The sequence below is a fragment of the Cyrtonyx montezumae genome, unplaced genomic scaffold, assembly GCF_038088225.1.
Source record: "Cyrtonyx montezumae isolate F1298 unplaced genomic scaffold, pur_monq_1.0 scaffold_7, whole genome shotgun sequence".
Taxonomy (NCBI): Eukaryota; Metazoa; Chordata; class Aves; order Galliformes; family Odontophoridae; genus Cyrtonyx; species Cyrtonyx montezumae.
Genome location: NW_027072078.1, coordinates 26,381,454 through 26,605,118, shown reverse-complemented (window position 1 = coordinate 26,605,118; position 223,665 = coordinate 26,381,454). Strand labels below are relative to the sequence as shown.

The window sequence follows — 223,665 nt, the reverse complement described above, 5'->3', positions numbered from 1 at the left end:
CCTCTGGCAAAGACAACAGAGGCTGAACGCAGTTTTATCCACCCCATCTGAAAATAGATTGCTATTGAGCAGCAGATGAGAAGTTGCTTCAGCACCAAATTACTAGAGTGCTCTCCCAGAGGCTTTATTCCTTCGCAAGTCTCTACTTGCAATCTCAAAAATACATATAAACTCTTTTGTCTTTCTTGCAATGTTACAGTGACGGAGAAGGAGAATGTAGCTGCAAATTTTTACTGCGAAGTTCCTGCTGGGAGGCAATATGAAATCAACTTCCCTTTCTTTTAGTCCTTTCCCAGCAGCACCAGCACCTGGAAGGCAGCAGCTCAGGTGGGGGCACCCAGACACACACAGTGCAGGAGGCTCCCACATCTCTACATTTCCTGGTGGTTTTTTTGGTGAGTAACTTGTGAGTTAATTGCCCCTTTATCCTTTCTCCAAAATATTTCTTTACAGGAAGGAATGAGATAACTTTCATTTTCTATTAATTTTAATTACACAGGATGAAGTTCCTTGGCTGATTTGTTTTAACATGCTCTTCACTCTTCATTTTGGATAGAACTCTACTTCTCATTTTAACATCTGCTGAAAGCAACACAAAAATCCTCACCAATTTCAGTGAGCTAAGGATTAGATCACTGTGCTCTGCAGCCTTTAAGGATCTGAAATTGTGACAGTATTTTAATATACAGATATTTTCTTTCTTTTGTGCAAGAAAGCACACATCAGGCACTTTGGCAAGTGTGTTCCAATCGTCTTATTCACGCCACGCTCTGCTGCTCAAGGAAGCATATGGCTCATTGTGTTTGAAGTCCCATAAATCTGCATTAGTTTAAAATATATGAATGTGAATCATTAGCCTAAGACTTCTGAACTAGTAAAAGAGCACACAAGTTAAATACCCCTTCTAAGCTTCTCTGAATGCAAATATGAAACAACAGAGCTGCATATTTAAAGTACACCACTGACCATTCTCTAAGCAACTCTTTTCAGGGATAAAGACTTCTTTTGAAGTTTAATTTTATTTATTTAACAAACCATCCCAGGCAAACAGCTTGTGAAGATCAGATCCACAGAATAACAGCATCATCACTTGAATCTAATTAAAGCCATTTGTCAGAAACGTATTTTAAAATTCAATGAGACCTGTATAGCCAGCCTAGAGTTCAAGTTATAATTATCCTGCCCTGGGGATAATTAGAATCAGGGGATTAATGAACACAGACAATTACATTTTCCTCCCCCTCCACATGGGTTTTTTATTTCAGGGGAAGAAGGAATTACGTCACTGAGGAAGAAGGTAAAAAGTAAAATAAAAAGAAGAGTTGTGTGTTTCAGACCACACTGAAGTGAAAAGCATCCACAGACAATAAATTGGTCTTTTTGTGTATTAAATACTTGGCAACATCTGGAAATATTTCAAAAGCCGTTACTTCTAAACTATCAGAGAGATTTAGGACTCAGGTGTGCTTGTTTTCTTTAGCAAGGATTATTGTGTTAAATTAGCCATGAAATTTTAGATGTTTAACCACCAACTGAATTAACAACAGCCGTTTAGTTCAAGTAAAAGGAAAACATTAAAATACAAGGAGGAAAAAAAATCCTTCTCATGCATCTTCTTTTCAATTTCAGTTATCCTTATTTAAATGAAGGGGGAAAAATGGAAGAGAGATGTAATGAAGTGGCTTTCCATTACATTAATGCTCCCTGTGCTCAGACCTTTAGGAAAACCTTGCAGCTGTTCCAGCCCTTGCTCTGTATTTAGTCATAGGAAATAGAGCAGCTAGAGAAAAGCAAGCTCTTCCTAAATCGTCTCTCTCACTGTATTTTACCAACTCACTGGACCCTTCACCAATAGCATACTAAAGGTGGACTAGCAACAGGCCATAACATCAAAGATAATGAGAAGAAACGAACAGAATAAAAGGCAAAGATCCTACAATTTGACTCACACTGCTACCACAATAACTAACAAAAACACACACCACCTCCATACACCACACAAGTCCTGTATAGACTAGGAGTATCTTTTACTAGTTCAGCAGGTGTAATTGGGGAACAAAACAAAAAACAGTCATGGTTTCAAGCTTATAAACCCTCATACCTTCAGGCCCTTGCAAGACTCTCCCCTAAAAAGTATAGGCTCCCCAAAATACACCTGTTTTCACAGTGATGTTACCTGACACAAAAAAAATTCCATGCCTTTTGCTATACTATTTGCTTTGCTTACACCCAAGCAGAGATCATCACAGCTACAACCTTGCTACTGCTATGGCAAGACTGAATTATGCATTTGCTGTTTGCTTAGCAGCAGGTTGGTAGGCACTGGCAGGTTTTCATCACTCAGAAATAGTTCTCAAATAGTCTTTTGATATTTCCAGATACAAAGAAAGAAGGAGAGAAACCTCTATATCAGGCATATGTCTAGAGCTTAGGACTCTGATTTAATCATCACAGGCACTATCATAATTAACAGGTACTACGCTTTATAAAGCCTTCAGACCCCTATTCCTCACCTGATCTAAAGCATGCCTTCTTACTAGCTTTTCATAGACTCTTGGTACAGCTAAGGCTAAGTGATCTGGTCAATACAGAATTTCTCATTGGCACCAGCAACTCAGTTCTCTCTAGAGATACTCCTTTACAGGCTTGATAAGGATCGAGCCCACGTTACACAGTGTGGTTATGCAGATTCCTCATAGTATGTTATCTTTCCCCCACTTTATAAATGACACTTACATGATATGGGCAGAGACATTTTGTCTCTACAACAAAGGTATCTTGGCAACCACATTTTGCCAAGCAGAAAAGGTTAAAAAAAAAAAAGGCTGACTGCAGCTAGCTAACTACCCAAAACAGCACCACAATTTATTTTTTATTCTACCAATGGTAGTTTCCTTCCAATTTTCACTGCCAAGGTATTTCATCCCATGGTCATTATGCTGTTATTTGTATGGAGAAGGTTGCTTACAGAAGTCAAAGACACAGCTCCTATAGCCAGTACCAGCAGATGATGTGAGGAACACATCCTGGGTATGAGATAAAGCTTTAAAGAGGCACTGATTTTATTTCATCTTGTTCAGATAAAGGTAGGAGACACTTTCTGGACTGAAAGGATTGAGTTACCAATACTAGAGCTGGTAATGATTTTGACTACAATTCTCTTCAAGGTCATGAAAAGCTATGGTTTTACTTTCAACTAGAAAGTTCGCAGTCATGTCACATTTCTTATTGCTTATCTAAGAGAAGCTCCAGAGACTCACTCTTCATTGTATTAAAATTACATTATAAGAATGAAGTCACTTTAATTTGATCATTTACAATGCCACTTACTGAAATGAGCCCTGTGGTTAATTTGGGAAATATGCATTTTAACCCCCATCTTCTAGGAACGGACAAGAATTCACTATTTGTGTAAGGAAGATTACAACAAACCCAGAGTTTTCTTCCATCCTTGTCCACCTTGAGGTGTGGGGGACAAAGTGGCAAGGCCAGACTCTTTTCAGCAGTGTGTGGAGACAGGACAAGGGGGAACAGACAAACTGCAGCACAGGAGATTCTGCATGAATGTGCACAAGAACTTCTTTACGGTGAGGGTGACGGAGCACTGGCTCAGCTGCACAGGGGGGTTGTGGAATTTCATGCTCTGGAGATACTCAAGACCCACCTGGACACCTACCTGTGTGACCTGGTGTAGGGAACCTGCTTTGGCAGTGGGGTTAGACTCAATCCCTTGAGGCCCCTTCCAACCCCTATGATTCTAAAGTAACTTCTACCACCCCCCTCCTGAAATCTCCCAGGGAAACCCTCACTAACACTCTCCAGCTACTGCTCCTGGGCAGAAGGCAGCCAGGAGCCCTGGCTCTGTTGTGCTTGGCCTCAGCTGGCATCTGCCCATCTCTACCTTTTACAAGAACTTCCTACAGCATGCAGTAATCCACCATAACATGTGACATGCTTCCACGTACTTTTTTCCTAATGTGGTTTAACCCATTTCAAAGGCCTTGTGCATTCATGCATCTATATAGTACACCCCTACATTTGAGTCAAACTTATACTAAGTGGAGCTGAGCACAAAAAAGGACCAAAATGAGAAAATTGACATGCTCTTCACAAGGTAAGGGTGGCTTCTCCTTTCTGGTAATGAATATTCATTATTATTTTTTTCCTGATTATTCTTTGAGATATTGGATAACCTGTAGTGTTTTCAAAGTGTGCGATATTGCTTTCTTTGCCTCCCTTTGTGCTGCATGCGCACACACAAGTCTTCTACAAAGTACTCTGCTGCTCACCAGTTTAATCTCTGGTGGGATATATTACCTCCTGCACATGGAAGTCCTCCCACTTTACTACCCGTACATATTATTAGAATGGCATGAGGATTTAATAGGAAATAAGTCTTACTGCTTTTACATCTCCCTTGCAGGATGCATGATTCTCCACCAATGTTCTCTACCTTAATCAGTTTTCCTTTAGGTATCTCTGGGTTTCCCCTGAAGCATATACTGCTGACGTTCATTGCAGAGGGCTATGTTCAAAACTGAGTCATACCCTTAGAAGAAAATGGAAATGCTGAGGGATTGACTTAGAAAATTTAACACTGACTTTTTTTTCATTCTAACTCTAAGGCCTTTCTGCAGATCATGTGCCAGACAGCTTATTCCATCCAATTTTTAATATCTGGGGACCGAGGGCAATTTCAGCAACTCTCCACTAATACATCATCTTTTACCTATTTCCCCTGTTAGTAGACAAAACACTGGGTGGGAGGAAGAGGGGTTAACTGGAGGTCTGCTGCCATTCACATTAATGGCACTAAAACTGCAATTATTAATGCTGTTGTTCAGCCCATTGAAAGCATACTGGGTCTCAACAGTAATTTTGATTTAGTGAACAGAGATTACTTAAATATATATATACACACAGTTTCTCTCTTAGTACCCTCTCTTTCCTGTAGAGAAACCACTGTGTCTATGCATAATATTTCTGGATTTCTTTCCTTACTTTCATCATAGAAATTAGATGGAGAAGAAGTGCAGTTTGTTCTGTCACATTCTTGACTTGGACATAATCTAGAACAGGTAATAAAAGCCTTTACATTTGTCGAGACAAAACAGGGAAAAGAAATCACAGAGGACTGTTACACAGCAAAGAATGCAGAAATGCCTGCAGAAGTTATTGCTAAAGTAGGGAAAAAAGTAAGAAAACTTATGTGGAAAGTGACTTAGCTTATCACATTCAGCATGTATGTCCAAGAAAGTTAGACTCCACTGTAGGATGCCATGCAAAGAGCCCAAATCCCTTCACTAACTACAGAGTAAGACTGCAACAAAAACTGACACAGAAAAACTAGTCAAAAAAATCAAAAAAGTCACCAATTCTCCCAACTCCTGTCTGATGACCTCAAGATTATGAGCTGGCCTCTGCTACCAAGCTGAAGTCCTTAAAAAGCAGGACCACTTTTTACCAAGAGTTGCTCATGTATTTCTTGATTTGTGACTTCATAATTGAAAAGAAATGTGCCTTGGTGCTGCATTTTAAACAAAGAGAAAGTCCAGCAGAACAGTAGTTAAAGAATGTCAAACCAAACAGCTGTGCTAACTGCTTAACCAGCTTTCTGAAGAGTTTGTTGAACACAGTATTGAAAGAAAGCTTATTCTCTTTGCACCACTGTGAAAGGATTTCCAGAGCCTCTCACAGAACAGCTGAAGCCAAAGCTATTATTGTTTTTATGCTTTCACTATCACCACCTTGATAAAAATGACAGCATGATCCCCCATTTAGCAGCCACTTCTTTGCTCTTCTCGTTTCCTCTACAAGTCCTGTTCTATCATTTGTCATTTTTTGATTTAGTTCCTTTTAGTTTTTAGCTGTGCACCTTAAAAACTCCTCCATTCTAGTATTCCACCCAGATGCTGAAAATTATATTTTTTCTTCAAGTACTTGGCTTCCTACTCTTTGATACCTTTTTTGCCTTCCTAGTAAGCTATCTGACCCTCTCATACTCTTCCACCTTCTTTTCCCTCATTCACCTCCTCTTCTTCTTTCTCTACTGCTTTCATCTTCATCTCTGTGTTCAGGGTTTCCAGTTTTTCCTCTTCTCTTCAGCTTAAAATGTTTTTTTTTTTCCCCTAGAGTGGGTATTATCAGACAAGTCAAACTTCTTTAATTTTACTTTCTGATTTACGTGTGGATTCTATTTAAATTGGGCTTTTCACTTCACAGTACACTGACACAGCATTATCAGAGCTCGAGTTACATGGTAAAGGATTGAAGGAATTAAAAGAAATTATAAGCCAAAGCAAAATCTTTAGGTATTTTGCAGTGTTATTAGGTAAAAGCATGCGAAGATTTAGATATAGATGCAGATAGACCTTTGTTACACAGCTTACGCATGGTTGAGATGTGTTCAGCTCACAAGTCTAGTGGTGCAGGCTGCCCAAACTGCTTGGTCCAATCCCACAGAGGAGCCAAAGTGTAGAAGAATTTACCTTGCCCACATTCATCTCCAAATTTGAGTTGGGGAGAAAAAAAAGTAACAAAACTTTTCCTACAGCAAACTAGATTCTCAAAGCTTGTCACCAGTATATTGAGGGGGACACAAAAGACTTATAGAACTATTGTGTTGTGCTTAAAGATTCCCCCCCAGCTATTAAGTTCCAGATTTCAGTTAAAACACAAGAAATCATGATTAGAACAGGCAAACTGTCTTCACCAAAGCCACAGCAAGCAGAGAAAAAAAATGTCTAAGGACTTCAGCAAAGAAAACACAGTTGTGTTCCCATCTTCCCTGCATCAATCCTACCCCTGTTTAACGTCTTCTAGCCCTCTGGAATTGCATGAAGACAGCTGCCTGTGTGAGACCACTGGTATCAAGATGCTCACTGCAGCAAGGCAGCACACAAACCCTGTCACATATCCTTTCTTAGGGCACTGATTGCACCCCTGGACACCACAAAGCTAAGACATACACAAGAACTATTTTTTTGTATCCATTAAGCAACAAGCCCCTACAAGGTAACTGCAGCAGCACCTCTTAAATACTGAAAAGCCTTGAAAAGTTACCTGCAAAAATCCCATTGCTGGGCTGTCACAGCACAGCCTCAGTTAGTTTGCATGCTCCACATTCCCCATTGTCTGAGCTCCACCTTCACACACTTTCTGGTTCACACTTGACAACCAAAGTCAAGACACTGGACTCAGAAAGATGAAGTGCTCAACATCTAAAGCAGTCTATTTTTTTCATAGAATAGAAGTTGTGCCGGCTATTAAATTACTAATCATGAGTCTGATGGCAGCAAAACTCAGAGTCAACAGCAGCTTGGATGTATACCATGATCACCCTTGAAATACACGACTGAATTGTACCGTACCAAAGTAGTTCTTCACGTTTGCACTTAACCCAAAGAAATCATGGGAGAAACCCTGTAAGGGAGAGCACAGATGGATGTTTGAGTTCTGCTCATAATGCTGAGGCCTGCCCTGTTGTGCTCACTGAGCTTCTGACACCAGAGGACCAACAGCCCCCTGGCACTACTGTAATGCTGTCAGTAAGCAGCTTCTTAATGGGAACTGTGGCAGGAGGAAGACAGCTGGGGGCAAACAGAATAAATGCATGCAGGCTGACACCACATGGGCACACAGCTGATTTTGAAGACATTTTCACAAGCTCAGCATACAGCCATACTCCAACCAGTCACATAAGTGGGTGTGGAGGCTCCACAGCACTCAGTTTGGACACCTGCAGCTCTCAGATAGCCAAGTAGTCTGACAAGAGATTACAGTCAAGATTTTAAAGTCTAAGTCTCTGTGGACTTTTTGAAGGGTGTGTTATACAATCCACACATTGCAGCTCAGTGGACTCGATACAGAGTACCTTTTACAACAAAATGTTCCAGTAGGTTGAATTGCTCTTTACTGTGCCCAGGAACAACTGAGCAAGTAAAAGGAAAATGAGGGGACACAGTCTCTTCTTTAACACAGAGAGATGCAGACAGAAGAGTAAGAGCTCCTCAAAGGGCAGGAGATAGAAGAAATTGAGAGGCAGCAAGCAGCTATGGGTACAAGGAGGGTGAACAAAACAGGCACAAAGATGCAGAACATCATTTTATCCACAGCTCATCCACTAAATCTGTCCTTCGGCTCCTGATGACCTTCCTAATTCCCTCCCTTGCTTGCCACATTCAGAAAGGAGACATTTTTGCACACCAGCATGGTACAGGCATTGTTGTGCCTTCACCTTGCTGTTGCTTTGCACTCCTCATGGTGCCAAGGTGACACAAAAAACTGCATTTGATGATACATCAGACAACTAGGAAATAAAACATTTGAGGCAAAAAGGAGAAAACTTTGCAAATTTTTCTGCACTTGCACTGTCAGAATAGATAGAAAAAAAAATAAAAATAAAGATCAAGCAGTGAATTTACACTAAATAATTGATGTAGACCTCCCAGGCTAGTTGAAAGATATATCCTTGAGATGAAGTTAGTAATGTCTGAGTGTTAAATGTATTCAGCATTCAAATCCCTCCACCTACATAGGTGTCTCACCCTGCTAAGGTCTGAGAGCAGATACAATTGCAAAAACATACACAAGGATACTGTTTCTCTTAGTTATGGCTACAAATAGGGAAATAATAAACATTCAGCTCCTCCCCTCTCTACTTAAGAGAGATGGCAGTCTGAAAACAGCAAGCTCCTCTTCACAGGAATTTTCAAATTACATCTCTTGCAAATTATTCACCTTTCCTTGACCACAAGACAGAACGCAAAACCAGCATGTCTCTACTGCCCAGGAAGTTTGTTTAATTTCATTTCTGTCAAACATCTCCAGTGCTCTGTGAAGGAGCGATCAACTCACTTTTACCAGCACAGGGATTAAAGATGGATGAACAACAAGGAGCAGAGTGGAGGAGTAAAGAACACTAAACAGAGCCTTCCTAACACCAGCAACAAGCTTGCACACCCACAGCAATTTGCTGCCTGCTTACATCCATTAGCAGTGACTACCATGCAACAGCACACTTCCTAAGAGACAGTTCCATTGCACACCTTGTTACTCTCACTGCTGTTAAGCTTCTGTTCATATTTGTTCAATAACATTACTGTCCATGTTAAAATCAAGATTTCATGTTTCTATATAGGTCAATTTAACTCATTCTCATTAAATAAGGTTTACAAACTATTTTACATAGTAAACTGTAAGAATAAAAGAGAAAGATAAATAAAAAAACATGAATTACTTGAACAACCCCCAGTAAAATCTTCTCACTGAATATTCTTGAGGAGTATGTGCCTCTGTTTGCACTGCCTCAGTATAATTTATTCTCCATAACCAGCTGAGCTTTGTTTTTCCTCGTAGTAATCCACAGAAAATAAACAAAATTACTGTGCCCATATTCAATTGCACCTGTATCATCTCAGCATTGAAATAAACGCTATAAAACTCCCACAATAGCTTGTTCAGTACTTACAGATTGCTGTTTTTTTTTCTTTCACACTGGTATAATGCTGTATCACGAAGCTCCTTAAATGGAAAACAGAATGAAAAATTATGTTTTGGCCATTATATTCTGCCTTATTACAACACACTTTAAATTTAAAGGCTATCTGCCTGTTAAAATCAACTTAGACAATAGTAAGATGAAAAATAATGATGTGTGTCTAGATACAGATTAGTTTGTACTTGCAGACATGGTGAACATTTTCAGATGACCCTCAAAGGGTTTCTGAGAATCCTAAAGGAATATGTGGAAGCCCAGCAATAGCTGGGCATTTCCCAGGTGTCATATGGAGCCTACAATGAAGATAAATGCAGTCTTCTTGTTCTAATTGATACCAAGGTCCTACGTCATCACCAATCTGAGAACAAAGTTTCCCTGCATCTCGTGCCCATAATATACATATATACCCCTCCTTTCCAATACAGAACTCCAAGGAAACTGTGACAGGAACAACTTTGCAGAACCTCACTCATTTGTTCCTCCCCCAGGTTTTCCTCCAAGGCAGCACAACCCAGCCTTTAGTAATTAAGATGCCCATTCCCTTCCCATCACGTTCAAATACAAAAGCCTACTCTGACATTAATAGAAAAGGGAAAGTAATATTATTAGTGCTAACTGGTTAGGAACAAACCTCTTTGGGATATGTTAAGCCCCATCACAACTTGAATTAGTTAGATGAACGCTTATCTGAGTATGAGAACTCAGCAAAGATCCCCCACAAGCCTGCAACCAACTCAGCACAGACTTCAGCTAGCTAAGCTCACGTAAAGTGATAGAAAGCAGAGCAGCAAGGTGCCAAGCTGCAGCAAGCTAAGACTTGCTTAAATACAACAGCCATAAGCACAGAAATAAAAGAAAGAAACTACTTACCTTCAGAAGGCCTCAGGCGCACAGGGATCTCCAGCAAGATCCCCTTGCCTCCATTGCCAACCATTAAATGAGGCCTGAGAAAGGGTGGATCCTGGCTCCACCCCTTCTGGTCACTTAGGTAGATTGCATACAGCTGAGCTCCCCCAGATTGGCCCTGCCTTCTCACCAGGTGCTCAATCACTGCTTCAAGCTGTGACTTAGCATTTCCACTACAGTTCAAATAATCAGGATGGTTTGGTGAATGGCAATTAAGCAACATTTTGTAGCATCTGACATCCCTGAAGATAAAGAATTTTTTGTATATTTACACTGTTCAACTTCTATAAGCAGCAGACTATCTGCCCTGCTTTTTTTGGCCTTCAAAGATACACCAAAATGAGATTTCAAATGAAAAAAGAAGGGAGAAAAAAAATTGTATTCAGAAATAAAATAATCATTCCTACTTCATTTGTACACTAAAACTATATAAGGAAGCATTGCCAGCTTCTGCTGGAAGTTATTTAGGATACACCCTGGATAGACTTCGCTGTACCCCTACACAAAGCACAGCTCCTGTCTCTTAAAACTAAGGCATCAGTCTCCCTTAAACCTGAAAGAAGGCTACAGGATCAATAATATTCTAATACAAAAGCTTTTGAGCTTTTCCCTTTATCATATTAGAGATTATTACACATTATTATTGCTTACATCACTCCTTTGTCAGATCTCTAGTTTAGTTTCTATCTGTCATGTTAAAGAATCATAGTATCCTAGAACTGTTTGAGTAGGAAGAGACCCCTTGAAGGTCATCTTCACTGCTCTGAGAACAATGGTGGAAATAAAGCTGTGGTAAATATAAGTTCTAGAACCTAGAAGAAGGGAGAAAATAAAGCATCATGACATATTCTGAAGCCAATCCACTGCAGCAACAAGTCTAAACTGGAATAACCAAGCAGCATATCACATGCAGTATAATTCATGTTTCTTACAAAGTCTTCTTATACAACTTAGCTGACTCAAAATGAAAACTGAAATGTCTGTGCTAATGATTATTTTGCTGACGCAAAGAAGAAAGGGAAAGCACTTCACATGAGAAGCAGGTAGAATCAACTAGGAGATGAAACCTAGATAATTTTATCTTAACACATGTATGGGAACTGCCGAATCACAGCCTGAACCACTGATTGGTCACCTGAGGTGAGCACCGAGTCAGCCATGGGCGCACAGGTGGAGGTGATATACCTGTGTGATTGGAAGAGGTGGAGCCTGACTCCACCTCTCCCAAACCCCATTTAAGGGCTGACCACCACGAGGGAAGGATCTCTTCTTGGTGGTCCCTCCTATGTGGAGTCTACTGTGAGCCTTTGTCATCTTTAAGGTGAGCCATCTTCCTTTTTGTATTATTTGTGTACCATCTATATATAGGCCTATTTAAATATACCATCATTTATACTTTTTTTTTTTTAGTATTATCTTTGAGAGTACTCATGTTATAACACATTTAAATGTATTTGGTTAATCTTTTGGAGAAATGACTGCCATGCAGACAGGGACTGTTCAAGGTTTTAAGGTCAGTCAAGGAGCAACAGCCATTTATTTAACTCAAGCAGTAAATGAGTATTTCATTGTGTTGCTGGAAAAGTTTTGAGGACTACTGTGAAACAAAAGTTCAATATCAATTAAAAAAATAGGCTGTTGCAAAAGAGAAAAACATTGTACAGGGGAGTATATACAAGGATTTCATTTATGCCAACTGATATAAGCATTCTGCTATTTTTAGGATTGGAAAGGTTTCTGCTGCTGTATTTTGTCCAGTTTTAGGCATAATATTTCAAGAAAGAAGAACTGAAGACTCCAAGTAAGAATTACTGAAACTTTATGAAACACAGCACACAAGGCAGGTGCAAGGCCAAGCCAAGAAGTCAGTCAGCAGAATGGGGTCTAGAGAGAGCATGGCCAAACAGGGCAAGGTCTGGGTGGAGCTGGAGAACAACATGCTATGACATTGCTAGACTCCAGGCTAAGCTGAGAGGGGTCTTCTTGGCCTCTGGGAAGACCAGGGTGGTTCAGGCCCCCAGACTGTGGCAGGTGGAAATGATGGAGTTCTTCAAAAGAAGGTTATTCTAACTTTCAATCAGGAAGGGCAAAGGCACCACAGACCCAGCCTCAGAGAGGAAGGAGAAACCTCAGCTTGCCTTCTTTATTTTGATTTCTTAAGGTCAATGCCATAGGTCTTCATTATTCTACATCTCCTGTGGCCTATTACTTCAGTAAACCAGACACCAAGAAGAGAGGCCTTGGGCAGAGTGGAAAACATCACACCAGAGATCTTAAAGGTCCTGCATCAAAGAGCTGGAAGTATCTAGGTCTTGTTTATGGGAGAATATCAATTTACATCCATTGGCTTTCCTTTGTATTTATTATTCCATCATTATTGTTTCAGTGACTACTTTTTCAGTTTAGATAATCTTTTTTCACCTCTATGTCTACGCTCTATGCAGTTAATATAAATATAGTGGGTATGATGAATACTATTGAATTTCCTGTTACTATATAGTTGAAAATAGATTATTTCTTCAGCTGTGCTCCCTTTGGCCCTAAAGAATGATAGTTTTCACACTCTGATCTCTTGCTCACCAAAGTCATACCACTGCAGCCGAAGAAATACTGTGCATGACTAAATGTCTACTAGCAGGTTAAAAATTATACTTAGGCCACACATTTATGAAAATATCATCCTTCCAGATGTTATAGAAGGCATCTTATCCTGTACTTATGCTATTAATTTTACCTATTTTTTCTAACTTTCATAGCCACTATCACTACATGCTTCTGTTTTCCCCCATTTTTATCATGGAACTCTTTCATGATCTTTCTCAACTGTTCTCACCCATGTGCCTCAGGTATTCAGTTAATATCTGATATCACCAATGCCTCCTACGTATCCAGCTCCTTATCAGCAGAGCACATTCGAAAACAAGACTCCAAGGTCAAGTCTAGTTCAAGTATTTGGGCTTAATTTAGGATTGCATAAAATATTTAGTTCCCAGAAGGCTTATTTGCAAGTAGTATAAAGAAGTCCAACACTGGTTAAGAAATTAATTGGCTGAAGTTTTTAGCCCTAGCGTGCAATCAAATCAGAGTGGTAAATCTGTTCATACTTTTACAGTAACTTTGGATAAAGACGCTGCATTGTGATTGTTGAGCTAATGTTAGTGCTGAAATAGTAACTCAGTAACCAGGAGTTTTGATGGTATCACTGACTAACCCAGGCATCTTGTCAGAAGGAAATATTTCTTTAATGTTAAGGAAATGAACCGTACTCTTTCAGGGAATGGTATATGTGTAATAGACTGCTTATAATCTTTCTTCTCTCCAGCTAATTCACAACAGATTAAACACTGGGGAAGGCAGGTGGAGAATCTCTGGCAGAAGGAGCAGCTTTGGCTAACGACTCCCTAAAGAAGCTTCCGTGGTGCTCTGCTTTACCAAGGGGAGGAACATGGAAAAGCTCCTTCAGCTTGCTATAATAGCCTGGCTATTCCTTATTCACGCTTATTTTATGCGGTTATTTAAAGGACTGGAGCAAGCTTCTCGCGCCACAGGTTAGCGAAGACAACCAGGCGTATGAGGGCGCATTCCCCGCTCGCGTGGCGCCCTCTAGCGGCCGGCACGAGCCACGCACGCGAGCTCGTACCCGGGGCTGCAGCAACGCTTTTACCGTGATCGAGTCGCCTCTTACAACGCTTCGAGCAACGAAATGCTCTTTCTCAACAGAGCACTCACCGCCATTCTTGCACTTGACCACCGTCAAGCGGCGCGAGCTCAGGCGCGAGCGCACAGAGCCCCGAGAGGAAGGAAGGATGGCGCGCCTTTACCCCCACCCCTCCTCTGATTGGCTGCTAGGCCGCCCTTCTCCACCAATCCCCTCCTTCCCGCGGCGAGGACCCGCCAGGTTAGCCACGCCCTCTTCCAACGGCCATGGCTATGGGCAGGGCGGGCGCGGCGCGGCCTCGCAAGGTGCGTGCGTGGTGGTGGTCCGCCGGGGCGTCCGTCTGTGCCTCCGGGCTCGGCCTGGGAGCCGCGGTCCTGCCGCTTTCGCCCGCTGTGCGCGGTGGATGCGGACGCGGCTCTCTGTCGTTAACAGGCGCTGTGTGCTGGAGGAGCAGCCGGGCCGACCGACGGGAGGAAACAGTAAGGATCCGATCGCGGCCGCTGCCTGAGATCGGGTGCCTGGGAGTGTGAGCTGTTAGCGCGCTGACTGCTTCGATGGCGGCGTCAGGACTTGCAGAAAGAGGGTATCTGTTGAAACTTTGCTTGCTATGGAAGTAGTGTGAATAGTGGATTTGTTTTTTTTTTTCAGGCGTGGCTTGAGAAAAGGGTGTCATCGTGAGGTGGAGGGTGGATACTGTCTCTATTCCACTGATTCTGATGATCAGGTACTTTTCTTGGCTTCTTAATGCAGTCACATCTGGTATCTGGAGAGAATGGGAACTGGAATAGAGGCATTCCTTAGAGTTGGAAGGGACTTGTGAGGGCCATCTACCCCAGCTGCCCTGCAGTGAGCAGGAACAGCACAGCTACATCAGGTTGTCCAGGACCTGATCCAGCTTTACCTTGAGGGTATCCAGAGATGGGTATCAACCACAACACCAATTAAGCAACACCAATTAAGCTTTTCCAGAGCCTCACTGCGCTGTGAAAGACTTTTTCCTTACACCGCTACTGGATCTGGAGTGGAAATAACTCCTACAAAGCCTTGACTTGGTGTGCAGTAAATTTGACTCTGAGCTTCTTAAGGCAGTGAATACATTGTCTAAACTCACCTATGCTGTTTGTACTGCCAGAAGTGTAACCACATTAGTTAGACCTTGTGACATTATGAGCAAGTTGTACGAAAACAATGCTACAGTAACATTTTATGTATAGTGCTAAACCAATTATTTCCAAACTTAAAACATGCTGTAGATAGTAGTTTAACTGCGAGTGGAAATAATGAAAACAAACAAACATGTAATTACAAAAAAATAGAATCTAACACATGTGCAGCAATGCAATTTCATTTTTTTTGCAAAAATTGTTTGCGAATTTTCATGTGATTGCAAACTGGGAGCTAGACATTTTTACCTATGATCAATTCTTATCGTTGTTTGTAAGGTAACAGAGTGGGGAGCAGCTCCCTCTAAAAGGGCTCTGTTTCACTGAAAGGAAGTAGTGATGTTCATTTTCTGACTGAGGTGTTCTGTGTGCAGGTTAATGCTCTTCATAATGGACTTGACCGTTGTGCAGCTTTATTGAAGAATATCCTAGAAAAGGAAGCTACAGGTTGTACCTGTTGAGAATTTAAGTTATGTTTTCAGTTTTTTTGGGTGATTGTCTTGTTGACCAGCTTTTGTTTTGAATAACAATAGGAAAGGAGACTATCCATAAACAACCTGGGAAAACAAAGTCTGTTAAAAATCCTTCCAAGCCTTTGCCAACCAAAGCAAATACTTTGAGGAAGAAAGGCCTGAAAAAATACATTACTACTTCCCATGTCCGAAAAGAAATTGGTAAGCAGGTTTCCTTGGGCTTGCTTTTTTTCCTCAAACAGCATTTTGAGAGTCCATGCTTTTTTTGTTGTGTAGATCCATGAGACAACAGAACGCTCAGCTGAAGTTGTCTGTTGTTTTCTTTAGTGCCAATAGCAGCTAAGAAACTTGCTTCGTCTACCACACCATCTACTGTGAAAGAGCTTCCCAGTGCAGTGCAGCATCAGCTGGTTGGACCAGTTCATGTGCCTTGCAGTCAGCAGTCTGTGATACGTGAAAAACTGTGTGAGCATGTGCAAACCCAGATGTCTCTGACTAATGGCCAGCCATCACAGATTAATAATGGAATTCCTACTGTGACTTCATTTTCTACCTCAGATCATGGTCAGTGGGACTATCAACATAGGGCTTGCTGTTGTGCTCTCAGTTTTGCCCTAGGTTGCCCTGATCTATGACAGCAATGTTTTCTTTTAGGAAAAACTTTTAATTACCAGTCATCTGTCTCCACAGCAGACCTGGCCCTGCAGAATGCAGCTCATCCCTTATCTACTCAGGCTGTAAGTAAATGCTTGCTTTAGACTGTTGAAAAGCGGTTTAAAGTAGCAGTGTGTATGTATTTATGTACTGATTTGTGGGGATTTTATTGAGTTTATGTAATTCTTTTGTTATGAAAAAATTCAGCATATTTCAATCTATACTGATGAACGGTGATGGAAAATACTGCAGTACAAAGTGTTGTATACATAGACACCAAAAATGAACAAAAAACAGCCACTGAGGTTTCTTTCTTACACATCAGCTTAGATCAGACTGCTTTAATGTTACCAGTGGATCAAATATAAATCATGATAATTTTTTTTAATATCGTTCTTCTTTATGCAGGATGCTTCCATTGGCAGTGGCAATGAATGTGTGCCACAGATGGGAGAAACTGCTCCTACTCCTGCACAAATACAGTCTGCCAATCCTCTTCGTGCTGTGATGTCTTATGTAGCATCAGGTGCATCAAGTAACTCTGCAGTGCCTACATTCACCCCGTTATCTTCTGGCAGAGAGATGACCCCAAGCCACGAGCAACAGAGTAAAGCAGACCTGATAAGGTGCATAAAAGCTCACCTCACCCTATTACAAACGTGTGAAGTGGCAAATGGCAGGACAGAACAGAAGCAGTGTCACTGTCTGGCAGCACATAATGTCTCAAGTAATGACAACAATGCTGAAGAACACAGTGAGGACATGGTCAGCGAAGGTGATCTGAATGTGCTTGATGTGTCAGGAAGAGATGCAAGCAGCCAGCAAAGCTGTGTAAAGAAAGACCTAAAACCTCAACGAGAAAGTGCAGATAAAACAGCCCATAAAGTTAAGACTGTAAAATATCTTATGGGAGAGCTCCGAGCACTGATAACAGACCAAGGTAAGACATTTTCGTTGTGCACTGGAGTGCTTATATCAAATAATGAAGTTGTGCTAACCGAGCATACACTTCACTTTCTGGAATGTATGTGTCATCTTGGAGTGGTCTTCCACAATTTCAGTGACTTTGTCACTGTGGCAAAGTATGAGGTTACATTTTGGGTTATTGTAATGTTATAGCAGCAGAGAGAAACGTTTCTCACTTTGTATACAATGTTTTCCCCTGAGAAAGGGAGCAGTGTGACAGATCATACAGCAGCAATCCTACCAGGGTTGGTCGGAGAAATGATGGGCAGTGAGCTATCAAGATCCTGAAGCGTAACTTTCACAGTCAATCTTTAAAGTTTTAAATAAATAAAGATAGATGGCCAGCTTTAAAACTTTTTTCAAGTTTGATTTAGAAGAAAATGAGATATTGTGACATCACTTGGAGTGTTCTTTTACAGGTTTCTTTTTCTCCACCTCTTGCAGATGATTCAGAAATGTTACGGTTGATGAATGAAATTGAAGACTGCATATCATTGCTCCCAGCTGTAGTGGGAAGCACAAATATTCAGACTGAAATAGCTCTTGCTTTACAGCCTCTCAGAAGTGAAAACACCCAGCTGCGTAGGTTAGTAACTAGAAGGTCTTTGGTCTCTTCTAAACTGCATATTGTAGCATTGTTGTGGTGTAAGTGTTGTGGCCCTTTCCTTTTTTGTCTGTGCAGTATTAATATATTGCCACATGTGCTGATAAGGCTATCTATGTTAATAGATGCTGAAGGAAAATATCAATTCACAGTGATATTTTAGTGGCATCAGTTACATCATGACTGGGTGGGATTGGAGTATCATTCTGTCTGAAAACTACAGTATTCACATAGTTTGCTTATATTCTTTTTGTAGTATATTCTCAAATGTAGAAATGGAGCTCATCTCATAGATAACGCTTTACTTGAGAGCATTGGGCTGGAACTCTTAAAAGGTCTTTTGTGTTGAAGAAAGATGGAAATGCAAGAAAAATATTAATAAAGTTTCTTCATACTTGTAAAATATTGTGATGTTATATTCTTACTGATTTAAAATGTATTGTTTTTGAATTTATTCTGAACTTTCTGTTCTTTTTCACATTCACATCTAGGAAACTAAGAATATTAAACCAGCAACTCAGGGAGCAAGAGAGAAATGAGAACGCATCTGGACAGAGCTGCAGCTATGAATGTAAAGTACCAGTGAAGAATGATGGTTGTTGGGGTATTTTTGTTAAGACTCTGTTTAAATTAATACAGATGTATACAGATATAATTAATAATGTTATATATTTTGGCCTTCAGTGTTGACTAAGCAAAGTGCTGAGGATCTAATCTGTGTTTGAATGGTTTGTGTTATTTACTTATGCTCCATGGATGCTGAAAGTTGGGGGTTCAGCTCCAGCGCAGATTTTTTTTTTGTGACCATCTTACAGTGAGGATAACAGATAACTAAGAAGGAAGCAAACTGATTTATTTATCCCTCAAAAGACTCCCTACTTTTACCTGTGAGCCAAAGTCATGTTGTCAAGATTCCTTAAAAAACTTAAATGGGTGTAGAAGTCCAAACTGTTGCACGCAACACACTTAACATTATATGTTTACTTCTGGCAGTGGCTTCTTTGCAGTCCTTGAATGTGATGCTCCAGACTCAGCTGAAAGAATCGTTGAAAGGCCTTGAGTCCCTGCAGGCTAAAAATGAGGAGCTACTTAAAGTAATAAGAAGTCAGAAGGAAGAAAATAAATGTCTTGCAAAAGACATTCAAGATAAGGAAAATGAATTGCTTGAAAACAAGCAGCAATTTGATATTCATTCCACCAAGCTCAAGATCAGTACGTGTTTAAAACTTGTTTATTTTTAGCATTTTTTTTTAAGCTTCAGTAGTTAATTCAATTTTTCTCCACATTTTAGAAGTGGAGGAGGCATTAGCAAATGTGAAGAGCCTTCAATTTAAGCTGGAAGCTTCTGAGAAGGAAAATAAGATTTTGGGCATAACGTTACGTCACCGTGATGCAGAAGTCAACCGACTGCGTGACTTAACCAGGTACTGCTGGTGAAGTGGTATTTTTGCTTGTTGGCATTCCTTTTATATTTTCCATACTTCAAATTATTATCTTTATGCTACACCAGTATCTTCATGGTAGGACATCATGTAGAATGAAGCCTCTTTGTATGTACTCCTGCTGATATGGTGCCACAGTTTTATTGGGACAGATCTGCCATGCTCCATGACATGAGTTTATTTCAAATAAAATGCTACCCGAAGCAACTCGTGAAGTTTTTATACCTGTAGCAAACTACCTGTGAGGAGCTGTGTGGGAATGCGTGGATCTGGATGCCTACTGATATTTCCCAAGCAGCTTTAGAATTAGAAAATGAACTTTTGACATGAATAAAGGAGAAATTGTTCTTTTCCCTTTTGCTGGTTCAGAAATTGGTTTCTCATAAGAAGAACTTGCAGAAAGATGTTCCCTCAAAATCCACAGCAAACTTTCTGCAGGGAAGAGCAGTCACTTATTTTAGTTGTGCATGCCCTTGGATTAGATTATGCCCAGATTTTAGCTAAGAGTGAGGGTGGGAGAATTTCTATCACTGAAGGAAGGTTGTTGTTACTCACAAACTTTCTTTAGAGCTATTGCTGTGATCTTTGTTTCATCATGCTGTTCCATAAACATGGTGACAAGCATAGAGGTTCACTGAGCTTTCTGCACACAAAGTAGTGTGTACATAAAATTGTCTTCACATAATGTGCAGAGGAGGTTGAACTGTCTTCTGTCTCGACAAGAGTTGATGCTGATTGCAATGAAATATTTTTATTCATCGTTTCAGATTCTCAAGTTCAGATTTGTTGCACTGTTCTGTGGCTATTAAATACTGACCACTAGGTGGTAGTATAATGACATCTTATGTGTTTATGTATATGCTATATAGTGTATATATACATATATATATATAACCATTTTCTCATTTTCTGTGTAAAAACAATTTATTTTTTATTATATTTTTTCTTAAGAAAAGGTTGTTAAAGCAATAGTTGATCTGATGAATTTTCTCTTAACAGAACCTTGCAGGGCAGTGTGGCCAAGCTTATGTCAGACCTCACAGCAGACAGCATTAGACCCACATCTGAAAAAGGTCTTTCAAAGTCTCTTTTGGATGACCATGAGATGCAGATGCAGCCTGATCCGTGTCCTGGAAACACTTCAATAATGACTTATCTTAAAAAATTGGAAATGGATCATATTTTGACAGATGCAGAGCTTCAATTTACAAATAAAGATGGAGAGTTACAAATGCTAAATCAAGCCTATGAAAAGTTTGCTGGTGAGGGGACTAAAATAAGCCATATTTTCTCAGAAAGAGCATCAGCATCTAGAGTATTGCCAACCTTACTGAAACAAGATGCAGAAATGGGTAGTAATTCTGGGACTCTAATAGATGAACGAAGCAAGTTGGATGAGACTGTTTATATTCCATTGACTAGCAGTGTGTCTAAAAAGCAGCTAGTCTCTGAGAGAACTAATGTACTACCCCATGTGAGAGGGGCTTGTAAGATGCTAGACTACAACTGTGAGCTCTCAAACTCCATGCAGCAGAATAGGAGTGAAGTGTCCAAGGATCCAGCCACTGTGGATACATTAAATGCTGGGTACAGCATGAAAGTGGCTGTGGAAAACTCACTTGAAATTACAGGGGATAAAGGGAAGCCAGGAGACCAAGTCCAAGCGAGGCCAAAAGGCCCTTTAAGGGGAGCAGCAAAAGACTTCTCAGACAAACCAGGCCAACTTCAGCTGCATGTTCCAACGCTATTTCAGAAAGAGGTCTTTCAGAAAGAGATCTCTCAGAAAAAAGGTGGTGAAGTGGGTGACACTAGTTCTATTTCATTTGATGATGTATCAGGGAAGTCTGAATGGAGTTCATCTTTTTCAACCTTTACTTCTCAAGATGAAGAGGACTTTAAGAATGGATTAGCAGTGTTGGATGCCAATATAGCTAGGTTACAAAGAACTCTGCAAAATAGCATTATGAAATAGCAAGTGTGAGGAAACAAATTAGGATGTGCTTGTTCAGATAATTTGTTTTTCTGAGGTATACTACTATGGTACTGATAATATTTGTACTTTTTGTGTAAATTGAGTTCCTGTGCTTAAATTATGAATGGGATTTGTTCCCCCAACTCATGATGCTGCTTCCCTTGCTGCGTACAACTTAAAATAGTTATGAATTCCTTTTTAAAAACGGGTGAATTAACTTTATACTCTTTAACAGCAAAATTAATTCCTAGCACAGCATTTGATAACTCTTTATAAAACTGTTGTGCTTTTGGCAATGTTTTTTTTCTATTAAATGATCAACCAGACTTGATGGGTTTTTTTGTTTTTTTGAAAGTAGTAAGAATGGCAGTGAGAGATGCACTTGAAATCAATTTCAGATGTTGTAAATCTAAGGTAACTTCAATTTAATTAGAATTTGTCTTGTATAAAACTAATTTTGTAGGTCTTTTGCCTTGATTTTGACCTTGTATTTTCAGAAGCTCCTTTTTCTAGTTTACTATGAAGGTGTGCAAATAGTAGTGTCAGCATCAAAGAAGTGGATGGGCAAGACTTCTTTTTTAGCTGCATTGCTTCTTGAGCCAAGCTGGGTTTGTATAAAGTGTAATCCAATAATTAAGAAGTGGGAATTCAAGCTGCCTTTAACATAGGACGTCTTCTAGGTAGGCTCTTAGGGGGTTGTTGGTTGGTTGGTCTGCTCTTTTGTGTTTTTAAACAGTAACTTAAGGGCAGAAGGCTGATTAATGAACTTTCTTCCCTGAAGGGATGGTAACATAGATGGGAAAGAGGCTCTGCAGGTAAATGCTGGGGAAGAGCAAGCTGCAGAGCAGCTCTACAAGAACATGGGGAGTTGAAAATTATATGTCAGGATCATGCTGTTCAAAGTATAAATAAATGCAGCCACCACACGGGATTTGGTTGATCTTGTGAAGTACATGTAGTAGTCCTTTTCCACTTGTCACTGGAAGACTCAATTTTCAGTTTTGAGAGCTGTACTCAAAAGAAAAATAAATGGAGAGTCTATATGAGGGCAAGAAAAGAACTATCAGAGTTCTGTTCTGCTCTACTGTTCTGTTTGATGTTAGATTTTCCTTTTTACCTTAAGGAGAATGTAGTACTGGAATATAAACACAAAGCATCCTGATGCTGAGAAACAGAAGAGTTAACAGGTTTCAGTTAACACAAAAGATACAAATGGGATGTTATTTGAACCTGGCAAACTTGTATGGTTAGCAAAGTGCTGGAATAGACAGTGTGAGGCACTCCTGGAAACTCCATAGTGGTTGAGGTGCTGAACTTCTGTCAGGCATGAATACAGAGTCTGGACCAGGTTGTGCAGTTCAGCTCCTGCAGGAATGAGATTCCAATCTGTTCTCCTTAGTGCGACTTTGCAGATCTCATTGTCAAGAATATGGATCAGGGAAGGTTTCAAGTTATGTTGAGGTCATGTCATTATACTGTTCTGCTCCTCTTGCACACTTAGCAGTGCTCAAGTGCTGCATTTTGTGACTGGTGGTTTTTCAAGGTAGGCACCTTTAGAAATGCAACAGCAGCAAAAGTACCTGAATTTAAGACTGTTTTCTGCAGCATTGGGTTGTTTATTTTTTCCTAGAAAACATTACTGTGCTTTGTGGTGCTGGCAGTTTCCCTGTGGAATGAATACAGGTGTCAAGTTCCAGCACTTCTATGTTTTTATCCATAGTTGAATGAACAGACTTTAAAGTGAATACTCTGTCCATAAGTTGTGCTGTGTTGCAGTCCTGAGATGATTTTAGTTACTGTTAAGTGAGCAATAAAAAGGTATGAAGACAACACATACTAGGGAAAGTGCCAACTGGCACTCTGGCTTTGAAAAGGAAAAGTTAGACTAAATAGTGACTTCAGTGATTTAGAATGCTTTTAAGGCTTGGCCTCAACTTCTTGGTACTCTCCCCACCTCTTGAGCTCAGATTCAAAACGGTGTGGAAGTGAACGCATTGCAATTAAATATTTACAGGCAGCTTCACAGGAGAAGCAAAGCAAGATTTAAACAGTGACTATAGATGTGCTAAAAAGAAGCTACAGTAAATTCTTGGCTTTAAAAAGACAAAGGCTGTCAGAAGAAAGGTGATAAAAGATGCAAACTATTCATTGCTACACAGACAAAATCTATTTTCTTCTAGGAGTTAGGACTGTTACTCGAGGATAGTTACAGTCTGTGAAAAGTAACTGGTGTCAAGATGACTGAGCATGTTGCTCTTACTTTGAGAAATAAGTAACCAAAAGTGCTCTCAAGGGGGAAGACGTAATACCATCTTATGTGTCCCTCACATCCTTACAAAGCGCATTCTGTCAAAGCAAAGTGTAAGTCCTGCAAAATGGATTTTGAAATAACAAGATGTGAGCAGATCTGTAGTGTACCGAAGGAAGAGAAGCTAAGAAGAAATAGAAGGGAGAGTAATCTTTTAATACAGTTCTTTGATTTGTATTCAGATGTGTCAATCAGAGCTATAAGAACTTTAAATGAATAAGGTTTCCCATGTGTGGACATTTATTAGTTGGCAGCCCTGTGGAAGTAAGTAAACAACGTTGAATAAGCAAGTCCTTAAGAGGTGAGAAAATTCAAGAGAAAACAGGAAGAACATCTACAAATTCTTTCTTTTAATGGTTTGTATATAATAATACCTACTCAAATTAAATAAATCCTAAATTTTACACATTACAGAAGCATTTTGCCCACTTAAGTTTGCATAGTCTGAGAAGTACAATTTAGATCCCACATAATCAAGTAGAGGGATTTGTCTTTGCTGGTGAAAACAGCTTAAGTTATTTCTTCTCATTCCCTTAACAACAAAGTGGAAATCTCTGTGGATTAAAGGCACCACCTTTGTTAGCACTGATTCTTGGAACATGGAAGCAGTTCATGCTGTAGTATGTGTTGCTGCTCTTCAACAGTTGAGTGCTTGTCATGATGTGAATTGGGATTTATTAGGATTCAGCTGTGTTGTAAGGAAGGAAAGTTCAGGTCTGCATCTGTCAAGCCTAGATACATTTCTCTGCACACTGCTTTAAAGAACTTCTGAGTCTGATGCAGCTCTGGTTGTATTGCCTGGCTGGATTCCAGCGCCAAACACTGTTTTCCCAACACCATCAGTTACTCTTGCTTCTATTTGAAAGCAAGACTGAATTTTTACCTCTGCAAATCCACTATTCCAGCCAACAGTTCCAAGAAGAGCAATGCAATCTTTTGCCAACTTCAGTTTTTGAACACAACCTGTCACAGAGAGACGCTCCTCACAGAGGATTCCAAGTCTGTTTGTGACACACTTCCAGCTTCAGTTTGGTTCTAGGCTTTGTTAAGAATAATTATGAATAGTTTGAAGAAGATGAAGAATAAAGTAACTATTCGGACTGCTCTGTCAGCTATGCAAGTCATCTTGCTGTTGCACATGAATTTTTGCTTCAAGATTTATTGTCTAACTAGAAAAGCACAGACCTCCCACAGAGCTGAAGCATCAGACAAAGCACAACAAGCTGTGATGCTTCAGGTTTTGTAGCCTTGTGACAATGGCTGAGTGAGCCAGGCTGGTGGTACCCCAGATAGCAGGGGTAGTTCATACAGAGCCAGCACCTCCCTGTGTGAGGGTCTACCCTTTCACAGCTGCTGTTCTGCAGGGATGTTAAATGGTAAATCCTCATTCTGATTTGCAGGCAGGAGTTGCTTTAACGTTCACTGTGGTTTTGCTGTCGATCTTTTCATCTGTTACTGCAGCATAGGTGAGGGAAGGTGCCTTGCTCTGTGAGGAGCTCACACCTTCAGCTGTTGGCAGCCCTCAGAAGGCTGCCTAGTTGATGATGGCACAGCTGCAAGGAGAGCAGTATTCATCAAATTGCCATTGTGCAGATGCGAGCTAGTCAATCCATGTTGCCACGTATTGCTTTTTCTTCCAAAATTTAGCTGAAATGCCACACATTCATGCGTTCTTTCTCAGTAATAAAGACATATGTAAATGAGATGGTGTCAGCTATGAATTTTAAATCTACACAGATGCTGCATTCATACTTAAATGCATCTTCAGGGAATGCTTCCATGTGCTGTTTGAAGAACACACTGCAGCTGAACTGAAAACCAAATATTCTGCTTATCAGGACAAAATGAGAGTATAATCCCATAGGTTCTCCAGCCATACATTCAGAAATTGGTTCTGGCCACGTGCAAGGCTCCAGTCTTCATTCCTGGCCATGAAATGCACCAATAACACAAGTTCACCAACGCTTAGATATGTTGAGAATCTCATTTCTGCTCCTTTGAGAACATCTGTTACTGATGCTTTCTACGCTATGCCCAAAGACAGTGTAAAAATTGGCCTAGAAAAAAACTGGCCTAGAAAAAGAACAGTTTAAGCTACAGCCTGAGAGCAGCGGCCGTCTGTGCTGAAGCTAACATTATGTGGTTTATATGCCCTTAAAGCGTCTGAATGTCGAAAGACTACTAAGAAGTAGTATTTCTTTTAAGACTCCTGGTTTTATTCAAGCCCATGATGAATTCTGGCTACTTCCCTGCTGCAATGATATAGCCAAAACATATATTTTCTTACTGCCTCCTCCCAGATTCTAGTCTGTATTTAGAAGCTAGCAGTGATGGTTTTGGACTTGCAGTTATGATATTAAACTAAGTGTAAAATATTTTTCTTGGCATGAGGTTGAATATAAATAGCTTTAATATCAGTTTCAGGTTCTCTTTATTCCTTAGGGAGTATCAGTTCTCTCTCACACTGAATCTCTGAATGAAGGTCATCCCAGCATCACCCTTGGCCTAGCACACTCTGCCCAAGAAACACAAGCAGAGCAGGGCCAGGACCTCTGCTCTGCCCCCAGGACTTCAGGATTCTTGCTCCGTGCAGATGTTCCCAAATGTTACCATGTCCCCATTCCCTCCCATCCTGCAGAGGTGCAGCAGCAGTTCACCACAATATCACCATGATATCAGGCTCTCTTCAGTGCTGGTGTTGTCTCAGCCTAAGTTTGTGTTTTTGTGCAAAGAATTTGTCACTGTGGCACTTTAACATCTTCCTATAGCCCCCACACCAGGGCTTGAGATTTAAGGGCTACAGATTTCCACTGTCCCTCTATAGCACCAAACACGTGGGAATGTTGCCTTCAATTCCAGCTTCTAAACCTCTTTGCAAGAGAGCAGTAGAGCTTCCTATGGGCCATGAGTTTGGAATTAGGTGATCATTGTTACAGCAGCCATCAATTAAGGAATGATAACCTCACATATGATTTTGACGTGAGCTCTTTCAAGAGTACTTGCTTTTTTTATTTTAAAAGGCCTTCCATTGTCACTCATTGCAATTTGCTTGATGTGTCATATCCCAAGCAAACATAGGTGTTCACCTGTTTGACTTTCTGAGTTGATTTCTTCCCAGGAACACTCCTGAAGAAGGCCACTTTTTTAGCCCAGATCCAATCATAGTAGCATAAAATGACAGAATCATAGAATATCCCATATGGAAAGCACCCATAAAGATTACTGAGTCCCACTTCTGTCTCCACACAGGATCACCCAAAATTGAATGACTATGTCTGAGAGAATTGTCCAAACTCAGGGCCATGGATGAAGCCATGAAGAGCCTCAGCTGCTCCTCATATGTTTTCCCATTTAGATCCTTTGTGGCCCTCCTTAGGGCACTCTAATAGTCCTATGTCCTTCTTGTACTGTGGCACCCAAACGAGCATCCAGAGCTTGAGGTGAGGCCACAGAGTGCAGTGCAGAGCAGAGCAGAGCGGACAACTCCTCCCCTCACCCAGTGGTATTGCTGGACCTGGTGCCCCCAGAGCAACATTCCTTGAGAAAGCACTCTCACGTTTCACCCTCAGGTCCTCTCCTAGCAACTCATGTGGCAATAAGAGGAGAGAACCACATGAGCCTGCAGAGACCTTCAGACAGCTCAGTGCAGGCTGTCTGGGCCTTGTACGGAAGAGCTGCTATTCTTGGTGCTACTCAGGAAATATTCTAGGGAGTGTGTAATTGTTTACGCTTAGATTCTTTTATCAACACTTAATTAATTGCAGTCACAACACATGTTCACCATGAATATTTTAGATTACTGAGATGTCTTTAAAATCTACCCTGTCAGTCTTTTCAGAAACCTCCATGACAGGTTCCAGAAGTAGTAGGAAGTATTCCTATGCTTGCATTACCAGACCCTTCTAGCACAGGTCCTCAACTGTGATATTGCATGGCTTCTGTATTTCATGCATGTGAGAGAACAAAGGGGCTATTTCTGAAATGTATCTGATACCTATTTAATTTTTTCCTTTCGTAAACAGCTCTGGGCACTTCTAAAAAAAATAAAAAATAAATCATCATCATTTTACTCAGCTACAACAAAAGCTGTCATCCACCCAGCTGCAGAAAGTGGTTACTTCGGACTTGGCCACATCTTCCAAACACGCTGTTTCATCAGTCATTTGATCCAGCAGAAGAAGCCACAATGAGAAACATTTTGCATCTACAATCCAGAGACTGAAAGCCAAGGAGTCTTCCCCCAACAGCTTCTTCACCTGGATCTCCTTTGCTGAAGTAACGGAGCAGCAGATTCTTCACCTTTTAAACAAAAGTACACTCAGTTCAATTCAATTGTACCAATATCCCTAGTACAGAGACCTGGGAGGAATGCAAATGGAAGTTATTTTACTCTGCCTGGATTTTGTTGAAAAACCACTCAGTACTTCAAAAACTAGCAAAAAAAATGCCAATCCTTTTGAAGATTACATTACAGGCTTGCAAGAAGATTCATTACTTAGGTCACAAGGCTTGATCATTCTCAGCTTATGCCCTAGACAGTCTGGCTGTGCAGCACGCCTAGTCATTAAAGTTTTCATGTCTGTGGTTTTACAGAATCTTAGTTTCTAAAGGAGTTATTCTGACATTTTAAGGGGACATTGACTAGTCTGGTTGTTCCCATCCAATTCTTGCAAATATTGGCAATCAAATCGATATCATAATTCATGCATTCCTTCTGTGCACTGTTGTACTTATGGTTGACCAAGTCTGGCAACATCATTCCATTAACATTGAGAAGATTGTTGTAGGTTTCTTCATCTAATCTGTGTGGTTTATACTCATATATTAAAGCCCTTCCCTTTCCTTCCTGTCATAATTCTCTCCTTTTAAATATCATATCGAGCATGGTTCTGCTCTCATATCCCTTCCAATGCAGCCCTTATTGGAATGAGATGCTTCCTCGGTTACCCACTGCAGGAAACAAATTCTTACCATAATGGCATCTGAACATTTGTGGGCAGCTTATTATAAATCACAGCTCTGACTTCCAGGGACACTGCATTCCCAAGCCAAGTTCCCCAAAGAATGCTCATAAAAGTTAGTGTGCTTGAAATTAGTTGAAGTGTCTGGGCTTCAAGCCTGCGAAGGCACTCCGCATCTCGATTTTAGAGTCTGGACCTGTATTTCTCAGATTATTCAGAGCTTACATTTTTTAATAGAGAAGCTAGTAGCTGAAGGAGTGCTCTACCTAAGCTTTCAATTATTCTTGTTCTTCCTACTGCATCCACAATCAATAATAAATCACAACATACTTGTGCTTCAGTCCTCAGGTATTTACCTAAGGCTACGATTGATTCAGGGAATATTAGGGCTACTGCTAGAGGGATAGTCTGAGTAGGATATCCCATAAAAGATCAGAGGAAAAAATTAACTCTTCAGTCTGTTTTGGAGGGCAGTAAATACTTTACCTACAGACTAGTGATAATCACCACACTGAAAGCTGTGCAACCCTTGTATGCGTGTTCTGCTGGTTAATACACTGTGTTGTTCATCCATTGCCAGATCTCCTAAGCTGTTCCTTATATAAGAAAACTTCCCCATATACTGAAAAGTTTAATGCAAATGTATGGAACTGTTGAATCATGGCCTGAACCACTGATTGATCACCTGAGGTGAGCACTGAGTCAGACACAGGAGAACAGGTGAAGGAAATGTACCTGTGTGACTGGAAGGGGTGGAGTCTGGCTCCACTTCTCTCAGACCCCATTTAGGGGCTGACCACCACTGGGATCAGGCCTTTTGTTAGAGATTCATCCTGTGTGGAGTTCCAGATGATCCTTGACCTTCAGTGGTAGGTGAGCCCTTCCTAATTTATTGGGTGTCTTTATACTATCTGGGTAATCCATCCAAAAATGTACTGTATATCTTTGTTATATTGTGTGAGTACTATTCATTCAGGGTATTCACCTTACATGCAACTAAATAAAAATTCCACTTTTCCACATTCATCACCTGAACACATTCTGGTTTGATTGAGAAATGCTAATGTAGCTATGTGTTCCATCAGTTAGCCTGCAGGAACAGCTCCTGACAATTTTTTATTACTTGCCCTGAGGCGTTACTTCAATATTCACACTATTTATAACTAGTCTGAACAAGGGATTATTGTTAAACCCCTTGCTAAACTCAATGTATCTGCAAAATTGGTCATAAGAATTGTTTCTTTAAAGCATGGTTTGCTTGATAGTGGGATTCTGATCTCTATTTTTGATCTACGGTGTTTGGCAAGCTTGTAGGAAATCATGCTTTGCTAGTTCAATTACTAGCTGAGATGTTTGAGTCTTGTTCATTGATTTTTTTCTTTTACATGGTTATATGTTTTTTGAGAATGATAAGCTTCTTAAAATATACCCCAGACAACTGGGGATGAGGTCAGTTCATGGTAACTCAAGAGACATTTCCTTGTAGAGCTCAAGCTGCCCTGGAAAGGTCTTTCTCTTGTACTGCTGAGCTCTGATGCTGGTCCTGCTGTCCTTACCATTACATTTTGCATGAAATCTTCCTGATTCTCTCAAAGTATTGAATTGGAGAATCACTAAGGTGGTTCATCTGAAAGGTCATTTGAGCATGAATGTGTGCTGCAAAGATTGTAAGATCAGATAATAATGCCTATCTTATTAGATATACCTATCTAGGAATACCATTTCTTTCTGCATTGCACAAGGGCACAGGCCAATCTTGCTACAGATATAAGGAATGATTGAAAAACTCAGGCTGGCACTGAAAATGAGTGAATAGAAAGAGGGAAAAACTCAAGTGAGAAAGGGAAACAACATCTCTTTTAGCTTCTGCATAATCACCAGTAGTGAGCACCTGGCTGGATAGATAATCTGTTCAGTTCCAGTGTTGCTGAGTCCTTCAAACACCAAAGGGAGGACTTTGCAGCTAGGTGTCATCAGGATTTATGGTCTACTGCTTTTAGGCTTCTCCACTGAAAATTTATTTTCAAACAGTCACTGCTAGAATGCACTTGTTTTCTGTTCAAGCGTGTCTAGTCCTACAAAGGATTCCAGTTAGCTCCAGTAGGCATGAGGTATGCTGTTTCTGTGGAAACATCAAATCTAATTAAAACAGTAGTGCAGGCACAGTGCCCTTGGGAGCCTGCAGCATCTGGGATGCTGCAAGATGGGGTAATTTCCCCTCAATCTGTGAAGGTCATTTTGGAGACTGGTGGCATTGTCCTCCAAGACACAGAGAAACAGGATGTTAATAATGCCTGCTAGCAAGGCCAGAAAGTGGAGAGAGAGCCAGTGACACCAGGAAGCACTCTGTGATAATCACCTAACACTATTTAAGTAGCCATGGTTAATGGCTGTCCTATTAGGCAGAGTTCATTCAAATTGCTGAGCAACTGAATCCCCTTCCTCATGGGTCAGGTTCCAGCCCCAACCCAATTTCCTCTGCTTTGCTTTGAGTGTCAGCTTCAGAGGGGTAAATGGAATAATTTTGCTCCTTCCAAATATATACATTTTTAATGTAGACTTTGGCTTCTACATCACAGCTGCTGTATTTACTTTCTTTAAGAAAACTGTCAGTACACAACTTGTGGTGTATTCTGAACCACAAGTTTTTATTCTGTATGTACTCACTGTATAACTAACCTAGAGAAGCTCTTAACCTACCTCTTAGGTAGCTAGCAGGGTTTAGAATGCTAAGATGTTTCATTCAGATTTATTGAAGCCAAACGGGTTCTGGACAAAGCTGATGCCTCACGTAGAGATTATGTGTAAAGTGGAAACGGTTTTTTTCATAGCAGCTACAGAGCATAAAGCCTCAGGTAAAGGCATGTTAACAGCAGTCCATCAGTTACCAATTTTCATTACAGAATAAAAGCAGCTGAGGGGGGGAGGGTTGTGTCTCTTCAGCATGTTTATTTTATTTCTCCAATTGTTATTTTCAGCCTACCATCAAATTTGCCTTAATGAGATTAGCTAATTACAATCCATAGCTCCATGAATAAACTAATTTGCATACTCAGTTCTCTGGGCATTCAGCTAATTATTTTGAAATCTTAAAAGATGAATGAAAGAAAGGAGAAAAGAAGCATTACACTGGAAAAACTGTTGAAGCTTTTACTGCAAGATTTGTTGCAAATCTTTTAGCACTTGAATGCCTCTCCTGATGAATAGGAGTCTGATCTGAGCTGAAGTCTCCAGCTTACTGTTAAATAATTAAGGTCATTTTTCAGTGAAGTCATCGTGATTAATCATATTGGTATGAGGCTTAAAGATTACAAACAAGACTCTGCTCTGGAAGATGAGGAACTCATAGAGAAAAATACTGTCAATCTTGTAGTCCTACAAATAGACAGAGATACGTGCAAGCAATTATTGTTACAATGTCCTTTTAAAGCAGGGAAACTGATGCACAGATCCCCCACATCAAATAATACTTACATGTAAACCCACACTAAAGAACTGAAAATATTGCTTGAGCAACATGGATGTGGTGAAAACATTTAACTTTGATGTGACTCAGTTACAGCAATTTCCAATTTTCAGCTCACCTGATGGACACACATTATCAAAGAACTCATGCTCCAGGATAAAAGCAAGACATACAGTGCATCAAATAGCTCCAGTTCAGTATAGAACTCCAGCAACAGAATATATAGGCGGAGGGTTTGTTTCTGTAATGTATTTTGGAGGGTGATTTTTTTTGTGGTCTTTTTTGGTTGTTTTGAAGCAACAGGTAGGAAGCCTCTTTTTTTTCCATGAAAAAGTAAAAATAGAACTGCATTTTTAATGCCTACAGAAGCTATGGGAATTGACCAGTTTGGAGGCTTTGTATTCACCTACAAGAATGTGCATTCCTCTTCTGTGTTTCACACCCCTAGTTAGAGCTTGCAGACTGCCAGTAAGGCTGCTCTTTCAGTATGAGGAAGGGGACCATGAGGGTGCTAAATGAGTGCTACCAGTGAGTTAAATTCTCTGAGCAATAATTTGATGGAGGAATAATTAAGACATAAAATGAATGCTTCTAAATTTAAAAACAAACAACAACAATGTCACTGTGGAAAAAGTATCAAGTTGGAATGTATCTTAAAGGTCATTGAGCTCCAACCCTCTGCCCTGGGCTCATTGCCCCTCACCAGCTCGGGCTGCCCAGGGCCAATCCAACCTGGCTTTGAGCACCTCCAGTGATGGGGCACCCACAGCTTCTTTGGGCAACCTGTGTTGACTGAGAATACTTATAAACAGCCAAATATTACCATAATTCAACTGATTTCACACTTTTAACATTTCTTCATTGGGGCCTTTTTTTTCTTCATCTACATGGTAGACATTGTGCAATGCTCCAGCAGAAATGTCCATCCTGATGGGGTGACTTCAGAGGGCAGGAGTGTAAGCAAGCTGGGGCTAGGACATCTTAAATTTTGGGAAAAGCTTGAAAATAGTGGGCAGATTTATTCAGCGAATGCTATGGTATTTCTCTTCTGATCCTTTACTTCTGCAGTTCACCAAAACCATGTCAGCCTTTCAGCTGTCACAACCATCCATCTTCAAATACCTCAAGCTCATTCAAAGCAATTGTTTTTGAAAATAATCAGAGTTGACATCCACCTGCACTGTGATAGCATCTTGGCCTGTGTTGAAGGTCAGCAAGGCAAACCAGCAGCCTGCCTTCCTCCAGCTTTCTACTGAAAGACCAAATATTTCCTTAGTGCTAAAGACAGCCACGCTTACTAACTCAGACACACATATGCATATTTTCATATTCATGCATGTAGGCAAAAAAAAATACACAGTCAAAATATTACTTTGGAAAGATTTGAATATTTTGTTAATTCCTTATGGTGGAATAACAGCATCAGTCAATTTTCTGTAGCAGAAGCACTTTCACCAGAAAAGAAATCCACAGAGCACTTTCACCAGAGCTGAATTCCAGCTCCTCCAGCACTGGCTGTCTTAATGGATGCCAGGTACAAAATACCTACCCACAGCTGCCTTCCTTCCCTGCTAACAGCTTGTGTTGGAGCAGCATCAAAGCTGGCTGTGAGCACAGTGAATGTATGCACCTGCATAGGGTAATTACCAGAGCTCGTGCCAGGGTGTATTAGCTTCAGTGCTCTTGTGAAAAAAAGTATAGATTAACTCACAGCATTGAGCTTGTTATGGCTTTCTTGCTGCATATCCAGCTTTATGAGCTCTAATAAAGCAATATTCATCTTTGTTCCCTTTTTATTTCTGGTGATTGAGTCCTTCAGCCGTGAAATCAGAGTGTGCTTCTAATTGTCTGATTTTAATCCTGGTTTAGTGGGCAGATTTCTCAGTCCCAAAAAGTGATTTAGGGATCTCTTCTAAAAAATCAAAATGAATTTGAAAATCAGTGCTATGTGAACTGGATTTCAGACTTACGGAAATTAAATGTAGACACTCATGATTTGGGTCAGTATTGTCCTATGTTGGGATAAATCTGGAAACATAGAAATGGAAAAGCTGCTCCTTCTGTAATAGTTCTCTTGAACTGTCCTCCAAACCACTTAAAATTCTTTTTATTGTGGAGCTACAATTTCTTTTCTGTGAAAATGCAGTAAAGATAAAAATAAATTTGAGCTCTTGCATGCTGCCTGCTCTGTATGTGCCTGCTTTGTCTAGACTGTGATGAGAATGAGAACCAGACACCATCTGAAATGTTAATTTAGTTTATTAAGGAAATGAGGCTTCTATGATCCTGATATCTGCCCGTGTCCCCTTAATGACTTTTGGGCTTACTGTCTGATTCAAGCTAATGTGAAAAGTAGGGGGAAAATGTGTTAATTAAGCTGCTATGAGGTGTATGAAAGGTAGAAGTTGGATAGAAGAGAGCGATGTTTGGTACTCCAGAGATCTGTTGCAAGAATGCACGTATGCTCCAAGATCAAAGCACCCATATGGGCAAGATCTTCCACACCCCAAAAAGAAAGAGTCTGAAGTTGCAATTGATCAAGAGAGATAGATAAGCAGCAATCCACACTCTGTTCATCTGGTGCCTGAGGAATCAGTCTGCTCTTCTGCTAAACAACAGCAGTGCATCCCACGATGCTGTAGTGAAACAGTGATCACATTGTCCTGATGTTGGCTCGGACACAGTGGCTGAGACTGGCAGTGCTGGCACAGCTCTGTGCAGATGCCAAGCTGCATGAATGCTGTCTGTAAACAGTGCTTGCTATGTGTGTACTCACTTGTATTTGGCTGCCTCAAACATAGTAACTACAAGAGCATAAAGAAGCGCTGAAAGGAATGGGACTTCAGATCAGAGGTGAACACAATTCCCAGTTTTTTACTACACGGTGCGGAGAAGAGATGCCAACTTTGACTGCAGGTTTTCTGCTGCAAAAAAAGACAAACGATTTGTCAGCAGCCCCTTTTCCTCACATGGGTGAAAGGAAAGAGCAGAAGAGGTACTGAGGCTGTAACTCCTGTTACGAGTGGTGTCCCCCAAGGGTCAGTTTTGGGGCCCATCTTGTTTAATATCTTTATTGATGACCTAGACGAGGGAATTTAGTGTACCCTCAGTAAGTTTGCAGATGACACAAAGCTGGGAGGATGTGTCAAACTGCCTGAGGGTAGGGAGGCCCTACAGAGGGATCTGGATAGGCTGAACAGCTGGGCTGAGCTCAATGGGATGAGGTTCAATAAGACCAAGTGCCGGGTCCTGCACTTTGGCCACAATAACCCCATGCAATGCTATAGGCTTGGGGCAGAATGGCTTGAAGAATGTAGAGAGGAAAAGGACCTGGGGGTGTTGGTTGATGCTCGGCTCAACATGAGCCGGCAGTGTGCCCAGGTGGCCAAGAAGGCCAACAGCATCCTGGCCTGTATTAGAAATAGTGTAGCCAGCAGGAGCAGGGAGGTGATCATCCCCCTGTACTCAGCTCTGGTACGGCCGCACCTCGAGTACTGTGTTCAGTTTTGGGCCCCTCACTACAAGAAGGACATTGAGGCCCTGGAGCGTGTTCAGAGAAGGGCAACAAAACTGGTGAGGGGTCTGGAGCACAAGTCTTATGAGGAGCGGCTGAGGGAGCTGGGGTTGTTTAGCCTGGAGAAGAGGAGGCTCAGAGGAGACCTTATTGCACTCTACCACTTCCTGAAGGGGGGTTGTGGTGAGGAGGGGGTGGGCCTCTTCTCCCTGATAAATAACGACAGGACGAGAGGGAATGGCCACAAGTTACGCCGGGGAAGATTTAGATTAGACCTGAGGAAGCATTTCTTTTCTGAAAGAGTGGTCAGGCACTGGAATGGCCTGCCTAGGGAGGTGGTTGAGGCACCATCCCTAGCGCTGTTCAAGAAGCGTTTAGATGAGGTGCTAAAGGATTTAATTTAGTAGTTGGGTAGAGATAGTGATAGGAGGATGGTTGGACTAGATGATCTTATAGGTCCTTTCCAACCTTATGAACTTATGAACTTATGAACTCCTGGTGACACTGGGTTAGAAGAGCAGTGGTGTGACAGTGCAAACAGATATGGTGTATGTCCTCTGCAGAACATGTGGGGTGAGAACAGGAAGACCAACAGAGAAGAAAACAGTTATTTTTTTTCTTGATACTCTGAGGTGTCACTCTCTTTCTTGCTTTCTTGCTGAGTTTCATCTTATTTTCAGGACAAAAATTCAGGATTACTGAAGGCATACCGTGCTCAGCCCAAGGGTGAACATGTGGAGAGAAGTCAGCAGCTTCCCACTTGCTCAGGGGAGATTTAGACTGGATAAAATGGAAAGGTCTTTTACAGCAAGGGTAATGAAGCACTGACACAGCTTGCCCAGATGGATGTTGGATGCCCCATCCCTGGAGACACCCAAGGTCAGGCTGCACAGGGCTCTGAGCACCTGAATGAGCTGCAGGTGTCCCTGCTCACTGCAGAGTTATTGGACCAGATGGCACTTATGGGTTCCTTCCAACTGAAATGATTCTATGACTCTACTTCCCAGAGCCCCTCTCCTGCTCTAGCAGAGAAGGGAGCCTTTCCTCTCATCTCTGAGTGCCAGAAGCACACACTGAGCTGAGCCTTTGCCTCCATCTCAGGCTGGCAGGCACGCCCAGCTCCTTATTAACCCAAAGAGAGACGTTTTCCAGGTGCTACATTTAAAACGTGACAATTAAAACTGCAACTGCTCACAGTATGATAATAACCATCGCACGGCGAGCTCTGATCCCTGTTACTTTCCCACTAGCTGGTGCTCGCTGGCTCTTTGTCAGTCAGCCGCTGTTTGGGAAGCTGTCTAGACGATGAATTATTTTATTTTGGGTTGAGCTAATTCATGTTCTATCCCTAATGAAACCGAAACTCACCTGCGTGATGCCGACCTAACCCCCTCCAAAACGCACCTGGGAGGCAGCGCAGAGCAGTGGTCGGTAGAGGGCGGCGTGGGAACGGTGCGGCCATGAGCGGGGGCTGCTGGGGGCTGCGATCTGAAAGGAGTGCCCGCTGTATCGATCTTGCTGTTATAGATCTACCTTCTCAGGTAGCTTCATAGTGCTGACAGAGGAATGATGCTTTGATTAATCGTGTGTGTAGTGAGGACGGCTGCGGCTGTTGTAATTTACTTGCTGTACTGCAGTGTCAGTGTAGGAATGGGAATTGTCAGGTGCAGTGTTCAGTGTTGCACCGACCCTAAGGGTTTCTTAGCCCTCCCTGGGGAAAGAAAGGAAGGAGGGATGGATGTTGTAAGGAGCAAACCTTAAGTAAGCACAAATTACTCTTCAGTTTCCGTTTTTTTTTAAGTTGTAGCAGACAGATGGTATCCCAAATCTATTTAAAGTAATAAAAACAAATCTCAGCACAAGTCTGGATTATAGAGGTCCCCACTGTGGGATGCAATGAGAACAGAAAACTGGTATGCTTTGAAATAGTTGAGTATGGCCACGCACACCAACAACACAGAGTCTTCAAAATCAGCACAATGAAGACTGAAAGGTATCAACGATTCCATCTTACAGCTGCAATCATCTGCTTAGAGAAGCCAGGCAGGGGCTTGCTGTTAAGCAGCTGCATTGCTCTGGGAGCAGCAGGCAGTGCCGATATCCTCAGCTCTGAGTGGAGCTGACTGCCTTTCTCTTTGCGCTGCCATATAGGGACACTCCACGTACTATGGCATCCCTGCACAAAGAGTCATATCTGGAGCATCACCCTAGAGGCGGTGAGGGAAGCAAATCATAATGCAGCACCCTCAGGTTTCAAAGGAAACACAGATCTATTTCCCAATTGGCAACATTCCCCCTGTGCTGACTGAACTTCTTGTCCTGCCTAGTAAATTGAAGAAAGTTCTAGATTCAAGTGAAGAGACACAGGGACCAAACTACTCTCTATTTCTTTGCTTTTTATTATTACTATTCCTCATTTCAAGTAACCAAAAAAATGGCTTGCGTCCCCACCCACGTGCCAAAGGTTTTAAAAGGCTTCTTGTTTCCCTGTGATCAAATAGAGGCACTCACACTTGGTTCTCCCTCAGCCCCACGTGGTTAAAATGTGTATGAATAAAATATGTGGATGGGTAACATATGAATGCTTCTGAGAAGGTTGTGTTTAGAAAAGCAAGTCAGAGAGGTCTTCCAACCTGCTCTCTGGGTTTGCGATCTCGTGCTTATGTGCTCACTGGCCACATGCTTTTAAATGCTGTGGTGGGAAGAGAAGTGGATTTGAAGCAAATCTGAAGTGCTCATGGTCTCGTGTAATTCTTGGTATGTTGACAGAGCGGTAATGAAAGGCTGCTTCAGCTGACCAGTTGAAATATAGATGCAGGATATGCATGTGGTAAGGAGATCTGCATTCAATTACTGTCTCACCACAGACTGCTGCAGACAAGACAATTCTTCTGTGCCTCAGTTCCTTAATTCTGAAACAATGATGCTCCTTTGTCTGCCTTGTCTACTTAGCTGAGATGTTTCTTAAGGCAGTGATGGTCTCTTAGAATGTTTTATGTTTTATCAGTAAACAGAAAGCAGCTCCGATTATCTAAGTGCTACTGGAATTCTATTGCTCCTAATCAGAAGTGGTTAATTAGTCATTTGTTATCTCTAGGTTTCATTTTTGTGTTCTTTATCTAATCTTGGCAAAAATGCTTTATTCTGGATAGTAGCATTGTATGGTATTTTTGGAAAACTATGCTACGTGCTGTCTTCTATTTCTCTTTAAATGCATTGCATTGAAATCCAAGAGTGTCAGCAATGGCAATCCAAATTCCCATACTTGGCCATGCAGGCAGTATTTTTTTTCTCAAATCAGGAGGTTCTGCTATAAGAAAACACTTATGATTACCTCTGTGGTACTGTTTCACTGCCAGTTAGCCCCTGGTGCATAAAGATGGGCTGATGTTTTCAGATTTCACTTGAGAAGCCATAATGTCACTCACCTAGGTGAATTTTAGTGCAATCCTTTAGCATGTGTGTTATTCACATTAAAACTATCACTTTGGCACAGAAGCCACTTGACCTGACTTAAAACTATTTGACCAGATAACAAGGAGATGTAACAGTCACTGGAAGCACTTCCAACTTGGGACATTCAATCAGACCTTATGACTGAAAATTTTTATGAGCATCAGAAGATCAACATTCCAACATATTCCTGCTTGTGTTTGTTAAATATTCCCTTTTTTGGTCCTAGATGTGAACATTTGGAAAAATGCTAAGCTAATACAACCCACTTGACTTCTCTGGCACATGTTACAAAAGGAGGGAGAAAAAAATGTAGAAGCCACTGAAAACTAAATGGTTCTCGCCTTGGAGAAAAACAAAGTTCAAGCCAATGCAACAGACAGGCTGGAACCCTTCCACAGCTTTAAAAGGAAAAGACTCTACTGAAGACCCTTTTATTCAAAGGAAGCAAAGGAGTTTTGTGAAAAGAGGAACCAAATACACTTAACACTGTGTAAAACATACTTCTGTCAGAGAAGCCAGCTTTATCTTAAAGTCCTAGCTGGTTAATCTCTTCAAATTCATTTTTAGCTTAAAGTCTCAGAAATCTGACACACCGCAGGGACTTAAGGTTTTCAGTCTAGATGGAATTTGCTGACAACACTTTCAACTGATATAACAGGATTGGTTTCTCTTGTTATGTTTAGTAAGAATAAATCTTTTCTCTCTCAGGGAAAAAGAGGGGAAGGGGAACAAGTAAAGAAAGCATTTGTTCTCTCCCCCTAGATCTCTGTATGGTATCTTGAGGCACATGTGCCATGTAAGAATGATGTGCAGACGGTCATTGTAAGTGTCTGGGAAATCCTGGGTGAAGGGTTCTCCTGCACAAGCTGCAGGTTTTCTGCAGCAGAGCTTCAGCTAGAGTGGAATCGGGGCTGGTTTCCAAAATGCGGTGGTGAGCTGTTTGCATGGAACTGCTGTGGGTGGTTGGCAATCCCAATTCTGCCCTGAAGCATGGTCAGGCATGTGTAGCATTTCCAGACAATACCAATGTCCTCTTGCATTTCTTCTGTTTGGGTATCGGATTATAATTGCAATAGGATTTTCTGGTAAAAACTTTAAATCTGCAAATATTGTATTTCTCTTCTGTAACCACTGAAGTTACCCACTCTGAGCTTTGTCAGATAGCAACCTCACTGCCACAAATTAGGCAATCTGCAAAAAAGGCAAAGATATTGTACTTCTCTGTAATCATGCTATAGCCATGTAGCCATTACCATTGCCACATTCTTCAGGATAGAAATTGAGATTAGAGACTGAGGGCTGTAATAACAGTAAATTATACTCTTCAGCTAGCTTGGCCATACTCTGTATTGAATGGGCAGTAACTCAGCTGTGTAATGGACGCTCTCTGGTTCTGGACCATTACTTGTGCAGAGCATAAGTCAGCCCTGGTAGAAATCACTCCTAAGCATTCTTGCTGACTTTTCTCCAGCCTCCAATTCATCTCAGAAACTCCCCATCAATTTGGACTCACTTTGGCTGCAGTAAGAGCTTCAGGAAAAAGAAGCTGTAGTCTTCCACATATGGCCAGTCACTGTCTGCAAAGAAAAGGGCTAAGTTAATCATATGAGTGGCAGTGCTGTCTCGTTATTGACTGCCTTTATATCAATCCATGCATTTATAGCATCAGTTTAACCTCAGACAATGCCCATTCCTGAATTCATTTTTGCACAGCACACAGCAACCACAGTATGCATTGATTTGCATGAATAGCATTATTCCTGTGTTAATGGCTTTAATTCAGCAATGGTCAGAAGTAGTTAATGTTTTTCATGGTTCTGGTGCAGGAAAGTGGAATTTATCTGCCACCACCAGTGGCTTTAGAAAAACGATGGCGCAGAATTTTTGCAGATGTTTGGCCTGCTCGTTTGAACAGAACTATCAGTTTGGAACATAAGTTCTACATTTCAGCTTCTACTGACATCAGTGAAATTGCCAGCTCTTAGGGGTTTTTTATGCCCTTGTTTATACATTATTCTGACCTCTAAATACAAGGCAGTAAAGCTTCTTCTGAGTTTCCAGATCTGTAATATTCCCCAACGGCCAAATGCTTACAGCCCTGTTGACTTCTTCCAGCAAACTGAAAAGAGTAGGGTCAAGTACCCGTCTATTTTACCAGATAGGCATAAACTGCCTTTGTGGTGTTTCGCTGACAGATCAAATTCATTTTTCCTGCTTCTGAGCTGAGCAAACCAGCACTGGTCTAAATGTCATATGTCAGTGTTAGTGCCTCATTGTGCTTGACCTGGTGGGCCTGACCTCTCAGCTTTCTCCCTCCTAGCTGCTCAGTCTCTGTATTTGCAGCATGGAGCTCAAAGGTTCTCAGTGCTTTCTATGTATGCAGTCAGCAAAGACACAAGCAGGATACGATCACTGAATCATCTGAGTTGGAAGGGACCTCTAAAGTCACCTACCCTGCAATGAACAGGGACGTGTACAGCTAGAGGATGGGGGTTGATAATTGACTCTGCCTGCAGTTTTGGGAAGATGTTGGGGTGACTCGCTTCTAGAGGATAGTCTTCTAATCTCAAGCAGCTAAAAGCTGTGTTGCTCTCTAAAATGATGCTCTCACCCTGCAAAAATAGAGAGTATTGGATCTGGGAAGATTGGATCTGTATATGTTCCTTCCCAACTAAGTTACTTTGCTAGCGTCTTCAGTCCTTCCAGTTCATTTGCTCAGTAAGAGATCATATCAAGAAAAGCTATTATATATATAATAAAAATGATTCTGAAGAAGAAATCTGATTGAGAAAGAAGCATGAATAAAGCTAGAACTGCACTTAGGCCCCTTCTGAAGTTGCTGGAAGAAGCCTAAAAGAATTTACAGAGTGATTCAACGAGAATCAGGAAGAAAGCAAAGGCAAAGGGAGGGAGAGGTTATCTCTCCTCCCTACTCACCTGATAATCATCTAAGCCTATAGCTCAGCTTCAGTAACTCGCTTTTCCAAATGTTTCAGCTGGGTAACTTCATCTTGCATTTACTTCCTGTGCCTTGCCCTCCAGAAGCTCTATTAGCTCTCTGAGGGTTTTGCTGGTTACAGCCCTGGCTTGTGAGCTGAAGAAATCTATATGTAGGTCAAGATGAGTTGAAATCTTTTAAATGCAGCCAGACGCTGCTTCCTAAACATGTCTCTGGAGCAGCTGCATGAAGAATGTTTACAATTAAAAAACAAAACAAGGCAAAACCTCAGGCAGCTGAGAATGCACAGGATTATTCTAGCCAGCAGCATTCACTAAATGTCATATCTGAACATTCATTATTACAGGCTCGATCTGATTTAGGATTAGAACCTATAGAGGGGGCTCTGCTGAGTTCCCACTCTGCAGCTCCTGGAAGGCACAGCATGAAGCTGAGGGCTGCGACAAGAATGCTGGAGAGTTTCTGTGTCTGGACATCAAGTGTTACCCCATACTAGTTTACAGTAGGATGAGATGCTGCTCATTTTTTTTTCCCTACTTGATCAAACTTGTGCTAAGAAAATAACAGAAAGGAAGGAAAAAAAATACACACAGAAATATGTGAGCTCTGCTGAGAATGAGTCAGTCCCTGAAACCCAGCAGGGGCACCGGCTGCTCTCCTTATGGAGCTCAGTGGCTTTCATCCCAATTCAAGAGTCTCCTACTCCTCCCTCCCAGCTGAAGGCAGATGTGGGTTCACTGGCAACACTGGGCCTTGTTCTCTGTGAGTGTTTAAACCCTGAGCAATCATTTTAAATTGAAAGCAGAGGTGGTGATGCTGTTACAAGATTGTCCAGAGCAGCTATTCCCAACTGGCAAGAAATGAGCACATTTATAGAAAAGAGTTTTCATGAAGCCCAGACTAGAAATCTGCAGGAGTATGGTGCAGAGCAGCATCTTCTCAGAGCATACACATAATGCTGCAAAGGAAACTTTCTCAGTAGATGTTGCCAGTACAGACTTTGGTCAGCTGTGACATGGAAAAGGTCAAAGCAATCTCATGTGAGTCTCAGCAAGGGTATATTGGAGGTTCATGCTCTTTATGTCTTTTAGTATTAATTTGTTATCTGCAGAAAGAAAATTATTTTGTAATGTATGCATCTTTCTTTTATCAGCTCATGTGACCACAGCTGCGTGGCCATTGGAGTTTGTGCATTTCCAATTGCCACAGAGGAGAAGAAATGAGTACAGACAGTTGTATACTTCAGCAGGAATCAGGGAAGTTCATGCATTTGGGATGTGCGTGCATTTGCAATGAAGGGAAACATCTGTACAGTGTGAGATATGCCACCACCATGCATCAAGGAGGAAAAAAAGCCTTGGACTAGCAGCCTGGCTGCGTGTAATTAGCACACTGGGTAATTAGAACCTTTGGAAATAAAGTCATTTTTATTTAAGTCTCCTTTCAGTGACCTGGTTTTGAAAAATGTTTTTTATAGAGTCCTAGAGCCTTTATAATGATGAACATATCTTATATTCTCAACAGATGATCAAGTCAAGGGCATTAGGAGTAAGAAAATCACCATGCCAGCAGACAGTTTCCTCATGATGAGGCAGCAGCAATTCTTCCTTATTCATTCAGCTTCTACTCTACCTGGAAGAGGAAGAGTTAAAAGGGACAGCTGTGACTTTTTTGTGGATTCATACTAGCAGAGGCTCTCACCTTAGCAGAGGTTGTGCTCAACGAGCAAGTGATGCACCAGGAGAAAGCAGCATTGCGCTCTGCCTGTTGCTCATGTTGCAGGGCACATACATCCTCAATCACTGGCTGAAAATTTCACCTCAGGATTGCAAGGAAAAACACTGAGGTCTCTGAATACAAAACTCCTGTCATTACAGCTTTGGACTTTTTGTATGTCCATTTTGTGTGTTTGTATTGCATGGCTGTAAGACCATTTTAGATAAATAGTCTTAACCATGTACACAAGAACATTAAAAATACTACAGTAAAAAGGCAAAAGTTTGACATGTTCCTGGATTTCAAGTCTCACCTCTTCAAAGTCTCTTGTTACAAACCAGCAGTTCTAAGGTCTTGGAATGGAAGAGGTTTCAGTTTGCCCCCCACCTCTCATTTGTTCTTTTTCCTAGACTACTTTAGCACTTAACACAATTAACAGTAACAGGTTTATCAAACTAAATCCCCTGCCCCAGGTCTTGACATCCCAGGGCAGTGCATCAGCTTGAGCCAGGCCCGGGGATGAAGTGGGGGAGGCAGAGTCCCCCCCATTGCAGGGGTGGGACAGTGAGTCGCGGGCCGCATGGACCCCTCCGCATTCCATCCAAACCCATAGGCTCGCACCTGCGAACACGCCTCTTAGATCCCATCCAGCCCTTCATACCCATCAAAGCAGACCCCCTGCGCCTGCTATAAGCTCGTGTATCTACAGCTCCACTTCGGCGCTCCGGCGGGGCAGGGAAGCAGTTAAAGGGAACGGCGGAACCGCAGCCGGTATCTCTGCCGGGCACCGCTTCCCCCACCCCACCCCGCGAGCTCGGGGTTTCCCCCGACGGCGGCAGCAGGTGGGCTGCGGGGCAGCCGGGGGAAGCCCGGGGGCGGGGGGTGCCGGTCGTCCCGGTGCGAAGAAAGCCGCCCGGGGGTGGAGGAGGCGGGGAAGGAGGAGGAGAACCTGCCGCTCCGGAGGGACGGGGCTGCAGGCAGCCAGCCCAGCGGCGGGGCTGCGGCCACATGCCGGGCTTGGAGCGTCGGAGGCGGGAGTTTCCCTCAGCTCTCGGTCCCGCTGCCGAATCGTCCCCTGCGGGAGCGTCCGCGGGGCTGCGGCGGGGAGAGGCGGTCACCTCCGGCTCCGCTCCAGGAGCGCGCTGACCCGAGAGCGAGCGCACCGCGGGGTGAGTGCTTGGGAGTTCTTGTCATCTCTTACGCGCGACTTGTTGCGGTTTTATCGTTGCTCCGTGGGCAGGTAGGAAAGGACTGCTAAGGGCAGGCGTTTCTAGGCGAGGCTGTGACGGTCGGCTTTTGGGTTTGAATTTAGAGCTTTTCAAAAGCGGAGCCCCGCGCAGCGATTCCTCGGCCGAGCATCCAGGTCTCGCGGCTCAGACCAAACGTGTTGTTGTTGTTTTAAACTTCTGCTGTTCTCAGAGCAGCTCTTGCCGTGTCACGCGACTCGGCAAAGGATAAAGGCTGATGGCGCCGCTGAAATGTAACGTGTAAGGATGAGAGAAGGAGATGAATGCTTAAAATCATTAACTTGGGAGAGGGAGGTAAAACCACTTCTCTGCTCGCTGCCTTCACGTGTTGGAGCAATGTGCTTTTGTGGATTGCTTTGCCTTTAAAATAAAGTAAATGCTTTGCCATATAATCTTCTTTCCTGTCTGTGCACATCTGGACGCTGGCCTGGCACCGCTCCCTGGCACCCTGGGAGGGAGTGACACGGCAGGGGCTGGGAGTCAGGGACAGACACACAGAATTCTTCCCTTCCCTTGCAGTATAAGGACACTTTTGAGCCCTAGCCCAGCATTCTGCAGAGCAAGTCCGTGAGGATACTTCTCCAGAGCTGGGAAGCAGAATTCAAAGTGTTCTGAATCCTCAATTATCGTCTCTACAAAGGGAATGGCTGAAAGGATAAATGCAAGTAGCTGAACCACACATCCTACTTGTGAGTGTTTCCAAGTGCTGAGCCCTGAGGATAAGCAAGGAGCTACATGACAGAGAGAAGGTGTATTCCCTATTAGGACTCTCCAGAATGATGCCCTCACTCACAAGAGTGCTGGAAATACCATTTCTATCAGTGATATCAGTCATTTCTATCAGTCATTTCTACTAGGGAACAAGTCACTCCTCTCACATTTTAAATCCCGAGTGGAGGGACTATCTCCCTCCCCCTACTTCCTTCACACGTCTTTATTTTTTCCTAATGACTTGCACTATTATTTGCCAAATACGGCATGTGTCTTCCTGTGCAGCTTCACTTTGTTGAGCTGTTCCTTTATCTGGGCTCTGAGAGTGCAGTTTAGGAGCCTTCTGTTAGTAAACCAGAGTTGTTTACTAATAACTGTCAAGTAGTGTGAATAGTTTATTTTTGCCTGGCATATATTCATAGCATTATCTGGCTCTTCACGATGTGATTCTTTGTAGTTTTGTTGTGTAGTGCTCACTGTAACACGTTTCAATATCTAGGTTGCACTCATCCTTAGTGCTTTGCACTGCAGCCCTACAGGACAAGTGCTTAAACTTCAGTGGTGATTAGGGTGACTTGGTTAGTTTTAGGAGGAGCGGCAGGATCAGCAGCATATATCATGCATGTGTGTGATATGGTAACAGTATTTAACCTCAGAGAGACACAAACAGAAAGAAGACGCCTGCTTTAACATCCATCTCAGCTAGGACTTTGTATAAATGTGGGAGGCTCACACTAGTTAATATCACTGACCCAATTTTATTGGTCTTGTAGGAAAATCTTAAAAGGTCTGCTGCAAAGGAAGTTAGAAACCCGATACTCTGCTGTTGCAAGCATCTCTCCGTAACTTCAGTTGCCTTGCTATGTGGTGCAAAGGAGGATGAAGGAAATAAATCAGTGAAGTTCTTTTGGTTTGCTTTTGTAATGCTGAAAGTGAGTTTACTAAGTCTGAAATAAGCAATGATTACATATTGTCTTTGGCTTAAGTTAAATTTTAGAAACGTGATATTTTTCACTGTTTTTTTGTCTGTTATTCTGTTCTGCCTACCTCCTCCTTTCAGATCCTTAGGTCTTTCTCTGGGCAATGGTCCTATTTTTACAGTCAATCAAAATTGATACCAATATCCTTATGCAGGCCAAACACACTGTATTAAACTACAAACCAACAGTTACAAATTACTTTCAGAGCCCTCTTAAAACAAAATGCAGTTATAGATAGAGCTTAGAGCAGCTCCAAATGCTGTGCCTTAAAGTTATGAATGTCTAAAGCTGGAAAGTGTGCTCAGAAGATCTCTTTGGGACAGCCGTGGAGGGAGGTGGATGAAGTTTCTGGTTAGACCCCGGGGAGCTGGTAGCCACAGTCTGTGGTTGTTGGACTCCCCTATTGAGGCTGGGTTCAGACCTGAACAGAGGCTGGAAGGGATCTTGGACCATTTTGTTGTGATGTTGCAAAAAAACTCATCTCCATCATAAAAACATGCCAAATTCATACAAAAACATGCTAGAGTCATTTGCTTTTGCCCTGCTTAGATCTTTACTCAGTAGTTTTCCCTAACTCCTTCTCTGATTGTTCCAGAAAGGTTCTGCTACACCTGCTATGACAGACATTGTTTCTTATTTTTTATTTATTGCAATCCATTTCTGAGCCTGAATCGCCACAGTGGCATCCAGTGTCCTAGATGAGATTTTAGCAAGCGTTACACAGCTGCCTTAATCCCCCTCCCTGGTGGAAACATGGCTGTGTTGTACATTAGGATTACATGTGCTTTTCAGGCTTTAGCACTGCATGATGGGGAAGAGATATGATTATAGAGCTTTATAGTACTGAAGAGGATTCATTAGTGAAACCGGAGAGATCCAGGTAGGACACACTGCAGACTTTTTTCTTTTTTAAAGCCATCCCTCTGATAAATATCTATACTGTCTGTGATGACAGTATAGATTTTGTTAAAGGAAGGTCTTTCCTCTAATAATATCTACGTTAAGCTTCTCTTCAAACAGAAGAGTACGTTAATTGCCAAGCTAATATGTCATTTGGCTCTGTGAACAAGCTACTGAACACTGACTTATGAATGGAAACTTGAAAGGATCACTCGCAACCCATTACATGAAAGAAATACCAAAATGAGATGAAAATGCCCTTGAATCCCTGTGGTTGCTGTTGCTGCTGTTAAAAGACTGGGAACAGAAAGTTGCTTAGTATGCCACTTGAATTTTCCTGAGAGTCAACTTATTTCATATATATATTTTTTTCCTCCTGAGTTTCAGCAGCTGCTCTCTATATAAAAGTTAGAAATAGTTCTCCTTTAGTAGGAATGAAAGGAGAATCGAGCTCTATACAAATGAGGAGATTAGAGCTCCATGAGGCATATACCCCTTTAGTGCTGCTGGAAACTAAAGACACTAGAATAATCTTAACTCTTGCTTGTGCTGAGCAGAAATTCTAAGAAAAAAAAATTTCCTTTAGTGACTTATTAACAAAAGCTTTTCAGGTTTTCTGGGATTTATCATGTGAGCCTAATCTACCTTTTGTTCATCCAGTTGGCAGGCTTTAAAATTTAAAAGGGTCTGCAGAAACTCCTCCCCCAAACTCCGTATTTAATTAAAGAGGTTCTGTGCGTTATTTACCTTCAAGTCTTCTATTTATGTGGGAACAATGAGTCGAGGTTAACATATTGTAAAATACTTGTGAATGCTGCATTATAAGCAGAGACTGGAAAATGAAAGAGAAACTTTGGCTCTCTTTGCAAGTGTGTTTTGACATACAGGGACTCATTTGGAATGTCTGAAAACAAGACCACTCCTACATAAACACTAAATATAAATACAGGTGTCTAACTCCACAACAAATTTCTCCTCTTCTGTAGGTGATTAATGAGCCTGGATGCAAGTAGTTCTTTATTTGCTGCCAAGGGAATTCTCCAGAGTCACAGATGTGCAGATTAGGCCTTGAGAATACTAGTATTTTATGTATATTTGCTTCGGTCGTTCAGCAAGGACTGGTAGCTGTAGCTCTCCCACTATTTCCTCAGCTCCTCCTCCTCCTCCCCCACTCCATTCATTGCTGTAGCTGTGAGCATCGAGTTGCAGATAAAACTACTTCTGAGAGAGCAACGGGATGCGGCTCTTGCCAAAGGCAATTAAGTGCTTAGGATTACAGTGTGCTTTACAAAGTGTGTTCTTGCTGAATCCCTTTCCTCTTCTGCTTGCTGGCACAAAGCATTTTCTTGGCACTTGTCTTTGTTATAATGACTTGAGCGTTGCTGAATTTCACTACAGTGTGTCAGCTCTCTCAACCAGTCCAGCGAGCTGCAGTAACATGTTCTGAGGACTGTCATGTTGGCGATTCTTTGCTGAGAGTCAGCTTGACCTCATCACCTCTGCTGTAATTGGATTAAATTTACTCACTTGCCAAAAACACGTCCAGCTTATGGCATATTTATTCTTTAGCCTGAAGTACTGTTTGTATGCACAACATTTCTCATGCTAAAGGCATTTCTAGGGCCAGTGTGATGCCGCTGATGCGCCACAGGATTCAGAATCCTCACTGAGGGACATTCTCAGTTATTTGCTTCATCTAGAAAGGACTTAAACAGTAGAAGATACAGCCCACGGGAGTCAGAAGAGAAGCTGAAATGCTGAGATACCACAGGTGGCCTCAAGTCACAGCCTCCTGGTTGAGGGAAGCATATAATGCTACATGCTTTTTTCTGTGTGTCCCCTATTTATTTATAATTGTAGCACAATAGATCAAGATTGTCACTCTGAATTGTCCTTCTACTGCTCTCTCCAGTGTTTTAAGCTCTTGTAAGTTGCGGAGAAACAGCATGACATCTGATATTTGAAGAGAACGGTGTGACCAGAATTACACCAAGACTTTGGAGTGGTGCTCAGCCTGATCACGAGGTCTGTAGTTTCATCCCAAGGCTCTTCATGTACTGTCTTTGGTGTAGCCCAGCTTCCAGTGAGAAAGACAGCCAAGTAACAGAAATTACTATCCTCATCATTAACCTCCCTAAAATATAAAGGGATGAACCCACAGTGTGGGGACCAAGGACTGGGCAAGTTGCAAGTACTCTCACAAATAGGACTGGTATTTGTGTGTCTGGGAAGAGGCACACTGTCAGTGATTGATCTGGCCTAGGCCCTTTCTTAAATATCCCTAACAGTGAAAGGATCCCAATTTTGTGTTTGCTGTTGTTATCTGCCCAAAAGTACTGCGAGTTTTCTGCTTATTTCTAAGGCTTAGAAAAGTTGGGTTTCAATAGCAGCTTAGGGCCAAGGATCTGCAGCTACCAGCTCTCATGCTTGCTCTCTTATGTGACACTGCTCTCTTATGTGCTATGAACTGATGAGTATTCAAAATGCAAAACATTAACTGATAAATAGCATGGGACAAGGATTTGAGGTTTTCCATTTCTACTAAGTGACAGTCACATTTTCATTAACTGCATTACTTCATAAATGTGCAGTGCAAAGCATAACAGGATGCCTAACTTTAATAACACTTTATAAAAGGAATGTAGTTGTGTAATCATGTTTTCTGCACTGCTTACTCTTATGAAGTTGGTCTTCTCATAATTCAAGTATGTAATTCCGTGAATTCCTTGTAATGATGTAAGTGGTTTGTTAAATACTGAAGTGAAGGTGTTTTTTTTTTTTGTTTTGTTTTGGCATTTTTTTGGAATTAGTGTAATATATAATAATAATAAAAAAATAACTGACCACCTCTCTTGAACATGAATTAACTGTGTGGAGAACAAAAGAGAAGGCACGTTCTGGAAGTTATCACTAAGTCCAGGTCAGGGATGCACTGTCTGTATGGTCTTGGACTACTGATTGTGTCAAAAAGACGGAACAGAAGCGACTGGCAGACTATGTTTAAAATATACCATGTTTAAAAGATAAAGAGAAATTTAAAGGTGGGAATTAAAAAGTGAAGAGTTTGCTTTACTTGTGTTATTTCCTCTAATTTCTTTTTAAGGCCGTAAGCTTCCCCTTCCTCTCACAGAAGGCAAGGAATATATTATGTAAATAATTCCATAATTCTCATCTGAAAATGTTGCTAGGTCTCCACATCACTAATTCAAGTTCATCCCAACTCCGGGGATGAGAAACCCTTTCTTTCTGTTTTGTGCAGCCTGAGCTTGATCATTGTGGATTGTATCACTGGGATCTGCTTGTGTGTATGCTGCATTCCCTGGAGCGCTGCTGTTCTGGCTGTGATGGCACAAGGGGTGCATCTCCTGCAGGACCTGTGAGGGTACAGCCGAGGGAGGCCTGGCTTTGAAACGTAGCAGCTGGTGTAGGGGTGTCTCATCCCCAGCCTCAGCACAGTGCAATCCTTCTGACCTCACCAGAGCTGCAGCATTCACAGTTTTCAGTAAGGTGGGGGTGAGACTGAGCCCATTTTCTTTTAACTGGTCTATTTAGCGTCTCTTATCCATATGCAGTCTCCATGCCAGTGACAGGAGCTTCCTGGAACTGACAGGAAACACAAAAGGCTCTCTTCTCTAAATCACTGGACCTTAAGGACATTGAAAGGATGTTACAACAAGCTTCATAATACGCCATTGTCAGGCTCTCTCTGAAGATGCCTGCGGTGATATCTACCTCTGAGCCTTCCAGAGGGGGTGTGATGACCCCACATGGCAGAAAATAGAAAAGTAATGGTTTGGGTGGCTGTGAGGAATGTTATGGCATTACTTGAAGCCAGCTGGAGGCAGTTGCTGCTGACTGAACTCATATCATTAAGAGGCAAGCAAACAGCCGAGCATGCATCAGGCAGCTTTTTAGGATGAGATCCTGGCTTGTGTGTCTGTGCATGCCCGGATGCATCTTTTTCACAGGCAGGAGTGGTGGAAGATGCTTTGTTTTGTCTTCATTTCTCTTCTTCCTCCTCATTTGCCTCTTCCTTCTCAGTATAGAAATTTTCACGTTGCTGTGAAAATATCTGTGCTCATGAGCAAATCAAACACATTTGAATGGAAAAGGGCTGCTGATTTTTGAAGTCTGAGAACTGTTATTCCCAGGGAGACACAGGGTTTGTGTTCTGCCGTTCTCTCAGCTCTGGTCAGGAATGTGCATGAACGGTGAGTTGCTTTCCTAATGGAGAATTCATTGCATGCACCCTCTGGATTGCTGGCAAAATAGGGGAATAAATAAAAAGCTCAAAGCAGGAAAATATACATTTTATTTATTATTTGTCAATCAGTACAGTGTAAAGCACTGCAAAGGGCTGGAGGCCCCGTGCCCTGTCTGGGTGACCGCTGCCTGAACACCCTTGCACTGGTGGCCATTTTGGCACCACAGCTGGGCTCTAGTGCAGGTTTTCCACAATTGGGCCGCTGGCGCTAGAGCCATCCAGAAACAGCTCGGAGCAGTTACAGCCTCCACACTGCCACACACCTGGTTATGGGCTGTGTGTGAGAGAGGCGAATAAAAATGACTGTGAGTGTCTGGAGATGGGATCCCCACACGCTGAGGGGCAGGTGAGGCCGCAGGATCTGGCCTGGCTCTGCTGACGTGGCTGCACTGAGCTAGGCACAGACACAGGCGCCATTTTACCTCAGCTTCGACCTGTTGGACTTTTGTAGCAACTGATGGGAGCTTTGCTCCTGTCATGAGCTGAAGTCAATCTAGGCTACTCACTGATAAATTAATACTTCAACGGACTAAGTTAGGAGCATATGAAGTGTTACTCCTTCATTTTACCCCAGCTTGTGCCAGTATCTAGTTCATCCCGGTTGATGATAAGCCATGCAGTCCTCTCAGGCTGTTTAGCTCTTACCTGCTGTGCAACTCAGGAGTTGTATTCCTTCTCCAAGGCATTTCTAATGGATAGCTGGGGACTTTGAAGTATGGAGAACAAACTGTCAGTCCTGCTTATCCTGAGCAGAAATGGGAGCTCATTTCCTCACCGAAGAACTCTGACTTCCAGAAAATGAGGCTGTACCTGTTGACAACTCATGCTGCGTCCCCACAGCAAAGACAGAAAGCCAGGGATGTTCAAGCCATTATCCAGGTAAAGTGGACTTTTCACCTTTCTCTGTGTGAGGAATCTTGACCTTAGAATTAATGTAGTATCATCTAACTTCAGTCTCTTCACGTTTTCCTTTTTGCTTTGTCTCAAGTGACAAAACTAAATATAAATGTGTAAATAAGTTTTAGTACTCAAGATGACATTGTACTCTCTAGGAACATTGTTCTGCTCTTTCTCAAGGTAGCATTCCTTGGATATTTTTTATTTTTATTTTTGTTTTTATATTTTTTTATCTGATTAACTCTGTCTAACTATTTGCTTGAAAACTCAGGTAATTTGCTTTGAAGTTGGTGCAATTGTTCATTAGTGTGTGGGCTCTCTGCAGGATCCTGTATGCGTGGGAGGTACCATAGAGATTATTGGTGTAGAGAAGTGTAGTAACGTAGCCTTCTTCTTGCCAAATTATAGTGGAGAAAAATGTTGATGGTGGTTCATGTCCCTTCATGCCCGTTATCTGTTCTGTGGTGAATGGAATTCTCTTATGTAGCTTTCCAGTGTTTGTTCCTTTCTAGCTGGTTTTATTACAAGCATAAGGTTTTGAGACAGAATGTGTCAAGACCAGGCGCAAGAGATATCTTTGTTAAACCTTCCTAATATTTGACCTATGTAGCACACAGAGATTTTTTTTCCCCAAGGATCAAACAAAAACATTTTCTTTTAAAACTGTAGGAGTTAAAGATAATGGGGAAATGCACTGAACCTAAAAACAAAAGCTTTATTGTCTTGAAGACAAACTCACTGTAATTGCACTTCTTGTGTGGGATTTCATCCCTCTGTCCTTATGTTTCACTTACAAGACAGGAAATACTGCTTTACTGATTAGATTTTTTTACAAGGTATAAATAACTTACTGCCTTCAAAGATGGTATTCATTTCAGGATGAATCTAAAAAGAAAGTGTTTGTGACAAATTAAAATTTAAATTAAAATGTTGTTTTACCTGGGTAAGTACACCTTCTTGTGAATGTCTGTACTATGTGTACAGACATAAAAGGTGCTTTTATGAGAAAGAGCATTGAAATAAATGCTCCAGCACTTCAATCAAATCTGAATTGTATTATTTCCTATTCTTTGTTGCTCTTGTATGTCTCTGCCCTACTCTTTGCCATGAGAGTTAATGTATATGCATGTTTTCTCTCTACTTGCTGCTTTGCTAGGAATGTAATACAGATAAAATAAAATAAAATAGAGTGAATTCAGAAGCTGCACAGACTGGCTTACACCAGTCATGCATAGGCACATATACACGCACACATATGTATATATAGCATTGTTTTTGCTGATATTGTCTAGATGAGTTATCAGAAACTTATCTATGCTAAGTCCTACCTGCAGACTTTTTGCTCATTTAGTTAGTTTCAACATTGATAAAGATGCTGAATGACACCAGCTCCTGCACTGATCTAAGATTACACTGCTGACTCCTCTGTCAAGTTTTTTCAGAATGTGTATGACAGTTGCACTCTCGGTGACCTATTAGTATCTAAGTTCCTTGCTGGTTGTAGCATTTCCTGAATTTACTTCAGATTGACATATCTCCTTGGCCTGACTTGAACACAGTAGCTGTGGAAATTAGTAAAGATTTCAGTAGTGAAAACTGAAGTGAACAATTCATCATGCTTCTCCACTACAGCTTTATCATCCTCATCTGCCCTTTTACACATTTATTACACAGCAGTTCCATCAGCTTCCTAGCCACTTTCCCGGTGCTGACATATTTAAAAATCTGTGATCTTCCTTTGCAGACATTTTTAAATTTTTTTTCTTAGACTACTTAATTTCCTGCTTACACTGGACTTGTTTTATGGTCTTTCCTGTTTTTACATAAGTGATTCATTTCCCAAGAGATGACCCCTGCCCTTCAGTACTATCCTAACTCTCCATGAAGCTTTTCACTTTTTAGACTGCACGTTTTTAGTCATATTTTTCTTGCTTGCTACATTATTGTTTAGTTCAGTTTCTTGAAGTAGACTTTCTGCCTGCTGGTTTGGTGACTCTTAGTATCAGCAACATTCTTCGTACTCCCTAGTAGGTGATTGTTATAACTTTCTGTGCTTCGCATTGTTTCAGATACTCAGAAGTGTCTTTTACACTGGAGGACTGTCTATGCATCTAAAACATTGACTGATACTATATTGTCAGTCAAATAAGCAAAGAATGGGTATTTCTCTAAGTTCTCTTGTTGGCGATAGGTGACAGCTATTAGTGTTGTAATTCTGTGCAAGCAATCTATTTAACTTGAGAGGCACAGAGCAGTTTTGGGGACTAATGAAACTACATATGTTCCCTCTTGCAAATACACAGTGACATTTAAATCTTCATATTTATAGATTTTAGCCCAGGTTTTCATAGAATTCAGAACTCCTGCTCTTAAAACTCCCGCTCTTACTTTGTTCTGTAAATTTTTCAGGCAGAGAAAAAAAAGTGGAGGATACTCTGAATTTATATGAGAGGTCTCTATTGACATGCTTACAAGAGCTGAAGTGTGTTTATATTAATTTCTGTGCAGTTAGTTGGATGATTGTCCTTCTTCCATAAAGCATGTGTGTGTATTTGAAGGAGCCACACAGAAAAAGTTTATTTTCTACAGATGTACTTTGAAGAGATGCTCTCCCTGGTGCATTCCAGCATTGCAAGATGTTCAAACAGATTATTGTTGATTAATACTGCTTAGCTAGTTACAGCTAATATTAACCCATAACACCTAGGCAGATGAATAGTCTAGTACTGCATTCCCTTTGCACGAGATGCATTTTTTCTGGACCATGTCCAGTCCCCTGCTATTTCAGTCACTTTGCATTCTATAAACAGTCTCACCTAAATCTGCAGAGCTTTTCTGTTTGAGCCTTTACTTAACCTGTGTGTGCTGAGCCAATCTTCCTTCAAGTCTAGCTGTGTGTCTGTGCTGAAAGCCTTGGATTGAAGCCTATCCCATCTCTACCTGCACCAGAATGTTGCTGGAAATGTGCATGATGTCTCCCTGTGAGCCTGGGGCAGTGATGTGTAGAGATGACTGCTGATGAGTTGCAGGAGTTTGTCACCACATGAGCAACTAAATAATGAAGAAGTGTTGTGCACTTCAGAAGTTGCTGCAAGAAAAAAATAAAAAAGTGAAACCATCTTGAGCAATTTCTTCATCAGTGCTGACTGGAATCACATCTGTGGTGAAAACCTGCATCACTTCAATGTAGTGTACGTGCAAGGGAAATGATGTTAAGTGAAACAGTTGCCTGTCATAATGAGGAACTGGATTTCATGACATAGAAGACTTCTTCCAGTTCTGTATCTCACAAATCCATCCTCATGAATGATTTCTCATCAAATGAAGTTTCAGTGGTTGCCAGGTTCTTTTGTGATCATTGGCTTTTGTGTAGCCCTTTGTCTATGCATTTCTTCTTAGTGCTAGGCTTCAAGATTTTGCTTTTTTTTTTTTTTTTTTTTTTTTGATTGCACTATTTATTTTATAATCAGACTGGTGTGTTTATGTGGCTAACTCGGCCAGACTTCATGAGTCTGATATTTAGGTACTGATAATTTCTAGCATGTTAATTACTGATAATTAACAGCATGTTAATTTACCTTTTTTTTTTTATCTGTAAGTTACCTTCCTTTTAGTGGATTATTTGCAGGATTTCTAGAATATTTTGCCAATGCTATGGTCAAATACATAGTTCTTATTACTTTCATCACTAGATTTCAAAACACTTTACAGAGAATATCAGAGGAAAAGAGCTCAAAAGGACATCTCTAAGTCCTGAAATGAAGGTAAGCAAGGAGAATCTTTTGAGTCTCTGACTGAAGGGAAGACCCTTCTGCTCTAGTTAAAATTGATTGAGGAGTTCATTGTATAAATGCACCTCTGTGAGAAGTACACCTGCATTGTGTTTAATAAGCTTAGTCTAAATGTACCTTAATGTATGGAGGGAGTGGGACAAGCAGACACATCAGTTTTAAATGCTATCTTATACACATGGATGTTCAAATTTTAACAAAATCTGAGGTTCTTGCCTTTAAAATGTATGCTTCATACACAGAAATTCTGCAACTATTATAGTTGTAGTGTGGAACATACTTTGTGGTCATTTTTTGAGCCTAGTTCTCTGTGAGTCTCTGGGCTTGTAATAATATTAATGCTGTCATTTGAGCTGGATTAATCAGCTTAAAAATGTAATTAATAATTAAAAAGAAATATTCCACAGAAGACGATTCAATGTAAAAATGATTTTCAAAGGTAAACTCTGATTCCCTATTATCTATAGCTCTTCCACCTCATTTGCAGTGCAGGAAGAATTCAGATGCTTATACACTGAGCATGAAGCTATCACTAGCTACCAATTGAAGTTTGTACCCTGAAAATTAAATAAGATTTTTAAATAACTCCTTAAACCTTTCACATGGGCTCCCTGTTTCTTGCCCCTTCCATATAACAGAGTTATTCCCTCTTCTTCATCCTCAATTGTGAGAACATAAACGTGCTTTATAGAAAAACTGTTCTGCAAAGTTTCCAGGCTCATAGGAGACAGGAAGACCTCTGGAAACTAAAAAATGAGCTTGCTAGAAAAACACAAAGCTTTAGTGAACTGTTTGACAAACATTGTATCTCAAGTTCAGAAAACAAAACCAGACTTTAGGTTCAGTGTCAGGACGTGATGCAGTTATTTGAACACTTCTGGTTAACTTCATTTCACAACAAGGACTGACTGTTCTCTTTTGCATTCTGCAGTTACGTAGCGCAGAGATTAACTCTGAGTTGTGTTACACCAGCTGCTATGCAAACACTGAGGAAGACTTTGTCACTACTCCCAAAGAGCTTTGTCCAAGATAATGAACAGCTTCCTACCAGCGTGGTGATATTTTTTCTTTTAAAATTTTGTTGTGAACTATAGTGAGCTGATAAAAATTGCATCTTTGTTATTTCTTTGCTTCATTAATCGAGGGGCATTTGCTGCTCTGCTCTCACTCCTTGCATTTTGAGAGACAGTCTTATTTATTGGTCTTGTCTTGTTTAACATGCTAACTTCTGTTGTTAAAATGTATCTTTCACAAAACACCTGTTATTTATTTGAGAGAGAGAGAGAGAGAAAGGACCAAAATCATATGCAATCACATGCAACACTTTTTTATTCTCCTCTGATTTGTTACCTTCAGTAGAAAAGAACACTTGAAGTTCAATTTCTGCACCTTGTTTCCAGACCCTGAATCTTGGCAAGCCTTTCCCTCAAGATAACTTCAAATCCTGGAATTAATAGTCTCTCCCTCTGCCTTGTGCGATAAGAAACCTTGTGACCATCGTAAAATGAATTTTGTTGTTGTTATCATAAATACATATGTAATTATATATATTTTTAAATGTATTATTTCCAATCTCCAGATTACTTTCACAGCGCACTTAATTATCTTCAAACTATTTCAGTGCACTTCTAAGGGATTATCTGGATAATTCCAGTCTCAAGGCAGAAGCCTTCACCATTTTTCTGGTTCGTGTGTGAGAGGACTTTTTTGCTTCAGTGAGACAGTAACGTTTTCCATTACGTGTGTGTGCATCAAATTAACTGGAAGGCTTTGCCTGCACTTCAAATTTCTCTAAATTGCTAAATTTTGACCCAGACACTGGAAGAAAATTTCTAATCTTGGATGTTTTCTTAAGGAAAAATAGGAAGAAAACAAAGGAGAGGAGGAACTAACTAGGCCCTGGGGATTGATCTTGACTGTGCCTTCTTACCACAGCTTTATCCTTTCCAGGTCTCAGCAATGCTGGCAGTTATTGAACTGTGATTGGTTTAGTGCATTGGAGGGATGCCTATAGATTGTGGTAGTGATATCATTTCCAGCTGGTTTCCTGGCAGGCAGATTGGCAACAAGTTGTCATCTCTGTGGTCGTGAGGGGGAATAGTATGGATTTTTCTCTATTTTTATGGAGCTTGTCTCAGCAAATAAATACCAGTCAGTGGGTCAGTCTCTCTGAAAAACGGTAGCCTTGTGGTAAGCTGAATTCTGTAGATTTATTGGAGTCTATAGAGTAATACAGTAAAAGAATATGATATTTATATTACTACCAGAGTCTTAAAAGCTCCATAATACCTGCTTCTCCTTCAGTCAGCAGGGAGCTGTCTTTTGAAGCTACACGTATCCAGTGCATGTGGAATCTATAGGATAATCCCAGACATGTTTCTTGGGGCAAATACTGGATTTCACAGGACTTAATTCAGAGATTTGAGTCAGTCAATGCACAGCCGTTAGAAATCGTTCAGGCATAACTGTTTAGGAACTGTCTTTCTGTATTTTGTGCTTCACTCAGGTAGCAATCATCAGTTCCAATAGAGGTGTGAGAGAGCTGAATTTTATTGCTTACAGTATGCAGTGGGTCACAATGAATGACAGAACTTCTGACCTTTATTCCTAAAATTTCTGACACCAGTGTAGTGTCCTATCCACTTCTTTGTCTTGCTAAGAAATTACTTTTTTTAGTGACAACACTGTTTTGTTTGTATGATGGCTGCATGTACAGCTGGTTCCACTTAAGTCATGAGGCTGAAGTGGTTTGTGAAGCAGTTTCATATTTTTATTGTTAAAGCAAAGATTAACCTCTAATTTCCTTTTCTTAAAAATGGAGATTTCTTTAATATACCAATATAGAAAGTGAAGACTTGTTGGTCAGAAGAACCAGATGGAAGACTGGGAATGTCACAACTTGCTTCCTCCTATGGATCTGAGTTCTTTCACTCCTAGAAAATTGCTGCCCTTCTGTGAAGGGAGGGGAACAGGATTCACTGGGAAGTCCTATCCTAGTACACTGAAAATTTGCTTACTTTTTTTTTTGTGAGATTTGAAGGCTCTGCTATTTCACCATCACTAACTCATTTCAAAATTAGTTCAAGTAGACCTAGATGAGTTGTATTCTGTGCAAACAGTAGTGTCCCTATGTTTGATGTATTATGTATGGAGTAAGATGGAAAATTCACTTTCAATGCATTATTATTTCACACCCTGTACACATAAATGTTTGATCCTACCTATGAACATATTAGCTTTCCTCCTTTCTTATCTGTTGATCTCTTTTGATGAGAGGTGAAGGTGGAATTAAATGATACATTTTTTCTGACCAAGTGTGCCCCTTATGGTTTGTACAGAAAGTGTTTCTTTGAAAGATGAATTCTGCAGCTCTGAAATGTTAGTGCATGCATTTTAACTTATAAGCAAGGGAGACCATTACACTGTCGGACTTTTAGCACTAGAAGAGTGGGAGATGATAAACTGCTACAGGACGAAAAGCCTTGTCTAGTGTTTCAAACTTTAATAACAGTTCTTCTTGTAAGGAAGCTCTGAAATTGCAGTGGTTCAGAGCCAGACTGTGCTATAAATCCATGATGTTAGAGAGAACTTGCTCGTAATGTTCTCTGAGGCTGAGATTTCTAAGAGAAAATGTGGTTCTTATTGCAATGTGCCTCCTCATTCCAAGACAACTGGCAACTGGTTCTTCTACCTGCTTGTGCCAATGAGGCTTTAACTCTGTTTTTTTCTTAATCACCAAATTAATTTTCTTCTAGCCCATGAAACTGAGACTTCCATTTAGGCACAGATTTAATGATGGGTTTAAATTTGATGCGGCCTTTAGGTAGTGTGCACTGTAGCACTAAGAGGCCAATGTCTGGAAATGCTCCACATAACTATTTCACTTAATTTCAGTTTGTGCCTTGTCCTTCATCAGCTTCACTACCGAGTCCTACCTGCTTCCATCTACAGGCAGCCTAGTAAAAATGCTGTAGGAGTTTGAAATGACGCCTACAAGATACAACAGGAGAAAGCCAACTCATTGTGCCATGGTTCTAAAACAACTAAATCTCTAATGAGTGATTTGTGTCTGGGGTGCATCTGGTCAAATATTCCCATGCAGTAATTAATGACAACTGTCTGGTGAGCAGTCTCTAGTGGAAGGATCACTAAAGCTTTCTGTGAGAAAACTCCCAAGGAAAACAGTGTTCCAAGTTCATTTCACCACTTCAGTTGTCTTCTGAGGACCAACTGCAGCATGAGGAGTACAGAAGCAACAAAGATTTTCTCTACTTTGTAATCCAAACTAGAGAAAATACATATCAGTGTCATGGGCTAGTGTCTTCCAGAGGAGGAGAAATGACTCCAAAATAGATTAATTGCTATAGATGTTTGGATAGGGAAGGGGAGCATCTTGGCTTACTTTGCCTAAACCAAGGAAATCTGAAATAGATATTTATGTTCCTGGCTTAATTCTTTAAGCTGTGGGCAGAGAGGGAGGAAGAGAAGTTTATTCAGTGGAATGAGTGGAGGCAGATTGCCCAGATCTACCCTCAGAAATGTAAGCACAACTTCCAGTAATTTCAGAGGAAAACATACAAAATAATGAAATGATAACATGATGCACAGAAATGTCCAGTTTTGAACCTATCCTTGTAGGGAATGAGACCCAGTGGTCCAGAAGCCTCTTCATGCTTCAGTCTTTAAGTGGAATTAAGCTTTTTTCTTTAGTTGGAAGTTGCTTTTTTGCCAATCACATGAAAATTCTTTTGATTTCTAACCTAAATATGTTCACTTTTTATTTTGTACCTGTGATTTTTGTGTCTTGTTATCTCAGCCTCTTGCTACTCAGAATTGTTTTACTTATTTTTCTGTTTGAATTTTTTTTTGTCTGCTGTGTATTAAAGTACATGGGACTAAAATGAAGCTAAAATCCAGCTGTGAATAGTAGGAAACAAATGAGTAAGAAATGTAATGAGGCAGTAGTATACTTACATGGGAAAGTTAACCCAGGGGCAAGAAATTAAGTTGGCATACTAGGTTTTGATTTTATATCTCAACTGGCAAGAAATAATAATACAAAGTAGTGTAGTGGAAGTGCAAGTCACAGCTTGAAGCAGTGACTGAGCACCTGGTGGGAAGGCAGGGCCAACCCATGGGAGCTCAGGTGTACACAGTGCACCCGAGTGACTGGAAGGGATGGAGCCAGGGTCCACCCCTTTGCAGACCTCATTTAAGGGTTGGCAGTGGAGGCAAGGGGATCTTGTTGGGGATCCCTGGGTACCTTTGGCCTTCAGAAGGTAAGCAGCTTCTTTCCTTTATTTCTGTGCTCATAGATGTTGCATTTGAGCAAATCTTAACTTGCTGTAGCCTAGGGCCTTGCTGCTCTGCTGTGCTTTCCATTGCGTTACAAGTAGTAGCTGCTAGCGATGATTTATGAGGAATAATTAACATGACAGTGTAAGGAGCTGGAAGAAAAGCAAAGCACTTCATTTTATGCTGAATCTGGTAGGTCCTAAATATAAAAATCACATTGGTGTACTAGAAATGAAATGCCAAACAAATCAATTTTTCTGTCTCTACGTTTCCTGCTTTCCGTAGGCAGCATTTGTTGGAAATACGTACTTTCTCCTGAATGTCATTACAGTTTAGTGTGTAAGAATCTGAGGAGCTCTTTGAAAAATGTGTTTTCTCTGAACTATGTTGCTTTTGTTATGACTCTTCAGGGGGGCCGTCTGTATTTAGGATCAGAGAGCTTACCTCTGAGAGCTCTGCCATGTTTCTCCTTGTGTTGGGCTGAAATATAAATTGTAAGTTCCTGATCTGTGTGAAAACGGAAAGAAGGCTACTATCTTGTGGTCAGATATATGGAAAAATATGTTTTACCTTTTTGGATTGAAGGGTTTGAAGCGCATCTAAGGTTTGTTTAGGCATGTTGACCTTTCCTTGGCTATATCTCAAGCAAGTTTCTCAGCAAGCTAAAATAAGTTATGAAAGGATCACATCTCACAGAAATTACTATGTGCTGTATTATTATAAGAATACAGAAACTGAATTTTGCTGTAGTGGCAGTCTGAAAGAAACAAAGTGGCTTGCTGTGACTTGCTGAGATTCTCAAGAACTTTTCTTCTATTTCTGTACGTAGTAGTAACTGAAACCTGGTGAGAATTGTTTGTGAGTTGTGCTGCTCCATCAGCTTGTTTAATGAAAGTCCAGAAATAATACAGTTAAAAGAAACAGAAAGGGAATGTTTGATTTGTGCTTTCTTCCTGGCTTACTTTTTTTGAAGCATCAATATACATCCCATTGGTTTGTACCAGTGGAAGTCAAGTAGAGGTTTTGATTATTTCTTCATTGTGACACTTGTTTGGATAGTTGATCGTGATTATCTTGGTATTTATATCAACTCTCCTTGGAATCTCTGATGTCCACAGCATGGCTTGGGATGCATGTCACCCTATATTCTGCTTTCTCAGCCAACCCAGAAGATCAAAGGTAGCGAGCTAATAAAATGAAATTCTTTTATAACTCCTATGCATGCTGATAAGCCTCTTCCTCCTCCACGTGCTGGAAAGTACCAGAAACATCATTTAAGTAGGATGCCTCTAGTAGCCTTGCTTTAAAATACACTATTACCAAAACTCTAAGGCTAAATAATGTTTGGCTTGTATGTACTTAAGTGGAACACTGTAGCACATGCTATGGTTACTACTGTGGAGCCTATAGCCATTTTTTAGTTTGCAGAAGTACTGCTATGCATCCTGTCTTTACTACAGAGCTGAGTGTGGCAAGGGCAAACCCAGATTTGTCTTCCTTCATTTAAATAACGTTACCCTGAAGCTTCACAACTCCCCTTGTTGTACTCTGTTCCCCAAAAGTATTCTAATATTTGGAATTTGTAAACACAGGATTTGGGATTCTGTGTGCATCTGGGAAAGATAATCTGTTGGTACTACAGAGATGTAACCCTTTATACTTCTAACCTAAGAATTCTGCAGAGACAACTTACAGGAACATCTGATATAGATGCAGGCAGATTCCTAGCAGCTAAAAGAAAAATGAAAATGAACGTTGCTGTTGAATGAGTGGAATTTTCATTGAAAACTATGTCCTGAACAGGGGCAAGGGGCAAAAATACATTATAGAGTCCTGCAATAAATCTAGCCATAATACTTTTGAGCTAGGTGCTGATGAGACAAATAAAACTTGTCAGTTGACATTAGTAGGGGAGAGAACTTTTTGCAGGAGATGGGGCAATGCCAAGAAAAAAAAAAAAGCAAACCCAAACACACCCCTAACAGAACCTCAGATTAGTTGAGGCTCACTGAATGGCTTTGTTGAAAACTCAAGAAGAGAATCAAAATAGAAAAGTCCTGATAAGTTGCAGGGCATCTCAGACCTGTTTCCATAGTGACATTGTTCAAACAGAGGCTTAAAGGAACATGAATACCATTGCAGCTAAACTCTATAGAAGATACCAGTCTTCCAGCAGGGGTGCTGGCTATTGTTTGTTTAGAGTTTTTCCCCGGTAGATAGATTTGGAAAAAAGTGGTGGGGAAAACAAGAGCTTAGACAAATAACTGGCTTGGCAGACTACTGCTTCCTTCTAGCTCCTGCTTTCTGCTTTTTTCATACCCTTTCCACTCATTAAAATTTAACTGGTGAAGGTGTTAACAACTGCATTCAACTGTTTTTGGAGAAAAAATAAATAAAAAGAACATCTTCCCATGTGTATGCTTGCCTATATTGAAGCAAATACAACTTTATACCTTCCTTCATGTACATATTTACTCTTTTTTGATAAGTAGATGTAACTGAACCATTTATTTGCAAGTGGACTTAGTGTTAGAGAAGATACATTTACTTACTTGTCTTGCCTGCTGTTCTGATCATTCTACATCCATTGAGAAATTCACTAAGCGTTGCCTTTTACATTACTGATGCTTTTTGTCTTTGAGAAGCAAGGTCATGCTCTTGGTAGAAAAAACATGTTTCATGTTACAAATATTCTGGTGCTGGAGTTCTTCCTTCCCTTTTTCTTCTCAATCTGTTGTTCTGAAGATTTTTCTCAGCTAACTCTACTCTGAAAGTAAGTACAAAGCCTTAAGTTATAGCTGTGTTGTACATATTTCAAAATTAAAAGCATACCAGTCATGTTTGCCTAAATTATGATACATATTCTTAAAAGAAATCTTTATTTAAATAGAACTGTCACAGTTCTTGGATTTGCTTAAGCTTTTTGTTTTGTTTTGTGTTTTTTTTTTTTTAACTTGCTGAGTAACAGCCTATTAAGAAGATAATATGATGTATAAGGCTTGGTTTAAAAAAAAAAAACAAAAACAACAACTATCTGCTACTTTAGAAGTTTAAGTGCAAAGGATGACTGGGGCAGTATGGAAATGCTGGTTTTTACCAGAATTGCCAGGTTTAACTAATTCTTCTTTAGCTTTGAGCGGTTTCTTTTTTGAACAGATAGCTGTTGCTTATCACTACTGTGATTAGTCTTACTAAAGTATTTGAAACCATATGAAGTTGTTGGAGTTGCACCCAATCTGGATTTGATCACTAACCCGTTTTCATCTAAGAACACGAGTAGTTTGAAGTGTAAATTTTTTGCTCATTGAATCCATTGACCTTTAGAACTGGAGAGTTACCTAGGGAGGGATTTTGGCTACAGTGAGATGAATGGATTATGTATTTCTTCCAGAAATTAATTAGTTGGTTCAAAGCTTCTTTAAACTGACTTGAATGCACATTGTGTGATATTAATTTCCTGTCTGATGATTCAACATCTATTTCTTAAAAGTTGTATCCCAGTGGTGCTCAAATGCAGAGAGAAGAAAAATAATCTTGAAAGTGGCAGGGTCTTGATGTGAATAAACTAACTTCACTAACTTTGTTTGCTGTGGTTAATGGAACAGGCTAGTGTAATTGTCTTGTAAATGTATAAATTTGAGTATCTAACAATGTGATGATGAACTTGGGAGATAATACACTTCAATACTGGTGTTTTTGCAGAATGTTCTGGTTGTGTTTTGTAATGAGAACTGTTTTTACATATTCTGTGCTTTTCCTTTCTCTCAATTATAGCTTTCCTGGACAGCAAAAAAGATAATACTCACTGAATTCTTCCCCTTTTTCACTTTCCTCCTTAGGAGGAAAAAGAAATGCTTACCCTGACATTTCTGATTTCAGTAGAGGTCTGCAACTCACAGGCACCAAGGAAAAGTTGCTTGTCTTCAAAGAGTGTAGAAGCAAAATATTTCCAATTAAATTCTATTCGTAATGAAAAATGTTGATTTATAAAATATTAATGGAAATTTTAATATAAAAGGAATAGGAAACTGAATGTTTACTCCTCAATTTCACTCTTATTTCTAAAGAGATTTCACTGTGCACAGGCTCCTACAGAGGAGATGTTCAAAGATTTAACATACTTTTTTTTCTTCTGAGTTGTCTTACCTCTGTACAGCAGGAAATTGCAGTAGATGGAGAAATATTATCAAATGTACTCTATCTATTTTCAGTACGAAGGGTGGTTAGAGTATCAGAAATGGAAGCTGTAGGAAATACTGCTTCCAATGTCATTCAATGTTATTATCTGCAGAGCAGATGCTATGACAAAATAAGCCTCTGAACTGAGAGACTGTGTGTTCTATGATAGTTTCTATCTACATGGACCTTGAGAAATCCGATGGCTGAGACAAAGGAATTCATGTTATGTTTGAAAGAAGTGCAAAATTCCTGAACAGATTTGAGGGCAGTTATTATTTCACTCAGCTTGGCATTGGGAGGAGTGCACTGGAATGCTGCATCCAGATTTTGGGCCTCATCTTGGCAAGATGTCAAGAAAGTGGAGATGGGTCAGTGGAAGGGTGCATCAAGTCACAGAATGATTTGGACTGGAAGAGACCTTAGAGGCCATCTGATTCTAGCCCTGCTCTAGATCACGCTGCCCAACGCTTCATGCAGCTTGGCAATGAACACTTCCAGGGACTTTCATGCCTGCATGCTTACAAAGAGAAGCTGCACTTTAATCTGATACAGGAGAGGCTCAGTGGCAATCCAGTAGAAACCTGCAACTACTTGAAGGGGAGTTACAAGGATGAAACAATGAAGTTACCCAGAAATCCTGTGGCATCTGGTGTTGAACCTGCAAGTATATGAAGCATCTGGTTGTTTTGCTTCAAGTAGGATATGGAATTAGAGTGTATAGAGATCCCCTCTATCTAGTATTTCCAGGACTATGCCCTTATATTATCAGTTTATTGGTTTTGCTTCTTTCATTAGCACACACAGAATCCATGGGTGAGATTAAGTCCTTGTATAGGATCTCCCATAACTGATGAACTCTGCATCTGCCTAGGGTCCTCGCTCATAACTTACAAATTTGGGCAGCTCTTTCTCCTTAAATTTTAAGAAGCTGTCTCTATCAGCCTGGTTCTGAACTTTGCTAAATCTCAGTAACACTGGTACTTTTTGCCTGAGTGTTTTCTGTTTTGTTAGGGCTTTTGTTGTTTGTTTGCTTGCTGTGATCTAATAAGCAATTTCCATTTATTGAGCTTCCACAGAAATCATGTTATCCTACATCTCTTAATCTACTGTTACATCCTGTGGGACTAAAGATGCATGTTCTCAAAATTCCCCATGGTAGTTGTAAAATATCTGCCCAGAATGTAACTGTCCAGTGTTCTTTACTGTAAAGATCATGGAAGGACAAATATTTTTAAGAGTAGTAAACTTACTCAGAGTGGTCTTCCTGACAGCAGCACGTTTTCTTCTTGTAGCACTTTTTTAGAAGGAACGTGGTTGCATCTGAAATTTGTCTGCCTTGTAGAGCTTTTGCAATAATTTGTGTCTTTAATAACTGGCTAATTTCTCTTTGAGCATGAAAGTAGTGTTGTATTTCTGACAGGAATAAAAAATGGTAGAACTTAGGTTTCTCTCTTTGGTACTTGTACCACTGCTTGCTTAATGTTAGCTAGGCTCTCTGTAAGTAAATTCTAGTATGTGAAGAAAATACACGTTGAATCACAGAATCACACCTGCAGTCTACTGTGAAATCTGATGAGCAAAGTCAAAATTAACCTGTATGATGCTTAAGGTTAGCATTTACAGAGTTTGTCTTAACAAGTATTGTCACAGTCTCCACAGTTGGGCTTTGACTATGTCATGCTCCAAGTCAGAAGACTCTCTGTCACAGTTCTTATTTTGATAGACTACTTATACATAAACAGATGTCTCAATTGTTGGTGTAATTTATTGAAGGTATCTCGTGTTCCTTTTGGATTTTGAAGGGATGGACTGGAAAGCTGAGTGTGATAAGCACGCTGCATGTTGTATGTGTGTATCCAGGTGAAAATGGAATGATTTTTAGTTTGGAGTAATCCTTAATACATTGAGTCAACTTGCATTGAATGCAAATATTTCTTTTTAATCCAAAATAGACTTCTTTATAAAGAAATTCAAGTGAATCTCTCATAGAGTGACAATGTGGAGAAAGTCTGCAAATAAAATAAAATCTGCCAAATCAAATAAAAATTGCTTCCTTAGCTATCAAGAAATAAATGTTACACTGTGACTTTGCAAATCAGTTATCAGTGTAGGAAAAACTTGGTTTGAAGCAGCTTGTGAGTTTTATCTGTCTTGTCTGGGGTTTGCTTGAGTTTTGCAGCTCATCTGATAGTTCAGTAGGGGGAATTTTTCCCTCTCCACATTTGTACCTGGATGATTTCTGCCTCTGATGACAGAACATTGTCACTATAGTAGGCCAGGTATGGTCCTCTGTTTTACTGTGAGGGGAAAAACAGCAAATCTTTCCAAGTAGCTTTAGAAGTATATTCTAAATGATTTTTTTTTTTTTTGGAGTGATTTGATATTGGTATATCTTTGTCAGAGTGAACACTGAAGAACTGCTAAATTATGAGCTTTCTTATGCATCCAAAAGAACCTGCATTGGTTTTGTTTTCTCTGATTGCTTAAAAATTAGAAAGTGACTTAGTCATGCTGTGAGGAAGAACTATTAAATACAATGAATAATCTTGCAAAGGAAGTGTCCCACTGTGAAATCTGACACTAGTGTTTTCTTTTGTGTGGGAAGTATATTTATGTTCTCCCCTCCCACCCTAAGTTTCCCTTCTACTTCCAAGTGATATGAAAAATGTTGGTGCCAAAAAATAGCTAGATGAAATATTGATAAATGTGGGAATCACTTACTTAGAACAGGGGCAAATTAGAAGGCAGCTGGTTTCTATCTCTTCTGTTAACTTCAGAGATTGAAGCATCAAGACTACTGATTTATGTTCCATCATGCTCTTGAAGAAGGGAAAGATTAAGAGTGCTGGAAGTGAAAATAAGCACAGTGTTTCTTCAGACTTCTTATTATGGATCAACTTTTAACAAACGGAGGGGATGGTTTTTGCAGCTCTCTGTTCCTGCTCTATGTCAGATATAATGAGTGCTAGGGATGATATGAGACTAATTTGTGGTATGCTTTATTCCTAAAACAACTTTCTACTCAAAACCCTTTTTTTAAAGAAGAATCAATGTTCTCCTGTATTCACACTATGGGGAGAACCTGTGATGCAAAGCATGAGGTAGTGTGTTAATTCTAGATTGACTGTTATAGGGATGGTTTAGCAGTAATTACAGCTGAGGATTCAGTGATCCACATACAATACGTTAATAGAGAACGTAATTTAAATTCTTATCTATCTTAATCTTGGCATTAATGTGGATGGTTCTTTCAAATGTCTGCTCAGGGCCAAAAGATGCACCTAAGAACTACAGGAAGGAATAAAACAGGGATACTCTTTCTGACAGTATCAGAATTTATATCTGTGGCTCCGACCATAATTAAAAAGAGCATAATAGAGCATCTGATTTTTCTGCCCATCTCTGAATCCTTTGAAGTATGGAATGACATCCATAGGATCGGACTAGAACTCTTTACCCTGAGAGGATCTTGGTCAGAGGCTGAGGATGTCATAAACACAGAAATCTGTATGGAGAAGGTAAACTAGGAGCAATAACTCATAGCTTCACTTGAATAAATAAGAAGTCAGGAAAACTCAGGCAATAAGCTTAAAATGAAAGTCTTGCTTTGTATTAAAATAATTAAATAAAACATATGCAATTGATTGTGTAACTCACCACAATAAAATGTCATGAAGACTGAGATGGGTTCAGGAAAAGGTTAAATTCATGGAGGTTAAATTCTGGGACTATGTAACATGATGGTCTGGTTTCTGAAGTCCATAAACTGCTGATTGCCAGAAGGATGTATTTAGGAAAGAATTGATGTAAGATTACTCTGGCTTTACGTGTTGTTTCCCAAAGCATGTGCTACTGATGGTCACTGGAGATAGCATATGTATGAGAATGAGGTATTGGGGCATTTTTATGGTTTTCTTTCAATATTTCTAGCTGTCATACTCAATTTGCAGACAAGATACTTTACTAACATTTCACCTAATAATCAAATGTCATCTTTATTCTATTTATTTTTGTTTGTATATCAAGGTATAGCCCTGTCTGTTATAGCATCATCCAGCAACTTGTCTGAGTTACCTGTTCAGCACAACTCCAAGGACTTCATCAGAGAAACTGCTTACGAAGTGCTGATCCATGTTCAGTTTTGTCTTTTTTTGCAGGCTATGTATGCTCTTTTCTTTACTCACTCTCACTTAGTCTCGGAAGGCTTTGCTTTATATCAACTTCTGTTTATTGAAGTTATTCAAAGTGGTTATCTAGATAACTTAGCTGTTTTTTTCTCTATTTGAGACAAACTTCTTTCCAGCTCCTAGCCTTCCACTGTTTGTTCATTCTTTGTTATAATTATTACTCCCTTGATATAATGGGTGAGGGATGTTTCCTACTTCTGCCAAAGAAAGGATGGAAGTGTGGCACTCTGCTTCGTGCTTGTTGTGAGTTGCTAAGGGAAGTGATACTGTAAGCTGTTTGTCCCGTTAATCTCCTTTGAGAAGTGACAGACAATTGTATTTCACGTGGGTAAAACGTACGTGGGATTTTGTTGTTCAGGATTCTGCTTGTTTAATCCTGTAACTGCTATAAGAGAAGCTGAAGTCAGTGCCAGTGTCACAGTGGTGTGTGAGCTAGGGCAGCAAAGCTCACATTGGTTCCTTAACCTCTGCAGTGGTGTGTTCAGAAAGTGTGTATATTTTTGCTGCTGTCCCAGAGACTGGGAATGGGAACTTGGAATTTTCCCACTGCAATCAGTAGGAAACCAGCAAGTACTAAGGAATGAGAACTGCTTTCTTTTCTGGTACCTGGCCCACTGCCTATTTCTGTGATTTATGCAGTATCCCAGCTTTAACCCCCCTCCAGGGGTGTGGAGGTGACTACTCTCTTCTCCAGCAAAGCATATTAAAATATAGTTTGCATATAGTGTGAGCATATGTAACCCTAGGCATGCCATCCATCTTCAGGCTGCTGTGGAGGATTTGATGCCTTTCTGAGAAAGATGTCTGGTTGAAAGGTGTCTAGAGGGAAAACGAACTGTGGCTTAAACACAGGACTTTTAAACAAACAAAGCAAGCTTCTTTAAAAAGAACTAGCTAAAGGTTGGGGTTTAGATAAATACAACAGTCTGCTCTGTTTTTCTGAGACCAGAAGATTTCAAACGAAGTCCCAAGCTGTTGTAGTTGCAAAGGGAACTATTGAAGTGTGACTGCATCATAGCTGCGCAGCCATGGCCACCTGAGCTGGCAGGCAGCCTGAAGCAACAAGCCTTGAGGTGTGAATTCCTCTCATTCATTCAATGGATTGTTAATTCAAATGGCATTGATACAACTTGAAAGGTGAAACTTAACTGTTTCACTGTGCATCAGAGCAGCTAAAAAAAACACATGGGTGTGTAATGAAGGTGAGGTGTACTGTGTTATGCAGTCCTCTGACAGCACAGGGAGAGCTGAAGAAGCATTTGGTTTCCGAGGATCTGTGCAGCACAAGTCAGCTCAATTAAAGAGAACGTTACTTATAGCAGAGAAGTGGTAAACAATGGAAAGTATGAAGTGAATAGAGAGAAAGGGAAAAATAGACTTTTGTCATAACATTTCAACTGGAGTTAGTCATGCACTTACATACTAGAGGTCTCATGCTCACTGAATTTTTCTATGTCCTTAGTATGTGTAAATGTTTGTGTGCTTCCTGCAATTGGAGCTGGTGCCTATCTAGGCTGAAAAGGATGAGATTGATATGTGTCCTACCCGATAGGTAGATTTTTGAGATGAGGGAAGTGCATGCTGTATTTTATTGCTGATAAAAGTATATATTTTTCATTTAGTACAAAAAGATTACCCTCAGAGAGAGGAGTCCTGTAGCTATATAGTCCAGCTCTGGAGAACTGACATGCTCATCTTTCAGAAATGATTTTGTGTTCATTTGAGTTTGGGAATATGCAAGAAATATACTGTATGAGCTTTTATTTTAAGGAAGTTCCAGCTGATTTAAATAGCCTTCCTGAGAGGCTGAGATGCAGCTGAATATCTCCTTTTTCTTTGTCTATATCAAAAAGACTTAATTGCTCTGATCAGATTAATATTTTCAAATTGCTCCTGAAGTTAAATGACTTCAGAGTCATAATTTAGGGAGAAGACTTCTATCCTCAAAGCACTGCAGTCTGGAGTTAAGTCAAGTGCTATGAAAGTAGAAAAATGTAAAGTGTTCCAAGACATCTGTTGTGGCTAGGTTATCCAGGAAGATCTCTTGGATTAGCATGGAAGTCTGGTCTGTAGAAGCCAGGAGATGATAGATCTTGGAAACTGTTTTTAATAAGGGAATACTAATTTTAATGTTTATAGTTATAGCTAAGCCCTCTCAGGCTGTGTCCTCTCCTTACAGAAGCTTCTTGAAAACAGATTCTCTAGGTCTATTTGGACATCGATACAGTATATTTTTGCCAAGAAGTACTGAAGTTCAAATAGCAGAGCTAATCTAGAACACCTCTGCTGAACAGCCCTTTCTTAATTCACTCCACTGGCCTCAAACAGGCCTGTGGTTACCCCAGGAGGCTTGAATCATTTCAGGGTATAAATTGTTCTGGGTGCCCATTGCTCTAAACACTGACCTTTAAAAATTATGCTGCAGGCTTTTCCATCCTGACTCAATGGGTTTGTTTGTTAACACATGCCCTGTCTCTTGCTTAGAAACCCCAAAATGGTGAGGAAGGTACCAGAGTTTTCACCTTCTGAACGGCTGCGTTAGAGCCACCTTAAATCTCCCTAGTTTCATTCTCTTCCTTCAGCCTTAACTTTCCCTGGTGTATCATGTGTACTTTCCAAAGTATAGGGCCAAACGCTGTGAAACTTATTGGAAAGGTTTAAAATCTTTGACCTGTTCTATGTTCCACATGTTCCTGCCTTTCTTAGGCTTTACAATTGGTAATTTTGTTCAGCCTTTCCCTTCCAATCGAATCCCTCCTAGATCTTTTTCCATTATGCTGTTCTTGAAGACTTCTGGTCCTGTTGCCACCGACTCCTAATGTGGTTTGTTTTCATGACTTGTGACTGTTATAAAATTTTTTAAAGGTGTGTATTATATGCCAAAGTCTCCATTCATTTTCCAGTGTTTCCACCTAGTATCTGATTGGGCAGTGTTTATCACTGCCTTAATTGATCCTACTGACCTACTAGTAAAGCTGTGAATCCCTCTTCAATCAGGGCTGTGCTTCAATGCTGAATGTAACAATTCATGTATAAAACTATGATACGTGGAAAGCAGCTTAGGACAGAGAGGACACAAGAGTGTGCCGGATAGTAGCGCCTGTGTTCCTGGAGACCTTACTGTCTCCCCAGTAAAACGAGGCCAGAGATTGGCTTTGTTTCCTTGGGGTTGAATTCAGCCAAGATCATTCCTATCCAACCTCTTAAGAGACTTAAAAACACTGAGTTGAGTTGCTTTAAATCCTAATATGTAATTTCTATTACTGAGTAGGATGTATTCACTGCCAGCGTGGTACTGGTGCTGAAAGTGGATTACATTAGCCTTTTGTTTGAAATCAATTGAGTTTACAACTCCACTTCAAAGTCTTTCGAGCTTTAAAATAGAGTCAGAAGTAACTGTTTAACAAGTCAATGCTGCCCTGGGATCTGCATTGTTCTATCTTCAGTTGTGAGAAGGAAAGACTTCATTTTCCCGTACTTTCACTTCAACCGCAGGGAGTGTAGCAGAACAAAAGCATCCTATTCCTATTTTGTCTTACCACTGGTTTGCTAGGATTTACCTATGTACAGATGTCTCTTTATGTAGTGAATTAATTCATTCAGTGCTTCAGAGTGCTCTCACTTGAAAGACTGATTTAATGTTAAATCACACTGTCTTTTGTTGTTTCTTTTTTCAAATCTTTAGTTATGATGAAGAAATCCTTAAAATGTGTTATGGAGGAGTGGAGCCTTTTAGAATCTCATGCAGTAACTTCTTTTTCATTCTTTCTGTGGCTAAGGGACAGCAAAAGCAGTAGTTTAAAGTGTGGATGCTATCTTACTGTTCAAAATTAATAAATTTCTCAATTATGGTGTATGTTCCGGTGAAAACAATGAACCAGGAAGTCTTAGCTTAAACACAAATAGCTTCTTCTGAGGTAGGGGGCCGTTTTCCATGAAGTAAGGGCATCTCTTTTAGCCCTTGCACAATGAAAAGGCATTTGTCAATGTAAGCAGGCAGAAGGGGAAGCAGAGGATGAGTGGGCGCGTACTATTGCTTCACTAAACGTCTTTGTTCTCCAGCTTGTGGCTCAAGCAGTGAGGAAGCTAAAGCAAGCAACAAGGTGCCTCTTACCTTAATACATCATTCCTGGTCTGCTTCTCATCCCTTCCTTGGCCTGCATTGCTCCAACTCTGGAGTAAAACATTCTTTTTTCAGGGGTTGCTGACCCAAGAACAAGCAGAAGGGAAGTGTCAGCTGTGAAAATGGAAAACACAGCTGACAGATTTTTATGACTGAGGAATTCTAGTTTGAGAAGGAAGTGTGGGCACTGAGATAGTTATAGGCCTGTCAGAAATGTGATAGATGACAAAAAGCAATGAATACTCAAATCAAGCTTGGTGTGTTGAGCATGTAGGGTAGTTTTCCTCCTCCCCTCCCCCCACCAATAGGGAACCCAGAAAGTCCTGGGCTTCCTCTGCCTCTTTCAAGGGCAGAGGAAACACAGGTGCATGTAGTTGTGCTACACAAAGACCTTTTAAGCATGCACTTCCTTATGTGTGGAGCACTGAGGATCATATCTGGTGCATGCATCATGCAGAACCTGAAGTGTGTCATCCCCCAGTCTCTGAATGTCTGTGGGTTCTGACTCGAGGCTTATATTGCACCTTTTACCTTTAATTGGAACAAACTCCTTCAGACTGACCTGTATCTTCCCATGAAATGCTCCAACTATGCCAAAGTTAGTGTTTTCTTGCATTGTTTCACCAGATAAGTCCTCATTGACCCTCACCCATTCCATTAGTGTCTTCCCTCTTCAAGGAAATGCAAAGGAATTTCAGTTCTTACAGGTGGTGTCTTTGGCAAGGCTCTCCTTTGTTGTGCACATTGAAAAAGAGTTACAGTTGCCTGCTAGCATGAAACACTAAAACTTTGGACTGCCTGTGGCCATTGCTGCTGGGAGCTTCCTTTTTCATACAGCAAACACACAAAGTGTGAGTGGCGGAACAGAGTAGCTCTTGGGGTGTTTGTGTGTGGAAGAAGTGGGTAACGAATAAGGTTCTGAGCTTCCCTCTTCAACTGATGCATCCATAGGAATTGTCATCAGTTGTTTTGCAGTACTGCCCAAAGACAAAGAAGTTTAACAAGCGAGGAAAGCTTGAATTGGCTTTTGCACTCTGAATCTTTATCTTAACACCTCTGAATTTTAGGGTGCCATAGGATTGATGGTAAGACTCGAGTTTGTGAGCAAGCAATTTTTTTCATTTGCTTTTCCTAGAGATTTGTGCAAGGGAAAGAGGAGGAAAGGAGAAAACTTTAATAAATCCAGGCCTTGTGCTTAGAAAAACATGCTAATATCACAAAATGGCTTTGAATGAATAAAAGCGATATTTACAAACAGTTTCTTTTGTTGAAGTGTGGTTTGCATCCTTACACAATCTCCTCATTATAAACACTGATTTCTCTGTGCTGGGTACAGAAGATGCACCAGTGCTCATGCTGCCAAGCACTGTGGTTTTTCAGAAGGAAGAAAAAGGCTTAATGCTATTTGTTTAACTCAGCCAGAGATCTACTGTTTATAATCTAAAATATCATAAAATGTGTTTTCAATTACCTTGTGCATATTTTTAAAGAATTAAATTTCCATCAAAGGATTTTGTGAGCTGTTTGATCTTGCTGTGTCTAAAGAGCCCAATCTGACTGGAGATAATTCTGTCTGAACTTATACGGCACAACTGTAACAAATGTTTGAGTTTATGTGACCTTAAGAGAAATCAGTTGTCTTGTTAGTGAGAAATGAGGATAGTGGGGGAGGGGGGGCTAATTCCCAGCATTAGCTGCGAAATGAGTAGCTGAGGGCTGGGCATGCAAAGGGACTATGGTTCTTTGTGGTGCATCGCTGATTTAAACTTTTGTCTTCCCACTGTGTTAATCTGGGTATAGTATTCTGTTTTCCAGACCTCTTGAAGTGTGAGGCAGGGCCCTACCCTACTGTGAGAATCTGGGAACAAAAGTACTAATTCTTTGGTCTGTGAACTGAAATTCATAGTAAAATAAAAGAAAGGAAAATGAAATGTTATATCCAGAAGTATCATCAGATGTTTCAGTGCCTGTTCTGCCTGCTAGATCACGTTGTCGTTCCAGTATCAGGTTCAAAACAACATAATGATGGTAATCAGCTTTCTGTGGCACCTATATAGAAACTGCATTGCTCAAGTTATTAAATGAAGGAAAAATGTTGAAAGTGTATAGTTTATCTTGCTGTATGTGCACCTCTTACACAAAGGCACACCTGAAAAAATTAGCTTAGGTCTCAAGAGTGATAATTGGTCCAGTGGATTAACATGCTATTTTAGCTTTGAACTGGCCTGGATACGTCTGTAGGATATTGTACTGCCCTGGTTAGGCTTAGTGTAATGTAAGAGCACCTTTCTCATTCTATTAAGGGTGCTGCTATGCCTCCTTAATCAAGACAGGTACTTAGAAATCCACTACAGTCAAGCATGCACTGTGGCTTTTGACCTCTTTTCCTGTCGTGATTTACTCCTTAGGACTCCTGACATGACAGTTGCATTTTTCTTGCACATTTTGCCTCTTTCCAGCATTTATTGCCCACCTGAAAACTGGATTTATTTGGGTTCAAATTAAGATTGGATATCTGTTACTATTTCTATCTATCAATTTGAAATCCTCTTTCAGAATGCTAAATTTATCTGTTTTTATCTAATTAATGAAAATTAATACTACACAGAAGTGATTAAATTGGGAACACTTAATTGTTTGTGTCATGGATTTGATCAGTTTTTTGCTAACAGCATAATTTTTAATTAGGAAATGCCTGTGATAACACAAGTAGATGTCAGGTGGGAAAAAAGCAGGGGGTGAAGCCTTATAAAGAGCCTTTTTATGTAGGTGTCACCCATTCTAAGGAGAAGGGAAGAGAAAGTCAGACACTGCAGCAGCAGTATGATCTAAGTAGAAAGGGGCCTATTTTTCCAAAGTTCCTAGCTAATGATAGTACAGGCAGTAATAGGATACAGAATTGCTTTCCATCTTACTCTGCCAATTTAGCTCCAATGAAGGTGCCAAAGAAGTTCCCATTTATGAGCTTTTCAGAAGAAAACAGTTCTAGCAAAGTCTCCGCTCTTTTTTTTTTCTATTGCAATTTTCTGATTTATTATGTTTGCTACCTGTCTGACTGTCATTAGGATGAAGCAGTGGAAGATTTGGATAAATATCGTATATGGAAAATCCTTAAATCATTCACTGTCTTAGTATTTCTAGATGAGAAAGCAGCAACATCTCTAGGGATGTTTTTTCTATCAGTTGGACTAATGTGATTAACAGACTAAATGCTCCAAGTAAATCCATTGCTGTCATCAGTTGCATTAGAGATGAATTTTCTTCACTTATGAATACCCCCAGTAAAAACCCAGTGTTTGTTTCTGAGAGCCGGTAGATCAAATTGGGGATAAAAATCAGTATTCAGTGAGTTTCGTATTAGTGCTGCCATACAACACATATGGGTGGGAGTGTTACTTTCTTGTGAGCTTTGCTTCAGCCAAAGTCTTACGGGGAAACTCCCTCGTATTAGAAGCACCTTGACTGCAGTATGCAGTGTTCTGTCTCTAGGTGAGTGGTTAATTGTAGAGATTTGTTGCCACCACATAAGACTCAGTAGGGCAGAGTTACTTTTTTGTTATCCTTGTTTCTATAGTTTCGTGTGGACATTTGTTTGTTTTTAATCAATAATGTAAAGAGAGCAGGTTTATAATATGTGCTTATCTGGATCCAATCGCCAAGCAGACTTATGCTAATGCAGTCACTTGTTAGACCACAGGTATGGGAGAGGAGTGTGGGTCACAGAAGATAGGAAAAAGCACAAAGCATGACAAGAATAGCTTTGGAAAGGTTTGGGGCTTGTACTGGAGAAACAAAGAAAAAAGAGCGCTCATTGTGACACTGTATACAAGAAGTTTGGTTACTAAGATGTAACCAAAACTGGTTAGTCAGTAACCAAAACTTCTTGTCAGTTACTGGATGAGAAAAACATTAAGGAGAAGCATTAAGAGGTGAGGCATTACTTTTCAGGGGGTATTATACATTTGCTATATCCAATATTAGCAGGCACAGTTTATGAAAGAGTCTGAAACTGGAAAGGATTCAGGAAAGAGATAAAAGAGTGAGTCATTTTCTGGAAAAATGCCTTGGAACCAGAGACGAAAGAAGCTCAGTCTATGTAGCTTTTCAAAAGGTTAAAATTTTACTTTAATTGGTTATAGCTGTACCTATCTGCATAGGGGGTGACTCATGGTACCATGAGAGGTTTGAAGCTAAAGAGCTTAATTGCTATTAGAACACAGATGCTAAAATATTGAACCACCACTAAAATAATAATCTGCCTTTAGAGCCATCTTATGATGACTGAAAATCTTCTCTAAGAGACCTTAAATAAGTGGAGAAATTCTTCTATGATTTCTTTGGGCAGCATCCCACAAATCTCATACAAAATTGATTGGAATAATCTTTTTCGACTTTGAACTCCGTAGAATTTCTCAGTTGCCAGTTTGACTTCAATTCAGACTTCCAACTTGTGGTCCTCTTTATAGTCTATATTAAGACCTATTAGGAAGATAATTAATGTTGTCTTGTTTTTGGAGGAACAGATATCTGTCAAAAAGCCACCTTGTAACTGATGCCAATGGAAAGACTTCTAGAGCCTGCTTGACTGTATTGTTATAGCTCTGTGCTGTTGCCATGTTGCTTTAACTTCTGAGTTACAGTTGGCTGTCTTCCCATAAGTTGCGTTGAGGACTCATAGGCCAAACAAAGGCTTAAATCTGTTTGTATAGTAAAGCTAGCACAGATAAATTAGGGTAAAGCTTGAATGTGCAGCAAATGAACAGGGAATGCTTTTGTGCTCTTATCCTGGTTCTGTGGTTTTTTTTTTTTGAGAACTCACTTTGGTCAGAAATGTTGTGAGTGAGTGAGCACAAGTGTGTCTGTCCAGAGCACACTTAAGGGTGAGATTTATGGCAGTAGAAGCAAGCAAAGCTTCTGTGTCTGTGTATGGAATAGAGTGACTTAATGAAAACTCAAGCTTTAATGAAGGTGATTTGGGTTATTTTGGCCACTGTGTTAGGTGTATCAGCCACAGGCAGGCCTGCTGTCTCCTTCTGTGAGGGCTACGGAAAAACTGGCAGCCTTTGAGAATGCCTCAATTCTCAGCTCATACACAAAGTGAAACAAAAGAGAACTAAACTCATTTTATCCTCAGTCTGTCTGAGGAGTCAGCTACTGATAGTGAAAACACACATGGTATTGCACAAATACGGTGACCTCTTTTAAGAGTCATTTGAAATTTCTTACAGAGAGTTGCTACTGTGCCAGTTAAAGATAAGCCTATCTAGTATCGCATTAGAATGTATCGATCTGAGTTCCAGAGAAAAAGCTGAAAAGCAATCAGATTTTATTAAGCAAAATTTTCAAGAGAACTGGTGCAGTATTTCGCTACTGAGGAAAAATTGGTCTGTGCCGGTGCTTTTCATGTTTACACATTCTAAGTAACCTTATTTTATGAGACTGTGTTTATTCCAAAATATGTAAAACATCCAAGGTGAAAGCTGTAAATATTATATTATTTGTGGCTGAAAATGGTACTGGTCTCTTTCAGACCCATGGAAATTGAATAATTCTTATGACTCATGCAGTGGAGAGGGATTTAGGCTTAAGTTATAGATTGCAGTCCCCAGTATATATGAGGAGAATATTTTCCTGGGTGTTTTAGGCAACAAATCACATTCACAGAGGTGACAAATGCTTTTCAGTATATTCAGTCAGTTTCCACACCTCCCTCTTGCAGATTTTATGGGCATCTCTTGGAAATACCAAGAAGGGGTCATGGAATATGTCTAATGGCACAGCAGTGGGCAGGTTGATTTGGAGAAGTTATCGTCTGCGAATGACTGCTCGAAAAAAATGAAACCAAGAGTTGCTTTTTTTTTTTTTTTTGATGTCTTTGTCTATATAATTTATGACTCTTTGTAAAAATTTAAATGTTTAGGTTCTCAGCTACAAACAGGGCATTGCAGAAGTTATACTTAATAGAGATGCCAGTATCCCTTTTAAAAGGAGTTGTCAAAGATTAGTCATTAACTGGACAGTCGTTAATCACCCAGAATGATTATTGGGATGATTATCAAGATCCTATGTGAGTACTCTGACAAACAAGTGTGTGCAGTCTTGCAAACTTTAGACATGCTATCTATACAGATGAACTCTATTTCAGAGCCATTTTTGCCTTCTCCAATAAATGTTAAAATGTTAAATGATAAAAAATGTTTCTTTTGGTATACTGGACCAGCAGATATATCTGCAGGCACTTTATAAATATGAATTTAGAATGAATAGATTTCATACTGGGATTTAATTGTAGTAGTTAAACAATTCCTACAAATAAGTGAGTGGAAACTTCTCTTGCCTGAGCCAGCATGCAAGACTGGAGAACTCCAACACATTTCCTATCTGGGAAAGGTGAGATAAATGTTGCTGTGTACAATATGTTCTCAAGACAATTTTACTAAAGAGTCTGAAGATCAATCAGCAAAGATTAGGCTGATTGTTGCAACTTTCTTTAGGCGGTCTTTTATTTGTAATGAATGGCAACACCTCCTGTGCATGTCAGTAATGTCAGTAACATGTCTTTTGCTGCCTGTTTAAACAATTGTTGTTTCAGTCATACCCATAACATCATCCCCATTAAGACAGATCAATTAATATTTTTCTAACTTTTCATATCATGTTCCATTGCTTGACAAGTTATGTAGCCTTATCAGTTCTCAAACTACTGGAAGGCTTGAAGTTCTTCTTATTCCTCTTCCAACTAAAAGTTATAGCCTGCTTTTAGTTAAAGGAATATCAGTGATTGCATTTTTAATGACTGTATTTTTCAGTGTTCATGTGTATCTGGATCTCTAAAGAGCATCTGTACAAAACTCCTGAAGGCAAGTAGCCCTGTTCCCATAAATTCATTTATTCAGTACAGGGTGGATCTTCAGCCCTTTAAAGGGCAGTGAATTAATCTTGCAAGGAATTTCCATTTTCCCCATCATTGGGTGATGTCATTGCAGGCATAAAGAAAGAGAATGAATATATCTGGAGCAGCCAAAATTCACAGGAGCAGAAGATGTTAATTTTTTTGTTTGGATTAGAAGTTCATTCCAGAGTAGTATATTTTTCCAGCTTTTAAAGCCATTGGATTTTTATGTAGCATGTTTTTACCAAATTTTGGTAGTAGTGAGAAATGAAGAGCTGGCAAGAACTGCTCATGATCAGGTAGGTATTCCTTAATCTGTTTTCATGGCTTGTTGATACTGCAGTACTTCCACTACAGAGCCAACCTATTGAGAATCCCTATGGGAAGAAATGCAGAGATTTTGAACCTTCCAGAGCTGGAAATCCTGATTTCTTTGTGATTTCATAAATCAAATCTGCATTGCAGTGTCCAAACTGTTTTTTCAGCACGAATCAAAGTATCATTTATACTGAGTGCAGGTAAGTCAAAGTGGCTCCATTGGTGTTTTGAGGAAACTTTATAGTTCAGTGTTCCTTATCTCCTTTTCTGTCTCTACTTAGTAGAAATATATAATGCACTAAGAATGGTTCTTTAGCTCAGTCAGTGGCTCCTCATGATTTTAAGATTAGATTTGCATTGGTATAGAATTGTCAACAGCGATGATTTTTTTCCACTTATGATGTTTGGATATACCCAAGAGAAACTCTGCATTAAAAAGATGACAAAGTAATGGGATCAGCTCCTACATACAGGATAATTATGGGGCCAGACTGAAGTCAACAAATTCTGCTACCATCTAAAATGGTTTTGATCACTTTCATACCAGGAGCTGACTAAGGCCTTAAGGAGTTATCTCCGTTTAGGAACTGTTTTCTTGTTAGTTTATTTTACACACTAGCAGTCTTCATCTTGTTGGAGTGCTAAGGGCTTCTGACAGTTATTTTACTGATGTGCAAGTTTTTGCCTCTTGACAACTTGAACAATAACAAAAAGACACGGGTGCCACATCCCTTGAAGTGCTCAGAGTCAGGTTGGATGGAGTCCTGGGCAGCTTGATCTGGTGAGTGGCAATCCTGCTTGTGGCAGAGGGTGGAGCTGGGTGATCCTCAGGGCCTCTTCCAACCCACGATATTCCGTGATTCTCTGGCAAGTGCTCTTGGCAAATGAGCACCTGCCTGCTTGACAGATTTTTCTCCTGGCCTCTTCAAAACCTTACCTGCTCAGTTTCACTTGCTGTAAATGCGCTTTGGTGCTCTTATCTCATCCCTTCAAAATCATGCTAAGAGGAACTCTGTCAGCCATCATTAGTGGCGCTTTGTATAAAACGTTTCTAAGTTTCTAAGGGAGATGAGTAGGAGAAGTAAAATTAGACCTTTTCATAACAGCCTCTTCAAGATTTGAGGTTGGTGTGTGGGAAAACCAGTGTGCCTGTAGTTCCTGTCCTCCGTTCAATGTGAGAAGAGACAGCCCTGCTGCTCCGTGGCATCTGTTACTGTCCCGTGCTGTCCTGAGGCAATGGAGTGTTGCTGAGTGTTGATATTTCCATTATTCCCTCCTCACTTCCAAATCCCTTTGATCATTGGATCCACATGGTAGAAAGCAAGTGGAATTAATATCGCTTGGAGCCTCCAGGCTCGTTCAATTTAGCATGTCTCTTCCTTCATATGTATTCAATATAAGAGCCTCCTGTTGAACTGAAAACAAATACACTGCATTTGTCTGCTTAATTCGTTTTACAAGCTTTGAAGATTCAGTGCTGCTGTTCCCTAGCTAACTTGTATTTAAAAAAAAAATAAAAATAAAGTCCTAGCAGAAGGGTAGATTCATTTTTCTGGGCTTTGTGTGGCACAGGAGTGAAGCAGTTATTGGCTGAATCAGACCAGTAGAACTTCAGCTGAAAAACAATTGTGTCTGGAGCAGCGAGAATCTCTGCAGCTTCATGCGTACAAGCTCAGCATAGATCTGTTTTATTCTGTTTCTGCTTGATGTGGCTTTGCATTAAGCTTGGATTTCAGATGCAGACAAGGGCCAATACAGGAAGGAAAAGCTTGCTGCAATTAGGGACGGGTTGGGTTAAGTTTTAGACTTACAAGAAACACTTTCAAATGGAGCTATTTTCTTCATATTTCAAGTTTGTTCTAAGATTTTCTAATTGTGATAACAAAAACCTGTGGAAATTGTTCAACCACAAGTGTTTTGCCAGATCTGTTTTCATGCATAGCACTAATAAATCCAGGACAGAGTCTGTTTTTTCAGGCAGAGGAGTGGTTACCTCTTTGTAGTAAACAGTTAATAATTGTTTCAGATCTCTCATGGACTGAGATAACAGTCCTGGGAAAAGCTGCTCTGGTCTATCATGCTAACAAATCAATTCTTGTTTGGAATTCTGCTGCGTTCTGTCATTTGTACTTGCTGTTACTCCCTATCAGAAACTTTAAAATAGAAAATTGAGCAGTAGTGAATTTTCTAAATACCTGTTGATTTTTTTTTCCTCCATTCCTTGAGAAACAAAGCTGCAATGTGCACCTTATGATGACCTGTGTAATATCATAAGTTCATAAGTTCATAAGGTTGGAAAGGACCTATAAGATCATCTAGTCCAACCATCCTCCTATCACTATCTCTACCCAACTACTAAATTAAGTCCTTTAGCACCTCATCTAAACGCTTCTTGAACAGCGCTAGGGATGGTGCCTCAACCACCTCCCTAGGCAGGCCATTCCAGTGCCTGACCACTCTTTCAGAAAAGAAATGCTTCCTGAGGTCTAATCTAAATCTTCCCTGGCGCAACTTGTGGCCATTCCCTCTCGTCCTGTCATTACTTATCAGGGAGAAGAGGCCTACCCCCTCCTCACCACAACCCCCCTTCAATCAAAACAATCAAAAACAATCTGTAATCTTTTATATACATTCTTATACAGTCTTTTATAGCCATCTTCTATTTCTGAATGCCTACATATAAATTGTTTGGTTGTTATTCCCAGTCATATAAAGTTGGCATGCATAGCACTTATGGTGCAAATAATAAAGATGATTAGGAACCGAAGGCCCAGGCCCTACTGTTTTGCAGCAGGGCTTTGATCCAGAGTTTTTAAATGGTTTTTTCTTTTAAAGTACAACTTGTAGTCATCTCAAATGCGAGTTGCATTTTTGTACTAATCAGGAGATGTATTAAGAGAATGATGCCAGAAGATCACAAACTGAGAGGGAATCAGGGTCAGGAACAGAATCTGTGAGCTTGGACTCCCTGTCCTCTATTCAAATTACTCCACCTTCTGTGGAATTCGCTGGATTAGCCTGTTAAGGATTATCTATTAAAACAATGAAAAAGATGCTTTGAAATGTCTCTATTACTTGAAAACAGGACCGTGTCATTTAATCTAAAGAAAACTCTTGCTAGCAGCTCAGTCTGCAGTTTCAGATAACTTAGTTGCTCTAAATATGAGGCTGTTGCTTCAGAGGCAGAAATCATCCTTTGTCTTGTGCCTCACAAAGGCAGATTCTGGGAAGTTGCTTTTTTCTTCCAGATAAGAAATAGAATAAATAATGCTAGGTCATTGTGATTGCAGGTCTCACAGAACAGTAGTACATGGTTTATGATTAATGGGTTTACATGAGCTGCCAAAACTTTTACAGAAGATTGTGCTACCAGATCCCCAGCCAGGGTATGCTGGTTCACTTCTGTAACACTATGAAAATTAATCAGCTGCAAAGTTAGTTTCTTACCTTAAGAGATTCCCCTATCTTATGAAAACATGAGAGTAATAATTAAAAAAGAAAAAAACAACAAGAGACCATAATATTTACCTGTCCCCCATGCTTTTCCTTGTATTTTTAAATAGACTGTTACACTGCAAGCTCTGCATTTACTATTCTGGTCATGAGTAGTAGTGTAGAATATATCGCTGTCCTGCCAAAATGAACCCTCCTAAAACAAACAAGCAAACAAAAATCCACCTCACCACACCCCAAGAAAAAGAACTCCAATGACATGAGAAAAAACACCAAAGCCAAACAAAAATGAATCCTTCAGAAAGCAGGAGATGAATTTTTCCACACAGTCTGATGGACTCAGTTCTGTCATGAGGCGCTGTTATGCAAAAGGATTTTTGGCTGCCATCTTAGCTTCCTGTGCTCCAGACTCTGGAGGCAATAACCAAGACTGGGTTATGCTGAGACTTGTGAAAGTATTGTTCTAGTTATTTGGAGGTCAGCAATACATGTATCTAGTGTCATAGTCGTTTGGTATTATTCTTCTCAATTATCTTTATCTCTCCTTAACAGTTTCCTCAGAAACTATTCTTAATGTTAAAAGCAAATAAATTCCTCATTTTGATTCTTTAATTCACTTCTTTTCTAGAAATAATTGCATGCTTAGTTGTTTGATTTCTGCATTTGTGCTCCGAGAATTGTTTCAGCCATCAATTATTTTCCATGTGATTTTGGAGATACCTTTTACAACTCAAGCCTAAGCATTCCAGGATCAGCAGACATGGATGTGTATCACATGAGGTGCAAATATTCCAGGAATTTCCTCGGCAGAACCAATGAACTTTGTGTACCTTTACAGTTTTCAGTGCTGTGATTTATACTCCCTGTTTACTGGTCCTGGATATGAATTATCCTTGTAACTGCCTTTTATTAGAAATGATTGCCTGCCTTTTAAAAAGTTCCAAAGAAAATGAAATAATCTCACACAACTGATAAAACTGTTATTTCCTAGAATTGTGCCTATGCTTCATCTTCCCTGTAGGTCCCTTGGGATAGGTAATTTTCTGTTCTTTACTCAGTGCTGATTTCTATACTGGGGGGGGGGAGGGTTGTCTGAAAGAGGATTTCTGTGTGCTTTGCGAGAACTCTGATTCCAATGTGATGTGTGTGACAGTTTCTTAGAGTAAATTTCTCATTGTTCCCGATACAGGAAAACAGACATGTTTATATGGAAAAACAGTGCGGGTTTTGTTGGTTTCTCAGTCATCCTTTCCAAGCTTTACAAAATTCTTTGAACTTTTCTAAACCCATTAGTACCAATCAAAGTTCATGTTTCTTCCTTACTTTTGACTCATTATTTCCACGTTAAGAACTTTTTGTTCACAGACACCTAAAGCTGAGGCATACAGTTATTTTCAAGGTGTCCTTATTTTGCATGCTTAGTCACTTTTTAATGGATAAATAATCCTCCAAGCCACATCTGGTTTAGAGCTTCTCTGCGAAGTTTAAAAGCATGTCCAGTTCTAAAATGCTCTTTGGAGACTGCAGTGCCCATAAGGGAAGAGCTTGCCTTGAACCTGGTTCCCCCTTCAGATGCCATAAGGACTTGTGTGAAACTGAAGTGAGACAGTATTATTTTGCCTTTTACTCACCTCAAATAAACTATTTCTGGAATGACACGTGTAACCAGGAACAAAACATAAACTGGCTGGGTTTTGCCTTCTGGTCTCCATTGTTGATATTGCCAGAAACAACCTGATGGAGAGACATGAAGATTTCATCTTGGTTAGGGCTTCAATATGCTAGTTTATTAAGTGTATCTCAATCTGGTGGCGAGGAAGCTATTTTTAAGGGAGAGAAAGGGACACTTCTTTTCACCTATTTTTAAAGATGAAATCTCTTCAAGAAAAGGGAATTGAAGGCAGTAGAAAAATCTTTAATATCCTTGTATATACAGGAGATATTCCAAAAGGCCAATGTGTGATGTCAGTGGCTTTTGAAAACTTTGCATTTTTTGTCATCTTCAAAAAATCTCCTCAAGTGCTGTATCTTTAAAAAGTGAGAATGCATTTCTCTGTTACTAATATCAATATTTCACATTTTTATTCATATCTGTGCAAACACTCGAATAACTGGCATCTTTCAGTATTGGCAGTTGTTGGAATATTGCATAAAGGAACATTGCCCTAGACTGGCAACTAGGTGCATTACATGAGTAACTCCTGTGGGTGGGAGGAGCATGGAATATATCAGTTTGCAACAACATAGCTTAAAAAGAATCAGGAAGGATGACTCTTCTACAATCTGACTTTGTGCATGAAAGTTTGTCAAAACAAGTTGGTATGAACCTCAATCATTCTTGGATGATTTGTCTGCTCTTATGAGGGGAAAGAGAATCAAAGAAAGTGCCATTAAATTCATTCCGTTGTTGAATTTCACATCTTAAATGGAATGTTATAAATCTCAGCTATATTGCCTGTTCAGCTGAAAATTAGTTGGTCTTTATCGGTCTTCATCATATATTTTTTTTTCTTCCTCTCTGACTGAACTCTTCTACTGACCCAGTGCAACCTTAGACTTGTCTCCTGTGACTTTTTTTTTCATTTTATTCCCGTATTTGTTTTATGTGCTTTCTTAATATTGCATTATTCTTCCTTTTCTTTGTGGTTTTTTCCTTACCAGGTGTCATTTATTTGCTTGGCAGTGACACAGAATAGTATTTACCTCCCATCTTCACTGCCAGTGAGGAGAGCTTGGGTCAGTTATTCCCAGTATGATAGACCAGCTGAAAGACAGAAAGTCAGAACATTATTGGGATCTGGGGCTGAATCCAGCCCCTCTTTTGTTCATAGCAGCCCCACAGAATTGTGAGGGGACTCTGAACCATTGTTTTACATATCAGTCTTTTTCTATGAACACTTCTAAGATGATAATTTCAGGAGTGTGCACTGTGAGCATTTGTGGAATCAAAGCTGAATAAATCTGCAGTCTTCCTTTCCATCCTTTCTTCGTAAACTTTTTCCCTAATTTCTGAATTAAATCTTTCTCAGTGCAGTTAACAGCTTATGACTTCTCATTGTATTTTCCATTTTCCACTGGGAACTAATTTTTCTTCATTTTCTTTGCTGCAAGCTGTTAAGTGTTTTGATACAGTTACCACTTTAACTTTTCCACTTAGTACAGATCATTTGAGGGATTTCTCCATGTAAGAATTTATAAAAATTCTACTGTTTTCATTTGCTTGTTTTATAACTCCTTATCTGTCTCAAGCTTTGAGCTCAGTATACGGTGTTGGATGTGGAACCTCATTAGCTCTTAGAAGAGTGGATCAGTGGCTTCAGTGTTGTGAGGTGGTCTTGTTTGGTTATATTATTGCTGAAACATACTTGACAGAAGTAAATTAGAAAAGAAAGGATGTGTTTAGGTGTTCATATTTCATCACTGAAAGACTGCTTTCAGTTTTTCGTAATCTCTGCTACAGCTTTCTTTGGGGAGGCACTCTTGAAGTTTCCACTTCTGTTCTTATGTATAGAGATAGGGAAAAGATCACCAGAATCTGTCCTGTGTGTCTGATAAGTAACATGCAGATGAAGATGTTGTGGACCTAGCAGAAGTTTGTTCTCTCTAGTACACGTTACTTTATCCTTGAGTGAGCAGTCATCCCTGTAGAAATATTTCTCCTGCAGTCTGAGGTATACTTGTCAGTCCTGTAACTGGCATCTTGCAGCAGTAAGTTGTGTGAAATTTGTTATTTTATGAAATAAAACTGGCTATCTATTTGTTAATTAAAAAAAAAACACCAATATATAGCCCACCTTGTGTCTTGGTTATAACTTCTTCAGCTAGGTTGTTTTCATCTGCTTTACAGTGCCAAATATATAGTCAAGGACTGATGTGTTAGATGACTGTTGGAGAATTCTGGCTTGAATATATGAAGAAAACTGCAGTTTCCAGAAAAAAAAATAAACTTGTGGGAGATCTTGCAGCCCAGGTTTTATGCTGACAATTAATGGGGACTTCATAGAAGGCAGAACAGAATCTGGCTTTGTGCAGAGTATCTCAGCATGAAGAACCAGTGGCTCTTTCAAACAAAGAGCCTAATTCCTTCAGTATTATGTATTTGCAGCATAATTTGAAATTTAGTGATGCTTATTCACTCTGTTTGGCTGAAATCAACAGGTTTCTTTCCAATGCTACCCTGGGATTCACACACCTCAGCCAGTAGAATGTGTGTTCATTTTCCCAAATGGCAGACATGGATCTCTTTTCATTTTTTTAGTTCTGACTAAATTTGACACTAAATCACAAAGCAAAATGTAGAGGCTAAATATTCCGTGTTCTGTGATCTTCCATGACTCACCTTTCATGCAAATTTATGGCCCTACTGGCTTGGAAATGGGCAACAGCAATTGGCCACCTGTAGCAACACCATCGAGGAAAGTTTGTGTTACAGTTACTCTTTAAAATGTGGAATCTTAAAGACATTAGTTAAAAATAAACCAATAAAAAAGCAACTTTACTGTAAACTGCTGATTTAGCATGATGTTCTACCATTGTTAAGACACTGCAAAAGTATGACTTGCTATAAATCTTCTTTTCACTCCAAAATCAGGAGAAAGGCAACCTAAAAGAAGCTAAGATTCCTATCTTGAAATGTTGCTGAAAGTACCCCAAACAAAATGTTTGCTTCCTGAATTCTGTCTCCCACTGCTGAATGATACTAGGCAAATCAATAACCTCTTGACTTTTTCCTTTTTTTCCTCTAGCTAACTTGCTGTTCAGATCCTAAAAAACTTACTGCATGCTAACTTTATCTGAAATTGAAATTGTTAGCTTTCCTGGAAACCTCACTGAACTATGCACTCAAATAAATAGGAATTGCCTTGCAAAATAAATAGGAAATATTTGTCATTCTTAGAAGAATGTTTTGTGTGTTCAGTCCTTCAGGACTAGATGTCTTTTTTTTTTTTTTAACTTTTTTTTTTTTTTAGTTCTTTGTAGGTACCTTTGTAATTGTGTTAAGTCGTGCTTTTAACTTGAGAAGTGGTTGGTTTTAGGCAAGCAGTGGGGAGAGTTTTTGCTCTTTTTTGGGGTGTAGTAGATTATTTGAAACATAATGCTGGTTCTCAGCTGTATCTATAAATGTCTCTGTAGAGCTCCAGTATCTGCTGTGGCTCCCCTTACATACCAGGACCGTTAGTGCCAGCACTTGTCCTGGTGTTTTTCTCTATTGGTTTGGACCCCTTGCCTGTTCCACTTTCAAGTGAGATTGTGATGGCAAATGAAAAACACCCCATTAAGTTTGTCTTTGTGAGTAGATGGGCATGAAGGAGTTACCTCTCCACAAGGGAAGCTGGCTATAGTCCCAGCTCTAGAATGGCTACAGTTGTTATGAATTTTTAGAAAGTGATGACATTTTGCAGGTGTATATCAGGAACTTGAGAGTGAATTGACTTTCTTCACTGAAAGGCCTGCAATTGTGGAGTTGGGGTTAAATATTTGAAGAACAGTGTGAAGACTGAAGACAAAATGTTCCTAAAAAGAACCTCAATGGAATCACAGGCTCTGTACTGCTTGAATAGAAACATCTCTTTTCATTTAAATGCTAGGTAGAGTGCCATGTTTCCCAGTGAGAATGATCTCAGTTTTGCCCTTACCACTGCCCTGAAGTTGTGGTCAGGAGGTGCACTGCGAATTAGAATAGAGTGCCAATCTGACCAGTGGTCTCTTTTGCCACAAGTGGAAGAAAAACTGTCTGCTCTTTTGTGATACCAGCTGTCAGTGATGAAATGTGAATTAGCTGTTTAACTCCAAACCTTCCCAAGACTAAGATGTTCAGGTTCTAGTAAATACTGAGTATTAAAAATGATTCTTTAAAGGAAAACCAGTAGAACTTTATTGATTTTTGACCTGCTGCTTAGTACACTGAAAACCTTTCTTTAGGTCTTGCCTTTATTTATTTTTTTTATTTTAAAGTTGTTCATAAACTACAACTGTAGTATGTTTTGAAGTCAGATTGAATTACCCTCTCCAATGTGTTTCTATAAAAAGCCATTATGGAATCAGCAAAAACAAGCCCAGTTGCATCCCGTTTGCCATCTGGTTCCCCCTCTGGCTTCAATTTTCTACTATAAAATAATTCTTAGGTATGGATGCTGTACTGAACCTGCCTGATGCATGTCATATTTAGTTACTCATATTTCTTCTAAGATAACAGCTGCAAAAAAAAATTGTTTCTTGATTTACTGCTTTTTAATCTGATGTTTCAAATTAAACATGCAAGGTTTTTGAGTCATAAAATGCATTGCATTTTTCTAAATTGCATGACCAACTGCTTTGTAATGGACATCCTTTTTTTTCCCCTTAAATTTTAATGCTTGGTGGTTATGGAATAATTGCATAATGTAGCGTGTCTGTTTATAATCATGATAAATAGATGTTATTAAAGGAATTTGTGTTTCCCTCTTCACATGGTTTTCTGTATTGATCTTTGTACCTGAAATACTCTCTGTGGCTCCTTTAGTATATCAATAAACCGTTAAAGTGTGATTGTGCAAAAGCAGATATCATGGCACTTGTTAGATGTGGTCTGTTGCAGCAACGTGATTACTGACAGCAGGTGAGATTGGGTTATCTGTATCTCAATTGACCTGGGGTGTTTCAGTACCCTAAACAGCACTGTAAAATTTAAGAAAATTAGGGAATGGTTACAACTGTCACTATCAGCAAGAAATGCACATCCCTGCTAGCAATTTCTCTTCTAAGCAGCACAAGCTGAAGGTTACAGAGGGTATGATTTTCTTATTTGCTGATTAAAAAAGTTTTCTTTTTACTTATGGCATATATAAATAAACGTGAATGACAACCATGCTTCTTCTGCTCCAATAAAGCTTTATATAAAATAAATATGAATTAATATCATATTGAGTTGTTCTCTCATACAGAGAAATTAAATTCTTCACCTATGGTAATCATACCATGGAAAACATTTCAGCATACAGGCCACACCACAGCAGGCATGGAAATAAAAAAGAAGCACATAATTGATTGATCAGACCTAATTTTAACTCTGGTCTTGTAGAAGTAGTTCAGTGCTGTGTGTCACACAAACCATTACTGTTTCTGAAATGCCATGTAGAGATTGCAACAGTATTTTATTAAAATGAGCATCTTTAATAATTTGAATGTGCTCTGTCCTTTTTCCCATGTGAAAGAGATTTTTTTGCTGATGCGGAACCTTGTGGTGGTTGTTGTGCTGAGTGTGAAACTCAAGATACTGCGATGATAATACAATCTGAAGAACTTGCTCGCTTTTGGAAATGTCTTTGGTGTAATGGTCCCAAATAGAATTGTTATTTAGCACAGATTTTTTTTGCTGTCACTTCAGAGAGTCTAAGGTTTTGCACAAATCACAAGGCGGCCTGTAATTCCCAGGAACTGTGTGGGACAGTTATGTAAATGCTCTTTGTGGGAACATACCCTGGGATTTTACTCGCATGATGCTGCCTAAAGTTAAGCTTGCAAAATTTTTGGCTCACAAAGTAGCATGTGAAGATTTGGCATATCATCTCATTCCTACTGATGTGCCTGATAGCTCCCATTAAATTTTACTAGAAAAATGCTGATTGGACATTTAGGGGCCTGGGTTGGAAACACCTTGATTATTATTTTTTTCATTATGAAAAGGCTTTTCTGTAGACTAGCTAGATAGAGAATCAGTGAGAACGAGGTGGTCATTGATGGAGGAAGGAAGTCCAGCTGAGTCAGAGCAGATATAAGGACAGACTGCGTAGCTACAATTAAAATTTCCTTGCTTCCTGTTTCCACTTCAACCTCTTCTTTTCTGCTAAATCCACAAATGACTTTTTCACTTGAGTTGCTGATTCCCTGTGCTTTATCATTCTTTCTGCTTGCTGTTAAGAGGCAGGATACTTTCTTGTGTGGTCTGGTAAGGAAAGAGTGAAAAAATAGTCACAAATTATATGGCTGCAAGAAAATATTTCTGTAGTTCTGTGAAGAGTGTGTTCAGATTAGTGTAAATGTATGGTATCCACATGTTAGTCCTTGTGGTAAAGAAAGATGATGTAGGAGAGGAAATGAGGTGTGTGAAAAGAGGAAGCTGTCAAATTGATTCTGAAATACTGAACATTTTGAAGCGTAATGGGTGGCATTTAGCTCCTAGCAAAGCTGTTGACTTCAGTGATCTATGTATGGGCATCAAATTTACCTACTGTTTTAAGATGCATGGTTTTTTTTGGAAATGCCACTTAAATTGAGAGGGGGAAAAAAAGCACACTATCCACATTCCTGGAATATTATATTTTTTTCTGCTTTTTTTTTTTTTTTTGCTGTACTGTTTATGTGATCCTGTGATTGTAGCCCAACTCCCATGCTCTATTATAGTTATCCTACAGCATTTCTCTGTGGTTAGGAGGTACAGTTATCTCCACTTCACTGATAGGGAACTGGGGAGAAAGAGGAGCTTAGTGACTTGCCTGACGTCATGCAGGCAGCCCCATTAGAGAGTAGGGAATTCAGCCAGGATCCCAAATAGCAGACAAATGCTCCAGCCCCTGGGTTGGCCATTTGCTCCTATATTTAAAGAGCTCAAAAGATTCTGTACAGATTTTGAAGATGCTTCAGGGATTATTGAGGGCAGACTGGCTTAAAAAATAGTATAGCTGGACCAAGTTAAAATGAGCTGCTTAGGTGGAAAGCTGCAATATCAGGAAGTCAAATAAAGGCTTTTCAGGTGGCAGCTCTGCTTTCCTCTCTTGTGCACACTCACTCTCTCACACTCGCACACATGCCCCCTCTGCAGCTCGTTTTCTTTCATCCTCAGAGGAAGGACATGTTAAAAGGAAATTATTCTAATTATATGGCTACATAGAACGCTGATAGTAAGTGATTACTTATATAAAAGAAGTGTATGAGAAAAAGGATGAGGTGGAATTCACAGTTTGTTTTGGGGGTGTTTGTTTACGTGAGCAAAGTACTGAGTGACAGATTTTTTCCCAGTAAAAAAATGCTTGAAATACATTAGTCTGCTTTGGTATTATGAAGATTAGAGGGCACACTGTGAGAGTTTGTGTGGATTTATGTGCTTTTTAGAAAGGATTAAGAATTAAAAAATCCAGATTACAAATGCTGTCTAACCACATCACTACCCATCCAGCCAACGTTTGCATGAAAGTTTTCTTTCATTTTTAATACCACAATGTTTTTATTGCAGCTTTGGTTACACTTGGTTTTGTTTTAAGACTGCAGTCTAGGTGTGCACAGCATGTGAAATAAAATGTTATGAGTTCACGCAACATCTTTGAAATCTTATTCAGCAGCAAACTGAGCTTTATGGATAGGATCATTCTAGAAAATTCCTTACATTAAACAAAAATAAGTCAGATGTGTTCCATAGCTTTTAAGTGTCTGCATTTTTTCTGTCTATTGATTTTAAGCTGGAATAAGATTTGTTCTTCAGAATGCTGTTTTCTTAAAGTATTTGGACATGCTAGTTCCATATTAACACCAGACTGCACATGGATTTGTTTGGGAAAATAATTGTTAAGCATCCTCTAAACTGGAGGAAAAAAAAAAGAGACTTCCTAATGATCTACCAGAAACATCTTCAGCATACAAAGCTAATTAGGGTCAGACTGCTAAATGTGGATGATTAGAGGCTTATGTTGCTAGAAAACTGCTTGTGCTCATTTGAGCTAATATTCATTGGTAAATTAAATCTTTCTTAGACGCTTTATTTAGAAAAACATAAATCAATTCAAGATGCCCTTAAGGAGAAGACTAGCTGTTACTTTATATGTTACAGTGCCATTATAACGTTAGGCCTCAAGTTGTTGACAGCTTTTGTCACGTTGGTTACCAATATGCAATAGAAGTGTAACTGGACCAGTACCAATGACTACATTAGTTGTTTAGGATCGTATTCCCTTCCTTCTTCTTCCACCATAACCCACCTTACTTCTTTCAATCTGTTTGTCTGGCTGTCCTCTGGAGATCTGCAGTTCCCCCACCTAAGAACAAAGAACTATCTGCTGCTTTGATAAGGCATTTCTTGAGGTTGGCATACTCTATGTTTAGTGAACACATCAGGTGTGCTGTATGGAATCACTGTGTTCACAGGCTGGATTTTCAGAAACACATATGGTAATGTGTCCTGTCAGAAATTAATGAAGCTTACATTCCTGAATTGTGTAGTCAATACTTAAAAATGCTTTTCTTGCTTGCTTTACTCAGAGAAAAGTTGGAGCTCCTGAGAAAGACTTTCAAGAGATACCTCATGGAATTGGCACTGTTGTTAGCCACAACAGTTGCAAACGCAGAGATCTAAGAGGCTGCTTTGCAAGGCCATATGATTTGGTTTTTTGTGGCACAGCACAGGACTTGGAGTAGCTACTACTTTTTTTTTCTGGATAACATAAGTTTTTACATTTTGAATTATATTAGGATTTTGGTGGTTAGTTTTTGTTTTATTTATTTATTTATTTATTCCTACTGGGAAGTATAAATAAGGTATATAAATATAAGCAGAACAGTCATATCTGAAGCAGGTATCTGTAATGAGGTTTCTTAAATGGCGTTTATGTAACATAAAATATGGTGTTGTTTTACTAGCGCATGTGCTGTAGGAGTGTTTGCACTAAAGCAGGGACTTTGAGTTTCAGCAAAAATATCTATTATGTATTAGCACTTCTTTGGAGGGAGATACCAGATATTTCTTAAGATCTTGAAAGCATAATATGAAAAATCAGATTTTCCACATTCCCACTCATAACTTAACTCCAGTGCAAACAGAGGTCTATTTCATAAGACTTACTTAACACTGGCTCTTCTTTTGAGACTTACTGATATTGGTGTACTGCAGGCCAGGAAAATCAAAGTCACATTGCAAAAATATCCTCCTCAAATAAGTTATTACAATTTAATGCAGTTGTAAAGGATGACTTCTTGGTTAAGGAGCTGGCCTGGGACTTCAGAGTTCAAACTGAGTTCAGTTCAAGTCTGTGATCCTGTAACAACTGTAATGCATGCAATCTTCCTGGGTCCTAGTTCTCCACCCAGAAAATAGCACTTGTTACTTTAGGCTGAGACTCTTAACAGTGTATATGTATGTAACATGTATATAGAACATTTTTCTGTTCAGATTCTTAGCTGCAACTGTAAATAATTCATGGTCATAAGTTCTTTGTGTTTCTCTTTTGCAGCCCACATCATGGGGGATGTGAAACTGGTGACATCTACTCGAGTATCCAAAACCTCCCTGACACTCAGCCCCTCGGTTCCTGCTGAAGCACCAGCATTTACTCTTCCTCCTCGAAATATCAGAGTGCAACTAGGAGCCACAGCAAGATTTGAGGGGAAGGTAAGAAACAGAGATGATGAAATACTCGTCCATTTTATTTTGTGCTGACAGTGCTTAGTACTCTGCACAGCTAGTGAAATTGTTTCTCCAATATGGGATCTTTGTTTGAGAAGACTATACCAGTGCTTCCATTCCTGAGGAGGTAGGAGTATTATATGTCTGTTTCTGAGTAGAGTGTTGCAAAACTTGATTATGTGCTGACTGTAACCTAGATAAGCCAAGGACCAAACTAAGTATCAGTGGAAAACTGCCTCAAGAGCTGTCTCTAACCAGAGAGCACAAATTCTCCTATTGTGTATTGATCTCCGTGCTTCCCAAAGCTGCTGTGTGCAAAGCTTCATGTGTTAACAAAAACATGTTTTACAATGTGTGCTTCCTGCTAACCGCACTAGGAATTGATGTAGAGAGTTGTGATGTTTTTGTATCTGCGTCTCCTGCCATATGTGTAGCTAACCTGAAAGTAAAAAGCATTCTCAGAGGATAGGCAGGCTTGTTCAAGGAAGCTTGCTAACTATAAAAAGGATTGAAGGAGTTGGAGTTCATGGGTCCCAGGTTCTCTCCTTCCCTTTGCAACAACAGCATTAAATTGCCATTATTGGCACCCGTGTTTCTTTCACACTTCAACCCTGCTATGAGCTCTTACTTCTTTTTATCTTATTTCCTTCTCACTTAACCCAAATTTTTTCTCCTGGAGCCACTAGTTTTCCCTCCCAGCCTGCTCAGCTTCCTCTTGTCCCTGCTCTGATTGCATGCTGACAGCTATATCATCAAACCAAATGCGTTTCCATTCTTTGAAGTGGTGGGATTCTTCTGACAGAGGCAGGAAACTGCAACTTCACTATAACAAAAGCAAGGACTAGAAGGAATTTGGGAAATTTATAACTTCTGAAACTAACTTAAACAGAGGGCCAATAGAGGGCATCTGATATTTATCTAATTTACTTAACACAAAAGCAGGCTAGGAACTGGGATTTTTCAACAAGGACTGCAGTAATTTAGATTTTAAGCACAGAACCTTAGTTATCATTTTGAGATGAGACTCAGAAAGCCAATCGGCGTGTTTGATATTTTTCAGGCCAATAAGCATTCCCTTTCTTACTGTTTTTGTTGTTGTTCATTATTTCACCTTGCTTAGTTGCAGACAGCAGAGAAATGACATTGTGCTGCTACTTTATTTATGTGATACTGATGCACAATACTATGCTGTAACTGGTTCTTCCAGACAACACTGTGAGTGGCAATACCAGTGCACTGAATGAAAGTTAAAAATGAAAGCTGTCAAAGTTGAAGTATGTGATGTTGTTACATTTTACTTTTTACATTTGTTTCCTATTTAAAAGATCAAGTAAAATCTTTCCAATTTTGGTGCTATCTGCATATATATTATCAGTTAAATTAAAGCAACTCCAAAATCTAATTACCCACAAGTTAACATGCCATCACTGCTTTGAATTTTTTTTTCCCAGGATAAATTGTAGCTTTTTGTTATTATTATTACTCAGTAGCTTAGACAAAATGCACAGATTCAATACTAACCAAACATAAAGATTCAAGTTTCTTGAAGAAATGAAGCTTTTATTGGGGTTCTGGATTGAATCTCCTCAATGAAATCTAAATTACATTTCTGTCATTTTGGTATACAAGTATGGCTGAATCCTTTAATCTTCTGTCCTCAGAATGCAGATTGTAATATACTGGCTGCATGCATGTTGTACAGTAGAAGCAAACCATTGTAGCTCAGAATGCTTAGTTAAGTGGTAGATGTGAAGATCACAGTTTCATTAAAATACATGTGGGATCTTCAATTACTTTGTGGTAAATAGACTGCCTCCACAGATTGGCAAACCAAGATGTGTAATTACAGCCACTGTCTTTGGCACTTCAGCTTCTTGCCTTGTGGAGTGTTGTCTGGTATTTGCTTCATTTGAGCTAATGCATCTGAAAGGCAACAGCATGTGACCCTATATGCTGTAGACATAGAACAGCCAATCTCTATCATTGTGCATCAATTCCAAATTCCCTGGAATCAAGTCATGTTGGAGGCTGAGATACAAACTCACAATGTGGGGGGAGGGAGAACAGTCTGTGCTATAATATTTGGAAATAGAGTGCAATGGAGCACTGCATGTTTTCCTTACTAACATGTGCTAGAAAAATGAGATTTCTAATGGACAAACTGCCTATTGAAATTCAGTTTATGTGCTCTGTTGTTTATAATGTAATATGCTTGGAGGGCTTGTGTTTGGCTCTGTTGCAAACTCTGGATTCAAATGATTATCTTTGTTGTGCTCCTAGTCTAGTAATATGGGTTGGGTTGGGTGGAGATGTGACACTGTAGTTTGGGAGGACATCATCACTTACTAGTTGCAGTTGCACTAAATAACAGTCTCAGTGCTCATATCATTTGGGACTACATTTAGCTGTTGTGTACAATGTAGCTTCTTCTATCATAGCAATATTCCAAAGGTTCAGAAGGACAGAACTTATTACCATTTAGTAATAGAGAGAGCTACTGAACATACTTGAATTTTTTTATCCTGGAAAATAGGCTACAGATGTTATGGTGGATTGTTGCTGATACTCTGCTTCATCACGTAGTATAAATATTGAACTAAGGCTAAAGAAAAGTAAGAAGTTTTAAATATGACTAGACAGGAGATTTTCTTCAAAGAGGTCCTCTGTAGTGGAATCTATCTTATCAGAAAAAACATTGTGAGAATCCAAGACAGGATATAAATCTGATATTGTGATGATCCTGTGCTCTCATTAAGTGGACAAGGAAAGAGGTCCTTAAAGTGAAGTTTCTTGCTTTTCTTTCTTACCGTACATGAGACAAATGGTGTGAAATGGCAGTTGAAGACCAAGGGGAGAGCAGAAATTGAGAAATAGCCCACAGCTGTAGGAAATTGGAGATAGACAGGATCTGCATTAATCTTCTTTTGGTTTGTTTCTCCCATTATCACTCAATTTTTCTTGCTAAATTCTCAGCAAGTTTAACTATATTCAACTGCAGATTTTGATTTCCCAATGTGACCTCAGGGCTGAAAGTCAGCTCATCATCTTTCAAGTGTGCATGAGCATTATTTTAGCCTGGAAATGAGGTGTGGAACCATTTATGCTAAGACTTCTCCAGACATTCTTCTACATGTACATCTAAGTTGCTTGTCAATCACTGAAAAGCCTGGTAGGGAAATTTTCCCAGATTATTCTGGAATTATGTTATGGTTCCCAATTAGTTAGGAATGGATTGATGAACTGAGCTTCATTGCATATAATGTATGAGGTGAGCAGGTCAATGTAATAACTCCTGTCCTGTGCTTAGACAGTCCAGCTTGTCCATAAGTGTCTTTTAAGATATTTTTGGAAAAGGAGAACGTGCTGTAATATTGGAAACTGGAATATTTATTAGTACTCTGCAATAATGAATTGTGGTTCTGTATCTTTCTAATTCAGATGTACAACACTGGATTTTGTAATCCTCACTGGCATGCTGACAAAGGAGATTCTTTTATTTGTAGCAAACACTATGAGGGTTTCAAGTGTACCACAGGATGAAAGGGAAATCCTTTTCATATGAAGCACTTAAGAGTCTGTAAATTATCAAGCAAGATGGTATTTTGATGTACATTACTATGCTGATCCAGAAGTATAAGACCTTTAGCTATGTATCTACTTTAAAAATGATTTTATTTTATGATTTCTTGATAATCCTTAGATGTGCTGTTCTATAGCAAAAACCATATGGATGCAAACTGATTGAACAGCTGAGAACCAAAACTAAGAATCTTTGCTGTTCTCTAATGACCAAACCACATCCTTTTGATCATTCCCTGCCTATTTTAAGCTCTGGGTTCTAAGATCAGTAAGGTTGTTCCATAAAATTAATAAATAAAGGAGGTTGTTGGTAACTGTGATTAGCTACCCACATGTAATTTTGCTGATATGAAATAGCAACAGAACAACTGTATCAAAATATAACGAGCATTTTTTGTTCTGTGTTGTAATGTCACTGTCAGGCAGTAAAGAAAATAGCAAGTAAACATTACTTTTCAAAAAACTTGTCCCTGCCTACGGTGATGTTAACGTCTGTATTTGATTGCTGCTAGCAGTTAACTAAACCTGCTTTGTCTGTATGTGAGTATGACTTCTGAGGGTAATACTGATGACCATTAGTTTTATAAGCCTAAAGAATTCTTGTGCTACAGCTCTGCATGAGAGGAACAGCCAGATGTGCTACAGATCACGAACCAGCTGCCTAGGGGTCAGGAAAGAATTTTTCTCCTTGGATAAAATATTGCACGGTTGGAAACAGTGCAGTACGTGTTGTTTTTCTGCTTCATGTGAACCATCATATATGGTCCACTGCCAGAACCAAGATATCAGGCTACTAAATCTAGTCTGGTACTCTAATCTGAAGGAGTTGCATTTCATGTAAACCATTTACTGACAGATGTAGTTCAGGATTTATGTTGGGGCATTTAGATGAGAGTTTGATACCCATTGAGTAGTTATCATCCTGCTCTTCCTGTTCTTTCCACCCTCAAATAAGGGAGCTGGATGGTAAATTTTAAGGCAAGCCAGGTTCACGTCAAATCCTTCCCTTAAGTAATGTGCTTTCTGATTTTCCTTCTGCCATCCTGCTGTTGCAACACTGCATCTGTGTCTGTTTGTACAGATCTCAGTTAAGACCAATGTTATGTGTGTGATTTTCCAACTTCTGAGCAGATTTTGCTGCTGCTTACACAGGTACCCTGTGAAAAATTGTGCCTGAGCAAATTTGCTGAAATCAGGTAGAGAGAAGCAAGAAACAACGGAGTGACTGGCAATGGTTCTGCTACCTGTGCTGGGATCAATCACACTTTATATACATTTTATATAAAATTCTGCTTTTGCTGTGTAGGAAAATAAAATAGTCATTAATAAGCAGCAAGTGCAATGTATTCCAAACCTTTGCATAAGGCCACATGTGGAGCAGGTTTATAATCAAAGCATGTCATTACTCATTGCTGCTTTTTGGGTCCGTTCTCATTGTAGCTCTACACTCCAAAGTTAAAACATTCTGCTTTTGACATGTTATTTGGCTCTGTTTGCTCATGGATGCAGTATGAAGTTTGGAAACCTACAGGGCAAAACCAGACAGTATACATTTTTACATGTAGCATCTGGATTTCCTAGCATCTAAGTGCATGCCGAACCAAATTAGGTATTCTGTGAATTCTGTTCAACTCATGAACAGATGACCAGTCCAGTATAAGAGCTTTGAATTGACTGCCCACATAGATTGAATTTATTTTAAGAAACCTGATAGGCAAGTTGTTGGTTGCCAGTAACTGCTAAATTGTTTATGTTGGATGGAAGGTTCTCTAATTCTATATGATAAGAGGCAGATGTATGTCCAGCTATCTCAATGGCCAATTTTCCAAGGTCTGTTTCTGCATTTATGTACTGAATGTGATATTGGAGATAGTCGTGGAATCCAGGCCTCTGATTTGCAGTGAATCTCTATCTCACAGGTGATGTGCTAAAGGCATGCTAAAAGTCAAGCAGAGCAGGGAGTCAGTCAATAAGGATGACCATCTCTGATAAATGAGTAATCTGACAACTAGGCTAGCATTCCCACATTGAGGATATGTTGTGGTGAGATTTTAGATGTGATCTAAGTCTTATACCTTTCTTCTTCAAAAACCACAAGTATTAAAAACTTCTCTTGCTGGGCTTTCTGATGATAATAGCCTTAGTTTCTGTAAGTCATCACGTTGCTGTAAACTTGAGGCCAGACAGAACAAGTAATCCTTGTCTTCTGAAAATACTTTGCTTAAAGCTGCTACGAATTCCATGTCAGCTCTGCGTGTCTTTGTTGCCTTATAGAGATCTTTATAATTCATTCATAGAACAAGGTTTCCTCAAAACCTGAGGAAGCATTTCTTTTCTGAAAGAGTGGTCAGGCACTGGAATGGCCTGCCTAGGGAGGTGGTTGAGGCACCATCCCTAGCGCTGTTCAAGAAGCGTTTAGATGAGGTGCTAAAGGACTTAATTTAGTAGTTGGGTAGAGATAGTGATAGGAGGATGGTTGGACTAGATGATCTTATAGGTCCTTTCCAACCTTATGAACTTATGAACTTATGAACTTATAAGGTGAAATGGAAAAATACATTTTTATCAGTATTTCTGAGTTTTCCTTGCCTTTCTGCATCATTCCACAATACTTTAGTAAATATTACTCTATGGATTATATTATTCACTATGCATAGAATTAAGCTTACTGAACTACTAATTAGATGCCATGTTGTATGCAAATGTGCAACATACAAGGTACCTTTTATTCTAAAGATGAACACAATTTGCACATATGGCCCAAAGAAAACAGGACATAATAAATGACAAATTGATTCTGCTTGTAGTCACTTGACTGTTGGTGACAAGATTCATCCAGCTTTGTTCTTTCTTGATTCATGGTTAACAGTTTACCATTGGTAATTTGCCTCTAGCTGTGCAGTAGAATCTCAAATTGTAGCTATGTGATTTAAGAGGCTGCCTTTCTTTCAATGTGCCTCATAATACACAAGTAACACTACAGCTATGTTGAGTGTATTATTTGCTTTGTTTTTCCAAGGCTTTGGAGTATTAGTGTGATACATTCTATTTTGCAAAAGAAATAATTACAAAAGCCTTCTAGCTTATCTGGCTTCTCATATCTGAAATCTAACACATTTACATCACATTCTCATACTCATTAGACAAACAATAAATTAAGAATTTCCATTTCTGGGAACACTCTGGAACAAGTTTAATATACTTTAGCTTGATTCTTCAGCTTATACAAGTTTAGCGCTCTTTCATGGGAGAAAAATTGAGCAGTTTGTCTCTGCAGGAAGAGAAATTCAGTATTTTATAACAAAATGATGTTAAAAGCCAGTGCTCTGGAAGAAGAAGTATGATAAAATCTTGGAAATACAAATTAAAGGACTATGTTAAATGATAATTACATTTTCTTATTTCATGGTACTGTTTAAGCAGTCTAATTCAACTGTAAACTTACTGCGTTTGCTGACAGCAGCAGATATATAGGCCGGTGTAGAGCTGGACCCTTCTCTGATGGCATTCCTAGCTAAAACAACAGAAAGTAATTGCTGTTCTCTGTGACGTGTGTGGAGTACTGAGGCACAGTGAGATTTACTTGTTTATGTATTACACATAAGTACATGCCTGGATTCAAAATTGAACCGTGTGTTTCAGAGTTTCAGAGCCCATCCAGTCCCTCACATGTGGTCCTATCCTTCTTGGAGATAAATAGCTTCTGTTTTTGGAGAAGAAAATGAAGATTTCCAATTAAGTGCAAATATCACCAATACATAGATGATTGTTGTTGGATTAAGAGTATCACTTAATTAAAACAGAGTAGCAGAATTAGGTCCTCATCGCCCTGATGCAAAAACTAAGTTGTTTTCATGTTATAGTATTCTAGCAGACAGAACTGTAGATGAAGATTTGTCAGCTCAGGAGACTGCTACATGCAGGTTTAGTGGAAAGCATTATGATGGATTTGTTCAAATCTCAGCAGGAATGCCAGCAACTGCAGTTAAGTGGGGCTCTATTGAAAGCATATGCAGAGTAAGCACTTCTTTCACAACTTAAACAAATAAAGCTATTTTTTGAGTGCACGTGTATGTGTCTCTTACCAAGATCACAGGAATTTTAGTTTTGAGAGAAAGCATTAAAAAGGAGAGGCAAGCCCACAATATTTCTCTTGAACTCAGCAGGTCTATAATTATTTATTCTGAACTGTTGAGCTAGAAATTCACAGCCACATCAGTTTAGGTATTTCTTTTAGAGCTTTGAAGTCTTTCTCTCTTATGGAGTTGCTCCTCAACCCTTTATTTCATTACATTGATTACATTAGTTTGTATATTTTACTGTATGAGTTATCTCTGCTAAACTGTGGTTAAGATGTATATATGCTACATTTGGACAGGTTAGATTTTGTAGGTGTTTATAGGATGATCATTGCTAATTACTAAGAATTGCTTTGTTGTGGCCATCTGTATGGATGTCTTAATTATTTAATTCATAACAGTAAGTTGCACGTAACAGAATAAACAGCATGAAGATAAATGCTAGATGTTTAGGTTGCTTAAACTATTCAGATCTTAACAATCCAACACTGTATTTTATATCAATTTGTCATCATGTCAGTTCTAGTTTTTAATGAAATGCAAAACAAATGACATTACATGCTCAATATGGTTGTCAGCTCTGCAAAGCACTATTAACAATGAAACCATATATATATATATATATATATATATATATATATATATATATATATATATATATATATATATATATATATATATAAATGAGGAGAATATTTATAGCCTCTCCAAACGATGCCTTTACCAGCAGCATTTGTCACTATCAGCAAACAGACTTTAAATGAACATGCAACTGTGCAGTCAACTCAGCAACAGAGCCCAGTTTTATAATTTCCTGTGGCCACTGACGTGCTGCTAAATGGCAAGCAATAAATCTTGCATGGCTGGAAATCGATAGAGTAGGGACATGTTTATTCAGAGGCAAAACTTTTTGCCAGCACATCAAACTACAGATGTGGATTACTGTCCCTGTGAACTTCAGAGCTCCAAGCATGTTTGCAGTAGCTGTGTGTTTTTGAGTACAGTGAGCGCTTATTTCCTTTTTGTTTATTATTAATTTTCCACAGTAGGTCACACATGCTGTGTGTGTTCATGTAAATTTATATGGATTCAACATCTGCGGATTGCATCATGTATTGATATTGCTCACTGTAGAAGACCATCTCCAAGCTAGGAAACCACAGAGATACAGTGGCTGTCTTGATGAGTGGTGCATTATCACATGCACAGATCAGCTATTTCTTTGCATTTGGGGCATTTTAAGCTATTCAGCACCTCTTATGATTTTAAACATTTTTAAAGGCCCTGGCACCAGTTCATCTGTGGGAAGAAAGCTTCCTCTTTGCATTTACTTTTTCCTTTAAGGAGAGACACAGAAACAGAGCTTTAATTAAAACTGGTAAGGCTTTGACCCAAAGAAGGATTTAAAGTTTATCTTCCCCATTTTGTGTTTTGAACTGTCTTTTGACCCATTGTGCAGCCTACTCTGTTCTGCAGAGCTGCATAGCAGTATTGAAGTTTCTGAGAGCTAACCAAATCATGTCTTACTATGCTGTTCACGTTCTCCTGTGGTAATAAGTTAATTTTCTCTTATTTTTCACTCTTTTGCATGTTTCTCATTTTGCTTCAAAAACATTTTCTGCAAAGACCTGTCTGTACGCACTTATCTCAATACTGTGCACTTGCATATCTCTACGCCAGCATGTCAGTGCTAAGTTGATGTTCTTCTCTCATCAGAAGAAGAGCAGTTACCCTCCTGCAACTTCAGTCCAGTTTTTCTATTAATTGCTGCAACAGCCATTTTGTTGGGAAGGAGAAAATAAGGTTAGATGATTTAATCTAATATTACTAAATAGAGAAAGCTAATGCTCTTTTACTGTGAGTTTTTTTCTTAAGGGGAAAAGTCAGTCAGTCTAAAGGCGGATCTTAAAAGGGACATATATTCATTCTGCTTATAATCCCCTGTTAAGTTCAGAAATGTGCGTGTTGTACGCATAAAATTCTCTTCATGCTTTTGATAGTTATAGGTCATGGCTGGCTAGTTACAATTTGGGGAAGTAGAAAGGTAGATGTTGCTTATGGTAGAATGACTTATTAAAGCTTCATCAAAATAGTGCTGTCACTTTGGAATCACAAAACCTGAGTAAAAATGCCCCCTACTCGTGTAGCAAAGGTTTACAGTCTCAGTCCACTAGATCAATGTTACAGATATGTGTATATAGAACAAATGTCATCTTTCATGCAGAATAGGTTCTTCTCATGCCCACTTACTAGAAAGTGCAGAGTCTACCTTCATAGTGTTCCCTTTTTCATCTCAATGATATTTCAGGTTATTTGGGGACTGCATGAAGAGTCCTTTAACACTGTTACTTTAAACTCAACCTTTAAATGAATTAGAAGTTAATTTAGGAAAAGCACCTGTGAATGTGATTAATTCCAAAAGATGTAAGTGAGGCTTATACACACTTTTAAGTACTGAGGCTGATGTCTGAACTTGGAAATTAAATAAACTGAAAGCAGTTTCACACTCAGTGCAGCTCTGAAATTCGTCTTGGCTTTTTCAGGAAGAATTTGGTGCAGGCAGGCTTGTTATGTTACCTGGGAAAGCAGTGCCTTAATCAAACAGCTACGTTCTGGTAGCTGAGCACTAAGGCAGTACTCCATGCACCTCTGGGAACTCTCCACACTGAATTATGCAAAAGAAATACGATTAAACGTAGAAGATTGAAGATGAAATGATGTGCAGCTGCTGTGTGTTTCAGTTAGCAGACCGTGTCTTCTTACGGATAGGTCATAAATTCTTCCCTTGTGGAAGAGCCGTGAATGCTGGAAATCTGTGCTGGAGCATGTGGTATTCAACACCTTTGCAATCTACAAAAAGAAGTTGCAGAGTGAGATGACAAAGTTTGCAGATAATTTAGAACTACTGAAAACAGTCAAAAGGAAAATTGGTGAGGAGATGTCTGCAAGAGAATTTCATTCTGCTTAAGTGCCTGGACTATGAAACACAAATGCCTTTTGGCATTGATGGATATGAAACTGTAAAACAATATATATACTTTGACTTCTACTAGTTCTTGCCACTGTCAAGAGAGATCTTACCCTGAACAACTTTCTGAATAATCAGCTCAAAGTGGTGAAAATAGCAAATTCCATTTTAAGATGGATTTTTTGTCTTCGTGTATCTTCGCTCTGACTTAAACAGCTAGGAATTGAGAGGTGCACCAGTTCTTTCCAAGTTCCTTAGATTTGGATACAAATGTTTCCCCTAATTATGTAAGTTTTGTGTTTGTAATGTCAACATTGTTTTACAATTTGAACTGAAAGCATGCTTCAAGCCTCTACATCTGTTCAAATAGAGTATTACAGGTCTGATGAAGCAAGTCCTAACTTCAACAAAAATTAACCAAAATTTTTTGTGCAAGTCAAGCATTTTCCTACAGAGTTCTAGATGGACAGGGCTGGTGTCAGACATGGAATAAGCAAAGAAGCATGGCAGAAAGTTACTCTTCCAAGTGATCAAATAATTCCACACTTTCTAGGATGGATGAATGGATTTTTTGCCAAGGTGTTGCAGAAACCCTTGCAGGTTGCCAGACAGCAAAATGAAATTCTGAGGAAGGATCTCTCCCATAAAAATTGAGAAAGAATCCCTTGACTCTTTACTTTCCCCTAGCTCCTGTCTTACCTGAATTCTGTGATTGTGTTCTGTGATCTAGATATAAGGTTTGTAATTAGAACTCTTTATGTATAGGTCTAGGATGTTATGGTGGTTTTAGTAGACTTCTAGAAGTAGTTGGTACAGTAGTCAAAAGAAGCTGGAAGTGTTCAGCACTTTTAAAGTCAGCGTTTTAAGTCAATAAAAAAGCTATACATTACCTAGTTTCTGCAGTTTTTCTATGGGATTAGGTAGAAGTAAACATGATATGGCACACTAACTGTTACATTGATGAAGCAATGATTTTAAAGGAACAGCTTTTAATAAATAAGAGTTGCTAATTCTCTTTTTACTTCTGGGTCTCCTTACCTTCCTCAAATGGTATCTCCTAATCTCTCATTATGGCAAAAGGGCAAAGCTCGCAGCCTTTTTGTAGCTGCAGTAGTGTATTATCTTTTCCCTCAAGACTGATAGAAAGAGTTTTCCTTCACTCGCAAAGATAGCATAGCAATATCAAGGAGTCCAGTAGTGCAAAGGCTTTCTTTTCATCGCTGTGAATTGGAATCAAGTAAAATACATATGCTTTGAAGCTTGAGAAGTTTAATGTAATTATGCATGGTCTGATATTACCTGAAACCAGAATGCAATGAGTGCTAGGGATGGGTGCCTAGAGAATGAGTTGACACAGTTGATGGAACTTATCAGCTGCTTTATTCTTTCTACTTCTGATTCTTTTTTATTAGTAGTAGTATTAATATTGGTTTTACTGCTTTATTTTTTCTGTTTTTGCAAAATAGTAGTTTGTTTGAGTGCTTGCATTGTCGTTTTCTCTCCTTGCTTCACACCATTTGGGAGAAGAACCAGAGAATTGCACGCACCAGTTGTGAAGACTGACATCTTCAGAGTAGCATTCCAGTAGAGGTTATGGCCAAAAGACTAAATTGATGAGGGCTGTGTGCATGTAGACCAAGAAAACTAAACACTAGATGTAGTGTACCAGAGTTCAGCACTTGAAAAAAACATACACTAGGTTTACAGAAGGAATATTGTTGTTTCTTGCAGGTTCTATAGATAGTGCTTTGAAGTGAGTTATGTTTAGTCTTAGTGATGTATTCCAGTTTTGCTTTAAATTAGGCAATTGTAGATTCTAGACTGCTCATTTGAAGAGGTAAGAGATAGCTGTAATCTCACACACAAAACAAATGTCTCACTAAGTTCCCAAATATTCAATATTTTCATATTTAAGCTTGCCAAGCGGGTTCTCTGTTTTAGAAGCAAGTTTTTTTTTTTTAATGGATGAATTATCTTGAGATAGCATTTGTGTGTGTGTGTGTTTAATCTCTTAGGAAGAACTTAACAGTGTATCATAACCACTTTCCTTTATCAAGAACAACTGCTGCTCATTTGCTATAGCAAACTGTAGTTAGAACCTAGCAGAAGTACTATTACAAGACCTGCAAAAAAGCTGCACTGCCTGGAATCATATTTTCCACCTGTGCTAACAACAATAATGTATATCACCTCATAGGTAGGGTCACGTTCATTGCAGTCTCCACTGGTCTGTAGATTGACTTCAATAATTCACATGAGTATTAATCAGTACAACAATAACTTTATTTTTCTCAAGGTCCAGAAATATTTGGCTCTTGTATGAAGGTAGTGGACACTTTTTTGTTGTTGTCAGGATTTAGGAAGAGCCTTCTGTGTGATAATCCACATCCATAGAACAGCTATTACTGTCTAGATTGAATGTCCTGGGGCTGCAGGAGGGCCCTGGACTGTATGAGCTTCAGACTAGACCATCTATTGCATAACTTGCAATTAAGGGAATAATTTTCCATTTTCTGTGCCTAAACATTAGCAGGAGACGTGCTATACAGTCTGTACAGTACTTCAATTGTCAGTGCTACAAATTCCTTTATTTACACTTACCTGAATTGAATTACTTTTACAGAAGTTGTTATGCTACTTAATTACATTTCTTCTGCTACTTTCCTGATACAGTATGATGGGTTTGAGTTTTGCAAAGGCTCAAGCACTTTATGCCCAGCTGTAATGACAGTTTGCCAGGTGTTCTTTTCTGCACCAATCTTTTGTTTGCAGGCTGCAGAATAAAGGTCAAAGTTGGTCAGATGTTCTGAGTGGTTTTCTGCATCTCACTCGAGTCTCCTCCTAGAGTGATGGCTAGTGGTCTCTCCAAAGCACACTCTTTGGAGAAGGTCAATTGTAACTGGAGGCAACTATAAGTGAGGCTATCTTCTTTTCATCCATTTGTAACTTCTAATCTCTATGGGTCTTTTCTTGAGCTGTAGTTTCCAGAAAATAACTTTATGTTTATGTTTGAAGGTAGGCATGGGACAGAAGATAGACTACAAACCCTTCTCAAAAAGTTATCTCACTCTGTGGCATCCTTTAACATTAAGATAAGCCAGCCAAATAAGCAAGAAAATGACTGTTCTTCTAGAGAAGTTAACTACAGTCAAACATCATCTACCAACCCACTGGCCACTTCCTCTTAGTTTTCCTTGCCCAGGGTTATTTGTGGAAGTCTTTGTTTGTTTGTTTTTGTATGTAGAAGGAATGAACTGATGACTAGAAAGACTCCCCAAAAAGTGAGTTAAAACATGGTAAAAATGAAGGGTCAAAGTGATACTAATATAAACATGGCAAGAAGGTATCTAGCCTGACATGATAATGCTTCAACCATTTGTTGTGATTTCAATTAGAGTTTAATCTACATGACCTCATAGCTGTGGTCTCTTTTGACCCTGTCTCCCACTATTGTTCAGTTAATTCATTTTTCCTCAAGGTAGAGTTGATTTCATACATCCCATTCCAGATAGATATTTTTCAAACTGCCCTATGGACTCACAGTGGTAAAGGAGTATTTGTGTCTTTTGAAGCTAAACTCAGAATCAATTGTTCTTTAGATGAACTGAACCACCCAAAGACAACCAATTTTTTTTTTATTCAGTGGTTTAATAGTTTATTTACTTTGATCTTAATTCTGGATTTTGTGGAAGTAAAAGACAAAGTCAGACTACAGATGAAACAGCAGAACTGAACACAGTGTGCTGACAGATTCTGGATGTTTTAAAATTCTGATTTCATGGGGGAACAATGGCCTTCTGAGAAGACTTTTAGTGGTTAGTGGAATTCATATTGCAACATATGAAGTCATCTTTATGAGGAGAGTTATTTTGAATAGCAATTTAATGACAGTTGTATCTTTGCCAGTTTTTCTTGGTACAGCTTTTGATGTCCTTGTCTATACATGATGTAATTTGAGGGAATTTCTTCCTGGTCTTGTTGCGCGTGTGTTGCTGTAACCTTGAGTAGCAACAAGTGACATTTATCTAGCCTTTAACATCAAGAATGGAATGCTGTAGCCAGTATAATGAATGTAATACTTGAATATGTTATGAATGGTTTGCCAGCACTTCCAAGAATCTTAAGGTGCTATAGTCAAAGAGAGCAACAGCGATAATACGCAGCCCAGCAACATTTCACAGCTGCTTGTGCTTTGTTGTTTTTTTTTTTTTTGCTATTTGTTGCTGAAACTTTTTGCATATTCTGTGTTTGCATTCATGGCTAATCTCACTGAAAGCAGGGGCAGTTATCACAAAGTAGGATCTGAACTGGAAATTAAAAGCATGATCCAAAAGAGCTCATCAGATTACCCGAAGCTGCTACAGTTAAAAAGGCAAACCTATGCCTTTTGGAATTAGTATATAAGCAGCTGTTTTATGGAGCACAGATACAGGCCAAGTTTTAGAAAAAACTTTCCTTTACTTTGGAACAGACAGGCAAACACCTCCCCTATGAGGACAGGCTGAAAGTGCTGGGGCTATTCAGCCTGGAGAAGAGAGGGCTCCAAGAAGGTCTGATAGCAGCCTTTCAATATCTGAAAGGACACTATAAGAAAGAAGGGTACAGACTCTTCAGCAGGTGTTGACGTGAAAGGATAAGGGGAAATGGTTTCAAACTAAAGGAGTGGAGATTCAGACTGGATATAAAAAACTTTTTTACAGTAGGTGTGGTGAGGCACTGGCACAGGTTGCTCAGAGGTCATGGATGCGCTGATCCTGGGGACATCCAGGGTCAGGTTGGATGGGGCTCTGAGCACCTGATCAAGCTGCAGGTGTCCATATTCTTTGCAGGGGAGTTGGATCACCTCAAAAAAAATCTATGATTCCTTGATTTAAAAGGGTTTCTGAATATATTTGTTACCTTTAGGATTGTGACAACGGTGACTAGTTTCTAGCAGAATATTTCTGAATAATACTGCTCTTTAGTGGATAGCTTCAATAGACTTGTTGTACTTCTTTCTTCTCTTTGGGAACACCATTCCTTTTAAATAGCATTTCCCAAATCTATCTGTAGAACTGAATCTTAACTCTGGAAATTTCACAGGCAACAGGTTCTTTCTCAGCAATTTTCACCTACCATGTTGATGTGTGAAGCAGGAGGCTTGTTTTACCTTGACTTATCTAGTCCATTTCTCCAAGACTGTAAGTGATTAATGGGTCCAGACAAAAACTCAAAGCTCACAGCATGTATACTGCTTGCAGTCAAATTTCCACTTGTTAGCGTTGTTTAGCAGGTTAAGAAAAGCCACAGTCTCAATGGGACTGGCAATGCTCACACAGACTGTGCTGTAAATAAAGGTTACAGCCTTTTGCTGCTGGTCATTAAATAAGCAGATAAATTTCTCTTTGCTGTGGATTTATTCAAGGCAGATGTTTTTAGTGAGCTCTGGAAAGGCTGGGGAGGAATATAAAACCTGCTGCAGTTCTGGAATTGATCCATTAGAATCAAAACCTAGTAACCAGTGATATGTTTAAGGGTACCTGACACTTTTATGGCAAGACTGTGTATTTCAGAGAGGGCTGGCTCAGTTTGAAACACATTCCAAAACAAAACCTGAAATAAATTCTTGTAACAGAGCAATTCAGAAAACTTCTACTTGGAAAAATGAAACAAACAAATAAAACAAAGCCAATCGAGTTTGGGAATTGAATGATGCAACTTTATGAAAGAAAATGGCATGCTGATTGCCTGTGTTTCTGTTTTTCTGTGTGGCATTTCCTCAGTGTAGAGGTGTAGATGAACAAAATAATACAGATGTAACAAGTATGAAATAAACATATACGAAAGAAATGGAAAAATACTTAATGTATGCTTAGCTATTTGTTACTGGAAAGGCATGTATAATTGTTTACCTGAATTTGAGGGGTCAGGTAAGAAAGGCTTCTTGTAGTCCAAGAAGCAATAAAGAATATATTAAAATGATAAGGAAAGCAAAAATATGATGCTTCCCACTGCTACAACCCCAGTAGTTCCCTGGGAAGTATTGGAGGGCTCATGCTTTTAAATCATTTGATGTAAGCTTGATGGAACGATACATTTAAAAAAAAACCACCACAAAGAATGAAAGGAAATTTGAAATAGTAGTAAATCTAATATCTCAGCAGCTGTAAACTGATGAAGCTAGATTACCATTAGTTAGGATGATGTGATGTAATGCACTGCAAAGATTGTTGCATCTTTACACCAATACATGTACTACTCCATTATTTTACTCTTTAAAGTAGTAGTTTCAAAGCCATTCTACCTCAGGATTCAAGAAAAGCTTATCTTAATGTCCTGTAAAGCAGAAATGGGAAGTAGAAACTCCCTGCTAATATATTCTCTGGCTTTGTGTGAGTCACTTAATCCAAAAGGAGAAGATAGGCAGGAGGGCATTGACAGTATAACGGTAAGAAAAGTTTTTTTGGTACAAGTCACATTCTTTACCAGTGAACACATTATCAACTCTCAATAACTACACTACCAAAAAACAAAGAAACAAAAAATTGATGCTTCACAGCCTCCTTTTTGTGAAAATTAGACATGCTGAGAAAGATAGCCATCCTGAGAACCTGCCCTCTGATTGAGCACTAAACCAATGGGCATGGCTGAGCAGGAACTGCTGTTTTTCAGAAAGCAGAAAAAGATATGGTCACTAAGAGCTTTACAAGACACTAGGGTAGTTTTTAAGCAGTGGTTGACTCCCTACTGTGCAGGGATCCACAATGAATTCAGCATAGAATATGACTCTTGCTGAGATAAAAATAGACTTGGAGACAACCTAAGAGGTTTGCACCAGAAGTGGACAATCTATTCAGCTTATTCAGCAGATTATATATTCCATATATTAAGCAATGCCAGGAAGAATAGGCCACAACCTCACTGGCAAAATCAAATTTTCTGAACCAATATCCAAGGAATTAAAGATACAAATTTATGACAGCTGTATCTGGAGTTCTGACAGATGAGAAGCCCAGATGGAGTGAGGTGGGTCTAAGAATTGTAATCTGGAAAGTAAGTATCATGCAGCCAGAGAAAAGCAGAGCTGAACTGCTGATATGAAGGTGAGAGGAGATCATTAGGAGGAATTTGGACATGCTACAATAAAATCTTCTTCAAATCAAGACAGATAATTGATATTTTGCCCACCTGGAATTTGAAGGGACTTCCTGTTCAGTTGCCAAGATTTGATAATGTAGTTCAAGATGCAGTATTTCTACTTTCCTAGTGGGCAAACTCAGACACGATGATCACTCATCTTGATTCACTCAGTTATTTCATGACATTTAGGCAAAGGATCAAAGAGTCAGAAGATGGCACGCTAACGTATGAGAGTGGGGGATTAGGAAAGAAGTGGAGAAAACTCTAATCAGAGGTTGTTATGACAACAGGGGAAGTGTGCTAACAGTTAACACATACTAAAGCAACCTTCAAAGTGGATGGCATATCTCATAAAGCAGAGGAAGAAACTTTGCCTGAGGAGTTAATTCACCGATGGAAACTGGTATATGTCTGTTTTTTCCATCTTTTTATGAAAGAAAGACACATTCCCAGCAGGTTTGAACAGGTTAACTGAAATCAATAACTGTTCTCAGTTACTCAGAAATCTGTCTGCGAGTTTGAAGGTATCACTAATGCTGTAGCAAGCAAGGGTATATTAGTATGGTTGCTGTTTAATGAGTATAGGGCTGCTGCGTTTTGTTGAAATCTATTATTTGGATGACCAGTAGACCACAAAGCTCCTTAAGTATAGCAGCAAGTTTCTGTGAACATAACTAGATCTTTATTGTTCACCTGCCACCATAACATGTGAATTGCACTTAATGATACTGTCTCCAATGGCAACCCCTTGTCTTCTGCTTTTAAAGATCAAGACAAGAAGTACCACATACCTTCACCTCCTGCCTGTATATTCTGGAGCAACTACATCTCAGTACGTATGAAAACTAGATAGCACCATACAACTTTACAATATAAGCCTAATCCTTAGCAGCCATGTTAGAAATGTTTTGTATAGATACCTTGGAATCTTGAATACTTAAAGATATAGTAGCACTTCTGCCCTTTGAATCTCGGAACAATGAAAACCCACGTGTCAGGATTTTTCATTAGCACCGCCACTATGCTTCTGCCGGCAAGCCATTCTGGTAGGAAACTTTTGCATAGGTATCTATTTGCTTCTCGAGTCTTATGACTTTAACAGTTTGACTTAGCCAAAGGTTTCTTCATTTCATTATGTTCTGCCATTTGGCTTGCGAAGAGCATGTGTTTAACAGCTCCTGTGTCAAGAACTTTCCACTGTATTGCTAAATGTCCAACATTTCTTCCTAATATCATCATCTGTTTGCCTTCATTCTCTACTCTTTCTCACATCTTGCCAGGTCAGAGGCTACCCTGAGCCTCAGATCACGTGGTACAGAAATGGACACCCTCTCTCGGAAGGAGACCATTACATTGTGGACCACAGCATTCGAGGGATATTCAGCTTGGTAATCAAAGGTGTGCAGGAAGGTGATAGTGGTAAATACACCTGTGAGGCTGCAAATGATGGTGGAGTTCGTCAAGTGACTGTGGAATTGACTGTGGAAGGTAAGACAATACTTAAACTGCTATTGCAATGATAATAGAGTTTAATTAAATGAATAGTCTGTGTTAAACCACCCATCCATTTAAGATCATATAACAGTACATGCATGCTTTCTCACTGGTGCAAGTGTAACCCTCTTCTTTGGTAGAGAAGAAATCCCTTTTTCATAGCTGTAAGTCTAACATGGGTTACAGAGTAGGGCAAGCAATCCTGGTTTTACAGGCAGGTTTTCTGAATTTTATTATTTTCAGTTCTGGGTGTTATATTTAATGCCTTCCTTCCCCCAGAATTTATGATCAATTCACTATGAATTAATACTGATACAGGTCATTCACTGGAATTCTCTCATTCAAATCCAATATAATATTTTGAGCAATTAGGCAAAGACTTCAATTAAATTGATGGAACCTTTGAGATCTGTGACATGGTTATGTACTGTATCATATTGTATGGCTAAACATGTTAGTATGGGTTTCAGTGAGGGAATACGTGGTTACAAAGAATGGCATTTTGGTTGTTGTTGTTTTTCAATTGTTTGTTGTTTATTTGGTTTTTGTTTTTGTAGATATTGTGGAAACAGAAATTTCACATTAACAGAATATTAATAATCCAATAGCTGTAAAGGACATCTTCTTCTGGGAGTTTGGCCACAATTTTGAGGCAGCCCAAAAGTTGTTTCTGAGTCTTCCCTAAAAGAAGCAGACAACTTCTGCCAGCCTTCATTTTTTCCTCTAGAAGAGGAGGACTGCTTAGTTTACATATTCAGCTTATGAAGTGCAAGGCTTGAACAATTTTGTTCAATTCAAGCTACATTCTTTCTGATGTTCCTTCTTTCCAATTCAACATGCTGTGGTAGTGGTATTGACAGCCTTCCTACTCCCACATCTGAACTTCTTGCTATCTTACCTTTTAAGTACTATTCTTCCTGGCTTACTTTATTGACAGCTCTTACTGGGGTTTTAATATTAACCAATACTGCTTTGGATCTCTTTTGGAGGTTGCCTATGCTGTTGGCTGATTGCTCAAATTAACATGGCAGGGGAGTAATCTTTTCTTGGAAGGTTAACACTTTCTCTTGGGAATTGAGAACTACATGGATCTTGGAGCTTCACAGCATGTCAAACAAGTGCACCGAGGCAATAGGTTCCTGGAGTTCTGCATATATGCTTCTATTTGCTAAGCTGAACGCCTGGTTGCAATTACATGCTTAACGGTACATGGAAACAGCTCAGATCAAGCCCAGGAATTTTTAAGAGAACATCTGCATATTAGATGGTTGCAAACTGTCATATTTAAAATGTAAAGAGTGACATAAAGGCAAGGAATGATGGAAATCAACTGTGCTTCTTCTCTCTTAGCTATTCAGTCCTGCTGGAAATCTGCTAAATATCAAAGCGTTTCGGGTCACAGTATTGCACTGAATTCCTGAGGCATAACAAAAATTGACAGCAGGCCTGAAACCATCAGCATTTGGTATACTCTGAGTCAAAGTCTGAGAGTATGTACTGAAATATGCATGTGTCTGATGTGATATTTATTGTCTTCTGTTCTAAAATTGTGCAAAAATCATTTTACTCCACTTTAAAGCTGTCTGAGGAACACTTCTGTGGAGCTGGAGTTTTTTAGAACATGTTTTTTTATCAGTTGTTCTGACACAGGCGCTGCTGCAGTTTGAAAACAATTCCATGGTAGTACCCAGTGACTGAATTTCTCAGAATTTAGGAATTAAAGTGGTCTTTGTCCCCTCCTAAGGGGGTCTGTAACCCCTCTATGCATCAGGATGGCAATGTACAGGTTTGTTTTTTGTTTTCAGCAAAGAATTCTACATAGGGCTGATTGCTACCTGAAAATATGAGTGACGCAGTCTATTTTTATATCCTACTGTTCTATCTGAAAATCACTGTAAATTCTTAAAGTGCTGGCATAATTATTTTCTTCACAGCCATCAGAGTTTTTCTTTCACTTTGGATCTACCTTAGGCCACTATCCATTTTTTCTGTGCCAGATCTGCCAGGAGTGAGGTGTGCAGTAGATGGCGCTGAGCTTACACGGTTTTGTATACAAGAGTCCCTGTTGCTACCAGTAAGCAGGATGAACTTCAGAGCTTCATTGAAAGAATGATTTTTTGGGATAAGAGATTCATCAAAACAACAACCAAAATAAATTACAAAACAAAAACAAAAACAAAAAACCAAGCAAAGGAAGACCTCTATATATTTGCTATTTAATTAGAATTAGTGCTGTAGAAATTAGGCACTGCCATTCATTTTAAAATGTTTTGCATGAACAGTCTGCAGTGTAGTTACTACTCAGGTCAAAAGTAAGATGGTAAGTCTACTAAAACCTGTTTTTGAATTTAGAGAGTCGAATTTCAATCTTCAGGTGATATAACCTCATAGTGCAGGTGTTGCATTCCTCCTTCACTTTTGAAACCTGGAGAAACACATGCTTTACATAGTCTAGTATCTGTAATTCCCAAAGGTCTTGACAAAAATTCTTACTTCCTATATTCTTGTCTTGTGCTCACAGGAAACTCCTTGAAGAAATACAGCCTACAATCCAGTGCCAAAACCTCTGGGTAAGAAGTCCTATGGCTTTGATATTGTTTACCACATACATGAATATGTTTTGGTGGCTAAACAAGTAAAAAAACTCTTTCTAAAGGATGTGCACATTTTCTTTCAAGTGCTTCCTGCATCTTGTCCTTAGCTCTGATTCAGTCTGAGAGCCAGGCTGAGGATTGGATTCTTGTTCGGTTCTCAGCAATTCCTCACTTGAAATGTATTCCCAACACTTTTTGCCTGTTCAAGAATGAGGGAAATGGAGGAAAGAAAAGCCTCGTACTTAACAACTCAATTCCACACAGTATGACACTGGAATATAATAACTGGTTGGCATATTTGTTCACATTAGTGGGATGAAAATATCAGGAGTGGATGGGCTTGCAGAGGAAAGACAAGTTTAACTTCATCAGTTCAAAGTTCTTAGATCCTGTAGAGCTGAGTGTTAACTACAGAAACAATCTGAAAAGAAACAGATGTTTGTGAAGTCAATTGCATTCAGTCTAGTCCTCCATTTACCCTAAGTAAAATAGATATCATAGGAACTGCTCTGATAGTAAAACGTTTGAGGCTACCGAGAAGGCATAAGTAGCTTGATACAACTACTGCTCTTTTGTATTGACAGGAATTCAGATGGCTGAAATCAGAACTTCCTGCTGGTATCTGTGATGCGCTTTTGCACTCTCCCATCTCTGCTCTCTGATATTGCAAAAAACCCTGCATCTTCTATAACCTGACAGGCATCTTTAAAAAGTCAGAGAAAATACTGCTTTTAGAATGATTAGAAAGAAAGAAAGTCAACTGAAACCAGCATTCTCTCATATGTAACTTAAGTATTACATGGTACCCTGGAAGAATGACATGTTCTGCTGTGGTGTAGCCTGGTGCCAGGTTGATTAAGAGATCTACACTAATGTACCTGGCACACAGAAGAGCCCTGTTTCATCTATTCCTTAGAAGGAGCATGAGGAGGGCAGCATTAGAAGCTATCTGATATTTAATTCTATGATTAAGTGTTTTTCATTTTGCCATATTACTGTCATTCTTCTCTCCCAAGTTGTTACTGATCCTCTTGTCCATGTAAATCCTTTCATCATGGTGTTGTCTTTTATTTAGAAACCTCAAGTTGCCTATATGGCAACCATCATGTCTTGGCAGCAGTCTCTGTTAGCATGTGACACCTGATAGAAATGGTGAGGTATTGACATCTTACTTGCATATGGTATAAGGCCACCTCAAAATGAAGACCTTAAAAGTGGTTCAGCTTGCTTGAAATTAAAGATTAAAAAAAAAATACAGTTTGCAATCTGTTAACGTGTCTATCTTGTACCAGGAATTCAGAGCAAAGAATGGGAGTGTTCTCTTTCGCATTAACATACCTGATGTTGCAGGGTTTTTTTCTCCTTGCTATGTTACTGTTTGATGTTTGAAGTTTTACGGCTACCAAACTGAGGGTTTTGGATTGCAGTCACTCTTGTCACTCTAGTTTCCCAGATGTGCCATCCATTTAAATAGAGGTGGGCTTTCCACTTAAAGGACATTCACTGCTATTTAGATGGGTTTCTTTGAAATTTCCACTTTTGCTTTAGTAGGATATGTCAAAAATGTTGCAAAAACAAACTGATGATTTAAAATCAGAAACTGCACTGAATGTTAAAACAAACTGTATGATAAAGAACTGTGAGCACTGAAGAAGTACACACAAATCATCTATTAAGGGACGATTAAAGAACAGAAAAGAGGGAAAACTAAATGTCTGTAATGTTTCTTCTCATTTAATTTGTTCAGCTCTGCTTGTAAGGAACTCAGAGATCTACAAGAGCTGTCATATGAGTTATGTGTACGCCAGATGAGGGTATGTGGCACTGTGCTATTTAGCTTCATGAGGAGTCAAGAGCAGTTAGAGCAGTTATCACCAGCGTTTGCATTTTTTCCATTGGCAAAAAAATAAAAATAAAAATCCCCCCAAATAGTACATGGCTGAAAATCTTCTACTCAAAAATGTTTCCTGATGTGTTTATTAACAACAACAACTTCTAGTTGTGCTTCTTTAAATCAAGATGTTGATTGCCTTTTTAGGGGAAGACTTAGTGTTCCACCTGTGGAGCATAGGCCAAGCATCTGGGGAGAGAGTCCACCAAAGTTTGCTACAAAACCCAATCGAGTTGTTGTGCGTGAAGGCCAAACAGGCAAATTCTCATGTAAAATAACAGGACGACCTCAGCCTCAAGTCACTTGGTCTAAGGTATGATTTCCCAATAAATTAATGTTTTCTTTCTGCTCTGAAGTTTTTTACTTGGTGAAATGCATTTGCTACTGCATTATGATGAATCGTTAATGTCAAGAATTTATGTACAAGGAGAACCATATTTTCTCATTTTCATACTGAAAAATCCATAAAAGATAATGGTGTATCTTCTTAGTATAAAACAACTATAAAAATAGCAAGTACAAGATGGGCTTGCCCAAAGGCCTTGTTAACTAGATAAGAGAAATAGAGAAAGAATGGGAAGTATGAACATAAGCATCTCTGCTTTATAGAGAACATCTGCAGGGGTTTAATGCTTTAGCTGTGCTCATAGTCTCTGTCAGCTTTGAAAATTACAATTGTATTTCCCAAGTGTGTCAGTTTCTGTGTCAGTTTCTCAATCATAAACAGCCTTTCTGTTTCATTTATATTGGGTAGGTTAACTTGTTAAAAATAGGTAGCTAACTGCAAATAAATGAATTCAAAGAAAACAAATGCTATAGGAACTAAAAAACATGACTTAATTTTAGCATGCGTGATCGTTTTTTGCGAATTAAAAAAATAATTATAATTCTAAGGCAGGTGAATGAGGGCTCAGCTGATTCTGTTTGACTTCTGCTGAAACACTGGTAGAGAATTCTGCCAGAACAGGAGATCTGAGCTGACAACTTCAGACCTGCATTAAAATGGGGAATTGTGAGCATATAGAATGTACAAAAATAAAATAGAACATAACTGAGCAATACTTAAAATTCATTAAATTATTAAAAAAACACTGAAGATTTAAGTCCTACTGCCTTCTATGGGCATATACGGGATCTGCAACCACTTTTTGTAAGTAATGAGACAGTTTCCAAGTGATTACTAAATATTTCCCTGATTAGGCCAATTTTCTTTTTCCGAAACTATCACTTCAGATAATTACAATAACTTTATTTACTTTGGAAGAACACACATTCTGATCTCTCTATTGGCATCCTGCTCCCCTTCAGCCTTCAACTGTCTGATGGTATCTCATGATATTTGCAGGGTGATCTTCATTTGCAGCAAAATGAGCGCTTCAGTATGTTTGAGAAAACAGGTATCCACTTCTTGGAAATCCAAAATGTTCGGCTTGCTGATGCAGGAATTTACACATGCACAGTGGTAAATAGTGCTGGGAAGGCATCTGTGTCTGCAGAGCTCACAGTTCAAGGTACAGTAAAGACAGACTAACAGTCCAGAGCACAAATGAACCATAGTTATTCCTTTAAAAAATCTTAGTTTTTTTCAATATGAGCATTTATTTTTCCCTGTTATCTTCCTCTGTCTTTATTAAATGATACTGGGATAGCTTGGAGCATACTATGGCTGAAAACATCGTGTTGGTTCAATGGGAAGAAGCAAAATACTTGCTTAAAATCAACTTCCCATTTCACTGTAGTATTGACCTTCATATCTTTTGAATTTAAATTTTAATTTCAGCCAATGGAAATCTTGCACTTGTAATTATAGACAGTAATTACTTTTTTATTTGTTGAGAACAGGCACTAAATGTATATTTATACCAACTATCTTTTGGGAAACAAAATTCTATCTGTATTTGCAAAACAGGGAAAATAGAGCACAGGAGCATAATTCTGAACTGCAAGAGAGAAAAACCAGAAGTGTCATAGTTAAAATTCAGGCTTGTCAAATCCTACCTCTGCCTTATGTCCCCACCGTTAAAGAAAATAAATGGTTTTGTATACTTTAAGATGATCTATCTCATATATGTATTACCGTATACAATTCACTTTGCATTTTGATGCTTCTTAGGGTTTCTTTTTTATTAGCCTCAAAATCATAAAGCCTTTAGCAACCACACTAAAGATGAATTTCAACAGGTAAGCAGTTGGTTTTGCAGTTGCTGAACTCAGTGAAATAATTAAATCAACCACTGATGCCTTTAAGGGTAATCACAAGATCAGTAGGTTGCATGTACCCCAAGCAGTGATGTTTTTAGTGCAATCTATTTAGGTTCATATCAGTGCTGACACTCCATAAGATATTAAAGATATAAAGTACAATAAGATTTGTGTTTGGAATCCTCAGAACTATTACTGGCCTTTACCAACTATAGCTGGATGTTTTGTCTGTATGTTGCAACCTGATGAGGCCTTTGTAGACACCTTCTACAGGTTGCCTCTTCTGCTGTATTATAGAAAGTATAGAAAGGGCCATTAAGTTCACTAAGCCATTGTTTTAAAAACATGAAACTGGATCCTGAAGTGGGTGGCTTTCAGTTGTATAATGGGTACATCTGCTGCTAGAGATGACGCAGAACTGGGGTCACAAAGTCAGTTGTGGTATATGTTTGCTTCAGATGCTGACCACAACTATGAATAATGCACGCATTCTTTCTGGGATTAGTACAGGTCGGTAAAAAGGGCACTCTCTTGCAATGAACTTGACTAATTGGATGATTCCACTTACCTAGCCACTATATATAATACCTAATTCTTTCATTATTGATTAAATAAAGTAGTAGGAATTGCTGCAAAATGCTAGCAGTCAAGTGTCTCAGAAGTACTGAATTTTCTTTTTAAACTATGCAGCCTCATATATAATATATAATTATTATATATTATAAATATTATATATATTATAAAATAATAGATATATCATATATAATCTTGCTCCAAAGCAGTGTGCATGGTATTATACATATTCTTTTCTCTCTTTTTTTTTTTTTTATTTCAGGTCCAGATAAGTCTGACACATATGCTCAGCCACTATGGTATGTTTTTACTGGGAATCTTTCCCAGCATATACTGGGGATCTTTCTCAGCCATAATTTTGATGTTTATTGCATGAGCATTCCTCATACAGTGATAAATTTTTCTGGGTCAGTCTGTATTTCGAAGATAGAAAGTGTGTACTTGGAATTAGAGAGAACCAATTTCAGGGCTTCTGGTAATATGAAATAGTTGGTAGAACTGATGGCTAAACTCTGAAGTACAGAGTACTGGTCTGGTTCAGCTAAGCAAAGCTCAGGTGGCTTTATGCTCATGGCTTCCATGTAGTCAAATATTCAAATAATCTGAGGAAAAACTATGTGTAGAGACCCGTGCATATGCTCTGTTCTGACTGTAAATCACTTACTTATTTACTTAACTTTTGAGGAGACAAAGATCTAGGCATTGAGCAGGTTGTTCTTTGCTGTCATAAGCAAAACATACTATGGCCACGGTCTTTGATGTTTTCTAGAAATTGATTACAAAGAAATGTGTAAAGTAATAAGAAAAAAATCGATATTTTTGGACTTTGTCAAGATTATTAAGTTACCATGATTTTTAAGAAACTATTTTATACAATTACTTTTCTTCATGGATAAAAAATGCAGGAATGAAATGCTCTAATCTGACTGTGTAACACACTTTAATGGAGGCCAATTGCTTTACAGTCTCCAGGGTGTTAAATCTGTCCTTGCATGCCCTCAATGAGATTTCTAAAGTCCATGTTTACACTGTACTGACTCCGTGGCAAAGTGGATCTGAAAATGCCATGTTACCTTGTTTGTGTGACTTTTAGGATCATGCTTCCAAATAAATTTAGTGTGAATATAACTGTTTCTCTGCAGGCAGAATTCCCCACATGCTATGGGTTCTCCGGAGTATTTTTACCTGCTCCATCATTTATTCATAGATGAAGAATATTTCGTAAAATGTAAAAATCTTACTGTTGTAACAGTAAAGCTCATGTGCATTAATTCTCTAGCAAAATTAACTCCAGCTGAAGAAAGTACCATAATAAATATCCTATCTTTGAGGTCCTTTTGAACCTAGGTCATTCTCTGATTCTGTGATCCTGAATCTCCCTGGGAAAATGTTAATGAAAAAGAGCAAAGCAGATCTGCATTAGAAATGGCTTTTAGTATTTCAAATACATTCAAATTCTGCCTTGGAAATATATTTATGCCTTTTGATGTGTGAAACAGTCACGCATCAAAACAGTCACACAACAGAAACAGTTGGGTAACAACTTAGTGGTCAGGGTATGTCAACTTCAATGTCTGATACTTAAATTCAGGCCCCTAATTATTCAGTATCCTTGTGCCTCAATTTCAGAGCAGCTGATCTGCCATAACTGTGAGCAACTCTTCCTAATGAAGCCATATCTGATATTTCTACATCCAGAAGATTTATTTCTTTGATAACAAATTATTTTTGACCCCCTCTTGCTCCCCTAGACTTTTGTCAAATTTACTGATTAGTCCCTTTTTGAAACCACTTAATTTAAAAGACACCATAATTAGAAACACTGAATTCACTGCCTAATTTACATTTCAATTTCTCCTTAAGGAGCTATTTTATGTAGTGTTTTATGCTATAAATACGCATGGCCTGAAGTTATTAAACATGTAGTAGTGTTACACTAAGGACATTCTGGAGTCTCAAGTGATTATTCTCTAGCAGCACATGCAAAGTTAGCATCTAACTTACAAATCATGTGTTACAACCTGAACAGAGGATTTGTACTCAGAAATTTCTCAGTTGAGACAATATTTGAGCACTAATAATATTTAATTAAGAATTTCATTTTACTTCTTCCATCCATCTTTTTAATCTATCTGAAGAAAAGAGTAGCACATTTGCCTCTCAGATATTGAAAGGCTAATTAGTTCAGTTTCCTTCTCAGGGCTTGACATTTATAACATTATTGATAATAATAACTGGTCTTTATACAGAGTCATATATTTGTAAATTTATCATCTTCTTTCAGCACACCGTCAAAACCAACAGCACTTGCTACTAAAGCTCTTGAGAATTCAGATTTCAGACAGGCAACTAGCAATGGGATTGCTAAAGAGCTGAAATCTAGCAGCACTGAACTCATGGTTGAAACCAAAGACAGGGTATCAGCAAAGAAAGAGACCTTTTACATTTCCAGAGAATCCAAAGGCAGCAATCAGGGACAGAACCAAGAAGCTAATGCAGTACCTCTTCAAGAATCTAAAGGAGGAACCAAGGGACCTCAGGTCTTGCAGAAAACTTCAAGTACCATCACACTACAAGCTACCAAAGTGCAACCGGAGCCAAAGGCAGAACCCCAGACCGCTTTCATCAGACATGCTGAAGATAGGAAAAGGACTGTGCAACCCCTGATAACAACCCAAGAAAACCCATCTCTGACAGGACAAGTAAGTCCAAGGAGTAGAGAAGTGGAAAACAAAGGTGGAGCTCGGAAGTCTGCAAAGGAGGAAAAGAGAGAGCCTTTGGGAATTCCTCCTCAGTTTGAGAGCCATGCACAGAACCTGGAAGCATCAGAAGGACAGGAGATAAAATTCAAGAGCAAAGGTAATGAGTGAAAGTTATTAGAGTTAGTCAGGTTCCCCTTCTGTGTGGTGAAGCACTTCTTTCTTCTCTGCAAGTTGCCTTCCTCCTAAAGCATTTTGGATTAGGAAATAAATAATGAATTTCATGTTTCCACAGAACTCAGTGAGGTTTTTAAATAATTCCATATAGTAGCATTCATGCCTTCTCTTTCCTGATATTTCTTCAGATGTAATCAATGTCACAATTTCTAGAGAGTAGTTTTAGGACTGCTAATACAAGAGACTCAGTCTTCTATCCTTGTATCCTCTCTATTGAAAGGGTTTCCTGCAGAGCATTATGTATCTTTCTTTGCTGATATTCCTGGCCTCTCTTACTGCCTGTACCTTGCTCCCAGGCTGAGGCACTGTTACAGTAGATGAAATGTTTTGAGTTGAAAAGGAAGGAATATCAATAGGGTAAAAGTCCCAGAGTCCTGCTTGCTGAAGAGAAGTGGGGTTTGGTGTGGGTGACTTTTTTGGCAGCCATTCCTCTTCTGTCACCTGCTACAGCTACTGTATCAAGAAGCCCAGCCCTCCCTGAACACTGTGAGAACCAATCTGGTTTTCCAGACCTCTGATGTAAGAAAAGCAGGTAGTAAAGATATACCTAGCTGTTTTGCTTTTCAGCTTCCTGAAAGTTTACTGTTCTATGATGATGCCTGCTTTCTCTATATCCGAAAATCTGAACCTTACTGGGAAAAAAGCAAAAATCCACAATCACAGAACAGTTGATTTTGGAAGAGACTTTTGGATTCACTGGGTCATGCCACCTTGAGGTGCTTGCTGAGGACTGTGTCCCAGTGGCTTTTGAATATTACAAGGAAGGAGGCTCCACAGCCCCCCTGATCAACCTGTACCAGTGCTCAGCCACTCTCCCAGTAAATAAAAGTTTCTCTAAGTTCAGACAGAGCCTTCCTGTTTCATTTTTTTCCCATTGTCTCTTGTCCTATAACTGAATGCCACTGAAAAGTGCCTGGCTCTATCCTCTTTGCACCCTCCTTTCATGTATTTATATACACTCATAGGCTTCTCGTATCTTGAGTGTAGATTCCCAGAATGAACATCCACAATAATGGTTTCATTGGTAGGTGCTGTGAACTGCAAAGTATTCTTAGGTAATCAGAAAACTCAACTTAGCAGGATAGGAAGGAATGGTGGTAATGCTGTTTTTTCTTTAACATCCTTTATTTTGGGATGTGTGTGACTCACTAGAGGAACAAATTTCAGATAGAAGTGCTTGTTGAGATTTCTAGTTACCAAACATTTGCTATTTTAAAGCTGGAGTGGCTGAAATGTTTTGGAGGATCAGAAATATCAGACAGTCCTTCTGAATCTAGGTCAGTATATCACTTACTCGTTGAAGTTTTTATCATTATGTATGTGTAAATTATGCCTACTATACTACTGCCTACCTGAAGCAAATTGAACTATGCTAAGGAGAATACCTGTTTGTAACAAATCAAATACCTGATTGTCTAGTTTCAGGGAAACCAAAACCAGATGTAGAGTGGTTCAAAGAGGGTACACCCATTAAAGCTGGAGAAGGTGTTCAGATTTATGAAGAAGATGGAACTCATTGCTTGCGGATAAAGAAAGTCTGCCTGGGGGACAGTGGATCTTACAGCTGTGCAGCTTTCAACCCCAGAGGCCAAACTTCCACCAGCTGGTTGTTAACTGTCAAAAGTAAGTAAGTTTGTGTGAGCCCATCTTCACTTTGAAAACTGTGGCTGGGCTTTTACTATGTTGTCCAAGTTTGGTCAATGTTAAACTCCTATTAGAATTTTTCAATGCAGATTATTTCTAATTTCTAGTTTTGTCACTAATGTAACAATTAGCTGGCAAGCCACTTCCTGCATCAGTTTCTTCTCTGATCTGTTTTTGTTGTTTGTGTAACTAAAACCATCTCATGAAATGCTTGGAAGGTAGGGAGAACTGTTACCCATTGGGTATTTGAGTATTTGTATTTGATACAGGTTACCAAAGATTTTTGTTGCTGTTCTGCAAGTAGTTATCTCAGAGTCGCTTAGCATTTCTGTAAGACACTGCATATCTGAAATGTTTTGCAAGCACAAACCGATCCTGTGAAGTAAAGCAAGAAGAAAAAAAGTGAAGGAATGAGAATTGTATGCTGCCAAATTCAAGTGCAACTCCCAGCAACAAATAATTTTGAGCTTTAAAGCACTGTCTTACTGTCCTAGTTGGAAGATTTGTTGTCCCTTAGGAGATCCTATCCTAAATTCCAGTGCTTTCACCTGGTTTTAGGTTTTCTCCTGGGGCTATGATCTTGTTTATGCAATGTTTCTCTGTTTACTGTGCCTGAGTTTAAATTAGGATACCCCAAATTCTCTCACTTTCTGTCTCATGAGACATCTGTAAGCAACATCCTTAACTCACTGTTTCACTGCCAAACAGGGGAAACTGGAGAAGTTCTGGGAGGAAACACGTGAAGAGCATTATTCTTCATATTCCTTGCAGTGAACACTCTGTCAATGTGTTGTGCATCCTTTTTTGTGATTGACTGCAATAGGTGGATTTTGATTTTTTGCTGGTAGATATGGATTTAATCTATTAGCCCAGCCATGTCACCTAAGTGTACCTAGAAAAAGTTGTGAAGGGGTAAAGGTAATTGTGTCAATTTAGGCTAAAGAAAATATTTTCATTGTGGTTTTAAAGGGTCTACAGTTGAAGAGGTCGCTCCGTGCTTTTCCAGTGTCTTAAAAGGATGTACTGTGAGTGAAGGGCAAGACTTCGTGCTACAGTGCTGTGTAGGAGGTGTCCCTGTGCCTCAGATCACATGGCTTCTCAATGGTAAGGAACCTTCTGGTATGCAGTACACGTGTGCACACCCTTACATTCACAGTCTCAGATGCCATTCTGATGTGAACATAGCATGGCTGTGAATATTGGACTCTAACTCATCAAAAGATGGTACAATAGAATGTCCATTTATATGCACATAATATGAAGAAAGGATAGGCTTTAAAAGTACTTTCCTATTTTACTGGATTTTTTTATTATGTCTAGGATGGACTTCAGTGAAAATGCTTTATGCATATGAGTTTCCTGGGTTATGTTAAATGCAGTTTTTACTCCTCTGCAACAAAATCTGTGTTGCTATTAAAAGCTGAATTACTGTATGCTTAATCCCATGATACCCCTATTCTTTTGTTATGAGCCTCTGCTCTAAGGACAGCTGTTTGCCATCATGATCCAGCAGGAAAACGTTGTAAGCAAACTAAGTGCCTTATCACTTTCTAAGGTTGGAAGGAAATCCATTCCTGATTTCACCTGTCGTTCACCTGGGCAGGTCATATTTTGTTTTATCGTCTATGTGCTTAAGAGATCAAAATCACAGCTTTTCTCATTCCTTGTCTACTAGAAAGATTTGTCTTGATATCCTAATGCTGCACAGGAATGCTTGACAAAAGATGAGTAAAAAAATGATAAGTAAGATATTTTGTAATTTCAGGCTCCCCTGCCATGTTGAATAACTGAGCATGGAATTCCTTAATGGTCCCCTCATAATATGAGCTCAAACATCTGTGTTTTGCTTAGATTCCAAATAATTTCAGATATTCAAGGATTATACACTTTGACTACAGGCTCTTTCTGTTTGGAGTCACATCTATTAAACACTAGACAGATTTATTTTGCTTAACCCTTGATCACTTTTGTTACTTCTGAAATACAATTGATTTTCTGCAGATTCTCCCTATCTTTTTGTATGTGTGATTTAAAGACAACAGCATGATTCATCATAAAACTATTTCCTCCAGAATTGCTTTAAAATGAATTATTTGTACATGATCTCTGTTTTTCTTAAGTTGCTTAGAGTAAATGGAATAACTCAAAAAGGTGGCAGGGCAAATGAACCATGACCTTGAGATCGGTATGTTCCCACAGCCTGGCCTGTTCTCCTTCCCAATAGCTCTACATCTAGAATAGAAAGGCCACTGCTTTATTTGCAACATGAAACACATGTGAATGAAAGCTCTGATATTCTCCCATTGGAAATCATTTGTTTCTGTCTGAAGACTACTCTGCAGCTCCTCCTTTGCAGACTGGGATAGAATCCCGTGGCAGCTCAAGGATTGTGTCTTGCAGCAGCACAGAAAGAGTAACTCCTACCAACAGGGTCATCTGTTTCAGCTTTGAGTTGCAAGGGTGCCCCATGCCCATACACTGTTCCTTTAGTCACTGAGTGATGTAGTGACAGCTTATTGTCTGCCACATCACACAGAGCATATTCATTTCTCAAATTATGTTCAAATTGATGTATCTTTACCAACTAGAAAACCACTGTCTCCTGGAAAAAAAATGTAGCCTAGAGATCAATAAGTACAGGTTTCTGTAGGTCTTCAGTATCGAACGTGCCATTCTGCCATTTTTCAGAAAACTTTTTATGCTTTGATCTTTCTCCTTTGACCTCAGCTGAGTCTACACCTAGCCAGGTATAACCATGTTTTTATTGCTTCCAAGATTCCAACTGCAATTTGTATCAATATCACAAGGAAGCATTCCATTCTTAAATCAAAAGGCAATAATGATTCTAAGTAACAGAAACACAATAAGCTATTGTAATAATAAAAACTAGGGACATTGTGTATTTTTCTTAAGATGTACTCATATTTTTTCTGTTCTAGAATCCTAGAATATATCATTACATGTTAATACTTTTCTGTGTTGCATCTGATTGTGATACGTAACATTTTATATATCATTTCAATACAAATTTGAGTGGATTGTAAACAGTAGCTGAATGCTGACAATTTCATGTACATGCCTGGGATCATTACTGGCTGCTGTGATCTCCATTTGAATGCAAACATCTTCATGTCTACTGGCTAACTAGACACTACAAACTGCTCATATTAATATCCGTAATCAAAGAAAAAGGAAGTTGTTTTTCTCTCATCCTGAAATATTTTTCCAAGCAGATATAACAACACAAGTGGATAGAGTCTTTCATGGACTGACCATGTGAAGAATGCAATATATTCTCAGCGTATAATTAGAGGAAGAAAAATAGATTTGTTTTATTAAATATACATATATATGTGGGTTAGGATCTGGTGTCCATACTTGGAATATTATAGGTTTTTTTCAGCTCATAAATGATAGGCTGCTGAAAAGAAAAAGTAGTCTGCTGAGAGCAACTGTAACACTGTTCAAAATATAGCACTATTTATGTAGGACAGCTTGTGTGAAGTTCACAAGAAAATATCTAATGCAAATTGTCTTCCATGCATGACAATGATAATGAATTAAATTTTTGAAAGGAATAGTGGTAAATGTATATTAGATGAAATAATGTGCACAGGGACCAGGTTAGCAAATCTAACAAACTTAAATAGAAGGCTGCTTTGAGAAACAAAAAACAGGAAAAAGTGGAAGAGTCTGGCTCCTAGGCTAGGCAATCCTCCATACCAAATAGCCTGTATGTTGCCTAGCCTGCCTAATAGTGATCTCAGAGGGATCAACAGCTGAGAACTAAAAATATTTACTACTCTTTATACAGTGTAACATGCAAGTACTACTTTAGATAGTAATATTTTACGAGCTGTGACTGCATGCAGATTTAAAACATTTTCCAAGTCATAACATAGATTGAGCCTTCTTCTCGATCAACCAAGCCAAAAAATAGATGATGTAAGCTGTGCATTGTCATTAATTACATCTTAGTATCTGCGTGGACAAGCAGTTGCTTCCATAGTCAGCCAGGCTGCAGAAATAAGAGCTACTTAGCTGAACTGTGGGTTATTTTCTAGCTTCTAAGCTATTATATTGATTTAAAGCTTCTTTCCAACTCTTTAAAGACAGCTCTTTTGTCCTGTTGCTCTAATTCTACTTTTTAATTTAAGATACTCTCTGTATTTTCAACAATTTACTGGCAAATTTCCTGAAAACAAGCTTTTTTTGTTTTAATTCTGGTCTCACCAAAGCATTATAAAATTATACACATTCTCTGTGTAGCAGTACTTTGGTACACAACTTCAATTTACTTTAGCCTCTTAAAATGTTTTTTTAGTAATTTCTTTTTAATTTGTAGGTATAAAGCCTGTATCACTGTATTTCAAATATCTTCCTTATCACAGTGCTTTCCTTTTTCTTTTTTCAGCTGAATTGAGCATCTTTCTGCTGAATTTAAAAACAATATGACCACAACTTTACCAGAACAATTCTCTGAGTAGTGTTTTGTTTTAGGATAGCTTTATGATCTTTCCAGAAAGCTTTTAATAGATGAGCCAGGGGAAATTTTCCCTTCTTCTGGCATAACATGCCACATTAGTAAGGTATTTTTGTTATTGTTTCTGCTGCCAAACTGTCATGGAGATTTGACTGTTCTGCCTCTAGAGAAGGGAACATTTCACTACTGGGAGTGTTGTTTTTATTAGATCAAAATATAAGAACAATAGACATAACCTAGAATATTGCAGCAGTTTATTCCTCAGGGTTATATTATTGTATATTTTATATATACATACATATATATATTTACATATATATGTATCATGAAAAGACAGAATAATGAACAATGCTTAAAAAAATAAAAAATAAAAGAGTTACAGTTTTGTTGAGTTGGAGTGGGAAAGGATATAAAGCATATCCCTAGAAAACTTTTTATATTTTTTATTTAGGGTAATACTGAAAGAGAATAGTTTCATTTTCCACAAAGAACACTTATCCTATTTTTTGTGCATTATTATCTTTTTATGACGATGCACCTTTTATCCTTTGTTTATTTCTGACCTTGTTATAATCGTAATATCATTAGGCAACATTCATAGATTCAGGGTAAGAATCCCAGATAGAATTCCCATCATGTTAAATACTCTACATTCAGACCAGGAAGGAGGCCGAGCATCCCGTGCTCTCTTACAGAAAGCTTTCTCTGCTAAGACCTAAGCTCTACATTTACATATTTGGGTATAATGCTACTCTTACATGCAAAAATACATATTTTGACTTAATCCAGACTTACAGCAGTCTGTTCAGATGAGTGAAAGGGAGATCAAGGGAACTAGTAATAAGAATATGATCTATGAAGGAGGTGGAGAATGTTTATTCTAGAACTGGAGTATTCTGGGCAGTTTATTGAATGTTCAACCCAATTTTTCATGAGGAAGACAATTTGCTAACTTAAACAGGTAACTTGTAAGACAAATAAGAGAAGAAAATCATCTACCTGGAATTATATATTATTTTTCAAATACCGGACCAAGTTCATTGTATATATGTATTTCAGAATTAAATTTAATATGCAGATAGTGCATAGGTAACAACTGCCTTCGAATATTTTTGGTGTTGGAAATCAGAAAAAGGAGAAAAATCTGGGCCATCATTTAATTTGTCCTGCTGATACCTCAGAGCTGGTTCTAAGAATCCCCAGAGTTTTTTGTCCTGATTTTTTAAACTCACTTTAGCAACGAAATTAATTTTTAACTTTCCATTTGATCATGATTTCCCAAGTGACAGATGTTTCACCCTCTTTTCAGACAATACTAGTTTCTCTTTCTGCATGATGTTCATGAACAGATAACAGGCCCTCTTAAGCATGGCATACACTGGGAAAGCAACCAATGATGAGTCAGTAGTGGAAAGTATTTAATATAGGGAAAACAGATTGCAGAAGCATTTCAGAAAGGTTGAGATTGATGACTGTTTCTGAAACAATAGCAAGGCAACTTTAACCAGTCTACATTAACATCTAAGCATGTTTCATACCAATTTACAGAACCAGTGTCTTAAAATGTACTTCTTAATAGCTATGTCCCTGAAGACCAGACTGTAACTGTCTGCTACCAGACTGTACATGCTCCAATGTAGATTAACTGTGTGGTAAATCAATCTCTTGGCTCCATCATATATCTTATTGCCTCTCCTGGAACGTCTTCCGTTGCAAAGTACATGATTTAAGGAGCTTCAAGTGCTTCATCACACACTGCAGATTTTGTACATTGGTGCAGCAGTGCCAATATCTTGTTTCAAGCAAAGAACAAAATGGAGGCAATGCCTGAGCAAACACACAAGATATCTCTTACCTGTCTGAAAGAGAATCTATTCAGAATTGAAAGATAAATCTGAGAGCAGCATTTGGCCGTGCACTCTAATACACAGATTGCTGTTAAGCATCCAGACTTCAGTGAAAATAACAAGTGCTTTTCAAACGTAAAGCTGGTGTATTAGGATAATTCTCTTTTTCTCTGTCTGTAGAACAGCCAATTCAGTATGCCCATTCCACTTTTGAAGCTGGAGTTGCAAAACTGACTGTCCAAGATGCCTTGCCAGAAGATGATGGCATTTATACATGTCTGGCAGAAAATAACACAGGACGGGCATCATGCAGTGCTCAGGTCACAGTCAAAGGTGAGTATCTCTGCTTGCTGTAACTACTGCAATGATGCCATCCACCGTCAGACAGAATCCTGTGGGTAAATTGTACAGTGAGAAGTAGTATCAATCAATAATATGCTCATAATCAATCAATATTATGCTCATAATAATCAATATTATCCTTATAATTTCGTCTGGTATCAGTTCATAAAGTTGTTTTATGGCTGCCCACGATCAGGATTCACCTTCCTCTAGATTCAGGACTATTTGGTATTTGTTATCAGCAAGTTATTTTTTTTTTTCCTCAAAGTTATAATACTTTGTCACTGACACTGCAACATACTGATGAATGACATTTGCCATGGGAATTATTTCATTTGTCTAGGACAAATAATACCTTCCCCAAATCCGTGCATGTAGCTTGGTGGGAAATGTACTGTAATCTCTGGGATAGCAAGATTCAGCAGTATGCCTGCCCCTGTTCAGTCTGTGAATCCACTTAAAAAACTCTAGGCTAGCTCAAAATGAAAACAGAGTAATTCTGGTTAATCTATTAGTTAATTTCTTGATTCCAGAATTGGAAATGCAGTTCCTATCCTCAACACCTCCCCCCCTTCCCTCCCCCCCAAAGAAAAAGAAGAAAAAAAAAAGGCACCAAGTAAGAAACTACTGACTTAAAATAAGTCTGAACCTAACCATTCTCTAAGCTGTCGTTTATAATTTTTATGAAGTATTTCATCTGTATTTGTTAAGGGCAAATCAAGAGAACCCCACCTCCAGGGAGCAGTCATTGATATGGGACCAACTGATTATTCACTGAGACGCAGAATCCCTAAAGACAGTCCCTCTTTTACTAAGCAAATCAGAGTTATTTTAGGGTTGACATACAATGCTAATATAGGAGTACAAGTCACCTACCTTTTCCCCAGAGTTCTCTACTGTGAGCTATTTCAAGCTACTTAGTCACTGTTGCACTGATTTGAATCCCTCCTGTACTTCAGCTAGTCTAGGGCTCAAAAGCTGCATTGCTGCAGTTACTCTGCAGTGGGGAGCTCATTCCTCCACTTTACATCCCACTTTGTTTTCTTGGAGTCATGGAGTGTGCGGGGGAAGACCAGGAGCAGAATTAAGAGCATTCATGACAGGCTGTAAGGCCACGGCTTTAACATTGTTACAGCTTTAGCTTTTCTCTCCACTTCCTCCCTAAAACTCGTTATGTTCCTGTTGTCATGAGGATTACAGTAACTTTCTCCAAGACACAGAGTAATGTGGATTTCCCAGACAGATATAGTAAATTTAAGATCTTAATTTCCAACTTTCTTTTCTTTTATTTTCATCAAGTCTTGTATCGAACACTTACTGGTATGAGGTTTTTTTGAGACCCTCAGTGCTGCAGCTAAGTCTTATCTAAATGCTTGGCTTCTGTAGAGATTACAGCAGAAAATCAGTGTATGTGCTGAAGACAGAAATCTTCATAAATCTTCTCCTGACCAGACACTGATTTTTGGGATAAAGTTCATACAAACTCTTTCTCAATTGCAACTCATCTCTTTCTTTTCATCTCCCACATGATTTAAGGTTTTCAGGTTTCATGCAGTGCTCAGTTTGTTCATTCATTGCTAGAGAAATATTTTCCTTTTGTACCTGAATTCTGTTTGTATTTAATGTAAGGTAGAATTAATCACCTTGCCACAGTATCTGAGCCATGTCAGTAGCCAGCTTTTCTTTAGTTTGTTCTCTCGTGCTTGGACACCTCACTGAGTCTGTCTGGGGCTGCATTTCATTTCTTATGTCCATTTTGATGTTTTAATGCAGAGTCTTATGATGCTTCACAACCTCTACCTGGAGAGATTTGTCTGTTTGACAGCAAAACTCAGTATTTTTACTCAGAAGCAAGAAGCTACAATTTCTTAATTAAAATAAACACGAACATAACTCTAAGTCCAACCCTGGCAGGAAGGATAGTCAGCAACAATATTTAAAAAGAGAGAGGAAAAAAAAATGAAGCCTCATGTTTGAATGATAGTGCATTAACATGCTTAAATCTACTAAGATGTTACAGATATTTTCTGGCCACATTTTATGTTCTTTCTGATCTTCTTTCCTCTGTTCTTTCTCCTTCAGAAGATCTGTTACTTTGTTTTTGCCAGAGGAAAACTGTGGAATCATTATAGGAAACAACATTTTGAAGATCGTATGGCCTATGAAAGGCTACTGCTCCAAGTCTTGTTAAAGATGGGGAGATTTTTTTCCTGTACTTCATTATGCTTTCCATCCAGCCCGGGATAACTACCTGGAATTATTGTGGCAAAGCATTCCTTTCAAGTCATCAGTCTTGGATTAATTTTGCTTCTCTATTATTAAGTAGTACAAATTCTGCCTAGTGAAAAATGCTAAAGGCAATTAAGTTTTTGTTGGGGAGTTTTGGAATCTTGTTGAAAAAAATTTGCACTTGATATGGATGAGGCATAGTGGTAGATATCCCTGCCTACAGCAGTGGGGTTAGAACCAGGTGATCTTAAAGGTCTCTTCCAACCCAAACTATTCCATCATTCTGTAAGATGGAATGTACTGGTCTGAAAAACTAAGCATATTCAAGGTAATCATTCAACTGAAGGTCACTTAAGTAAAGGCAGGGAGACTGAATTGGCACAGGTCCATTAGGTAGTCTGAAGAAAGTGAGTTAATCAAGATGAAGCTAATTCTGGTCTTGTGAAACACTAAGTAGACTAAATTGAATCTTGACATTCTTCTCTTGGATGGTGTTTTCTTGAAGCTGAGATACAGGTTAGAGAGGAACTCCTGAGAATGAGCCTAGCAGATAAAATGCTAGATTAATCAGTCTAATGCAAAAAGTCCTGAGAATAAGAAACTGTCCAGATTACTCAAACACTTAGTGACAGACCTCCCTGTCCCTGATGCAGTATCATTTGTCATTCTGTAAATGTTAGGGGTTTTTTTGTTTTTTTTTTCATTTAAACTTAGACAGCAGTTACCATATATAGAAAAAACACAGTTTGGGAAGTTGTGGGGTTGATGTGCAGGTTTTCCGTAAGCTTCTAAACAGTATGTGAGTGACTGAGCTGTTGCTGTTATTATATGTGCAAAGTAGAAAACAGTGTTGTTGCTCTCATTTAATATTGCAATTTTCCTATTGTTTGGTGATATCAAATTAATGACACAAGCCATTTTGTAAATACACCATGTAGCTCATTAAGAAAAAAAGCCAGCCCTTTAAGAAACAGATGCAGAGTACACTTATCACCTGAAATGTACTGACAGTGATTATACACTGATGGGGAAACTAAGGTTGAATAATAATATTAATCAGCTTTTTGCCAAGCTGTTTTAAATTTGTTTTCTTATTAATAAGAAACTGTGGTGAGGAGAGGTTAACTGACTTGAACCTACATAGAATAAGTCAGTTACAGTGCTAAGAACTGCTGTAGTTGGAGGTGAGATCAGTTCCACGGGTTCTTCAGGTTTGCCTCGCACCTGAGATAAGCTGACAGGGAACAGCAGTGAGATCCACCTCTAGCAATGATGTTATTCACACCAGTAGCTGGGTGTGCAACACAAGGTTACAGAGATGAAGGAGATCAAGGAGAGAGATGGGACATATGATGGACTCTATCTACTGCTGTGCTGTAACAAATTAATACTGTAGGAAACTTCTGTTCTTTTGCAAACAGACTCTGCATGTAAAATAAGCAGTTATTTCCTTTTTCCAGTGTATGAAGATGGAGTGCTTGTTAGCTGAGGGCTGACTACTAGGAGAAAGTTCTGCCTTGCACTTCTGCCCCACTGTAGAATTACTGAAGCTCCTCTTTCATCATGTGGACTTCCCAAGCTTCCCCTTGCCAGACAGCAGCATCACTGGTTTCAAGAGGGAGGGCACAAAGCCTGGGTGACAGCAGCAGCACAGGCTTGTAGCCACAGTACTCCTGGGGGCTCTAGTGCTCTGCAGCCTGTCAGACCTGCTTTGCTGATGCTAGTCTTTTGTACACTGTTGTCTTGAATAGAGGCCTAGTACTGCCTCCCTCAGTGAGCAAACTCTATTTAGCAAATACTGTTGTTTCTGCTCCTTGCTTCTTGACCTCATTTCTCCCTCTCTGCCAGCAGTGCACTTTCCTGATTCCACATCTGTTCCCCTTTCTCCTGAACTGCTTTCTGCTCACACTTTTTTTTTTTTTAGTGCAGCTTCCCCATCCTAAGTGTCTATGTTAGGAAGCTAGTAGCCCTTGTAATCTGATTTCTGTAGTCATTCACTGAGCATTGGACAAGCAGATTAGAGTCACCTGGAAGCCTGACAGAGTCTCTGCTCTAGTAACCAGTTTACCAGAGCAGTGAAGGCAGATGCTTTCTGGGAAAACAGTTAGTTTTGCTCCTGTCACTCTTCTATCTGGTGTGAGTGGAACTATATAATATAACCAGGTGAAAGAAATGCTATCAGGTAGGTATCTTTTCTTCCACTGATGAGAGATGCTGTCTTTAAGTCATGGGTTGTTTTCCTTTCTATCTCATGATGACCTCTTGTAGACATTAATCTTTTTAAGAAGGTAATCACCACAATAAGCAACCTCTCTTTGAATCCTTTTATGAGAGGCTACAGTTGTGTTTCTCTGAGATATATTTCTGCTAAGGTAAGTGAAGTATAATGCCTAGAGTGATGAAATAGTTGTGACAGCTTTTCAGAGCCAATATTTGTTTGAAATAATTCGCTATACTTGAAGTGTAGCATAAATATAAAGGACTATAGAAGACTTTCCAAAGTATACAAGTCTAGACTTGTTAAATGTCCAAATCACATTCCAGACCAGTAGCTTGCTCGAACTGCTTGGCTATGGTTAATAACTGGTTTATAGCTCTAGGAAGATGATAGACTTTTTATTTATTTATTTATTTATTTCATTGAAAGGTCAGAGGTAAGCTGTCATAAACAGAGCTAATATTAACTACCAAAGAAACTCTGTTCCAGGGCCTTCAGGGGTATCCCGAAGTTCTTGGTCCACTGCTCTGCATGGGTCAATAACAGCTGTAATCCTTGTAAAACTGAGCTTCTTTTTCAATAAATTGCCTTCTTTCAGCAACTTGGTCTCAAACATGAAATACAGTGCCAGCTAGAAGACAAAAATGAGGGACAAAAGCGAAACGTGTAGAAGCTTTTAATGATTTAGGATATGTGGCATCAATATAAGCAATGTTCTCTAAGGACAACTTCTTGGTATAAACCTTTTCCAGTAAAAAGAGAACCAAATTTGGATGCAAATGAGGGGTGAGTGCTTGCAGAATGAGTTGTAGGTCTGGAATTGCTTTTTTTTTTTTTTTTAATGCAAAACAAAGCCGAGATGCTGAGAGAAAAAATGTCAAATTAGAAGGAAATTCACCAACAACAGGAAAATCCCCTACATTAGGTTATGTTTTCAGCTGTGGACTGTGACCATTAAACTATTGTGTACTAGAATGAAAGAAAAAAGATGTTTTTCATGATACTCTTTGGAGTGGTCCTGCAATGGCCCGAAGGGCAAATTGTCCCACTTTGGATTGCCAAATTCTGTAATATCCTATCTTCAGCTGAAAAGTGGCAGTCATCAAAATACAGTCAAAGTCTATTAACTGAATATGTGCCTGTTTAATTTTGAAAGCATGGACATGATGCTACACCAAAGAAAGTGTCCAAGAGCAGCTGATATGAATTAACTGGAGGGAGTTTACCTGGAGAGGGAACGACTGAAGGGTCTTTCACTACTTTGTTAGTGACATCTTCAGGGACACTTGCACTTTTTGTGACTGCTTGTTCCTGCTGTGCATCTATTGCATTTCTGCTCATGCAAAGCCCATGTTTTGTTTTGTTTTTTTATAATCAAAATGATATCTCAGATCAAGGTGCATTGCAATACTATCTATGTAGCCACAGAGAAATGGTGCATGCAAAGGTGAAATTCTTTCTCAGCAGTAAGTCTGTTTTCACTGCTGGGTTTCTTTTGCGTACGCATAACTTTCTGAAGTTGTCCATGTCAAATTAGTATAATTGCATTTTCAACAATGCTATATTAGTGCAAGTATCAGAGTGCATTTCTAGAGGTCTAACAATGCTGGGGAATTTGCTAGCAGTGGGCCAACTGAACTGATGTATAAATGCATTTGGTAGATAAACAGACTCTCAGGCCTTCCATGGATTTGCTCTCTGTGGCAGTGACAAAAGAGCCATCACTAAATGTAAATAACTCACAAGCAGTGTTAGTCATTAGTAAGGCAGTCTGTTCTAAGGGCAAAAGCAAACAACCCTTTGGCTGCGAAAACTTCCAGTGAAACTGTCGCCAAGAGATTTGGTCTGCTGACTCTGAAGAGATCTGCAGTGAACTCAGCAGGCAGCTCTGTATCTTTGTCCTTTGCAGTCTAAATTGAGACTTTTGATCATGTTTCTCCCAAATTGTTGGTCTTACCGATACTGGCAGTCTATAAAAGATTTTATAGCATTGTTAATGTGAGATCTAGTAACAGCTAGATGTATTTACACTGAAAATATCTGGGGAGGTGAAACCCTTTTCAAAAAGTGTAGTTCAGCTGGCCGGCTGCTTTACAACTCTGGCTGTACATACATGTGTGAATCTGAATCTTACTTTGAGAGATTTTTGTGGAATGTACTACTCTCATCTGAGCTCACTCACATGGAGAGCTTTTTGAGTTAAGCATTCTCCCCAGCTCAGTTGACATATTAGCCTCTGAGCCAAAATTATATTTAAACACCATAAATGGTAAATGTTGCTGAGACAGTCCTTTCGCACGACTCAGACTAGGCATTATTTGGCAGCTAACCATATGATTCTGGCAAGCAGATTCCTCTAATATAATTAAATCTCACATAAGACTAAACAGTGTGTTTGCAGTGTTGTGAACATAAGGCATCTAGCTCTCTATTCTTTGTGTGTCCCTGACCTGTAACCAGTTGTAGCCATGATCTTGTGCAGCTGAGTTGTTGCACTGATTATGTGTATGACCAGTGCTGCAGCTGACTGTGCTCGAGCAAGGGTCTGGACCGGATGGTCTCCAGAGATCCCTTCTGACCTCAATGTTTGTGTGATTCTGTGCAGTGCTGAGCGTGCTGAAGTCCTGATGTCTCAACAGGAGATGTCAGCATTCTGCAGCTCACATTTAAAAGTCTTTAGAAACTCTGGGCAGGCAAACAAGCCAGAAAATTTATTAGAACAGACGATGTGCGTAAAATGTTAGCTGTTTTTGCTAGAGGCCAGGTAGAGCCTGAGAAATCTTTTCTCTTTAGAAATCTTCTTGAAGTTTGTACCCAGATACAAGTATTTGCTCTATTTTAGTTTTGGTAGCACATCTGGGAATGAAAGTGCCAAAGAGCAGTTATTTATTCTTTTTTTGCCTTCTGTATGCACTGATTTATCTATTCTCTTACCTTAGAAAGTAAGTAGCTGTATACTTGCTTTTAAACTGGTATATGTGTACGGTATGACTGATTTGTAGTGGGCTAATTTCAGTGCAGCATGAATATTCCACTGACTTTTTCTTTTAAATATACACCTTCAACACAATAGCTCATCTCTGCTTATCCTTCTACAATATAAATATTTATAGCTGTATTCAAGCACCAAGTTCTAATTCACGTCTAGGTTCTAAAAACTTCAAGTGTACTTTGGCTCAAGCCCACAGCTAACATTAACACCAGTCTTGCAATATATTTGCAGACTGAAAATTATGTAGGTTGATACAAGTCACTCTTTAAATCCCAGGTTAAGAAAAGCCAAAGGATAGGGAAGCATTTTTTTCACCTTAAATTTATAAGAATATGGGTTAATAGATAAACAAATATTTGATATTTTATCTGTGGATAGATTAATTTGCTGTCCATTACGCAAACACAGGAGGGCAGAATAATTGATGAATGGAAAGTTTTTTGTATCCTTACCATTGCCTTCCAAATATTCTAAGAATATAAGAAACTGGAAGGATTTTAATTCTCCTAAATCTCTATGGATTTGATGTACAAAGTGGCTTTTTTAAACATAGATTTGAATGCTTATTAGAGTGTTTTTCTAATAAAAAATCAACCCTTAGGGATAAGTCAATACAGTGAGAAAAGCCTACATCAAAATTGCATTGTAGAAAACACACGTGAGTGTATAGGATAGCCTTTAAATACCTTTTGTTTCATTTCTGGTCTCCTCGGCTAAGCATTAAGCTCTTTGATGTGCAAATGTATAGTGCCTTGTTTGTTTTTTATTTCCCCAAAATCATAAAATCATAGAATGGCCTGAGTTGAACAGGACTTCAAAGATCATATAGTTTCAACATGCTGCTGTGGGCAGGGTCACCAACCACATGATCAAAGCCACATCCAGCCTTGCCTTGACTGCCTCTAGAGATGGGGAATCTACTACAATCTCTCTGGGCAACCTGTTCCAGTGCATCACCACTCTGAGTGAGAAACTTCCTCCGAACATCTAACCCAAATCTCCCCTGTCTTAGTTTAAACCTAATTTAAAACTCCCTTGTCCTATCACCTGTCTAGACAGGGTTTTATAATAAACAAAATCATGCATATCAAAGCCTGAGGGAAAAAAAAAAAGAAAAGATCATTGTGGGTGGGCTTTTACATCTATCATCCTCTGTAATGCCATATCAAATGCCTGTTCAAATGATAACACACTACAGTTCTTCAGAGACTGCCACAGCTGAGCTTTTATATATTATGCCAGACCACAGCTCTGTGCAGAGTTGTGAAAATTCTTGAGTTCATAATTTTAGTAGAGCCTTTGAGAATTCAGTGGTCTGTAAGCAACCTTTGAGAAAATCACAGTATCTTCCACATTATTTTGCCTGATTTGACTTGCATGAAACAAACAACTGTGATTAAATTGTGACTGTTTTTATAAGCTACTGTGAAATGAACTAGTTGCATGATCTGAAACCAAGATATTGAAATGGGCATGTTTTATCAAGCCCACCTTATGTAGTGCTTCCTGATGTTCCTCACAGATTGCTTAGGCATGACCACGCATCTGGATTAACAGACTACAGCAGCAGAAGTGGACTGGGGAAAAGAGCAGGAGGAAAACAATGAACAAGTCAGGGTAGATATATATTTTTTTTAGTCACTATGAAAATACTGTTATGTGTTAAGTCTTATTTTCATTCTTAAAGTTAAACCTACTCCTAATTGGAAGGTATAAGAAGCAATGACTGGGGGAGATGTTAAATGACTGTAGGTGATTAGAGTGTGTTAATGTAATAGGAAGGTATCAGATCTCCTCTATTTCATATCCAGTTGATTACGCATGAGGATGGGAAGATACCTAACAAAGTCATGCCCTTGATGCCAATGTTGCTTTTCTTTACATTCCAGATTTTCTTTCTGGTGCCACAGACTTAAAAATGAGGGTTTTTTGTGTGTTTTTTTTTTTTTTTTTTCCAACCAGAAGCATAGTGATTGGTAGTATCTAAAGGTTTTGTGCTTTCTTCTTCATCTTTCTTCTTCCTGATTTGGGCTCTGCAACCAGCCGTCACTGACAATCATGGAAAATTGAAACCACATCAGAGTTTAAGTGGTGTAAGGGACCTTGAAGCAATGACAGAAAGAAAGCCCTAGGACCAGTTTTCTTTTGTGTGCTGCTTTTCTACAAGCATTTACAAGCTTGAAAATTTGAATATTGTTAAGAACCAGACCTTGTAAGTTGGTCTCTACATGATTGTATCAGTCCCTTCCAAGAAAATGCAATGATTTTTTGATGAAGACTAAATAAAACTAAAAAATTAAACTAGCTCTGGTATTTTGTGTAAAACATCTGACAGAAACTAAAGTTGTCAGTTGTCAGTCACTCAAAAATCAAGTTTTTGAGTGTTTGGGTTTTTTTCACAATCTAGAAGCCTACAATATCAGATTTTAAGTGAAGAGTTATCACATACAATAAGGCCCTATGATTTTTCAATGAACATATAGTGATGATAGATTAAAATTGCATCTTTTTAGTTGTTGCAGCCAGACTAAAAAATGGAAGACAATTTTGGTCCTATTTTACCTAACTTGTTGGTAGAATAAACATAGGCTACAGATCAATGTGTACTATTGAACAGAAGCATAAAATCAGAGATCTGCAATTTAAAAAAGCCTTCTAAAAGTAGGAACAGATTGCTTGTGTTTTGAAGAAAGTCTGTTCAGGTTGCCATGGAGTCAATCTTTTTAGTCATGTATTGTGTCCTAGATGCCAAACATTTGAAAAGAAATACTGGTCGTCTTAACCATGACTAGGACTCTAATTTCTTGTATGATGCTGATTTGAATTAGAAATAATTTATAACTGCTTTGACTTTTTGAGCTTTTATATGCAGAAGATTGCATATCTGTTGCTAGATAAATGCCTCCAATGTCCCCACACTTCAAAGTATGCCAGTAATAGAAAGGACGCCACTTTTATTCACGGTTTGTAGTAAGTTTTGAGAAATCATGTACTACTTCTAGAACTCTACTAAATCAAACTGCTTGCATATATTGGCATAGTTTACAAGGATAAGAATGTCTGCAAAAAGGTTGTGATATACAAAGTTGCCTTTGTTTCTTTCTGAAGTGATTCTCAAGGAATTGTTAAGGTTGGAAAAGACCTCTAAGATCATATAGTCCAGCTGTCAACTTATCAACACCACACCCACTAAACTCTTTTGGAGAAGAAACTTTTCTTAATATCTAACCTGAACCTCCCCTGGCACAACTTAAGGCCTCTTCTCCTACCATTGATATCTGGAAAAAGAGGCTGACATTGCCACAAGGTTCTTCATGGGAGTTGTAAAGAGTGGTAAGTTCTCCCCAGACTTGCATGCCTCCTGACTGAACAATCCCAGTTCCCTCAGCTACTCCCCAGAAGATTTGTGCCCCATAACTTTAACAGCTCCATTGCACTATTAACAGACACTCTGGAACCTCAATGTCTTACAGTGAGGAGCTCAAAACTAAACACAGGTGCTATCTCACTAGTGCCGAGTACAGGGGGCTGTTCACTTCCCTAGTTCTGCTATCACACTACTTCTTATACAAACCAGGATGTCATTGGTCTTCTTGTCCATTTGGGCAGACTGTTGGCTCGTGTTCCATGGACTGCCAAATAACACCCTCAGATCCTTTTCAGCTATTTGGTTTCCAGCAACTCTGTCCTAAGACATTGCAAGGTGTTGTAACCAAAGTGCAGACCCAGCATTTGGTTTTCCTGGACTTCATACAGTTGGCCTCAGCCCATCAATCCAACCTATATAGAGCCTTCCTATCCTCAGCAGTTCCTCCAGTTCCTCCCAATCTGGTGTCACCTGCAAACTTACTGAGAGTGCACCCAATCTTTTTGTCCAGATCCTAAATACAGCTACTAAACAGGACTGGCTCCAGTCCCGATACCTGGAGGACACCACTCATGACTGATTGCCAGCTGGATTTAACTGCATTCACCACCATTCTCTTCTTCCTTTTTTTTATCATTTATTGCTTTTTGCTTCTTTTGCAAGGTCTGTTTCTGTCTGAGGTACAAAGAGATTTTCTGCAAGGCACTGAATTAGTGAAGGAATACATACTGATATTGCTTAGTCAAACAGCTGCATGTAGCATTTTCCCTGAGTAAATAGCACAGAATATAGGAATATGGTGAACTGCTGCAGTTTATTAGTGCAGATAGATTTTACCCAACTTCATGGCTACTTTCTGTGTAGTGTTAGTCACTTACAAGCAGATGCTATAGGAAGCCCTAAGACTGATCAATTTGTTTTGATGGTAAATCAAGTATTTCAGACCATGAAGTCCATAAAAATGAGCTAAGTGTGTCTCAGTCACGTCCTGTATTTCCATTCTCACATGTATCAATGTCTTGCTGCTCAGTGCCAGGAAAAGATTTAAGATGCAAGCCAACAAGGCAAGATTTTGGCTAGAAAAAGCTTTACTGCAGAAGAGGGAAAACTTCCTCTCAGGCAGCTTCCAAATATACATAGAGCTCAAATAGCCCTGGGACAAACTTAACTTCTGGCTTCCAGGAGGTTCAGTGGACTTGCTCAATAGGTGCTTTCAACTTATTATAATCACCATCATTTTATGAATGGCTGTTTCTTTTTGAGTCTGGATCTTTGTGTTACTGTAATACTGTTTCGGATGGCCTTGAAATACACTTGAAAATTTTGAAGGTAGGAATAATCAAAATGAAGTTATTTTTATGTATGGAAAGAAAGCAAGGTTGGCGTTTTAGAGGCAAGACGTAAGAAGTCTGAGCTCAAGCTAAACAAAACAAAAAGTGTATCCAAGTGACCGATAAATATTTATGGCTTCCTACATTTGGTCATGAGCACTACTTCAGAAGCATCTTTCCTGGTCTAGTGTACAATACAAGACATAGTTAAATGACCTTCTTTCATAACTTCTGAATACGATGCAGAGGCCATTGCAGATACTGGAAATGGAGAATAGCTAGTTTTTATTTTTGAAAGTGATTAGTTAAACTCCAGTACTAATCGTTTGATTGTATAACTCAATTTAAAATACTATCTAATCCAACAGTTTGTTTTGTGATGTATGTTGATAAGGTCAGGTTTCAGTTTTTTCCATCAGTGGTCGATTGGCTAAGTGTAATACAGGAAAAAACAACGGTGAACTTATCAACCATACTTATATCCATTTTATACTGACCATCTAATTGACTAAACGGTTTTTAGTTTTATATAGAGTGGAAAATTCCGTATTTCTGTGAGTTAAAAATTTAACTCATCAATCATGAGAATAGCAACTTGTTACTTATTTCATGATTTGTATGAACTTCGCACCGATTACAAGCATTGAACCGTTGGTACAAGTTGGTGGGATTTTTTGTACTTGAGCATGTGTAGTTGGGAGAAATGACTAAAAATCTGTGTGATACTCTACCATATACAATGTATATGGTTAACACTGTATCTGGAGGAAGGTCCCATTTGTTGCCATTTTACTTGGATTACTGATAAGAGCAAGCATCTATACTGCGGTGGATTCAGTGATGCTACTCTCTGAGAGCTGGACAAGGTGACTGACTTCAAATCAATTTGAACTGAAGGTCAAAGCTTGTAATGGAAATTCCAGTAAGAAGCCCCTCTTGTTCTCCTCTTGATTTCACAGAAAAGAAAAGCAGCAAGAAGGCAGAAAGTGCACAGGCTGTCAAATTAAACAAGACTTTTGCACCCATCTTCCTTAAAGGGCTGACTGACCTCAAAGTAATGGATGGAAGTCAAGTGATAATGACTGTGGAAGTATCAGGTGTGTAGCCATAGAAAATTATTATTTAAATAATTTCAGTCTAGCTGCATTTTTTGCCATTCTCCTTTTCTTCTAGCAAGTGTCATTGTGTTTGTAAATATTTCAAGGAACCAGTTTTTGAAAAGCAAAAACTAATGTTATTTAGACCATTCTTCAGGATGGGTGAATGTTGTTCAGCATTAATGCATTCAGACCTATGCAAGTGTTACTTTTTTAGAATAATAATGATCAGGTCATTATCAAATCCTGCTGTTGAACAGAAACTAAATCTTGGAGGATGCATAATAACCTTTGTTTTGAACAGAACAAGGCTGAATTCCTGTCAAGGAGTAGAATTGATGCTGCAGAAGAAAGCAGCGCTGGTACGAACTTTGGTAATTGAAATCCTAAACAGCTAGCACTGTGATAATTGGAAATCACTTCCCCTCCATGTTATATTCAAAAATACATTATTCATCTATATTTTATCTCTGATAATATAGACTTAGAACTGTTTCACATTCCACAGCATCAACAAAGTTAGTGAAATTCCTGTAAGTTTCAAAAATCACATTGCAGGGTCAGGTGGCAGTAAACAATTAAATTTGGTCATTTTCTTAATCATAGTTAGAGGAGAGTTGTGTGTGTCTGATTTTTGTTCTTTCCTATTTTTCAGCAAACCCATGTCCTGAAATTATCTGGCTGCACAATGGGAAAGAAATCCAGGAGACAGAAGATTTCCACTTTGAGAAGAAAGGCAATGAGTACAGTCTGTGCATCCAGGAAGTATTTCCTGAAGACACAGGCAAATACACCTGTGAAGCCTGGAATGAATTAGGAGAAACTCAAACGCAGGCTACACTGACGGTGCAAGGTATGTGAAGTTCTTCTCCACCACAGGAAATGCTAAAAGGAAATCATTCTAACATGCTGGAGGATTGTCTACTTAAAGCAAATGAGTGTTTATAAGGTCTATTTTGAAGGGTGCTAGGTGTTTTCTGTCCGTGCATCTGAATCAAAAAGGATGTTGAGCAGAAGCAAGTTCAAGAAAATGATTTCATTCCAGAACATTATGTAACTATTTCAGAAATGCATTCCTGAGTCCTATTCCTAGGGACAGTGCAAAACTTCTGCTGAATGCAGCTTCAGATTGTAATTATGAGGCTTACTTAACCACGCGCTTAATGTAAACCATTTAATGATGGTTTTTTTTCTAATTAAAGCACTGGCTATTTGGAAAAGCTTTCTAGGAGCCAGGTATCTTCACTTTAACATTAGTATTGTCACGGTAGCTAATGAGAAACACGTAATTTCTGCAATTTGAGAACTGGTTACACAAAATATGGCTTTGAATCTCTGTGTATTATATAAATCCCACAGCAGAAACACTGAAGTACTTACAGACCTTCAGTGATTTGGGTGTTCATTACCTTCATAACCCTAGGGTTTGTCTAATCTTGCTGTAAGTCATTACTTTTGCTCTTACTATTTTTAGCATAAAGGGTTTTAACTCCAGCACTGCAAAGTGCTCTACCTCAGGGGGTGGGCCTGTGCAGTGTTGTTACTGTCTTCTCTGAGGTCTACCCTCTATGGTCTTTTTTTATTGTTGTTAGATGCAGTTTTATGCAATTGTTAATGATTTATTACATGATCTCTGAACTCAACAACAGTCACAGTACTGTCAGTTGCCCTTAAAGCTATTCCTACCCATATTCTCTAAGGACAAATCTTCAGGATTCCTTTCAGGGCAGCTTTAAAGTCCTTTTGTTTTGTCTTTAATATACTATATTGAGCCAGTAAAGTGCCAAGTAAATGATTAATTTTAGTACCAACATTAGTGACTTCCAAAATTAAAGCCTGGGTTATTTTCAGATTAAAAATTTATACCCTATGTGTTCAAAACAACTTTGCTTTGTTTGCTTCACCTGAAATTAGTGTATTAGTTACTTTCAAGCTTGGCATGTTCTCCTGATTTGTAAACTTTGTTTGTAAACTGCAGAACCTCAGGATGGCACTCAGCCCTGGTTCATTAGCAAACCAAGATCAGTGACAGCAGCTGCTGGGCAGAATGTCCTTATATCTTGTGCCATTGCTGGAGATCCTTTCCCCACCGTTCACTGGTTTAAAGATGGGCAAGAAATAATGCCAGGAACAGGCTGTGAAATCCTGCAAAATGAAGATATCTTCACACTGATCTTGAGAAATGTACAGTCTCGTCATGCAGGGCAATATGAAATTCAGCTCAGGTATGTCTATAATGAGAAGAGTTTGTTCCCTTGGAACAATTAGTTATACTTACCCTAAAGCCGTAGTTTCTGCCTGAACAAAACAAATCCCTTCTATTTCTACCAAATGATAAACTACTAATGGAACTAAATATTGTGGAGGGATTAAAAGATCTAATCAAACAGAAAGAGGAAACTCAAGAAGAATCAGGGATGACCAAATAGTATACAGCTTATTTTGGGGTCTTGAAAAATAAAGCTTTGTAGCAGCAATATGGGAAGCAGTTTAGGTCTCTAGCAAGAGAAACCACAAGAGTGTTTCTGTATGAGTTATCTTTTGTCATCTTTAGCATTTCTTTGCATATTTGTAAGGATACCTTCTTTCCATGGAACTACCTCACCCAGAAGGCCCACCATACTGAATTGTTTGATCCACAAATTTAAGCAGAGAAAATGTTTCCCTACTGTTTTTGAAATGTCTGAATTTTATACAGAAGTTGGAGTCTCCTCTTTCTGTCATATCTTTGAAAAGAGGCCTGATTTGAAAAGACCCTGATTCTTTGGGCTTCTAGTCAGTTCTACAAAATTTGGAAGAACTATTTTAATTTATTTCTCTTATTCTTTTACTGGTAAAACTACTGTCTTTTAAATGAAGCATCAGATTTGTTTTACCTTTTAGAAAGTGCTGTAGCATTTTTCCACTATAAAAGTGAAGTCTGGGCTTAATTACATATTCCCTGTGTGTTTTTAGAAAATGAAAGGTACGACTTTAGACAGTTAAATGTCATCATTCTCTGCTATTCACTGTGCATAGATGTATTGCCTTACATGGCTAATATTTGTGACTTTCTTTATAAAAAATTATTTAAATGTCATGGTCAATTAAATCCGTTACAATGTAAGAAGATTCTCTGCTCCACTATTTTTTTTTTTGCTATTTTTTTAGTCCCAACTGACTAGTCCAGTGGATTTTTTAGGCAGTGCGATATTACAAAACATTACCATTTCACTTCTGTGTCACTTGCACTTGACTTCCACTTGCCTGCTGTTCTTTTTTTTTATTTTTATTTTTGGTCTTACGAACAAGGTATTTTTGTTTCATATCCTTCAGACTAATACAAAATTCATAAAGTAAATGATTTTTTTTTTCTTGCATATAAATCACTCTTGTCTTCTTAATCAAAGGAGGAGGGTACTTCTCATTAAATTTAACCCATTTAGCCTCTGACCAGTGACTTTAATTTCATATAGTTATGGTTTATTTTTCAACCATTGTCATAAATGGAATGAAGCTATTGCCCCAGCAATGGGCATGTCACTGTGTAGATGTCTAGTCTTAAGGTATGTTTCCATAGACTAACACAGGCAGCCACAAACTATCCTCTGTAGTTTGGTTTTACAAGTCAGATTAGGTAATCACTTTTCATCAGGATGGTGTGCTTGAGAAAATTGTAGCTGTTTTTTTTTATCAAGATTCCCTATAAAGAGGTTTCTCTACAGTTAATTGCCAAGTCCTATGACTAGCATCTATGTAGGTAGAACAATATGCGCCATGACCTCACTTGCAAATAATCTCTAGTAGATTTATATTTGTACTCTTTGTAGTAAAATGGGAACAAACTCAGACTAATTACAGAAGGATTGGCTTGTTCACAATAAGCCAAGGCCATTAATGGCATGCATAATGTTGATTTGTGAAGGTTATGTCTACATACATCCCTTCATCTAAAAAAAAGCTGGAGATCAGTAGTGTTTCTAACACCCAGCATGAAAATAATACTAGAAGGACTAGAAATGCTGCATTACAGTTGCTAAATGGTTGCATTAAGGCTGCTCACCTCTACAAGAAATGGCAAGCCCAAATGTGAGAATTGCTGCTACCTTCTATGGGTATGTGTTGTGGTGGTTCCACTTGAGATGAAACAGGATGAGATTTTAGCAAAATTTCAGGGATGAAAAGTGGAAAAAAAGGGGAAGAGTAAAGGAGTGTCCAGAAGGCTTTATGTAGAACTTTGACATGGAGATTTTGGGCAAGATTTACCTAAATGATGAGGTGTTGTTGATAATCACCCAAGCTAAATCACAGAAGACACTCATCAAGGTAGAAGCCAGAAAATATCACAACTCTACACTGGAACTACAAGAATTTCTTAGATAACTTATTTCATAATAAGGAGGAGAACTTCTGAGGAGGGTGGGAAGAGCTGAAGTGTTATCTAGAAAAAAAACACAATAGACTACATTCTAGTTTCATTTATTCCCTCAATCCTTTTTGGAGAGAAATAGCTAGGGATCCCACAAAGATCAATGCATTCATGTTGGCTTACTCTAATCCATAATGACTAAAGCTGTGTTGCAATTAGAGCCAGGGAATGCTGCTATCTCTTTATACCCTGCTCTTATTTGTAAAAATTCTGTTACTGTTCAGGAAACAGAAAACTATATGCTTTAAGACAACTGCTTATATACTGTGAATAATAAAGAAGTATCTTCCTAAGGAATATTCATGGAACTAAATGTTAGCTGTATAGTTTCATGTTTCCAGTAGAGCTAAAATAATTGTCAGCAGCAAATAATCTCATCAGAATAGACTTTGAACTGCCAGCTTATCTCTAGTGGCTGACTGAGAATTGTTTGGATATTCAGAAGCAATCTTAAGGGTACCTGCAAGTAGGAGAACTGCATTTAAGTGTCTTTCTATCAAAAGCTCCTACAAAGTCCATTAAAAATGTGGAATAACTGAGAAACCACAAGTCAATTAACTGAGGAGCTTTTAGAGAAGCTGACAACATACAGTGGGCTATTTTAAATCACAATCATTTTCTTTTCAAATTAACTGTTCAGCTCCTTTTCATATATTAATTTTAGAGGCATTTTGCATAGCTGCTTTTAGGGAGTCATTCTCTCTCCAGTTTCTTTACTTAGTCTGGGCATGGTTTCCTACCAGTGTTATTTGTTTTCCCATTCTCTATTATTCTAAGTCCTAAATTCTGTTCATACATCTTCACATTTCTGCTTTAGTGTTGGCTGTTCACAAATTAAAAGTGAAAATTTTAAAACTCTGTTTTTAAAAGTGGAGTTTAACAAAAGATCTTCCTAGTTCTTTCTTCTTTCATCGGATTGAGCTGACACAAGGGTGGTGAATCATGTGATTCATCAAAAAGCTGGTTGGCTTTTTTTCTTTCTTTCCCTCAGTACCACTTAGGATATGTTCTTGCATTGCCTTTTGCTGTATAAAGAACTAGTAAGTCTGACTTCTAAGGGAGCTGTCATGCTAGCCTCTCCTTGTCCTTGCTTTAAACTTACATAGACCTCTAATTCCTCTATAATTTTCCATTTTAATTGTCCTGATAATGTTCCATTGGGCCTATTCTTGCTCAAGCCTCCAAGAATGGTGTTGCATAAATATATTTAAAAAAAATGCCAACAAGAAGAAAATAACAACATCAAAAAACAATTTCATGCACAACTGTGATTTATCTGCTGAAATCTGAGCTTGCTTGCAAAATGACAATCCACGCAGTTGAGGGACAAGAGTATCAGTAAAGCCATCACAATTGAAATGAGAAAGAAAAATCAATTTTTAGTTCAGAAAATCACTGGCATATTTTTCTCCTTCTCTGCATTGCATCCTTCCAGTGATATCAGCATTAGGATCCTTTCACCCCAGTGTGCTTCTTTCAGTCGATATATGTGTCTTAAATGCAAAGGCAAGCAAAGAATTTGAGAGTACTGGTCTGAGACTGTTGAGCAAAACCTTCATCTTTGTAATGGTAAAGTCAGCACTAGTGACCTCAGAAATCCTCATGTAGTTTCTTAGGAATATCACCTCTTTATTAACTTTTGTCTTCTTAGAAGCTGAGTATTTCTCTTTTCTTTATCTGTCATCTTCCATAAAAGTTTGGTTTGTATTAATTAACCTTATTTAGAGATTTTGATATCATGATTAAAATCAGAATTAAATAGTCATCTTATTAATTACTAGTATCTCAAATACTCTCCAATTCAGGTTATGTAAAAAGCAGTTGATTTCTGTTTTCTACCCATTCCATTCTCCCACTCAATGTTGCAAAATGTAAATAAAATGACCAGTGTTTCAGCTATAAAAACCCTCTACAGAGGTAAATCTGTGGATCCACTTTAAAGCCAATAAAGCTGCTCTGTATCACATCAGCTGAATTTGTGATCCAGTAGATTAGTTGCTTTCTTTAGGATGAAAACTTCACTGGGCTCTGAGCTGTATTTCTCTCGAACTAACTCATAAAAGAGTTGCAAAACTTCATGCTGAGGCTTTACAGGTATATGTGCTGAAGCACCAACTGTAGCTAGTAATCAACTTATTTATCATTGTCAGTTAAATCTTCAAAGATATAATTTGCTCTGCAGTAATTGTTTCACACTTGATACACCAGTTGGAATTCTCAGCAAGTCCCCACATTGCAATTAGCAATTCATTTTTTCCCTCTTCTTCCAGAGTGATTCCTGGGGATACATAAACAATAAGTCTCATCTAAGGTTCATTGAAAATATTTGAGTAGATTCTGCCAAGAAACTAATATTTCAAGATATTTTGAACATAAAAGCCATTTCAGGGAAAACTGATCCCACAATAGGACAGGGAACTATTTTTAAAATTGCTTCAGGCTTTCAGCTGGGGCTGGTTTTGTTGTGTTTGGTTTGTTTTTGTTTTTTGTGGTGTTTTTTTGTTTGTCTTTTTATTTTGTTTTCTTATGTTTCAAAGTTAGATAATGTGCATGAGCACTATACAAAGCAACCCTGCAAAATTCAACACTTTCAGATGAATGTTGGCAGCATAACTACTAAGCCTAGCTTTTATCCATGTCTTACATTATACCACAACAACAGAGCCACTGAGGTCTGTCTTTGTCTAGGGTTTTGTTGATAAAATCCCAACACAGAGAACCTCGTGTTCCAGAAGTAATGTTATTGCCAAGGCTCAAAACAGCAGAGACCTGGAAGACTTGAAGTAGTGCTTGTACAATGCAAAGCTCGAGTACAACACAACTTTTCCTAACTCTCCCTATGTATCTTGCCTCACTTATATTATGAAACTGTGTAAATGTAAAAATATTTATAAAGCTTCCAGAAATATTCTCAATTGAATTTTGCATCTAAATCATCCCAGTCCTTAATTTTTCTTAGCTTGTTTCTCTTTTTCTGTCTTGTGATTTCCAAGTTGTTCAGTGTTAGTAACTTCACTTTATTAGACTCTGCAGCTGAATTCAGAGGAAAAAAGTATGTTGCCCCTTAACAGCAGAAACTAAGCTCCTTCTGATTTCACTGGAAGCAGGATTCAGTCTGAGGAGGTCACACTTCTGAATGGGGATGTGATGTGTCAGACAGAAACTCAGTGTTTGTATTCAGTGGTCCAGTTTTCAGCCATTTGCTCCAAACAGAAATCATAATCAAGGCTAAAAAACTGCCTTGTGAATCATTTGTCCATCTAGGTACTTCTTTGGCCCACAGTTGCCATAATTTGTATGTATTTCCCAAGGTATTAAAAATAGAACAAAATGCTCTCCTGCGTTCTTGCCCTCTCCTTTATTTTCCAAACCCTGTGAAAAATAGCTTGGTCTAGAAAGGTCTACTTGGCCTTCCTTATTTATTTATTTGCATATGTGAAGTCTTTGTAGAAGGAAGGGTGCACTGCAGAAGTGGGTCCTGCAGAAATGCCATTATCCTTCACCATCAGAATTTCTAGATCCCCCTCCTGGAAGGCCACTACCTCTGTTACTTCATCTTCTCCCACAGGTGGCAGAATCTTTGTAGGCAAATATTTTTTCCAAGCAGTCACAACAGAAGCTGAGCAGTGTAACCTCCCTGTACAGTGTATGCTCTGAATTGTTTGTACTTCAGTTTGCATGTTCTCTCCTTGTTTGTTAACTTTGGATTGGTTTTAAGTCCTTAAGAGAGAGTAGCTGAGCTCCACTAGGCTTACAGGAAGAGGTATCTTAGGACAAACCAACAGTCTGATAACAAGCCATGAACATGGGAAAATACTTAAGCAACTAAAGGGTGCTTCTACTCATAATAAAACTTCTGAGAAGCAGGAAAAAAGATGATAAATTTCAACATCTGCAAAAAGTGGCAGTTTGAAATGCATTTGGACAGCAGGTATTCAGCAATGTTAATATCTTGCCATAGAATAGAATCATAGAATCCTAAGAGTGGGAAGGGACCTTTAAGGGGAACAGGGACATCCACATCTAGATCACCTTTCTCAGAGCCTGGTCCAGCCTTGCCTTGAATGTCTCCAGGAAGATAATTACCATCATGGATACCAATGAGAATTTTGGAAGCAAACAACACCTGCACTTCTTTCTATTTCTCTTGCTTTCAAATGGAGGTCAGATTTAAGCAGTAGTAAGAATGACAGGTCTCCAGCACAGGGCCGACTCAGTGCATTGACTTGGGTACTCTCTTGCCATTTTCTGTTTTGTACTGGAATATTCTCTAATCTATCCCATTGAAGGATATTAGGATTATGACTTCAAGGGCCATCAATAACAGTTCCTAGTGTACATAGTCTGAATTTTTTAGATGTTAAAAATGTTCTTACAACTTCTTGTTCAGATTTCAAGGTCAAATAAAGTGTACTCCTTCACTTTCCAGTTCAGTAGCTTCAGCCAACCTCTGCCATTTCTTCCTGGTGTTAAAGGCTCTATGTCTACACTGTGCCGATCACTATGTCATTTTCGAAAGCAAAAGAGAGCAAGGGAAATCCATCTGAAGAAGCAATTGCACCAATTGTTGTTATAAAAGCAATTTTTTCTGCATTTCTGTTAATGATGTTCCCTACTACATGACTCCATTGCAAGTTGCAATTGAATTGAATTATAACTTAGTCATACAAACAGAACCATATCCAGGAATGTATTCCCATGTGCTATTTAAAAACACATGAGACAATACATTTATGGGAAGCTAACAGAAAGATACTCCTGAATCTATGTTTTAAACTTTGGGGCAAACTTAAAGGTGTTCTAATCTTTTGGAAGGAGAGCAGGGTTGCAGTAAAAGCTGTCTGTCTTTCCTCCTCCCCTTCCCCCCCCCCCCTCCCCCTAGTTCACATGCTTTTTGTCCATGCCCAGGAAATACTTTCAGCAACAAAAATTGTTTTTGTTTTCAAAAATCATCCAGGAGTTTGCAGTCCATTTGCAAGCTTAAACTGGGAAGGACAAAAGTGTTTTCATCCATGAAAGATATCTCCAGCCTTTAATCAGTTTAAAGGAGTACATTTGGGGTTTTTAATAGTATTTTAGGGAAGCAGTGACAGCAGTTACAGAACTGCTGCCTAGAGGAGTTAAAATTTGCTTTTGGCATCTCCTGTGTTAAGTGGACAAGACTTGTTTGGGACTAGAAGAATGATATAAAACTGTGGGAGGAAGTGTGCAGAGGGGGTAGGGGGAGTGTTTTAATGAATTCTTTAATGGGAGCCCTTTTCAGAAGGCATCCATGGTATTCCTCTGCAAAAGGAAGAATAAGTACTCAGCACCATATATGGTGACACTTTTATGTTTTTTAATATAAACATGCCCAGGCTGGAGCAGTCCATGTAGATGGGATTTGCTGATTGGTTGTGCTGTGGGGGAGGGAAGGAAATGAGACCCTGCTTTTAATATCTTAACATTAGGAAACTTAAGAGCTTGGGCTTGAATAAATAAACAGTAGGCAGAGTTGGAAAGATTTTCAACTTTGCAAAATAGCCCCTTCCTCTGCCTCAATTTCCCAGCTTTTGTGTTTGTTTTCCTTTAGCATGTTTGTTTGCAGCTGTTTCATTCTGTAAATTGCTTTGACTTTTGTTAAGGGGGTATGCTGTTCCCAGCAACAGATCAGGAAAAGATATTTGAGATAGCTTAGCTCTGAGTTAAAGGAGACCAAATCCACTCAATCGACCACCACATTGCCACACTGATTTTAAGCTGTTTTAGTCACTTAGGAAAGTTACAGTTTTGGAGGGAGAAATCTCAGCTTTTGTGATTCTGCTTAAACGTTTTAGGAACCAAGTTGGAGAATGCAGCTGCCAGGTGTCTCTGATGCTGCGAGAGAGTTCAGCTTCCAAAGCAGAATTGCTCAGAGAGTGAGTATTTTTCCCAGGGACTTGCATGGGTGGGTTCTATTTTTTGCTCCGTTAATTCTCTGCCCTTACAGACCCAGGCTGGCTGCTGTTCAACCTAATCCCCAAATGTGACCCAACAAATTGTTTTCATCATACAGGCTAAGCACATTTTACCAAGCCAGAGTAGAGAAGATCTTTTTTGTTTGTGCCCTTATATGGCTCCTGAAGTCATCATTGATGCAATAAACTAATGGAGTGTGCTCCTCTAATCAACCTCCCCTTCTATAAACACATTTTGTTCCTGCTCTGAGATTGTTCCCTGACATTTTTAAACCAGCCCCTTTCCTGGCTGTCTCTTTCCTTTCTTTTTCGGATCATAGTGGGAGGGAATCAGCCAGCTCTGGAGAGCGAAGAGATGGTGGAAATCATGGTGCACTAACATTTGGTAGAACAAGTGGCTTCAAAAAGAGCAGTGGTGAAACCAGAGCAGCTGAGGAAGAGCAGGAAGACGTCCGAGGAGTGCTGAAGAGGCGAGTGGAAACGCGGGAACACACAGAGGAGAGCCTGAGGCAGCAGGAAGCTGAGCAGCTCGATTTCCGTGACATTTTAGGCAAGAAAGTCAGCACCAAAAGTTTTTCTGAGGAGGATCTGAAAGAAATCCCAGCCGAGCAAATGGACTTCCGAGCAAACCTGCAGCGGCAGGTCAAACCCAAGACCTTGTCAGAGGAGGAAAGGAAAGTTCATGCTCCTCAACAGGTTGACTTCCGCTCTGTGCTGGCCAAGAAAGGCACCCCAAAAACCCCATTGCCAGAGAAAGTGCCACCTCCTAAACCAGCCGTTACAGATTTCAGATCTGTGCTGGGCACAAAGAAGAAGCCCCCTGCAGAGAATGGCAGCGCTAGCACCCCAGCACCAAATGCCCGCACCGGTTCTGGAGCACAGAATGCCACCCCCAATTCTGAAGCCCCTGCTCTCAAACCAGTAGCGAAAAAAGAAGAGAAGAATGACAGGAAATGTGAGCATGGGTGTGCAGTGGTGGATGGAGGAATAACTGGGAAAAAAGCTGAAAACAAACCAGCAGCAACCAAACCAACACCACCACCAAGCAAAGGAACAGCACCATCCTTTACAGAGAAGCTTCAGGATGCTAAAGTAGCAGATGGTGAAAAATTGGTCTTACAATGTCGAATTTCCTCTGATCCCCCTGCATCTGTCACCTGGACTCTAGACAGCAAAGCCATCAAATCATCCAAGTCCATTGTCATCTCCCAAGAAGGTAAATTAATTGAATTACAAGCCAGCTGGGTGGCACTCTGTTATATCTAACTCGTGATTAATAATATTTAGCTTGTTAAAGGTAACGCAATACTTTATTTAAGTCCTGTGCTAGTAACTGATTCCAGATGCAACTTTTATGTTATTTCACTGAAGTATACAAGGAACAGTATTGTTTGACGTTTCTAACATATTCTCTTCTAACAGTCTGCAGATGTAATTTTTATAGTTATACTTCTTGCATTTCTAAATGCTGTTTACATTGCTAATGCTGTTTAAGAAGCTGGTACATGACATTATTTTAGTTAAACTTTAAGGATTTAGAACACTGGAGACAGAATAATATTATTGCTGTTTTACAAATAGTGATTTAATTCTTTAGTATGTTTAATATTGTAGGCTTTTATTGCATTAAGAAGCAAAGAGAGATTGTGTTACAGGACATTGCTACATCTTTGAATGATATACTCTGCATCAGATTTGAGAGTTGATGTTCAGTGTATTTAATGCCCTGTGACAGGGCATTAAATGTATGCCTTTGTTGTCTTTAAAGGCGTTGGCATGATGACTTTTAACTAATTTCAGGACAGTACAGAGTTCGGTAAAAGTCCTCAGAGGATCCTTACTGTTGTCAAATTCAGACATTTTTTACATGCCACATTCTGCATAACCAAAATAACTAGGTATGAAACTGTATGTATGTTTCCCTAGGCAAAAAAAAAATTCCTTGGGACAAACATAGGGAGGATAAATGATAATATACAAAATCTCCATTACTTCGTATTTGTTTCATAAAACATGTAGCAAATTATATGGAGAATAACACTGCCCTATATACATACTCACAATAAGAATTGTAGTTTGACACAGGGATCTATACTCAAAATTTTGAATTGTTCTTCATTTAATCCAGAGTATTTTCAATATTATTAAATGAGAATCAAACGAACATGCACAGTGGCTCACCACAACCAGTGAATCTGTATGCAGTGATCCAAGCACTGAAACATGAGGAGTTCTTTAAGTAGATGCATTCAGAAAAAATATTGTATTCCGGCAGAAGAAAAAATAGTATTAATATCTGAATATTATATGAATAAGACAAATTAAGAAGATGGGGAGAAGGACGTGATAACAGGTGCACTGTGTCTGTACATGCCTGAAGTAGCATGAGAATTCTATTTGTGAGCACATGATGATTTTCACAAGAGGGGACCTAGAGGAATAGAGGTAATCTCATCTGTATGAGAAGTTGACTGAAGGATATATCTGCTTTGTGAAAAACACAGGCAGGATCAGAAAGGTGGGAAGCTACATTTTCATCACCCTTACAAAGGAAAAATTACTAATAGCAAGATTTCAAAAGATTTCTTAGAGTTGTTCAGAATGAAATGATGCATCTCAAAGATCATACCTCCTCTCTAAGTGCACAAGATAGCATCTCTTTCAGATAGAATCCAGTTGCTGGTTTATAAAGGATAAATTTATCCCATGAGCCATACGGGGCCCTCTTGGAGTCTCAAATCTTTGGTGTTATGCTTATGCAGAAAGTTGTTTTTTTGATTGAGAGAAGCTGTGTAATTGACTGTTGCAATCCCCCAGGTCATATTTGCTTTATGAAATGGTATTGTGGTTGACCGGAGAGGTTATAGATTCTCCTTCCTTGGAGGTATTCAAAAGTTGTCTAGACATGGTTCTGGGCAACCACCTAACTGGCTCTGCTTGAGCAGGGGGCTGGACCAGAAAATATTCTGGAGGGATATCAAGAAAACATCCACCTGCCTGGGCAGGATACAGCACATCCGGCCCAACTGTCTAGGCTGGGTGACACTCTTGATTTATATAACATCACAGAATTGGCACTTTGTCAGGATCTCCTACCTCAGCATGTTCAATTGGGGTGAAGAGTGAAGGTCACCAGTGCATAAGGAATCCATTGTTTCAGGAGAGTTTCTTTTGCAGGGAACTTCCCAGTGAATAAACTGTCCATATTGTTTACCTGCATTATTACACTATTATCATATTTAAGCAATCAGTATTGCCTGTACTTCCACATTATGCTGTCTTTTGCATCTATTTGCAGAGGCTCTTAAATATAAATTCTGCATAAGGAAGTTATTGCTGTAGTTTTCTCCTTTAATGGAAAGAAATGGCATGAAGATTATAGCTATTTTGTTAACCTTATCATATACTCTCTGCTACATAGAAGGGATGCATTGCATGATGGTCAGTTTAGTTTTTTCGAGCTAGTACCTGCTAGCTTTGGCACTTGTAGAATATGTTGAAACTCTCCTGCTGTGAGAAGCTTTTGTGCCAACTGTTAAGTAATTAAATAGATATGCATGATACTTAAAGTTACAGTTTTCTTACAGGTTGATTTTCTCTTTTCCTATAATTAGAAGCATGTAAGTAGTCACGGAAACTAAGAGAGAAGGAGGAATAATTAGAACTACAGACTAGGATTGTGAAATAAAAACTTCAGGATGAATGTCAGAAAATATATCTTGGTAGAGAACTCCATATGAATTAGTCTCACACAGAGTATTTGGAACAGCTTTAAACATAGAGAGAAACAATAAAACTGGATGTAGTACACAACAACCCAGTGCCAGTATCCTGTCTTTTGCCCAAAGGCATGTTGGTCAGGCCTGCAGGTGTCATATTCTTCAGCAACAGTGCCTTTGGCCATCCCTGGAGCAGTATTTAATGGGCTCTGCAGATAATCCCCTACAGCATCCTCAGCTGAAAGAAGGTTGAGTCTCTGGAGAAGGGGAAATTCAGAGCAAATGGACCTAGCTGACATTAATGGGCTTAAATTGTCCAAATCTACTTTTTATTTCTTTTGTATGATCTCAATCCTCCTGTGTTCAACACCAAAATCCAGTATGAAAAGTGGGAATGAGTTTTCTTAGCTTTTTCACCGTTTTTGTGCCGTGCTGCTGTGATGTTGCATGGTCACTATTAGCTCTCATATATGGAAAATGGCATATATGTATATTTTTCAGAACAGTATCACAGATGAAGAATGGCTTACTCATGCATAATGAGTTTAGTGATTTCTTGATAACAAATATATCGTAAATATAAATGCATTAAATCTGGTTTCATAAACACGCCCACTTGATAGAACAAATGACATATTTGGCCAAGTAGAGCAGACTTAAACATGCTTGCGTGTAGCAAGTTCACAGGATAGGCAAGCTAACTTTTATGTACTATTTATGTCCTAACTCACTGAAAGTAACTTTCCCTGGCACTTATTTCCTATTTGATACTAAAACTCTTTACCTGTTGAAAGCACTTCACACTTCTGGACTTGAATAGGCTGACACTACAGTTCTTGTCCAAGGCAGTTTAGCCATTAGTGAGCAAGAAAAGAGGGGATGTTGGCCCCAGTTCTTTGCCATCACAACCCCAAATTCAAACACTTAGCTGAATAATCACTGACTGTTAAGGTTTACAGAGAGTGTAAAAAATACATTCTGCTCCAAAACAGCTTTTCATCTTCAAGCATACTGTGTAGTGTTTGTTTTGTAATATGGTAATTAATCTGGAGTTTGCAATGCACTTGGTATTCCAGTATAACATTTAAACACTAGCAATTAGAAATCAGAATCTAGGCAGCATGGTATTGAATGTTACAATTGCAGCATATCTGAGAACAATCTCGTTCCTTACGTATTACACTTCTGTTATTAATACTGCTTAATTTCCCTTCCAAATAACGAAAATCAGTACTTTTCAGTTTATTAGTTACCATATTTCTTCTAATAATTCCACAATTAGTATACTGTAGGCTGATTGGCATGAGTGATTTGTTGTTAAGATATCTTTTCTTATGAATTTTTTTTTTCTTTTACCGACTTGTCTAAGCTGGTAGGAATTAAGTAAGGTGATTTTATGTTTTTCTTCTTTTAATCATTTGTCAGAGTGTTTATTCTGTTCCTTGTATAATCACTAATGTTTGTTGTTGTTGTTCTGCCTGTGAAATCTCAAAATAAATGGTAGCTGAGACAAACAAGTGAAGGAGCATACTCATAACTTGGAGCTTCATGCATATATATAGGCAGGTTAGATGGTGTATGGTTAAGAGGTAGTTGTTTTTAATATGTGAGAGTGCCTCTTTGTTTGAAGTTATGGGGAGGCTTTTTATTTGGGGAAAAAAAAAAAGGATTTTAAGAAGGCTGTAGCAAACACTATGGTGGAGTTAGACATATAAGGACAGAGCAGAACAACAAACTTCCTCACACGGTGAACTCCTTAGAACAGAATCCATTTTGTTTTAGATTTGCATAGTACTTGGCAGAGTAGTGTCCTGTGCTAGTGTCCTAATGTGACATTTGGATGAGAAAATCTAGATTGAAATTTTTTACATGGTTAAAAAACTGGTTTATAACACAAAAGTTAAATGGCTTTGGGAGCTGGCATTCTTTCTAGACTGGAGACTTGAGATGAACAATGAATACAAATATGGACTAGTAAACTTTCCATTTTGCTGAGTCACCTTGCTATGCTTTTTTGGTGTCTAAGTTTATTATCATGTGACTATATAAAATGAGGGAAAACTACTTAATACAGGCGCGGGTGGCAGTAGCAGTGTTGCTTAGAAAACGCCCAGTTTGTACTGCTTTGTGTTAGGCTGCAGATTTTTCTTTCTCAGTGTCTTGGCAGCATAAGGAGTTGGTAATCCTGTTAGCAGTAATGCCTTAACAACTTTCTCGTGACTTAATGTACCTCTTGTCTTCCTATCAGTTGACCTTGCCTATGTCATTCCAACTAGGATCTGCCATGACTTTTGGATTTTTTAATTAGCACTGAGCAAGAATTTGGTGTGCAATTAATGTATTTCTATGTACTGCTGAAAGCAGTTTGCAGCTTAAAAAGCTTCTTCCTGAAGTTTAAGTCTAGGGCAATTGTCTGAGCATCAGTTCTGATGCAGCACCTTGTTTATCACGTGCCACAAAATTTCTCTCTGTACTCTAATTTTTGTCTGAAACTTCCTTCTTTCAGGAAAGCACATAGAGTATATTGAAATATAGCAGAAGAGATGAATTGACTATTATCTGGCAATTTATTGCAATGGCTAATTACTCTTCTAAGTGTTTTGGTTTTAGATCTAGAAACAAAGAAATGTCTATTTACATATTTGAATGTATGTGTTTTCTGGTTCCAGGTATTTGTTTTCTTTCTTTGCTAGGCTAAAGAGCCTGTTTATGCTTGATATAATGGCTTTGTTTCTGTAAGCAAGAAACTTCTCCAAATTCTCTTTTTTTTCTAAGACTTGACAAGTCAAACTCCAACTAGCTTTCTTCCATTAACTCACTTTGTCTTGAACTTGGAGATTCGTGGGGTTTTGTTTGCTGATTTTGTGTTGGTTTGTATTGTGTTTTGTTTTGTCTTTTTAATGCTCCCCATCATTGCTGAGTGTTGATTTATTGCCCTATTAAGAAAAGAGGTAGCAGAACCACATCTTAGCTTCAACAAGATAGAGATCATCTTCCCAGTGTTGTGTCTGCTGGAGATCTCTGGTCTTCTTTCTACTACATAATAGCGAAGCTCATGTTTGCTACTCCTGTGTTAAACCTCTAGATAGTCTGAACATAGAGCATCCCTTGTTGCTCATCATTTCAGTGTCTTAAGCTGTATTACTTGTCATTTCACTGTCTTATACCCTATTTTCTTTGAATGAATAGGATTCAGATCAAAAGCTAGATTGTTTATGAGGACTGCTCTGTTTCTCTTTCTCTTTCCATTTCCAACTGTCTTTTGATATCTGTAAGCTTTTCGACATTTAAAGTAGATATAATTCTAATCATAGATTAAAATACTGAATAACTTTGGTCCTAGAATCTAATCACAGAGGAACTCCACCAGAAAGTGATGATTTTCTATTGTCAGCTCTTCCCAGGTTCTTTATTTTGACAACTCTAACTTTACCTGAACCTGCAAGTAATACTTCAAGGTGTAGATTAAGAAGAGTGTGGCCAGCAGATCAAAGGAGGTGGTCCTTCCCTCTACTCTTCCTCGGTGAGGCCACATCTGGAGTACTGTGTCCAGTTCTGGGCTCCACAGTTCAAAAAACTTCCTTACTTTGGGGATGACAGAGCACAGGAACAGGCTGGTCAAGAGTCTCCTTCACTGGAAATATTCAAAACTCACCTGGCCACTTTCTTGTGCAACCTACTCTAGGGAACTTACTTTAGCAAGGGGATTGGACTCAATGATCTCCAGAGGTCCCTTACAATCCCTATGGTTCTGTGATTCTGTGAATGCTTTTAATTTAATAAAATAGTACGAGTTGCTAGCAGGAACATGAGATAACACATACTTCAGTAATGACTAATTGCCTTTACATAGATACATTTTGCAGTGAAGTGTATAATCTCATAAATAACAAAAATAGGTTTTTCATGTAGTTAGAACCCTATTACTTAGCAGTAATTATATTTAACTCTTTTTCTTCTTTGAAACCCTTGTGAGTTTTTTTCACTACTTTGCCTGCTGTCAGTAGTTTCCAGGTAAACCCACTTGTCCTTTTCAAACATGACTGCAGCACATATTTGCACTCTCCTGCACAGTTAGTTCAGGATTTATTAGAAAATTAGTTTATTAAAAATATATATATATTAGAAAATTAACACCAGTGTACTGAAGAGTTCTTCAATAGATTTGTTATGACTCTTAGGCACAATATATTATGGCCTAATGTTTAATAATATTGCTAACTACTCTGTAGTCCTCTTTGTTCCTTGGGATACAAGTGAGAAGGTCAAAGGATCTTCACTTTGTATCAAAGACAAGTCAGAAGTTCAGCTATCTAGATGCCTGAGTAGGGAATTAGATGCAGGAGCTGTTTTTTGTTGGTTTGTGTATTTGTTTTATATCTGAAGTTCACTTTCTGCAGAGTATCATGGAAAGAATGCAGAAGCCTAGAGATATTTTAAACTGGTTTGTACTATTTCTGAGCAAGTCAGCAAATCCTTTAATAGCTCAAAATGCAAGGGAAAGGCTTTAGGTATATAAAGCAGAGCTTCAAGTAAGTTGTAACCTTCTATGGCTGCTAAGATCTATCTACAGCTGCAACAGTTCTGCTAACTGGAAGATCCAAGTATTACTGTGTAGTCTAACCTTATACTTTGAAATAGAGTTTTAAAGTCTATCAGTGAACTGGCTCCTAAAAATACAAAATAAAAATGTAGAGGGATAGTAGGGCAAAACTGATCGCAAATTCTTTTAGTTGACTGGAATTTGAGAAATGCCAGGATTCAGAATTACAGCTGGCATAACAGATCTGGGTTTTCTTACAGTTATGAGAAAATAAGCTCATTTCAGGTCATAAGGATTTTTGCAGAGGAAATACCAAATATTTCATTAAAAGATAATCGATCCTTTAGCCCCAGGAATCTACTGTGGCTCTAGATCATAGAACACAGGACTTCGGGGAGTTTCCTATCTTTATTAGATCCCACCAAGTTTTGTCTATTTGTTGTTTTTTTGTTGGTGGTAGTAAAAATCACAGATTTTAGTAGTGGTGGTTGTTCTTTCCTAGTTTATTTGTTTGCTAATTTGTTTCACTGTACTGTGGAAAAGATTTCTACAGCCGTGTTCTCTCTCAGCCCACCCTTGTTCTCCCAGCACAGAATGGCTAACACTTCTTTGGACCTCTGGCCAATTTCACACTAAGTTTGGGTAGTTCAAAGCTTCACAAATCCTAGTAGCTAAATAAAGAAGAATAACCCGAATTATCTCATTTTCTCTTCACTCCTCTACCAATGGCAGAATGCTACCATTTCATCCTGTGGTAGCAACATGCACAACGGTCTCCATGTCCTTTATGTGTACTGTTCCCAGGTAGTTGCTGGGAAACATGATGAAATGAAGAGAAATAGGATATAGATGATTTCTGTACAGGGCTTGAAGACAGGTGACAGCCCTTGAATAGGCAGCCCTTGAATAATTAGGTTTCTTTCATTCTTCCATTCACTAAATGACTTAATTCAAATTAAGGACAAATAAATATTCCTGTGGAGTGGGCAGGACTGATGCTATTTCATAAGGTCTCTCTTTTTAGTGGTGCAAGCCAATGCAGCTTTGATCAGACCTTGCCACCTGACTAATACTGGCTTCTAAAAGCACAGCTAATGGAGTGCTGAATGCATGTAGCCAGCAGAGGATCACCATGAGAAAATCCAAAAATCGCAGATTTTAGTGTAACTGTGGAGAATTAGTTATTCATAGAATGGGGACTTTCTGTTGTGTTTTTGCATCAGGTATTGTTTCTCATGAGACATTGTTATACTGCTGTAACATGCTGTATGGACAACTGTGCAACTATATGAATGCATATAGGTGGCCAGAGACCTCCATCATACATACATGCCATTGTTTCATAGTCTCTCTTCTTTGGCAAGAGCATTTTTATGTTATAATATGCGACCTCTTCTGAATTTATCATTTAGATTTATGCGAATTCTTAGACTATGTTATCTTTCATTTTCCCTCCAATTTTCTCTAAGCAGAAGTGCCACCTGAATTTATATTTGCTAGATGCCTGCAAGAATACTTTTCTAATGTCTCTCCTCCATTTGGAACAAAGCTGCAGCTCGTGACATTTTTGGCTCAGCCTTACTCATGAAGATGAGTTGACTCAGGGAAGGCACATGACTTTTCTCTTCACACTGCGGTTGGCTGAGCACAGCCCCTGTGAGAGAGGGGTCAGCACTCCTGAGAGTTTTCACATTGTTTCTCAAGGGGAAAACAGGCATTATTTAGAGCTTCTTGATTTTGTGGAGAATGAGGAGGAGGGAAACATTTGATTTTTTCCAACCCATGTGTGTCTGGCAAAACAAATGTATGGAGAACTGTTTAAAAGTTTTTTAAAACATTTGCTTTGAATTTTAACATCCAGCTTTACAGTGTGGAAAAATCTGAGTACCAAAAGCACAATTACCACATCAGAGCTGAGATATAGTCTCCAAAAGGAGCTGTTAAACTCCTAATGCTTTTCCAATGCCACCTCCTACATTACAAGTGATAGACATGATGGGGAGCCTGAGATTAGGCACTCCGGAAAGCAGAAGGTAGCCTCCGGTTAACACAGAAAGAAAGGTGGAAAATGACAAGAGATGCTGGGAAGTTCCCTTATGTCTCCAGACTCTTAGAAAAGGTCTAAGAAAGGTCATCTTTACACTCCATTCATCAAATAGGAGAGACTGAGAAAGGTAAATGGAGGAAGAAGAGAAGGTACTACTGTTACTGAAGTAAGTGGACGGTGAAGGTGTTCTGGGCAAGAGAACAGCAGTGTCTGAAGGGCACAATGTATCAGGATGTGTTTAGTGCACAGACCATGCTTTCTAGTGAGGAAGGAGAAAGAAAAACAGCACTTCAATAAGGAAAAATTGGAAGAGAAAAGTGTTTTAAGTGGGGTTTTCCTTGGGAAGCAAAGCACATAGTTGTTCCAAGCAATGAAGATGAACATAAGGAATTAGGTGAACCACAGTTCTCCTTCCTTGTCCCCAACCAGTGGGAACATCTTCTGTTTTCGTTCACAGAGTTTTATGTTTTAAGAGGAAATGTATTTCCCGTGGGTCATACCAGACTCCCTTTGGTAACTACTGAGCTTGTGTCACATCCTGTTTCTTACATACCCATTGAAGTTGGTTTTTGCTTTTTTGTTTCTAGTGGAATGAATCTGTTGCAGTGAAAAATTTGATTGCTGATTTTATGTTGGACTTTTTAACAGATGCTTTACAATATCAGATGATCATTCTTTAATTCAAGCAGAACTAAATGGCTCTCAGTTCCATTTTGAACTTGGCCACCAAGCTAACATTCTGCTTTAAAACATGGATGCTTATGGGAGTGCTAGAGTTAAGGCTGAATCAAAATATAACAGATGAGCACTTTACGGAAGTCCTCTTCTTTAGTTATCTGCACTGCTAGCATTTTTTTTGAGAAATGACCAGCTAAGTGAGGAGTCCTTTTCCCTGCTATAAGACAAAGAACATTAATAGAGATTCTGCTCTGAGTCTTCTGTATCATTATCCATTATCCACTTTAGGGCTGCAGAAGCAGCTCTGAGAATCTTGAAGAACAGTGATGTGTATCTGGTTTTATTTTATCTCAGCATTAATAAAGTTCTGACTCTGATGTTAAATTTTTAAGGTCAATGTATCTTTTTTTTATCAGTGAATATCAACTGTAGGAAAGGATTGGTTCATTTCATGCATTCTGTTCCTTTTTGTCATTATGTCTCTCTTATTTGGTCTCTCTTTCCCTTGTGTTAGGGACACTGTGTTCACTAACCATTGAGAAGGTCATGCTTGAAGATGGGGGAGAATACAAATGCATAGCAGAGAATGCAGCAGGAAAAGCAGAATGTGCTTGCAAAGTGCTTGTGGAAGGTAAGTAGTTTCCCGGATACAGGAAAATCCTCTTTAATTTCATCCTTCCTTCCCTTTCTTTCCCAGTACCAGCCTTTATGAACCACATGAACAAGAAGAAACTCCACCCACTTCTTCACTTTTCAGTCAATACAGTAATTCCATGTGTTCTGTAAAGGCGCATGAGCAGAGACAATTCAGACCCAAGGGCTCTGTTTGCTTTGTGAAATAATCTGTATTTTACTGCTGCTCACTGCATTTCCACTAAGATTGTAGAGCTGGATTTGATTCTGAGCTATATGTATTCTTTAAAAGCATATCAGAATTCACTGTGGAAGCCTGGCTACTAGTCTGACTCAACTCAACTAATGATACATCTTTGTGACTTCTCAATTCTTTGCACTGACTGAAATTCAGACCTTTGTTTCTTCTAGTGAAAGGGAGGAAACACAAATAAATTAGCAGCTCAATCACTCTTTTATGCCAGGTCTTAGAAAATGGATGATTTGTTAATTGGGGAATGCTACTGGATAACCCACATTTGTGACTGGCAGAGGGAGCGGATGGCTGTTATTCTTAAATTAGAACTGTGATCTAAAACAACAATTCAGATTGCTCCTTTCTACTCAATCTCCTGTCAGCTTCCCAGACAATGATTTTTAGGTTCCAGAAATAATCTTTAATTTCATTATATCTATTTTGTCTCCATGGACTCAAATCATGTCTGAGGAATCTTTGACTTCAATAATCAGAATAGTTCTGGGGCGAATCTGTAAAATCTCAAGTGTCTGGACTCAGTCCTAGCCTTCTTCTTTTAATTGTTTGCTAGGAGATTGTCTTTCTCCATTAACTTTTTAGAGAATACAATTTTCACACTGTTGTTCATAGAGATAGGTGACTGAAATGGGTGGTTCCATTATGTTTATGCTATCTTTTCTCCAGTAACAGAATTTTAAACAGTTATCTCCTGTACAAATAATCTGAGAGGTGAATATTTGAAAGTTATAAACTGATAGAGCAATTACTGCAGTTTAAATCCTGAATTGGGATCTTTCTTTTGAAGAGAAATGTTGGGATCAAGCAGTTTAACAAACAATGCTCATTAGAATTTTTTACATGAAATGTTCTACCTGCAATAACCTTAGTGAAAAACATTTGCATCTTATGTGTCTGTATCATATGGGAACATATGATGCTAGTTTTCAAAGCATGCTTGTCTATACAGTTCATATAGATAATGGAATAGAAGGATGACATGAAAGAGATTCTTAAGGGTGAAATAATGTTTCAAAGATGCTTTGGCTTCCCTGTTTCCCAGTCATGTCTAAAGCAAATTTATGCAAGTTGTACTTTGTTCTATTGAGTCAAAATGTGCCCACTAGCTTTGATGGTGCCTCATTCCTAGTTGTTCTCTCAGGTTCTCAGTGCAGCCATTTCCACAGAGAGATTCTCCCTTTCTGTACCCTCTTCATTTAGGAATGTGACATTCTCCAGCAAGTTTGTGCAGAAAATCTTGCTCGAAAAAAATAAAGGCCAATAATTTCCTCTAACCTTGCAGAAATATAAAAGCGATGTTAACAGACAGCTCTTCCATCATTGTTCTTAAATAAAATTAATATTTTATTATTTGATTGTAGATACATCATCCACAAAGGCCGCAAAACCTGCTGAGAAAAAGACCAAGAAGCCTAAAACCACACTTCCCCCTGTGCTGTCAACAGAGAGTAGTAAGTGAAAGATTTTAATTACATTCTTTTCACTGGAAACAAAAGAGTGCTTTGGAATTCCACATTCATACCCTTCTGTTTGCAGGCACAGTATTAGAAGCTTGTACTTTTCCTTTAACCCGTGTACGTAAGGCATGTGAAGTGTGTTTCTGTCTTGTGGGGATTAGAAGTAAGAGCTAAAACCATGAGTTCAGAGCTAACCCACTCAGTTCTCAGTTCTCCATAATGATGCAATAAACTTATGACAGATTTCTTTTTGGCTGCCTACCAAAGAGCTCAGAAATTCTCAAGTGATTTGCCTGAAGTCATGTTGTATCCAGTGTAGATAATATATTGTCTTCCCATTGGTAGGTAAAGTGTCTTTACTGAATTATCTTATAACATGATCTCTTTTTCTTTTTGAAGAAATTTTTACTACTGCTTTTGAAATGGAGTGCTCATAATATACAAATGTCTATCTCAGATGTCAGTGTGAGTTTCTAAAAAAGACATGAAAACAGAATTCTAACAGAAACATGAAATATTTAATCCAACTTTGTCCTTCTCTCAAAAGAAAAGAAAAACAAAAGCTTATAATCTTATTTTCCAGCATGGAACATTTTCAGGTTTTTTTAGCAGCAGTCAGGAATCAGTGCAATTTTGTATTGATTGATGATCACAGGTAATAATTGTGCTTCTGGAACTGTTGTCTTATGTATAGTTGTGCCTTAGCTTACAGCTGTTTCTTAATTGCCTGTTGAGCATTAGAACTTTTCCCTTCTACATGTCATTACATGGAAGAAAGTTTAAAGCCATTCAAAGCACCACAGGATAGTGTTTTAAATAGTGTTTTGTATGCACATACATTTCACAGAATCCCAGAAAGGTTGAGGCTGGAAGGGGACCTCTGGATCCACCTGGTCCAACTCCTGCTCAAGCAGGGACACCCAGAGCAGAGTTCCCAGGACCACACCTAGGGGTCTTTTGAAGCTCTCCAAGGAGGAGACTCCACAACCTCTGTGGGCAATCTGTGTCAGTGCTCTGTCACCTGCATTACACAGAAGTGTTTCCTGATGGTCAGAGGGAACTTGTTTTCCAGTTTGTACCCCTCGCCTCTTGTCCTGCCCCTGTGCACCGTTAATAAGAGTCTGGCTTCATTTTCTTTGCACCTTCCCTTCAGCTATTTATAGACATTGATACAATCTCAATCAGCCACTCCCCAGTTTCCTCTCATCCTCCCTTTAAATCTAAATACAGGGATATATGCCCTGATCCACATCCTAGTAGAATCACTGCTTGTCTTGCTGTTGATGTTAGTGGAAATTGGATAGGAGGAGTAGAACAGAAGCTTGTAATTCTGAATATAGTAATGAGTGGGAAATGAAGATTGAAATAATACTGACTGTTCTTCTTAGGAATACCCTTCTTTTCAAAATGCCTTTAAAACATCTTTCCTGTTGCACTGAAAACATCAAGGAAATCAGAGAGAATGTTGGCCTTCACAAGAGTTTTTAGAAAACTTAAAAAAAATAAAAATTTAATTTTAAAAGGATTTGGCTGCAGAGATTCCATGGGTATTTTCTAACATCTCAAGTCTCTGGAAGACTTCCTGAAATGAGTAAAATATACAAAACTGATCCAGTAGAATTCGCATTTTCAATATGAACTGAAATCCCTTTCAGACGTAGAGAAGTTCCTTATCTGAAAGTGGATAAACTTAACAGCTCAGTTATTTGTACATCTTTACCAGTTCTCTCCAAAAGAAATCTCAGTCTAATAGGCAGATACAATTTTACTAAGTGCTCTTGAAGTCTCTGTTACCACATCAGCTCACCAGCAGTCCTAATGGCAAGTAAAGTGGAAGGAATTACATGGAAGAAATAGCAGGGAAAAATATCTTAACGATGACACTGAAAAAATTATGTACTTTGAGCAACTATTTCAGTTTTAAACCTCCCACCTGCTTCTGTAAATAGATATTGGAGAAATAAAGGAATTACATAGCAGAGACTGAATAGACCAAGAATGTTTTGGTTTAGTTTTAAATGTTCCTTTTTTGAAAAGGAATATGATAAAATCTATACAGTGATGAACAGCACTGTTCTCTCATGCCAAGCATGGAAAGAGCAAGAGTTGCCATTTCTTGCTGAATTCAGAAATGACATGCCATGTCCACTTCACAAATCTGTAAACAGTTTGCTTTATTTATAAGATCAAATTCTACCAAGTCACAACAGTGTATACGGTACAGATATAGAAGCTGTGTACTCTATGTCATCTTAAGTAGTACATCACGTTCCATATTGTCTATTTTCTATAAGAAAGTAGAAGTCAAATTTCATATGATGAGCATCTATGTCAACGTTTTCTCCCTTTGGATGAATTATAAGAGATTCCAAATTTTTGCCCTACTAGGAAACTTTAGGAAATCTTGTGGAAAAATAATTGTTGTTTCTGAAACCGAAGATCAATATGCTTCTCCTTCTTGAGGAGAATGAATGTTGTTGGCATATTAATCTGTAGGCATTTTCTCACTGAGAATTGTTGCTGCCCTATTGACTATACTTATACTACAATAGGAAGAAACTGCATCCCAGTAATTGCTACTGAGAAATGAACTGGCTTTAATGCTTTAGAAGGTAACAATCCTGAGTCTAAGCATTGCATCAAAGTGTTTGGAGAGAAAAACCCACTGTTTTTTTGAAGAGCTAATTCACAGTACTACTTGTGGCAAATAGTTAGAGATGGTAACTGTCACTTGCTGTAATCAGTGGTATGAAAACAAAACAGGAAATCCTGGATTCCCTCATCTGAGTAACATACTTGTTAAACCTGCCATTCTCATACCTAAAGCACATGCACTGCAGGATGGCCCCAACACACACTTTCATTGGACAAGCATCAATTTTTTTGATCATTTAAAAATAAAGTTACATCAAAAAATTAACTTCTTCCACACACCTCCCAGTGAGGGGGCCAAGATGCATTATTTAGCAGTATTTGGTATCTTGCTGATATAAATCTTTTATATTAGGCACTGTATAAAATCTGTTTGCTTTCATGTCGAACATATTTTTGGTGAAGTAATAATGCATTCTCCTGCTGACAATTGTTAATAAAATGTCATCAGTGGCACTGTCCAGATCAAATCCTCTGTAAGGATTCCTTGTTATCTACCAGATCTGATTTCTCAGCATTGTCAGTACTTGAATTAATGCTGAACAAGGGCATTTCTGAAAAAGAGTGTCATAAATAGAAATACGTTAGGCAGGACTCCTTATCACATTACATATTCATCGCTGTGGAGCTGGGGATGGGGTGAGTTCTAAGCATTTTCATTACCATGGAAAAATTATGCGTCAGTGGCCCAAGTGATTAGCACACAGTTCTGTTATCTGCTCTTCAATAAACAGTCTTGTCAGAGGATCCAAATCTGTGAGCACTATTGTAAGAAAACACATTAAATATTTAAGCTTGATAAATTTTTGGTTCATTTCCATCCTATCAATGTCATATGAAAAATGGCACTGAGGAATATAAGGTGTTTTAAAATTTTACTGTCATGTCAGATTGTATTCTCCTCAGTATAAAACTTGTCTCCTTCTAAGAGAAAAACTAAGCTGCTAAGGATGCCACTAATCAGGTCAGAGAAATTATCTTTATTGTAGAAATATGACACAACTGTGGAGCAGATGTGGTCCGGTATCTTTGCTTCTGCTGCCTTCTTTGGTCCCTAAAACCTTCTGTGATGCATCTAGGGCTCAATGAGACTATTCAAACCAGTTCCCCCAGTCCATGCATTTATCAGGTCCATGGTGCTCTGCTCCCAAATGTTCCAAGAACCAAGAAGTTTTCTACACAGTGAATGCAAAGTATCTAGATCTCTACTTAGTGTGTTGGAACAACATGCTAACCAAAAATTTTCAAGGAAAAATAAATGAGTTTCTTTTTCTAAAAGAAGCTATATCATCCTGTTTTAAAGTACTGAAATAAGATTATCACAACCTTGATACAATTTCTCTGAAAGTTTAATGATAGGTGGTGAATGCATTTCTCAGGATTGAGATGTAAGGCTGAATAACTATGGCACAAGTCCTCTCAGCAAAACTACCTGAATGAGCAATGCAGTGGTAACTATGAAGGTTGGTTGTCCTGCTAGATGAAAAGAAAATTCAGCAACCATACTTATAAAGCCAGCAATTGGAGAAACACTGTTGTTCTTCATGAAGCCCAGTCCAGTACTGCTGGCTAATGCCCACTACACATCTTGATTCTCAGCCAGGTCACTTTATAGCTCACACCACTCTGACATTTTCTGAGTTAATATTGGCACAGGACAATATTTTCCACGTGTTTTTCATACAGTCTATCCTACATAGCTGTAAGTTGACCGAAGAAGTTAGAAATGTTTATTGATTGTCTTATGGAGAGAAAAATGAGGGTAGTTTTTGCAACATGGCCTTGAACTGAGGAGGTGCCATACACCATCAATTCGCAGTTGATGACAAATTGCAGATCTGTGGCATGTAATAGAAATATTGACCAAAGTTTCTTTTCTAAAGGAGGAGCCTATATCCACTGGCTTAATTAAGCTGCAAAAGCACAGAACATCTGACTTGTCCCACTAAAATAATTCAGAGCTCCTAAATGTCCAAACATGCTTACAGTTTTTTTCCTTTCTGACTGGAGAGCAGGCTAGTGACCTAGTTTAGGCTACTGATTATGCACAACTCAGCACAGTATTTTAGCATCTAATTCTAGATGCTCTTGCTGAATAAGAGGAATACAAAAAATGGAATCTATATTCAAGAAACTTACATCCTCTTGTTCCCATCAAAACTTTCAGTGGAATTCACACGACTTTAATTGTAAGCTCTGATGCTGGACCTCTTCTGTACTTAAATTGCAGAAATTGGTCAAGCACTGCGCTGACAAACTGCAATGGAATTCTTTCTTCCTCTAGCTGAGTTGTTTTACGTACTAAGTTACTTTAAGTGTACTATTCTGCATTGCTGAATCTCTGAGTGTGCTAGCTCTCTCTTGACTGGAAAGCAAGAGTGAAAATTTCTTGGATTTTTTCTTTATCATGAAAGAGGCTAGATTTTTTCAATTAGAGGACAATCTCTGCATGTTTTAGAAAGTAAATACAGGATACAACAACATGTCTGTTGTTTTTAATGAAAAAAACAAAAGCCATTAGAAACAGTGCTGAAACATGCAAACTGAAAAAAGTGACTTGTGTGGTATTTGGTTCTCTAACTTCCTAGCGTCATCAAATTTAATTTCATGTAAGAGTTCTTCTCCATTTCATTGTATTTAGGTAATAAGCATTTATTTGGAAACAGAACTAGGAATTTGCTTCTTAAGAAGCAATCAAGTGAAACTAAGCTTTCAGATCTTGAAGTTTTCAGGCTGCTGGTTCTGGTACATTGTCAATGTTGATTACAGGTTCATGAATGCATTAATAATTTGGTAAGTAATGATTTGTTTTGATTTAGTGCCATTTTAGCCATCATCTTTCTCTTATCTCAACTTATCTATTCTAAATAATCCCGGTAAAAAGTTTTTGTGCCAACACAAAAACCTATGAGAGAAGCAAGGATAGAACAGAATAAGTCATTGCCTTAATGTGAGGATTTTACTCTTCTAAACTTCTAAGTATCAGTCACTTCATATCTTCTAGCACCAGAACTGGTTAACGAAGACAAAAAATGTCTCCTCTGTACCATACTCTGATGTGTGGCCAGGAAGAGGTTACACTGCAATTTTTTTTCGTATGGGAGACCTCACAATGGCACAGCACACATATCTAAAGCATTCATGTAAGATGAGGAAGACACCTCCTTTATAAATGTGCACTCATTAAATACTGTGATATCTAACACGTTACAGACATGGCTTCTTTTTTCAGCTTCTCTTAAAGGAAACTCTCACAAACTGACATAGTTCCTCTCAAAAGATGAAATATTGAAAAGTTTTGCGTGTTTGGAAAATGGTTTCCTATATCACTATGTTGTCAGAGTATTACATTAACTTTCTCTTACCTTGATTTAAAATGAGACTTACACAAGAGGACAGAAACAGGGAAATGTCTTGCTCCATATGTTTACAGAGTGAGGTGTTTACTGTGCTTGTTTACTAGCAGAAATTCATCACTACAGAAGATATGCACATAACTTTAGACATGTCCTAAAGGAAAACAGAAATTATGGACTGGTTGCAAGTGCTATCTTGAGTACTGCTGTTTTTTCAGACTGTAACAGAGTTCTACTTCGTGCTTTACGAAAGCGAGTTGTACAGAGAGCCATTTCAGGGGAGGGCTATGCTTATTTTTAGTAAAATTCCAAAAAAGGAAAACAAAACAGAAAGAGTCTTCTGAACATATCTACTCTCATGAATTCAACATCAAGGCAAAGAGCTTCACAACCAAATGTCCCCCAGCTATCAGCCTGTATAGAATCTTTCCCTTTTTTAGTGTATATGCCCCCAGACACAAGCTCTCTAGGAGGCAAACCTGACTATAAAGTTATGTAAATACCAGCCTTGTGATGTTTACATTAAGTCATTTCTAGAAGGCAGATTCGTTTAAGGAGGGAATATTATGTCCTTTTTTTTTCCAGGCTGGTTTTCAGCTTCAGCCAGTTTCAGTGTAAATATCAAAAGGGAGAAAAGGTTTTGTTGTGGGTTTTTTTTGCTGAAAAAGCAACAGAAGCAGACTTACACTAACATTTCCAAGAGGCTCGAATATTTTAATAAAAACAATCATTTGACCTCATCAACTTTGATTAATCTTATTAGATTTTTTCTCTGTCTCCAGCAGCTTTTGAAACAACAGCTGCTTTCAAAAAGATGCATGAGATGAGCTGCAGTTCTTAAGGATAGTCTAAGAACAGCTGAGTGCTCATCATCTGCCAAAAAAGTCAGCTTTAAGGATGCAGAGACCTATCCTTCTATTCATTCCCTTCCACTCTGTCCCTGCCTTGCATTTCTGCTCTGGGCTGTTTGTGTCTGCAAAACAGGATATTCAGCCAGACCTTCCAGCAACCCTTTGGAGTCTGCATGGTTTGATGAAATCCAGTGACAGTCTGTATATCCTCAGTTAAGTGAATGTAATGTTCTGATGGGTAAAACTAAATATATATATATATATATATATAAATATATTTATATATACATTAAAAGCAGTACCCTATTGGACTGATGGGTTTGTGTTCTTCATTTTGCTGCTATGGAAATACTCATTGAGGTGAAAGTCTTTTGAAATGTCTTAAACATAGCCCTTATTTTTTTCCAGAGCTAAGAGGAACACCATGCATTTATTCTATTAATAGGATAAATGTAATATTAAATAAATACAATGGTGGTTCCTTATAAATCCTTGACTACTCACGAATATTATTCTTCAATAGTGATGAACTGAATGTCACTGATATTAGTCACTGATTGTAGTTGTAAATGACCAAATTATGTTCTTGAGGTCCTTTCTATCATGAACTGGGAGTGGCTGATAGTAGACAGGGAAAAGTTAGAGAAGTACAGACATCTGTTCTGTGTGTGTACTGTGCAAAGGCAGCAAATGACAATATCAGCCAAGTGAAAAGAATTGTTGAGCTATTAAGAGTCAGAGTGAAATATGAGAATTTGGAGAATGAGTTGCCCAACACTTGCAACAACCAAGTGAAAATTGTATTGGATTAAGGAAAATTATTTTTCTCCTATTTGTCTACAGTGATGTTTCTGAAAAATAGCCAGAATATCTACAACCTACATTTACTTCTTCCTTATCACTGATGTTCTTTGTTCATATCAGGCTTAGTGGAGCGTGGAAATAATCAAATTCATGACATCACTTCACTATCACTATACTATCAAAAGTCATTATATTTTGAGGCTACACATAGCAACTATTTCTCCCTAAGTTTAGAGGAGAGAATTTAATATCAAATGCAGCACCGAAAAATTATGTACTATCAAATTACATAACTGAGTTTTCTTGTATAAGATTGTGCATCCAATGCATAATTAATTTGTATTCTTGTTAATGGGGATGTTTAACAACAGACAAAAGGCCAGGTTCTGCAGCCCTCCCAGGTGGCACCTGATCACAGAAGTAGTTTCATCTACTTAACTGTGACTACAGCCTGAAATAAGTGAGAGCTTCAGCTCAGGGTGTGAACATGCAATGACAAATCACAGAGAGGAGAGCTGCTTTGAAAATACCAGTTTTTCCTTTTGCTCAGGAAAGAGATGCTGGAAATACGATTGCTGTCACTCACTATGGTAGCCAGGGGATGTCAGTCTGTTGATTATCGAAAAAGTAATGAGTCCCTTTAATGAGCAATAGGGCTCTATGAAGGCCTCTATCTAGAAAGAGTTGAGCCCACATGTCAGACATAGTCCTGTTAGGATAAAATCTACGAAAGTCTTAATCAAAACATTTTAGTGCTTTAGAGCTATCATTGAAGAAAGGCCTCCTTGAGAGATATCCAATTCTTTTTTGATTCAGCCATTAAGTACTGCAAAAATATCCTACCTCTTCATTACTGTACTACATATGCTTTGAACAAAAATAACACAGACAGAGTATATAGAAGCTAAGTATACTTTGAGAGAAAAATAGTTATGAAACAGATTCTAAGAAGAATGTGACAACATCTTCACTGTACTGTGAAGTATTCTGCAGAATGAATTGGACAAACACTGGTGTTGGCAGTTAAACCATTATTTCTTTATTATAGCATTTGGACTTTTAACAACCTATAGTAAATTTGTTGTGACTCTAAAAATTAAATCAGTAGCCATGCAACTGCCTGTTGATTAAGCTGTAACATTAGATGCCCACAATGAATTCACATCTCATGGCTCCTTATTCTCAGGGTATCAGGTGACATGTTGCCTGGGTATCATGCACAGCACATAGTTTGCTAGTAGCAAAGCAAGTTAAAGTAAAAATCTCTGGTGGGAGGGTTGTGGAGTTGTTTGTGGGTTTTTTATTTTTATTTTTTTGCTTCTCAGTGTCTTCTGATTTTGAAATATTTTTAACAGTGATCCAAGTCAAACCTTTTGAGAGTGCTATGGCTATCACTGTGCACATATAGAGATGATGCCAGATATTTGAAAGCACGTGGCAGACACTGCCTCTAACGCAAGAAAATAACACCTTAGTAGCCAAACCAATTCAATCTAGCTGCCTAGCTGAGCACAAGGAAAGAAGAGATGTCCTCTCAGAGCAAAGGCCATCCTTTGGCAAATACAGTTAGGTTAGTGGGTAAAAAGAGAGTGCTTTACAAGAAATTATTTCCTCCACTTCAGAAATTCGGTGGTTTGAAGCCATCCCATTCCATTACATTTAATGACTGGCACTAGATGAATTTGTCCTTTTGAACCTCTTTTTGTAATGCAAAACATTATTTGTGTGTGGATATGACTTGTGTGCCACATTTAAAACCACTTTGTTTCCTTTATATCTGCTCCTTTGTAATTCAAGTAGCCTCTAGATCCTTTTTTTTTTTTTTCCTGAGAAATGGTAAATAATCATTTTCTACCTATTTTTCTTTTCAGTTCTTTTTCTAATTTCCATTCACAATTTTCTAGAACATTGTCTTCTCAATATGTAGGTAGACGTGTCAAATACTGGGGCATATGGCTCTCTCATATGGCACATCTCATAAGCAAACTTTGTCCCCACCTAAGAAAGAGGATGTGGCAGAGGAGTGATATGGCTATTTACTGCCTGTACATGTCTCTTTCTTTACTAGCTCATACGGGTCATAGGAAGTAGCATGTGGTGTTCACTGTCTGATTTTAACTGAGCTCATTTATCATTGATTATGCTGGAAATTTTAGCAGAAATTCAGTATGAGGTGGATCTTTGACTGATATTTTCACCCCCATTAAATTGCTGTGAGAAATGGAGTTTGATGGAGAATGGGATATGCAGATGTCTTCGGCTCTTTTAAAACTTCTAGTTCCAGCTGCAAATATTCTGAGGATTATTCAGAATAATTTAAGTGATTTTTAAAAAATATTTTTAGTTTATTAGTTTAAAATGCTGCAAGAACATAATAGATTTCCAAGTACCTACAAAGCATGAATATGAATGTAAGCTTTGCAGCTGATCTACCACCTTCCAAAACTCGAAACTTCTAATCAACTTTTTTTTTATACATAATTAGGTGAAGCAACAGTGAAGAAGAAACCAGCTCCAAAGACTCCTCCAAAAGCAGGTAATCATTTGCACGTATCATCCTGTAGGAATTAATAATAACCTATTACAGCTTTAAAGATAAGTCAATGAACTTCTAAGTATAGCTGTTCACTTGCTGAATTTATTGTGCGTATGTGACTAAACGGTAGTTACTAAGTTCTGTGAGGAGAAAAATGGAAAGCCAACCCTGTTTTACAAGCTTGTTCACAAGGTTACACTAGTGTAAAACTTAAATCATGAGCACACAAAAATACTTCCTACTATTGAATAAACTACAGCAAAACTCTATAGCTTGTCAGCCCTGTAACTGACACTTTTGAACACCGTAACACAGCTTAGCCTGCAGTTAAAGGGGTTTTACTATGTATCACAGGATACCAAATCTGCATGAGTACCACTGAGAAGCTGATAAATCAAAGATTTCCTTCCGTGCCTGTGTAATAAATGTCCCACATGATGCTCACCTGGCCACTGAACACAGTATGTTCAAAGGCAGCTACTGAATTTTAGATTTCCCGAGTGTTATTATGAAGCAAGTTTGCAAATTCTGCCAGCATATGCAAACTGGGATGAGGTTAGAAGGATCCCCTTTTCAAAAATGCAAAGTACAGCACACAATTCTGTGATTCTGTGATTTAGTGAACTGTTTATTTGGAAGTGGTGATTGGCTTTAGCAGCTTTGACCTTCATGTTTCTATACATTGGTCTTGTATGAGTAAAGTTCTGATGTGTAGGCTGCTTCTGCTTCTCTGCAGTGGAATAAATAATGTATACAGTGTTGTTTCATTGCGAACAACAGGTAAGTGCCAATCCATATTTCACATGTAGCTCTGAAGCTGTTGAACTGAGAGAGAAATACGTTTTGAATTTTAAGAAAAATAGAAAGTATAGTAACATAAAGGGATTGGTGATTTTTTTTGTTCGTTTGTTTTGTTTGTTTTTTTATCAGCTACTCCCCCTCAGATTACTCAGTTTCCAGAAGACAGAAAAGTCCGTGCTGGTGAATCAGTGGAATTATTTGCCAAAGTGGTAGGAACAGCACCCATAACTTGCACCTGGATGAAATTCCGTAAGCAGGTAACTTGTTTTCTGGTCTCTTGGAAAAAGAAAGAAATAGAGCTGGACAGGAACTCCAGCAAGCCATCTCATCCATTTCCCTTCTCCAGGAGCTGGCAATGTCTATTGCATTTCTCACTGTTGCTGAAAACATTACAATGATGGAGATTTCTCACCCTTCATTGGCAACCTATTGCAGTGCTTAAATTCCTCACACTAAACCTTTCTTGTTACAGTTTATACTCATTGCTGCCAGTTCTCTCCTATAAAAAATTACCGTTTCTTTGAGAAAAGCCTTAGATCATGCAATTAAAGTACATGTGATCAAAAGAACATGGTACCTGAAAGGTATTCGTCACAGGAAATACTTTTTCCTTTAGAAACAGCCTTTTGTTCATTGATGCTCATTCTAAAGCTGTGGCAGAGGGGCAAAAGGTGGTATAAAAATGTTGAATAAAATATCTTAAAACACAAGTGTCGCCATGCAAGGCAAATCAGCAGTTGTGCTTTTCTCATCCCCTGGGTTTAAAGTTCCTTCCACTTGAATTACTTTTCCTTGAATTACATTGCACGTGTCCACAAAGGCAACTTATAAAAAGAGCTTCTTTAATGAATAATTAAAACACTTGAAACCAAACAATGCAATATGCAAGTGCTGTGCTAGGAGAGAGCAAATAGAAATATGTACTGTAGCTGCTATTGTGTTTAATTTATTCTGAACTTATTATGCACTCTATTGAACATAAACAAAAAACAGCTCCTCCTACTAGGAAGTTTAGACTGTAAATTCAGACGGGTCAGAATTAAATTGAAAGAGTTCAAAACAGTTTGCTAGTCTAAAAAGTCCATCTTTGCTAACCCTAAATAACCTCTTATTTTAGGAGAAAGAATATGGTGTTGGGGTTTTGTTTTTTCCTGAAGTCCTGAATTTCCTTCAAATTCAGTGTGGAGACCAAAGATTCAAAAAAAAAGGATTTACCCATTTCCACAAAAATAGGCCTCAAGAGACATTTAACTCCCTGTTTTGCTGAGATCTGTCTTAGCACAGCAGTAAAGTGTGCCTCTCATGTGTGAATTTCTCATATATTCATAATTCTGGGTTCATAATTGAATATAACAATGCTATTTACATAAATTTTAGGTCATTTTTATACAAAAATGTGTGAAAAAATGTACAAAAATGAGTGAAAGCAGAGACCAGCATTTCATTATACCCATAGCAGCTCCATATTCTGTGACTTTTTTCGTTTCTAAAATGATGATTAAAACAATCATCTTTATACCTGCTTAATTATTTCCTATGAGACAATCTAAAGATTTGCAGAATTTTACATTGTTATGAGATCTTTTTTTCAGGTATGTTGGGATGAAAATAGAATGATATAGAAAAGAAAATGCATCATGAAGGTTAATAAATAATGTAGGAGGATAAGTAAGGGCAGCAGTCTTTAACTTTTTTAATTAAATGGGAAACCAACTACTATGTAAGGTGCTGCATAATTATTTCACTTTCTTTTTCACATATATTTAATCACACACTGTTTATTTTATTTTATTATTTTCTCCTGGATTTCTTCCTCTTCTATAACTGCAGATTATTTTGACTCTGTTCCATTTCCATTTGTAAAAGTGAAAATCACCGTAGTGTTCTTACAGTCTTCCTGGAGACTATCTGTAGTAGCTGTCTGGGCAAAGCCAGAGAGTGGTCAATTCTGATTTCAGCCCTTCCACTGCATACTGCAGTAAGCAGGAGGAGTTCACCCCTCTGTGCTCCTTCCTCACATTCCCTCAGGTTCTAAAGAGCCGCAGTGGTCCCTCCTACAGGCATAATCTGGGTAAGTATCTTGGCTGAAACAAATAGATTGCTGACACATAAAATTATATGAGTCATAACAAGGAGTGTCACCTTGTTATGACCTATATAATCTTATGTGTCAGCAATCTAGTAGAGTGATGCTGGAGGCACATCAGCTAAAACAGAAAAATTCTGAAAGCTTCTTCTGTTAGCAGAGTAATGCAATGCATTGTTTTACCTTGCCAGTTGTAGGAGATTCTTAACTAAGGCCAGTGGTTCTGTTCTGGGAATGAAGGACTCTGGCTTCCTGTTCTCCATGCTCCTTGCAATGGGTGTATAATACATATCCACTTCCACTAGACTGTTTTTTTTTGTTTCTCTTACTTGTTAACTAATTCCAGTGAAGCAAAACATTACAAATCACTGTAGAATCTCAAAAGATCATGGGGAAGAGAACAATTTTCAGAGTAATTAATCTGTAATCCTACATAATCCCATTTAATAGTTTTCTATTCCAAGTACTATAGGATCCATCTTCACAGCTTATTTTTGAGCATGTTTCATCTCAGCTGAGGAGAAAGCAGAGCAAGTCCTGCCTTCAGCCTTGTAATTTCTTACTCTCTAAATATACGTGACAAGATAAGCCAAACTGAATAGCCTTCAATTTTAATGAAATTCTGAGAATAGTTGGAAGAGTCACTTATCTAAGAGGGAAGTGGTGGGAGGAGAAGGGCATTGACATTATGTTGTCTGTTTCATAAGAACACAGAGTACAACTTCTGTAATTGCAACGTAGCATTATGAGTTTTAAAATAATCTTTCATGTCTCCAGTTAATACTGATTAAAATCTAAGTCTCCTTGGCTGTTTATGCTATGAGAGTTTTCTTTCAGTTAAAAACTAGTTCATAATATGCCTATGGTATTTAGCTGAGATTTCAGGTTTTGCCTCTCCTGAAAATAAATAAGCTTTAGGATAGCTATTCTGCAGTTTGTACTTCTCTGCACAGCTGCACCATTATATCTCCATTTCAGGCAACAACATCTTCAATTGCTCAAAACCGTGAGACTGCTACACTGATTTATGCTGAAGTTCCAAATAAGGCTCATTGAGACGAGAGGGTAAAAGTCACAGCTATGACTGATTTACACATTTGGTCTCCGGATAGAAATGGCAAATGGATTAGGATGATGAGGGCACCCTTGTGAGATACAAGAGACCAACACTTTTTTGTGTGCCAATTACACGGTTTACATTTTAAGCCTGTAAAAGGGGTAGTGGAAAGTGAACCCCCTGTTCCTCATTGGAGTCCCACTGGCATCGATGCTCCTTATTTCTGTTGCAGGAATGGAGCCACTGTAACGTTTCACTGCATTTCTAAATGACTTGAGTGAATTACATTCTTTGCCATCTGACCATACTCATGGCTGGGATAGATTTATCTGCAGATGACCACCATTATCCTAACGTTGTGTTGTACTTTGAGCTCTTCCAGATATCGAGATAAATAAATTCCTTCCATAAGATCTTTTTTTTCCTTTTGAACTTGGCAGATTCAAGAAAATGAATATATCAAAATTGAGAATGCTGAAAACAGCAGCAAGCTGACAATATCGTCAACAAAGCAGGAACACTGTGGATGTTACACACTAGTTGTAGAAAACAAACTTGGCAGCAGACAAGCACAAGTCAACCTCACAGTTGTTGGTGAGTCTGTAATAATGATAAAGAGATATCCTTATTCTAGAGAATGATCTATATTTATTTTATAGTATACATGATGATATGCAAAAATGTAAAAATAAAATCATCAGATAAGAAGAATGAAGCAAGAAACATCCAGGCTGGACTGTGGAATTGTAATAAGCATTATAAACATTTTCAGTGGGGCTATATTGTGTTTTATTTTCATAAATTACTAATTAAAGATGGACGTACAAAGTAGCCCAGGCTTTTTTAAAGTACAAGAAAAAAAATAATTCATGTCTCCAGTTTTGGTTAGGCACAACCGTAGTCCATCTTTTTCCATTTAACATTTGTAGCATTCAGATGCTTGCTAGACTGCAAGTTTTAGAAGTGCTGGTTTTGGAAGAACTTAGGAGGTGACTTCTTTTAGACTGTAAACTTCCTGTTGGGGGAGGGAGGCCTTGTCCTTGTAATTGAAATTCCTACTTCTGTTTGCATGTTTTACAGGGGCAGAAAGCACTGGGTAGAGGCAGTCTGTTTTGAATTTAAAGCCCTTTATATTTGGATGTCTGTATCACACATATTCTTAAGTATACATGTAAACTATGAAAGAATAAGAGCATTTTGAAGTTTCAAAAAGCCACATCAGATGACACCATAAGAGCATCGAGTTTGTTGTAGCGGACTGTGAAGAGCTACAGATAGTTTTAGACTGGCAGACAGTTTCAGTGAGTTATCAGAGAAATCCAGGCTGTGACACTAACTTTTGCAAGGGGCAATGAACCCATCTTGACGTGGACACACAGCAAATGGTTTCCCAAGAAAAACTAAGAAATTTCTACAAGAAGAGATTGAGATCTGTTTAAAACACTAGTCTGCTTCCTCCTGTTCATAGGCTCTGGTCTTTGTGGCCTGCAAAGGCATCTTGACATGAGGACCCCTTCCCCTGAGGGAGGGCAGAGCCCAGGCATTTGCACAAATTCAAATAGCAAGTCTTCATCATACCACAGTCATAACTGCATTGGCTCTGCTGTCTTAACAAACTGTGAGCTACTGAGTAAATAAGCAAGTGTGCATAATGCCAAAGGCAAAAATCTGACTCCAGTGAAATCCATGGCAAAACACCACTAATCTGGAAATTCTTTACAGCGATTGAGTGGACAATGAGCAAAGTTTAATGAGTAGAATCATGTTTTCAGTTAAAACAACCTCTATGAAAGAGAGAATATCTTCAGTTGCACACTAATGAGTGTATTTTCGACACAGGCCACCTGACTGTTGATTTCTTTTGCCTAATCTCTTGCACTGGGTGCAGTTAAAAGATAAAAAATGAGTATAAATAACAAGTAGATGCCAGCAACCTGACTTAGAACATGAAAACAGAAGAGAATGGAGTAAGCATTTTTGCATGATATATACAAAAATCATATCACTCCTTCCAGCAGTAGGTTGTACGTCAGAAGTATAGCTAGGTTAAAAATAAACACCATGAAGAACTGGTCCTCAAATAACCATCGTATATATTATTCTGGCTACAGCTTTTGTGACTTAAGCCCCGACGCAACTGACTAACAGCCAGAGGTATGGCAGGAGATCATTTGCTCTTCACATTTCCCTTTTTATTACTCTTTCCTGGGCAGCTGCTGCAGGCAGCTAAATGTAGGAGGTTATTGGGCAAGACGGATTTTTTTCTGGCTGAATTGGTCCAGCAGTTCCTATGATCTTGCCATTAACTGAACGTTGCCTCATCATTATATAAGTCACTGTTTTATATCCGTTGGAGTTAATTGGTTTGAAAGTCTTTGAATTCTATAACCTTATAAAGCTTCATCTCAGCCTCCTGCTTTGCCTTTCCGTAAGTGAGAAATGTGCCAGAGAACAGTGGGATTCACAGAGATGCTTTAGGGCGAGTTGAGTGAAGAATCCTTACAATGCGTTCAAGTTTGCCCTGCATTTCGGCTGATGACAAGCTATCTGTTCCAAATGAAAAGAATGAATTCCCTTTTGTAAAATTGCCAAGCTCTTCAGTGAGATATCTCACTGATGTCAGCACTACCAAAAGCATGACAAGAGCTCAGGATTCGTAGTTTGTTTCACATGCATTTTAAGGCCAGATTCTTTCATCTGGGTATCCAAAAATGTGGGAAAGGGTGGTAAAAATGTATCCCTTCTAGGAAGCAGGTTTGAATCTCACTGCTGAGAAAAATCCTTCACTGTTTGCACTTTGAAATGATGGAAGGTGCTGTCTTTTCTCCAAAGCTCTAGTTAGAATGGAGAAGCTGTACTTCTCTATGTATGCAAAATGTGAGAACTCTTAGTATAGCAATGCACATCCTTATATCTGAATTCTCTCCTGTCTGTTCTCCCTGCTCTGTCCAAAGTACTGGGAAGAAACTTGCCCTCTCTCCCACATTCATAACATGGAGAAAGCCCTAGTGCTAGAGATCAGACTTCAACCACAGGCTTGTCTAACCCCAGTAGCAATTCTGACACTCTGAGTTTGAAGAGTGTATGATTTACTGGGAAAAGAAACACTTGAAAAAATCCCAATTTTGTTCTAAAGATTTACATATTTATTTATTTATCACAATTATAATGAATATCATTGGTCAAAACAGTTATCAGTATCTATGGATATCGATTATCTACTAAATTCAGCCTCCAGAGTAAGCTGCTTGCAATCCATTTAACATATGCACAAATAGAGGAGATCCATGTTAGAGGAGATCCATGTTAACTGATTGGCAGTGTGGTGTGATGAGCACAAATTGAGCTTCAGGGCTGAAGTCTTCAGTTTATCATTGATTCCATTTCTAACTTTGTGCCTGTATTATCACTAATAATACTGAGAGACCTGAAGTAGAAGACATCCAAGTTGCTCCTAAAGAACAGACTGTTCTCAAAATGTTAATTTTTTCCTCTATTGTCAAAATTAGCTCTCTCAATTAAGCAATTCCATTAGTTGAAACATCTCTCTAGGGAGATTTTTGCAGCATTTTTCTGCTCCAAATCCAAATCATCCTGATGTGGGACTGAGCTAATGATTCACAGCAGACACTGTATCAGATTAAAGTGAACTTCTGTTGCCACAGCCATATTAGATGAGCCAGTGAAGAGCTGAATGTATGATAGGACTTATTTAGGATAGGCAGAGCCCTCACTCTGTGGTGATAGCAGGGAATATTCATTCCTTTCATGCCATTTATTGGCTGTATCTGGGTAAACGTATCAAAGTGCTGTTCATGAACATTTTAGCTGTGTGACCCACAGTCAGGTCACAGGAATGCCCCAGCCTGCAACCATTTTTGAAAAAGGAACTCAGTCTTCATATTAGCTAAAGCTGGATACTGCGACAAAGAGTAAAATGAATAACAGTATTTAATGAGGAGAATTTGTCAAGGAGAGTAAGTGGTGTATTTGGCAGCCGTGCTGCAAACTGCTTGCGTGATTTGGGGCAAAAAGCTTAATGTTTCCATGCCTGGTATACAGCGGTATTGATATGCTTGGTGAATACTTTTGGTATCAGCAGTAAGCCAAGATCTTAAGTATACCTATATGTAAGTATATACACCTGTATATATAAGTATATATACACCTGTGTTCCATATAGGTGTGCAAGTAGTATAATATGACTTCATTAATACCTGCTGCTCTGTGTGATGCTGTGATTTCCTACTTGAGTTAGGAAAGAGAAGTTACATTCTGTGACAAAACTTAGTTCCATGCCTTCAGCAGAATCTGTGTGAGCAGAGTCTTCCAAGCAAAAACGAAAAAATTGACTTGAGAATTTGTGTAAGAATAGATTAACACTAACTCCAGTAGTCAGTGAGGATAGTGGTAGACTTATTATATTAAGGACTTGGTTCTGATTCAGCAAGGAATATAGCTGTACTAGCATTAGTTCTTTGCCCTTAAACTCTATTATAAGGAATGTAGTAGCATAATCATCAGTTAACAGTGGCACTATCAGCATTTCTGAGAGTGCCTGAGGGGTCTGGCTTGGGGCTAGCTGCTTGGTGAGTCCATCCAGTAGTGCCAGATACAGGATTCTCTATCTGGCAAAGCAAGTGCATAAACATCAATAGAAAATAAGGCAGCTCCAAAGCACTAACATGACTGCTTTTGAAACACTTTTCAGTCTCTTTTGAGGAGCATCAGATTATATCTTGTCGGAGCCATGTGATTCCCTGTTTACATCTAGTGTCCAAGAATGCAGTGAATTTCCTAACAGTGTGTGGGTGGATTTGACCTCTAATCTTTCACCTTTTAAATTCCTTTGGATTGCTGGAGGACTTTTGTCACCAGTTTTCTGTTTAAAAGGCTATTAGACTGACAGCTGAGGAAGACGTCTTACATTGTTGATTTTGTTTCTGTCGTTGTAGCTCAGTAGTGTTGTAATTCTCACTGTCAAGTCTCCCCTCCAATGCTTGGTGGCCCAGCGCTGCAGCCACATCAAAACTAAATTATGGCTGTAAGATTAGAGCATACAGAGGACAAACAGCTTATGTTGCCTTATCCATCAGTGCTGGTACACTGATCCCTTTATTCTCTGAAGGGCCATTTAGTTTCAATGTCATTTCTGCTAGGAGAAATTCCTATAGAACACTCTTCTTAAGTTTTTTTCCTCGTACTTATCTTCACTTATTCTTTCCAGTAAAGTAAAGGTAATGTCATAGAAAAGGAAATATTCTCAAGCTTCCTGCATTTTATCTGCCATTAATTACTAGGAATATCAGTGTGTCCTAAACTCACACTGCAAAGAGTTGGAATCAGCTTACAGTCACACAGGGGCAAGTCCTAAAACTCACCTTGCCCTTCAATGGACAGGTTATCAGAGCTCCCATTCAACCAATTATCAAGCCTGCTGCCAACATATAGCACATGAGTAATCCGAATAGCTTGTTGACTCAGGCACAGAGCAGATGGTTTAGAAAACGGGCTCCTGAGAATGCATTATATATTTGTTTGTTCCATTAGGCCAATGGCAGAAGGAGATGTTCTTGTGCTGAGGGCATATGCGTAGGAGTGCTGAGCTCTGGTTTCATTCCCATCCCCATTCTCCTGCATGTCCTTGGGCAAGGTCATGGCACTCCTGCATGCCTCAGTTACCCCACTGGCAAAGTGGGAAAAAACAGCACAAAAGCAGTGCTTCAGGCCACCTGTGTTCATCAGTTACTTTATCCACAGGTCTCAAAAATGCAGTGTTTAAATAACAATGAGGGCTGTGGGGAAGGGCCAATTTGTGAAGGGCAGCTCGAGTCTGCTGTATGTATTAAAGGGGAGAGGAGAATTTCAAACTCTGACAGAGCTGTAGCTGTGGAAATCCCCTGAGCTAAGGGACCTTACCCATGAGGTCCTTGGCTCCTGCTGCAGAAGCTGCTCCAGTATGAGAAAATTACATCTTCCCTTGTGTTGTTTTGTGGGAGAATGCGGGAATTTTTTCTGGTTTATGTTAAACCTATATATAAGGTTGTATAAGGTAGAAAGGGGTAACAATCTCTCTACTTAGAGCACTTCCCTCCCTTGGAAAAAAAAATCTGCAGGGCATACTTTTCCGAGCACAGCAGAGAAGTCTGCCATGACCCCAGGCTCTGTCAGCAATAATGCAGAGTTCATTTATGGCCTTTTATGGTTTCGCTTTTCTCCTGCTGATGAATTTCAAATGAAGGCTCTGCCAGTGCTGTCGGCATGGACAGTGTTCAACTGGCTTTTGCAGCATATTAAATACCTTCTCTGGCTAAACAGCTTGTGGAATGGAATTAAATTGTTTCTTTCTGTCTATTCTTTATCTGGCAGACAAATATCACAATAGCTAATAATAGTATTACACAGTAATACGATAACTAGATTTAGGAAGAAACTAAACGAATTTTGAGAACAGATAAAGAAAACTATTACAGAGACATTGCTTTGTGCTGGCTCTGTCAGTAGAAGAAAAATAAATCTTTTCAGGGACTGCAGTTATACTGTTCCACATTTCCAGAGTCTTTCTACTGCAACAGCTTAAAAGAGCAGCATAGCCCTGTGAGCTCCTAATATGCAGCAAGCCCTGGAGCCTAGCTTGGGCTCCGGCTGACCCTCACATCAAGCAGCAAGCAGTCACCATTTCCCTGCGCTCCGAATTAGATAAGGAGAACGCTGCCTTTTTTGGTCTCCTGGAGTGGAGCTTGTGCTCTGCAGGCTCTGTAAACTGAGCAGTGTTGAGAAGTCAGTGAAAATCTGGGTAGCACAGTTTCATGTTAGGTGGGTGCCCTGTATGATCTGGGGTTTGCCTCCTATGCAGGAAGGGAGAAAGTTCCTTAGGAGGAGGAATTTGGGTTTGTAAACTACTGAAAAAGACAAGGATCTTGAGCTAAATTTGGTTCTATGATAAACGTGCATACGGATGCTTTATGCTTATCAGAGTATACAAATAAAAAATAATTAATGGTTACTCCTGGGTAGATATCCCAACCTGTTTACCAAAGTATTTCTGAGAATGTGAGGAAGGAAGCAGCTGAATTCAATCTGGGACTAAGAAAGAAGTGCTTCTTTCAATCCCAGTATGGTCTTAAATGTGGCTTATACATTTCATGTGAAGCCAGCTCGTGACTTTGCCATCTGCCCTGCAGAAAGTGTGCCACAGAGAATCAAGTGGAATCTGACCTCCTCGCCTGCCCCTCCTTTCTCTGGGGCAGTGATAATTTGTATCTCCCTTGGCTGTGAAGTAGCTTCTTTTCTAATCTGTGCCTAGCTGTTCAAGCGCAAAGGGAGGAGAGCAGATGACCTCTTTCACATCACCTCCACTCTCCTCTTACTTCCTTGTGCGAAGTCTGTAGTACTCAGGGGCTGCTGCTGCTGTTTCCCCTGTGCTGTCTGTGCTAGTGACTGTATGCAGTCTCCATGCAGCTGTGCAGAACAGTCCCTAGGGCAGGCTGGAGGCCAAGTTCACTGACTGTCTCTTGCCTTTGCTTGCAGCAGGCCTTTGTGAGCCAGTTCAGGGCAACCCTGCTGGTAACCCTAAAGAGATTACCTAGAGAGCTTTGTGCCTGAGACATGTAGCTGTCCAACCTCCAGCTTACCTTGGTCTAGTACAGAACAGCAAGAATGAAACTGTTGCCTAATGAAATCTATGTAAAATTCTTGCAATATAAGCCTAAGTATGATGTATATGGGTGTAAAAGACTGCATATGATGAACAAATGGAATAGTGAAAATGGGCAGCTCAAGGACATGAATGGTGCACTAAGAAACAAAACAGAAGGACAAAATTGGGAACTGTGCTAGATTTCCACACCCTGACTCAGTCCACTGGATATTTTTATTGGAAGCAGTTAATTGTGCTGATAGATATTTCATATTCCAGAAGGGAGTGTAGTTTGGCAAAATATCCTAGCTTTCAATAGAGATAGATGAGTAAAGGGTAACCTTTAAAATCCCCATGGAATAAACTATCGAGAAACAAAACAGACACATGGAGAGACCATCTGCAAATTCTCTGAATGTGTAGAGCTGTGGAATACCGTCCAGACTGATATAAAATAATTTTTAACCATGTTAAAATGCTGTATATACATCTGTCATATTAAGAAAGAGCAAAGATTAGGATTTCTTTCTTGTTTATGATCTCCCATAGCAGCTACTACCTCTGTATGTATACACTAAGCAGATCTGCAAGCCGCAGTACATGGTAGGTTTCAAATCAAAAGTGCATCTTTCTGGCTCAAGCAAGTCCAGCCAGGGTTGAAGGTTCACTTATTTTCTTAATGGAAAAAAACTATATTAGAGAAGTAGAAATTTTCTCAAGATTAGCAGACATTAAATTAAAGTCATGTAGCATTTTCTTGACAGCTGACACCCCCTTGGCCATGAATGTTTTCTTCCCACTGCTCACATACCTAAGCCTTGCTTTAGCAAAGTGTGGTGACCAAATGTGTTGCCATTATCCAGGTGAGTTGTGGAAAGAGAAACCACCAAATAACTGTGCCTTAGGACACTGATAAGCATGCCCAGAACTTCAGCAATGTGCTGAAAGTCAGCAAAGAGACGATATTTTCTTGTCCAGCAGGGGTAGCAGGCTGTCATGCTCTGCAAATAACACATGCATTCTTTCCTCCTTCACTATAGAAATCAGTATAGAGCTCTAGTCAGAAGCTACCAAATGTATAGAACTGCATAACCTAGCCTTATCTCTTAAAACAGGGCTTAGTTTTGGAGCAAGCTACTACTTTCTTTTTTTTTCTTTCTTCAAAATAAACCCATATTGCCCACATTTCTCTGTGTGCATGGCAGATGTCAAAAAACCTGCACTACTTTGACAAATCCAAACAGATGCCTCTGGTGTATGATACACTACTGGCTTAGCTTACTCTTCAAAGTGTTTTCCCCTTGCTATCAGGAACTGCACTGTTCTGTTTGCATTTAGGATAAGTCAGCTGTTATTTATCCAAGTCCTTATATCTTCAACCTCAGATGATGCAATTGTGATTCTATAGGAGGAAAATACAACTTATAGCTGAATATTCTTCTAAACAGCTTTTTAAGAGGACATAGACAATATTGTCCCCTACAAGGTCTCCATGGATAACAATTTGTAGTGACAGTTGGCTGAAAATATATAATCCATCTGTGCCATACAAGCAGTTCTCTGGTTCCTGATGCAGTACTTAAAAAGGATGGTTAAACTGTGAATGGGAGCACCAGACTCTCACTTCTTGCCACTCTGAGGAGGCTGGGCAGGACTGTTCCAGGGAAGAGGGCTGCTTCTCTTCACATATCAGGGGACTGTTATTCTGTCCTTCTTAAAATCTGTTGGCAACCCTGCCCACAGGAAGAAACTAGTTGATCTCTGAGGTCCTTTTCAACCCAGGCCATTCTGTGGTTCTATGATTCTATGAAGTTTGTGCTTGTTAGTAGTCCCTTATATTTTGCCAGTGTGAGGCCAGTAAAAATGTGATGTCTAAGCAGGGCAATAAGCCATTCCAGAGGCAAAGGACATCTTGTCTCTTTGTTGTTTAACAAATGGTGAACAGTATAATAATGACTTTTCGTGGAATAGTGTTTTACATGTTGCCAAAATTAGTACAGGTAACCTCTGCTCTTTCCATCAGTCTCTCTTCCACCTGGGCATTGTCATGAAGAAGCCTTGATGCTCATCTCCTGTCTTACTGCCCAGTGTTTTCCCTAATTCTTATAAATTCTATGTATACATCTCATATATTTAAGCTGCGGAGGGAGGTGGAATATTCAGTGACAGCTGACAGCAGTAGACTTTTGCAGGAAATCAGTGGTCTATGGAACTCTGTAGAAAGAGGATGGCCCTGTTCCAAACAGTGAAATGATATTTAACTGTCTTGATCAGACAAGACTATCCTATTTTCCCTCTCTGTGAGCAAAACCATGGGAGCTGGAGAGGTCTTTCAGTCCAAGAACCAAAGGCACAATTGTGGCAAACTGTGGCCGCTTCTGTCTGCTCAGTGATTTTCCTAAGAATGATAATTTCAGAGATAATTGATATAGTCCACCACTGTAAAGTTTTGATCAAAGTCCACATCAATTTTCACCAGTATTTGGATGTTTTTGTTGCTGAGAAATTGGCTGTATTTTTTGGCTGTTTTGGCAACTGCCTCTCTTAAGGAAAATGTAATAATGTCCATTAATAATGTTAATGTCCATTAGCAGTTCTACCAAAAAAAAATAGGCTTGTGTTTTATCAGTCAGTGTCCACTGCAACAGCTGTTTGTAATATAACATACTTTCTATCTTTTTTTCTTCTGTCATTTTATCCCATCCCAAGACTTTTAATTCAACTGCTGTCCACTAGTTCACCCAGATCAACATCATCGTTATTTTGTAGGTTTTGCTAGATTACTTCTGGGAGGATTATTCCCAGGGAAGATATTTTGTTTCCTTTAAATCTTTCAAAGTGCTTAACTTCCATAACTCTTTTTTAATCCGTTTTTTTTAGAAGTTTTCTTTTTTTTTTTTTTTTCCTTAGAAGAAAATTCATTTCAATAACTGGTTAATGATTAAACTTTGTTTTGAAAAAGTCACATAACTTCAAGGTTTTTGTATTGTCAGATACCTACATATCTTGTTGCTCATCTGCACACAAGGTTCTAGTGATACAGGCTCTAGCCGTGCAAAGAAAGACTGTATGAGCAAGCCTTTAAGTTAGAAAAAGAAGTTTCAAGCTTCTATGTTCCACCTCCCAGCAATTTCCAAAATGTCTGTGATCTAGAAGTCTCAATAATTAAATGATGCATTCTAAGTTGAATTCCTTTCCAAAAAAAAAAAAAAAAAGCACACTGGGCTTCTAAAATCTCCTCATAGGCAAAGAATTTCAATAAATTATTGGCAGTCATCACCCTTTGAGATCTGTGAGGGCAATTTTCTTTCAGTATATGCAGCATATCAGTGACTGGTTTTAGTCTCAGTAGTTACCATAATGATAGCTTTGAAGGGAGATAGGCTTTAGCATAGGTTAGCAAAATTCCCAAGGGCTGAACAGCCCAAGTTGGATTGGCATCTGTATTTGCTAGTTCAGGTACATCTATCTGCCTGTGCTGCTGTTGTTTCCTTACTCAGTACAAACATTTGAAGCAGAGCAATGTTATGGAAGGAAAGGGGCTGTTAGCTAGGGCCAGTAATCCCCTAACAGAAGTCCTGCCTCTTACACTTATGATTGCATCTAACATGCTTTGTGTATATGTTTTTACAGATAAACCAGACCCACCTGCTGGAACACCTTGTGCATCAGACATACGGAGCTCCTCCCTCACTCTTTCATGGTACGGCTCCTCTTACGATGGAGGAAGCGCAGTGCAGTCCTACACTGTGGAGATCTGGAACTCAGTGGATAACAAATGGACAGACCTCACTACCTGCCGCAGCACGTCCTTCAATGTGCAGGACCTGCAGGCTGACCGGGAGTACAAATTCCGTGTGCGAGCTGCTAACGTCTACGGCATCAGTGAGCCCAGTCAAGAATCTGAGGCGGTAAAAGTTGGAGAGAAACAAGAAGGTTAGTTAAGAGAATTTTGCTTTGTGAAAAAGGAGATTTGCTTGCTGCTAGCCAAGCACCGAATACACAACAGAAATTGAGTGTCTTGTATGTAGGTGTAGAAATGCCAGCATGGTAAAGCACCTCTGTTCTGTTGCTCCTACTACTCTTGATTTTGTGAATTCAAGACTTGCATCCTACTCAACCCATTGAATTTGCAACATTGTATGCGTGCCAAAAATATTTTTTATTCCTGATACACACACATGTTAAAGTACTGTTCAGTATCCCTTGACTATTAACTGTTTGATTATCATCTTCTCAAAGTGATAATGGGAAGTCACATTTTAGAAATTATTCTGAAATTTGTACAATTATTTCAAACACATGAAAAAAAAATCGATGTTATTTTTGACATAATAGATATTGCATGTAGATTTCTGTGCAAATCCACATCTACCTACTGCACAAGAATTACATTGATACTCCTACTGCAATGAAAATCCCAGGACTAGGCACCAAAATGATGCTTTTTTCCATATTTCTGGTCTTTGAGGAGTGGTCTGTTTGTTGTATCTCTCCTTCCTTCATTGTGTATGCAGAGCTCTAGAGTTTTGAGTGTCACAGGTAATCCTTGGGATGATATCTTCCATTGCAGTCTTTGAGTGCTGACTTGGATGAATTCTGAGAAATTACTTTCCTCTATTATAAAGGTTTAGAATCTGATGTAAATCAAGATGCAAATTCTCTTCAAAGAGGGAAAAATACCATTAAGAGTAGCAATAAAATTGAAAGAAAGCAAGATAGTAGTGACTCTTCATAATAAAATTCCCTACGCTTGAATGCCCTCTTTCTTCAGTTACAGGATGAACATCTTTTATAGTTGGGGACCTGTCTTTTCCCTAGAGCAAGCTATATGTTTACAGGACCAAAGCAAACGAACTATTTTTCTTAAGACAGGCTAGTTTTTTGTGTTGTTGTTGTTGTTTTCAACATAGATTTAATACAGAGAGTCTGTAGAGTGTAAAAATTATTGTATATTTTTAACAGCATAATGTTACTTTGGGTGAGATGGAATTGCATTTTGTTTGCAAGAGGGTGGGTTGTCTTTGTGCTCTCAATTCCAGGGCTTCTTGATTTCTGTCTTGATGCCACAGTTAGTGTGAAGAAAGAACAAGTCATATAGAGCATGATTTTTCAAGTGCATGAGTATAGCTTTAATTAGAGGCAGTGGAAAATGCATGTGTTCTGCAACTCTGAAAGTCAGAGCATTAAACTGTCATCTATGTAAACACTTAGCTGAGTAACAGGGGATTTTCCATTACTGTCAGAAAGAGTGATTAGTAGTTTTCACACTGAGGTGGCCGGTACATATCAGCAATCCCAACAAAATCCTAGTGAAGAAAGGTGTGGGTAACTCTTCACTGTTAATTTCAAGAAAGCAACTTTGAAATAAAGTTGTAAGTCAGAACATATTAAAGTTCTCAGACATTGCCATGCCTGAGGAGAACTTGGTACCATTGACTCACTTCTGGGAAAGTTTCTAGCACAGCTATTCAGAGCTTACCAGGCTCAGATATATTCCATTTATATAATTTAAGCTTCCACTGGTGTACCAAAATGTTTCCAGTTCATGTCTTCAATATCGTGTTGCTTCAGAACAGGGAATTCACTTCTTTGTCTAATCACTATTTGGCAGACACTTACAGCTGGCAGCAAGGTTGGGATCAGCTCCCTTATGCAGCCCTTAAAAGGGGAGGAAAATATGATGTGCTCTCTGCAAGTGTGCTTTCTAGCTGAGGAAGATCTGAGGACAGCTATCCGTGCATGGGGAGGGCTCTGCTTCCCTCCCTGCTCTTCTGGTAAATGACTGCAAAGCAGCAACTCTGTGCTGGGACATACAAGGGTTGCAAATCCTGCAAAAAGAGAGGAGGGCTTTAGGAACAGATGATAGACCTGACTGACATTGCCACCAAAGTACAGATGCAGCTTTATGTGTTGGATATATGATGCCCATATCAGACCAGTTATCTGTGCTCCCTTTACCTTTTCTTTCTGTTGCTTTCTCGTCATCTACTGCTCCTAGCTCTATACTCTAAAGTTCACAATGGCATCCAGAGTGTCACATTAATGTTTCATAACATAACTTGGTTGACATAGTGGGGATAAATCACTTGGTTGGGCTTGCACTCTACAGTGAAAAACTGCAGCTTAGTCAGCAACAGGGAGAGTAGTTCAGGTTTCTGGAACTGTCTTTGCAGTTGCTCAAACTGCTGGTCATAGCCACAGGTCTTAGGAGCAAGTCCAAGCACTGTAAGTAATGTATAATGACATTCCAGCAATGGCCTTATACATGCAGGCACCATAAGGGATAACACAAAAACCTACTGACAGTTTAAGTGCATGAGAATTAAAAAATAAAACTGGGACACTCTGGCCAACTTTCACTGTCTTGTGTCACTGAGCTTGCTAACATCTCTGCCTGCCTTTGAGTACTGCAGAACGGAGTCTCCATTTGGACATCATCAATTTCAAAGTTCAGTCATGCTCAGGAAGGTGCACACTCTCCAAATTTTCTAGTTGTCTCAAGTCTGAAAAATGTGTCTGCATGCTGTGCAGGAAATTGTTTTATGTATGAACGTGCTTTCCTCTTGGTTTTGCAATGACAAAACTGCTTTGAAAAGCCAGAAGAGGATTTGTCATCAAATAAGAAGTGTAGTTATTGATTTTAATATATTTAATTTATTTTCTACTTCACTAAGGCATTCCTAAAGCAGTTTGTTAGATGACTTTGAATTGATTCAGTATGCTCATGTTTCTTGTAGGGAGGTAAAACAGCCAAGCACTGCAAAACACGTGAACTTCATTTATCAAGAAGCAGTGACTAGATTCAGACTACTTAACTAATGAAAGTGAAGAAGTGGTGAAGAGACTTTCATTATAAAATTAATCCACAAATTCCCTGACTGTCTGAGACACTTAGCCATAGAGTCTACTAACTGGTAGACGGTGTTACTGTGAATAATTTGGCGGTTATTTTTAAGTACCATATCCTATTTAATGAGTTATTCATTTCTTTATTCTCTTCATAGAAGAACTTAAAGAGGAGGAAGCAGAGCTATCTGATGATGGTAAGAATTGCATATTTTAATCAGAACAAATGAAAAAGTGTAATTTTAATTCATGCTTTATGGAGGATTTAACCATGATCCTTAATTCTTATTTGTAGAAGGGAAAGAAACAGAGGTCAACTATCGGACAGTTACTATCAACACTGAACAAAAAGTTTCAGATGTCTATAACATTGAAGAAAGACTGGGATCGTAAGTACTTCATTGTGTCTTTAAAGACACCATGTTTTCCAAGCTACCAGGCAAATGTAAAGTTCAGGCACTCTCACTCTGATGGTCTTGCACTCCTAGCATTCCAGCAGGGCTCCTCTGTTGCTGTAAAAATAGATTCTAATATATGTCAGCCTCCAACACATAAAGACCCTTTATTCCTATTAATCAATATTTTTAAATAGACATTACATGCATTTCTGGCAAGTAAAATTGAGCCCACATGAGAATAAAATGAGAGGATTCGTTCATTGTTCAGTGCTCTGAAATCTAGATGAAAAAAGAACATGCTGTGCACTTACATTTCCATTATACCCATTAGTGGTAACAAGATTATCGTGCCCTCAGGCTAGGATCTCTGCTGACAGTGGTCATAATCCCAAGAGCATTAATAGAATTGCTCAGAGAAGGTCAGTGATTAGCCTGGCTGTGTTTCTCAGTGCTCAAACTCGTGGTTATGTGAATTGCATGCCATGGTAATCTTTGAGCAATTTGTGCTCAAAAATTGGTGGTGCTGAAGGTGTATGCTTCACTTAACAGATCTGTCACTTCTAATTGTTAAGTATATCACACAGTGCAATTGTACTTACACAACAAGGAGAATTAAAAGTACTGGAGACTCTTACATTCAAATTCTAATTTCACCTGCATCTTGAAATTTCGTGTAGTTGCAAGGACGTTTCCTCTCTGCTGCCCTACAGAGGTGTATGACCTATAGAAAAAGGTGTGCAGAAAAACTAGAGTTGCATGAATAAAGCCTGGTTTTAGGCATCCATTTTTTGAATCCTGTGGTATAAAAGAAGCTAGTTGTATAAGTGGAATCTCTCTAAATAAGGTACTTGTCAAAATTTCTTGTAGATTTTTTTCATAAATCAGTATGGAAGAGTACTTGATATGGCAGTATTTTTCATTTCAGACAGATGTGGTTGCAGTGGAATCTTTTGTAAAATGGAATAGGTCATGGTGGACAATACACTGTGAAAACGTTTTATGGAATTACGTGTATGTTTTCAGGGGGAAGTTTGGACAAGTCTTTAGGCTTGTTGAAAAGAAGACTGGAAAAGTGTGGGCAGGAAAGTTTTTCAAAGCTTATTCTGCAAAGGAAAAAGAAAACATAAGGGATGAAATCAGCATCATGAACTGTCTACATCACCCAAAGCTCGTGCAGTGTGTAGATGCCTTTGAAGAAAAAGCCAACATCGTTATGGTCTTGGAAATGTAAGTATAAAGCAGATCATACAACAAAGTTAATAGCATTGAAATTAATATGCAGACAAAAGTAGCAACATATCTAGACATGGGTGATCAGAAGTGAGTTTTCAGACCTCATGAATTTTTCTGATCATTTATCTATATCATTTGAACTGTGTAAGCAACTCTACAAAAACAATGATTGTGCATTGCAGCCTTTAGTTTGTTTTCAGATCAGTGTGTGTGCGGTGCTTTTCTGCAGCTCACTCTTCTATTGCCAACTTGGGAGAGGAGAGAATAAAAGGAAGAAAAGTTAACTGTAATTTAGTCTTGCAATGAGAACCAAAAAGTGCTTAAGAAATAGAAAAAATATTTTTCTTTAGGCAGTTCTAAACAAGTACTGAAGAAACTAGTGTCAAATTTTACTTAATCTGACCAGTTGTCTCTTGCAAATAAATGAATATTAGTGCATAATACACTGTACAGGGGAAAAATACGCTTGAGAATGCAAATTTCAAAGCTATATTCTAATGAAATAGTTGAATCTATATGACAAATTCACCTAGGCAAATTTATAGTACCAAGAGGCATTGGGAGTATTTTAGTTCTCATCAAGGACAATATCCAGTTATAAGATTTTTAAGAGATGTTAAGGGACTTGTCTGATGTGTTTTTCCTGCAACAGCATAATTACTGATTGTAAAACATTTATTTGTAGTAACAGAGTAGCACATAAAAAATGCCCACAGATAAGCGCAGTGCTGTAGAGTTTCTCAGTTAACTGGAACTTAGTGATCTGAGGACAGCAGACACTTTTTATCTTCAGGAACAGAGAAAGCTGAGATGTTCATGCACCAGAATTCATTATAAGAATCTGCACAGCGTGGGGAGGAAAGCAATGGTCAGATTTCAGAAACACAAAGAGCGAGCGTGCATGACCATCGTGATGTTTGCGTCATGCACAACACACCTGCTTCATGTGAACCCCATACTTGTGGCAGTAGCAGCTGGAAAGAAAATGAAATCATGACCTGCATTGATGTGTTCTTCCAAGAAGTTACATCAGCCACTGTGCTGCTTCCACAAGCAGACAGCTGCACATCCATGTGCTGTCTGCTGCAAGGAGAAGCAGGTTTCTTGCTGGCTGGGACTGCTGAGCAAGATATAAATTGTCAGAAGCAAAGGAGACATTATCTACATTTTGCTTCCATTTTGGCTCTTGCCTTGATTATGTGAAAGCTGCTATTGCACTGGCATATTTAAGAGGCTGAAAGTCCATATACAACCTTGGTCCTTATGTGCAAGACAGTGCTTTTATTTTTAGATTCAGCAGTAGAACAACTTGATGATGGTAAGAGTAGGGAGCCCTACTTAGATTGGAATCGGGAGCTGGCAGGCCTAATGGAAAACAAGGAAATGTACAAAGAGGTTTGAATTGCATATGGCTTTACACTCCATTAGTTCCCATCTCGCAGCAAAAGGGGGTTATTTAAAAAAAATGCAAACCAATTTAGGGTAGTTTTGCTGACCAGTCTAATTAAGATGAGATTTTAGTTTGGGTGGCTACAGTGGAAGTTTGAAGCCCTCACGTGGAAATTTCCATAGTGTTACATTTATAATAAATTTAGATTTTTTTGATCTCTCATTTAAAATCAAATATTACAGCAAATGAAATCCATCGTTCTTCCCTGAAAACCCTCCTATCTTCTGTCTGTTGGAAGTCATGCACAATCTCAGGCATTTCCTCTTCATATATAAAAAAGCACCACTTCTAAAATAAGTATCTCAGTGGAAAAAGAACATAAAAAACCAGCAGCATGAGGTGAAGAGTATTCAGCACTGGGAGCTGAGTGTCTTCAAGTGCCTTTTTTGCATACTTCAGTTAGTTTATTTTGACAAAGATAACAATAAGGTCATCGTGTTGAAAATTAAAATAATTAAAGCAAAATTGTAGCCATAGCCTTTGTGTGCCTCCATTCTCTTGGTGTGGTTTAAGTTGGCACAAAGTTGTTGGTCCAAAGGGAGATTTATTAAAATGTAGTGAGTATTTTCCCAGGCAGCTCCAACATAGATTCTTCTCACTGTTCCTCCATGACAGAATCTTATAATAAAACACTTCTAAATATGTATTCTGTGCCTCTGTAGAGAAGAGTATTTTCCTCACACCGACCTGACCAGACACTTAGATACCGATGCAGCTGTGACTGTGGGAAGAAATCTACTTCTTCTGCTGTGTGTGTGCGGGACCTCATCTGCTTTGGTTCAGCTCAGCTTCCTAACCCACAGAAAGTCAAACTGAATTTCTCTCAGGACATAAATGGAAAAACATATATTCTGTTCATGCAGTTGAAGTTTAATCTAATGACATTACCAGAGTGTCTAGAGGTTCTAAAGGAAAAGCAACGTGCAGATGCATTAACAGTAACTCTTTTCCAAATACTGTGATAAAAGCGGCACTTGAAGCAATGGCACAACTTCTGGAAAATTTCCACTTCAGAGATCTGAAAAATATGACAGCTTTCTGTTAAAAATGAGTCATTACTATTCGTGTTAACAGTCAAAAAGGAATCTTTACTTTTCTATTGTCAGGACAGTTATCATTTGGAATTGTGGAGTGCTCCAGTTATCTATATTTACAAGCAGATATTTTCATAAACACCTCCACGGGGGTTACTCTCTTACTGGAGTACCAAAATAGTTGATCCCAGGCTTGCTGGAGCTGCAGTCATATTACTGGCTTTATGTTACAGATGTGCTACAATCCAGCGTAACCCTGAGTTAGTGAAGCATATACATATTTCCATATTAGTAGGAAACTGCAGCAGCATTTCTGATTATATATCTTCTAAAATATGATAGCCAAAATAACACGTGTCCAGAACTCCAGATGTTTCAATTTCAGGATATATTTCAGTTTAGGACATAAGTATGTATCTGACAATTTGCAGGCACTGCAAAGCCATTTTTGACTTGTGTGTTCTGTTTCTGTAACTGAAATGTGGAATTACATTTGGCAATAAGCACGAATGCTGCAAAATATTAAGCCATATAAAGACCATGGAATGCTTCAACTAGAACAGATTTCTAATAGCAAGGCTGCTCTGCAGCACTTGCTCCCGCCTGTATGGGTCATTTATCTTCATAGAAAAAAAGGGTTTCCCATCTTTGGACATGAGCAGATGAACCAGTTGAGTGATAACTCAGAATTAAAAAAAAAAAAAAAAAAGAAAAAGCCTTTGCATTTTGTTTCACTAAATCTAGGTGAAATGTGCCGCTCCAGTTCCACAGAGTTCCAAGTTTCTACCCTGTGAATGTGAAGGCCACTTATTTAACCTCTTAAATGAGCATTAAATTGGAATTGATTTACAAGGAGTGTTATGATGGCTCAGCTGGAAATACCTCCACTGAAAGAGTCGTGGGATACATCCTTGCTGTGTCACAGTTAAGGGGAAATTCCCACTGAGTTCACATGGGTCAAAGATTTACCCTTACAGCTTTACATTCCAGTTAACCATATCATTTGAATTCTTCCTTCTTCAGACATTCTTTGGCACCCTCAGTCTCTCTTCTTCCCAAATGCCTTTTTGCCAATCACTAGAAGTTTTGTTTTCCTTTACTGCAACCCATCCTATACCTTAAGGTCACACTCTTGAGCCATACATTTTTCTCCTTCTATACAATACTTTATTTCTAAAAAATATTATCTACCCTTGTGTAGAAATGGAGCATAGGTGGAATGGGAGCAATGAGAGCATAAGTTTGGAGGCTGGGATGGTATTGCAGACATGTCACTTGGGTGGCAACCACTTTGCACACACCTTAGGGCTTGGTGCAAGTGGCTGCATGCTAGAGGCAAGATGTAAACATAGCTATCTCCCCACTGTCTGGGATCATAACATAACAGGCTGTTTCACAGTCCTGACCTGGGAAAAAAAGACTTCAGAATGGAAAAATCTCCTGATTTATGCTTTACACAAGAGGTGCGTCTTCCTATGTGACCCTTGTGTCTGCAGATAATGACATGAAAAAAAAAAATGGATTGCATCCTGAAGGAACTACTGTAAACTTGAATTATTTCAATTTGTGTGAAGGAAATAGTTTGGTTACTCACAAAATGAAAATGCCTCTTTTTTTTTCTGTCTTTCTTAGGGTTTCTGGAGGAGAACTCTTTGAACGAATCATTGATGAAGACTTTGAACTGACAGAGAGAGAATGCATTAAATATATGAGACAGATTTCAGAAGGAGTTGAGTACATCCATAAGCAGGGTATTGTCCACTTGGATTTGAAGCCAGAAAATATTATGTGTGTCAACAAGACTGGTACAAGCATCAAACTCATTGACTTCGGACTTGCAAGAAGATTAGGTAATAACTTTTGTCTACTTCAGTATGGCATGGGGAAAAGGACAGGAAAAACAGTAAATGATACTTACTATTATATTCTTCTGTGTAAAAGAGTAAATAGATATTTTTCATATGGATAAGTATGGTTTTAGGAAAAAATATAGAAGTGGAAAATAAGACATTCCAGAGAGAGACTGGAGCACTTCATCTTCAAGAGGAGTTGGTAGTGTAGTGTTTACAAAGCAGCTGTTTGTTTCTGTGGACAAGAGTATAAGCGTAGGTTACATGATGAAATACAAAGTAGTACTGACATGACAAATATTTACATTTACTCAAGGAAACTGTAAAACGGTAACTTTCTAACTCTAAGTAATAGAATGAAACCTAAATCCACATAAATACTACAGATGCTTGAGGCTGAACAGCAGAGTTTAAGGTGATTTTCTCAAAGACTTTAAAATGTGGATAGCTGCCTTCAATTAACAGTAATGGTGAAGTGCAACAAATTCCCATCCCAACCAGCAGCACGTTTTTGTTCATGTTAATATGTGAGGAGTTTCATAAAAAGCTGTTTATGTTGCGCTTGAAATGATTAATAAAATAGCACTACTTAAAAATAACACAGCAGAATTGAAAGAAAAAAAAAGTCTCATTTGACAATCCTCTTCTTAAGCTGTTTTTAGCACCTTCTTATCGTTCATTCTGGAGTAAGTTTTCCAACACTATCTGCAATTTGAAAGCGTAAGATCTCATCAGTGTCACCTCAGCTCTAGAAAGCAGCCCTCTTGTTGTGTTAATGTCATCGATGCCAAAATCACATACCAATCTTTTTTAATCTTGTACTTTCATAGGAGAAAAAAATACATAATTCCGAGAAGTAAGAGAAGCTAAAATACTTGATGATCTTAGAGGTCTTTTCCAACCTTGGTGATTCTAAGAACCCTTCACTGAGATTTGTCACTCATTTGCCATTCATTTGATTCAGACAATTCATAGGAATTGCTGCTCTCTGGATGAGGAGTCTTATTCCCTCTTTCCCTCTTTAATCAAAACTATATTTAGTGCTTACTATAAAATAGAACAATTATTATTGTAACAATAGAGTCTGAAATTACAGCCTTCTGGTTTCTGTTGTCTGCCTACCTGCTTCTCATCCCAGTTCTTCTGACAGTTAAGTAATGCACTACTGCATGCCCAAGAACATATTTTTACTAAAACAAACCAAAAATGGGGTTTTGAGTGAACACAAGAGACAAATCTACTCATAGGACTTTTAGCTGATGGAACTCCAAAAGGCCATTACGTGAATCTCAGTCACACGGACACTGTGAGTTCAGACATAGGTGTTTATTCCATTCATTAAGCTAGAGCAGTGCCACTTCTGCTCCTTCACCAGTGTAGAGCTCATGGTTTTGTGGGAGCACAAGCTGGGCTTTGCTCTTGTTGAGGAAGCAGGAGAACTGTTACCCAAGTTTCAGTGGTAAGGGTTTTGTTATAAGATGTGTGAAAGATTTCATCGGTGGATATTCCAGCTGTTAGCCTTTAAAACTATACTTACAGTACTGCTGAAGTGAGCAGATTTCATCAACAAGAGACATGCATGTAACCACAGAAGGAGTTTTTATAGAATTTTCTTCAGCTTCTTTAATAACGTGAAGCCACAGATAAACTCACATCTAGCAAGAGGAAGATCCTTCACTTGTTTTCCTTCAAGCTTTGTGATTTTGGAATTGACAGTTCAGACCACTTTGGTCTGGTGGACGTGGGGTTAGCAGCCCTCATACTCCAGCCATGACCCTGAGGCAGCAGATACTGCCAAAGGGAAAATGTGACTGATTTTGCATTTCAGCTTCTGAGATTTATTTATCTTTTTTTTTTTTTTTGGTAACTGTTGCAAATGAATGGAGTTTTTAATATTCCACGTTTCTTTCAGTTTTAAAGAAATTAGGATCAGCTCCTCCTGCTGTCACTTTCTGCAGCTAATTAGTTCTCTTCTACTGTCAGGAAATACCAGAGCTGCAGTGGGATATTTTCCTGACCTTTTTTGGTGTGCCGAAGAACACATGTAGAAAACTGTTCAAGATAAACTTCTTGAGGAGAAGAGAATGGTTTTTGAGTAATGTGAAGATATTTTTTATTAATCAGTCGACGATATACTGTGTCGGCAACAGCTTCCAGAGAGCCTGTCGACTTTCTGTCTGAACTAAATGATATCCAAACACAGATCCTACTTGTGTACCAGGCTGGTAAATATCTGGGTAAAGAGCTGACATATTATTGCCTGGAAAAGGTCTTTTTTCTTTCTTTTTTTTCTTTTATAAGCAAAAAAAATGCTGTATCAGTTCTTTCACACTGTATGGTTGCACTGAAATGCCATGTTTTTGAAAAACATTTATCCATGGGCAGCACATTTAATACAGCAGCCTTCTGCATGCACACTGGCTCGTGGTAGTTTACACAGTGCACAGAAAAGCTTCCAAACTTGGATGTGAAACATCTGAGCCCGAGGTTCAGATGATCGCGGTGAAGCTTTTAGAAAAATAGGCCCTCTGTGACAAAGTTTGGTACCTTTTCACAAGTACCATGGTAAATAAATGTGGGTGCTGACTTAGAAAGAAAGCAGTGAGGAAAACTGCAGTCGGAAGAGGAAGGACACTCTCTCCTCCACAGTACAGAGAAGACACGGGCCTTGGTTTTAGCTAAGTCAGTTTAGGTTGAATACTAAGAAAAGTATCTGCCTTCTTGGTGTAAAAAAACTGTGTGACTGCAGGGAAGCTGTAGGATATCTTTTGCCTGTGTTTTTTGAAGGCTTGTCAGACAGGAGGCAGAAATCTTGGTGTTGGTGAACTTGCATGCAGGGAACTAGGCGATTTCCTGGGACCACTCCCAGGCCTCCTTCTTGTTTCCATCTCAGAAATGGCCAGCCTCTGCAGATGGAGGCATCTTAAAGCAGAGGTAATGTGAAAATGAGGTTTGCACAATTAATTTACTATCATCGCAGCGTTTACAATGGGAAAGAGGTGCAACTGTGAATCAGTTCACTGAAGATGTGTTTATATTTGCTGCAAGTGTGATGCTTAATCTGTAGGGAAGTTATTGACCCTAAATATCCTTCAATTTTCATTTTTTGTGTTGGGAATTTATATAACTTGAAAAAGTACCAGCTTAGTTGTATGACTTTGCTGAGAAGTATGGAAATGGAAGTCGTGATCAATAAAAATGTTCTCTTAACGATTCAGAACTGTGGACGGGTAGCTTTTAGAGCAGTCTTCCCAAAACTTTGATCTGTGATTCATTTGGTGGGGATCTTTTTCAAGCTTTTCTCTTGATTACCGAGCTGCAAATATCTGTACGTGTGGTTACCTTAACGGATGCAGGAATGGAATCTGTTACATCTGCCTTTCTTCCCATATGTATCTGCTTTGTGTAGATGGTATGTCTTTGGGAGAAGGATGGTTCCTCTCTGTCACTGTACAGTGCCTCATCTAGATGCCACTCTCACATAACAGATAATGCAGCATAATGGATCTCACTTAACTGTTCAAGTACACGTGTAGACTGGACATGAGTTTCTCAACCTCAATCCAAGCTTGTCTCAAGTCAGAAACAGTTTATCTCCTGACATTTTTTTTAGAAATCATTTTTTAAATTGAAACTGTTTTTTTTATTCCCCAACCCCAAATCTACTCTTTTCAGCTTCTCTCCTGCTCGTGCTTTACTTGTTCTTTTCTTCTTCCCATTCTGTTGGAAATGGCTTTATGAAAATGTGTTACTTCAGTTAAAAGATGCACAACCCAATATTGATTCTATTTTCTGTTTAAACTATAAAAATGTGTTGGAATAAAATAATTATTTCTTACTATAATGTTATCATTACTGTATTTCTGCCATAAAATGCAGATCCCTGAGCTTTAATAAATCTTAGACCATTTGTTAAAGCCCTTTTCTGACCCTGGAATCCTGAAATCCTGTTATGAAACTGTGCAAACTCATTGCAATACAGCCTTCTTACTTTGTGTCTTGCACAGTGTTGTGTGTTAAAGGATGTTTAATATATAGTACCTTTTTTTAATTATTATTATTTGTGTTCCAGATGAAAAAATAGCAGTTCACTCATGATTTAGTTTTACTGATTAGAATCTTTAACAGACATGAACATATGTGCAAAAACTGATTTGTTTTTTTTCCTGCTGTTGGAGAATAATAGCTTGTAAAATTTCAAATGCAGCAATTAATGGTTTTCTCTTTCATCCTTCACAGAAAGTGCAGGTTCTCTCAAAGTTCTCTTTGGGACACCTGAGTTTGTGGCTCCAGAAGTTATAAACTATGAACCTATTGGATACGAAACTGATATGTGGAGTATAGGAGTTATCTGCTACATCCTGTGAGTACCTTTGTTATTCTTGATCTAAATCTGAACAGTTCCTGAACATATGAAATTTCCATCAGCTTCTGGGTGTTCTCCACCTTTCAGGCCTTTTATATTATATTTAAAATCTCCAGCCTGGTTAATAAAAAATCTCTGATCACTGAAGCAGTGATTTGCAGAATTAAGAGTTCTAGAAAAGACATTTAGTGTTACACATGTTACATCACAAACCAACCACAATTCTCATTTAAAAGCCAATGTGATAGTAATTTATTATTAATTTTAAAATATTTTTTTATCTTTCCCAGCTGTTTCAGTAAAATGTTTGGGCGTGCACTTGTAACTGATCTTTTCATTCTTCTATTCTCAAGAGAGAATATTTTTTTGTGTAATTTTGAGGTCTTGCTATTCCGATTACATCTCCCATGGGACAGACTAAAATATCCCAGCATTACTGTATCTGTTTACAGTGCATTTTAATTTATTATTAAGGGCAAATCACTGAATAAATACATTTTAAAGGCAGCATGGATCAACCTCCTGGACATATTTTAAAGAACAGTTGGCTGCAGCTCCTGGTTGCACATTTTGGTACTTGGTGCAGTTTTTACTGTGTATGTAAATGTGAGTTGTCAACATGTGATCATGAACTTCCATGGGTTTAGAGAAAGGTCTGTGGAAATAACACCTTCCAGTTCTCATAACTAGAACAGCAGTCAATCTTCTTCCTACCGTGACTTTGCAAATTTGGTGCTACATAAATGAATGAGATGAAACTCAGTTTGGAGCATGGTTGTTTTTCCCTCACTGCAGGTTCAATAGCAAGTAAGTAGGAGCTCTTCTGTTCACTCACTCTCTGACCAGGCTGCTGTCAGTATCTTGCTTCCTTTTCTGGAAGAACCCTCTCTTCCCTGCCTGGCCTCATCCCTGACACCTGGTGATGTAGAGGTGTTTCCCTCATCTTTTAGCTCAGTCTTTCTGCAGTTCTCTGTGCCTTGCCAGCCTACTCTTGTTCTCATATCCTCCTCATTTCCAGTCTAAGCAACATCATTTTCTTCCTTGTCCTGTGTAAAAGCTACTGCATCAACTCTCTTACTCCCAGCCAAGACTGAATACTTCTGTTATCTTCTGTTTCATGTGTGAAATGTATTATATTCTTCAAGGTCACTTTGCTCTGCCAGTTTATTTACAGGACCTTCATTTTCCATTTAGTACCAGCAATATTTTTCTGGATCTTGAAAGCTTGTTTGGATCATTCTTCAGTTCAAATAATTTAGACCACACAAGCTGTACTCAGGAGACAAATCCATTTACTTCTCTTGCTTCTAAGGCCTCCCGAGTTACTGAGCACTGGAAGACTGGTGTGGAGATCCCAAACTGCCTGGGCAGCAGTAAAAAAAAAAATCACCAGTGAAATCGATGCTGCATTGCCCTCTAGAGGCCTTTTACACTCTAAGAAACTATCCCAATAAGACACACACATTTGAGGTTTTTAACTGAAGTATACGATGAGTTTTTGTGTGCTTGCAATATAAGCAGGCTGTTTCTTTTGAGAAATGTCAGGCATGCATGGCAAAAGTTGCAGTGGCAGTTATGTGTGTTCCCACGGGAAACCAAGCCAGGGCTTCTGCTCCCATACAGTATGCACTGGTCATGCAATCATCATCCAAGTGTAGGGCAAAGGGAATAGGTGAAACAGAATTGTGAAATGTCTTGCCAAAGATCAGTTTGCTTGCAGAGGCAGAACTGTTTCCTCCCTCCCTCCTCTGTGCCACCAGGAGAGAAATTTGTATGCTGGTTGGATTGGGGTGGTGTTGCACCTGATCTGATTACAGATCAGGTTACAGAATAACTTGCTTGTAAAAAGATGTCTTTAAGCTCATTTAAATCTTCCTGAGGGTAAACTTACACTACCAAAATGTAATGAAAATCTTCTCTTTTTTCATACATAACTCTTGTCACAATAATGATTAGCAGTACTAATCAGCATTAGTCTTTCTTGCCATCAGAACAAAGTGATAGCAGCTGGGAAGAGCTGTGAGTCATCACTTGGACTTTCCCTCCCCACGCGGAGGGACAAGCTCCCAGTCTGCCTTCACTTCCTTAAAGCCCAGCTATTTTTGCAGTCTTTCAGCTCTGAGCCATTATCCAAAAGGGGCCATCACATCATCATTACAGAATGCAAATAAAAGTCATTGAGAATTGGATCTCTCTTTAGCTCCAACTCTGCTTTCCTGTTTTGATTGTAAGCTCAGAACTGCCAAATCTCATGTATGAAGTGTAAGACTCACTCACTCAGTGTATGCCCCACATACCATCACTGTGCCTGTAACTTAGCATTTGCATCCTCTCTCTCGCCGGTGTGATGAGTCAGATCATGGAAGAGCAGTTGAGCACTGCAGCTGTATGGTACCTAAGGACAGGGCTGCTCCATGCAGCTGAGGCTGCTATGCCCCTCACATGCTTTAAGTGAAGTTGCAGGGAGCACTGCATGACTTGACTGCATCTCCTTCATGATACGATTCAAGACAGTTGAGAGGCCTGTAACATGCCTAGAGAGAAACAAGTTCCCATTGTGTCCTGCACAACAACAGACACAGCCCAGGCTGCTTAAGAGATCTCTGTGGGTGAAGGGTGTTCCCTACAGAAGAATTATTAGGTGGGGTGTTTCCTCAAGTAAGAAACAAGGTGAAGTCACTCCTCCAAAACCCTTCAGGTAAACCTCTCTCCTGCCACGCAGGCAGAATTACAGATATTGCACTCTGCTGCATATCTCCCTTACAGCATGATTTACTTAATTCCATCCTACAGCTCATGAGTGTCCTTTCCACATTTCTGAGCTACACACTAAATCCTTTTAATCTTTCTGGATAACTGATTCAGTCCCATCTCTTCATCACTCTCCATTCTTCCTTAAATTTCCCTGTTTGTATTCTCCACCTCATGCTTTTTATCTTCCACTTTTATCTCACTCTCTGTCCTGTTCTGCATCACTGTACTGTCCCACATACTTAAGTTGATCTATTGCCTTTGAAGTAACAGGCCACAAATATTATAGCTTGTGTGTATCATCTCCATTTATGTCTGTTTCAGGGTTTCTTTTTGCGTTTGCAATAACCTTTATCTAATGAAGGTTAAGACCTCCTGAATTCTTTCCAGCTCTTTCTGTCCAATTTATTCCAGGCAGAGGTGCTTGTTTGTCATTTTTCTACTTCCAGACCTTTCCAGTGATCCATTTGGATAGCCAGTACTTCTAATATTTATTAATCTGAACCAATTTCTAATCATTTTTTTTTTCTATCCAGATTTCAGCAACAGATCTCAGCTCTGTATTTGCATTGACAGAAGATAGCACTTTCCCTTCTGTCACCTTAGAATCCAATACAAGTTCATTCTCTGCCTAATAATACGTACCCTGATCCTTCAGACATTCCCTTTCATTTTCATTTACTATGTTATTCATTTTCATTTACTGTGTTACTCATCACTGCTCCCTTTCCCTCCCTCGTTCAGCAGTTCAGGTCAGTTGAAAGACCTTTCAACATCCTTCATCTTTTGAGTGTGTGTACTCAGGACTTTGATGGCTTTGCTGTCTTGCACTTGGCTCTATGCTATATTAAAAATTTAAGCCTTGTTAATACAAAGATAAGAGAGCATTCTTTTTTCTTCAACAAAGCAAGTTAAGAGGCCTTTAATGTCAAGACTAATGCTCAGAAGAAAATGAATGGTTTGGTCAGCAGCACTGGCAAAGTGTGATTCCACATTAATTCACTGAGCATGTAAAACAAGGATGAGAGCAGAGCACTGGCGCGGCTTCAGCAGTGAGCTGTGTTCCTTTATGTGGGCATCAGTGGTCCATTTCTTCCCTGCAGTCACCAGTGTGGGAGTGAGCCAGCCCTCCTCTAAGGAAGAGGTTGGCTCCAGCAAATGAAACTATCGTAAGCTTTATTTTATTTATAAAGTGTTTACCTCCTATATGATCTCCTGGGTGCAGCCATTATCGCCTCCTCCTAAATGGGCTTACTTGCTTTAACCTGCACAGGTTTATCAGAATGAGGCAGAGGTACTCTTCAAACTGGGAACTGGCACTTTTTGTCACTGTTTCTGCAATGCCAGAACTGCAGGCAGAAGCTCAGTGCCAGCACGAAGCAGCAGCTGCTGGGAACTTCTTGCAGAGTAATGCTCAGAGCCCCATTTTATGAGACAAGCAGCAAGCCCATCTTCCCTGGGTCGGTGACGGCCCCAGCGCAAAGGCTCCCAAGTGAAAAGCTGTGCTCTTTGTTACATAGGCACTAAGACCATTCTGATCATGGCACATGGGACCCTTCTGATCCTAAATGTGCAGTCAGAGCTTTGTTAGAACAGACCAACAAATGTTCAGCATTGTCTTGAGAATAAAATATCTTTCTTCTTTATTTAGAAGTGGAAACCGTGGAAGACTTTCTAAACAAATGGTTCCAACATGCCAGGAAGAGGCCTGGTTAAGTAGCTGGAAAAATGTTTTCAGTAAACATCTTGCTTCTTGTCTAATAGTAACTTCACAATGTAAGCTCGGTATTAATTTTGTGGAGAGGTAGCTCCTCTTTATCACTTAGCTTCAGCATTCCAAAAGGAAATTGTTTCCATAATCTGTCAAAAGAGTTGCTTGGCCATTATTACTTTAAATGGCGATTAAGAAACGAACAACGAAGGCTTGGGTCAGTGAGATCTGTGATAAAGAGAAGAATTTCTGAGTAGAACCTGCATAAATTTATGGTTTGTTTTTTTTTTTTTCTTTCTGACTACACACAGGATCTATTTTTCCTTACCATATTTACATGACAAAGCAACCGATTCACAATGCAAAACTGTGGAGGGCCGACAAGGTTATTTTCACCTTGTAAACTTGCAACAGCACATTCAGAAATGCAAAAATACGTTCACTGAAGCCTCAGAAGGGGCACTGATGCAGTGGTGTTTGGGAATGGCAGACTGATGGGTACCAGTTGGGTAATCAAACAAATGCGTGGAGTGGTTTGATCCTATGAAAACAAATAGGATTATTGCAGGTAATCCTGTCATCTTCTTCCAAATAATAATAATATAAAGCCAAGCAAAGCAACCCAACTACTTTTTTACCAATCTAATCTCCTTCTGTTTATCCCTCATCTGTTAAAAGCTGTGTGTGACGTGTAGTCCCTCTGCCCAGAGAGCTAGATGTCTCTCCAAACCCTGCATCTGCAGTACCAGTGTGGAGCAACGGGTGCTGTCTGCAGCAGTCCCCGTAGCACGGGAGTGATCTCTCAGTACAGCAGCTTTAATCTCTGGACATAGGCCAAACTATTATTACAGCACAAGAGCTGCATAATACTATTTGTGGTAATACTATGCAAAGGTCACATTTGCCATCCTTCGACAAAGTGCTGAAGGGAAATGGGATCATTTTTGCTCCAGTTACCCGAGTGTTTCCTCCGCAAGTTTAAGATGAAGAGCATCTCCTAAACTGACATTGAATTAAATAAATATTTCACAGCCCTTTTAATTGTGTAGAATGTGAGCCTTTTGTAAGGCACTGGACTGGCTGAGAGGTGATTGTGCTTACTACATAGTCACAAAAGAGGCAACTTGGAAATCGGAGTTGTAAGCCAAAATCTAGAACGGTGATACGGATGAGATCTTTTCACCTCCTCAAACATCACGGAGAGGGAATATTTATCATTGTTAATAGGAAAATGCTTAAATATTATAGTGGGAGTAGCTGTAAGGCCCTGCAGGAGGGCTTTACGGATTCTAGGATGGAGTTTTTGCATCCACAACTCACCCAGCCATGGCTGCTGATCTGCGTGAGGGCAGAGCAGAGTCCCTGTCATTCCGAGGTGGCTGCACCAGCTCTCCAGTGCCATCAGGTATAACGCTTGTCTCTTCCAGTAAACTTTGTCAAAGTCAGAGAACAGTTACAGTAAAGTAGGTTGTTTTATGGGAGCAGTCGTGTGTGTGTGTATTCATCTTTCAGCAACTAGCACCTATGATATGTGCATAAATTTATACCACCTTATACAGTAATAACAGCAGGCTGCACTGCTGTATTTGAATGCACCCTAGATACTGAAAAATAGGACAGCAGATGCCTTGTGATCTGATTTGCCTTCTGCCTGAGAAGAAACCAACCTTTTATCTTCATCCTCATTATATTTCTAGCAAATTTCTGAGGTATACGTGTAAGATTCTGCACTCCGTTGTACTGCACACAACTTCCAGAAATGGTAAAAGATTTTCTATCTGCTTTGCCTGCAGCTTCAAAGAATGTGTCCTTCTGCTTGGCTCAGGGAGCTAAAATCCATAGGAAAAAAATTTGAAGGAGATTTTGAATGCAATTAGTAACAAAAGGGTAACAGAACAGATTAGCAGGGGTTCTACTAATATTATTAATCTAGCAGTTTGCTTCATTTGATCCCAATCTCTTTTCTTACCAATCTGTTCTGTAATATTCAGTAGCATCACAGTGTCTTTCCATATAGTATTTCCAGAACCCTAATAAATTCCACTTCTTTTCCAAATTAAAAAAGTTCTGCTATTGAAACGTATCTGATTGGGTTACATCCTCCTAATACACGATTGTATGGCAAAAGGAAATAAAGTCCATAAAGTATCACTGGCAATATGTTATCAGGTAGATTGCATGCCAGGATGGAGACCTGGAAAACTGCCCAACTCGCAGTTTCAAGGAATAAACCGACCTTTCATCTGAAGGCTTTTACTGAAAGGCTGATCTATCAGACATCAGGGGAATCCACACAAAGGTGCGGTGCAGTGAGCGGCACGGCTCGGCTGCAGAAAGGTACACTGCAGGAGTGGCACTGGGACGTGCTGTAATTGCCTTCCACTTGCCATTTAGCAGTTGCTCTGAGTTAAAAGCCTTGAAAGCTCGACCTATAAAAGAGTATTATTTCCATTTCAAGCATCATCGTGACTGATTGAGAGCATAAAGGCCCAACGACTTCTGGATGCATCTGCATAGCTTTACAGCATGCAGTGAAGCAGAACTGTTTAACTGGCAATATAATTCAGGGAGAGAGAGGCATGTGATTTTGTTTCCTAAGTAGTCCTGGGAACATCGTTATTTCATGCTGCATCTTTCTTCCTGGGCTCTCTCTACAGAAGTAAATGGAATAAAATGTGCAAATCACTTGGTTTGATGGTAAAGGTAGGAAAGGCACTATGAATGCACACACACACACACACACAGAAGCTGTCGAACTGCCTTTGGCATGAAGATGGCAACACTGTTTATGCAGAACGACACGAGTCATTCCAAAGTCTGTTGTGCTGCATTTTCACCTAGTTCTAGTTCACTCCTCAGAAGTCTCAGGAAGACAGAAAAAGCAAAATCGTTCCTTTCAGCTTTGCAAAATTCAGGTCTCTTCCCATCCCTGCATCCCCGTCTGTAGTTAGCTTTGAGTTTTTTTATATTTTTTGACTGATAAAGATGTGCAGGACACAGGAGACGTCACGCACGCGTTTGATTCCACCTGCAAACTGACACTGTTTGCCTTGTGTCCATCTGTCTGTTCTACCCCAGGGTCAGCGGGCTGTCTCCCTTCATGGGAGACAACGACAACGAGACCTTGGCCAACGTCACCTCGGCCACGTGGGACTTCGATGATGAGGCTTTTGATGAAATCTCGGACGACGCCAAGGACTTCATCAGCAATCTACTGAAGAAAGACATGAAGTAAAGCAGTTGGACTTGATACACTTTCTATGCTTGCATCTAGCTGAACTTGCCAGTCTTGTTTCCCCCACTGCAAACTGCTGCATCGCCGCAGGCGCTTCTGGCAATACTTTATAAGGAGCTCTGCGTGCAGTGAGCGTTGATTTCACTGTGCAGGGCTGAATGAAGAGCTTACTTTTAATCGCCTGCACTTTCTGCTTTCCCTTGGGCCAGGTGCATCGTGAGGCTGTGTGCACACTGTGCATTGCTGCAGTGTGACCACGACATAAGAAGTGCAGGTTGCTGCATCGCTGTTCTGTCTTGATCTGAATGGGCTGCAGTTTCACTACATTTATTTCCCTGTGTGGCTTTTTGAATGTGGTGCCTCTAAGTACTGCAGATTTCCTATAAAGCCAGCAATAAGGCAAGAAGAATAATTACAGTGGGAAGCCCTGCTTACAGCAGATTGAGCAAAGCAAGAAAGCCTTCCTGCAATGAGTTTGCAATGGGATTGATAGAGAGCAGAGGATTATTGAGGTGTGCGTGCCCAGGGAGGTGGTGGAGTCACTGTCCCTGGAGGTGTTCAGGAGCCGTGGAGATGTGGCACTGAGGGACGTGGTCAGTGGGCATGGTGGGGGTGGGTGATGGGTGGACGTGATGATCATAGAAGTCTTTTCCAACCTTCATGATTCTGTGATCACAACCAAATGGAGAATGGGTGTGGCATGAACAGAGATTTGGCCATTGCCGTTTTGTTACATGCTCGGTGCTGTATGGAAGGGGGGGGTGGAAACAGGGACATTTCTGGATGCGAGGGAAAGATCTGGGACAGGGTTCTGCAGGCATCACCATCGTGGCTCTGTTGTATGTGCTCCATGCCTAAAACACACAGCTTTTCGTGCTCTGTTTTATAACATTTTATTCACACTTCAAAATGCACAGCTTTTTCCCCTCAAAAAAAAAAAATCAAGAAATTGAGAAAGTGAGTTTGGGAAGTAAGCATGGCTGGGAAAGCAGTACCATGTGATCTGTGCTGCTAAATATAGGAAACAGAAAGATCAGCTTTGAGAAAAGAGAGTGGGAAACAATGTTAAAGCAGCTGTCATTAATGGCAAAACTGACTGGTCTTTTTATATGAAAACAGGAGTCGCCTAAATTGTACTCAGTGTCTCCAGCATCCGTGGCTGCAAAAAGACACCAAAAACATGGAAGCCAAAAAGCTTTCCAAAGATAGGATGAAGAAATATATGGCCAGAAGAAAATGGCAGGTAATGAAGAGGATGTATCAGTGGGACTGTTATCCTAACAAGTCTCTTTGTTTCTAATGTTTGCGATTGTAAGAAATAAATTGTGCCAGGCAGTTTCTGCAAGGGAAACTCCCACATGGCCCATGCGTGAATGCAGCACAGAGGAGCTGGTGTTTGGGGGCGAGCAGGAGCAGGCTGTGCCATGAATGTAATGTGACTCTGTTTCACTGCTAAAGGCAGATGAGTCCAAGCATAGATTTGTCTCCTCTTCTGGGGGTCTGACTACCTTTCCTCCCTGCACTACTGAGGAGTTTTTGTTATCTTTAACAAACCTGAACTCTCCCAAGCCCGTAGTTCCTGTCCTGTGGAGGCACCCAGCTCCTCGTGGGATTGTCACATCGGTTAAATAATTTTATTTAACATGTTTTTTCTCCATACCTTATTTTTACTTAATGCTGTTATACTAGGTCTACCTGCGCCATTCTGATAGTCAGGGCAGCCGAGACCTAAAATCCTGGATCCAGCCTTTTCATTAGCCTACACAACACTCCCTTCTGTTCAAACAACCTTATATTTTCTCTTAGGTTCTATTTTACCTGTTTCTTAGCAGATCACGCAAGCTGTACAAAAATACACGTGTCCACAACTGGAGGCAACGTGGTTTGAGTGTATTTTAGAATCCTGGTGGTTGATCCTTGTCCTGTCAGAGGTCTGCCTCCATCACGCAGACGGTTCTTTCTCACTCATTTCATATTAGCTGCTTATTCGCTCTGATGAAACTCAGCCCAGCCCATAAGGCTATCGAGAAGCCCGTCCACCACCAGAGCTGAATTGCAGTTAAGCAGTGCATAGCTTTCTTGCTGGCTCCCCTCTTGCACAGCGCTTCTTATCCTCAGCTAACAGAGACATTCATTTAGGTATGAGTTCATCAGGGGAAGTTTATATCTGCAACTAAATTTGGTAATTCAGACCAGCCTGCTCTGTCTCTCCTAAAACATCAGAGCTATATATAAGCAGTTTGTCCAACAATTCCAGCACGGTTTGCAGAGATCCCAGCTAATTTGTACGAAGCACCATTGTCACAGAAAATCACATGCCTTTCGGATTGGATTGATCAGAAGCCTTTTGTGTTATGTCTTAGAAAACAGGCCATGCTGTCCGAGCAATAGGAAGACTGTCATCCATGGCAATGATTTCTGGCATGAGTGGGAGGAAGGCCTCTGGGAGCTCGCCTACCAGCCCGATAAATGCAGACAAAGTAGAGAATGAAGGTAAGGAACTTTGCTGCAATTCATTTTTACCTCTTCAAGAATCTTAGGAAAACTGGTAGCAAAATGTGAGAAGAGACCGAGGGTTGAGTGGTTATTTCTGCACTCTGTCTCTGTTACTGTCTTTCTCTTTTTCTTTTAAAGAGATCTATCAAAAAGTCGTCGTTCTCATACTGTGATACTCAAAAGTGCCCCAGCCTCAGTAGTGGCAGCAAATGGTTCTCTTTTTAAAGGCAAAGAATTAAGGCAGATTTTTCAGCTGCATTTTGTATCAGTTTGGGAATGTATGTTTATACAAAACTTGCAGTGATGTATGAGCTCCTCATGAGAGCGAGCAAGCAGGGAAGTATTAACACTTGCTGCGACCAGGAGCTGTACAGTGGGTGAACTGAACTACTCAGATAGAAGCTCTTTAAAAAATAACTTGTCTACAGGGAAATCTACATTATTCCCCTGAATCCCCACTAGAAATGTGGATCTGTGGTGTATTTCAATCAGAGGTGCAGATGTTTGGCACTTGTGAAGATCCAGCAAGTCAATCTTACATCTCCACACAGACCGATCCGAGCTGAAGCAGTTTCCCCCTCAGAGCAGCGCAAGTCTGGTTTTGATTACAAACAAATTCAAGGAAAAATTAAAGATTACTCATAGCACAGTGGCCTGCACGTTGATTTCATTCTATTTATGGTCTGAATACTTGCACTGCTGTGGCAGAGTAGCACACAGCTACACAGCTGACATCCCCGCTGCCCCATCAGCTCCAGAGAACTAAGTGAAATGAAATAAAAGCAGCTTTCATTACCATCCGGTCATAGATACGTGAAATGAATCTTCTGAGAATATCCCATCAAACAATTAACAACATTTTCACTCTCCTCCAGATGCTTTCCTTGAAGAAGTGGCTGAGGAGAAGCCCCATGTAAAGCCATATTTCACTAAGACAATCCTTGACATGGAGGTTGTGGAAGGAAGTGCTGCTAGGTTTGACTGCAAAATCGAAGGTACACTGAAAAAGCACATCTCATTCTTTCTTTCCTTCCCCGCCACCTTTCTGCACTGTGCTGTAATGCAGCTCTTTTTTACTTTTTTATCATTGCGTTGGTATCGTTTGTCTGTTCCAATATCTGCATGTCACAGCACGGATGTGTTGCAGTAACACAGCTCTGGAGCAGCATGGGCTTGCTCTGTGCTTGCTGTAGAGCAGCAGCCCCTGGAGTCACCATGTGAGTCACTACTTCAGAATACCGAGTGGGAGCAGCAAGGTGATTTTTGAGGGTGGAAACAGTAAAAACAAGATGCAATGAAATAGCACAGGTTGCAAGAGAACACTCCTAGAGCCTGCTTACCAGAAACTAAGAGCAAAAAGGAGGCCCTGTCTGAAATGACAGACGGGTCTCAGGTGACCCTAAGATGACTTGAAATCGTGCATGCACTGTTAAAGAGATCCCTAACGACATTTGCAGAAGTAATGATATTATCACTGTGCTGGTCACAGAAGTCACATCTAGAAAATACTGTCTGATTTTTATTTTTATTTTTAATTTGCAAGTTCAAGGAAGAAAATTCAGGCTGGAATATGCAGATAAAGTTTCCGAGTAGTCACTGAAGGAGCTTAGCTCGGCCAGCCTCACAGTCTGAAGGCAGATACTGCAGGCATCTCTATTGCAGTGAGACTGAGGTTTCTGTGTGAATGAAAACTGGAGATCAGGAAGAGAAGAGCCACTGAAACAAAAAGGATAGTGTTAGTACTGTACTGCATGTGTAAAGACTTAGACAGTATCTAACCTTACAGTTAGGTTCAGAAACTGCCTCACTGACCTTGTGCTTGTTTGTTTCTGTGCTCCTAATCTCTTTCACTGCCCGTGTTTCCTACCTCACAGCGGAGATGTGAGGATGGATTATTGTTGCTGATGGATGCTCAGCGTGAGGGGTATGTGCCTGTGTCCTGCATGGAATAAAATAGATGGATGTACATAGCTGATGGTCCAAACTTTTCAGTGCATCAGTGTAGCGTGTGCTGTATATTAGGGATTCTGGCCCTTTATTTCTGTTTGGTGGGAAGCCACCCTGCCAGCACAGTGCAGAACTTGGCTGGGACAGCCTTCGGTTTGTTACCGCAGCCAAGAGTACTGTATAAGGGATTGTTCTCCAGCATGCACTGCACAGCCCTGCTCTGGCTGCTGGAGCACAGCAGAGCCCTTTGCTTCACAGAAGGCTCGGAAACTCCTGGAGAGCCACATAACTGAAAAGCTTTTCTTAGACTCCCTTGCCTAACCTAACAAAGGGAAGTAGGAAGCGGGAGTGCCGCGGTCACCTTACAGGACGGGCTGCAGTGTAAGGCTCAGACTGGGAGGAGGAAAGTTCAGACCTGCCGAAACAAAGCAGCCTGGGAAGGATAATGAATTGCAGTTGTAGCCCCAAACACCGACCCCTCAAAACACTATAACATCAGCACTGGGAACTGTGTGTTCCGCAGATGCTGTAGCACAAGGTAAGCTTCACATACACTCTATGAGTCCCATCCTGGCTGATGAGCAAGACATACGAAAGACTTTCTGCAGCCACTGATAAAGTAGTTGCAAGTGGTACCTAGTGAGTACCTCAGAGCTAGCTTCCATTCTTGCCGTTCATAATAAGGTTGTTTCAGGCAACTGTGAAGTAAAAAAGACTTCAGGTCACTTGCATTTATTTTACACAAAGCTCAAAGAAATATTTCTGTACCAGCACGTTGGCATGTCCGTTCGCAGCCGTGGAATCAGAGTTGAAAGTAATGACGGATGAGTTAATTGCCATTTATTGCAGTTGCTGGTCTCTCTCCGCTATTGCAGGCTATCCTGACCCTGAGGTAATGTGGTTCAAAGATGACCAGCCTGTCAAGGAGTCCCGACACTTCCAGATAGATTATGATGAGGAAGGGAACTGTTCTTTGACTATTTCTGAAGTATGTGGGGACGATGATGCCAAATACACCTGCAAAGCTGTTAACAGCCTTGGGGAAGCCACGTGCACCGCAGAACTCCTTGTGGAAACAATGGGAAAAGAGGGAGAAGGAGAAGGAGAAGAAGATGAGGAGGAGGAGGAAGAATGAAGCAAGGCTCAAAGGAAAAAAAAATAGAAGAAGAAAATATATTTAAAGACTCTCCTTATAAGGCTCAGAAAACCAAGTTATCAAAAGCACCTTGTGTGATACATAGGTCTTTGAGGGGTTGTTTTTTCAGCACGATCAGTTGATACCTGTTTGCTTTATGTACGGGCATTAATTGAAATCAGCAGGCAATTTAAGTTACTAGCATTTAAGCAAGTCATCGAGTAAGTTGTCCAGCCTACCTTTAAAATTAGAACGTATGGAAAACAGGTCTGCAGTTCTATTCTGAGCTTCATAAAGAAAAGGTCTGTTTGCTGAGCTCATTGCTCCGTACCACCATTTTCTCAGCCAACACCGCAGCTAAGCGGGCAAGGAATCATTTCCCAGACGTGCGGCGAATCGCTCCAGCCCAAAGAAACCGCTCCCAGAGCAGTGCCTCCTATAAGG

The 223,665-nt window shown here is 39.1% G+C and overlaps 3 protein-coding genes across 3 annotated transcripts; all 3 read left to right on the top strand.

The window, feature by feature from the left end:
• The first annotated feature begins 14,328 nt into the window (after positions 1–14,328).
• Positions 14,329–21,495, top strand: CCDC14 (coiled-coil domain containing 14). The gene is made up of 13 exons (XM_065750468.1): positions 14,329–14,368; positions 14,496–14,542; positions 14,712–14,787; positions 15,601–15,673; positions 15,760–15,900; positions 16,027–16,263; positions 16,390–16,436; positions 16,762–17,293; positions 17,764–17,905; positions 18,415–18,494; positions 18,917–19,135; positions 19,215–19,347; positions 20,365–21,495. Exons 1-13 carry the CDS (start codon positions 14,330–14,332, stop codon positions 21,335–21,337), a joined length of 2,739 nt encoding a protein of 912 aa, XP_065606540.1. The 5' UTR covers position 14,329; the 3' UTR covers positions 21,338–21,495.
• A 15,551-nt stretch (positions 21,496–37,046) lies between these two features.
• Positions 37,047–123,313, top strand: LOC136058081 (palladin-like). Its single transcript, XM_065751315.1, has 9 exons — positions 37,047–37,127; positions 40,869–40,978; positions 44,486–44,886; positions 96,153–96,310; positions 115,351–115,558; positions 118,086–118,134; positions 120,197–120,362; positions 121,395–121,560; positions 123,087–123,313. Exons 1-9 carry the CDS (start codon positions 37,047–37,049, stop codon positions 123,311–123,313), a joined length of 1,566 nt encoding a protein of 521 aa, XP_065607387.1.
• Positions 123,314–125,113: 1,800 nt separating this feature from the next.
• Positions 125,114–223,250, top strand: MYLK (myosin light chain kinase). The gene is made up of 25 exons (XM_065751179.1): positions 125,114–125,683; positions 127,180–127,383; positions 128,374–128,508; positions 133,915–134,067; positions 147,173–147,310; positions 147,966–148,163; positions 149,289–149,535; positions 157,535–157,615; positions 157,975–158,870; positions 169,156–169,272; positions 170,889–170,978; positions 181,133–181,183; positions 182,114–182,241; positions 185,568–185,721; positions 196,400–196,702; positions 199,774–199,812; positions 199,911–200,004; positions 201,037–201,240; positions 205,363–205,580; positions 209,820–209,943; positions 217,487–217,639; positions 218,763–218,886; positions 220,007–220,136; positions 221,015–221,134; positions 222,962–223,250. Exons 1-25 carry the CDS (start codon positions 125,221–125,223, stop codon positions 223,219–223,221), a joined length of 4,824 nt encoding a protein of 1,607 aa, XP_065607251.1. The 5' UTR covers positions 125,114–125,220; the 3' UTR covers positions 223,222–223,250.
• Positions 223,251–223,665: the final 415 nt, after the last annotated feature.

Excerpts from the sequence above, each read along its gene's own strand:
- CCDC14 (XM_065750468.1), top strand. The coding sequence starts at position 14,330 with ATGGCTATGGGCAGGGCGGGCGCGGCGCGGCCTCGCAAG. Across the intron at positions 14,788-15,600 it reads CCACTGATTCTGATGATCAG|GTTAATGCTCTTCATAATGG; the intron begins GTACTTTTCTTG and ends TTCTGTGTGCAG. Across the intron at positions 15,901-16,026 it reads CCATGTCCGAAAAGAAATTG|TGCCAATAGCAGCTAAGAAA; the intron begins GTAAGCAGGTTT and ends TGTTTTCTTTAG.
- LOC136058081 (XM_065751315.1), top strand. The coding sequence starts at position 37,047 with ATGAGCGGGGGCTGCTGGGGGCTGCGATCTGAAAGGAGTGCCCGCTGT. Across the intron at positions 118,135-120,196 it reads TCCAGTGCCAAAACCTCTGG|GGGAAGACTTAGTGTTCCAC; the intron begins GTAAGAAGTCCT and ends TTGCCTTTTTAG. Across the intron at positions 121,561-123,086 it reads TGCAGAGCTCACAGTTCAAG|GTCCAGATAAGTCTGACACA; the intron begins GTACAGTAAAGA and ends TTTTTATTTCAG.
- MYLK (XM_065751179.1), top strand. The coding sequence starts at position 125,221 with ATGGTTGAAACCAAAGACAGGGTATCAGCAAAGAAAGAGACCTTTTAC. Across the intron at positions 134,068-147,172 it reads TGCTCAGGTCACAGTCAAAG|AAAAGAAAAGCAGCAAGAAG; the intron begins GTGAGTATCTCT and ends TTGATTTCACAG. Across the intron at positions 149,536-157,534 it reads CAATATGAAATTCAGCTCAG|GAACCAAGTTGGAGAATGCA; the intron begins GTATGTCTATAA and ends TAAACGTTTTAG.